The sequence below is a fragment of the Oncorhynchus nerka genome, linkage group LG23 (genome assembly GCF_034236695.1).
Source record: "Oncorhynchus nerka isolate Pitt River linkage group LG23, Oner_Uvic_2.0, whole genome shotgun sequence".
NCBI lineage: Eukaryota > Metazoa > Chordata > Actinopteri > Salmoniformes > Salmonidae > Oncorhynchus > Oncorhynchus nerka.
In genome coordinates, this window is record NC_088418.1 from 36,038,848 (window position 1) to 36,294,768 (window position 255,921).

Genomic DNA, 255,921 nt, shown 5'->3' on the forward strand with positions numbered 1-255,921 from the left:
ATAAATAGTCCATTCTAAAATATATTTAAAAAATGTCACATATTATTTAATACATGTAAAAGACCAGATTAAATGAACAATAGTCTGATGGGCGACAATATTATCACTTGTGAATGATGTATTATCTATCACTTGTGAATGATGCCCAGCGTGTGAAAAGAGAGTTTTGACTGGCCACTATCTAAAAGAGGATCCAGCTTTCTCGTGCTGCTTAAAATTAAGCACATTAATCCACTTTACAACCGGGTTAGCCTAACCGGCGGCTCCTGAGTTTCAAGTTTGGGGAAAATCAGTTACCATAAAAATGCACCTTTATAATAATGCATTACATGCATTTACATTTACATTTAAGTCATTTAGGAGACGCTCTTATCAAATGCATAATCGCATTTGCAGGCCTATGTAATTGCAGACCTACTACCAATTGCAGACCTATTGGTAATGTGATGAGTAGATTGAATAGTCATAATTTAGGCTAATAATACAACTCAATCACTGTTCGCAAAAAAAAAAAGACAGTTCAATGCATGGCTGAGCACGTATAGTAGGCCTATGTTTCTTCTATCTTTGCATGAGGGAAAGATGAATGGAGAAAAGTACAGAGAGTTCCTTGATGAAAACCTGCTCCAGAGCGCTCAGGACCTCAGACTGGGGCGAAGGTTCACCTTCCAACAGGACAACGATCCTAAGCACACAGCCAAGACAACGCAGGAGTGAGACTTTGGAACAAGTCTCTGAACGTCCTTGAGGAGGAAATTATTTTCCAAAAACAAACTTTTAAGTAGCACTGACCCAACAATGATAAATAGTGAATATGCACAATGCGCACTCACAGGGAAATCACCGGGGAGATGACAGATGCTCTCCGCTGGTGCTATACTGTTGTTCGCTCAATTAGGTTGATCATTTTTGATAACTAAAAACACATAATAGTCCTTTCATTGTCTTCGTTCTACAGCAATAACCATTTTCTTTCCAAATTATGTTTACCTGCAATTGTATTTTGAAAATTGCGGTATGCCTGGCTTGGCCTCTACTTTTCACAGAGACGCAACTCAACAATAATCTGGTCAAATTGCTCTCTGCCTTTCCTTCCGATTGTAAACAATACAATTTAAAACAATACACAATTTATTATAAAAAATAAGCTAAATATCTCTGTGGCCAAAATCATGTTTTAGTAGCCTATTTTGAATGATTGTAATTTTTTTTGTATAAACAGGAGTAGGTGATGAGACTAATGAAGTATGCAGCCTGAGCAAGGAGAGAGCATGCCTTTCATGTGACTTCTTTCAAATCATTAGAGTCGAATGCAGCCTTAGAATGTATTAAATCAAAGCATATAGCTTAACTTTTGTATCACAACTAAAGTTACATAAATAACTCAAAATGAAGCATATGAGAACCTGTTTCTTTGTTAACCGCTCAACACAGAATAGCCACATTTGCACACTCCTGACACTCCCTCGAAATCGCATGGAGAAAATGCATTTTCTATTTTATTCAGCTATGTTCAATTGTATTCTTCATACTATAAAATAATGCCAAGGAATTCTAAGCAAATATTGTCTGCTAAATGAACTAGCATAGCCCACAGCCATATAACATAGCCAGATATGAGGGTATGCTGTTCTTTTAAAATAGATTACATTTTCTTCATATCATGTTTCTTTAGACCTGTCTAAAATAAATAATGGATTTATTGTGATGGTGTAGGCTATATTACATGAATTTAGACTGAAAGTGTAGATGTTCCAAAAGGTCTGTATCAGTGGCTTGTAGGCTGTGTGTGGAAGCCAGGAGATAGATACTAAACGTGTTAATGTTAATTAATGGTCCAATACCTGTGAGACCTGAAGTTATTTGCATGACAATCACTGGTTGACCGCCACAGCCTTAGTCATAACAGCTTTATCATCATAGCATAGCTTTAAAAAAAAAATTAAAAAGGCTTTGAAGGTCTGAGGTGAATATGATTCCTTGTTAACAAGAAAGTTAGCCTAATACTGTGGTAGCCAATATGACTGTAAGAATGGGCACAGAGCTGCCACCATGGCTATAAATTCATTTCAATAGGAACTGCTGCTCAATGGGTGGTAGCAGGTGACAGCTTAGCTCTGGTCCAGGGCGTTAGTGTGCCTTCCGCTACCAACGGTTAGTATAGGAAAAATGTGTTGTGTACACACAAAATGTAGCAGCTTAGGAACAGATATAAAAGGAAGTAATTAACAAGACTGAAGCGCAACAACAATGAAATGAGAGCCAGCTAAACATGAAAAGGAAGAGCCCCGATGGACACAGTTTTTGTTTACTGCAATCCCCTGGTTTTCCATGAGAATGATGTAGTTGGTGTGGACTGCTTCAATCTCGTAATCTGACCCTTTTTTTCCATTTTCACCTAAAATAACATACCCAAATCTAACTGCCTGTAGCTCAGGATCTGAAGCAAGGATATGCATATTCTTGATACCATTTGAAAGGAAACCCTTTGCCGTTTGTGGAAATGTGAAATTAATATAGGAGAATTCTTTATTTATTTCACTTTTATTTAACCAGGTAGGCAAGTTGAGAACAAGTTCTCATTTACAATTGCGACCTGGGCAAGATAAAGCGAAGCAGTTCGACACATACAACAACACAGAGTTACACATGGAGTAAAACAAACATACAGTCAATAATACAGTAGGAAAATAAGTCTATATACAATGTGAGAAAATGAGGTGAGATAAGGGAGGTAAAGGAAAAAAAGGCCATGGTGGCGAAGTAAATACAATATAGCAAGTAAAACACTGGAATGGTAGATTTGCAGTGGAAGAATGTGCAAAGTAGAGATAGAAATAATGGGGTGTAAAGGAGCAAAATAAATACAGTAGGGGAAGAGAGTTGTTTGGGCTAAATTATAGATGGGCTATGTACAGGTGCAGTAATCTGTGAGCTGCTCTGACAGCTGGTGCTTAAAGCTAGTGAGGGAGATAAGTTTTCCAGTTTCAGAGATTTTTGTAGTTCGTTCAAGTCATTGGCAGCAGAGAACTGGAAGGAGAGGCCAAAGGAAGAATTGGTTTTGGGGGTGACCAGAGATATACTTGCTGGAGCGCGTGCTACAGGTGGGTGCTGCCATGGTGACCAGCGAGCTGCGATAAGGGGGGGTGGGGCCTTTACCTAGCAGGGTCTTGTAGATGACCCGGAGCCAGTGGGTTTGGCGATGAGTATGAAGCGAGGGCCAGCCAACGAGAGCGTACAGGTCGCAGTAGTGGGTAGTAATATGGGGCTTTGGTGACCAAACGGGCGGCACTGTAATAGACTGCATCCAATTTATTGAGTAGGGTATTGGAGGCTATTTTGTAAATGACATCGCCGAAGTCGAGGATCGGTAGGATGGTCAGTTTTACGAGGGTATGTTTGGCAGCATGAGTGAAGGATGCTTTGTTGTGAAACAGGAAGCCAATTCTAGATTTAACTTTGGATTGGAGATGCTTAATGTGAGTCTGGAAGGAGAGTTTACAGTCTAACCAGACACCTAGGTATTTGTAGTTGTCCACATGTTCTAAGTCAGAACCGTTCAGAGTAGTGATGCTGAATGGGCGAGCAGGTGCAGGCAGCGATCGGTTGAAGAGCATGCATTTAGTTTTACTTGCATTTAAGAGCAGTTGGAGGCCACGGAAGGAGAGTTGTATGGCATTGAAGCTTGCCTGGAGGGTTGTTAACACAGTGTCCAAAGAAGGGCCAGAAGTATACAGAATGGTGTCATCTGCGTAAAGGTGGATCAGAGAATCACCAGCAGCAAGAGCGACATCATTGATGTATACAGAGAAGAGAGTCGCCCGAGAATTGAACCCTGTGGCAGTTCCATAGAGACTGGCAGAGGTCCGGACAATAGGCCCTCCGATTTGACACACTGAACTCTATCAGAGAAGTAGTTGGTGAACCAGGCGAGGCAGTCATTTGAGAAATCAAGGCTGTTGAGTCTGCACATAAGAATATGGTGATTGACAGAGTCGAAAGCCTTGGCCAGGTCGATGAATACGTCTGCACAGTATTGGCTCTTATCGATGGCGGTTATGATATCGTTTAGGTCTTGCTAAAATCCTAAAATGTGGGTTTTATCAACCCCACCACTTGCCATTGTACAAAACTAGTTTATGGCTGCGCCTCAAAAAATTACAGTTTGAAATTAACCAATTAAGATTTGAAGTGTGATTACAACATGTGCATACAGTAGGCTCTAGTTGTTTTAACAGAATAGCCTGAAAAAAGATCTTCAGCTCAGATTTACTCAAGAGGCATTAAGTCTCTGCATGGTCAATCCGACATCTGCTGCGGCCGTACAGCATTTACTGTGATGCGGTCTCCGCAGAAGTCAGAGCATTCATGCCCGATGTCGACCAGATGCATAAGCGTTTTGTTTGGCCAGATTTCCGTACTTGACGCACGTGCTTCGCTTTTCAACTAGCTAAAAGCTACCTAGTTGGAGTCTATGTGTGTACTTCCGTTTGTACCACCACACAGCAAAGCAATGCAAAAGTTGAAAATATTAAACGCATGGGGTACACAGAACGCCCCGCAGCCTAATGAGGCACCCCCAACGTAGCATTGCGAACTGCTCCATTGACAGTGAATGACTTCCACCGGAACGCAAATACTTTGATGAATTTGGTAGACATGAGGCATCGTATTTCTTGTGCTTCGCAGAGCTGTTGTGAAGGAAGTTGTCAAGGAAGTGAGTTTGCGTTTATACAAAACCTCCCTCCCACATCTACCGTCAACCAATCATGTAAATGCAGAGCTAAACAGACCTATAAAAGCCCTCGGCATTGTTACACAATTTGAGAGGCACACGGTGATGCGGTACGGAGCTCGATTTGGCATCCACAAGTCTCTGGAGCCTCCGCAATTGCTAATACATGTCATGTTTCAAAATCTATCTTACCTCTATATTGTTTTATGTCCTCCGGAATAGAGAAAATTGATGACGAGTTCAAAGGCGTAGTTCGTTTTTGTGTTTCTTTTAACAATAAGTAGGTTAGTACTCGCACAGCATCCAGCCCAGCTGACAATGCTATTTTCCTGATTTTAGACCACTTTTTTTGTTAACCCTTTTAGCTAACCCTTTCCTTAACCTTTAACCTAACTCTAACTCTAACCCTGGTGAATGGATGGCACTGGAGGGGATGGGCACCGTTTTACGGGCTCCTGACCAATTGTGCTATTTTGTGTGTTTTTATGCTCCGTTTTAAACGTTATTTTATACATAATGTTTCCGCCATCGTTTCCTATGACCGAAAAGCACTTCTGGACATCAGAACAGCAATTAAGCACCTCCAACTGGACGAGGACCTTTTCTTTAATGAGTCGGATGTGAAGGATATACAGCTCTTCCCGGACCAGACCTAAATTCACATAATTCGTAAGAAGAGGAGACGCCACTACAGAGGTCGACAAGCCGGACGCCTGGCGAGACTGCTTCGGCAAGTGGATAATCTGCCTTTACCCTCCGTTCTACTGGCTAACGTGCAATCACTGGAGAATAAACTGAATAAGCTCCATTCAAGACTATCCTATCAAAGGGACATTAACAAGAAATTTGTGGAGTGGTTAAAAAACTAGTTTTAATGACTCCAACCTAAGTGTATGTAATCTTCCGACTTCAACCATATATGAAGGATCATCAAGCACCAATCTACCTCACCAAGCAAAGTGAGAAGAATAAGAGCACCACATTGAAGCTGCCCAGCAGGGAGACCATCCTGTCTGATGTTCAGACTCTGCTTGCAGATGTAAGAGAAGAAATCTGTACTGCCCTGCCCACTTCACTGTTGCGCCAAGCAGAGGAAACTGAAGTTTTGAAATACATCAAAAAGCGTGAAGACTTCTGCCTGAAGTCAATACACGCCGCAGCGTACATGTATGCTGGCAAGAACATCCTGTCTGGTGCAGAGATCAACAAGGTCATCACTACCTTGTCATGCCACCTTGGCCTGGAAGAGGGCAAGGTTCTTGGCAGTCTGGCGAAGTACACGTCCAAGCAAGGGCTTTGGGATGGTGATGCAATATGGCAGTCATGCCAACATATCTCATCAGCCACCTGGTGGAAGGGACTTTGTGGATCTGAGGCTCTTTCCCCTGTTGCCTCCATCATCCTCTAAATCCCACCAACATCAGCCGCCTTAGAGCGCAACTGTTTCTTGTTTGGGAACACACACACCAAAGCACGCAACAGGCTTGACCAATACAAGGGTTGAAAAATTTGTAGCAAATTTGAGGCTTTTTGAGCCTGACAACGAGCTATCCTCAACAAGATTGGAAAGTGACCGTGAAGATGAGGCCTCAGAGCCTCAAGAGTCTGATGTTCAAGAGGTGGACTTTGAGGAGGTCCAGGGAGAAGCGGAAGTCCAGGGAGAAGCAATGTAAGCTTGAGAGGAAGACAACCAAAGCTTTAGTTTCTAGACTATCTAGACTATTTTATAGATGCATGTTGAAAACATTTTTGGGAGATACGATGGATCATTGGGAATCATTCAATATTCCCTTTCTTTTGTTGTTCAGTGAAATCCTCCCATGTGAAGAGTCAACTCATTTCATTCAAGTTCGTAACTAAATCGTTTTTTAAATTTCTATTGGAAGGATTTAATCATTTTCAAATATATCTACTTATGATAAGGTAAAAGGTTTATGTTTCTGTCTCCATATGATATGGTAAATATATCCATTGCAAAAAAACATCTACATTTAAATGGTATTAATATTAATTTGCATATATTTCCGTTACTTCCCAAATATTCCTATGGGATGTGTCCACCTCTGAATATTCCCCAAACTGTGCAAACCTAGTCTGAATACTTTCTGAATGCACTGAACGCTGCTGCTACTCTGTGTTTATTATCTATGCATAGTCACGTTACCCATACCTACAGTGCCTTGCGAAAGTATTCGGCCCCCTTGAACTTTGCGACCTTTTGCCACATTTCAGGCTTCAAACATAAAGATATAAAACTGTATTTTTTTGTGAAGACTCAACAACAAGTGGGACACAATCATGAAGTGGAACGACATTTTTTGGATATTTCAAACTTTTTTAACAAATCAAAAACTGAAAAATTGGGCGTGCAAAATTATTCAGCCCCTTTACTTTCAGTGCAGCAAACTCTCTCCAGAAGTTCAGTGAATTGAATAGACATGGAATTAATGTTTTTCACCTGCAATTCTTCTTCTTTTATTTATTATGTTACCAATAATATTGACATGTTAATAATATTTTCTGACTACAATTAATGTGTCATCTTTTAACTCAAATCTGTTAGCTTTCAAAATGTAAGTAGGTATATCTAGCTGTCGCACCTGGTGTCATAGACGTAACGTAGTAAACGTAAATCCAGAACACGCAAATTAGTATGATATGTTGTGTTTGGTACGCTTACATAAGACAGGGTGGATGGGCGAGCGTATAACACGAACGTCCAGCAACAAAGGTTGCGAGCTCAAATCTTATCACAGACTGTAATATTTGTGTTGTGGAGAAATGACCAGGCAGGAGACGGGAGTACAGTTAGTTTTCGTTTAGTCAAAACCCCTCGTGCTCTACAGTTCCCGGCACCCCAGTGTGCATGTGCATTTCCTATTAGGTGTAGTAACGTAACACTGCCGTAATGCATTACTGCTTAGTAACAGCACAGTAACTAATATACACAGATGTAGATCCCAGATACTACACAGACAACTTTAGCATTTTAACTAATTAACTACTTACTATGTTTTAGCTACTTTGCAACTTAGCATGTTAGCTAACCCGTCCCTTAACTGCAACCCTTCCCCTAACCAAAACTTAACCATTTAACTCATTCCTAAACGTAACCCTAAATCCTAGCCTAGCTAACGGATTTACGTACAGAATAATACGAAATGCTCTGAGACCAGGTTTCTGCCAGCCAACTGACAACACATTCTGATGGAATGGCTCGTCCTACTATGCTTTGTATAAACCCAGAGAATATATTGGTTCCTTTCTTTCCTTCCTTTCTAAATACAGCAATGTGAACGCAAATAGGACTCGGCCCACAAAATAGGTGAAGTGAAGTGGCAAAACAGTTGAGTCCTCTTTCAAAGGCAAGGGCAGTGTGAATACAACGACAACTGTTATTTAGCTTGTTTTTTTTCTTCTCAGAGTTCACTTTAAAGAGGACTGAAATCGGTTATTTTTTTAAAAGGGGCCTATATGTGAAAACACTCTTGAAAGGAAAATCATTAGCCAAAACATAGCCTGTCTCCAATGTACAATATTGTATATTACAACATATTTCTTGGCAGATAAGTGCTCCTGAAAACGTATAGATAGTTATGAATATCAAACGAGATGCCGAATGAATCAATTGCGATAGTAGTTAGAAGCAAAAACTAGCTAGAGCTGGCCAACAGAATCGAGGAGTATCATATTGCTATGAAACAGCTGGCCATTCACATATGGAGCTATTTAGCCGCAGTAATCCACGGATTTAATATATTTTAAGTTCAAATAGATTAAGGTTTTGATGAAGGTTAGCTAACGTTACGATTTATCAACACTCAGTAATGATACCGTTAGGTGTGGTGCTGATGATAGTACAGTAACGTTACTGATATCGAGAGCTCTAGCTATTATAGTTCCAGCTAGCGCAAGCGAGACCTGTCCGGGGACCCTATTCGCCATCTCGCGGATGTAGAGAGACAGGAAAGAGCGGTGTTTCCCATCTGGCCTCGCAAAGCTAGAAAATTAGCATAGCGGATGGAGAGAACAGCTACCGAAAAGTATGGTCGCCTTTGGCTTTGAATTGCAATGTTACCAATGCAATTACAGGTTACCTTGCTTCGTATCTGACCCGATGTGGAAACTTTGCGTATTAATTTCTGCGGAGATCCATGTTCCTGCTCTGGTTCACTATCCGAAGATTCATCCAGGCATCTCGCCGTGGCCTCGACTCGGACTGCCACCGCCATATCATTCGCCCCCAGGGAATGATATATACAATGAGTGGAAGGTGGAGTCAAGAGGAATTTAGCACCCCCTTGTGGTCAAGACAGGGCAAAGCAGCACCACTCGGGGTTTTTAACTCATGCATCCTCCTGCTCCTCTCGCCTTCTTTTGAAAAAGGGTCAAAGGTAATCAAGGAGAGGCGGCGAGGAGAAGGAAAGATTACGAAAATGCGCTTGTATGAAGTTGGTGTCAATTCGTGACCCAATCAGCTCTTTCAAATGAATCGGTTCTGAGCTGCACTTCATAATGCAATTGAATCCCACATTAATTATGACAGACTGACTCAATTTCCTGATGCTGGTTTGAAATGTTTGGGAGCAGCTTATTGATGTCCTGTACTCGTGCTCCTGGATAGCACAACATTTTTGCTCCTGTCAGTGGAAATATATTGCATATTGCAATATTTCAAAATACAATCGTGGTAAAAACATAGTTTGGAAAGCAAATGGCTATTGCTGTAAAGAGAATACAATGAAAAGACTCTAATATGTCTTTTAGTTAGGCTATGAAAATTCTCAACTTAATTGAACGCCATACTATGTGCTATAGACTCTTAAAAAAAAGGTGCCTTTTTTTCTAAGAGTGTACAGCATAGAGTATACCTAAGCTATAGGCTATATCAGATACGTTTCTTTTTTCTTTGCACAACATGTTGTCTTCTCTAAACACATTGGGAACCATAGAATAACCCTTTGAATAAACCCTTTTGGATTCCATGTAGAACCCTTTCCACAGAATAGGTTCTCCTATGGGGAAAGCGACAGAACCCTTTTGGAACCTTTTTTTCTAAGAGTGTAAGCGCTCAGCCATGCATTGAACAGTCTTTTTTGCAAACAATAATTGAGTTAAATTATGACTATCCAATTTACTCATCACATTACGAATAATAAGCTATCACACATAAGTCTGAAAATGCAATGATGCATGGAATATTTTACAAAAAAGGTGAATTTTTATGGTGAACATTTTTAGATGTCTCAGATCCACTCGGCACAGCCATCAGTTCAAGTCTAGTTTTGATTGACACTTGATGGAGTTGTCAACTAACATGAATTCCGAGTGAAATCAACAAAACTTTGAACCATGATTTAGGTTAAAAGTCACAGAATTCTTTTACGTGGTTGACTTTTTACAAATCAAATCACTTTTCCACGTTGATTCAGCGGCAGCAGAAGTGGTAAGATTGAATTTTTGTTGTTGAAATTATGTGCAAACAACATTGATTCAACCAGTTTGTGCCCAGTGGGATATGTCTCAGTGGGAGTAAACAAAAGTCTATCTTTCCACTGACTTGTACAACTCTCTCCAGTGTATTATGGCTTACCCATGCGAGTGAGCCAAACCAGGCAACTATATTGAATGTGAGGATAGTTTCAATAAAGCATATAGAAGAAGTGCAGAATGGATTATATTTAGCCTTCTCTCAAGTAAATAATAATTGATTAAACTTTTATAGGTCAAACTGTTACATATCAATGACACTGGTCAGCAATAAAAATGTAACCGAAGAGCAGTGGCGGTTGAATGAATCACATCCTTTATCCATCAATCATTTCCGCATTGGGAATACAGGGCACCAGGAAGCAGTCATTAGTAATTCTCAATGCTGACATGTACAATGCAGCTAATAAAAGGAGGGTCAAAGAAGACGGAAGGCCATTAAACAAAGTGTACATCTAATTGTACATGTACATCATGGTGTGAGAAACAAGGTCACTCGCTGGGTGTAGGTGTTCAGGTTACATAATGCCTTTTGTTTGTCGTTCCATTGTTTGTAGGGTTCAAGTTTCTCAGGTGTCTTAAACTCATTATGGAGCCAGCGTGAATGAAGTGGTCTCTGGTTCCAGAGTATGAAGTGGGAAAAGAGAGGAAGAGTTTGAAAACTGGGCCCCAGCTGAAGAGCACAGCTCCTAAAAGCTTTCAGTGTGACAGCCTTCCATCTCTCGCTCCCTTGCTCCTTTCTCTTAAGGCCAGATTGTTTTTTAAGATGTTCAAACGTTCATTGATGACCAGCAGGGTCAAATAATAATCACAGTAGTTGTAGGGGGTGCAACCTAGAGTAAATGTCAGTTGACTTTTCATAGCCGAGCATTCAGAGGTCAAGACAGCAGGTGCGGCAGACAGCAGGTCCGGTGAACAGGTCAGGGTTCCATTGCCACAAGCAGAACATTTGAAACTAGAGCAGCAGCATGACCAGGTGGACTGGGGTTTGCCAGGAATCCTCAGGCCAGGTAGTCCTGAGGCATGATCCTAGGGCTTAGGTCCTCCAGGAGGGGAGGGAGAGAGAGAGAATTAGAGGGAGAATACTAAAATTCCCACAGGACACCAGATAAGACAGGAGAATACACCAGATACAGTATAACAGACTGACCCTAGCCCCCCGGCACAGAGACTATTGCAGCATAGATACTGGAGACTGAGACGGGTGGGTCGGGGGACACTGTTGCCCTGTCCGGGGTGTTGACCTGTCAGACTATACCCCCGGACAGGGCCAATCAGGCGGGATATAACCCCACACACTTTGCCAAAGCTCAGCCCCCACATCCCTATCAACAGACCACCAATTTACTAAACTGAGACAACGCTGAGTATAGCCCATGAAGATCTCCTCCACCGCACAAGCAAGAGGGGGCGCAAAAACAGACAGGACGATCATGTCCGTGACTCATCCCATTCAAGTGATGCACCCCTCACAGGGACGGTATGGAAGAGCACTAGTAAGCCAGTGACTCAGCCCCTGTAATAGGGTCAGAGGCAGAGAATCCCAGTGGAGAGAGGGGAGCCAGCCAGGCAGAGACAGCAAGGGCAGTTCATCGCTCCAGTGCCTTGCCGTTCACCTTCACAACCCTGGGCCATACTACACTCAATCATAGGACCCACTGAAGAGATGAGTCTTCAGTAAAGACTTAAAGGTCGAGGCTGAGGCTGCGTCTCTCACATGGATAGGCAGATCATTCCATTAGAAATTCTAGGCAAAATAAGGAGGCCTGCGTCTTGTGACCTCAGTCTACGTTTAGGTACACTGACCTCAAACCTATAGAACATTTGTGGGCAGAACTGAAAAAGAGTGCGAGTAAGGATGCCTTCAAACCTGACTCAGTTACACCAGCTCAGGAGGAATGAGCCAAAATTCACCCAACTTATTGTGGGAAGCTTGTGGAAGGCTACCCAAATTGTTTGACCCAAGATAAACAATTTCAGGCCAATGCTACCAAACACTAATTGAGTGTATGTAAACTTCTGACCCACTGGAAATGTGATGAAAGAAATAAAAGCTGAAATAAATCATATTCTCTACTATTATTCTGACATTTCACATTCTTAAAATAAAGTGGTGATCCTAACTGACAGGGATTTTTTTACTAGGATTAAATGTCTGGAATTGTGAAACTGAGTGTAAATGTATTTAGCTAAGGTGTATGTAAACATCCGACTTCAACTGTATATATTTTTCTGCATAATAAGCATACCTCTTGAGCTGTCTGTATCATCCTGACTTACGAAAAAAAAAAAACGAAATATGCTTCTCTGCATCTGTGCTCAAATCTGGGTAAAAGATTGAAAGGAATGTGAGTCTTATTCAGTACATTTAGTAATTGCTTGCTTTTCTAAAGTCTTCCAACCTTGCCAGCAGGCATGCCAGCTAAGACAGTTAGACAAGCTAGCTACTATAACTTGTTTGATAGCTTGAAATTGTTTCTTGGTAGCTAGTTATGAGGTTGGGAGATTGGGAACCTACAGTATATGGACTAGCTAAAGCCAACTTCTTAAAATTGCTAGGTGGCTAGTAGTATTACAGAATAACAACAAAAATGAAACATTAAAGCCAGACTCAGTAAGTGTCAGTTCGAAATATGCTATATCAGTTTGTTTATATTAATTATTTGTTATGTTAGGGTGACAAAAAAAAATCTATGGAATGTGTTTGCATCAGATGTACACAGCAAGACTATATCGGAATCATTGTTCTCACAAGACAGCTCTCTGGCACAAAGCAGCAAACGTCTTCGTAGAAATCTGATCAACTGACAGACAAATGCCTGGCTACCCAATATTTTGAATGTCACTATCAACCGAAGAAAAAAATGAAAAAATGAAAACAACAACAAGATATTGGGAGGTCAAGAGTAAATATTGGTGACAGTTTTGAAAGGTGACGGGAGCTCCGGAGTACCGAGGTAAAGTTGGTTTGATATTCACACATTCAGACATTCAACAGACATTCACCAAAAGCCATTTAAAATGGTAAAAATCCTGGATGCTGGCCTTCTAGGCAGAGTTGCAAAGATAAAGCCATATCTCAGACTGGCCAATAAAAACAGAAGATTAAGATGGGCAAAAGAACATAGATACTGGACAGAGATTTAGCTTTTTCTTTGCAACTCTGCCTAGAAGGCCAGCATCCCGGAGTCACCTCTTCACTGTTGACATTGAGACTGGTGTTTTGCAGGTACTATTTAATGAAGCTGCCAGTTGAGGACTTGTAAGGCGTCTGTTTCTCAAACTAGACACTCTAATGTACTTGTCCTCTTGCTCAGTTGTGCACTGGGGCCTCCCACTCCTCTTTTTATTCTGGTTAGAGCCAGTATGCGCTGTTCTGTGAAGGGAGAAGTACACAGCTTTGTACGAGATCTTCAGTTACTTGGCAATTTCTCACCTGGAATAGCCTTAATTTCTCAAAACAAGAATAGAAGAAAGTTATTTGTTTCTGGCCATTTTTAGCCTGTAATCGAACCCACAAATGCTGATTCTCCAGATACTCAACTAGTCCAATTTTTATTTTACCAGGCAAGTTAGTTAAGAACAAATTCTTATTTTCAATGACGGCCTAGGAACAGTGGGTTAACAGCCTTGTTCAGGGGCAGAATGACAGATTTGTATCTTGTCAGCTTGGAGATTCTGCCACTCCATTTTATTGCTTCTTTAATCAGTTTTCATCTGTGTTTACATAATTGCAAAATGATTTTCTAATGATCAGTTAGCTAATCCAAGTTTATCATTTTAAAAGGCTAACACAATGTGCCATTGGAACACAGGCATGATGGTTGCTGATAATGGGCCTCTGTACGCCTATGATTCCCTTAAAAGTCAGCCGTTTCTAGCTACAATAGTCATTTACAACGTTAACAATGTCTACACTGTATTTCTGATTAATTTGATGTTATTTTAAATTGATTAAAAAAATGGCTTTTCTTTCAGAAACAATCATTTCTAAGTGATCCCAAACTATTAGCATGGGTATTGAAAGATACCAGAGGGTGGATAACAAAAAAAACACTAATATAAGAAGTGGACGGTACATGTTTTGTTATTGGGCTAAATGTATACATTATGATTTTCCTCTGAACTGTATGTGAACCCCTCTACAATCTACTGCCACCATTAAAAACTAGGACTTCAACCAGGATGTCCCTATGCTATTTGCTCTCTTTCTCAAACTGCTAGCACAAAGCCTAAGTGAAATGTGTTTTGTTCACAAAAGATCTGGGAAAAAAACATCAAATAGCCCAAATCAGCTCTACATAATTCAGTAGGGAGGTGTGCAACTACCACATATTATACCCATTATACCAGCGGAGAAACTACGTCACCTACATACGTAGGTATTACCATATCTCTTTCAATTCACATTCCTTGCAGAAATAACTTTTTGCAAACCTTTTAAACATCCAGAAAGACAGTGGTCTTAGAAGGGTATTTATATTTTTTATGTGAATGGATGTGGATGAAATAATTCTGCCTCAAGGTGGTTCACCGTATCCACTGGTCCGGGGCCAAACTTGGAAGAATATTCTCTGATTTTGATCCTACCTGTGTCAGATGTAAAATCGAATTAGCCACACTGTTGCATATGTTTTGGGGGTGTCATAAACTGTCAGGTTTCTGGGAATTAATATTTAGCCCTTTTTGGAGTACTGCCCATAGGTACCCCCCTGTCAAGAATCCAGTCGGACACTGTTGCTTATACAATTATTTTAGCTAGACGGCTAATACTACAGAACTGGAAGATGGCAGCTCCCCCATCTTATAAATATTGAGTTATATTGTGCTCTCTGAAATTAGAAAAATTTCAATTCACGTGGGAACCCCAAACTGTTTAATGAGGCTTGGGCTCCATTCTGGTCTTACTTTACACCTTTAAACAGTCCATCCTCTGATGGCATTCCTATTAAAACAAAAATAAGTCTGCATTTTACCCCCCTGTGACTTAAGGGTTGGATGAGCTTTTCTTTGTGTTTTTTTTCTGGGCATTAAGGTTGATGTGCTTATTGATTGTGACCTACGGATGCCTTGTTCATCTTGCCCAGTAAGAGACTAAAATGCGAACTTTTTTTCCCCGTTTAAAAAAATATATATATATTTTTTGTTCACGCCTACATAAAATGATTATTATTCATACTTTCATTTTTGGTCCAGTGGATGGTCGGTCTGTGGCCATGACTGTCTGTGAGTGGTTGCATTTCTCCATTCCTATCTCTTGACTGTTTACAGGAACAATGGTGAGGTGTTTGCTCTGTCCCTGTACTATAGTTTGCCCTTTAACCTTTGTAGCCTTCTGCCTGGTGTGTTTAACTTGTCTAAAGTATGCTATCTTTAAAGATTTAAAAAAAAAAAAATATTATTTGTATTTTTTCTAGTTGAGTATATTATTTATATTGCTTTGTGTTGTCTTGTGTGTGTAAAACTTAATAAACAGAGTTTTTTCAAATAATTCTGCCAGTGTTTTAATGTCCAAGTTTCATATTTTTTCTTTACCTCCAACTCTATATATCCAAGTGAGCCTATGAGGACCTTGGGGATCAGATTGACCATTATACCTATTGATCAAACGTATAAGAGACAGACACTGCTCAAAAGGAGTTGTTTGTGATATCTACACTCATTTGCCACTTTATTAGGTTCACCACCCTATTCACAAAAATAAATTGCTCCTACATACACCAAGTCCCGTGGTCATGGCTTGCTAGACACTAAAGCATGCAGAGAAGTATTAATGTATTCTGTTACTGTTTGTTTGAACTTTATATTGTCCAAAATGACAGCACAGTCTGTGATTATATTTTGTAACTCAGAAAAGTTCCAAAACGTGAACTGACTGTAATAAACTCCAACTGAACTTAACTTGAACACTATCTCCTTTCCCAGGTTCATCAACACTTTTGAATACACGCTGTTCCAGATGCAACGGAGTTTGTACCTAATAAAGTGAACACTGAATCTATAGACTTTTCCAGAATGTGTTTGGCTGTAAGTGTTGAACAGTTGAATCTATTACCTCAGGAGATACCATTCAGCTTGCCTGGGGATGACAAAGAAGGACTTCAACAAAGCCAAAATAGAAAATGATTGCAAGTGGCCTCTTTGCTGTTAAATTAGAGATGTACAAATAAATGACTGTTGTGCCTTGTAACTAAATTAAAATGTGGAACCGTTGCACTAAAAATGCAAACATTGATTTGGCATACAATTTAAGATTGTAAACATTGTACAACTTTATGTAAACAGAGTCTAACTAAATTTAGAAGAAATTGCACTTGAAATGAACATTTCTTTAATGTTATTGCAAATAAATGCATATTTTCACTTTTTTCTGCTACAATCACTGAATTGGTTATTGATTTCTTCATCTTTAAATGCAATATTTGAGGTTCTATGCATTTCTATCAAATCAAAACTGGAATTTCTACTCAAAGAAAAGGTTGTAAAAGTATACTAGACATGTATATAATAAATCATACCTAGTTTGATGTTTCTGTGACAAAAGGTGAATTAGTTATTGATTTATACCGCTTAAAATGGCATCTTATCGATTTTATGTATTTCTATCAAACCAAAACTGTTTAATCAAAACAAAATGTTGTAAAAGTATGCTAGACATTTATAGAATAAATAATACCTAGCTTGATGATTGTCATAATCAGTGAAAAAGTTATTGATTTATATAGCTTTAAATGGCATTTTATAGATGTTATGTATTTCTATCAAATCACAACTGGAATGTTTACTCAAAGCAAAGATTGTAAAAGTACGCTAGACCTTTATAGAATAAATCATACCTAGTTTGATGTTTCTGTGACAAATGGCGAAATAGTCATTGATTTATACCGCTTTAAATGGCATTTTATAGGTTTTAATGTATTTCTATCATAACTGGAATCAGAATAAAAAAGATTGTAAAAGTATGCTAGACATATATAGAAAAGGAACATCACAGATACAACCACTTTCTTCCTTGTAGCTAATGTTAGCTGATGATGTGTTCGTCAATGACTAGCCGGCAAAATAACCGAATTAAGCAAACTATTTAAGTAACGTCTACTTCAAACAGTGACACTCTTGAAACAAAGTAGCTAGTTGTAAAATGGCTACAAAGTTGTTACTAGCTACCAGTACACAGTGACATGCTCTGCTCTGTTATTCTTTGCTACAGTAGCTAGCTAGCTACAATGACACGGCAGCTTTCGACACCAACTGTCAATTTGTTACCGTTTGTGTGATGTGTGACATTACTACCCAGCCTGGCTAGCTAGCTAACGTTATGTAAACATTAATTAACCAATTTGCAAGGTTAGGATAGTTTGCCAAATAGTGTCTGTAATTTGGAGAATATGTTGTTGTAATGCACAGCAATATCTTTCATATTATATCCTCATATTATCCTCATAGTAACATATCACATATCCTCATCCTTCTGGTAACATATCCTCAGATACCAGAAGGGACTATGAGGTCCATCCACATCCACTCATGCCAAAGATGGAGCATTCGTCTAGCATTGGCATTGCTTCAAGCTAGACTGTATCGGTCAGGTAAGAGGGCATGAATTCAAACTAATAATAGCCAAAAAAAGTTTTACTTGTATGCAAATGACTATTGGGGACACTGACAATATCATCAGTACAACAGTCTCATCAACAGTGTGCAAGTACATTTAATTATCTCAACCCCGTCTCAAAACGTTCTCTCAAAAAAGGCAAGGCAGGAGGCAGGGTACTCCATCCTTCTCCAGTGGAGTAAGGACATAGTCAACCACTTCTGGTGGTGCTGTAAAAAGGCTGGGACATATGAAGAGTTCATTGTAAGTAAAATACTGTGGCACTAAGAAAATCCAACTATTGGATGATTTATATTGTAATGGCTGGTAATCACGCTAAAACCGTAATTTCAGCACTGTCATTACAGTGATTAATCATATGGCAGGCTATTGTGTAGTAAATAAATGGTTACTGATAAATGGTTTTCGATGTTGTAGAACATGTGGAGAGGCATCCTGCACCATGTTGTAGGGGAACATGAATGGGTCTTTGGCCTCTGTCGACATGACAGTTTGCCTGCGTCTGGCCCAAAATCATGGATGGAGAGAGGTTCAGCAGCCCACAAGACACAATATGCATTCTACCATGCTCCACACTCTCATGCTCCGAGTGCATTCTCTGCCAAACAGGAAGTCTTCCGACTAGCTTGGAAAGACAGTACAGTGGAATATCAAAGATCCCTCACTGCTGCTCGATCAGCCTGCTTTTCCAACTTAATTGAGGAGAATAAGAACAATCCAAAATCTATTTTCTATACTATCGAAATGAATGATGAATTCTTGAATTCATGAACTTCTTTACGGACTCCTCTTTGAATCTGTGTATTACCTCATCTCTGTACCCCACACATACAATTATCTGAATTTAAAACACAGATTCAACCACAATGACCAGGGAGGTTTTCCCAATGCCTCACAAAGAAATGCATTGGTAGATTAATTACACTTTGGATGGTGTATCAATACACCCAGTCACTATAAAGATACAGGCGTCCTACCTAACTCATTTGCCGGAGAGGAAGGTAACCGTTCTGGGATTTCACCATGAGGTCAATGGTCACTTTAAAACAGTTACAGAGTTTAATAGCTGTGATAGAAGACTTAAATCTACCTGAAAATCTATTTCAAGAATTAAATGGTTGTCTAGCAATGATCAACCACCAATTTGACATAGCTTGAAGAATTTTGAAAATAATAATGGGCAAATGCTTTTATAAAGTAATGTAATGTATGGGTGTGAATACTTATGTAAATTAGATCTTTCTGTTTTTCATTTTCAATACATTTGTCATTATGCGGTATTGTGTGTGGATGGGATTTAAAACATATATTTTATCCATTTTGAATTCAGGCTGTAACAGAGCAAAATGTGGAATAAGTCAAGGGGATTATGAATGTGTAGTTTAATGTGTTATTGTATTTTTGATGTGTATTGTGGTGCTATACAGGGCTCATCTGGAAAAGAGACCTTTGTCTCAGCATTGACTCCCTGTCAAAATAAAAGGTTAAATAAAAACTTGTTAGACCTGGGGGGTCAGTCAGTCAGGTCTGTAATTAGGTGTCCATATTAGGACAGCCTCAATCTCACTAGGACTTGGCTGTTCTAATATGGACACTGTACATGTGTACTACAGTGCAGTCTCTCTCGCCTGACTGAGCTGTAAAAACCTTGTTGTCAAAATCAGCAGTCTGCAGACTGACTTGATCAGAGGGCCTTATGGGATTTCACTTTGAATATTAAATCAACAGAGATGAATCACTGCAATCTGTTCTCTCACAGACCACCCTACACACTAAACTGTCGATACAGTACACTCTTACGGGAAAAAAGGTGCTATTTATAACCAAAAAGTGTTCTTTGGCTGTCCCCATAGGAGAACCCTTTGAAGAACCCCTTTTGGTTCCAGGTAAAACCTTTTCCACAGCAGGTTCTACCTGGAACCAAAAAGGGTTCTCCTATGGGGACAGCCGCAGAACCCTTTGGACCCTTTTTTTCGAAGAGTGTAGGTAAACAGAAAGATGGGCAGAGGGAGTTTACAGTTCTCCTGCATTTAATACTGACAATACTGACATGCATTTTCCCACATGCACCTGAAAGAGCACGCATTCAATGTCTGATGGTGTATTCAATGTCTAATGGTATAATCACATTCATGTGATCCTGTGTGGCTGTTGGTAGAGCATGGCACTTGCAAAGTCAGGATGCGCTATGGCATAGATTATTATATATTACATTAATTTTAGCTCCAGTATATCTGAAATGAACTATTTGTGACATTAAAGATAGACCATTTGTGACAGAAGGTCATTCCTACGAATTACCCAAGACTACCACAAATAACCCCCCAAAAATACCACAAACTACAACAAACAATCCCGAAATAGCACAAACTAGAAACTACCCAAGATTCTGGTATTTTGTGGTGGTTTGTTGACGTTACAGTATATGCGTATTTTGGGGTTATTTGAGGTTATTTGTGGTAGTTTGTGGTAACTGTTTTGGGCACATTGGTATTTTGAGATTGTTTAGAGTTGTTTGTGGTAATCTGTGGTAGCTGTTTGTGGAAGGGATAGTTTGGGGTTGTTTGAGGTTACTGTGTAATGCATTTATTCTTTGACATACATATTGACATGCGGTCGGTAGTGTGTTGAGTGTTTAGTGTGTTTGCTGGAGTATAGTAGGATTAGGATATGGAGTGTGGTAGTGTATTGAGTACTGCTGAACTGAATCAAACACATAGACAGGGGGTAGTTGGGGTTGTCTTATGTATTTTGGGGTTGTTTGCAGTAGTTTAAAGGCGGGCTATCAACAGCAGTGAGCTGGCAACCATAGGGTTGCTGGCTTTGTTATCCCAATGCCATTTTCAGGGGTGCTGCACTGTGGCTGACCCATTATTCCAAGCCGGGTTTGAAAGAAAAATACACATTTTCATCATCTGAAAGGAAAATAGACAAAGTATTCTTCTTCTTTGCTGGAACTGTGGATGCAGGGACTTATAGTCCATGAGATCAATGTTATAGTATCATGCATATTTTGAAACTATATAAACATGTTCTTAACATGGAGTAAACGATTAAGTAATATGACCTAATATTTAGTTATGATGGAGGTTACAAGTGGTACAAAGCTCATGAGGCATATAGGTATATTCTTAAAGAATCAACAGGCACAGATCTTAATTTGACCAGTTTCTCACAGCAGGAAAATAATCCTGCAGCAACAGGACATGTGAAATATTATGGAGCTTATAATTAATATTTTTTTTGTAGGGGTTGATATATTTATGGGTTTTTGTGTATTGATTAGGGGAAAAAACAATTTAATACATTTTACAATAAGGCTGTAACGTAACAAAATGTGTAAAAAGTCAAGGGGTCTGAATACTTTCTGAATGGACTGTATCGTTAATTAAAATGACAGTAAATATTGCAAATTGCATCTTCAAAGCTCTAACATTTCTGAATGAAACTACTTCTGACAAAATAAAAAAGGTTTTTGCAAAAATGTCATTGCAGTAACTAAAGGAACAGAGTAATACATGCAATTCTTTGACATACCTATGGCATGCGGTAGCTGTGCTGACTATGTTGGGCCGTGTATTGTATACTGTATGTAGTGTATGGTGCTATGCTGAAGTATTGTGAGATATATGGTCAACTTTGTCATTTCTAGCTAATCATTTATTTATGTAAGTGGGGTTGCGCTGGTTTCGGCCAACAGAGGGTGCTGCTGACTCTAGCGGTTGCTTTACGACGGGTGTGCCCAACCTTCTTTGATGTGAGATCTACTTTTTCATTTGCTAGCCTGATGAGATCTACCAGTCTCTAAATCTAAACCAACCAACAAAACGTATGAAAAGCAACACACCGCTGAGTATGGACCTGCTGCTATGATACCTATTTGATACCCAAATATAATGTGGACCAATAACATGTTTTCCACAAATAAGTACAACTCATTTAATTTCCTACCTTAGTGTGACTTTTGGCATTGGTGCAGGCAAGTCGTTTTTCATAGTCAGGGCTGTAGCGGCTTGTTGCAAGTCTCGTGCAGGCCACAAGGTGGTCATCAGTCATTGTAGATCTGTACTTGGACTTTATTATTTTCATGTGAGAAAATGCAGACTCAGAGGTAGGTTGATCCAAAAGGAGCTGATAAGTTGAGAGCACATCTTCTTATGTTGGGATAGCAGTAGCTCCCAGAACTCTCCTTCATGTCAGTGGTTGCCCTGGATTTCAGCTGAATGTCATTTTGAAGGGTGAGAATTTCAGTTTATGCTATGGTTGTGTCCAACTGAAAAAGTGATCCCATTTTGGGGGCAATGACTTCCACATGTATGTCTGTGTCAAAGGGAAAGCACATATAAGTGGCAATAGGCTCAAGAGATGCAAAGTCAGTGAAACAACTGTCAAACTCGGATAAGATGCTCTGGACTTGCGCCACGCAATGTGCACTGTCAGGCTGTGCTGTATCCTTGCGCTGACGTTCAAGTTCTGAATGCATGTGTTGAAAGAAGTGCAGGTCCTTACGTTGCAGCTTTCTTGTGAGCAGTTGTAGTTTGCATTTAAAAGTGTTCACACAGCTGATCATGTCAATTACATGTTTGCCTTTTTCTTGTAGCTCTACATTCAATTCATTAAGCATGTAAATTATGTCAGTGAGAAAAGCTAAATCCAGGAGCCACTGTGTGTCCTCTAACTGTGCATATTCTACATGCTTGGAGACCTTGAGAAACTCCTTGATTTCAGGCAACAACTCACTGAATCTCCCTAAAAATGTACCTCTGCTCAGCCACCGCACATCCGTGTGCAGCAGCAGGTCTGTGTGCTCCACTTCAGTCTCTTCTAAGTGAGCGGGAATTAGCCTCCGCTGTAGGCTTCTTGCTTGACTAGAACACACAATCTTAATTGCAACATCCATCACCTCTTTCATGTTTAACATCTTCCCGCACAAAGCTTGCTGATGAATTACGCAGTGATAACTAAGAAAGTCAGGGAAAGAATCATCCCGTTTGCACAATGCAACAAACCCACTAATGCAGCCTACCATAGCGGGTGCCCCATCGGTAGTAATGGAGACAAGCTTACAAAAGGGCAGTTGGAATTTGTTAGCAAATTTCATAAAAGCTTGAAAAATATCTTCGCCGTCCTTTCAGTGGCAAAATGGCGAGTAGTTCCTCCTCTATACTCATGTTGTCAAATACCACTCTGGTGAAAATGCATAACTGTCCCACATCTACCATATCTGTGGACTTGTCAAACTTGAGGAAATAACACTCGCAGGTGTCAATATCCTTCTTCAGTTGATCCTCGAGGTTCTCCGCTATTCCCTCCCCTTTCTGTGCAACTGAATGTCATTGATGGCAGCCATAATTTCAGTCTTATTCTTAAAATCCCCAAACAACAAGTCTGCAGCCTCAATAAATGCTTCCTTGATGTCACGCCTTGGTCTTAGTATTTTGTGTTTTCTTTCATTATTTGGTCAGGCCAGGGTGTGACATGGGTTATTGTGGTGTGTTTTTGTCTTGGGGTTTTGTGGGGTGTCTACGTAGTCTATGGCTGCCTGAGACGGTTCTCAATCAGAGTCAGGTGATTATCGTTGTCTCTGATTGGGAACCATATTTAGGCAGCCATATTCTGTGAGTGTTTCGTGGGTGATTGTTCCTGTCTCTGTGTTAGTTATTCACCAGATAGGCTGTATTAGGTTTTCACATTCCGTTTGTTGTTTTTGTGATGTTCGTGTTTTTTCCTTATTAAAGATGTATCGAACTAACCACGCTGCATTTTGGTCCGACTCTCCTTCGACGGAAGAAAGCCATAACACTTGATCATCCCCCCCATCTTTGAACGGCGTTTTATGTTTAGCAAGAACGTGAATCACACGATAAGATGCTATGGTTGCCGCCTTCCCTTTGGCCACAGGCCTTGTTGAAATTGGCTGCTGCGCTGCCAGTTGATTTTTTTGTTCTTGTTCTTTCTTCTTCTTTGTAATTCAGTCTTTGGAAAATCTCTTTCCTGGGTTTTGTGTGGTTTTAAAATGTCGTTCTATGTTACCTTTCTTTGGGGTAGCGATTGCTATTATGGCAGATAAGGCACACACATTTTGAGTATGACATGAAGAAAAAATAATCATCCTCCCATTCCTTGTGGAAACGGTATACGTTTTTTTGTATATTTTCCTTCACTCATTATTGCTGCTGTCGACCACACAACTTAAGAACAATTTAAGAACGAGTCTGGCTACAAAGTTAGTTAGCTAGCTACCTGACTGGCATCACTGTTACTTCGACTTGGATTTGCCGGGAGGCATTTGACCGCGCTGACTAGGCATACGTCAATAAGTGGGCAGGGACAGGTCATATTTTATGTAAATCACTTTTCAGACATTGCTGTGAATGGAGGACTGTCAAACGTTAAAACAGAAAAAGATTATAGGCATTGATTTGTGTGGCTGAATTTTAGTAGATGTATAATCATCTCACGATCGACTGGCAAGCTCTCCGTGATCGACCAGTAGATCGCGATAGACTGGTTGGGCACCCCTGCTTTATGAGCTCTCACTGCAGTAGTTCTTGGGCTAGCTTGTTGTCAGTTGAATGAGTGACAAGGCAGCTGTAGCTGTACTAAGAGCAACCAAATATAAACTCTTTGTTTTAAACTTGATTTCCAAGGTGAGAGAGTTGTAAAGCACATAATACAAGGAGCGTAGTTATGTTATTGCTGTATTGTTTTCATTACGTTTTCATAGTTAAATTAGTTAAAATCCACTAGCATAGAAGCTACTGCCGTTGTCATGGTAACTGAGGCTGTCTGAATGGGCACTGAATATAAACAAAAGGGGAAACATTGTTTATTGCTGAGTATTGAGCGCTAGATGAAGAATAAGATTATCACATCTATTTGTGCTGAATAGATCAGTGCTGAATTTGTAAATCGGGAGGTGCGAAACAAAAAGTGAGCATGAGAGGTGGTGACCTGAGGAGCTCTGAGGTACAGGAATGCATAAGAAATGTTTTTTCCTTCATAATAAAGCATTGCATATCATCACATTTGCGTAGTGTTAAAGAGCAGTAGAGTAAAGTTGCATTCTTGGGAAAAAAACATTTTGTGGCCTGGGTCAGGGACATTTTTGGCCTTTTTATAAAAGCATTTCATTCTATGTAATTTTACATGACTTGAGACTTTGGCACTCTGGCCTCTTTCTAGAGTTCCTACTTTCTGACCTGAAGATCACTGACGTCATGATTCGACCTTGTTTTTTTTTCAGAGTTCCCAGTTGTCTTGAAAGCACCATAATACCGCACAAATGATCGAAATGATAGGCTACTTCGACAGTGACAAACTGAAAATCTGAGATCAATGAAAACAACCTTGAATCTATCAATAGCCTACGCCTACGTGTGTGGAGACACCTATTGTAAATGCTACAATATGAGGTGGAAATGATAGTCCTAAAAATGCTTTCCACTTTCACTGACTCAATCAATGATGCCAGCTCACTAGCTGGTGATGGCCTATATGCTCGTACCAAAAGCCTTTCTATCTTGCTCTCTCTCGTTTTGTATCAAATATTTTGGTAGCTTACAGCTAACAGATTAGACTCTTCTCTTTTCAGCAGGAGCCATTTGCTTTCCAACCTGTGTTTTCCCGAATTTGTAGGTTATTTGAAATATTGCGAAAGGCCAATTTTGTCTGCATGATGTTTGTTCACTGACAGATTGGCCTCGTTCCCGGCAGTAGACAACGACTTGTTATTGTGCTACACTCCACAGCTAGGCAATTTTTAAAATAAGCTGTTTTTCCTCTGTGGCAAAATTGTAGGCTTTCTCATGGTGTAGTAGGCTATTCTGAATTATTTCATTTCTTTCTGAACAGACAGCAGTAACTCTATAAATTTTGCAAATCTGTCTCAATTTATCAGGCGTGCTGCAGTTCCTACAGAACACTTTGTGCGGTTATGATTCTATAAGGAAATAAATTATTAAGTGCAGTGCTGGAGAGATGAGTTGCAGGCTTATGTCTATCTGAGCAGAGGGAGAGAGATCAAAGAAAGTGAATCTCATTCTAGTTCTGTGAGAGATACAAGGAGAATTAAGTAAGAGGCAACTCGAATGAACTTTGCGTTTATTAGAATGTTTACATTGCAAAAAGTGACAATTATCTTTCATGCCATTAGAGGTATCGGATCCAGCCAAATAGATTCCAGAACGAAACAGTCCAAAACGGAGAGGTGCCTGATCCTGTTTGGGCAGGATCCGGTTCAAATTAAGCACTGGAATATATCATTGTAATACTTGTTTATTAATTGTATAATAATAGAGCTTGTCAGTTGAATGAGTGACAAACCAACTGTAGCTGTACTAAGAAGAGCAACCAGATATAACGTCAAACTCATTGTTTTAAACTTGATTTCCAAGGGCTGGACAAAATTCACACATGGCAACAAAAAAAAGGCCAAAGAACGTTGGCTGAGCTGGAACACTATTGTGAAGCCATGTCAAAAGAATTGAAACAAACTGTTGCTGAGCCTCTCCTCACTGGAGTGATGCTGAGAATAAAATGTTCCCTAAATGGCACCAAAAAAATGTCTACCTTATTGTATTTTGCCAATACAATCTGTTATTAGGATGAAACTGAAAAAGAACAACTCCTGAGTTGCCAACTCTCACGCATTGACCGTGAGACACACGGTAGCGGTGTGAACAGGCAGTGGCTCGGGTGGTTGATGTCCTTGATTATCTTTTTGGCCTTCCTATGACATCGGGTGCTGTAGGTGTCATGGAGGACAAGTAGTTTGCCCCCGGTGATGGGTTGTGCAAACCGCACCACCCTCTGGAGAGCCTTGCGGTTTGAGGCTCTCCAAATTGCCGAGTGCCGCTTAGGCCACCCATTGTGACTCGCTCGTGGGCCTTCTGGCAGTATGTTTGATTGTGCGTTAAGAATTCAGCATAGCAAGTTTGTATGAAGGTCTAGTTATTAATGGGTACATAGTTCAATAGTAATATCATGTACAGATAGCTGGGAGGACCTATTCAAGTAAGTAAATACATTTTGAATATGTATAAAACATGTATTAGCTAACTAGCTACAGTGCAGGCTAACTCAAATGAGCTGCTAAATGAGCTAGCTAGTTGGCTAGCTAACTTCACATACTGTATAGATAGCTAGCTAAGTGAATTAAATATCACCATCTACCTAACTTCATATTAGCTAGCTATCTTGATGTATTTATCACTGTAAAAAAATATATTAATTTGTAGATAGGTAGCTAGCGAATAGCCATGGAGGAGGGTGATAGGATAGAAGCCTTAACTATCAGTGAGCGAGTAGGCTATTCTGGATAGGGTAGGTACCTTTGTGTAGTTCCTGTCCCTAGAAGTGAGGATGGGGATAATGGTAACATAATATTCAGTGAGGTGTAATTTGACTATAATGAAGTCTGTTTCTTGTGAGGTTTTCTGTCCTCAGATAAAGAGAGCTATGAAAGCCTGTCTACATATGAAGAGCAGTGGTTCTCAGTCCTCGTGCACATTTTTTATTTTGCCTTCGCCTTGCACAGTTGATTCAAATGATCAACTCATCATCAAACTTCAAGTGGTATTTATGTATTAATTTGTGACGCTATCCTTGATATGATCCTGTTATTGTCACATGCTACATGTGTGCCCGTGCATCTATCAATCCAATGTTATCATTTGTTATCAGGGATATTATACTTTAGGTGTCCACAATGACCTGGTGATGTAAAAGTCTCATTATTACATTGTCTTCCATATTCCAACAGATACCTTGTAGCTGGAGATTCCTTCAAAACAATTGCCTAGTTAATGTGTAGGGCATTGCAGGGTTTGGTGACCAGGGCCATCTGGGACTGCCTCCTGGAGGAATTCAGGTGTGTGAAGGCTACCTGTGTCCTGCATAACTTCATGAGGATGGACACGAGGACCAGTATGGGATCTGCAACTCGCCACCGTGTGCCAGAGGAGAAGTTTGCTGCTCTGCAGGATGTTTCAAGGATGGGGTCCAACAACGCAGCAAGAGGCAATCCGTGTGCGGGAGATCTTCACCTCCTACTTCTTCGAAGAGGGTGCTGTTCCTTGGCAACACCATAGACTACACTATGCACAACCAAAGGCTCTTTTAAGAGTCATTTACATTGCAAAAATAATATTCTTCCATTTACTTTGCAGTTGACATAGCTGTTATTAAATTCCCAGTTTCTCTCCCTTTGATTTCTACTTCTCAGGTGGGGGTGCTGTTTAGGTAAGGGTGTGACGTCTGTACAAAAACAAAACAGGCTATTTTAAATCACCCACATTGAGAAAATGTAGAACAATTACACACCCTATAACCCACATCTACACAGTCATGTAACAATCTAATTGATGGATTGTGTTGTGCAGTATGCAGGCTCAGGTGTATAACTGTGGCTCCTTCCACCTTCAAAGAACAGGCAAAGAGGGCCAACCATTGTGAATAGTAAGACACTTAATTATTTCAAAACTACGCTATATTGTTTGTCCTCCTGTGTCCGTTCATGTTTTATAGCATAAAGTACTCTGCAGCAACTTAGTGTGGTGTGGACACCAGGTGAGGCCACGCACACAGATTCCTGTTTAACACGGTGTCTTTAACTACCTTGTTTTCTCAAAAAGTCTGTCTCCTTCACTTCATCCCTCGCTCGTCTCCCTAAATCCTGTAGATTAGTGAACCCCTTCCGCATCTGAACTGGCTACATAGAGGGCACAGCATGATCAGAGGTGAGAGGTCACTTGGTCAGGTCAACAGGAAGTATTATTAAAGAGATGCTTTACATTGAAGTACAGAAGTCCCAGAGTTAATGATCCAAGGTCAGTTTTGTATTTCACCTGATTATTATGATGACTAACCATGTTAGAATAAAAACTAAAAACAAAAGGCTTAAACATCTCTCGTCTGCAGATATGTTTTGATGTGAGAGAGGATGCCAACCCCCAGTCCCCTCATCACCACCTCGCCAGCTTTTAAGATACGTGTCTAGTCAGCCCAAAGGTTATGTAATTGTGATGAACTGAGAGAATATTTGGGTTGCACTGTAATTAATCATATGCTGCCTTCCCTGCTCCAATGTCTTGTACACCTCTCTCACCACCTCTTTCTTCCTGTTTTATAATGCACAACAGATGTGCATTGAAGTAGAGATTAAACTTGTATTTATAATACTATAATGCATGTACTAAACACTTGGATAATGAACTTCTTTCAATAAAGCGTTTCACATTCTCTACTGGTTGAAATTAAGTCTCATTTTATGAAATACACCTATCCTGTATCTGATCAATGCAGTTGAAGAGCATTAGATATTGAGATTAACTGGTTTTAGAGTATTTACATGATGCATAGGAAGTATAGTGTACTGTTTGTTTTATTATATCTGTATATAAATGACAAATCACCCTTTAACTAGTTAAATCCTGTTTCTAGTCTAATAGTTACAATATGTAACCATTGATAACCCAGGACCAAGATTGGTAAACACTGAAGTGTATAATTGTAATACATACATGCAGACAGCATCGTTCAGACTGGAATTTGAAACTCCTGGTATTGGATATGACCGAAATCTCAGACATTCATACCTGAACTACACCTTTATTTGCCAATGTAGAGTACAGGCTACAATGTGTGGATCCCATGCATGGTAATAACTACATGTACATACGACTCAGTCCATAGGCTTCATTAGTGTCATTCAGACTGTTTTGAAGTTGATACAACTGGCTATGATAGCGAAGGTTCATAGCTAGGTTCTGGACTAATATGTATACCAAACGTTTGGGTCCATACACAGATCGTCTAGACAGCTAGCTACACATCCATAGGCATGCAGGTATTTTTATCCTCCACTGCACAATAACCAAGTACATAGCTAGCTCTGTTCCTTCATCTATCTGCATTGCATGGCAGATATCAGCAAGGGAAGCTTACAAAATTGTACATTCAACTTGCAGTAAATGCTTTTGCTAGCTAGATTATTTACATCCACTGTTTCACAAAATGACAGCCTGGTTTGCTGGTTGTTTCAGGAGTCCCTAAAACAAACAACCAGAACTACAAGTTCATACTTATGTCACAACATCCATAAAGCTAGCCAGCTAGATGGCTAATGTTAGCTAGTCAGCTTTTTTTTGTTACCAGACTACAATAAATGGGGCACTAGCCTCAACCCGATGATCTTGTGTGTGTGTGTGTGTCTTAGTCCTGCAAAGTAGCGACAGTCAAGAATCAATGGTTTACACATGTTCAAACAAAATCTCAATTGGAAATCACCAATCCTGTTCCACAATCTCTTCACACTCCCACTAAACCACCTGTTAACACTTTATCCTAGGTCAGAACTTTTACTCAGAGACGCTTGATTCCTACAGTCCCAGACCTCAATTCATCCAGAATACTGCAGCACATATGCATGTTACTACTTATTATATACGCAATTTACATACAGCAAGTTTGCTGCAACATGGCCATTGTGTTTTGCCAGTATATTAGCATAGGGCATAATTTACTCTAAGTGTGTAAAACAGGCAGTACCCCTTTCTAAAACACGTTATGGAACTTTCCAACAAACTAATGCAGGCACAAATGTCATCTAAGGAAAATGGACAACAATTCTATGGATGCAAGGGACTTAGTCAATGAGATCAACATGATAGTTTTGTACTGTGGAATGAAACACTTTGTAAAGATCTATTTTAAATATACATACTTATGTTGCGCTATGATGGGGTTGGACAGTTCAACTAAGATCATGAGGCTTTTCATTAAAGTTATTTACCAAGAATCCACAGGTATACCATTAATCGAAATTACTGTAAATATCACAATTGTACTTTTAGGGATCCAATATTTCTGACATTATGCAACCATTAATCTCTCGTGGACAGACCTACGTAAAAATAACTTCTAGTACCATAGAATCTGTCACCATCCTATGGGATGCGTGAGATAACAAGCAGCATCAGTGCTAGTTCTTGGATTTTCATCACTGGTTATTTGGACACATCAGGATTGGGTGAAGGCGGTGCTTAAACTGTTGCGCCTCGACAGATGATAAACATAGGCTGAGTTTCCTTTGCAAGGGTGGAGACTTCACAAACCAGACATCTTGATTTCTAACATGCTTACCAGCACCCAAATGAGCATCAGAACAAATCACAGATCATTTTAGTTATGGGTTAACTGAGATTATGCAACAATTACACAATTTGTGGAAAATATGTCCGTTTGTATGGTTTCCCTAACATTTTATGGAGAATATGATATACCTAGATAGAGTATCTCATATCACTAATTGTAGTAGCTCTAGTTTCAGTTAATGACAATCATGGTGGTAATGTGCACTGCATTGACACGTCATCTGTAAATCAGCTCCCATCTGCCTAACCCCACCCAAAAAGAACACAGAAATGTTCCCACACTTTCTCAGTGTGCATACACTAACACAAACAGAATGTTTCATATAAATATATAATTTAAGCTTTATAATCTTCTTGCTGACAGCAGAGGGGACTGCTGATCAGCAGCTTACCAAGCACATTTCGAAACCAACCTCCCCTTCCCCTGTACATCATGGTTGCACTACAAACACGTTATTTTTACACCATCAGCCCTTGCGCTAGCCACTTTCCCTCAGGGGAAATAGCCATCGAAACAGGATTCAGTTCGATTGCCATCTAAAGTGGCAGTCCAATTCACAAACCTTGCCCCCTCGGCCGTCGATTTACCTTGAGGGAGCGAGTGAAGATCTTGCCACTTGTGGGGTTGAGATGACACACAATTCAATGCAAACTGTAGTCACGTGTCAAACTGATGGTAGTGAAGTGTCAAATTTAAATCAACACGGCTGTATTTTCGGACAAAATGACGCTAGCTTGCAAAAAGAAAAAGGAGATTTACATAGATTTTAGCGTTGGCAAATTGAATTCTGAAATGTATTGGAATAAAACTAACAAGCCAGCTATGGGTAACTGTAGCTAGCTACCTGACTGCAGTGCTAGCTAGCTATGTTCGCTTGCTAGGTGCATTAATAGCTTCAGGTTGGTTATTTTTAAGCTCAACTTCAAGATTTTCACCAAGGACATTGCCTCTCCGAACACCACGCTCCCTCACTTGGGCAAGGGACATTGAAGGTACACTCTGATGTGACGATGTAAAATGTCATTAAAAGGGTTTAGGGGCGAGGGCTGTCAACTTGGAGTTAGGACTACAGCCCACGATTGAAGTTAGCAAGTGGGAAGGAGTCAAGACTCATGGGTCTTGTTGATTAGGGCATGCAACAAATGTTTTAAAAACAGGAAATGAAAATGAGTTATTGGACAAGTCCAGGTAGTCCCTCCCTGTTTCAAATCAGGGTTCTTCTGTTTGGTGCCTACTGAACATGAATGACCCTGAAGAGGGCAGGACATGCTGACATGCTAAAAGGAGAGAATCCCTTGTTCATTTTTATCAGTGCCTTGTATCCTCCAGGGCATAAAATGTCTCAGATCAGCTTAGCCTTTTAGAACATAATGGATATGAAAAGGGGTGAATTGATCCTAGATCAGCACTCCTACTCAGATGCTTTATGACTACGCCCCTGCTAAACTGTAATGAACAAAAATATAAACGCAGCATGCAACAATTGAGTTGAGAACAAGTTCTCATTTACAATTTGCAACCAAGCTTTAACTTCCTGACTGATGTTTTGAGATGTTGCTTCAATATATCCACATAATTTTCCTGCCTCATGATGCCATCTATTTTGTGAAGTGCACCAGTCCCTCCTGCAGCAAAGCACCCCCACAACATGATGCTGCCCCGTGCTTCACGGTTGGGATGGTGTTCTTCGGCTTGCAAGCGTCCCCCTTTTTCCTCCAAACATAACAATGGTCATTATCGCTAAACAGTTCTATTTTTGTTTCATCAGACCAATGGACATTCATCTAAAAAGTATGATCTTTGTCCCCATGTTTAGTAGCAAACCAGTCTGGCTTTTTTATGGCGATTTTGGAGCAGTGACTTCTTCCTTGCTGAGCGGCCTTCCAGGTTATGTCGACATAGGACTCGTTTTACTGTGGATAGATACTTTTGTACCTGTTTCCTCCAGTATCTCCATTAGGTCCTTTGCTGTTGATTTGCACTTTTCGCACCACAGTACGCTCATCTCTAGGAGACAGAACGCGTCTCCTTCCTGAGCGGTATGACGGCTGCCTGGTCCCATGGTGTTTATACTTGAGTACTATTGTTTGTACAGATGAACGTGGTACATTCAGGCGTTTGGAAATTGCTCCCAAGGATGAACCAGACTTGTGGAGGTCCACAATTTTTTATTCTGAGTTCCCCATGATGTCAAGCAAAGAGGCACCGAGTTTGAAGGTAGGCCTTGAAATATATCCACAGGTTTACCTCCAATTAACTCAAATTATGTCAATTAGCCTATCAGAAGCTTCTAAAGCCACAACATTTTCTGGAATGTTCCAAGCTGTTTCTAACTTCTTAAGGCTAAGGGGCACTATTTTCACATCCGTGTGCCCAAAGTAAACTGCCTGCTAGTCAGGCCCAGAAGCTAGGATATGCATATAATTGGAGGATTTGGATAGAAAACTCAAAAGTTTCTAAAACTGTTAAAATTATGTCGGAGTATAACAGAACTTATTTGGCAGGCGAAACAGAGGACAAACCATCCAGGAATAAAACATTTTTGAGGTCACTCTTTTCAATTGGTTTTGTATGGGGAACTAGATTTCCAAGGCACTTGCTTGCAGTTCCTATCACTTCCACTAGATGCTTACAGTCCTTAAGAAATTGGTTGATATTTTTCCTTTGAGAAATGAAGTGGCCGCCATTTCCTTTCTGGGAGTCGAGCCAAGTGTACGGTTGGGGTGGGCGACCTGAAAGCTCGCTCCACTTTGTTTTCGTCCGGTATTGAACACCGTTTATTCCACCTTAAATTGTATTAATTATTTACATTTAAAAATACCTAAAGTTGGATTAGGAAAGTTGTTTGAAATGTTTGGATCAAGTTTACAGGTAACTTATTAGATACTTTGTAGTCATGTTGCGCGAGTTGGCACCGGTGTATTTTCTGACTCAAACGCGCCAAATAAATGGACGTTTTGGGGATATAACGATGGAATTTATCAAACAAAAGGACCATTTGAAGATCTTCAAAGGTAAGGCATGAATATTGTTATTTCTGACTTTTGTGTCGCGCCTGGCGGGTTGAAATACGATTTTCATGTGTTTGTTTGATGGGGTGCTGTGCTCCGATAATAGCATGGTTTGCTTTTTGCCATAAAGCCTTTTTGAAATCTGACACTGTGGCTGGATTAACAAGAAGTTAATCTTTAAACCGATGTATAAAACTTTTATGAATATTTCTGTTTTTGAATTTGGCGCACTGCTATTTCACTGGGTGTTGTCAAATCAATCCTGTTAACGGGATTGGCCCGCGAAGGGATCACTAAGAAGTTTAAAGGCACAGTCAACATAGTGTATGTAAACTTATGATCCACTGCAATTGTGATACAGTGAATTTTAAGTGAAATAATCTGTCTTGAAAAATTGCTGGAAAAATTACTTGTGTCATGCACAAAGTACATGTCCTACCCGACATGCCATAACTATTGTTTGCAACAAGAAATTTGTGGAGTGGTTGAAAAACAAGTTTTAATGACTCCAACCTAAGTGTATGTAAACTTCCGACTTCAACTGTAGATTACAACATACTGTAAATTATTTTATAAAGTGGGGAATCATGCCAGCTCTAAACAAAATGTTTCTTGCAACTTCCTGAACTATGCATCCCTCCAGAACACAGCCCAGCATTTCATCCCTGGAATCAAGGTGAGCTAACCAATAAATGGGTCTAGTAGTTGATCGATCAAGTACAGAGTTCTGAAGACCAGCACTAGCTGTAGACCTCCAAGACCGGAACGTTGCATTCTTTTAATGCTGACAGTGACTGATGGGACATAACACTGAACACACTGAATAAATAGTGTCAGGCAGATGTGTGCCAAGTGTGAGTTCCACTATCTAAAAAATTGTCATCATCTCAAACAGAGCATTCCCTGTATAACTGTTACATAGAGGGCATGTTCATTGTGATTGCCACATGAGTTTATGGAGAATTGTATGTAGTCTTGTCCACAACAACGTGCTTTTCAATCCCATGGACCCACGCCTTTTCTCCAGCCCAGTTCAACTACTTAATACTTTATGTGATGTGTTGGTGCAGAGCTATAACGACCACCTAACAGGCCCTGTGGGTAGCCAGGACAAGGTTTGAAGACCACTGAACTACAGTATTAAATGACCCCTGACAACCTCAATGCTCAGCAATTGGATAGGATTAAATGTATAGAAATATTGTGAATTAAACGGGCATCCCCATTCAAGTCTACAAAACCTACACTCGATCCCTCCGATGTCAACAACTACAGACCAGTATCCCTTCTTTCTTTTCTCTCCAAAACTCTTGAACGTGCCGTCCTTGGCCAGCTCTCCCGCTATCTCTCTCAGAATGACCTTCTTGATCCAAATCAGTCAGGTTTCAAGACTAGTCATTCAACTGAGACTGCTCTTCTCTGTATCACGGAGGCCCTCCGCACTGCTAAAGCTAACTCTCTCTCCTCTGCTCTCATCCTTCTAGACCTATCGGCTGCCTTCGATACTGTGAACCATCAGATCCTCCTCTCCACCCTCTCCGAGTTGGGCATCTCCGGCGCGGCCCACGCTTGGATTGCGTCCTACCTGACAGGTCGCTCCTACCAGGTGGCGTGGCGAGAATCTGTCTCCTCACCACGCGCTCTCACCACTGGCGTCCCCCAGGGCTCTGTTCTAGGCCCTCTCCTATTCTCGCTATACACCAAGTCACTTGGCTCTGTCATAACCTCACATGGTCTCTCCTATCATTGCTATGCAGACGACACACAATTAATCTTCTCCTTTCCCCCTTCTGATGACCAGGTGGCGAATCGCATCTCTGCATGTCTGGCAGACATATCAGTGTGGATGACGGATCACCACCTCAAGCTGAACCTCGGCAAGACGGAGCTGCTCTTCCTCCCGGGAAGGACTGCCCATTCCATGATCTCGCCATCACGGTTGACAACTCCATTGTGTCCTCCTCCCAGAGCGCTAAGAACCTTGGCGTGATCCTGGACAACACCCTGTCGTTCTCAACTAACATCAAGGCGGTGGCCCGTTCTTGTAGGTTCATGCTCTACAACATCCGCAGAGTACGACCCTGCCTCACACAGGAAGCAGCGCAGGTCCTAATCCAGGCACTTGTCATCTCCCGTCTGGATTACTGCAACTCGCTGTTGGCTGGGCTCCCTGCCTGTGCCATTAAACCCCTACAACTCATCCAGAACGCCGCAGCCCGTCTGGTGTTCAACCTTCCCAAGTTCTCTCACGTCACCCCGCTCCTCCGCTCTCTCCACTGGCTTCCAGTTGAAGCTCGCATCCGCTACAAGACCATGGTGCTTGCCTACGGAGCTGTGAGGGGAACGGCACCTCAGTACCTCCAGGCTCTGATCAGGCCCTACACCCAAACAAGGGCACTGCGTTCATCCACCTCTGGCCTGCTCGCCTCCCTACCACTGAGGAAGTACAGTTCCCGCGCAGCCCAGTCAAAACTGTTCGCTGCTCTGGCCCCCCAATGGTGGAACAAACTCCCTCACGACGCCAGGACAGCGGAGTCAATCACCACCTTCCGGAGACACCTGAAACCCCACCTCTTTCAGGAATACCTAGGATAGGATAAAGTAATCCTTCTCACCCCCCTTAAAAGATTTAGATGCACTATTGTAAAGTGGCTGTTCCACTGGATGTCTTAAGGTGAACGCACCAATTTGTAAGTCGCTCTGGATAAGAGCGTCTGCTAAATGACTTAAATGTAAGTCAATGATACGCCCATTCTATTTCTGTGCATTTAATTCTATTCTATGGCTGGAATCCAATCAGATAGCTTTTGAAAAACTGGGCCCAGGAGGAGCTGACAGACTCCAACATTAAAAGCTTATGCCCACCCCAAGGTCATGTAAAACTAACGATGTGTCCAATTGCAGCTGTAAAAACAGACAATCCAGCTCTGGTTATAGTGGCAATTTGGCAACAACTGTTTTATAAGTTCAACTGTGACTCACTCGCCTTGGTTGGGTATAATTTCAAATGGATATATGATAGTGTTATACTTAGAGAACTGCCTTCATGGCTCTTCCACTGACACTTCCAACTGGACACCAACTAATTATCTGCTGCCCAACAGATGACCTCCCCCTATAGGCAAGCCACCCCCCACGCATTTGAGCACAGAATGGTCCAATGCCAATGGGGGGATTGGACATTAGAGGGTGGGGCTAGGGAACCCCTTGTCCAGTCTGTGCTTCCATTGAACAGTCCAGACAGACAACCAGCCAGTCAACCAATGGCAGAGGGCTAGAGCAGAGCCAATCACATGTCGGACCAGAGCACGGCCTTGCTGCCTTTCTCCACACTAATCACGTAGGCTCCCGACGGTGACCAGGACACAGAGTTGATGGCCGAGCTGAGAGAGAAGAGAAAACAGAACTGAGCAGGACGGCAGAACAGGACTATCAGGTAGAAGGTATCTCAGAGATGGAGAAAGATCCCTTCCTTTCATCTGTGCCATAATGGCTTCTATGACAGCATGGGCAGCACCATAGAGGATTTTTTCCCTCCCCAATTTTGTGATATCCAATTGGTAGTTAGTCTTGTCCGTAGGGAATTTGCAGCAATGGCCCTCGACCTTCGCCTCTCCCGAGTCCCATTGGTCCTTTGGAACACAACCAGCCAGCCAGCCGCACTAATGTGTCGGAGGAAACACCGTCCAGCTGGCGAGAGAAGTCAGCTTGCAGGTGCCTGGCCCGCCACAAATAGTTGCTAGAGCAAGGAAATCCTAGCCGGCCAATCCCTCCCCTAACCTGGGCGATACTGGGCCAATTGTGCGTCGCCTCATTGGCCCGGTTGTGACACAGCCTGGGATCGAACCTGGGTTTGTAGTGACACTAATTACTGCGATGCAGTGCATATATCAATGCATATATCGACTTGTTGACTGCTCAATCCACACAGCAAACATTGTGGGCTAGTTTAGGAATGCTGTGTTGCACGTATAGTGCAAAACTTAACGTGACATCATTACGGCATGTACATACATTATATAGGTACGCACGTCAGCTTTGACATTTGACGGTTTTAAACATTTGGGCCGTTAAACTAGACATCGGCCGATACAGATGTTGGCATTTGTAGCTAATATTGGCCGATTCCGATATGTTCACCGATATATTGTACATCCCTACTATAATCCATACCTGTTTAAGGCCTCAACCTCCCCCAGTAGCCCAGGCAATAGATAAAATTTTAAAACAATTAAATGGCTCACTCATGCTTGTAAGCAATGCTCTATCTTCTGGAGATATTATAAAAACATCCCTCCCCTATATTAAATTTAGAATTTTAGACAGCGGCTTCCCTTCAGTTTCGATCGCAGAGCTCGAGGAAATGTATTTTGTTCACGTCAAGTGTATCCGATTCTTTTTCGAGCATATCAAAATGCTGATCAATAAATAGTTCAAGATTCTATATATATTATCCAGAATGTTTGTTTCGTAGTTATCAGCTAATCCACACTTTCTATGATTAATTGATGGGACAAGCTGTGCCCTAACACGCTTCCACCTGCCACACTTTGAAGATGCTAGAACTATCAACAAGTACTTTCCCTCAGTCAACAAGAGTAATGAACAGCATCAGACAACCCCATAGTAGACTTGTTGGACCTTCAGTCCATTCCCGGTGGGGTACTCTTGAGACCCTCCTCCCCCCATCCTTCCCTGACCCTAGCCACCCCTGCTAAAATTTTTAAGGGAAACTCTGCAAAGAAAGTCCCACCCAGCTCACTACTTAAAAATGGTAAAAGTCCTCAATGGCCCTGCCCGTTAAAAACAGGCTTTGTTGGCACGAGATCTGTCTATCCAAGTCTATGGCTTATCCCTCAAATTCTGAACCTGAAACTTAAAAAATGCAAAATGGACTAGAAAGAATTGTCGAAGGGAGACGATCCTACTCCAGAAGTTCAAACTTACCAGTGGTTCTGGCCCAGGGTGCGGTCCAACTTGCCCGTCAGGACGTTCCACACATACAGCACTCAGTCTGCAGAGCCCCCCCGCCACATAACTGCCATCGGGACTGAGAACACAAGGAAACAGGAGGATCAAAACAAGGTGCTCCAGTGGAGACTCATGGGACTGTGGTTGGATAGGTGAGCATGTGCACACTTTCATGGAAGATGGTAGGGAATTTGACCATGACCAATGTTAGTAAAACTATAAACCAATGATTGGGCTCTGGTCAAAAGTAGTGCAACATATAGGGAATAGAGTGACATTTAGGACACCCATTGGTATAAAAAGGTGGTGTCCACTCACCTGAAGGTGACTCTGGTCCAGTCAGTGCCACAATTGAAGCCCTGAGCACTGGGAGGAAAGATTGGAAAACACTGTTGACAAACCTCCAACACCACTAATCTATATCAGACCTGGGTTCCAATAATATTAGGTTTCCTTTGAAATACGTTGAGTGTCAGACAGGCAGGGTTTGCATTATTAGGACTATTCCATTGCCCACATACAGCATCTATTCACCAATAAGAATAAAGAGAATCTCTGACCACCCATGCAATCACCTCAGATTATCTTAATTGACAATATGGATGAGGCTATCCAGGACTACAAATTTACAAGAAATAAAACACTGAGTGCTGGTTTGACATCAAGTGGTGTGTGGTGGTCAGGTAAATTAGCTCGAGTCTACAGTACTAAAGTGACATGTCCCTGGACCGTGTTGCTGCGCAAGTCGATGATCTTAACCAGGTCGCCCCGAGAGAAGGTGAGCAGTTCGGTGCGGTCGTGGTTCAGGTCAAGAGACGTGACTCGGCCCAGAAGCTCCAGCTCGCAGACTATACTCTCCGCTCTTTAAAAAAAAAAATCAGAACAACCCAAATGAACAGACGACGCAAGCTAAAAAACGTTAAGTGTTGCAAGAGGGGATATTTATTAGAGCACACCGTATTGTACAAATTCAGGTAGGTCTCTCCCCGTTTAGGCAGATTTTCCTTTCTCTGGGTTCCTAATGAACACACCCCAGGACAAAAAGCCAGTGTCATGATAATAAAATGACCCCCTAGGCAAAGACCCCATACAACCATTGCCCATGACACAAATGCACTGGGTATGTATGATTTCCCCAGCTGGGTTCTCCGCCTCCAAACATTCTCATTATTTGGATATTCCCCTATAGCAGCCTGACGCCTAACCCCCCCTTTTCTAACATGAGATCTACTTTACAAATGTAAACATGTCGCAAGTATTGGGTTGTAATTTGAAATACTTGCTACACCAGAAGTTAATGGTTATATGAAGGAGAAATGTACATGTTGCGGTCACTGATAAGGGTGAAATGTGGGTCGAGGTCAGGTCAGATGAAGGAATAGTTTATTACCCACGTAAATTAACTTCCTGCCTAGCAACAAAAATTGTTTAGTGTTTAGAGAAAAGGAGGATACGCTGCCTAAAGCAGGGTATAAATACTTGTGCTAGGGGAAACAGGTCTTTGTAGCCGTTTGACCCTTTGGGTGAATACACTTGGTTTAAGCTTTGGCAGTTGGCTCTGCGAGCAGGGTTCACCACAATTATACAGTCAAACTTGAGTCCGAATCAGTGAAACAGGAGCCAGCACCAAGGTAGGCTCAGTTCCTACACCTGTTACCACTCATTCTGACATATTGGGCAGATGAGAATCGTAGGATGAACAATTATAGGATACGGACCTAGAAAGTTTATTCAGTAGGCCCATTGTGTAACGACAGGTCGTAAATATATGGTGTAGGGTAGGTTCCTTTAAGGATAGGTCCTGAGTGGAGGTGTTTGTCAGCGAGATACATTAAAAAATATATGGTGTAGGGTAGGTTCCATAAGGATAGGTCCAGAGTCGAGCTAGTTCTTTGCGAGATCTATGAGTAACACTACAGTGTCTGGTAGGTTTCGTTCAGGATAGTGGGGGTGTTGCCCTGTATGGATAAATTGTTAGGCTTGTGTACTAGTACAGTAGGTTGTAAAGAAGTAGTCCATGGAGAAGGCCAACCGGAGGTAATGTGGATGGTGATAAGGTTGTCTATAAATTCTGAACAAAAGCCACATTCATGGTTAAAAAAAAAACAAGATATTCAAATGTTGTGTGTATTTGTAGTAGCAATAAGGAGAGAGGTTGGTTTATGCCCTTTTGGGAGGGGAAACCCTATGTGGAAATAGAAAGACAACTGAATAGTTTTGGTAATGTGTGTTGTCAATGATATGAGGCGTAACACTGGTATAAAACATTTGGTCACCCGTAATCTCCAGTCGTAAATCTGCAGATAATTCAGTATTGGTTCGAAAACAAGGTATCATGACCAATTAATAGGCACAAAAACCATAACTACTCTCCGGGGGAAGTGGGTATCACTTCCTTGAAAAATTGTTAATAGAAGGCATATATGCCCATAAGATGGCGCCGGAAAAAATGGCAGCCGTTTTACGGGCCCCCTAACTAATTGTGCTATTGTGTTTTTTTTTTGGAGTTATTTGTAACTTATTTTGTACATAATGTTTGCCACCGTATCTTCTGGATATCAGGACAGCAATCACTCACCTCGGATTAGACAAAGATTAATTCTTCAACAAGCAGGACGCACAGGGTGTACTTCAGACACCCAACAAGGCCAAAACCCCAGTCATTGGAAAGAGAAGCATTTATATAGGACACAGGGCGGGGTGCCTTGTAAGGATCCTCCGATGGCGAGTGGGAAAGCTGCCCTTACCTACAGTATTATTTGCCAATGTACAATCATTGGACGAGGTACGATCACGAATATCCTACCATCAAAAACTGTAATATCTTATGTTTCACAAAAATCATGGCTGAATGACAACATGGATAACATTCAGCTGACGGGATATACGCTGCACCAGCTAGACAGAACAGCACACTCCGGTAAGACGAGGTGGGGGGGCTGTGTACATTTGTATTCAACAGCTGGAGCGCGTAAGGGGAGCAAATAAAATAAAATTTCCCCAAATTCAGTATATTTTCCTCAATTCTGTTCTCAGTTGGATTTTTTTCTGGTTTTGGATCATTGTGTTATTCATTCAGAATTTAGAGAAACAACGAAATGGGATGTTCCAAGTTTAAATCACATCAGAAGACTATTTATGTCTGGGGAAAATACGAACAAATTTAGATTGATTGCAATTCCCCTTTAATTCCTCTTCTAGGAGCAATGAATGCATTTGCTTGCTTAGTTTTTGTACTGCTGCTGCTAATTTCATGTCAGAGCTTGAAAAACAAATGGAAAGCATACATTAAGCTTTACTAGGGATATGGTTAGGTTTACCGTTTTGGTAAATTAATGATATGTACCCATTGACTTGAAGAAAATAACTTATAAATGCCTCATGAGGTTAGTTCAACTGTCTTACCCCATCAAAACACAAAATACAAGCATATTTTACTCCAATGTTTGTTAAAGTAGTTGTAAAACAGTATATAGCCTCAAAACTAATTTTGATATCATGGATGGTCAGTCCTTGTATCCATAGCTCTGGTTTATATATTTTGAGAGTGGTTACATTTCTCCAGCCCCATCCCGCAGCTTTTCACTGAAATGGGCAGGGAAAATACTTTGTTTTAACTGTAGATTGCCCCTTTAAGGTTAGTAGATAGTTAGGTGGACGTCTATAAACCATCTATTGGGGACTATCCGAATAAAGTTTCACCCTCCACACTCACCTGATGTCCCAGAACCGCACTTTCTTATCGAACTGGCCACTCATGACACACTGCTCTGTGCAGACTATGTCATTACAGCTGGATCAGCAAACACAGTCTTCATGCCTGAGAGGATGAAACAGAGTGGGCGTTTAGAACTGACCAAAGGCTCCATCCACAAGAAAAACAAATCCCCAACGAGTAGAACATACATTAATCTCTTAAAGAACAATCCACATCAATCTCTTAAAAAAGCTGTTGTGTGGCTGAAAAAAAAAACATTTAAAAGAGGAAACAGAAAGAGGAATGTCAAAGAAATGCTAACACCAATGGGGAAAAATACAACTTACAGACTTTGCTGCGCAGGTCCCACAATTTTAAAGTCCTGTTGTAGCTCCCGGAGACGATGCGAGTGTTGTCCAGGAGAAAACGAGCCGCTAGCACCTTCCCGCTGTGGCCTGTCAGTGTGTGCTGGGTGGGTTGTGCGACAAAAAAAACAGCATCTCTTATTGGCCCAGCCACATTAAGGTGAATGGAAAGAGCATTGCCTTTTGCGTTTGTGAAAACAGGTATGGTCTCAGTTTGAAAGTTGAGATCAGCGGCCCAGCCCCGTACCACAGCTTGATACCCCTTAGTGATTGGTTCTATTGGATGTCCATCAACACAGTGACGCCATGGTCTCTTAGAGACACAGGATGTGAGGTTATCCTCTATGTCAGCAGCCCCTGTGTCCAACGATGCACAACTAGAGCATGCTGGGGGTAGAGCAGGGGCTGTTGGGAGCCGATGGATAGCAGGGAGTGGGAACTGGGCGTCAGACCTTTTACATAACATCATTGACCAACATATGACAAACAGCCTAGAAGGACATTTTAGGCTCCAAAAATGTTCTTATATACATAGGGAGATAAGTATTTCCTGACCAAATAGCATGGATCATAAGAAAGCTGTAATTGCTGAAACCATCCTAAGAACAGTCTAGGGCTGTTCCCAACTAAAAACAATCTTGGTTCGATCAATACGTCTTTTCTTTCCACTAATCGAATGGTCAAATTTTTTTTTTTAAAGTGTATTTTCCCCATGTGTTTTAATAAAATCAACTATATATACACAGCTTGTCTGATGCTTTAAGCACGCTGTTTGATTAAATAATTACAACACAAAATGACTCAATAAGGAGCAAGAGATGAAGATAGCCTAACCAGAAAAAAAGAAAAAAAAACTGTTCCCGACCCTCCTCCCGCTGGCCTTCGCAGATACTTCCGTCGTTACGCTCCTGAAGTTGCCAGGAATAGGCTAAAATAAAATTTATAATAGTCTTTATATAAAAACAATTGTAATTTGGTTAATCTAAATTAAAATGATACAAACCTAAATGTTACTTAATTAAATTGCCACTGCCAACTATGTAATAGCCTACATAAAACCCAACACATAACATTGCAGCCTGCAGGTACAAAATATCCTGCTAAAAAGAACTATCCTATAAATCACATTGGCTACGCATGACCTGTCTGCAACGTACTTGAAACATTGTAGCAACTACCAACTGTGTCTGGCCTGAAACTCACTTAAAAAAAAAAAATGTATTCTGGGCCCTCAGTTTACTGCACCAGTGAACTCAGAACAGACACAGCTGTAGGCTATTTGTGCAATTGATATGAAGTAAATCGTAATTTGACATTTGCATTACATTTTTCCCTTTCATGTCAAATGTTTATCGAAAGGGAGAAAGCTCTAAATATTTTTCAAATACAATAAGGAACTATTGTCTATCAATGGATTCTAAAAACAGACTGATTACTTGCAGTCTGAAGTGAAGAAAAATGTACTTTGAGAAAGTCTGCAGCTCAGTGGTGTTGAGTTAAGATAATCAAAAATACTGTCAGACATATCCAAATTGGGCACATTTGTAAGCCTACTTTTGCATGCAGGTCAGGTAGCCTTGGCCTACTTTTATATGCGTAATCAGGTGCATATCCTTACTCACCATTGACAGGACTACACCAAACAAAAGACTAAACTAAACCAAAACTTGTTTCTCACAGGTATAGCATAGGTTGTGAGTTCTGCAAAAGTGTCCACTCCGACAATAATGGTGAAACGTCTAATAATATTATTGAATGGATTAACAGAAATGACAAATTATGGGAATTAACAGTAAATGTAGGCTAATACTGGTGATGAATGTAATGGGGAGTTGATAGACACGAACAATCAATGGGCAAACAACTCACAATGAAGTTATGAAACAATGAATACTCACAAAATGGCTGGAGATCGCATTCTGGAGAGAGAGAGACTTGCCTTGTACATCCTAGCCACACTCCCCTTCTTGGACGATAGCATTCCCGCAGCCTAGTCAATGGATTAGTCCAAAAATATATATCTTTATGCAACTACTCAACTAAAACAAATTGTGGTCGACCAACAGCCTATCGACCAAACATTTGACTAAATGGGGTCAGCCCTACAACCTTCACTTGCATACTACAGCAATAAGTACAAGCGAATAAGGTTTGTTTTGTTCTGGATGTACAGAAGGGCCCTTCTGAGGCATACTTACCCTCAGTCTGTAGTCATCCACAGCACACAGCCTACTGGAAAAGTCATTGGACGCAGCCAGCAAGTAGGAGCCCTGAGACACACAATATCACAATTAAACAGTGAAGTGGAAAAGCATCATTGCATTAAATTAAAAAATATTTTTAAAAACAAAAAAATCTAGTTTAAAGTTAAAAAAAAAAAAATTAACAGTACAATTTTCAGGTTGTAACAGTTCACAAAAGACCAAAGAGTTACAGTTGTGACTCCAGCTTAACTTGTTGTGCAAGCATCCACAAGCAAAAAACAAACGAGGCAACTGTTAACATGTTGTCCGCCACGAATGATGCAGTCCTTGAGCCAATTAGTGACAACAATTCGAGCTCAAACGGGACAGGAGATATGCTTGTTCAAAGTTTGGAATTTTGTAAATGGCGTAGCTCTATGGCAAGACGCATCATTCATCTAAGTTTCATAAAAATTGGGCTAGATTTTGCGTGTGACTAACATACGTACAAACAGAATCATTAGTCTCCCCTCCCCCATTTTAGACAGGGTAGGATATTAAGCAGTATGACACTCACAGCACTGTCAAACTATACTGGTGATCCCGGAGTTGCTGCCAGTCAAAGCACCCTTCGGCTCACAGCGACCTGCACACAGGAAGTAAACAGGGATTGATTAGTGCACACCGCAGCAAAAAGTTTTGCAAAGGAAAACATTTAGCAACAAAAACAAGCCTTTCATATTGGATAAGTTCAGGTTAGTCCTTCCCGTTTCCACCCATTTGCTTCAGTTGGGTTCCTAGCGAATACACTACAGAACCATACCCAGTCAGTGCCTAAGGAAGTTCAACTCAAATCTTAAGAGACGCAGTCAATTTGAAAGGGAGTGACGTCTAATAATTGTTAATTGTAGCACGCGACTAAAATAAAATGTGCACTTCTTAATGGACAAGTTCAGGTAGTCCCTCCACGCTTCAGTCAGTTTTCTTTTGACGGCTAATGAACAAGACCCAGGAAAGACTTGTTGGATCCTGTATTTTACATTATAGCCATTACCATATATATGATTGAATGTTTCGTTGTTCATTTGTTTCATTCTCAACCAGGATTTCATCATACATGTCAAACAGTGAGGTTTCAGCTGTCAGTCCGTGGGTCCTCTTCCTCGGTGTGCACTGTCACTGTCCGTTTCCATCTCGTCCAGCTGTGTCTAACATTTCACATAAACCCTGTTTGTCTGCATCGAAGTAGCGTTTCTTGTACCTAGCATTGAGGCAACACAATTAAGAAGCTCAGAGAGAATGCCACCGAATCGCTTGTTCACGGCCTCTTGTAGAGTACTTTTGCAAGTTAACTGCAGACTGACTGTGGGGTTTTGTTGAGCAGGTGTTTCAATGCCATGACAGAGGGTATGATGTCTGCTGCAGACGCAGTTGAGGTTATTTCTCGAGTCCGTTGTTCGAATGGAGCTAGGAGTGTTTCTTTCCTACATGTTCTCATGCCATTTGAAATTGCAGCAGCGGTATGAGAACCAGCACATTATGGAGCATGCAATACGGCTTCCCTCAGTACGAAATCCTCGTTGACCCACTGTGCTGTCAGACTCTGCATGCGCATGGTGCTGACATCGCTGATCCAAAGGTCAGTCGTGAAGCTAATAGCAGTGACGAACATCCATGAACTACTTGCATTGTGCCTTTCAACAATACTGTGCAACTCTAGTTGGGCAACATCTGAAAAATAGCACCTTCTTGGTAGTGTGTACCGGGACTCGAGGTGATCAACCAGTCGGCAGAAGTCGACATCATCCACCACAGAGAGCGGTTGATTGTCAAGGGCAATGAATTCCATTTTCTTAGCGTTTATGTATTTCGCCTTCGAGTTGAGTCTCAAATGGAAGTGCGCCAATTTTTTTTCTGCTTTTGTTATAAGTCGCTGAACGTCTGGGAATGATGGACTTTCAAATGAGCAATTATGTTTGTAGTATTGAAAGATTTCACCTTCTCCCCCCGGGAAATAATAGCAGCACAAACTTTGCATATGGCCATTTTGTTATCTTCCTTTGAAACTTCAAAATAGATTGTTATATTGGTATACACGGCATCTTTTTTTTTTATACCCCATTTCTGCGCCAATTTTGTGATATCCAATTGGTAGTTGCACAGCCATTGAAAAGGAGTGGGACAACATTCCACAGCCTAATAAACTCTATGCGAAGGAGATGTGTGGCTCTGCATGAAGCAAATGGAGGTCACACCAGATACTGACTGGTTCTGAGCCACGCCAACTTTTTTTAAAGGTATGATTTCCTTACACGAACTGTAACTCAGTAAAAACTTAATTGTTGCATGTTGTATTTCTATTTTTGTTCAGTGTATAAAGTGGTTTGTTCATTTAAACCATTCTATTTTTGCCTCTGATTCAGGCTGTTTCAAACTCCAACAACAAAAATAATCAATGACTTTGCTTTGAAATTACAATTATATTTTTAGGCTAACGAACAATAACATTTTAGATTTTTGTATAACACCTTAGAATAGCACACGATTACGTCCGATGGTTTTATATGCTTTAGAATGACACTTATGGTTTTGGCAGGATAGTTCTTGAATGGAACATTTGCAAAATACCGGGATAATGTTAGACCTAGGATCACTAGGAGGCTAACTGAACCAAGTTAGGCTAAGGTTTCCACTAATGAATACATGTTAATACTTGAGAGATAACCAAGGGACCTTTATAGCAGGGTGTCAAACTCTTTCCATGGAGGGCCTAGTGTCTTCTGGTTTTTACCTTTCCATTATGACCTAGACAAACAGGTTAAGGAAGTTCCTTACTAATTAGTGACGTTAAATCAATCAAGTACGGGGGAGGAGCGAAAACCTGAAGACACTCGACCCTCCGTAGAATGAGTTTGACATGTGCTTTACAGCGATGATGTCTGGTTGTTGTGCCCAAATGACTGAGTTTGCACCTCCCTCACTAAAGTTATGGTTTCTCCGTTGAATCAAAGACTTCATAGCATTGTTCAAATTTTATCAACTGTGATAAATCGGTCAGTGGTACACAGCCAGACATGTGAGGGCAGGTCACATTTCTCATGATTTTGGGTGGGGGGGGGTTCAATCACTGGTGTAGGCAAATTGCGAATCTGAACCTTGAAGCCAGTTCCATTGCCAGTTTTCACTTGTCCCCTCTAGTCAGGGACTGATTACTTATCAGTTAGAGAACAGAAAACCATCAGTACTTCGAACCTCCAGCCTAGCATTTGAATACACCCCCCCACACACACTAGTGTGCATGAGGAAACCACCTGGAAAAGGGTTGTGTCTGAAAAGGTTTCTGGGGGTCAAATCATTACATTGTCCTTGTTCATGTCCTCCTAGGCATGGTTGACATGGTTCAAATTAAAACCGAGATGACTGCTTTAACATATTGTAGGCTATAGGCCCATTTCAATCATTAAAATACATTTCATGTTCGATGAACTGAGTTATATTTTGCTACGGTCTGTAATTTGTCTCAATATATAACATGTGCAATGTGCCTAATCTTGAACTACTGCATTATAGGGTAAGCATTATAGTAAGCCGCCTCAATATGCAGTCATAGGCGATATCTTTCTAGGAGTTGATCCGTTGTCACTATTGTGGATTAATAAAATATTTGAATGGAGAAAGCTGATCCGAGAGCAGCGTTGCCTTTCGTTCCTACCAGTATGGACACACCTCAAAGAGGCACTTCGCAAAAATTCTCTGCGTGGTGTTTTAGGAAACGTGTGTTACATCTTCGCCCCTTGTCTTAAAGACGCATCGCTAAAACACCTGAAGCCTAAGTTCCATTGCTATCGGGAAACCGGGCCCAGTCCATTTTGAGAGGAAATGATGAAGTAAGGATTTGACAGCGAGGAACATTTTCAGACATGGGCCAAGAGGTGCCCCAATCCTCCTCCCAGAGAGCTACCCTCCAGATTTCGCCCCAGCCCTAATCTAGCACACACAATTCTACTAATTAGCTGCTCCCCAGAAAGTAAATTAGATGAATCAGCTGTGCTAGTTCAGGGTCGGAGTGAAAGCCTACAGTGTAGTTCTCCAGAGGAAGGTTTGGCCTGGACTTTGGACAGGCAGGTATAATAAACAGGCTAACCTCTCCCCGTTTCTTATGAAGCTCTGTCAGTACCTCATGGTGCCTGATTCGCATCTGGGCCATCTCCTGCTGTAAGGTGTCGCTGCGACTTGAGTCCACCCCGGGCTGAGGAACCAAACACAGATGCTTAGCCAAGTTAGTACTATCCGGGATCCTTGGGACATCCATAACCTTGCTTTAAACCTTACCTTAACAGTTTCAACTTCAACAGGGTGACAGTCGTCCCAAGGATTCCGTTTAGAATTTTTCACAAGCAAGGTATTTCTGGCCTACATGCCATCATGTCTGTTCTGAAAGTCATATTTATCCGACTGGTATCTCTCTGAAAGGACAGCCTGTAGATTGGACTTCTCCAGGAGATGGTTATCTGATAACACCACAAATATGTCCTTCAAACACTTTCTGGGAAACTGCACAGGCAGCAGAAACAAAAACCAGTCAATAAACAGCATCTTGAACACGGAGACATGGTATGGGCACTAACATTGGTGGATGATCTCCTCGAAGGCATGCCGCTGCACACGGTCCCTCTGCTTCAGCTGCTCTGCGACGTGCCTCTTCCATTAGCACTCCACACGACGCTCTGCCATCACCACCTGCACACACACCCACCCACCAAGAAGCCAATACATCCATCACGCCCAGCCTCATGAACCCATTTCAAGACAAATGACTGGTAAAAGCATCTAAGCACATCACAGCTTCCAATAATGTATCAAGTAAAGCCAAGTCTAATAACAATAAATGGGCAAGGCGAGTATTGCTGCTTTATCCTTGTTAGAATACATCCATGTTCCATTTTATTCTGTAATATTTCAAAATACCAAATTTTAGGTGGAATATCAATATTCTGAAAAAAGTCAAACAGGGAATAGAGACAGAGAGGAAGGGGCGAGCGATAGGGTTTACCACGCCCAAAATCGGTCCACAAAAATAAGACCACGAAGTGAGGAATTTTTGTTGAGGTCAATTGGCTACAATGGTCCCACCTGATCTCACTTCCCATCTTTGAGGAAATCTATATCCATTGTTAAAGCGGTCACTCGCCCATCTTGCCAATATAATATTTGCTATAGTTAGCTATATGACCACAGTCGAATGTTGAATTCAAAGCCTGTAATCTCAACCACAAATGGCTTTGGTTGGTCTAAAGGCAAAAACATTTTAGCTGTCACATGCGTCGCCAACAACAGGTGTACACTAACAGTAAAATGCTTACTTAGGTGTCCTTTTCCAACAATGCAGAGTTAATAATAAATATAGAAAACAAAATAGTGACAAGGAATACATACACAGTGAATAACAATAGAGTAAATAACATGGGGGTACCAGTACAAAGTCGATGTGCAGGGGTAGGTGGTAATTGAGGTAACTATGTACATATAGGTAGTGCTAAAGTGACTATAAATACACCATCAACAAATCCTAATTAAGCTGTCAATTTTGCAAATTATGGTAGCCCTCCCTGTTCTCATGCTAGCAAACTAACGTGAACTATCTAACATTAAGCAACACATGCCAGCTAACTAAACATATTAAAGTTAATTTGTAGTTAGTGTTTTCTAGCTAACGTTGGAATAAATTGTTTGTACGTTACAGTACGTCTATAGCACGACAAGATAGCTGTTTTCAAACACGAAGTCATTAGTTAGGCTGGTAACTAGCAACAAGAGGAATGGACAATATTGGTAACTAGCTACTTACAAATCCACTCAGATCCTGACATGCTGTAGTTTTCAACTGCCTAATTGTGTTAACTTGGCGTTAGTTGATGCTGTGAAAAAAGTTGATGAAAACCACAGCCAATAAGCAAATGGTAGCTAATCAAGGCAATCGATATTCGTCAGTCGAGACAAAAGCCCAAAATATTTAGGGAAAAAACTTGAACCATCAACACACCATCTAAACGATTCTTCAGACACAAATGAACAGTTCCGTGTTTGCTGTATTGTTGTTTTTCAGTTTAGAATATCCCAAGGTTATCTCGCTAACCAACTCCAGTCGATCCAGCTTCAATTAACTTTACAACCATTTTGTCTTTCCTTCTTTTTAGAAAGCGTTCGAATACCCGTACTATTTGTAACGTAATTTGAGTATGTAGTATGGTTATTTTTCAAAGAATGGATAGGGTTAGTATGTCAAAAGTTCCCGGATGGCATACTACTACATTCGCTAAATTACAAAGAAAACACGCAGAGGACACTATTTCCGTACTTCTCGGGCCCATAATGCAATTCTTCAGGAAATGGACGTGGCTTCGCAACATTTTCAGATTTGAAGAAAATGGCGTTAAATATGCAGCCGTAGTCCGGCGATAGCGGATACAAATTAACTGCCTTAACTATGACAAATGTTAAGAAAATGTTGAGCAAAGTATTAAAGTAATGCATCTTCAAATTATTTACACTACACGTTATATTGGCTACGCTATCCTTACGAACCACATTGCATATCATTACAGCATAGGTACTACCGGTATGTTGGCTACTAATACATTGAACTTGCCATTATATCAACTATATATATTTAACTAAGCAAGTCAGTTAAGAAAAAAATCTTAATTTCAATGACGGCCTAGGAACAGTGGGTTAACTGCTTTGTTAAGGGGCAGAACAGATTTTTACATTGTCAGCTCGGGGATTCGATCTTGCCAACTTTCAGTTACTAGTCCAATGCTCCAACCACCAGGCTACCTATCTAACTATGCAACGTTTATTGACGTGATTATTCACGTCATTCATAGCTAAGTGGTATCGTCGTTTTGCTTTCACAATGGACATAAATTCACTCTGGCTATCTACTCCGATTTTAGAGCACTCTCGTCTGTGTGCTAGAGTGCAGAATAATTGAGGATTTCACAAACGCTCAACACCTGTTTAATATGGCGGGTGTCAGTAAACGTCGGCAAAAAAAGCATCATTAAATTGTTGCCAGTAGCACAGTTACCAACGCTCTAGATAACATGAAAACAGTCTAATCAGCTCTGCTATGGCGAGTGAAATGGTCAGAATGAGGTGTTCTCATTTGTGTCGAAGTAGCTAGCCAGTTAGCTTGTGTGCTTGACTGCAGTGCCATTGTGATGGTCAGAACCCTACCCTCTGCCAGTGTGCGCTCTGAACACTCAGAGAGGGGAAACATTCAGAATTTACGAATGGACTATCTGAAAATGCTCTGAATTTAAAAGCACACTGGCATTCCACATTGAATTTAAGAACACAAAAATGTCTTGGTAGCAAGAGGTTGTATATCAACTGAATCAACTTCCGGTAGACAGACGTAACACTAGTATGCTCAGCTGAAAGGATACCGTTTGTTTACAGAATACTAAAATGAACTAATATTATGTAGTATGGGTATTCGAACACAGCTCCCGTTTGAATTTCCCGCCGGCTAGACGTTGTGTTGCGGACTGCACATTTTGATAACAAAAAAAACAAGTATGTAGCTGAGTCACAAATATTTCACCGGATGTATAAATTTGCACTACCAAATCCACTGACCGGCAGTGGGAGAAGATTGAAAGAGATGTATTTTGTCATTCAGACGGTTTTCTCATCGATGAAGCATTTGATCACAATACAGTTTTTTGTTCCCAAAACTAGAATTAGCTATGATTGTCCAAGTTCTATAGACTTTACCCTTTGCCAAAGTTGTAAAAAAAAATCGCATTTATTAAAAGGAGTGCAAAGGCAAATTGAGTTATTGCACACGCGCACTAGGATCTCGCTAGCTCGTGCTTGGCTCTGCCCACCTCCTGGCATGTTCTACCCAGTATGACTCATTTGTTCTAGTTGGAAAACGACAGACTTTGGTCTATCTTAATTTATTCATAAAAATCTTCGTCTGAGTCTGGTACTGGACTCGATGCAGAGGGTGTGTCAAAAGGGCTCTGCTATAGGTTAGACGCTCTTGATTGAAAGTTATTTGTCTATGCCATTAAAAGTTTTCACATTGGTCAATTCCATACCGTTCTCTACCTGATGTTCTGGGGACTACTGACAGCTGGTTGTTTTGTGCTAATATACTGAACAAAAATATAAACACAACATGTAAAGTGTTGGTTTCATGAGCTGAAATAGAAGATCCCATAAATTTTCCATATGCCCCAAAAACCTTATTTCTCTCTACTTTTGTGCACAAATGTGTTTACATCCCTGTTCGTGAGCAGTTTTCCTTTACCAAGATAATCCATCCACTTGACAGGTGTGGCATATCAAGAAGCTGATTAAACAGGATTATCACTACACAGGTGCACCTTGTGCTGTGGATAACAAAAGGCCACTCTAAAATCTGCAGTTTTGTCATACAACACAATGCCACAAATGTCTACATTTTTGAGGGAGCGTGTAATTGGCATGCTGGCTGCAGGAATGTCCACCAGAGCTGTTTACAGATAATTGAATGTTAATTTCTCTACCAAAAGTCACCTCCAACGTCGTTTTAGAGAATTTGGCAGTGCGTCCAACCGGTCTCACAATTGCAGACCACATATAACCACGCCTCTCCAGGACCTCCACATCTGGCTTCTTCACCTGCAGGATCGTCTGAGGGGGAGTGGATGGGGTGCTGAGGAGAATTTCTGACTTGTAATAAAGCACTTTGTGGGGAAAAACTAATTCTGAATATCTGGGCCTGGTTCCCCAGTGGGTGGGCCTGGCTCCAAAGTGGTTAAGCCTATGCCCTCCCAGACCAATCCATGGCTGAGCCCTTGCCCAGTCATGTGAAATCCATAAATTAGGGCCTAATGAATTTATTTGTATTGACTGATTTCCTCATATGAACTGTAACTCTGTAACTGAAATTGAGTTCAAGAAACACACATCTCAACAACAACTGTTCAGAGGAGACTGCGTGAATCGGGCCTTCATGGTCAAATTGCTGCAAATAAACCACTATTAAAGGACACCAATAAGAGGTAGAGACTTGCTTGGGCCAAGAAACATGAGCAATGGATATTAGACCGGTGTAAATCTGTCCTTTGGTCTGATGAGTCCAAATTTGAGATTATTTGTTCCAACAGCCGTGTCTTTGTGAGATGCAGAGTAGGTAAACAGATGATCTTGTGTGGTTCCCACCATGAAGCATGAATGAGGAAGTGTGATGGTGCTTTGCTGGTGACACTGTCAGTGATTTATTTAGAATTCAAGGCACAGTTAACCAGCATGGCTACCACGGCATTCTGCAGCGATATGCCATCTCATCTGGTTTTTGCTTATTGGGACTATTATTTGTTTTTCAAGAGGACAATAACCCAACACACCTCCAGGCTGTGTAAGGGCTATTTGACCAAGAAGGAGAGTGATGGAGTGCTGCATCACATGACCTGGCCTCCACAATCCCACAACCTCAACCCAATTGAGATGGTTTGGGATATGTTTTATTTCATAATTTTGATTTCTTAAAAATTAAGAAAAACCATAGGAGTATGTGTCCAAACTTGTGACTGGTACTGTATATATAGTAGTAGTACACCTGAATAATACGTAGGATAGAATAGTATGTGGACAGCAACAGTTTAATAGGATAGGCCTTGGCTAAAATACAGTCTATACATATGAAGTGGGTAAAACAGTATGTAAACATGATTGAACTTACCAGTATTCTATGTCTATGTAAATAGGCCTCTAAGGTGCAGGGTTGAGTAACCGGGTGGTAACCGGCTAGTGACATTGACTAAAGTTCAGGGCAGGGTACTGGTTGGAGGCCGGTCTGATGGCCTTGAGATAGATAGATGTTTTTCAGTCTCTCAGTCCCAGCTTTGATGCACCTGTACTGACATCACCTTCTGAATTTCTTCTGCCTCGCTGTTGCGCCTTCACCACACTGTCTGTGTCATTTAAGATTTCAGTGATGTGTACACCAAGGAACTTGAAGCTTTCCACCTAGTCCACTGCGGCCCTGTCAATGTGGATGGGGGCGTGCTCCCTCTGCTGTTTCCTGAAGTCCACGATCAGCTCCTTTGTTTTATTGACATTGAGGGAGAGGGTATTACCTCTGTAAGCCCATCATGCACATTCAGAGTTTAGCAGCACTCAGTCCACTCTTGTTATAGTGTCATGAAACATAGTCCCCCATCTGACTCCACACTGAAATAAAAATAACAATTAGCTAATTGCCAATGTCAGGCTGGGTATGTAGCTCTATGGCTGCATTTAGTCAGGCATCCCAATTCTGATATTTTTTCCACTGGTCGTTTGACCTTATTTATTCTAGCCTATAGATGATCAAATGATTGACTTCATATATTTCAATAAAAAAATCTACTTTGCTTACCATAAAACATTTTGGAATGCTTATTGGTATTTTCAACAACAGTCTTCTGAAACCAGACAGTGGTCATTGCTGGTTAAATGGCAGTTGGTGGATGTATAGATGTTCAAACATTTTTTATTATAGAACATTAAGGATTGAACCTTTTTCTGAAAAGGGGTCTTTCATTTTTTTAACCAAATAACCAAAAGGTTCTATATAGAACTCTAAATAACCTTTTTTTTCCTAAGAGTGTGGTTCAAGCCCAGTCAGAGGCAAGTTGAGGGAGGAAGTGAAACAGGTAATGTAGCACAGTGACGCCGGTTACATTAACCAATTATTTTACCTTGTCTGAAGCAAATCTACAGTCCAACTGTAGATTTGTACAACAGATTCTGACCCAAGTATCTGGGTTAGACACATATCAGATGAAATGTTAAATAGTAAATAACAGAATATAATTGTTTTTATTTTGAGTGGAGTATTTATTTAGATGTCCTGCAGGAAGCTGAGCGATCACAAGACATTACTTGAACATATGGCTGTAGTCAGTTTCGAATCACAGGATTGACTATAAAATTCAGATAAGTACTGTATTCGATGCTTACCCACTGGCGACACACTGGTTGAATCAACGTTGTTTCCACGTCATTTCAATGAAATTACGTTGAACCCATGTGGATTAGACGTCTGTGCCCAGTGGGTATCTTTTCCATTAATTTGGAGTTGTGGAATAGCTTATATTTTCCATTAATTTGGATAACCAATATCAATAAAACAATAATCATCAACAGAGTAATGTTTTTATTTTCAATACATTTCAAAGTAATAAACATTGCATTAATATTCACAGTGACTCAACTCAAGACAACAAAAACAAAGCAACAAAAATATATAATGGTAAATTCAAACCAGTAAATTCATACTTCGGCGAAGAAACAAATGGAAACAGACAAACAAACAAATTAGATTGAAAAAAACCCACATTTTAAACTGCTTTAAACATAAGCTTTTGAACTCCCAGACTCTGACACATGTGGTGCCCTATAGATCTGTTGTCCACCGCTTGTTTTGGAGTAGTTGTATGAATATCCCCTGTAAGACAAGTAGGGTACAATAGATTGGACAATGATTTCTTTGACTAGCTCATGTAACAGATGGGAAATCGCTAGCTAACTAGTGTTGGCTAGCCCATCACCTGCCTGGAGACCTGAGATAGTGTTGTCCTCACTTTTTCCAACCAAGACCATGGTTTTGGTAGGATAATGGTTAGCTTGCCAATAACTTTGGGAGTAGGAAGTGTCTTTGGTTGCATCCCAAATGGGCCAGAGCCCTATAGTGCACTATATAGGGATTAGGGTGCAATTTGGGACTTAACTTTGTGGATGCAATTACTCACCCTGTGGTGGGTCCTGATGGACCCCTCTTACAGGAACAGCAGAGCATGACACCACCTAGAATGGCCAAACAGGCAGCTCCCCAACCCATGTATAGACCTGCACCCAGTTCAAACCTAATGGACAGAGAATTAATCAACTTTACCTGTGTGTGTGTGTGTGTGTGTGTGTGTGTGTGTGTGTGTGTGTGTGTGTGTGTGTGTGTGTGTGTGTGTGTGTACACAAAGGTTTTTATGAAAATGGTTTTAATTGATTGGTTGAGTGACGTGACCGGAAAAAACTCCTGGCCCTAATTTGGACGGCAATTTGCAGGCAGTACTTTCAGCTTTTGGGATGTGTATTCACCTTACTCCTGCAAAGAATGGATCATGGAACTCCTGCACCACCCGTGCAGCGTACCATGACACAGCAGTCAAGGTGGAAAGACCTGCAGGAGAGGCAGATTGAGATGGTTGATAAACAGCAGAAGAAAGAGAGATGCAGAGTGTGTGTGTGGGGGGGGGAGAAGAAGTGAGAGAGAGAGATTGGTACTAAGATTAGAGGAGAACTGATTAAAGATGATGATGCTGGCAGTTGAGAGTTGGTTGGGAGTTCACCTGATAAGATGAACAAGCTTCCGCCTGTCAGAGCGATTTTGCCCTTGGCCTGTTCAGAAGTGCTGCCGATCTTTGTGCATTTCAGCCCCAGCACTGACACAATGATGGACGCTAGACCCAGGAGCAGAGCAATGATCATCAGGGCTCGACATGCCTGTATGTAGCCTGAACACAGGAAGCGACAGAGTTCCAGTCAACAACAGACATTGCATCGATAGAGAGCCTGAGTAGACTGAGACTTGGGAGGGAAATGTGCTCAACTCTATCCTCTTGCGTGTCTAACAACACACACATGCACTGAAGAAGGCATAGCAGAAATGTTTGCAGGGTGTACTAGTGGGACATGTTGCCTAAAGAAAATAAACAGACTTCAATTGATGCTATCAAGCGAGTGCTGGTGGCCTTTTTTAATTGTTAGACACTGCTAAAGCCTGATATCAACTTCCTGTATGTCACCTACAGAACACACAAATGGAGGCTTCAACTCTGATGTAGGATGTGTCTAAGAGACATAACTGTACCAATGCATGGATCATTCATGTTTGCTGAAGAGACACTCAATTGAAAATATGAAGACATTGTGTTCCTCTTATTCTTAAAACATTTGGCAACATCAGTAATCTAACAAAACGGACTATTTAAGGTTGTTGTATGTAATTGATTGACCTTTACACAGAAAAATCGCATCACATAACAATAACCATTTGAGTTGGCCAGTGACATAGAAAAGCAGGAAACATTTCCCTTTAGAGTTCCCTTTGACCAGGGATGTCAATCTAATTTGCCGTTATTGTTTGGAGACAGGTTTTGGAGATGATCTATTAGTCCAGTTTGGGAGTAGTAGTCAGTCCAGTACCTACCAGGCAGAGCGAGCATAGACTCAAAGTCTTTGCAGTTCCTAATGCCGGCGCTGTTCTCGGCACATGAATGAAATAGATTCTGGAACTGGCGTGTGGAAACGATGACACTGCCAGACACCGAGGACAGCTTCCAGTAGTCATTGGCTAGTGAGGAGCCGGTGAGCAGCCAGCTTGCCACGCACAACAAAAACCCAGTTAGTTCCACTGCCGTCGACATGATCACCCAGAGCACACACACACAGGTGTGGGAAAAGGCTTCTAAACTTGAGGTTGAAACCCTCAGACACACAGAATGATTGAAAATGGCCTCACGAGATATGCAAGTTGTTGTATATCCTTGATCGGTCTCCAATGTGCTGGGTGTCTGTTGTCTTGTTTCAAATGTAGAGAACTTTAGTCTATGCACAGGGGTTGTAAAGCAATAGGAGGCGTGTAAAAACCATAGAGGCTTCACCTATAAGGTGACGGTGACCAGGGTTTAGAGCTTAGGTGTGGTCTAAGGAGATAAACAATATGACAGATTGGTTCATCGAAATTGGTTTAGATTGGTTCATCGAAAGCGATGACACCCATCCTGACCCACTGTTTGACTTTCTCAACTATTAAATCAGGAGTTTCACATAGAGACAGTACCTGCCATTGGTGTTTGCCATTGGTGTCTCCTTAGAATATTCAGGTTAGACAATACTCTTTTAATATCTCTCTCTGTAACAATGAAAGTACTGGGTTAGGGTTAGGGTTAAAACTATAGCTTGTTAACAAGAAATTTGTGGAGTGGTGGAAAAATGAGTTTTAATGACTCCAACCTAAGTGTATGTAAACTTCTGACTTCAACTGTAATGGTTAGCAAATATAAATCATTCATTAGAAATGCCACACCTTCATAGTTTTAAAACAAAATTATACTAAGTTGAAAAAAACTACAGTCTGACATTGTTATACAAATCTCACACTTAGTGATCCACATTCTAAATTAAGGAGGGAAACAACATGGCCCACATTGAATCAAGTGGTGAGGTGACTATGGTTCTGACTACAGTTCTTCACTCTTATGAATGTGTGGTTATCTAGGAGTCTGTTGCAGTGTAATAGAGGCACACCCACCCACACACACTCTAAATAATGCCACTTTAATAATGTCTACACATCTTACATTACTCATATCACATGTATATACTGTATTGAGAACCAATCACTGGACACTTTAATAAATGGACTTTAAATATTGCCACTTTAAATAATGCCACTTTAGTCATGTTTACATATCTTACACTACTCATATCACATATATATATACTGTATTTTATATAATCTACTGCACCTTGCCTATGGCCATCGCTCATCCATATATTTATATGTACATATTCTCATTCACCCCTTTAGATTTGTGTGTATTAGGTAGTTGTTGGGGAATTGTTAGATTACTTATTAGATTTGTGTGTATTAGGTAGTTGTTGGGAATTGTTAGATTATTTGTTAGATATTACTGCACTGTTGGAACTAGAAGTACAAGCATCTCGCTACACTCGCATTAAAATCTGCTAACCATGTGTACGTGACCAATAAAATTTGATTTGATTTGACACACACACAATGAAAGGAAACCAAGGTCAGTGTGATTGTCAATGATTGACCGAGCGATGATACAATGATACTTGTGCGATTTACAACCCCTATTACCTTCATGGCCTGAAACTAAGACCATATGGCCTGCATACCTCAGTGTGGTGGTTGACAGTTGAAAGTGACAGTCATGTAGGAAAGGAAGTAAAAAATACTACCGTACTACGTTGTCAATGTGAGAACAGCTTCAAAAAGTCCTGCTTAAGACTTTGGCTGTCCTAATATGGACACTGAACTACAGGCCTACTATAATTGATTTCACAGATACTCTATGTCAGTCTGATCCACACAATACGTTTGTTATATAAATTCTTCTTTAGATCTTTGCTCAGTTTCTTAATGAATTTGTGTTGTATGGACAATTATCAAAGCAGCACAGTCATTTTAGACAAGGGTAAAACTACATAAAGTATTTTAATCAGCAGCCGATATCTAACTGCTGGGTCAATCTTGGCTGGAATTTAATCGAAAACCACCATTGCAATGTTTACACAGTGCTTTTGCCCACAAACTACTGCCCGTGCATACATACTACTCATTTTGGAACAACATTTTGGAAGGCATCTACCAGGGAAGGAAGTATGTTTATGTGACAACCGAAGAAGATTTTTACAACATTCAAAGATTTGTATTTGATCATAGAAAAATAAATCCTTGCGGGTCAATCTGTAATCAAATTATTTACTTTTAAATTAATAACATAAACCCATAGATTTTTTGAAGACTACAAATTATAAAAGCCTCATGAGCTTAGTTCAACTGTCGTACTCCATCAAAACCCAAAATGTTTTTGTTTTTTTAAATTTTAACAATGTAATTGCAAACAAAGACTATATAGCCTCAAAACATGGTTAAAACTATAGTTTGGATGGTCCGTCCCTGAATCCATAGCTCTGTCTTTGAATTTGAAAGTGGTTACATTTCTCTAACACCATTCCTCAGCTGTTTACCAATACCATTTTGTTGTTTAAACTACAGATTGCCCCTTTAATACTGCATGTGAGTATTGCACTGAGCCCTGCATGTCTCTCACCTGGTAGCCCCAGTACAGTCTTGTACCTCTGGCATTGCACAGAGCCCAGGGACGTGGCTGCGCAGGTCATCCACAGGCCCTCGAACTGCCAGTTGTTGGTTGTGACAGCCCCAGAATGGCTGCGTACCCTCCAGGAATGGGAACTAGTGCAGCTGTTCTCCAGACACCAGCCAATCACCCCTAAAGACAGACCCAGGATCTGGAAGGCTAAAAGCATGGTGGTCCGTCCTGACGGCTGATTTACTGGGAAGAGAGAAGGCACAACAAACTATTTTTGTTATGTATTAGTTATGAACCTACACTGTAGTGTTAACTATATTCCAGTAGGCAAAACTGGTTGCACTGTCTTCAATATGATATATTGTATGTCACCATGGTCAGGTTGTATGATAGTTGTATAAGGGCGTTTTGTTAATTTGGATAGGCTCATCAGTCATTTTATCTGGGCAGGCAAATCATCTAGGATACGTAGAGCAATACTTCAAAGGAGACAAAATGGAGGATTGGCACTTCCAAATTTACTGCTTTACTATTGGGCAGCCATTATTCAAAACATTATGATCTGGTGTAATGATCTAGGTACCAACAGGTGCTCAATAGAGGCACACTCCTGCCAATCATCCTGCCTTTCTGCTCTTGCTTGTGCCCCACTGTCCCTGTATCTTTTAAAGTATACGGGAAACCCCATTGTGCACTCTACATTGAAGATCTGGAGACAGTTTCGTCAACATTTTAGACTTCTGCCCCTTCTCTTCTAAGCCCTATCTGTATCAACCACCTATTTGTACCCTCCAAACACCACAAGGTGTTTGTTTTGTGGCATGAGAGAGGTTTGGTTTGTTTCGAAGATGTATTTTGGATGGGAAGTTTGTCAGTTTTAATGATCTCGTAGCTAAATCTAATCTTGCTCATTCTAATCTTTTCCGCTATTTTCAAACCCTTAACTTTGTTCGCTCTCATTTTCCTACCTTTCCTCAAATACCTCCCAAGACGTTGCTAGAGGAGATTTTGTCCCTCCCGTGGAATCGGCAAGGTCTGATTTCTAGATTATATGACATTATGCTGTCCTCTGAACCCTCTCAAATAAACAAAATCATGACAGACTGGGGTATGAACTTGAACATGACCTTGCAGATGACTGGTGGGAGGAGGCTCTTCTTAGGCTTAACTCCACATCCTCATGTGCTCGGTTAAGTTTCATTCAGTTCAAAGTCTTGCACAAAATTCACTACATCAAAGAAAAACTGAGTAAACTCCTCCCAGACACGAATGACGAGTGATAGATGTTCATTCACTCCTGCAGACTACACCCATATGTTTTATTTGTCTTCTAAGATGTCTGAGTATTGGTCATCCTTTTTTAATACTCTCTCGAAAATTCAGCCTTTAATTTCCTTTTTTGAACAGTTGCCTTCTATTGATCAGGAGTAAGAATTTTGGCCAACGGGATACGGGAGGGTGTGGGTAGGAAGGGATAGTATGTTGTGATATTTTTTATTTTTGTATATGTGTACTTGTGTGCATGTGTATATTTCTATATTATTATTTCCAATCGTACATTTATTTTATTTTTGTATGTATGCTGCTTTTGTTGTTAAAGTGAGGGAGATGTTTCAATAAGTATGGTGGGATAAAAGGATGTATCTGTTCAATTTGTCATTTGTATTTCTTTATGTTCTATAAAAATATATTTTTTTAAAAAGGGGGTTTTGATAAATTATTTTTCTGGTCGCTAAACCACGTTATCTGAACCACCAACATACAGTGACTTCAGAAAATATTTATACCCCTTGATTTACAGCCTAAATTCAAAATGGACTAAATATATATTTTTTCTCACCCATCTACACACTATACCCCATAATGATAAAGTTAAAATATGTTTTAAATTCTTTTAGCAAATTTATTGAAAATGAAATACAGAAATATTAAATATTCACACCCCTTTTAATACTTTGCAGAAGTACCTTTGATGGCGATTACAGCTTTGAGTCGTCTCTGTATCGGCTTTGTACATTTGGATTTGGGGATTTTCTCTCATTCTTTCTTGCAGATTTTCTGGGGAGTGGGGGTGAACAATTACATTCAAGTCTTTCTACAGATTTTCAATGGGATTCAAGTATGGGCTTTGACTGGGCCACTCAAGAACTTTCACAGTATTGTTTGGAAGCCATTCCAGCATTGATTTTGCTGTATGCTTGAGGTCATTGTCCTGTTGGAACGTAAACCTTGCCCCTCAGGCTAAGGTCGTTTGCACTCTGAAGCAGGTTCTCATCAAGGATTTGCCTGTATTTGGCCCCATTCATTATTCCCATCTATCCTTACCAGTCTCCCAATCACTGCTGGTGAAAAGCATCCCCATAGCATGATGCTGCCACCACCATGAGATGGTGTTAGAGATGGTGTTAGACAAGTGATGAGCTGTGCCTAGTTTTCTCCAGACATAGTGCTTTGTCTCATCTTTTGCCTTATGATCTCAGTCTTTCACAGGCATTTTTGCAGACTCCAGGCGAGCGGTCTTGAGCCTTTTTCGGAGGAGTAGCTTCCATCTGGCCACTCTTCCATAAATCCCAGATTGGCGAAGTGCTGTAGAGACTGTTGTCCTTCTGGCAGGTTCTCCCATCTCAGCCAAGGAACTCTGTAGAATGGTCATTGGGTTCTTGGTCACCTCCCTAACCAAGGTCCTTCTTGCCCAGCTCTAGGCAGAGTCCATATTTTCCCCATTTCCCAATGATGGAGACCACTGTGCTCTTGGAAACTTTCAACACTAGAAATTGTTTTACACCCGTCCCCAGATATACAGGTCAAGTCGGAAGTTTACATACACCTTGGCCAAATACATTTAAACTCAGTTTTTCACAATTCCTGACATTTAATCCTAGTAAAAATTCCCTGTCTTAGGTCAGTTAGGATCACCACTTTATTTTAAGAATGTGAAATGTCAGAATAATAGTAGAGCGAATGATTTATTTCAGCTTTTATTTCTTTCATCACATTCCCAATGGGTCAGAAGTTTACATACACTCAATTAGTATTTGGTAGCATTGCCTTTAAATTGTTTAACTTGGGTCAAATGTTTCGGGTAGCCTCCCACAACCTTCCTGCAATAAGTTGGGTAAATTTTGGCTGACAGAGCTGGTGTAACTGAGTCAGGTTTGTAGGCCTCCTTGCTCACACATGCTTTTCAGTTCTGCCCACAAATTCTCTATAGGTTTGAGGTCAGGGCTTTGGGGTGGCCACTCAAATACCTTTACTATGTTGTCATCAAACCATTTTCTCACAACTTTGGAAGTATGGGTCATTGTCCATTTGCGACCAAGCTTTAATTGATGTCTTGAGATGTTGCTTCAATATATACACATAATTTTCCTGCCCCATGACGTCATCTATTTTGAGAAGCACCCCCACAACATGATGCTTCCATCCCCGCGCTTCATGGTTGGGATGGTGTTCTTCAGCTTGCAAGCATCCCCCTTTATCCTCCAAACATAACGATGGTCATTATTGCCAAACAGTTCTATTTTTGTTTCATCAGACCAGAGGACATTTCTCCAAAAAGTACAATCTTTGTCCCCATGTGCAGTTGCAAACCATAGTCTGGCTTTTTAATGGCAGTTTTGGAGCAGTAGCTTCTTCCTTGCTGGGCGGGCTTCCAGGTTATGTTGATATAGGACTTGTTTTATTGTGGATATAGATACTTTTGTACCTGTTTCTTCCAGCATCTTCACAAGGTCCTTTGCTGTTGTTCTGGGATTGCACTTTTCGCACCAAAGTACGTTAAACTCTAGGAGACAGAACACGTCTCCTTCCTGAGCGGTATGACGGCTGCGTGGTCCCATGGTGTTTATACTTGAGTACTATTGTTTGTACAGACAAACATGGTACCTTCAGGCATTTGGAAATTGCTCCCAAGGATGAACCAGACTTTTGGAGGTCCCCCAATTTTTTTCCTGAGGTCTTGGCCGATTTCTTTTGATTTTCCCATGATGTCAAACAAAGAGGCACTGAGTTTGAAGGTAGACCTTGAAATACATCCACAAGTACACCTCCAATTGACTCAAATTATGTCAATTCGCCTATCAGAAGCTTCTAAAGCCATTACATTTTCTGGAATGTTCCAAGCTGTTTAAAGGCACAGTTAATTTAGTGTATGTAAACTTCTGACCCACTGGAATTGTGATACAGTGAATTATAAGTGGAATAATCAGTCTGTAAACAATTGTTGCAAAAATTACTTGTGTCATACACAAAGTAGATGTCCTATCCGACTTGCCAAAACTATTGTTTGTTAACAAGAAATTTGTTGAGGGGTTAAAAAAACAAGTGTTAATGACTCCAACCTAAGTGTATGTAAACTTCTTACTTCAACTGTATTTTATGTCTCATCACAATTCTCTCTCGTAGATCTACAGCCAGTTCCTTGGGGTTTATGGAATAGTTCCTGCTCTGACATGCACTGTCAGAACTTATATAGACAGGTGTGTTTCTTTCTAAATCATGTCCAAACAATTGAATTGGCCACAGGTGGACTCCAAGTTGTAGTGACATCAAGGAAGATCAAAGCAAATTGGATGTTCCCAAGTTCAATTTGGAGTGTCAATCCAAAGGGATGTGAATATTTATGTAAATTGGATATTTTTGTATTTCATTTTCAATAAATTTGCTAAAAATTCCAAAAACATGTTTTCACTTTGTCATTATGGGATGTCGATGTGAGAGAAAAAACATTTAATCCATTTTGAATTCAGGCTGTAATACAACAAAATGTGGAATAAGTCAAGGGGTATGAATACTTTCTGAAGGCATGAAAAAGGCATCTTTACCTGGTTGTAACAGACATCAGATGGTTGTAAACTGATCTGGTCTTCTCAACCAGAAAACCAGTTTACAACCACAAAAGCATGTAATGGGGACATGGTTCACCATTTTTCCCCAGCTGGGTAGTATGAACCTATCAGTGCTTCAGGGGAAATATATTTGTAAGTCACAAACTAAATCTATCTTTAGTAAAGTGATCGAATGGAAGGAACATTGAAAGTTAGCACATCAAACAAAACAGTTAAATTCAAAATGTCCAATTGTGTATAACATTGATCAATTTAAACTCAATCCAAATGTTTAGAGAAATCTAATAACAAGGAATTTAATTATTTGCAAAGACTATGTTACACCATCCCTTATAAACCAATCTCTCAAACAAAGAAATGGAAAAGTAAACCAATGTACCTACTGTTTCTGTGATGAGAATGACTTGAACTTTCGGTCTTTGTTGCTGTGTCTACTGTGCTGTTGAGTGGTATTTTGTATCCTCTATTGTTCGAGTCCAGTTTGTATTTCTATCCACTTGTTCTATTCAGGTGTTTAAAATCAGTTGTCTGTTTCCCTGGTTGGCTATGGAATAGGTAAGATGAGGAAGAGAAAGTGAAGGGTATTTTTTTGGAACAGAGGCTGTGGTCCCACTGAGGTGAGATTTGGGTATCGGGTGGATCAATGACCCTTCAAAACGATCTCCCACCATGAGCACACATGCTCACCTCTGCACGTGGCCTACTACTCTCCCCCAGAGCTGCACTGTGGGTTTAATGGGTTACGTACCAAATGGCACCTCATTCCCTATATCTTACACTACTTTGGTCCAAACCTCAAGAACCTTACGCACGAACACACTGAGAAGAAACACATTTAAAACTCAGAGAAACTGTTCACTTTCTCAAACACACAATTGCATTATACACCAGGGTCAATTCCCATTTAAACGTTGTCAAGTGAAGTGAAATTCACACAAAATAAAACTGCACCTTTTTAATTCTTGACTTTTGAATGAATTTAAATGGAATTGAACCAAACCCTGTGATTCGCAGTTAAGGGAACAATGATACAGAGTTACGGTCAAAATGACTGCATGGTGCATCCCAAATGGCAACCTATTCCCTATACACGTATAGTGCACTACTTTTGACCAGAGTCCTATGCGCCCTGGTCTAAAATAGTCTCCTATAAAGGGAACAGGGTGCTATTTGGGGAGCACATTTAAAGGAGAATCTCCTTCTGAGCAAAAGACAGCGGTGATAATTTGCTAAATACTGTTTTGACACGAACGGCAGCATAAACATTGGCCATTCTCATACTTGAAAAAATATATCACAAATGTGGAAAAGTGAGTCTAGAGGAAGAGGAAATGAGAGAAGACTTCCTCTCCTCATCTACAAACATTAACAGACAGTGTCTCTGGCTTTTCCCCCAATGACTGTTTGTGGACTTTGGTCATTTTCTTTTATGTTACATCAATATCCTAACCCACCAGCACCAAAACTACAGTGAATCCCAGATGACCATTTAAGCCAAAAATGCTTAGAAAGCTAAATTCAAATGCCTGTTTATGCCAATTCCAGATTAATATGACATCATGAAACATCCTGTTTAAAAACCAAAAAGGCACATGACTTCTGATAAAGGCATGAGTGACTTCCTTCCTGTAACCAGATGACAACAGTGATTCAGCAGTACAAAGCCTGCCCAACTATCAGTAATTCCTGCTACTGAAAAGCTTTATGGCTTAGTTAATGGTTTACTGGTGGGTGAAGGACTGAAGAGGGAGCAAAGTCCATCACCTTTCTCAGTTTGATAGACATGCAGCACTTTTAGGGAAATAGTAAATACAATCCTACCATGGTAAATACAGTACAAATGGACAGATCACAGAGCCATAGCCTAGAACACAAGACTCCTTTTTTAAATAAACCTTTTATTTGATTCCAATAACAAACAAAAGTTATTAATCGAAAACAAATATTCCTGTGCATACAGTGAATCTACAAAACATTAACTGCTCTTTCCATGACAGACTGACCAGGTGAAAGCCATGATCCCTTCATGTCACTTGTTAAATCCACTTCAAATCAGTGTAGATGAAGGGGAGGAGGTTAAATAATAATTTTTAAGCCTTGAGACAATTGACACATGGATTGTGTATGTGAGCCATTCAGAGCGTGAATGGGCAAGCAAACAATTTAAGTGCCGTTAAAAGGGGTATGGTAGTAGGTGCCAGGCGCAATGTTTTGTGTCAAGAACTGCAATGCTGCTGGGTTTTTCACGCTGAACAGTTTCCGTGTGTATCAAGAATGGTCCACCACCCAAAGGACATCCAGCCAACTTGACAACTGTGGGAAGCATTGGAGTCAACATGGGCCAGCATTCCTGTTACGCTTTCAACACCTTGCAGAGTCCTATCCCAGACAAATTGAGACTGTTCTGAAGGGCAAAGGGTGGGGGAGGTTAATGGTTTGTATACTCAGTGTATTTAAGTCCATTATCTTCCATTTTCATAGCTGGATGAAATTATAAACAAGAGGTGCGAAAACTAATCATTTCACACACAAAAATAAAAACATTTGTGGTGTGCAGGGGTTAGAGAATAATGAGTCTTGACTGTAGACATGTGTATCATATAAAAAAATGTAGATGTGACATTGGTTTTGACGGTGTACAGTGCATTCGTAAAGTATTCAGACCCTTTCCCACATTTTGTTACAGCCTTATCCTAAAATGGATTAAATAATCCCCCCCCCAATCAAGCCACACACAATACCCCATAAAGAAAAAAAAACAGGCCAAGACATTTTTGCAAATGGATTACAAAAAAAATATATATATATATATATATATATATATAGAAATGCCATATTTACATAAGTATTCAGACCCTTTGCTATGAAACTCAATTTAACTCGGGTGCATCCGGTTTCCATTGATCATCCTCGAGATGTTTCTACAACTTGATTGGAGGCCACCTGTGGTAAATTCAATTGATTGGGAATGGAACACCGGTCTATAAAAAAAAAAGTCCCACAGTTGAGAGTGCATGTCAAAGGAGAAACCAAGCCATGAGTTCAAAGGAATTGTCCGTAGAGCACCGAGATAGGATTGTGTTGAGTCTCAGATCTAGGGAAGGGTACCAGAACAATTCTGCGGCATTGAAGGTCCCCAATAACAGTGTCCTCCATCATTCTTAAGTGGAAGAAATTTGGAAACACGAAGACTCTTCTTAGAGCTTGCCACCCAGCCAAACTGAGCAATCGGGGGAGAAGGGCATTTGTCAGGGAGGTGACCAAGAACCTGATTGGAGCTCTGTCAGAGCTCCTCTGTGGAGGAGGGAGAGACAACCATCTCTAGAGCATTCCACCAATCAGGCCTTTATGGTAGAGTGGTCAGATGGAAGCCACTCCTCAGTAAAAGGCACACGATAGCCTGCTTGGAGTTTGCCAAAACAAACCTAAATTACTCTCAGAACATGAGAAACAAGATCCTCTGGTCTGATGAAACCAAGATAGAACTCTTTGGCCTTGCCAGGTTTCCACCAGATGTGACACCTGAAACATTGTGGGTTGACAGCATCATGCTGTGGGGATGTTTTTCAGCGGCAGGGACTAGTCATGATCAAGGGAAAGATGAACTGAGCAAAGTACAGTGAGATCCTTGATGAAAACCTGCTCCAGAGTGCTCAGGACCTCAGACTGGGGGGCGAAGGTTCACTTTCCATCAGGACAACGACCCTAAGCACACAGCCAAGAAAACACAGGAGTGGCTTCGGGACAAGTCTCTGAATGTCCTTGAGTGGCCCGGCCAGAGCCCGGACTTGAACCTGATCGAACAACTCTGGAAAGAACTGAAAATAGATGTGCAGTAATGCTCCCCATTAACTCTGACAGATCTTGAGAGGATGTGCAGAGAACAGGAAATACAACTCCCCAAATACAGGTGCCAAGCATCTAACGTTATACCCAAGTAGAATCGAGGCTATAATCACTGCCAAAGCTGCTTCAACAAAGTACTGAGTAAAGGGCCTGAATACTTAAGTAAATGTGATATTTAAAAAAAAACTTATAATATATTTGCATGAATGTAAAAAATAAAAAACCTTTTTGCTTTGTCATTATGCCGTATTGTGTGTAGATTGATGAGGGAAAAAAACAATTTAATCAATTTTAGAATAAGGTTGCAACGTAAGAAAATGTGAAAAAGTCAAGGGGTCTGAATACTTTCCGAATGCAATGTAGCTCTCTAACCATCCCCTGTACTGACAGTGGGAAGGGTTTCGTGATCGCATGGTTTTTGTATCTTAGGGTGTTAGGGTCCTCCACCTCAGCATTTGGGGAGATAATGGTGACCTGTAGGCTCCCGTGACCATCTTCACCTATAATCATTATGATCTAAAAGGCTAAACTACTCCTAGATCAACACTTTGTGAATACAGGCCATAGTGTAACTCAAGTGTCCCCTCTTCTCTCAAAAACACACAAAATCCCTGCATTATTATGTAGTGAGTGTGTTTGAGAGAGAAAGCGAGAGAGCACTGAAATGCAAATTGCATTTTTATGAGAGAGTGAGAGACAAACATAGAGCTTGTGTGTGGGGGATAAATGGAGAGTCAGGCTTCGGTTTGTGTGGCCAGCATGGCTGTTGACGCTATTGACACTTTTCTGTAATCTGGTAATATACATATCAGCCAAGGCCAGTCCAACCACATGCCTTCACCCAGTCCAGTGCGCTCTACTGGGGGCCGTTGCCACCGTTTCCTCCCCCACTAGGACCCTTTGTCCTAAGGTCGTGCCACACCTTCACTAGTGGCTCACGGTTCTTCCATATCAGCTCGTGGCCATACATGATGTACCAGCTGTTAAAAAAAAAAGAATAAAAAAAGAAGAGAATAGGTGATGAACACGCAGTGCATTCGGAAAGTATTCAGACCCATTGACTTTATCCATTTTGTTATATTACAGCCTTATTCTAAAATTGATTATAGTTTTTCCCCCTCAATAATCTACACACAATACCCCATAATGGCACAGCAAAACCTGCTTTTTTTAAAGAACATTTTGCAAATGTAAAAAAAAACATCCTGAAATATCACATACATATAAGTATTCAGACCCTTTACTCAGTACTTTGTTGAACTTTTTCCAGCGATCACTGCATCGAGCGGTCTTGGGTATGATGCTAAAAGCTTGGCACACCTGTATTTGGCGAGATTCTCCCAGTCTTCTCTGCAGATCCTCTCAAGCTCTGGCAGGTTGGATGGAGAGCATCGCTGCACTGCACTGGGTTCTGTCCGGGCTCTGGCTGGGCAACTCAAAGACATTCAGAGACTGGTCCCAAAGCCATCCTGCGTTGTCTTGGCTGTGTGCTTAGAGTCGTTGTCCTGATGGAAGGTGAACCTTTGCCCCTGTCGGAGGTCCTGAGCACGTTTTCATCAAGGATCTCTCTGTACTTTGTTCCGTTTATCTTTCCCTCGATCCTAACTAATCTCCTAGTCCCTGCCGCTGAAAAACATCCCCACAGCATGATGCTGCCACCACCATGCTTCACCGTAGGAATTGTGCCATGTTTCCTCCATATTTGAATCTTGTTTTCATCAGACCAGAGAATCTTGTTTCTCATGGTTTGAGTCCTTTAGGTGCCTTTTGGCAAACTCCAAGTGGGCTGTCATGTGCCTTTTGCTGACGAGTGGCTTCCGTCTGGCCACTCTACCATAAAGGCCAGATTGGTGGAATGCGGCAGAGATGGTTGTCCTTCTGGAAGGTTCTCCAATCACCACAGAGGAACTCTGTAGCTCTGTCAGAGTGACCATCGGGTTCTTGGTCACCTCCCTGAACAAGGCTCTTCTCCCCCAATTGCTCAGTTTGACTGGGCGGCAGCTCTGGGAAGAGTCTTGGGTGTTCCAAACTTATTCCATTAAATAATGATGGAGGCCACTATGTTCTTGGGGACGTTTAATGCTGAAGAAATGTTTAGTACCCTTCCCAGATCTGTGCCTTGACACAATCCTGTCTCGGAGCTCTAGGGTCAATTCCTTCGACCTCATGGCTTGGTTTCTGCTCTGACATGCACTCTCAACTGTGGTACCTTATATAGACAGGTGTGTGCCTTTCCAAATCATGTCCAAACAATTGAATATACCACAGGTGGGCTCCAATCAAGGATAATCAATGGAAACAGTAATGGATCAATGGATTTAAAACTTTTTTTTTTTTTTTTAAATAACCTGTTTTCACTTTGACATTATGGGGTATTGTGTGTAGATGGATTAAATCAAATGTTTACTCGATTCTAAAATAAGGCTGTAACAAAATGTGGAAAATTTCAATGGGTCTGAAAACCTTCCAAATGCACTGTATATAGGAAGAGAGGTAGAATGGACAGAGCTCAAACGAGACTAAAATAATAGATCTTAATTCATACATTTCTGTCGAAGTACCGACCCAATACCACATGTTCATGATAGGTTGGGATCAACGTCGGTAAGAAGAGTGGCGCCCCTGAGCAGTTTGGGGGGGTGGGGGGCCTCCCAAACAAAATCAGCAAAGCCAGGGTATAGTGGAGAAGATGTCAAAGACAGCTAGCTTGACCTAGATGTTGAGATGGTTTTTTGCTGCCCTGTGCAACAGCCAGTTTAAATGTGGATGAGTGTGTGAGAGCAGACAGGTAGATGGACTTAAAGCTGACTTACACGCCAAAAAGAGCTCCGCCTAGATGGGCCGCGTGGTCGAAGTATCGCCATCCTAAAACTAGGCCAGCTGTGTCCATGACTACTATGGCTTTCAATGCCTGGACAGGAGAAGAGAAAACGGATGGTGTGAATAAATAGGACAACAAAGAACTTCCTGGACTCACACTTTAGTCATTATCCAGAGCAACTTCCAGTTATGGTGCATTCATCTTAAGATAGCTAGGAAGGACAAGTAAATTTTCCTCAATAAAGTAGCTATCAGCAAAGTCAGATCTAGTAAGGGGGGTACTTAGGGACATCAACATACAGTATGTGAAAATGGTGTTTATGTTTGTAGGGGAAAAAATTGAGGAAGATACAAATCGTCATTGGAAAAACATTATTTGTGTGATTTTGACCAATTGTTAGTAGACATTGCCTCCTCATTGGTTGATGACGTAATTGAAAAGACTTACCTTCCTCCATCTTTTGTACTACAAAACATAGAAATGTGCCATTTTCTCAAGGATAGAAAATTGGAAGGTTGACTGTGTGGTTAAGTGTGCTGTAAGGGTTGTTCACTCACATTGCCTGCAGAGAAAGCATAAATGGGGAGGAAGATGATTGCCAGCTTAGCCTCTGGCATTTTGGTACAGACGGCAGCCAAGACTGTCATGATGGCTCCTGACTGGAGGACAGAAAGTGCTGTCAGAGACAGGAAGTAAAGGGGAATTCCGCAGGAAGTCTAAAATGTTGGTGCTTACCGCTCCAAGAGAGGGACCTAAGCGCCCGCTGGCCGTCTTGCATACATAGCTGAACATCGTAGAGATAACACCTGGCAATGAGATGATTATTTATCTGTAAATAAGTCTGTACTTCAGGACTAGTAATCTGTCTATTACAATCTCTCACACGTGCGCTGGTACCTGCAGACATGTAAACGGCCATGAACTGCTCCCTGCCTAGCATGGAGACGATGCTGGAGGAGAAGCTCCAGAGGACGTACATGTTGGCCGCCATGTGGAAGAAGGAGTAGTGGCTGAACGTGGACAGGAGCATGGGGAAACACAGGGTTTCTGTGGGTAGGGTAAAGACAGGAGATGATCAGGGAAGTGTTCATTAGGAACTAAACAGGTCAAACCGGGGAGCGATTTACCTGAATTTGTTTTGCTAGGGTTTGCTACTGTCCGCACTCTTATTGGACAAGTCTTTTCAGATATTATTTGGGCTGTAAAAGCTGTATATTTCTTAATATTTTATATTTATATGCAGTTTTTACTGTAAGAGCTCAGGAGTTAAATTAATATTACAAAATCTATTCCATAAGTCAAATAAACTGGATCTCTGCCTCTGTCAGTGTTACTAGTAATAAATTGTCATGATTGACGGGACCAGGAAAAATTACAGCCTAGAACAAGGGCTTCTGAGATTTCTGGTTAGGTCACATATTTGTATTTATTATAGATCCCCATTATCTGCTGTTCCTGGTGCGTGGTGAAGAAAAACAGGGCCCTAATCCTGACACTTGATTACGGTTACAGGTTTTTCCATTTAAGTTGAGGTTGGACTTTAGAACGAATTGCACGTTCGGTGCGCCGATTGGTGTCACCTCGTTTGTCAGTATACGTTACACCTATGCTGGCTTGTCCATCTTGTTAGTTGGAAGGTGCTTCGCCTGTGCTGATCCAGATGATATTTAAGAGCGGCTGGCCCAGTGTTCCAGTTATGTGGAGGGTTAAGACCTTAAGTTGGCTCTCCCCATTTTGATTTCTAAACAAAATCCTTTCTGATCTTCCCTGCTTTTGTTTTGCTCCACTTTTTGGTTTGCTTCCTGTCTTTAAGTTTGGTGTGGGTTTAAAATGTTTTTCTGTGTTCTTGGGCAAATTTAGTGGGCACTCATGGTGTGTGTTTTTTTTAAATTCCAAATGTTGTTGCTAGTCAACTTTCAGTGGACACCCCCATGAGCGTCCTTCAGACCGCCTCGTAAAACCCCACCTGTTTAGTTTTGGTTGTTGTCAGTGACTCGGTTTGTTCCCTTATGTTTCTTGCTGCGGAACGTAACAATTAACACTTCCTGAGGCAGAGATCAAATTAAGCGAGTTTGCCATAGGATAGGACAGTCTCCCCTACTCACTGGAGGCTGGGTTGGATGTGAAGTATTTGATCATAGAGCGCTGGAGGGATGGCACTCTCCAACAGCAAAAAACCACAGCATTAGCAGCTATGATCCCTGAGAGAGTAGAAAAAGACTGAATTAATGAGAGATTAGTGGATAATGAAAGAGGTGGGTGGAGGTGCTTAAGGGTGGTAAAAGATGGCAGGATGTTCACTTGAGCAAGGAACCTAAACCACTAAACTGCTCATTGGGCACTGCACTGCAACTGCAGTCTGCTCCAATCTAATGTGTATCAAAGTGGTTGGGTATAAAGCAGGACAAATTTCTCTCTCATACAGACAAAAAGTATACATTATCTTGAGAAAGAGGGTAGTAGTGAAAGTGACCATCATTATCTGTATCAACTAGTTACTATTGAGAGGACACAAAAAAAATCTATGGGCTTCAGTACAGACTAACCTGCAACAGTACGTTGGCCCTCACTCAAGCCGTTCCACCACTGGTTGATCTGTAACAGAAACACAACCGGTTTGACAAAACGGCCACACAATGTAGTGAAACCTGGGTCGTGTTCATTAGGCACCAAACAGAATAAAACTGACTGAAACACGGAGGGACAACCTGGTCCAATAATAAACATACATTCTAGTTTTCCGTTGCAAAATGTTTTATTCTGTTGCGTGTAGTAATACACACGACCTAGCATAGGGGATCAACTCGCTAAGACATCAGTGTGAACAGCTCAGCAAGAAGAGAAAGAGGGAGCATTGACATATTTGACCTAGTGCGAGTGGCAAAGTCCACACCCCCTCCTCTGAAATCCTCGTCCACCTTTGGGACAAATCAACCACTTTCGTTATGAAACTTGAAAGATGCCAGCCCTGCAAAATTGTAATTCGTCCAAATAATCAGCGACACAAAATCCAGCGCACCGGAATTGTTCCTCGTAACCCTCATATCCCTTTCAGTTACAAATGGGGGAGACTATACACCCTAACCCCATTCCAGGGACCCTGTGCTGCTCCCAGCATGTTGTACTGTTTGTATACGTTGTGGGGAGAGGCAGAGTACTGTGGCAGCAAAATGATCAATTTCCTCTATAATGTATCAATAAAGATGTATACAAAATAATGAGGCATGGTATTTAAAAAAAATAAAGACTCACCCATTTGCGAAGATCCCCCTGTTTCTGCGGCCGTAGTGTCTCCAACCAGTCAGCCCGGACCTCGTCAAAGTAGCTCTGGACCCGGGACTTCAGTGACTCATACTGCCAGATGGCCGCTGTGCCAAATGAACAGCCTGTAAACTAACATGGTGTTAATCCCCTTTATTTCCTGTCAATGCTGTGCTGAATCTGGCAATAGACCTAGAGAGGTCTATGTGTTTGAAACAGTAAAAGTGTGTAACAAGAAATACAGTTATATTGAGTCGTGTTTGTTTAGTAAAAGAAAGACCTAAAAATCTACCCCTATTGTGAACGCCAGGGGCTTGACCAGTCTGCCAAAGCTCCTGGAGTGCATGTATGCCACTGAGGGCTCCAAGGGGGGAGATGCACCCCTCTTGTGGATGAGCCCTTCACTGGGCTCTGTGTGTGAGGGCCCAGTCTCCTCTATGACCCCCTTCTTGGCCTTTGACTCCTTCACTACTTTCTTGAAGCCACATCTCTGTTGAGTGTTGAGGGGGATTCTAGGAAAACACATGAACAGTGAAGAGTAAGAGAGATGATTGGTCAATTAGTTAGTTATAATAACATCTGAGTAAAAGGAGAAATGGTTTGAATCCTCTTTCTAGAGAAAAGAGAAGTCATTTTGAAAGTAAAGGGAGGAACTTACTGACTAAGTTGCTCTGGAAAAGTGTCTGCTTAATCAGTGTTTAAAAAAAAATCCTGTTCCTAGGGAGTAGAGTTATTGCCCTAACACTACCCGATTCCACTAATCAAAGGTTTGATGATGAGCAATAAGTGGAATCTGGGTTGTATTCACTAGGAACCAAACGGAGGGACAGACCTACCGGAATTTTGTCTGATAGTAACTAGTTTTCATTACAAAACATTTTCCTTTGCTAAGCTTAGCTATAGTTGTTGCTAATGAATACACCAAGTGTACCAAAAACAAAAATGTGCAGCCCTTTGGGACCCCAGGACTAGGATTAAGAAATACTGTGCTAACAGTGAATGAACACAGGTAAGGCATCTGGTAATTATTTCATATTTGCATGGCAGAATTCGTGAAACAACGGACTTTTGGGCCCTCCCAAAAAATAGCTAGCTGCATGGCACAGAAGAATAGCCAACTCAAACAATAATTAAGTGGGAAGACTGAAGTAACAAGCAACCCCAAATAGTACTACAACTGTGAATTGACAGGTTGCAAAGGCTAGTGGACCGTGGTACCACTAGCAACATATATCAAAGGGATGAACTGTTCATCGTCAAGCTAACCTACTAACTTCGCTAGCTCTGGCAGCCGCTAACTGAGTTTCAGCTATCTTTTCACGACTGACAATACATATATCAGTGGTCAAGGTTGTTGAATAGCTCAGCCATTGTCAAAATTATTTTGTACACCATACCTGTTTCCTCTCGTTGCTATACAAATAACGTCATCCCTAGCCCATCTTAAAATGCACCCCCTCCACGACATGCTTGTCACCCGAATGACCCCTCCTATATTCGCTACCGGGTCAACACTCTAAAACCGCTAAACATAAGTGGGCCATGGCTTCTTCGATGAGATTTAACGGCGGTTGGCATCCAATATATTGCATTACCGCCACATACTAGACTGGAGTACAACTCCCGTATACTTTGCTTGAAAAAATAAATAAACAAATACCCTACCATCTAACGCTACACTCACAAATATATATATATATATATATATATATATATATATATATATATATATATATATATATATATATTAACACCACCCTACTTCACTATTTAAATATATTTAATCCTACCTCATGCCAACAACCTGAAAGGATGGGACATCACCACCTCACCCTGTAACTCTTCTGATGTCAAGTCTCGCACACCCCAAAACTTCTCTGCAGCTGCCACCAAAACCTCAATTTTTTGTGACTTACATTCCATCCCTGTGGTACAGTTGATAACCATTGCTATAAATGCTAAAAATCCAATCTTACTGAAACATATATCACTTGTTCGTCTACTACTCACACCACTCCTCTCTTTCTTCGTTGCCTCAGCATATGACAATTTATGCACTACTCTAACCCTGGAAAGCTCAACCTGCCCCTCTCGCACTGGACATTTCTGATCCCCAGCCCCATGGGCACCCCAACAATTAACACACCACTACTTTCCCCAATGCTACACATTCCTTTGTCTCATGCCCTTCTGCACACTTCTCACACCTAGGAACCTCCCTCCTACACACTGCTGCCACATGCCTATAAGCTTGACACCTGCAACAGCGTAATGTATTCGGTACAAAAGTTTGTACAGGATAACTTATATATCCTAACCACTTTGTCGGACAGACACAACATCAAAACTCAAAAGAACAGACGATGACTCTTCTGTGTCACCACTCTCGCCACCCCGTCTGTGTCGCACCAAACGACGAGCATCACAAACACTGGGAATCCTCCCCTTCAGTTGGTCAACTTTTACATTTACTGCTACCCCAGAAATCACTCCTTTCAATGGCACCCTTTTCTTGAGAGCGAAACAATTCACATTTCTTGCCCCCATTCGTTTAACACCAAAGAACTGCCAAAGGGGGCGGAGTTGCAATCTACTGCAGAGATAGCCTGCAGAGTTCTGTCATACTATCCAGGTCTGTGCCCAAACAATTTGAGCTTCTACTTTTAAAAATCCACCTTTCCAGAAATAAGTCTCTCACCTATTCCACTTGTTATGGACCACCCTCAGCCCCCAGCTGTGCCCTGGACACCATATGTGAATTGATTGCCCCCCATCTATCTTCAGATCTCGTACTGTTAGGTGACCTAAACTGGGATATGCTTAACACCCCGTCCTACAATCTAAACTAGATGCCCTCAATCTCAATTATCATGGAACCTACAAGGTACAACCCTAAATCCGTAACCATGGGCACCCTCATAGATATCATCCTGACCAACTTTCCCTCTAAATACACCTCTGCTGTCTTCAACCAGGATCTCAGCGACCACTGCCTCATTGCCTGCATCCGTAATGAGTTCGTTGTCAAACGACCACCCCTCATCACTGTCAAACGCTCCTTTAAACACTTCAGCTAGCAGGCCTTTCTAATCGACTTGGACCAGGTATCCTGGAAGGATATTGACCTCATCCCTTCAGTAGAGGATGCCTGGTTGCTCTTTAAAAGTGCTTTCCTCACCATTTTAAATGCGCATGCCTCATTAAAAAATGTAGAACTAAGAACAGATAAAGCCCAAACTTGACTGCCCTTGACCAACACAAAAACCTCCTGTGACATACTGCATTAGCATCGAATAGCCCCCGCGATATGCAACTGTTCAGGGAAGTCAGGAACCAATATACACAGTCAGTTAGGAAAACAAAGGCTATCTTTTTCAAACAGAAATTGGCAGCCTGTAGCACTAATTCTCAAAAATTTTGGGACACTGTAAAGTCCATGGAGAAAAGAGCACCTCCTCCCAGCTGCCCACTGCAATGAGACTAGGAAACACTGTCACCACCGATAAATCTACGATAAGCGATCATTTCAAAAGGCATTTTTCTACGGCTGGCCATGCTTTCCATCTGGCTACCTAGACCCTCTCTTTTTTAAATTATCCGCCGAAATTGTTGCAACCCCTATTACTAGCCTATTCAGCCTCTCTTTCGTATCGTCTGAGATCCCCAAAGATTGGAAAGCTGCCGCGGTTGTCCCCCTCTTCAAAGGGTGAGATACTCTAGACCCAAACTGTTATAGACCTATATCCATCCTGCCCTGCCTTTCTAAAATCTTCGAAAGCCAAGTTAACAAACAGATCACCGACCATTTCGAATCCCACCGTACCTTCTCCACTATGCAATCTGGTTTCCAAGCTGGTCATGGGTGCACATCAGCCACGCTCAAGGTCCGAAACAATATCATAACCGCAATCGACAAAATACAGTCCTGGCAGCCGTCTTCATCGACCTGACCAAGGCTTTCGACTCTGTCAATCACCGCATTCTTATTGGCAGACTCAATAGCCTTGGTTTCTCAAATGACCGCCTCGCCTGGTTCACCAACTATCAATGATGTCGCTCGTGCTGCTGGTGATTCGCTGATCCACTTCTATGCAGACGACTTCTGGCCCTCTTTGGACACTGTGTTAACTAACCTCCAGACGAGCTTCAATGCCATACAACTCTCCTTCCATGGCCTCCAACTGCTCATAAATGCAAGTAAAACTAAATGCATGCTCTTCAACCGATCGCTGCTCGCACCTGCCTGCCCGCCTAGCATCACTGCTCTGGAGGGTTCTGACTTAGAATATGTGGACATCTACAAATACCTAGGTGTCTGGCTAGACTGTAAACTCTCCTTCCAGACTCACATTAAACATCTCCAACCCAAAATGAAATCTAGAATCGGCATCCTACTTCACAACAAAGCATTCTTCACTCATGCTGCCAAACAAACCCTCGTAAAACTGACTATCCTACCAATCTTTGACTTCTGCGATGTAATTTACAAAATAGCCTCCAACACTCTACTCAGCAAATTGGATGTAGTCTATCACAGTGCCATCCGTTTTGTCACCAAAGCCCCATATACTACCCACCACTGCAACCTGTATGCTCTCGTTGGCTGGCCCTCGCTTCATATTCGTCGCCAATCCCACTGGCTCCAGGTCATCTATAAATCCTTACTAGGCCTCATCTCAGCTCACTGGTCACCATAGCAGCACCCACCCATAGCACACGCTCCAGCAGGTATATTTCACTGGTCACCCCCAAAGCCAATTCCTCCTTTGGCCGCCTTTCCTTCCAGTTCTCTGCTGCCAATGACTGGAACGAATTGCAAAAATCACTGAAGCGGGAGACTCATAACTCCCTCACTATCTTTAATAAGAATCAGCTATCAGAGCAGCTTACAGATCATTGCACCTGTACACAGCCCATCTGTAAATAGCCCATCCAACTACCTCATCCCCATATTGTTATTTATTTTATTCATATATATTTTTTTCTCCTTTGCACCACAGTATCTCTACTTGCACATTAATATTCTGCACATCTATCACTCCAGTGTTTATTTGTGAAATTGTAATTATTTCTCCACTACGGCCTATTTATTGCCTTACCTCCCTAATCTTATTTCATTTGCACACACTGTATATAGACTTTTCTATTGTGTTATTGACTGTACGTTTGTTTATTCCATGTGTAACTCTGTGTTGTTGTTTGTGTCACACTGCTTTGCTTTATCTTGGCCAGGTCGCAGTTGTAAATGAGAACTTGTTGTCAAATGGCTTACCTGGTTAAATAAAGGTGAAATAATTTTTTACATCTTTAAAAAAATACTATAGGTGGGAATGTCTAATGTCCGTCCTTCATGTTGTGTTGGTACATGGAATATTCCTCAACTGCATACAGTATATCATAAATTGCTATTGCAAATAGAAGTATTATGTTCAACAACTGACATTTTCAGATATTATTTTGACAAACACACTTTGGTGCTTACAATTCATTCTCTATTGTCATAGATTTAGTGGGCACTGTCATCTGTGATCTTTGTGATATGACTTTCTTTAAGCACGTACTAATGAAACTGTCACTTAATACTTTTTCTTAAACTCTACAAACGCTCTACATTTATTCACTCTGTGATAGGGTTGGATCCTATATGCTACTTTTATACTGTAAATGGTTCAGTGCCTATAATTTAGGCTGTGTGTAGAATGGGGCATAAAGGAAATTACCTCTACTACTAAATTACTACTAGATTATAGTGATAAGGATAACAGCAAATTTGTCCTGTGTATTCATTTGCCTATAACTAATCAGAATTCCATTATGTTTACATAAAAAGAGAGTACTTCAAAATGAGAAGATCCTGCCAAGGAAAATATGACTGGGTGGACATAAAGTGGAAAGGAGGGGAAATAACTCACACCATATAGCAGGACACCTTCATCTGCGGGGTCTTTGTAATGCAGGTTTGATAGTTATATTTTCAATAATGAATGGTTAGCTGTTATGTGACAATTAGGTCAAAAACTCTATTTTTGGTGTAGATGGCCTGTAAAGCTTACAGATTTAAGTCTAGCACGAGAGGAATGTAGACAAACATCAGAGTGAGATATGAAGGCATTGTCAGTGGACATTCTGAACCTTGTTTGAGGTCATTAGGTCACATTACCAAGGAGCAATTGAAACTTTAAATTTTGAAAAATTAATGTAAAAATCATGTGAGATGAAAATGGACAAACTAAAATGTGTGCAATATGTAGGCTCACTGAGTGGACATTCTGAACCTTGTTTGGAGTCACTAGGTCACATGACCAAGGAGCTATTGAAATTCTACATTTTGACAAATTAATGTAAAAACGTGTGAGATGAAAATGGACAAACTAAAGGGTTTGCAATGTGTAGGCTCACTGAGTGTACATTCTGAACCTTGTTTGAAGTTATTAGGTCACATGACCAAGGAGCTATAGAAATTTTAAAATGAGAAATATTAATGTAAAATCATGTGAGATGAAAATGGACAAACAAAAGGGTGTGCAATATAGAAGGATAGTCAGTGGACATTCTGAACCTTGTTTGAAGTCAGTAGGTCACATGAAAGAGGAGCTATTGACATTTATAATTTTGAAAAATTCATGTAAAATCATGTGAGATGAAAATGGACAAACTAAAGGGTGTGCAATATAGAAGGGTAGTCAGTGGACATTCTGAACCTTCTTTGAAGTTTATTAGCTTTGGAAAGCGAATTAATGTCCAAATCGTGAACATAAGACCTGTGCAATGTTGTGTGCAATTGTTCCAACATCATGACACTTATTTGGAGTCTGTGGCTCAAGTGATTTGAAAGCTATTGCGCGAATATCCAACTTGAAACGGTCTTTACCTCGGTGACATGTTGCATGTTAAGAACCTGGACTTTTAATTTGGTTATGAACTGCACAGAGCAAAAGGAAAGGAAATCGGAGAAAGTAGGCATCATTGTGAGTGCGGCTGAGCGTTCCAAGGAATCCTTTCGATGAATGCTCCTTCCTCACGGGTACCTGAGCCTGTGTAAGGACGTTATTTGAATGTGACTGAAGGAGTGGGATGGTAGTTATGTATTCAAACAACCATCAATGGAATAGTATTTTTGTTTTGTTTCAATACCCCGTGTAGTAGTTGGCGGCAATACACCAATAGGTGTAGTCTGCCATAAAACTTAAAAAGAAGGTCTTCCAAACAGATGTCAGATAATAGGCTGGGCAACGTATCAGCTACATACGTGTGCCAGTGCAATTCCTTCGTCGCTCTGGAGGAGCTGATTCGGCTAGCGTCATCATCAGCACCATCATCGACTTGACTTCATCACTCTCACATTAGCCATGACAATTACTTTGCCTACGATTCGACAGCCATCCCCAACAGTCATTGAACCACAGCCACGCCGATGAGAGCACTTTGCACACCCCGCATAAAATTTAAAGGAACTCCGATTTGTTTGGTGCAAGCAGCGGCCGGTGTTCTGAACTGAAGCCGAGGTAGCCAGTGTGGGGCCTTGGGACGCCTGCGTTCACATTGCTGTTGTTTTTTATATCTTGCAAACATGGCGGCCCCTGCGCTAACCAGCCGGGCTGGGTCCGTAAATAGCTTGGGAAACAGCCCCACTGCGACTCCCAGCTCCACGAACAATAACAACAAGATCATCCCAAACTACCCCGAGCTCGATTTCAGGTCCGGTGCCAGAATCGAGGATTTGAACCGATTGATTCTGGAATTTAGTAAACACGATCAGCGAGAATATGACGACCAGCGAGCGCTCGAGATTCACACCGCCAAGGATTTCATTTTCTCCATGCTCGGTAAGAAATTGTGGGTGGGAAAATCACGTCTGTTTAGCTGACATTTTACTAGAATGAGGCAGATTTTTAAAAATGTATTATGCGAAACGTATTTATGACAATTCTCAGTAACAACTACAGTCCGCTAGTTTGATCAGTGGTGAATGGATGCAATAATAAAAGCAAGTGTGCTGTTTCAAATCTATCAGTGTAGATCAAGAGATCAAATCAAGAGGCTGACTATAAATCCCAAATATCTATCTAATCTCTGACCCATCATTGTCCAGTCCAGTCCAATATAATAATTCATTATTTTAGCCTTACATCATTCATAGGGCTGCACTGCCCGCAAACTGTCTGTGATTGCTAATGCTCGAGGGCATACGGCGTGGTGGAAATCTGGTCTGGAGGTTTTATACCCATATAACAACCAGATTTAATCCAAAATGATGTCATGAAAAATATGTATTCATCTGATCGACCTACTGACCAGTTATCTAAATGCTACTCAATTAATAAACATGTGCATAGTGTTTGTGGGCCATGCACCCATTGAATATATGACACTGAAACCATTACAATTATACAAATTGGAGTAATGTTCTTTTTCAGAAGGGTTTGCATGATTCCGTTTAGAACAGTTGGCAAATAACAGCTGGCAGAGCGCACCAAAGCGGGTTAGGTTCTCATGGACCCAGTCAAGAAGCTGGGCCTATTCCGTTTGAGACTCGGACTCAGGGGGCTTCATGCGGGCGGAGCTCTTCCCGAGTCTGGTATAATCATATTACCTTGGGCCAAGGCTAATGGTACTCGGGCCGAGTCCTCTTCAGTTTGTCCGGTCCGGTTAACTTTTTCAGGAGTAGGGCCATTTTACGTTTTATCCGGCAGGTGATGAAATACCAGTTAAAAAATGTTTTATATTTCACCTCCAAGGCATCGAATTTGCTAGGTCATTAGCAAGCTAAAATGTGTGACAGTCTCTGCGGCCCTACAGCTATCAGAGATGGTTCCTAATTTAGAGGATCTATGCTTTTTACATGTTTTTGATTTTAGTACAGGCTATGGTAATGCTTTTCGTAGTTGCAGTCCACCGAATTGAAAAGTGCACATTCACTTCCATAATATTTGTTCTAGGCTACCAGCATGCAAGATAAACATGCACTATAATATAGTATATGCCTACCTTTACAAAAATGTACTGCCGTTAAAATACAGTAAAACTTCAGTACAATGAAATAATGTTTTTTAAATTAATATCTGGTAGCTTGCTGTGTGTCTTTTAATGGTAACTGTTTGTTTATTGTGCTGTGCATTTTCTTCTGTTCCACTGAATGCAATTTAGATTTGTTCAGAATTTAACAAAAAAACACGTAAATGAAATCAAATCCAATGTATTTATATAGCCCTTCGTACATCAGCTGATATCTCAAAGTGCTGCATAGAAACCCAGCCTAAAACCCCAAACAGCAAGCAATGCAGGTGTAGAAGCACGGTGGCTAGGAAAAACTCCCTAGAAAGGCTAAAACCTAGGAAGAAACCTAGAGAGGAACCAGGCTATGTGGGGTGGCCAGTCCTCTTCTGGCTGTGCCGGGTGGAGATTATAACAGAACATGGCCAAGATGTTCAAATGTTCATAAATGACCAGCATGGTCGAATAATAATAAGGCAGAACAGTTGAAACTGGAGCAGCAGCACGGTCAGGTGGACTGGGGACAGCAAGGAGTCATCATGTCAGGTAGTCCTGGGGCATGGTCCTAGGGCTCAGGTCCTTCGAGAGAGAGAAAGAAAGAGAGAATTAGAGAGAGCATATGTGGGGTGGCCAGTCCTCTTCTGGCTGTGCCGGGTGGAGATTATAACAGAACATGGCCAAGATGTTCAAATGTTCATAAATGACCAGCATGGTCGAATAATAATAAGGCAGAACAGTTGAAACTGGAGCAAGCAGCACGGCCAGGTGGACTGGGGACAGCAAGGAGTCATCATGTCAGGTAGTCCTGGGGCATGGTCCTAGGGCTCAGGTCCTCAGAGAGAGAGAGAAAGAAAGAGAGAAGGAGAGAATTAGAGAACGCACACTTAGATTCACACAGGACACCAATTAGGACAGGAGAAGTACTCCAGATATAACAAACTGACCCTAGCCCCCCGACACATAAACTACTGCAGCATAAATACTGGAGGCTGAGACAGGAGGGGTCAGGAGACACTGTGGCCCCATCCGAGGACACCCCCGGACATGGCCAAACAGGAAGGATATAACCCCACCCACTTTGCCAAAGCACAGCCCCCACACCACTAGAGGGATATCTTCCACCACCAACTTACCATCCTGAGACAAGGCTGAGTATAGCCCACAAAGATCTCCGCCATGGCACAACCCAAGGGGGGGGGGGCGCCAACCCAGACAGGATGACCACATCAGTGAATCAACCCACTCAGGTGACGCACCCCTTCCAGGTACGGCATGAGAGAGCCCCAGTAAGCCAGTGACTCAGCCCCTGTAATAGGGTTAGAGGCAGAGAATCCCAGTGGAAAGAGGGGAACCGGCCAGGCAGAGACAGCAAGGGCGGTTCGTTGCTCCAGAGCCTTTCCGTTCACCTTCCCACTCCTGGGCCAGACTACACTCAATCATATGACCCACTGAAGAGATGAGTCTTCAGTAAAGACTTAAAGGTTGAGACCGAGTTTGCGTCTCTGACATGGGTAGGCAGACCGTTCCATAAAAATGGAGCTCTATAGGAGAAAGCCCTGCCTCCAGCTGTTTGCTTAGAAATTCTAGGGACAATTAGGAGGCCTGCGTCTTGTGACCGTAGCGTACGTGTAGGTATGTACGGCAGGACCAAATCAGAGAGATATGTAGGAGCAAGCCCATGTAATGCTTTGTAGGTTAGCAGTAAAACCTTGAAATCAGCCCTTGCTTTGACAGGAAGCCAGTGTAGGGAGGCTAGCACTGGAGTAATATGATCAAATTTTTAGGTTCTAGTCAGGATTCTAGCAGCCGTATTTAGCACTAACTGAAGTTTATTTAGTGCTTTATCCGGGTAGCCGGAAAGTAGAGCATTGCAGTAGTCTAACCTAGAAGTGACAAAAGCATGGATTCATTTTTCTTGCATAATTTTTGGACAGAAAGTTTCTATATTTTTGCAATGTTACGTAGATGGAAAAAGCTGTCCTTGAAATGGTCTTGATATGTTCTTCAAAAGAGAGATCAGGGTCCAGAGTAACGCCGAGGTCCTTCACAGTTTTATTTGAGACGACTGTACAACCATTAAGATTAATTGTCAGAATCAACAGAAGATCTCTTTGTTTCTTGGGACCTAGAACAAGCATCTCTGTTTTGTCAGAGTTTAAAAGTAGAAAGTTTGCAGCCTTATGTCTGAAACACATGCTTCTAGCAAGGGCAATTTTGGGGTTTCACCATGTTTCATTGAAATGTACAGCTGTGTGTCATCCGCATAGCAGTGAAAGTTAACATTATGTTTTCGAATAACATCCCCAAGAGGTAAAATATATAGTGAAAACAATAATGGTCCTAAAACGGAACCTTGAGGAACACCAAAATTTACAGTTGATTTGTTAGAGGACAAACCATTCACAGAGACAAACTGATATCTTTCCGACAGATAAGATCTAGGCCTATGTATTTTATTTCAATATCCTACTACAATCCACCAGGATTTACAAACCCCTATATTTATTCCATTTATTTAAATAGTCAAATAGTCAAACATTATTGCACCTGAATTTGACCCTGACAATTATATTGTCTCTTAAAGCTTTTGAGCAATTCAAATTACTGCACGCATTGTTATTTTAATGTCAGTAGCTAAATGAGGAGGTAGGCATATCTGTTCCAACTAAAATTTGGATTGGAATCGGTGCTAGCAGCAATATATCTCCGTGCGCGGTGCAGGCAGCTTGAGCAATCAAGCGCATTGCTCAAGCATCATTGGGACAGAGCGCCTGGTAGGTTACACAACAACACAGCTGGAAAACAATGACAGCTTCGAAATATGCACAAAAAACTTTGATAACATTCTCCTGCATTGTTGTTTTACTTTTGTAAGTAAGGCGGAGAAGAAGAACTTCATGAGAAATTTTGCTAGCTGGCTAATTTTAGCTAGCTAACATTAGCTCTCTAGCTAATCATCCATGGACATGGTAAGTTAACATTTTTACCTCCTGCAGCTAGCTGACATTTTGAAATCTGTTTAGCTAATGACGGTGTTGCTGTATGTCTCTCTCTGTCTGTGTATGTGTGTGGGAGAGACGGACAGAGTGATGATGATCACAATAACTTTAGAAAACGTGTGCAAAATGCTTACAGTAAGAGTCATGAAAAGCCTGGAAACTCAGGTGGTTGATGTGTTATGGGCCCTCTGTAAAATCCTAAAATATGTCCCAGACCGCTGTGGTGGAGGAGGATGCAAAGTATGTATATGAGCAAGTTGCTCTTTTTTGAAGACCTCTCTAAGCTATAACTGTAACAGACTTCTTCAACAAGTACCACAGAAATACTTTTAGCCAGCTGAGTACACAAAGTTTTTTCAGGAAAATCCTTTTTCTAGTTTTCTTTTAAAATCTCAAATTGATAAAGTTGTAAGTCGCTTATTCTCTTCACTGCAGATCTGACCCATCACACCACTATTCAAGAAGGCCACTATGCTCCAGATCGCCTTCTCTGCTCTGCGGTCCTCGATGAGGATCTACCATATTACACCACTCTTATTAGGCATTAATACAAATCCCAATGTGCATGTATATACTCTGTCCAAGTCTTTCTATGCATGCAATGTCTGTGGGTTAATTATGAAACAATCACTGTCCAGATGTGCAAAGAATTGTGATGTAGATTGTTTTTTTGCCATTGCTTCATCTATTTTAAATGTAAGAATATGTTGCAGATTGAAACTTTAATTGGTGCCTATGGAAACGAATAGAAATGTAACGAACAAGCTTTTCAATATCCAACTTTATCCTTTGCAATCCTTTTTACAGTAGGTAATAAGCTGTAGTCAGGTGGTTATTATCAGGTTGTGATGAGGTCTTAACTATGACCTGTAGCCTACATAATAAACTCAGCAAAAAAAATAAACGTCTTCTCACTGTCAACTGCTCTTATAAATATTTGTATGAACATAACAAGATTCAACAACTGAGACATGAACTGAACAAGTTCCACAGACATGTGACTAACAAAAATTGAATAATGTAACAGTCAGTATCTGGTGTGACCACAGCTGCATTAAGTATTGCAGTGCATCTCCTCCTCATGGATTGCACCAGATTTGCCAGTTCTTGCTGTGAGATGTTACCCCACACTTCCACCAAGGCACCTGCAAGTTTCCGGACATTTCTGGGGGGAATGGCCCTAGCCCTCACCCTCCGATCCAACAGGTCCCAGCTGTGCTCAATGGGATTGAGATAAGGGCTCTTCGCTGGCGGTCTTGCAGGAAATAACGCACAGAACAAGCAGTATGGCTGGTGGCATTGTCATGCTGGAGAATCATGTCAGGATGAGCCTGTAGGAAGGGTACCCCATGAGGGAGGAGGATGTCTTCCCGGTAACGCACAGCGTTGAGATTGCCTGCAATGACAACAAGTGTAACAGTATAGCTTCCGTCCCTCTCCTCGCCCCTACCTGGGCTTGAACCAGGGAGACAACTGACCCACATAGACAACTGACACCCACGAAGCATCGTTACCCATCGCGCCACAAAAGCCACGGCCCTTGCAGAGCAAGGGAACAACTACTTCAAGGCCTCAGAGCAAGTGACGTCACCAACTGAAACGCTATTAGTGCGCACCACTGCTAACTAGCTAGCCATTTCACATCGGTTACACTCACACCCCTTTTGACCTCCTCCTTTTCCGCAGCAACCAGTGATCCGGGTCACGGCACCAATGTAACAGTATAGATTCCGTCCCTCTCCTCGCCCCTACCTGGGCTTGAACCAGGGACCCTCTGCCCACATAGACAACTGACACCCACGAAGCATCAATACAAGAGCTCGACCTATTATGATTTTTGAACACCGATACCGATTATTGGAGGACCCAAAAAAAGCCGAAACCGATTAATCGGCCGAATTAAAAACTTTTTAAAAATAATTACAATTACAACAATACTGAATGAACACTTATTTTAACTTAATATAATACATAAATAAAATCAATTTAGCCTCAAATAAATAATGAAACATGTTCAATTTGGTTTAAATAATGCAAAACCAAGGTGTTGGAGAAGAAATTAAAAGTGCAATATGTGCCATCTAAGAAAGCTAACGTTTAAGTTCCTTGCTCAGAACATGAGAACATATAAAAGCTGGTGGTTCCTTTTAACATGAGTCTTCAATATTCCCAGGTAAGAAGTTTTAGGTTGTAGTTATTATAGGAATTATAGGACTATTTCTCTCTATACCATTTGTATTTCATTAACCTTTGACTATTGGATGTTCTTATAGGCACTTTAGTATTGCCAGTGTAACAGTATAGCTTCCATCCCTCTCCTCGCTCCTCTCTGGGCTTGAACCAGGAACACAACGACAACAGCCACCCTCGAAGCAGCGTTACCCATGCAGAGCAAGGGGAACAACTACTCCAAGTCTCAGTGAGTGACGTTTGAAACGCAATTAGCGCGCACCCCGCTAACTAGCTAGCCATTTCACATCGGTTTCACCAGCCTAATTTTCGAGAGTTGATAGGCTTGAAGTCATAAACAGCTGCTGGCAAACGCACTAAAGTGCTGTTTGAATGAATGCTTACGAGCCTGCTGGTGCCTACCACCTCTCAGTCAGACTGCTCTATCAAACCATAGACTTAGTTATAACATGATAACACACAGAAATATGAGCCTTATGTCATTAATAAGGCCGAATCTGGAAACTCATCTCGAAAACAAGATGTTTATTCTTTCAGTGAAATACGGAACCGTTCCGTATTTTATCTAATGAGTGGCGTCCATAAGTCTAAATATTCCTGTTACATTGCACAACCTTCAATGTTATGTCATAGTTACGTAAAATTCTGGCAAATTAGGCGGCCCAAACTGTTGCATATACACTGACTGTGTGCAATGAACGCAAGAGAATTTCACCTAGTTAATATTGCCTGCTAACCTGGATTTATTTTAGCTAAATACGCAGGTTTAAAAATATATACTTCTGTGTATTCATTTTAAGAAAGGCATTGATGTTTATGGTTAGGTACACATTGGAGCAACGAAGTCCTTTTTTGCGAATGGGCAACGCATCGATTATATGTTGCAGGACACACTAGATAAACTAGTAATATCATCAACCATGTGTAGTTAACTAGTGATTATGATTGATTGATTGTTTTTTATAAGATAAGTTTAATGCTATCTAGCAACTTACCTTGGCTTACTGCATTCACGTAACAGGCAGTCTCCTCGTGGAGTGCAATGTAATCAGATGGTTAGAGCGTTGGACTAGTTAACTGTAAGGTTGCAAGATTGAATCCCCCGAGCTGACAAGGTAAAAATCTGTCGTTCTGCTCCTGAACGAGGCAGTTAACCCACCGTTCCTAGGCCGTCATTGAAAATAAGAATGTGTTCTTAACTGACTTGCCTAGTTAAATAACGATTAAATAAAGGTGTAAAAAAAAAAAAAAAACGGTGGCCAAAAATACCGATTTCCGATTGTTATGAAAACTTGAAATCGGCCCAAATTAATCGGCCATTCCGATTAATCGGTCGACCTCTAATTGTTACCCATCGCGCCACAAAAGCTGCAGCCCTTGTAGAGCAAGGGGAACAACTACTTCAAGGTCTCAGAGCAAGTGACGTCACGGACTGAAACGCTATTAGTGCGCACCACCGCTAACTAGCTAGCCATTACACAAGCTCAGTCCAATGATGCTGTGACACACTGCCCCAGACCATGACGGACCCTCCACCTCCAAATTGATCCCTCTCCAGAGTACAGGCCTCGGTGTAACACTCATTCATTTGACGATAAACTCAAATCCGACCATCAGGGGTGATGACAAAACCGCAACCTGTCAGTGAAGAGCACTTTTTGCCAGTCCTGTCTGGTCCAGCGATGGTGGGTTTGTGCCCATAGGTGACATTGTTGTCGGTGATGTCTGGTGAGGACCTGCCTTACAACAGGCCTACAAGCCCTCAGTCCAGCCTCTCTCAGCCTATTGCGGACAGTCTGAGCACTGATGGAGGGATTGTGCATTTCTGGTGTAACTCGGGCAGTTGTTGTTGCCATCCTGTACCTGTCCGGCAGGTGTGATGTTTGGATGTACCTATCCTGTGCAGGTGTTGTTTTATGTGGTCTGCCACTGTGAGGACAATCAGTTGTCTGTTCTGTCTCCCTGTTGCTCTGTTTTGGGCATCTCACAGTACAGACATTGCAATTTATTGCTCTGGCCACATCTGCAGTCCTCATGCCTCCTTGCAGCATGCCTAAGGCACGTTCACGCAGATGAGCAGGAGCCCTGAGTCAGTAGATAGGCTTCTTTCGTGTCCTAAGTTTTCATAACTGTGACCTTAATTGTCTATCGTCTGTAAGCTGTTAGTGTCTTAATGACCGTTCCACAGGTGCATGTTCATTAATTGTTTATGGTTCATTGAACAAGCATGGGAAACAGTGTTTAAACACTTTACAATGAAAGATCTGTGAAGTTATTTGGATTTTTACGAATGATCTTTGAAAGACAGTGTCCTGAAAAAGGGCCGTTTTATTTATTTGCTGAGTCCTAACACAATTTAGTGGTCAGAATTATGACGAGGTGGTCAGATAGAGGTATCAGTTGCGACCAGAATAAGATGTCATATTTTTTAACCCCCCTGTTCTCCCCAATTTCGATCTTGTCTCAGCGCTGCAACTTCTCAATGGGCTCGAAGGTCGAGTCATGTGTCCTCCAAAACATGACCCGCCACACCGCGCTTCTTAACACCTGCCCGCTTAACCCAGAAGCCAGCCGCACCAATGTGTCGGAGGAAACACCTTTCGACTGCCTGCAGTCGCCCGCCCCACCACAAGGAGGTGCTAGAGCGTGATGAGCCAAGTAAAGCCCCCCTGGCCAAACCCTCCCTTAACCCGGACGACGCTGGGCCAATTGTACGCCACCCTATGACATGGCTGAAAAAGGAACTAACTTTCCCGCATTTCATATATAGTAGTGGATATACAAATTAATGTGATATTTGATTCTCTCTCAATAATTCATTGTACAATGAACACACACATATTTCCATTTGTGAGTGTGTGATATGGTGGTTGATGACATATTTATTTCAACAAGAAAAACTTTTTAAAACAATGTCAACACTGCCATGTTGACCTGAGCCTTGCTTTTGGAAAACCACGTCAGTGTTCGGCTATCACGGTTGAACCTCCCCTGACTTCACTCCTCCGCTTTCGTCTAGTCGGTTGCTTTAGCCTTATCACTCAAACGTGCCCACTAACTCAGTGGCATTCAAAGTCTGGTCATGACCCCTACTGGGGTCTCGGGGGAACTACAGTGGTGTCACAATTTTTTAAATAAAACAATTAAGATGACAGATCATTGTATGGGACAATATTCAGAAGTTTTTGAGAAAGATTAAAAATATATATATTTTTTAGTAAATGTATTTATTGGTTTCATTAAAATGTAAAATCATTTTTTTGTTTTGTTGATATAAAAATCTAAATTTTTTCAGGAAGAAATAGGGTCCCCGCTGAAAAAGTTTGAATATCACTGCACTAACTTGAATAACTTTGAGTTGACTGGCATATTAGGCTAACTGTTGTGGTGGTGTACTGGTTCAGCAGCAGTGCAGAAAACTGGACACCATGAAAACTCACTCAGATGATGTGAGCAAAAGATACAAAAAGAGCAGCAGACCGACACACAGTCTCACACACACACAGACTCAAGAGTCGCACACTCTCACTCACTCACTCACTCACTCACCACTCACTCACTCACTCACTCACTCACACAGCATATGTTTTACTGTCCTTGTGAGGACCTAACATTTGTTTCCATTCAAAATCCTATTATCCCTAATCCTTACCCAGACTCTTAACCCTAACTCTAATTGTAACTTTAAACCAAAAGCTAACCCCTAAACTTAAAATAGTCTTCGTCCTCGTGGAGACCTGGGAAATGGCCCCACGAGGGAGAATTTTCCTGGTTTTACTATCCTTGTGGGGACTTTTAGGGATTTCCGGTACCCTCAAAGACAGTAATACAAGCCCACACGCACACACACACTTGCACTGTAGGCCTACATACTTAAGCTTCTTGCGCTTAGTGTCCCAAAGTCACAGTGTCTCAAACAAACAGTGACAGTAGACCACAGCGCTGAGCCACTCGGGCCTGTCTCTTATGTTGGGGATTATGGCTGCTGAGAGGGAACAGACACTTTCTGGAATCAGTGAAGAGGAAGAGAGAAAAAAGAGACAGAGCACTGCAGTCCACATAAATAAACTCAGCCGATGCTAACGGAGCATGCTAGGCTAGCTCAGTCCAGTGCAGTGCACACAGAACCCAGAGGCCAACGATGCATAAGATAATGGCAAGTTATTTTTTTACATCTGAAATGTTATGGGATGGTAGGATGACTATGACAGGGGAGATTTATTTAGCCTGTGTTAATATTATTTAATGTAAATGTATCGGGTTGGAACCGGTTCAGGGAACAGAACAGAAAAATAACAAAACATTTTGAGGAACAAATCCAAAACCAGGCACGAAAGTGATCTCTAGTGTTCCGGGACAGGACTTTATTTTTTTCAAATCTTGAGAACTGGTTAATGATGTTATGTTTAGTTACAAATACAAATGTCATGACTCAAGCCAAGCCCCCTCCATGTCCACCGCTCTCTCCCCACCTGTGAAATTTCAGTCACATCTCGCGATTGCACTTAGTTGACTAATCAAAAATGTAAACAGCTATCTTACCCGTTCCACAGCAAGCTGCTCAATCTGCACTAATTGATTCAATTAAACCATGTTGATTTCACAGATTAAAAATGTATAAAAAGGAACTAAACACTGCAAAAAAAGAAACGTCCTCACTATCAACTACATTTATTTTCAGCAAACTTAATATGTGTAAATATTTGTATGAACATAACAAGATTCAACAACTGAGACATAAACTGAACAAGTTCCACAGACATGTGACTAACAGATGTTGAATAATGTGTCCCTGAACAAAGGGGGGGTCTAAATCAAAAGTAACAGTCAGTATCTGGTGTGGCCACCAGCTGCATTAAGTAATGCAGTGCATCTCCTCCTCATGGACTGTGCCAGATTTACCAGTTCTTGCTGTGAGATGTTACCCCACTCTTACACCAAGGCACCTGCAAGTTCACAGATATTTAAGGGGGGAATGGCCCTAGCCCTCAACCTCCAAACCAACAGGTCCCAGATGTGCTGGCAGAACACTGACATTCCTGTCTTGCAGGAAATCACGCACAGAACAAGCAGTATGGCTGGTGGCATTGTCATGCTGGAAAGTCATGTCAGTATGAGCCTGCAGGAAGGGTACCACATGAGGGAGGAGGATGTCTCCCTGTAACGCACAGCGTTGAGATTGCCTGCAATGACAACAAGCTCAGTCCGATGATGCTGTGACACACCGCCCCAGACCAAGACGGACCCCGCTCCAGAGTACAGGCCTTGGTGTAATGCTCATTCCTTTGGAATGGCATAGGCTACCTTATTACAGAGAATTTGCACTGTTAAAACCTAATCATAGGCTAGCTATATGCTGTCTATTCATCCCCCTATTTTTTAAGGAGTGGGACAGTCTCAATCCTTTTGTATTTTTGTCCTTTTTATTGAACAGATAGGACAGGCACTATTAATCCCCCTTTATTCTTCTCCCATCAGGTATGGTGCAGAAACTGGACCAGAAGCTCCCTGTGGCCAACGAGTACCTGCTGCTGTCAGGTGGTGTGCGGGAGGGCGTGGTCGACATGGACCTAGACGAGCTGAGTGTTTACGCCCGTGGCACCGACTATGACATGGACTTTACCCTCCTCGTGCCTGCGCTCAAGCTGCACGACCGCAACCAGCCGGTCACTCTGGACATGCGCCACTCAGCCCTGTGCCACTCGTGGCTGAGCCTGCGCCTCTTCGACGAGGGCACCATCAACAAGTGGAAGGACTGCTGCACAGTGGTAGACCACATCAATGGCGCCACCAACTACTTCTTCTCACCCACACTGGTGGCTGACTGGTTCTACGAGTCCATCAGCGTGGTCCTGGTGGAGATCCAGAAGAAGCCCCAGCGCGGCATGCCCCGCGTGGAGAAGGTGGAGCGGAACGGCACAATCATCTCCGTCATCCTGGGCGTGGGCAGCAGCCGCATGCTCTATGACATCGTGCCTGTGGTCTCCTTCAAGGGATGGCCAGCGGTGGCCCAGAGCTGGCTGATGGAGAACCACTTCTGGGACGGCAAGATCACAGAGGAGGAGGTGATCAGCGGCTTCTACCTGGTGCCTGCCTGCTCCCACAAGGGCCGTAAGGAGAATGAGTGGCGCCTGTCTTTCGCCCGCAGCGAAGTGCAGCTCAAGAAGTGCATCTCGGCCAGCCTGATGCAGGCCTACCAGGCGTGCAAGGCCATCATTATCAAGCTGCTGTCAAGGCCCAAGGCCATCAGCCCCTACCACCTGCGCAGCATGATGTTGTGGGCCTGCGATCGGCTCCCCGCCACCTACCTGTCCCAGGAAGACTTTTCAGCCCACTTCCTGCTAGGCCTCATTGACGACCTGCAGAACTGCCTGGTCAACAAGATGTGCCCCAACTACTTCATCCCACAGTGCAACATGCTAGAGCACCTGTCGGACGAGATGGCCATGCTCCACGCCCGCAAGCTCAGCTCGGTGCGCTCCGACCCGGCCGAGCACCTGCGCACTACCATTGAGCACGCCAAGGCGGCCAACCGACTGACCCTGGAACTGCATTGGCGCGGCAGTGCCTCAAACCTGCCGTCACCACAGTCGGACGCGGGCGGCGAGCACCAGCCGGATGACCGCTTGGCTAAGAAGCTGCAGCAGCTGGTGACAGAGAACCCTGGAAAGTCCATCTCGGTGTTCATCAACCCCGATGACGTGACGCGGCCGCACTTCCGCATCGACGACAAGTTCTTCTGAGACTTCAAAATAGAAAAAAGCTATTCTTCTCCTCCCCCCACATCACCCATTCTCCTTTTGACTAGATCGATCGGTCGAGTCGTCAAATTAGTCGGTTTCCCAAGTAACGGTCACCACAGAGCATTGTGAGGTGCTTTTGTGCAATGGTGTCTTCCCATTTTGTTTACCTGTCCCCACACCCCACCAACCCTACAGTGCCCGTGTCACCTTGAGAAGGCCTTTACAGGACTACATGAAACAGGTGGAAGAAGAGGTACTGCGTCTTTCCTCTGAAAGTTAAGGAATGGCTTAGTCCCTGTAGGGGAACTGATGGTACTAACGCCATAACTGTACATAAAGAGAGTTGAGTAGATATGTGTGTGAGTGGAAATTGGTATTATTTTGCACAGAATGTAGAGGCACACAGTTATGGTGGAAGTTGTGATGTGAAGTCTGAAATGTTGCATATCTTTTAGGAAGGCAATGTCAATGCTCTTTTTTTTCTCTATTGGGCAAAATGCTCTGAATTAATACCTACTGGTTTAGAGTTGTTATTCCAATAAGCTGTATCGCAATGACAAGATGTTTCTAACTTTACATTCTCTGTGCATTCATGTCCTATGTGTATAGTGAACAGTTCCAGACGTATCCAGAATATGCCAAAAACCTGCAGATATCTGACCGGCAATGTGATACACATATCTTCATCCTCAAGTGCAATTAGTAAACAAAAACACACACACAAACACCACACCACTCCACACCACACATACAAGTGCTAACACTCATCATACACACTCCTGATCAGTGAAATGGTGTATTTGTTACGTATTTGTGATATTCCAGAACTCTGGGACCTTGTCCTTTTGTTTGTTTGTGTTATATGGAACTTGGAAACATTTGACTGTGATTCTTATTTTCCATATTGCTGCTGATCTTATGAAGATGTTTTATGATTGATTGGTTATGCAAATTAAGTGAACAAACACACAATTATGTATTTTAATTGGACATGGGCGTAGCTACTGTGTACATAGTATTGTAAAGCAGCAGTGGGACCCTGCCTGTATCATTTGTATGGACCAATCTGGCAGCGGCATTGTCAGCACCAACGAATTGCATGGCCTGAGGTTCTTCAAATCCTGTTGAGTCAAACCTGTCATGGACTAAATGAGCAACCTCACCATCGGCAGGGATCATTTTCTCCCAAGTGGCGCAGCGGTCTAAGGCACTGCATCTCATTGCAAGAAGCATCACTGCAGTCCCTGGGTCAAATCCAGGCTGCATCACATCCGGCCATGATTGGGAGTCCCATAGGGCGGCGCACAATTGGCCCAGCGTCGTCTTGGTTTGGCCGGGGTAGGCCGTCATTGTAAATAAGAATTTGTTCTTAACTGACTTGCCTAGTTAAATAATAAAATAAAAAAACACACTGCCTTACCATCAATTCGGACTAATCACTGGAGTGGCCTGAAGAATGTGTTCTATGCCTTTCTAAAGGCATACTGGCCACATACCGGGCTGACTACGTTGCATACGCCTGCGAAATCTCACAACGCTGTCATATCACATCATATAAGATGTCATATCACATCATATGAGCAATCTGATGCCTGTCTGTTCAAATCGATTGACCATGGGTTGATGCAATGCAATATCTGCAATGTAGTTAGCCTGAAATGTGACCATACTGTATGAGAGGGAGAGCAAGTGATCCAATGATCAAATCAAATTATGTGTAGATGGTAACACTATAATCAAGCTAACATGTAATTAAACATATTTAACAACAACTCTAAAGAGAAACTGCTTGAAAATAATTGATTAAACAATTTATATAACATTTAACAGTTGCTTGTCTGATGCACATTCATGATGTTCAGTATGTTGCAAACAATATCAATTTGTGTGATGAATAAAGATGTACAGGATCCCACACTGTTGTCTGGCTCTTTGTATTCAAATTATATCAGTTACATCAGGGGTGACAAAATTATTCCATGGAGGGCCTAGTGTCAGCTGGACTTTGATTATTTCCTTTCAATTAAGACCTGGACAACCAGGTGAGGGGAGTTACTTACTAACTAGTGGCCTTATTTCATCAATCAAGTACAAGGGAGGAGCGAAAACCCGCAGAGACTCGGTCCTCCGTGGAATGAGTTTGACATGTGCATCTCACTGTGATATGAAAAATGGGTCCCACTTTGCATTGTTCTAGGTCCTGCCATTACATTTACATTTACATTTAAGTCATTTAGCAGACGCTCTTATCCAGAGCGACTTACAAATTGGTGCGTTCACCTTATTACAGTATACCTATTTGTAGTTTGTGCACTCATTTACATTTTTATATGCATTACATTTGTAAACACCAACTCAGTTGCCTTGGTGTCCATCCTAAATGGGAAGGTTGAGGGTTCGATCCCAGATCGAGTCATACCAAAGACTCAAAAAATGGGATCTGATGCCTTTCTGCTTGGCACTCAGCATTAAGAATGCAAATTGTCTCCATTGTGAGTTATTGTACAAATCCTTGCAATTGTACATGACACAAACAGATATTACAGTTGTATAACAAGTTGTAGCTATGTATTCAATTGCAATGTAATTACATAGGTTTTGGCTTCTTTATGTGACCGAATAAAGTGCATGTAGGCACAGATATGTAAAGCCAGGTGTACACTTCTCGATTTTGGCTACAATTTAGCTGTCAAAATCCCCATGTCATTGCCTACTTGGGGCACACAGCCGTCACCGATGCTCGTTTAATGTTAGCGGTTCAGAGACGCAATCTGAGGGCTACCAATCTTCTCTTTGAGCAGTCCCAGATGGCCCGATATTTACAAACATGTTTGATTTTATCTGCACAAAATCTGCAATGCTCTTTTAGTGTGAGATTTGGAAAAACACGTTTTGAGAACGCTGGTCAGCAATAGCCAATGAGAGGTTGCCAGAGAAGAAGCCAGTGAGATGATGACGTTGCATCACCCAGAATGTTCTTGTAGGTTCATGTTCTACAACATCCGCAGAGTACGACCCTGCCTCACACAGGAAGCAGCGCAGGTCCTAATCCAGGCATTTGTCATCTCCCGTCTGGATTACTGCAACTCGCTGTTGGCTGGGCTCCCTGCCTGTGCCATTAAACCCCTACAACTCATCCAGAACGCCGCAGCCCATCTGGTGTTCAACCTTCCCAAGTTCTCTCACGTCACCCCGCTCCTCCGCTCTCTCCACTGGCTTCCAGTTGAAGCTCGCATCCGCTACAAGACCATGGTGCTTGCCTACGGAGCTGTGAGGGGAACGGCACCTCAGTACCTCCAGGCTCTGATCAGGCCCTACACCCAAACAAGGGCACTGCGTTCATCCACCTCTGGCCTGCTCGCCTCCCTACCACTGAGGAAGTACAGTTCCCGCGCAGCCCAGTCAAAACTGTTCGCTGCTCTGGCCCCCCAATGGTGGAACAAACTCCCTCACGACGCCAGGACAGCGGAGTCAATCACCACCTTCCGGAGACACCTGAAACCCCACCTCTTTCAGGAATACCTAGGATAGGATAAAGTAATCCTTCTCACCCCCCTTAAAAGATTTAGATGCACTATTGTAAAGTGGCTGTTCCACTGGATGTCTTAAGGTGAACGCACCAATTTGTAAGTCGCTCTGGATAAGAGCGTCTGCTAAATGACTTAAATGTAAATGTAAATGTGTAGACTCACGAGCAGGAGCAATGACTACTACTAGTATGTATTTGCCTATAACTAAAGCCAAAGTGTCAAATCGTTACAGCTTTGAAGTTCACAAGCAATGCTATTCAATTCAAAATGTTGGCTAGATATTTCAACTGCATATGGCAAGCGGGAATGTCTGACGGAAAACGTTTGAGGCTGCTTTGAGCCACAGCTCATTGTTGCCAAGTTAAATCTAATCCCATAATTTTCGCGAGACAGCGTGGTATCGAGAATCCTCACGACCAAGTGAAGAATGTTGTAGTGTGTGACCCTGGTCTGTGCCATATCGTTTAGTGTGTGTACCACGATTGGCTAGACAAAAAAAACATCAGGAGTTGATTGTGAGAGGCTCAGCGCTGTTAGTGTAGTGTTTACCCATCTTAAGCTGTGGTAGCTGCTGTCCTTTGAGTACTTGGCTCTTTCGCAATTGTCTTTCCTCGATTCCACTCATCCTCTCTCCTCACATCCCATCCATTGAAGGAGAGAAAGTCAGAGATAATACAGAACCTTGGATCATATCCTCCAATCCATATAGTACGTTTTTTTTTAAATATATTGTACACGTTCACAGCTAAAGCTGAATCCCATATACTGAAAAAAAGTGGAAAAAAAGAAATACAAAAGTTGATTTAGATAAGGTACAATGTAGAGTGATGGCTGAAGGGTTGATTGAAGCAGTCGGGATGACTGGAGTGGAGGGAGCATTGTTGGTCTCATAGGGAAGGAAACATCACGGTAGCAGCCAGGGAATTCAGTCAGTCAGACAAGGAGAGAACCGAAGCCTCAGCATCTCGCCATCTCAGACGTCCTGCCTCTCCATATAGCCAATTGGCTTAGTAGATATATAACTATTCCTCCAATACATTTTACAGCACACACTTGGAGGCAAGGAGAGAAAGAGGCAAGGAGTGAGTACACAGGGAAATACTTGAGATTCAGCCCGTCACAGTGTCTTGGCCAAAGGACGAAATAGAGGTCCCTTGCCTGGGAGTCTTCCTCTTGAGGAGAGGAGATACGATGACTAATATTGACAACCTTCTGCTCCCAGACTGCTCTTACGGCTAATGTTGGTAGGTAAGGTAGAGACAGACAACAGCACTGTTCGCACACACTTATACATGCGTCCTACCTCCCTTTTGGTAGGTAATCCCTGGAAAAGTGAAAGCCAGTTTTACCATCCTGTTGCTTTCACCAACCCAACCTTGTCAGATCACTCAAGGAAGGTGGAAAGGAGGTGTTCCAACAGGCCCCAGATGTGATGTAACAACAGGGAGGGCATGGCATGGTGAATATGGTTGGATGAGTCAGATCGCAGGGACTGATATGATTTGGTGGGGTGCAACAATTAATTGTCCTGAGAGACTGACATGTAGGAATGGGGTGTATTCAGTGAGGTGAAACATTGCAGATAGAAATGGAATTAATATAATACATGATGCTCAATTATGCATGCCAAAAAATCTGATCTGTTCTACAAAAAGCATTTCTATCTGAACGTTTGGTAACGTTGCACCCTTCTGAAGAGACTTTGGAAATCAATTTAGACTCCACCTTCATACTGACTAAGGGCTTCATGTATTGCTTACTGTGACTGAAAATTAGTCTGTTTTTTGTATTGTTTAGGTCCTCAATTTCTCTTGTAGATTAATAAAAAGCACTTATGAAAGGTAGGGGTTGATGAAATTGACAGTTCTTTAGGGGCACATACGATATGTAATCTGAATTTATACTGATTATATCTGTGTTCTCGGAATTTGTCCTCACAGTCTGGCCCAAAACATTCAAATGTGTTGGGATAATCTATTTATATTTTGTGTACACCCCCACCAGCCTCCTCTCCTCCCTACCTCTCTACTTCTCTACCTCTGCCAGGTTATTTATTTTTGCTTCCTGTTGTCACAGCACCTGCCAGGACACCTGCGGCTTAGACTTCAACCGTGCGGCCGCACCCCTCTTTTTCCAGCCCCAACCTCTGCAATCACATGCTCAAGGGGGAAGTTTCTCCTTGGTACAGATCTAGGATGAGCTCCCCCCTCCCAATCCTAACCTTAGAAAGTAGCCTTGTAGACATTGACAGACATGAATACATAGTGATGTACAGCCCACAGCAGAGTGGAAAAACCATAAAAGATACCGTTTTGTATATATCACTATGCTAATTTCTCTCCATTAGTGGTTTTAGTGTGCGTCCCAAATAGCCCCTTATTCCCTACACTCTAGAAGTAAAGGAGCCTGGAATAACATTTTGGGGTTCTAAAAATTGCCACACAGTGAACCGTTCCAGGTCACAAAGGTTAATCGAGGAACCCCTCTGAAAAAGTTATTTGAGGATCCTCTGTCACATGATGCTAGATTTGTGAAAAATGGTCACAGATTGACGTTTATATGCTGATACTGGTCTGCCTGTGTAAAAGTTCAAACAGGAACCTGTTTGTAATGGGAGGGGTTAATTGTTAAACCTTTTTAATAATATATTGTAGCAACATTGTAATATAATATTAACATTGCTGATTACATATAGAACCATGACAGTCATCCAAATGCAATGATAGTAATATAGTAATAAAGTGGTAACTATTCCAACATTGGGATTTGTGTAGGCACTTGAGCAACTCATACACATCTGTAAGCCTGTTAAAGCTACAAAACGGTCACTGTTTAACCTTAACATGGGATGACAATACAGCAGAACCGAAAAACAGGAATTATGTTCACTCTCACGGGTGGCCAAGAATAACTATCTGAAAGTGACGTCTTTACTAAGCCACGCCCCGAGTCTTCTCATCTGACCCGCTGGGTTATACTTTAATTAACCAGCATCAATAACCCAGCATCAACAACCCAACCTGGCCCTTTTTAAAGAAAACATTCCAACTAAGTGGCCCAATGCCTGCAACTCAGCAGTTAGATCATCCAAACAACCAAGCATTTTTAAGAGTTTATTTGTATTTATTATGGGATCCCCTAAAATACTCTTCCGGTGGTCCAACAAAATTAAGGCAGTTATACAATTTTAAAAAAAACGTTACAATACATTCACAATAGATTTCACAACACATTAAGTGTGTGCCCTCAGGCCCCTACTCTGCTACTACATATCTACAACACAAAATCCATGTGTACGTGTGTGTATAGTGCGAATGTTATCGTGTGTTTGTATGCATGTGTCTGTGCCTATGTTTGTATTGCTTCACAGTCCTGCTGTTCCATATGGTGTATTTTTATCAGTTTTTTACATCTAATTTTACTGCTTGCATGAGTTACTTGATGTACATAGCTCTATGTAGTACTGTGCGTCTCCCATAGTCTGTTCTGGACTTGGGGACAGTGAAGAGACCTCTGGTGGCATGTCTAGTGGGGTATGCATGGGTGTCTGAGCTGTGTGCCAGTAGTTCAAACAGACAGCTCGGTATATTCCAACATGTCAATACCTCTCACAAGTAGTGATGAAGTCAATCTCTCCTCCACTTTGAACCAGGTGAGATTGACATTGATATTATTAATGTTAGCCCTATGCGTACTACATCTGAGGGCCAGCTGTGCTGCTCTGTTCTGAGCCAACTGAAATTTTCCTAAATCCCTCTTTGTGGCACCAGACCACACAACTGAACAGTAGTCCAGGTACGACAAAACTAGGGTCTTTGGGACCTGCCTTGTTGATAGTGCTGTTAAGGCAGAGCAGCGCTTTATTATGGACAAAGTTCTCCCCATCTCAGCTACTGTTGTATCAACATGTTTTCACCATGACAGTTTTCACCATGACCTCACCTTGCTCAATTTCCACATTATACATTACAAGATTTAGCTGAGGTGTAGGGTTTAGTGAATGATTTGTCCCAAATACAATGCTTTTAGTTTTTTAAAAACTATTTATGACTAAATTATTCCTTGCCACCCATTTTGAAACTAACTGCAGCTCTTTGTTAAGTGTTGCAGTCATTTCAGTCGCTGTAGTAGCTGACATGTATAGTGTTGATTCATCCGCATACATAGACACACTGACCTTACTCAAAGCCAGTGGCATGTCGTTAATCAAGATTGAAAAATGTAAGGGGCCTAGACAGCTGCCCTGGGGAATTCATGATTCTACGTCGATTATGTTGGATAGGCTTCCATTAATGAACACCCTCTGTGTTATGCTAGACTGGCAACTCTTTATCCACAATATAGCAGGGGGTCTAAAGCCATAACACATACGTTTTTCCAGCAGCAGACTTTGATTGATTATGTCAAAAGCCTCACTGAAGTCTAACAAAACATGCCCCAACAATCATTTTATTATGTTTTCTGTTAAATAGCATTTTATCTGGTCAAACACCATTTTTTCCAAAAGTTTATTAAGGGTTGATTGGCTGATTGGTCAGCTATTTGAGCCAATAAAGGGTGCTTTAAATCCAAATCAAATCCAAATCAAATCAAATCAAAGGGTGCTTTACTATTCTTAGGTAGGGGGAATTCATTTTAATTCCCTCCAGGCCTGAGGGCACAAACTTTCTAGTAGGCTTAGATCGAAGATATGGCAAATAGGATTGGCAATAACGTCCGCTATTATCCTCAATAATTTTCAATCCAAGTTGTCAGACCCCGGTGGCTTGTCATTGTTGATAGATAACAATACTTTTTTCACCTCTTCCACACTCACTTTACCGACTTCAAAAGTACAATGCTTGTCTTTCATATCTTTGTCAGATATACTTGGATGTGTAGTGTCAGCGTTTGTTACTGGCATGTCCTGCCTAAGTTCGCTAATCTTGGCAATTAAAAAAATAATTAAAGTAGTTGGCAATATCAGTGAGCTTTGTGATGAATGAGCCATCTGATTCAATGCATGATGGAGCGGAGTTTGCCTTTTTGCCCAAAATTTCATTTACGGTGCTCCAAAGCTTTTTACAACCATTGTTAGGTCGTTTATCTTTGTTGCATAGAGTAGTTTCTTCTTCTTTTTATTCAGTTTAGTCACATGATTTATCAAAGTGTAGGCAAGGTTATCATCATAAACAAGTGTCATTATCATCACAAGAAACCTTTTGGAATTAAAACAGGGAGGCTACAGTTATAATATAATTGGCTTGACATCCAATGTTGTATTATTCAACATAGCTATTTAAATAGTACTTGTATAGGGATGGATAATTGTTTAGAAGTCGCTAGATATCCCATAAAGCTATCGCCAAAAACATCATGTTTTAATCTTCTTCTGAGCGGGGCCGGCGCCAGAACGAATCAGTTGGACGGGCATTTGATTTACGAGACCTCGTATGTATGTGTGAATTCAATTATTTTGGTTTTATAGTAAAGACATGTCATTTAACTGTAAAAATGTATCACCTTTTAATATGGTAAGAACACAACCAGTCATGATTTTTTCATCTGATTGTCAAACAAATCATTTCAAAAATTAGGTTAATTAACTTTGCACATTCGTCCAAAATAATTCCAGCAATCGAACAATTCACTGTGCACCCACCAACTTTCCTTCAAATTCGCAAGTGGCTGAAACTATCTCACTGGAGAAAGCATCCGAGCAAGCAAAACAGCATCCCTCTGTCTTATGCTCTTCTTGGCCAGACAGCATCACATAATTGGCTACACATATTGAGACAGAGGGACTCTGTTTTGCTCGTTCAGATGCTTTAGCTGAGATTGATGCGTCTTTCTGTCGGCACACGTCTCGGTCAAATAAATTATCAATATTTGTTATTTTTATTTGGACAGGCAAGGAAGTACGGTGGGCCAGGCCCCCTAAGGCCTGCCCATAATGCCAGCTCTGCTTTCGAGTCCGGCAGCGCAACAAATCCAACTGCGAAATAAATTCAATGTGCTCTGCAAGCCCCAGCAAAAAGGTTCCTCCAGAAGCCTTTGCAACATTGAAACATTGAAAGTTCCTCCAAGAACCCCTCAACTAACCAATTGTGCAAATATGAACCCACTGACTGCAACAGTTCCTTGAGGATCTCCAGGGTTTCTTGAGAATCTCCAGGGTTCCTCGAGTCACACCTAATTCTAAGACTGTATAGTGCAATACTTTTGTATAGGGCCATATGGGTCTTGGTAAAAAGTACTGTACTGCAATATAGTGATATTTAGGACACACCCTTAGAAATATTGGGAACCATAAACCAGTACCATATAGGCTTATATTATCTGCAATACATTACATCTAGCCCTACTAGGCCCATAACATTTTCAATTTCAATCTTTTTTGGAGCCACTAAAATGTAATATGTTATCACTTATAGTCTCCATAGCAACTTACAGCCAGGCAGCCCTTCAGCCCCTACTGCCTACAGGTCACACAAAAGTAACATCACTGTACTTGGGTACCAACCTGTGTTACCATGGAAACTCACACACTAAACCCATTTGCAAAAAATCCTGCAAACAGGTTTAAATTCCTCCAGCCTACACCTGCACCCATTTGAGTCATCACTTGAGACTATATCTGGAAAAGAACAGGACTTGTAGTTTAGTGTGTATCTTCAGCCTCGACAGCAGAAATCTTAGGCCTATATAAATGGGATCAAATGGACTTCTGAGCTCAGCTAAATTATGTGAGAACCAAACGTCTGAGTGTTTTGAACACAAATGAGTCAATGTAAAAATCGCAAAGAGTAGGCTATGACAAGGAAAATGTTATTCGGGGGAATCTGATAATGTGATAGTCAACGCTGCCAAGAGTGTGCAAAGATGTCATCATGGCAAAGGGTGGCAATTTGAAGAATCTCAAATATAAAATATATTTTGATTTGTTTAACACTTTTTTGGTTACTACATGATTCCATGTGTGTTATTTTAAAGTTTTGGTTTTCACTATTATTCTACAATGTAGGAAATAGTAAAAAATACATAAAAACCCTTGAATGAGTAGGTGTTCTAAAACTTTTGTAAAAGAGCAAAAAGCTTTATTTGATGACTATAAAAATATATATCAGGTAGTGCACAATAACAGGTGTTTGTTGTCGGATGCACAAATTCGATAGTGGAAGTGACTCTCCACTGTCTAACATGTCACCTTAAAACTCCAGCAGGGGAGTCTGTCGTGACGTCACTTCTGTATTTCATAGGAGCCCGAGCTGCAGCATAGACTTCACCACCAAGGCGAGAGGACAGCTCCCGATAAACAGCGCGCGGACACTGGTAGGCTTAAATGCACACGCGTGGACAGACACAGCGTTCAATTTGCTTGGTCGGAAATCACCCCAAAATATCCGAGTTAGCCATTTTGCCCTACACAATATCGACTCACGGACAGTCCGGCCATTGATAAACCAGCTGTTCTCACTGGTCACGCTTGTTGATTACAGAGGCAGACAAACCAGGGGGGAAGAAGAACCACATCCCGACCAGAACAGCTCTGACATCTCCCAGAAACGAAGCGTCTCTAACTTCCCTCCCTGATCAACCTAATCACAACGGGAGATGGAGATCATTAAAGTAGACAAAGCAGACAAAGCACCCGGTAAGCAACTTCTTTACTTATTTAATAACAGACTGTGTAGGTGTGAAATTATCGCAGCGTGTGTGTGCTGTGTGTTCTGTATATTGAATCAGTGGGTCTGGTGGCGTGTCGGCGGGGGTGCGTGGCCCACGCCTCTGTATAAGTAGACTGCGGTACTTGGTGCTCGTCTACACACTTGACAGGCGCCTTGCCGCTTAGCCTACATGAAAATGGCAGTGGTGGATTTATAAGGTGTGGTTTATTTGGCTACGAACATCTGTGTCTGTCTCCTGCTGCCTCGGGCGTAGAGTATCCGTAGCCTACTACGAGTTGCCCTTGTAGGCTACGTCGTTGCTTTTGTTTTCGGTGAATGGCTGACAGAACCCTGATGCAGCAAATTTACGCAGGTTAGCGTTTTTTGTAATGAATCTTGTTCTGGAGGCAGCTCTACGGAGCTGTCAGCTGGCACAGACACAGCCATAACATCGGATTTGAAACCTAACGCTAACCTTAACCACAATGCTAAATTTAATGCCTAACCCTAGTATTAAATTAAGACCAAAGCTATTTTTATTTTCGAGTATTTAATAAAGCCAATTTTGATTTTCCAATCTAGCAGAAATCACTTAGTTCTGCCTGCAGGGCAAGATTCTTGACAATAAACGTCAACCTGCCAAATGTACAGCTGCGTAGGGTTTCTGGAGGAGGGGAAGGGTGGGTTCTCTCAATTCTCTGGCTATGGGCAAGGCTGAAGGCCCACACGCATTATCTTTACACATGTAGCAGCCTGTGTTCTAGCCTACTTTGACACATATATATATGTGTGTGTGTGTGTGTCCGATGCCCCATACACATAGATGGAAGGTTACCTGAAAATTCTAATGGGACACCTATAGATGTTATATATATGTTGATACTTATATATATATATATATGTGTCCCATTAGAATTTTCAGGTAACCTTCCTTCTATGTGTATGGGGCATCGGACACACGCACACACACAAATAGACAACATCATGAATTGGCTATTGACAGATAACATGTGCCATGGCCCGTGAAGTACATGTATTTAATAGTTAGATGAAAATCAGGCTGGTTTCGGCATTCTTTGACTGAACCAAATTTAAATTGAATATAAAAGACAGGCCAACTGTAATGGCTTGCAAACCATTACAGACTACAAATGGAAGCACAGCCGAGAGATGCCCAGTGACATGAGCCACACAGATGAGCTAATTAACTTCTATGCTTGCTTCGAGGCAAGTAACAGTGAAACATTAATGAGAGCATCAGCTGTTCCGAACGACTGTGTGATCACGCTCTCCGCAGCCGATGTGAGTAAGACCTTTAAACAGGTCAACATTCACAAGGCCGCTGGGGCAGACGGATTACCAGAACGTGTACTCCGAGTGTAACCCTCTCACCAGGCTCGAATTTGACTCACGATATTACCTTACGCAGAATATCTCAGCCGCATGGGATATTAGGTGAGAAGGACATCTCCAATAAGAATCCCTATTGTAAACTATCTAGGATGATGACAACTAGGGGGTTAACTTCAGATAGAATGATTATAGATTTTTGTTATTGTATAAGGATATTTTTTCCCATGCATTAAATGAAATTGAAACAGTAAATGACTCTACCAAGTCAACAAACATAAGGTTCAAGATTTGTTTTATTACATTTTCAATGCACCACATCAAAATAAATACAAATAATAAACCCCAATGAGTCATGCACAACCCATGTCCAAATTAGTTAAATCTAGCTTAATCCGTTGGCTGGCGTTGGAGAAGAAAAAAATGACGACACACAAAGTCAAGCAATTCTCTCTTGGTGTCACACGATGCTAGGCTAAACTCGAGGCTGTCAAATACCTCCTCGATGAGACGGTAGCTTCAGTCTTTACTAAGTCTTTAACAAAATGATAATAACTCATAAAATAAAATCGGTATTTCCCTTCAAAACTCGGTATGTATGGGTTTTGTTCTATTTTTATTGTCTTCTTGTTACGTGGAGCAGCACAGGGAACCCAAGAGCAGACTCAGACGAGGAAACAGAGATGAATGAACCAAGGTATTTATTGTAACACAGGGAGATATGGAGTGCAGATCCGGTGAAGCTTGGATGAGTTGTAGGAAACCAGATATGGAGGCTGAAGTTGGAGTGTGCAGGGTTGGGGCAGGGTAAACAGGTCTGGAGGGGAATCCAAGAGAATGGTGGTGTGGTGAGTTCAGTACAGGGTAGCAGGGTGGTAAGATGTGGACCAGGAGACAGGACCGGAGTCAGGGCAGCAAAATGAGCAGAGACTACATTCTGGCAGAGTGGAAGTGGCAGAACTGAGTATTTGTAGAGGTCTTGATAATGGAATGAATTGCAGCTGGTAGGGATCTGCTCTGACTCCAGTACACCTGTCTCCAACCACACAATCACACAGAAACAGAAAGGAAAGGAAAGGGAAGGGGAACGAGAGATAGTGTACTGTGGGAATGGCTGCAGGTCAAGCATGCACCAGATGACCACCAGGGGGCGTGGCAGGAGCAGATGTGACACTTTTATAATTTTTCTTCACCAACAGTCATAATGTAATGTCCATCCTTTTCTCAATGTCTCTCTCCCTCTTTTTTTCCCAGGCCTTCCGTTAACCAGGTCAACTCCCATTGGCCACAGCTTAACTAGCGACCTTATTGGTCAAAACTTAAACTTTAAAAGTAAACCAACCTATTCACTTAAATATTCCGAATTAATTATAACAAATAAACTCAATACTTGGTTCTACCAAGGGTATTACATAAGCATGCGCTGACCAACTGGCAAGTGTCTTCACTGACATTTTCAAACTCTCCCTGTCTGAGTCTGTAATACTAACATGTTTCAAGCAGACCACCATAGTCCCTGTGCCCAAGAACACTAAGGTAACCTGCCTAAATGACTACCGACCTATAGCTCTCACGTCTGTAGTCATGAAATGCTTTGAAAGGCTGCTCATGGCTCACATCAACATCATTATCTCAGAAACCCTAGACCCACTCCATTTTGCATACTGCATGATCAGATCCACAGATGATGCAATCTCTATTGCACTCCACACTGCCCTTTCCCACCTGGACAAAAGGAACATCTATTTGAGAATGGGTTGCATCACTGCCTGGATGGCAACTACTCGGCCTCCGACCGCAAGGCACTACAGAGGGTGCTGCGTACAGCCCAGTACATAATCCGGGACAATCGTCCTGCCATCCAGGACCTCTATACCAACCAGTGTCAGAGGAAGGCCCTAAAATTGTCAAAGACTCCAGCCACCCTAGTCATAGACTGTTCTCGCTGCTACTGCATGGCAACTGGTACCGGCGTACCAGGTCTAGGTCCAATAGGCTTCTAAACAGCTTTTACCCCCACGCCATAAGACTCCTGAACAGCTAATCACATGGCTACCCAGACTATTTGCATTGCCCCCCTCCCTTCTACGCTGCTGCTGCTCTCTGTTATTATCTATACATAGTCTCTTTAATAACTCTACCTACATGTACATTTTACCTCGACACCGGTGCCCCCGCACATTAACTTTGTACCGGTACCCCCTGTATATATAGCCCAGCTATTGTTATTTACTGCTGCTCTTTAATTATTTGTTATTCTTGACTCTTATTTTTTTTGTTGGTATTTTCTTAAAACTGCATTGTTGGTCAAGGGCTTGTAAGTAAGCATTTCACACGTTCTATTCGGTGCATGTGACAAATAAAATGTGATTTGAAATGGCACCATATTCCCTATGGAACTAGCACACTACCTTTGACAAGGCCCATTGGTAGTGCAGTATATAACTAATAGAGTGCTATTTTGGAAGCATACATGGACACGTGGTGAATTAAACCCTTTCTAACATGCTGTTTCATTTTAGAAATGTTTTAATAATTTAGCAGATGCTCTTATCCAGAGTAACTTACAGGAGCAATTAGGGTTAAGTGCCCTGCTCAAGGGCATATCGACAGATTTGTCACCTAGTCAGCACAGGGATTTGAACCAGACCTTTTGGTTACTTGCCCAAAAGTCTTCAACACTAGGCTACCTGCCATTTCAGACAAGGAACTGCCCCATTCTCTTTTTTAATTGAATTTCATATTGTGATTAAATTGGAAATCTTGGCTATGACTTTGTCAGTACTTGATTGCATTATAAGATGTGCTAAATGCCAAATGCTTCTGTACACAGCTTTGCAAAAATAACTTGAATATAGACGAGGCATGGGCAATTTCAGGTGTTTGTGTGTAAGTATTTTAAACAGACAGCTCCGTACATTCAGCTTGTCAACACCTCTTACAAAAACAAGTAGGGAGGAAGTCAATCTCTCTTCCACTTTGAGCCATGAGAGATTGACATGCATGTCATTAAGGTTAGCTCTCTGTGTACTTTTAAGGGCCAGCAGTGAGCCAACTGCAATCTTCCTAAGTCCCTCTTTGTGGCACCGGACCACATTACTGAACAGTAGTCTAGAAGCGACAAAACTAGGACCTGTAGGACCTGCCTTGTTGATGGTGTTGTTAATTAAGAAGGCAGAGCAACGCTTTATTATGAATATACTTCTCCCCATCGTAGCTACTGTTGTATCAATATGTTTTAACCATGGCAGTTTCAAATCCAGAGTTACTCCAGGCAGTTTAGTCACCTCAACTTGCTAAATTTCCACATTATTCATTACAATATTTAGTCGAGGTTTAGGGTTTAGTGAATGATTTGTCCCAAATATAATGCTATTAGTTTTGGAAATATTTAGGACTAACTTATTCCTTGCTACCCATTCTTAAACTAACTGCAGCTTTTTGTTAAGTGTTGCAGTCATTTCAGTTGCTGTACTAGCTGACGTGTATAGTGTTGATTCATCCGCATACATAGACACACTGACCTCTCTGACACCCCTCTCTCTCTCTCTCCACCAGCTTGCCGGCTAGCTAAGAGGCCAGGAAAAGCCAGACACACACAGTCAAACAAGGTGCTGGGTTACACAATCAATGTCTGTCTGTTACATTGCCCAGATGTAGTGGAGAAAAAAATCCAAACAAACTTGGTTGCCAAAGGTGGGAAGTCCCCAGGCCCCCAAAGCAGAGTAGTGTTGTGGCTGCTTTGTCAAAGATTTTCAGCTGAATATTAGACCGACGTTATGTTTTTTTCCCTTTCCTTCAACTCCTCTACCACCCTGTCTTGGGAGGGACACTTTATTATTCATCAGGCCTGGGTTTACATAGTATGAGTAAAAGCTCAATCATGCAAAGCTTAAGTATTTTAAAGATACTGTTGGAGACCAGGGGCTCTATTTTTGGTTGGCGTTAGAGACGCTAGTGTCAAACACACGTTAGTTTGCAATTTCGTATTGTAAAAACTGGCGCAATGGCGTTTTCCAGCCCTAATGCCATGTTCTGCAATTTACCTGTCTTATATCAGCTCACTTGTGCACAGATGGGCCGGGTGGAAATATTTGAGGTGTGTCCTTATCCAGAGCGACTTACAAATTGGTGCGTTCACCTTAAGACATCCAGTGGAACAGCCACTTTACAATAGTGCATCTAAATCTTTTAAGGGGGGTGAGAAGGATTACTTTATCCTATCCTAGGTATTCCTGAAAGAGGTGGGGTTTCAGGTGTCTCCGGAAGGTGGTGATTGACTCCGCTGTCCTGGCGTCGTGAGGGAGTTTGTTCCACCATTGGGGGGCCAGAGCAGCGAACAGTTTTGACTGGGCTGCGCGGGAACTGTACTTCCTCAGTGGTAGGGAGGCGAGCAGGCCAGAGGTGGATGAACGCAGTGCCCTTGTTTGGGTGTAGGGCCTGATCAGAGCCTGGAGGTACTGAGGTGCCGTTCCCCTCACAGCTCCGTAGGCAAGCACCATGGTCTTGTAGCGGATGCGAGCTTCAACTGGAAGCCAGTGGAGAGAGCGGAGGAGCGGGGTGACGTGAGAGAACTTGGGAAGGTTGAACACCAGACGGGCTGCGGCGTTCTGGATGAGTTGTAGGGGTTTAATGGCACAGGCAGGAGCCCAGCCAACAGCGAGTTGCAGTAATCCAGACGGGAGATGACAAGTGCCTGGATTAGGACCTGCGCTGCTTCCTGTGTGAGGCAGGGTCGTACTCTGCGGATGTTGTAGAGCATGAACCTACAAGAACGGGCCACCGCCTTGATGTTAGTTGAGAACGACAGGGTGTTGTCCAGGATCACGCTAAGGTTCTTAGCGCTCTGGGAGGAGGACACAATGGAGTTGTCAACCGTGATGGCGAGATCATGGAATGGGCAGTCCTTCCCGGGAGGAAGAGCAGCTCCGTCTTGCCGAGGTTCAGCTTGAGGTGGTGATCCGTCATCCACACTGATATGTCTGCCAGACATGCAGAGATGCGATTCGCCACCTGGTCATCAGAAGGGGGAAAGGAGAAGATTAATTGTGTGTCGTCTGCATAGCAATGATAGGAGAGACCATGTGAGGTTATGACAGAGCCAAGTGACTTGGTGTATAGCGAGAATAGGAGAGGGCCTAGAACAGAGCCCTGGGGGACGCCAGTGGTGAGAGCGCGTGGTGAGGAGACAGATTCTCGCCACGCCACCTGGTAGGAGCGACCTGTCAGGTAGGACGCAATCAAGCGTGGGCCGCGCCGGAGATGCCCAACTCGGAGAGGGTGGAGAGGAGGATCTGATGGTTCACAGTATCGAAGGCAGCCGATAGGTCTAGAAGGATGAGAGCAGAGGAGAGAGTTAGCAGCTTTAGCAGTGCGGAGGGCCTCCGTGATACAGAGAAGAGCAGTCTCAGTTGAATGACTAGTCTTGAAACCTGACTGATTTGGATCAAGAAGGTCATTCTGAGAGAGATAGCGGGAGAGCTGGCCAAGGACGGCACGTTCAAGAGTTTTGGAGAGAAAAGAAAGAAGGGATACTGGTCTGTAGTTGTTGACATCGGAGGGATCGAGTGTAGGTTTTTTCAGAAGGGTGCAACTCTCGCTCTCTTGAAGACAGAAGGGACGTAGCCAGCGGTCAGGGATGAGTTGATGAGCGAGGTGAGGTAAGGGAGAAGGTCTCCGGAAATGGTCTGGAGAAGAGAGGAGGGAATAGGGTCAAGCGGGCAGGTTGTTGGGCGGCCGGCCGTCACAAGACGCGAGATTTCATCTGGAGAGAGAGGGGAGAAAGAGGTCAGAGCACAGGGTAGGGCAGTGTGAGCAGAACCAGCGGTGTCGTTTGACTTAGCAAACGAGGATCGGATGTCGTCGACCTTCTTTTCAAAATGGTTGACGAAGTCATCTGCAGAGAGGAGGAGGAGGGGGGAGGAGGATTCAGGAGGGAGGAGAAGGTGGCAAAGAGCTTCCTAGGGTTAGAGGCAGATGCTTGGAATTTAGAGTGGTAGAAAGTGGCTTTAGCAGCAGAGACAGAAGAGGAAAATGTAGAGAGGAGGGAGTGAAAGGATGCCAGGTCCGCAGGGAGGCGAGTTTTCCTCCATTTCCGCTCGGCTGCCCGGAGCCCTGTTCTGTGAGCTCGCAATGAGTCGTCGAGCCACGGAGCAGGAGGGGAGGACCGAGCCGGCCTGGAGGATAGGGGACATAGAGAATCAAGGGATGCAGAAAGGGAGGAGAGGAGGGTTGAGGAGGCAGAATCAGGAGATAGGTTGGAGAAGGTTTGAGCAGAGGGAAGAGATGATAGGATGGAAGAGGAGAGAGTAGCGGGGGAGAGAGAGCGAAGATTGGGACGGCGCGATACCATCCGAGTAGGGGCAGTGTGGGAAGTGTTGGATGAGAGCGAGAGGGAAAAGGATACAAGGTAGTGGTCGGAGACTTGGAGGGGAGTTGCAGTGAGGTTAGTGGAAGAACAGCATCTAGTAAAGATGAGGTCGAGCGTATTGCCTGCCTTGTGAGTAGAGGGGGAAGGTGAGAGGGTGAGGTCAAAAGAGGAGAGGAGTGGAAAGAAGGAGGCAGAGAGGAATGAGTCAAAGGTAGACATGGGTAGGTTAAAGTCGCCCAGAACTGTGAGAGGTGAGCCGCCGTCAGGAAAGGAGCTTATCAAGGCATCAAGCTCATTGATGAACTCTCCGAGGGAACCTGGAGGGCGATAAATGATAAGGATGTTAAGCTTGAAAGGGCTGGTAACTGTGACAGCATGGAATTCAAAGGAGGCGATAGACAGATGGGTAAGGGGAGAAAGAGAGAATGACCACTTGGGAGAGATGAGGATCCCGGTGCCACCACCCCGCTGACCAGAAGCTCTCGGGGTGTGCGAGAACACGTGGGCGGACGAAGAGAGAGCAGTAGGAGTAGCAGTGTTATCTGTGGTGATCCATGTTTCCGTCAGTGCCAAGAAGTCGAGGGACTGGAGGGAGGCATAGGCTGAGATGAACTCTGCCTTGTTGGCCGCAGATCGGCAGTTCCAGAGGCTACCGGAGACCTGGAACTCCACGTGGGTCGTGCGCGCTGGGACCACCAGATTAGAGTGGCGCGGCCACGCGGTGTGGAGCGTTTGTATGGTCTGTGCAGAGAGGAGAGAACAGGGATAGACAGACACATAGTTGACAGGCTACAGAAGAGGCTACGCTAATGCAAAGGAGATTGGAATGACAAGTGGACTACACGTCTCGAATGTTCAGAAAGTTAAGCTTACGTAGCAGGAATCTTATTGACTAAAATAATTCAAATGATACAGTACTGCTGAAGTAGGCTAGCTGGCAGTGGCTGCGTTGTTGTTGTTCTATCTCTCTATAGTGCTGTTTCTTGTATTATGGTCTCTTGTTTCTTTAGAGGTTTCACTTTGTTGTCCTTTTTCTTTTCCTTTTTCTTCTGTCCTTATTTTGTCTTCCTTTCTTCTGTTAACTAGATATTTTTTGTTGTTATTATTTGTAAGCTAGCTAGCTTCTTCCAGGAGAGTCCCTAGCAACTGCTTAGCAACAAGTAAACAATTCAGCTAGCAATTCAGCTAGCTAAGATAACTGTACAATTTTATGAAAAATAGTTACTTCTTCAAAAGCCTGTCTTTTTGGTTTGTTCCTTGTTTTGTCTTCTATTGAGTCTGGCAGTTTTCTCTTGATTTTTTCGATGTACTTCACTCTAAAAAACCATTTAAATCTCAATATATACAGGAGCTCATTTTTCAGCAGCTGCTCAATTTAGAACTCCGGAACAACATAAACACATTTAGTATCTCCTGGTTTCCACGCATAACCTACGAGCCACTGATGCAGACCTTTGGAACATCTACATTTTAAAAAGTCTAATAAATCCATTATTTATTTTATACACGTCTAAAGAAAATGTAGTCTGTTTCAGAAGAACAGAATAGCATACTCTGAGTTTGGCCAATGCCGTATGGCTGTGTTCAAATAGTTCAATTAGCAGACAAAATTTGCTTATAATTCCGTGGCATTATTTAATGTTATTTTATAGTATGAAGAATACAATTGAACATGTCTGAATAAAATAGAAAATATCCTTTCTCCAAATGATTTGAGTGAGTGTGCACATTAAGCTATTCTGTGTTGAGCGGTTAACAAAGAAACAGGTACTCCTATATGTTTAATTTAGAGTTATTTATGTAACTTTAGTTGTGATACAAGTGTTGGGCTATATGTTGTGATTTTAAATACATTCTAAGCCTGCATGATGTGACTCTAATGATGATTTGAAAAGCTCTGCTTTGTTTTTTGAGCAGGCTGTACATACTTTATCAGTCTCATTCACAATTTGACAAGCACTTGATAATGCCTCAAATTTCATTCCCTTTGCGTGGCCATAATGCACCCTCAAAAAATCCTTCGACCTCATGGCTTGTTTTTTCCTTTGACATGCACAGTCAACTGTGAGTACTTATATAGACAGGTGTATGCCTTTCCAAATCATGTCATATCAATTGAATTTACCACAGGTGGACTCCAATGAAGTTGTAGAAACATCTCAAGGATTATCAATGGAAACAGGGTGCACTTGAGCTCAAAATCGAGTCTCATAGCAAAGTTTCTGAATACTTAGGTAAATAAGGTATTTCTGGTGTTTATTTGTAATAAATTATAAATTTTCATTATGAGGTATTGTGTGTAGATTGCTGAGGATTTAAATTTTTTTAAACATTTTAGAATAAGGTCTGTCATGTTACAAAATGTTGAATGAATCAAGAGGTCTGAATACCTTCCAAAGGCACTGTATAACGGACTAACATTGGAGTTGATTCCAAAGGAGATACATAAAAGACCTTAAACTGCGCAAGTTCTGATTGGCCATTTCTTCACAATAGGCCCACAAAGAGGTAGACAGATTGGAGTGGATGATGGGCAAGGCCCATCTTGTCATGCTTGCTTCTGTGACACCTCAGACTGGGTGATGCTTTCAATCCTTGGCCACAGAACAGAGGGTGAATGTTGAATTCTTCCATAGACCATACCACAAACACTCTCTCTCACTCTCGTAAAGCACACAAGCACTCTCCCCCACTTCTCTCTATACCCCCTCTCACTGAAACGTCCTCACTGTCAAAAGTGTTTATTTTCAGCAAACTGAATTAACATGTGTAAATATTTGTATGAACACAACAATATTCAACAACCGACATGTAACTAACAGATATTGAATAATGGGTCCCTGAACAAAGGGGGAGTCAAAATCAAAAGTAACAGTCAGTATCTGGTGTGGCCACCAGCTGCATTAAGTACTACAGTGCATCTTCTCCTCATGGACTGCACCAGATTTGACAGTTCTTTCTGTGAGATATTACCCCACTTGCAAGTTCCCGGATATTTCTGGGGGGAATGGCCCTAGCCCTCACCCTCCAGTCCAACAGGTCCCAGACGTGCTCAATGGGATTGAGATCCGGGCTTTTCGCTGGCCATGGCAGAATACTGACATTCCTGTCTTGCCAGAAATCACGCACAGAACGAGCAGTATGGCTGGTGACATTGTCATGCTGGAGGGTCATGTCAGGATGAGCTTGCAGGAAGGGTACCACATGAGGGAGGAGGATGTCTTCCCTGTAACACACAGCGTTGAGATTGCCTGCAATGACAACAATGATGCTGTGACCCACCCTTCCAGACCATGACGGACCCTCCACCTCCAAATTGATCCCGCTTCAGAGCCTCGGTGTAACGCTCATTCCTTCGACGATAAACGCGAATACGACTATCACCCCTGGTGAGACAAACATGCCACTCGTCAGTGAAGAGCACTTTTTGCCAGTCCTGTCTGGTCCAGCGAAGGTGGGTTTGTGTCCATTGTTGCCGGTGATGTCTGGTGAGGACCTGCCTTACAACAGGCCTACAAGCCCTCAGTCCAGCCTCTGTCCGCAATATGCTGAGAGTCTGAGCACTGATGGAGGGATATTGCATTCCTGGTGTAACTCGGGCAGTTGTTGTAGCCGTCCTGTACCTGTCCTGCAGATATCTAATGGGCTAGGACCCAGATCGCAGTTCCTATGTCTTCCACTAGATGTCAACAGTAGATGTACCGATTCTGTTGTCGTGTCTTTGGCATCATTAACCTTTCTAGCGCAGGCGTTCCGCTAGTGACCCACTTCGACAACATCTGGTGAAATTGCAGAGCGCCATATTCAAAATACAGAAATATTCATAATAAATATTCATAAAATTACAAGTTTTATACATTGGCTTAAAGATGAACTTCTTGTTAATCCAGCCGCTTTGTCAGATTTCAAAAAGGCTTTACTGCGAAAGCATACCATGCGACTATCTGAGGACAGCACGCCGCTTACAAAAGCTTACAATTTTTTTTCACGAAAGTCAGAAATAGCGATAAAATTAATAATTTACGTTTGAAGATCTTCATCTGGTTGCAGTCACAAGAGTCCCAGCTATACAATACATGTTAGGTTTTTTTCCCGATAAAGTTCCTCTTTATATCCCAAAACCTCAGTTTTGTTGGCACGTTTTGTTCAGTACTCCACTGGCTCAAAAGCGGTCAAAACATGCAGACGAATACATCCTGATAGTACTGGTAAAGTTTGTCGAAACATGTCAAACGATGTTTATAATTAATCCTAAGGTTGTCAATTGTCTAAATAATCGATAATATTTAAACTGGTCAATAGCGTATTCAATAGAAAGGAAAAACAACGAAGGGCGGGCACTCTGTCACTCGCGCAAACCAGCACTGCATGATTCTACAGTCCACTGACAAAGGTCTCATTCTTCTTCATTGTTCAGAAAACAAGCCTGAAACAATGTCTAAAGACTGTTGACATCTAGTGGAAGCCATAGGAACTGCAATCTGGGTCCTAACCCATTAGATACTCTATAGGCATTCAATTGAAAACTACCCACATCAAAAATCAGGTTTTCGCCTGCCATATCAGTTATGTTATACTCACAGACATTTTTTAACTTTAGAGTGTTTTCTATCCAAATCTACCAATTATATGCACATCCTAGTTTATGGGCCTGAGTAACAGGCAGTTTACTTTGGGCATGCTTCTCATCCAGACGTCGAAATACTGCCCCCAAGCCATAAGAAGTTTTAAAGTGAAGACTGTTATTTTATCAAATCATTTCTCTGTAATTCTTATTACATGATTAAACTAATCATGTAAATGTAATTAACTAGGAAGTTGGGGCACCAAGGAAAATCTTCAGATTACAAAGTTATAATTTTCCTAATGTAACATCTGATCAATTAGTCTTCTAATTAATTAATTATTATTTACCTCACGTTAGTCTTATTCCAAATGTCGTAAATAGTTTGGTTATTTGCACGAACCCAGCCTTTACTATGAATCATCCATACACCAATTGTCTTAATAATTTATTTACTTACTAAACAATCACATAAATGCATAAACAAACAGTAGATATGGTTCCAAGGAAATGATGGGGGAGGTTCACTAGTGGGCTAAGCCGATATGACTGCTTGGTGGATAAAGGGAAGTGGGTATGGACTGAGAAGGGCGCGAAAGACAAAAGAGTCACTACACAGTTGATAATTATATTAATTAAAATGCTAATCCTTTACACATGAATGCTCACTCATTCGGAAATAATTGCAATCAATATATATTTACGCTCAGTGTGTTGTCGTGATCTCTGTTGGAATCGTCTGTCTTTCTGTTGGAAAGTTCATCCAAGCGTCTCTCTCTGCTTCTCTGGAGTCTTTCGTGGTTGGAATGGATACTTCAGAGTACCATTCAGAAATGTTCTTATAGCATAGATGCTATAAGTGGTTGTCGGTCTTTGCGTATCAGGTTGACACAACTTCTAGCTGCAGACTAGTAATTAGTATTGAAGATTTGCTCTTATTCTGTCGGGATCGAGTTGAACCATTTCCACCCGTGTAGCCAAAGGTCCACGTGGTATGGTTAGGAATTCAGCAACCATTACAACCTTAGCTTATACTGAGGTTTTTGTTGTCTCTACTCAACCTTCGCCCCCTCAGCTGACCGAGGTACACGTGGACTAAAGAGGATTTCTTCAGGTGGGGTTTTATTCATAAAAGTAGAAAAGGGCTGTCCCATGACGCCAGATCATGTCTGTGCTCACGGCGGCGGGTCAATGACTTGGTTAAAACTTTTTAAAGGGAATACAATTATCTTTCATTAAAAGGGTTAACATCACCTTATTTCACACATAGTTTCATCTTTATTCATTCATTTTATACATTTAATTAGATGCAAACCTCATAACGGAGGCACCTGTATAAACAGAGTTATGTTAATGTAGCTGTATTGTCTTTCATGAGGACACAAACATGAAACAAAACAGACCGGGTCGTAGCTGGCTTCTCCACCGACCGTTTACACCATCTCCAAAACATGGATATTGTTCAGTTCTGTGATGTAGAAGAAGTGTCTTGTCTTAGGCGTCTCACAGTACGGACATTGCAATGTATTGCCCTGGCCACATCTGCAGTCCTCATGCCTACTTGCAGCATGCCTAAGGCCCGCTCACGCAGATGAGCAGGGACCCTGGGCATCCTTCTTTTGGTGTTTTTCAGAGTCAGTAGAAAGGCCTCTTTAGTGTCCTAAGTTTTCATAACTGTGACCTTAATTGCCCACCGTCTGTAAGCTGTTGTCTTAACGACCGTTCCACAGGTGCATGTTCATTAATTGTTTATGGTTAATTGAACAAGCATGGGAAACGGTGTTTAAACCCTTTACAAATAAGATCTGTGAAGTTATTTGGATTTTTTACGAATTATCTTTGAAAGACATGGTCCTGAAAAAGGGCCGTTTCTTTTTTGGGGGTTTATGGAGTTTCTTTCCATACACTGTATACAAAACATTAAGGACTCCTCTTTCCATGACATAGACTGACCAGGTTAATCCAGGTGAAAGTTAGAATCTCTTATTGATGTCACTTGTAAATCCACTTCAATCAGTGTAGATGAAGGGGAGGAGACAGGTTAAATAATGATTTTTTAAGCCTTGAGACAATTGAGACATGGATTGTGTATGTGTGCCATTCAGAGCGTGAATGGGCAAGAAAAAAGATTGAAGTGCTTTTAAATGGGAATGGTAGTAGGTGCCAGGCGTTTATGGCAAGATCTGCAATGCTGTTGGGTTTTTCACGCTCAACAGTTTCGTGTGTATCATGAATGGTCCAACACTGGAAGGACATCCAGCCAACTTGACACAACTGTGGGAAGCATTGGAGCCATTCTTGTGGAATACTTTTGACACCTTGTAGAGTCCATGCCCCGATGAATTGAGGCTATTTTGAGGAGGGGGAGGGCAATTCAATATTAGGAAGGTGTTCTTAATGTGTTATACACTTACAGTACCAGTTTGACATTTTACATTGTAAAAAAATAGTGAAGACATCAAAACTATGAAAGAACACATGGAATCATGTAGTAAACAAAAAAGTGTTAAACAAATCAAAGTGTATGTTACATTTGAGATTCTTCAAAGTAGCCACCCTTTGCCTTGCTGACAGCTTTGCACATTTTGGAATGCATTTTAATTAACAGGTGTGACTTGTTAAAAGTTAATTTGTGTAATTTCTTTCCTTCTTAATGCGTTTGAGCCAATTAGCTGTGTTGCGACAAGGTAGGGGTGGTAATACAGAAGATAGCCCTATTTGGTAAAAGACCAAGTCCAGATTGTGGCAAGAACAGCTCAAATAAGCAAAGAGAAATGACAGTCCATCATGACTTTAAGACATTAACGTCAGTCAATCCTGGAACATTTTAAGAACTTGGAAAGTTTCTTCAAGTGCAGTCGCAAAAAACATCAAGCGCTATGATGAAACTGGCTCTCACGAGGACCGTCACAGGGAAAGGAAGACCCAGAGTTACCTCTGCTGCATAGCATATGTTCATTAGAGTACCAGCCTCAGAAATTGCAGACAAATAAATGCTTCACAGATTTCCCTTCCCCAGATCTGTGCCTCGACACTGTCATAGAAATTCTAATCAAACGGAAGAGAGACTGCAGATTCTTTCAAAGAACAATTTGATAAGATTTGCAACAATGAAGCAATCAACCATGACCAAGAATGGTTCAGAGTTGAAAGCTTAAACATAGTCGGGTGTCTGCTGTTATAGGAAAATACATCCTTTTTGTATATGTGGCAAATTAGTTGTCTGTGCAGATTTAAGATAGCAAGAGGTTGATAGCCCAAGGTCTCAACCTCTAACTGCATTCACAACAGCAAACACTAATGTGCTCCTTTCTGCAAGTTTCCATACATGTGACTTCCTGTAGCTGTAAGCCCAGTCTTATGACTAAGTCACACAAAGACAAGTTTGTATCAGGTTAGAAAAACACTAGCATTTAACTTGTTGGGGATAGGGGGCAGTATTTTCACTTTGGATGAATTGCGTGCCCATAGTGAACTGCATCCTACTCTGTCCTAGATTGCTAATATATGCATATTATTATTACTATTGGATAGAAAACACTCAGTTTCTAAAACTGTTTGAATTATGTCTGTGAGTATAACAGGACTCATAGGGCAGGCAATCTTCCAAACAGGAAGTGAAATTCTGAATACATGTCTAATTTCTAGTCCTTGCTTATTCACTCCAAATAAGATATGGATCTGGTAGCACTTCCTACACCTTCCACTGGATGTCCTCATTCAGTAGAACGTGGAATGGAGCTTCTGGTGTGAACTTTGACCGAATGGGAGGGGAAATAGTCACTGTCCCGACAGAATGACATTTCCCTGTGGCGCATTTGTCTGTGGGTGTCACCATCATTCCATTTGGCTGCAGATGAAAACAGGGTGGCAGGGTAGCCTAGTGGTTAGAGCATTGGACTTGTAGCCGGAAGGTTGCAAGTTCAAACCCCCGAGCTGACAAGGTACAAATCTGTCGTTCTGCCCCTGAACAGGCAGTTAACCCACTAGGCTGTCATTGAAAATAAGAATTTGTTCTTAACTGACTTGCCTAGTTAAATAAAGGTAAAATAAAATAAATACGCTCCGGTTGGAACGTTATTGGATATATATGAAAATAATATCCTGAAGATTGATTCTCTACTTAGTTTGACCTGGAATATATATTTTTGAAGTTTTTGTCCGAGTCCTCCTGGACCAGTGTCAGCTTTTGGGCACGTGAGCTGAAAGTGCTAGCAAATGCAGCTAATTGGACACTAGTATTGGACATTATGGAACAAAACAACAATTTATTGTGGAACTAGGACTCCTTGCACTGCATTCTGATGGAAGATCATCAAAGGTAAGGGAATATTTATGATGTAATTTCGTATTTCTGTTGACTCCAACATGGCAGAGAAATATATTTACGTCTGAGCACTGTCTCAGATTATTGCATGGTAGACTTTTTTTCGTAACGTTTAAAAAAAAATCTGACACAGCGGTTGCATTAACAACCAGTGTATCTTTAATTATATGTAGAACATGTATCTTTAGTCAAAGTTTATGATGAGTATTTCTGTTATCTGGCGTAGCTTTCTATAATTCCTCCGGATTTGTGGATATAAATATGCATATTTTAGAACAAAACATAAACATGTCATATGAGTGTCATCTGATGAAGATTTTCAAGAGGTTAGTGATTGATTTTTCTCTAATCCTGCTTTTGTGACTACCTTTGGCTGGGAAGAAATTGCTTTTTTTGTTGATTTGGTGGTGGTCTAACATAAATATGTTAAATGAATAAATCAATGTTGTGTTTTCGCTGTAAAACATTTAAAAAATCGGACATGATGGGTAGATGAACAAGATGTTTCTTTCATTTGCTGTATTGGACTTGTTAATGTGTGAAAGTTAAATCTAGAAGCAGTAAAACACGGCATAGCATGACTAATTATGTAATTTCCCACAACAAATGTCCCTTTTGAGACTCTCACCCTAATAGAAAATTACTTAATAAAATAATTTTCATTAAACAAGCATTACTATGAGGGGAAAGACTTTCTTACACTTTGTACATTACATTTGTAAATGACCTCCATTGTCATTGAGTTTCATACCTTCACATAGTGCGATTCATTCTCAGATTGGGGAAAGGAACATTAATTTAAACATCAGTACATAATTTATCACCACACACAAGGCAATCAAAAAGATAACTAAGCCATACATCAACCAATGAAATATTGTAGCTCCCATAACACCACACAATGACTGAAACCATCCAAACGGATTCTAATCGTTGTCTGGTTGGTGTTCATTTGCGAGATCACCACTGAGCTCTTTTAGATGCTCCACTGCAACAGTCAAGTTACCCTCACCCTGGGGTATAAATGTACAACAATGGTCACCTATCATTTGGCACACTCTTATGCAAACATTCTGTCTCAAACACATTTCCTCCTGTTACAAATACATTTTGCACAATGAATCATTGTATCTAACCCATAACACGTTAGTCGCTACTGCTAGTCCACTTACATAGTTATAAACATACAGTACAATTGACCTGAGCATGTTTTAGTATCATCCAGAAAGCTATATGTATTGATGTGCTTTAACATTAGAATTTTGATAACATGATAAAACAACTCCTATTATCAATGTTATACAACCCAAATGAAGAATGACAGACTCAATGTGAAGCACTGAAGACTATCACTCAAATTCAAGACCCTCAACTTAGCACACACCAACACAGTTAGAATGTAGATTTACAAACAAGGGACCATATATAGACAGTTTGTACTACTGATTACCTTTATTAACTTTTCTCATTACAGCCCCCGTTTATCCCTGTCTTACATTGCTGTGAGTGGCACGTTAATGACAGATCAGTAAATCAATATATTCTTAATCTAAATTACTATTAATTTCACTGTGTGCAGACCTCCACAATCAACCTGATTCCCCAAATAAACAATTACGACACAGTTGACCCCCACCCAGCACTCCTCCTTCTAGTGTGTCTACATGTTTTTCTTCAGATAGTGTTTCAGTTCTTCCTTCCAATGGCACATGTTCAAAGTGGATGTCTTGTCCATTTTACTACCTGTACACCAACAACATGACGAAGTTGGAACGGGATCTCTCTCCATGCTCACTCCACGTGGACTCATGTCGCACTCCTGAGAGAAAAAGGCATGAGAGAGAAAGTCATTTGATAGCTTCGACTGGATGCTGTGTATAGGTTGCTGACTCGGGTCTCAGTAGAAGTGGTGTAGGACAGGGTCGTAGTGAAAGCCATTTCTTCAGCCGGTTAGGGGGGATTGAGGTTCACACTGTTCGTGGTCAAATTATCCCTTCCATGCATCTAGACACCATCTGTGGTCACCTTCGCCATAACCTCGAAAGAGGATAGACCAGAACAGTTTAGTTTAGGGCATTTCTGATTATTTACTATATGGCAAATTATTATTACTACCAATATTCTTAATACAGATTTGAAAAAAATGTCAAGGAGAGAAAATAATACATTGTTTAAACCATTTCCCCCAAATTGGCTTATACTCCCTTATCATCTTGGCGAACTCACTGCAAAGTTACAGGGTCAGGGAGTTAGAGGGCCATCACGACCCAATCTGATGAGATTTGTATCGAAACAAAGCCAAAACAAGAACAAACAACAACAGCAATACACATATCAACAACAACAATACACATATCACTCCAGGTGGGGAAAACTTCAATCCATTTGGAGTAACCCTCAACCATTACCAACACATTTTACTTCATTTTTTAGGCAGATGTAAAGATTATTTTTTTCATATTTACCAAAGGGCCCCAGGGGCTCGGTAATAAAAAAACAACACTGCCCGTTAATAAAAAATAAACAAATTACAATAACAAATACAATTTGAATTACAACTCTTGATAACTCCATAAGGAAATAAGTATATCCCATAAGGTAATGGTAAAATAGACAAGACACAGGTGTCAGGGACAACGCCCTCTCTCTTTCCCTTCTCGTTTTCCAAATCACACATAGGACTATTGCTAAATTATAAACTTCTACATAATTACTATTGTTTACATATCCCATTTAAATCTCACCCAATGTCTTCAGTCTTTCTAGTGAGGGTGATCAGGCCTCACCAGGAAGTCAGAACAAAGGTCATTCCACCCCATTAAGTGTTTTGCTTTTCTTTCCCTGTACCTCAGAAACCATTTCTAACATTTTCATCATTCTGTATACCTAGTTTACAACCAAATTAAAAAGATCCCACACAATAAATCAAACATGGACAGTTGCGTGTGCTGGTAAAACGTATAGCAAAACAAACAAACCAATGGCCAGGCCATACTTATTTGGGAGCTCCCTTTACGGCAGAATCCGGTTACTTTATAAAACTGCAGAATTATACTACCTGCTCTCGGGAAACATTTCAAAGGTAGAAAAAAATAAACATTGTTAGTTTTCACTTTGCTAAATCTTAATCATATTACTATTAATCATATTACATATTACTCAAATACGGTCCATCGTCTGTCCTTAATATAACTCTCTCGTCAATAAACACACACACTCAGGAAACAAAAACAAACACACAAAACAAACATTATTTGGTTAGGAACATCTTCCTTTCTTATAATTGAAAAATAGTAATTTCTTCTCCATTAAAATATTTTTTAATTACTCTGTCATTTTAAAAATGTTGTACCCACATGATAGTTCCTCCTATGCACATTTCCACCAACTGTTTTAACCTCTCTAGGGTATGTGGGACGCTAGCGTCCCATCTGGCCAACATCCAGTGAGGTTGCAGAGCGCCAAATTCAATTACAGAAATGCTCATTATAAAAATTCAGAAAACAAAACATATTTTGCATAGGTTTAAAGATTAACTTCTTGTTAAACCAACCACAGTGTCATATTTATAAAATGCTTTTCGGCGAAAGCATACCTAGCCCAGAACATACCTAGCCCAGAACATAGCCCAGTTGACAAATTATTACAAACAGCAAACAGCCAAGCAGAAGCGTTACAAAACTCAGAAATATAAATAAAATTAATCCCTTACCTTTGCCACCATATGAAGATCATCAATCAGAAGACATTCATTTACTCAATAAATGTTCCTTTTGTTCGACGAAGTATCTTTATATCCATAAACCTTTTCTTCAGTAATCCACAGGCTCGAACTCAGTCAAAACAATCAGACAAATCCAAATTGTATCCGTAAAGTTCATAGAAACATGTCAAACAATGTTTATATTCAATCCTCAGGTTGTTTTGTAGCATAAGTGATCTATAATATTTCAACCGGACAATAACTTCGTCAATATAAAAGGTAAACAAGAAATGCACATGCGCCTGAAAAAACTCTGCGACACGTTAGGGTCAACTCGTTCAGACTGGTCTTACTCCCTCATAAGAATACAAGCCTGAAACGATTTATAAAGACTGTTGACATCCAGTGGAAGGCATAGGAACGTCAAATGGATTCCTAAGTCAATGGATACTGTAATGGCATTGAATAGAAAACTAAAAAAAAAAAAAACTTCCTGAATGGATTTTTCTCAGGTTTTCACCTGCTAAATCAGTTCTGTTATACACACACTATTTTAACAGTTTTGGAAACTTTAGAGTGTTTTCTATCCAAATCTACCAGATATATGCACATCAAATCTTCTGGGCCCGAGTAGCAGGCCGTTTAATTTGGGCATGCTTTTCATCCAAAATTCCGAATGCTGCCCCCTACCCTAGAGAGGTTAACAGTCCATGAATTAATCAATTGTCTCCTACAATGTTTTTCTAACCTGCAGGAATATTTTCTTACTTCTTCAGGATTTTGTTCTGGAACACTTTCATCAGGACCCTGTCCTGGTATCTCTTAACATAGTTCATGCATTACATCTTACGATGATCGTAACCCATGGTATGTTACTTCAGGACAATGTCCTGGTATCTCTATAGTACCTCAGGATCTTATTCTGGAATTGCTTTCATCAGGACTCTGTCCTGGTGTCTCCAACACGCGTGACCTGTTCCAAGAACAGGACTTTTTAAAAGTGAACTTTCCCCAAATGGGGGTTGTGTTTAAGAAAATCAGTCTCACTCTTAATTTATTCTGTCTGTTCGGAATGACATATCCACTTATTGACACTCCTGGCAGGTCCGAGGCGGATCCCTCCTGCTCCGCTTAAGCGGAGTGTGGGCTACCCTAAGCCATGACTAACGCAGCTCCTGAGTGCAATTTAACCTTGCTCTCCTCGGGAGCAATCAGCAAGCAGAGTTAGCCATCCCACCTCTGTCATCAAATTATCGTAGAAATTCTAATCAAAGGGATGAGAGACTGCAGATTATCTCAAACAACAATTTCATAAGATTAGCAAAAATTATGCAATCAACCATCACCAAGAATGGTTCAGAATTGAAAGCTTAATCAATCAAATGTATTTAAAGCCCTTTTTACATCAGCAGATGTAACAAAGTGCTATACAGAAACCCATCCTAAAACCCCAAAAAGCAAGCAATGCAGATGTAGGAGCACTGTGGCTAGGAAAAACATTTTCGAAAGGCTGGAACCTAGGAAGAAGCCTACAGTGATTGCTCAACTAAACATTTTGCGATTATGCTGCAGGACTTAGAGGTAGTTTGTGGTTTAGTACGGTACCCTGCGTCACTACTTCATTGCTCCAGACCAGCGCAAGGGAGAGTTAGAGCACTGATTATACTTTTGGGTCCCATGAGCTACTGTGTCTCTAACAATGAATGGGCAACATAAACCAAAACTGAAACTGATAATTGGGCACGACTTCAGTATTACGTACTAAAACTGTTGTTACACTAAGGTTTTTATTCTAAGAGAAACTTAGACTACAATTAGGGTGTGGAAATGTTAGGATTATTTTGCTCTTACTGTAGTACTGTAGCCTACTCTCGAACAGTCACGGTGTACATCGCCTGAGTGGCGCAGCGCAAGTTGTTTTGCTACAGATGCTGGTTCAATACCCATGCTGGCATCGACTGGGAAACCCATGAGATGACTAGGTTTTTGGTTTCTCTCCCTCTAAAAACATATAAATGATTTGAAATAACAAACTCTCTTTATTTACAAATTAGTAACGATGTCTCACCCCATATTCAAGATTGGCTGATTTATTTAAAAAATAAATGATCTCCAAAATATTGTTATTTTTTAAACAAAGTGATTATTATTATTAATTTAGAATGATATAAAAGCCCCTGGATATTCCCACATATATATTATTAACCCTGTTATTAGCAGGACAATATTGGTCATTGCACTAATAATGGTGCTGACTACGGAAACGTTCCCACTGTTCTTAGTGCCAGTATGCACGTTCAAACTAAAACAATGTAACCAATAATGGTATGAAAAATGCCTCTTAGATATAAATTCGGCGGGCAGATTATTATTAAATATTAAAGCATTAGACCTCGCACTAAAGGCGTCAGTCAAAAGTTATACTTAAATCTGAACTGCATTTAACGAAAAATGACATGAAAAGCACACATTTGTAAATCCCAAACTCTAAAAGTAATTGGAAAGGTAGATACAAATTATTTGTGACATTGTGGTTACAATAAAGAATGTAAACAAGATTCTTTACATGTAAACAAGCTGTAAACAGCTGGTGGTATTTTGAAAACTGTACTGTAGCAGGTGTAGCCCGATTAGCAGGACAATAGACTCTTTATAGCCTGCCTACTGTAGGTGTGATCATCCCCCTGCTTGTAATGTATTCAATGCATAAGTACTCTAAAGTGTTACATTTGTAACTCAAAGCCACAGCACAGTATTTCTTCATCAGCATCAGCATGTTTTTGTTAATAAAATAACTAGAAAAAAGACAATCAAATTGCAGATGGTTATTTAAACTACATTTTAGTTGCACTCCCACCCAGCTCAACCACGGGTAAAACCTTGCTGAGATGATCAATGTATTTGTTGCATTATAGTATCGTCAATTTCTCTACCCTATAAACGTCTTGATGGCCTTGACCAGTTCATCGTTGCTTGTAGGCTTGGCAGAGTTACGGATTGTTTTCAGTTGATGCCAAACAAGTTCGATCGGGTTAAATCAGGAGACCCACAAGCAGAGATTAAAGATTTTATTTAGATATACTGTAGGCCTACCGTAGGTGTTGTAGGTCTTTTATTTAACCTTTATTTTACTACATTAAGGTCTACTTACTCTGCTGGCGTCATGACCCAGTTTATGCCCTCTTTGGAGAAGAAAAAAAGACAGCCAACATTAGATACAACACTAGAAATATACATGTAAATAGGCCTAAACATAACAAAATATTGCTATAATCCTACTTTGAAAGAAACGATGTGGTCCCAGAAACACCTCTCTGACATAGGGTCCAATATCTCTTGATGATTTCTTCCTGAAAGAAATCTCGATCCATGATACCTGAAAAAGTAGACAACAGTGAATGATTGTGGAACACCTAGCATTCCATGCCGTGTACGCTACAATATTTTATGTGTCTTTTGCTTTGTAAATAGCCAAATTTACCATCAAAAATCAAATATGAGCCTGGTCCCTGGCGGGAAATTGCCCCCCACACATGGAGTTTGAGCGGATGCTTGGGACTCTGCTTGCTTGATCTTCCAGTGCAACAAGCATCACTACAGTCCCATGTTCGAATCCAGGCTGTATCACATCCGACTGTGATTGGGAGTCCCATAGGGTGGTGCACAATTGGTACAGCGTCATCTGGGTCAGGGGAGGTTTTGGCTGGCCAGGATATCCTTCTCTCCCTCTAAAAACAGAAATAAATATTTTGGCCTTTATAAATATTATTTTGGCCTTTATTCAGATTACAATCGCTCACTGTTTTTTAAAAAAAAGAAAGAAATCCTCTCCAAAATATCGTTATATATATATATATCAACTGTGGACGACTAATTCAGCATCCTTTTTAATTATTCTGAGACAAGCATGGAGAAACAAAAATGTTCAATTATATTCCATGATATTCTTAAGATATATGTGTTGACTGAATATAAGCAAGTGATGTCTGCTAAATAATCAAGTTGATGGCACAGTCATATAGCCTCGGCACCAACATAAAGCTGCGTGTCTCATGCAACCACAAAATGTCGGATAAAGCATATACTGTACAGTACTGTATTTCTTCATCAGAATCTTTATGCTTTCACTAATAAAATAAGGATAAAAATACTCTTTCAAAATGCAGATGTTTATTTAGTTATGGGTCCATAATAAATTACTATAGGAATAAATATGCATGAATGACAGAAATATTGGAACACAGTAGGCTAATGAAGGTAAACAAATGGTTGCTTACTAGAAAATACTCTTTCAAACACACACCGTTACGTTGAACAGAGTCATTATGGCTATTAGCAGGTAGCTGGACAATAGACTTGCCTAGAAGGAGGGTAGGGGATTAATTCTATCGTTAAATGTATTTCTTAGTTTGGTTGGCTGTATCACAACCGGCCGTGATTGGTTGCAATTTCAGTTTAATCCACCAGGAAAGACAAAACAAATAATATAACAAAAAGTATTATTATTATTATTATGTACCACATCCAACCATGGTTGGGAGTCCCATAGGGCGGAGCACAATTGGCCCAGCGTTTCTCTCCCTCTAAAAACAGAAATGTTTTGGTCTTTATTCAGATTAGTCGCTCACTTTCACTTTTTTGAAAATGAAATAACCTCCAAAATATCGTATATATTATCAAGTTGATGGCACAGTCATATAGCCCGGCACCTACATAAAGCTGAGTGACAGATGTAAGTATTATGGACTGTTAGCAGGACAATATACCTTGACCAACACCTCTGTATTTTGATACTTTGTGGATGGGGCCTCCCGAGTGGTGCAGCGGCCTAAGACACTGCAGTGCAAAATGCGTTGCTACAGATGCATGTTTATTACCCGTGCCGGACGCCACCGGGAGACCCATATGTCAATATTTTTCCATATACTGTAGGCCAACCGTAGGCGATATGAGTCTCACTAGTGTTGAGTAATGTGCTGTTAAAAGTGGTGTAGGTCTTATTTATTTAAAGAGCACGTTGAAGTTAGAAGCAATAGGGTTTGAAGTAATAGCCTACCCGCTGCTCTGAGACAAGCATGGGGACTGGTCTTGATAAATCAATGAGATTTTAACATTCACTGAATCTCTGTTTGGGTATTGGTTGCACTACAATTAGGGCGTGGAAATGTTATGCTCTTAGTATTGTAGCCTACTCCCTACCGTCACGTTGTACCATATTTTCCGTTGGAAACCCTGAGTGTTTTTCTTGGAATAGAAACACAATAATATTAATCAAATTAGCTAAGCACAATTTCTTATCAGTCCCATATACTATGTTCTTTCAATTCTCTAGTACGGCCGCTATTGAAGGCTATCCAACGCTTGTCAAAGATGCCCTCTGGTGGTCAAACCACCACTAATTAACTGTAATGGTTACAATGGCTGACACTTAAATAACGTGCCATAGAATTCTGCGGCACGATACAAGCTGTGCTGCAGTATGCTGCAACTTTTAAAGGATGAACCACTGTAAAGAGGAACCAGGCTCTGAGGGGTGGCCAGTTCTCTTCTGGCTGTGTCGGGTGGAGATTATAACAGTACATGGCCAAGATGTTCAAACATTCATAGATGACCAGCAGGGTCAAATAATAATAACCACAGTGGTTGTAGAGGGTGCAAAAGGTCAGCACCTGGAGTAAATGTCAGTTGGCTTTTCATAGCTGAGCATTCAGAATTCGAGACAGCAGGTGCGGTAGAGAGAGAGTTGAAAACAGCAGGTCTGGGACAAGGTAGCACATCCGGTGAACAGATCAGGGTTTCCTAGCCACAGGCAGAACAGTTGAAACTGGAGCAGCAGCATGACCAGGTGGACTGGGGAGAGCAAGGAGTCATCAGGCCAGGTAGTCCTGAGGCATGGTCTCAGGGCTCAGGTCCTCTGGGAAGGGAGGGATTGGGAGAGAGAATTAGAGGGAGCATACTTAAATTCACACAGGACACCGGATAAGACAGAAGAATTACTCCAGATATAAGACTGACCCTAGCCCCCCGACACAAAACTATTGCAGCATAGATACTGGAGGCTGAGACAGGAGGGGTCGGGAGACACTCTGGCCCCGTCCGACGATACCCCAGGACAGGGCCAACCAGTCTTGGAGTGTGGAATCAGCTTGGTCTGACCAGCGTTGGACAGACCTCAGCGTGGGAGCCTCTTGTTTAAGTTTCTGCCTGTAGGCAGGGATCAACAAAATGGAGTCGTGGTCAGCTTTTCCGAAAGGGGGGCGGGGCAGGGCCTTATATGCGTCGCGGAAGTTAGAGTAACAATGATCCAAGGTTTTACCACCCCTGGTTGCGCAATCGATATGCTGATAAAATTTAGGGAGTCTTGTTTTCAGATTAGCTTTGTTAAAATCCCCAGCTACAATGAATGCAGCCTCCGGATAAATGGTTTCCAGTTTGCAAAGAGTTAAATAAAGTTCGTTCAGAGCCATCGATGTGTCTGCTTGGGGGGGGATATATACGGCTGTGATTATAATCGAAGAGAATTCTCTTGGAAGATAATGCGGTCTACATTTGATTGTGAGGAATTCTAAATCAGGTGAACAGAAGGATTTGAGTTCCTGTATGTTTCCTTCATCACACCATGTCTCGTTAGTCATGAGGCATACGCCCCCGCCCCTCTTCTTACCAGAAAGGTGTTTGTTTCTGTCGGCGCGATGCGTGGAGAAACCCGTTGGCTGCACCGCTTCGGATAGCGTCTCTCCAGTGAGCCATGTTTCCGTGAAGCACAGAACGTTAGTCTCTGATGTCCCTCTGGAATGCTACCCTTGCTCGGATTTCATCAACCTTGTTGTCAAGAGACTGGACATTGGCAAGAAGAATGCTGGGGAGTGGTGCGCGATGTGCCCTTGTCCGGAGTCTGACCAGAAGACCGCTACGTTTCCCTCTTTTTCGGAGTCGTTTTCTTGGGTCGCTGCATGCGATCCATTCCGTTGTCCTGTTTGTAAGACAGAACACAGGATCCGCGTCGCGGAAAACATATTCTTGGTCGTACTGATGGTGAGTTGACGCTGATCTTATATTCAGTAGTTCTTCTCGACTGTATGTAATGAAACCTAAGATGACCTGGGGTACTAATGTAAGAAATAACACGTAAAAAAACAAAAAACTGCATAGTTTCCTAGGAACGCGAAGCGAGGCGGCCATCTCTGTCGGCGCCGGAAGTGATATCCAAGACTGCTTCCATCACGTGGACTGGGACATGTTTCGTATTGCGTCAGATAAAAATATTGACAAATACGCTGATTCGGTGTGCGAGTTCATTAGAACGTGCGTTGAAGATGTCGTTCCCATAGCAACGATAAAAACATTCCCTAACCAGAAACCGTGGATTGATGGCAGCATTCCCGTGAAACTGAAAGCGCGAACCACTGCTTTTAATCAGGGCAAGGTGTCTGGCAACATGACCGAATACAAACAGTGCAGCTATTCCCTCCGCAAGGCTATTAAACAAGCTAAGCGTCAGTACAGAGACAAAGTAGAATCTCAATTCAACGGCTCAGACACAAGAGGCATGTGGCAGGGTCTACAGTCAATCACGGACTACAAGAAGAAACCCAGCCCAGTCACGGACCAGGATGTCTTGCTCCCAGGCAGACTAAATAACTTTTTGCCCGCTTTGAGGACAATACAGTGCCACTGACACGGCCTGCAACGAAAACATGCGGTCTCTCCTTCACTGCAGCCGAGGTGAGTAAGACATTTAAACGTGTTAACCCTCGCAAGGCTGCAGGCCCAGACGGCATCCCCAGCCGCGCCCTCAGAGCATGCGCAGACCAGCTGGCCGGTGTGTTTACAGACATATTCAATCAATCCCTATACCAGTCTGCTGTTCCCACATGCTTCAAGAGGGCCACCATTGTTCCTGTTCCCAAGAAAGCTAAGGTAACTGAGCTAAACGACTACCGCCCGTAGCACTCACTTCCGTCATCATGAAGTGCTTTGAGAGACTCGTCAAGGACCATATCACCTCCACCCTACCTGACACCCTAGACCACATATGTCAGAGTCAAGGCCCGCGGGCCACATCCGGCCCAAGTAAGAAGGTTTTTTACGGCCCCTGGGATGATCTTGATTTATTATTAGAACCGGCCCGCAGCAAGCCGGCAGCCCGCAGATCTTTTACACGCACCAATACTACATTTCCCACAATGCAAAGGTGACGCACCAGCAGTAGGCTGCTTCATTTCAATATTTATTGGCACAGCAGTCGTCAGCATCACAGTAAAATTAACTTTCAGATACCCATCAAAAATGGCAAAACGGAAGGTGGATACTGAGAACCGGGGTTTCAAACAAGGTGGGAGTCGGAGTATATGTTCACGAAGGTAGCTGGAAAACCTGTGTGTCTTCTGTGTGGAAAAGTGTGGCGGTACTGAAAGAGTATAATCTGAGACGACATTATGAAACGAAACACGCGGACAAAAACAAGAATATGGACATGGAACAAAGGCTACAAAAGGCAGAGGAATTAAAACGAGGCCTCAAATCTCGACAGGCTCTGTTCAAAAAAGCCAAATCACAAGGCCAGGCTGCTGTCAAGGCCAGTTTTATTTTGGCAGAAGAGATCGCTAAATCAGCCCGGCCATTTACGGAGGGGGATTTCATCAAAAACTGCATGATTAAAGTTTGTGACGAAGTTTGCCCAGAAAAAAGGCAACTCTTTTTAAATGTGAGTCTGAGCAGAAACACCATTGCCGAGAGAGTAGACCAGTTGTCCATCAATCTAAAAGAGCAGCTTGTGAAAAAGGGAAAAGATTTTATTGCATATTCCTTGGCTGTGGATGAGAGCACCGACATTTCTGACATTGCCCAGTTGTCAATTTTCATCCGCGGAGGGACTCCAACCTAAGCGTGACAGAGGAGTTTTTGGCTTTACGTCCTATGCATGGCACAACACGGGGCATGATTTGTATGAAGAGGTGTCAAGATGTGTAAATGAGATGGAGCTGCCTTGGGAAAAACTCATTGGGTTTGACAACCGACGGAGCACCTGCGATGTGTGGACACAGGAGCGGACTGGTGGCGAAGATACGGGAAAAGATGCAAGAGGAAAACGCGACAGGTGAGCTGACAGCTTATCATTGTATCATACACCAGGAAGCGTTGTGCGGTAAAGCCTTGAAAATGGAGCATGTAATGAGCATCATCACGCGCACAGTTAACTTTATCAGAGCCAAAGGTTTGAATCACCGCCAGTTCAAGGCATTTCTGACGGAGTTAGAAACGGAGCATGGTGATTTGCCTTATCACACAGAGGTGCGATGGCTAAGCCAGGGAAAGGTGCTTCAAAGATGTTTCGAGCTTCGTGAGGAGATTTGTCTGTTCTTGGACAGCAAAGGGAAAGACACAACACAACTCCGAGACGAAATGTTTCTGTGTGAAATGGCTTTTCTGTGTGACATTACGAGTCATCTGAATGCAATAAACTTGCAGCTGCAGGGTCGGGATCGTGTCATCTCTGATATGTACAGTACAGTGAAGGCATTTAAAACCAAACTGACTCTGTGGGAGACGCAGATGCGGAAAGAAAATTTGAGCCACTTTCCCAGCTGCCAGACCATGAAAGAGAAGCTCTCTACCAGTGCGTTCCCAGCACACAGTTGGCTGATAAAATAGGTATGCTTGCCGCTGACTTTCGACGCCGATTTGCTGACTTTGAAGCACAAAAAAGCAGGTTGGAACTGCTCGGTAACCCATTTGCTGTTGACGTGGAAAGCTCACCACCAAACCTCCAAATGGAGTTGATTGACCTCCAATGCAATGATGCACTGAGGGCAAAATATGCGGCAGTGGGTGCTGCGGAGTTCGCCCGTTTCCTCCCCGGCACAATGCCCCAGCTGCGCATCCAGGCTGCTCAAACGTTGTCTATGTTTGGCAGCACATACCTGTGTGAACAACTGTTTTCTTTGATGAACCTGAACAAAACATCACACAGAAGTCGACTTACTGCTGAACACCTCCACTCAATTCTGAGGATTTCTTCAGCTCAGAGCCTTACCCCTAACATTGATGAACTTGTGGAAAAGATGGGACACCACCAAGTATCACCCTCAACCTCAAACAAGTGAACATTACTGTGCAATCACATATTTAGAGTTTTTACTCAGTTCAAGTTTAAAAGTTAAAATTTAATATTTGTTTTCACTGCATGTTACTTCTCCTTAAACAAAGTGTTGTTTTTGATTAATAGATTTTTGCACTTTATTTTTTGTATTTCAATCCAATTATATTTTAAAAATATTTCAGTTGAGTGGATGATAGAAAATTGCTATTATTGTTTTTTTCTTTGAAGTAAATTTAGCCCACTTTTGCTAAAATAGAAAATATAGTCTACTGATGGTGCCTTGAATACCGGTTTCTTTCATTTAATGTTCATGTTATGGGGATATTTATATAAAGGAAATTTGTCTTTTGTGTCTGTTGAAAATTAAAGATTACTGACAGAGCCATAAGAAAATATTGCTTTATTTATCTGATCATATTGTAATATATTTGTTAGGTTTTCAGTAGGTTCAATTAGGTTCACTAGACTATATGCGTCATTTAAAAATTTTTCAATGAACATTCGAACAGTCCGGCCCTCGTCTTGTAGCTGATTTTTTTATTTGGCCCTCCGTCCATTTGACTTTGACACCCCTGCCCTAGACCCATTCCAATTTGCTTACCGCCCAAATAGGTCCACAGACGATGCAATCTCAACCACACTGCACACTGCCCTAACCCACCTGGACAAGAGGAATACTTATGTGAGAATGCTGTTCATCGACTACAGCTCGGCATTCAACACCATAGTACCCTCCAAGCTCGTCATCAAGCTCGAGACCCTGGGTCTCGACCCCGCCCTGTGCAACTGGGTACTGGACTTCCTGACGGGCCGCCCCAGGTGGTGAGGGTAGGCAACAACATCTCCTTCCCGCTGATCCTCAACACGGGGCCCCACAAGGGTGCGTTCTGAGCCCTCTCCTGTACTCCTGTTCACCCACGACTGCGTGGCCACGCACGCCTCCAACTCAATCATCAAGTTTGCGGACGACACAACAGTGGTAGGCTTGATTACCAACAACGACGAGACGGCCTACAGGGAGGAGGTGAGGGCCCTCGGAGTGTGGTGTCAGGAAAATAACCTCACACTCAACGTCAACAAAACTAAGGAGATGATTGTGGACTTCAGGAAACAGCAGAGGGAACACCCCTATCCACATCGATGGAACAGTAGTGGAGAGGGTAGCAAGTTTTAAGTTCCTCGGCATACACATCACAGACAAACTGAATTGGTCCACTCACACTGACAGCGTCGTGAAGAAGGCGCAGCAGCGCCTCTTCAACCTCAGGAGGCTGAAGAAATTTGGCTTGTCACCAAAAGCACTCACAAACTTCTACAGATGCACAATCGAGAGCATCCTGGCGGGCTGTATCACCGCCTGGTACGGCAACTGCTCCGCCCTCAACCGTAAGGCTCTCCAGAGGGTAGTGAGGTCTGCACAACGCATCACCGGGGCAAACTACCTGCCCTCCAGGACACCTACACCACCCGATGTTACAGGAAGGCCATAAAGATCATCAAGGACATCAACCACCCGAACCACTGCCTGTTCACCCCGCTATCATCCAGAAGGCGAGGTCAGTACAGGTGCATCAAAGCTGGGACCGAGAAACTGAAAAACAGCTTCTATCTCAAGGCCATCAGACTGTTAAACAGCCACCACTAACATTGAGTGGCTTGCTGCCAACACACTGTCATTGACACTGACCCAACTCCAGCCACTTTAATAATGGGAATTGATGGGAAATTATGTAAATATATCACTAGCCACTTTAAACAATGCTACCTTATATAATGTTACTTACCCTACATTATTCATCTCATATGCATACGTATATACTGTACTCTACATCATCGACTGCATCCTTATGTAATACATGTATCACTAGCCACTTTAACTATGCCACTTTGTCTACATACTCATCTCATATGTATATACTGTACTCGATACCATCTACTGTATGCTGCTCTGTACCATCACTCATTCATATATCCTTATGTACATATTCTTTATCCCCTTACACTGTGTATAAGACAGTAGTTTTGGAATTGTTAGTTAGATTACTTGTTGGTTATCACTGCATTGTCGGAACTAGAAGCACAAGCATTTCGCTACACTCGCATTAACATCTGCTAACCATGTGTATGTGACAAATAAAATTTGATTTGATTTGAACCAGGCACTTTGCTAAAGTGGAGGGATATCCGTAAAGAGGGATATCCGTAAACCACCAACTTACTATCCTGAGACATGGCCGAGTATAGCCCACGAAGATCTCCCCCATGGCACGAACCGGAGGGGGCGCCAACCCGGACAGGAAGATCACGTCAGTGACTCAAACCACTCAAGTGATGCACCCCATCTAGGGACGGCATGGAAGAGCACTAGTAAGCCAGTGTCTCAGCCCCCGTAATAGGGTCAGCGGCAGAGAATCCCAGTGGAGAGAGGGGAACCGGCCAGGCAGAGACAGCAAGGGCTGTTCCTCACTCCAGTGTCTTTCCGTTCACCATCGCACCGCTGGGCCAGACTACACTCAATCATAGGACCTACTGAAGAGATGAGTCTTCAATAAAGACAAAGGTTGAGACCATGTCTGCATCTCTCACATGGATAGGCAAACCATTCTATATAGGAGAAAGCCCTGCCTCCAGCTGTTTGCTAACAATTTCTATGGACAATATGAAGGCCTGCGTCTTGTGACCATGGCGTACGTGTAGGTACAGTATGTACTGCAGGATCAAATCGGAGAGATTGGTAGGAGCAAGCCCATGTAATACTTTGTAGGTTAGCAGTAAAACCTTGAAATCAGCCGTAACCTTAACAGAAAACCAGTGTAGAGGGTAGCACTGAGCATTGCAGTAGTCTAATCTAGAAGCGACAAAGCATGGATTAGCTTCTCTGCATCATTTTTTGACAAAGTTTGATTTTTGCAATGTTACGAAGATGGGAAAAAAGCTGTTCATCAAAAGAGAGATCAGGGTCCAGAGTAACGCAGAGGTCCTTCAGTTTTATTTGAGACGACTGTACAACCATCAAGACTAATTGTCAGATTCAACAGAAGATCTCTTTGTTTCTTGGGACCTTGAACTAGCATCTCTGTTTTGTCCAAGTTTGAAAGTAAAACTTCTTATGTCTGAAACACAGGCTTCAAGGGAGGGCACTTTTGGGGCTTCATTATGTTTCATCAAAATGTACAGCTGTGTATCGTCCACATAGCACTGAAAGGTAACATTATGTTTCCGAATGACATCACCAAGTGGTAAAATATGTAGTGAAAGCAATAGTGGTGCTAAAACGGAACCTTGAGGAACACCGAAGCTTACAATTGATTTGTCAGAGGACAAACCATCCACAGAGACAAACTGATATCTTTCCGACAGATGAGATCTAAACCAGGCAAGAACTTGTCTGTGTAGACCAAGTAGGGCTTCCAATCTCTCCAAAAGAATGTGGCGATTGATGGTGTCAAAAGCAGCACTAAGGTCTAGGAGCACTAGGACAGATGCAGAGCCTTTAAAAGGTAATTTACCACCTTCACGAGTGCAGTCTCAGTGCTATGGGGTCTAAAACCAGACTGAAGTGTTTCGTATACATTGTTTGTTTGTAGGAAGGCAGCGAGTTGCTGTGCAACCGCTTTTTCAAAAATGTTTGAGAGGAATGGGAGATTTTCTTGGTCAAGGTTTGGCTTTTGCAAGAGAGGCTTATTACTGACACTTTTAGTGAGTTTGGTACACATCCGGTGGATAGAGAGACATTTATTATGTTCAACATAAGAGGGCCAAGCACAGGAAGCAGCTCTTTCAGTAGTTTAGTTGGAATAAGGTCCAGTATGCAGCTTGAAGGTTTAGAGGCCTTCATGAATGTGGTGTCAAGAGATATAGGATTAAAAACCGTGAGTGTCTCCATTGATCTTAGGTTCTGGCAGTGTTGTGAAGATTCAGGACAGCTGATCTTTGGAGAAAAACGCAGATTCAAAGAGGAGTCTGTAATTTGCTTTCTAATGATCATGATCTTTTCGTCAAAGAAGTCGGGCCTCTGCTTTTATAGAAAATACATCCTTTTTGTATGCGTGGCTGGCAGCAGATAGTGTATAAAAGGCAATTAGTTGTCTGTGCAGATTTAAGATAGCACGAGGTTGATCGCCCGAGGGCTCAACTGTCTAGCTTCACAACAGCAAACACTATAATGTGCTCCTTTCTGCAAGTTTCCACACATGTGACTTCCTGTAGACAGTAAACCCACATGCTGCGGTTGCACCCAAACGGCTCTTAGCTGTAAGCCTAGTCTTATGACTAAGTCACAAGGACAAGTTTGTATCAGGTTAGAAAAACACTAGCATATAACAAGGGACTATTCTTTAAGCAGTAAAATATGGGATAGCATGACTAAATATGTAATTTTCCACGACATCACAATCCTGTCTCGGAGCTCTATGACAATTTCTTCAACCACATGGCTTGGTTTTTGCTCTGACATGCATTATCAACTGTGGGTCCTTATATAGACAGGTGTGTGCCTTTCCAAATCATGTCCAATCAATTGAATTTACCACAGGGGGACTCCAATCAAGTTGTAGAAACATCTCAAGGATGATCAATGAAAACAGGATGCACCTGAGCTCAATTTTGAGTCTCATAGCAAAAGGTCTGAATAGTTATGTAAGGTATTTAAACATTTAAAATAACCTGTTTTTGCTTTGTCATTATGGGGTATTGTGTGTAGATTGATGAGGAAAACAATTAATTTAATCAATTTTAGAATAAGGCTGTAACGTAACAAAATGTGGAAAAGGTCAAGGGGCCTGAATACTTTCCGAACGCACTTTATACTATACCTGTGTGTTAGCAATGTGCTTTTCCCCCTCCATCCCTCGCCTAAACTCTTTCCTGTAGTGACTTGTCTCCATTTTACCAATGGAAATCTTAAAGCAGCAATCAGCATTTGAAACATCAAAAGTGTACGCCCCACCCCTGTTTTGGTTAATAGTTGAGGGATAGTGCTGGAGAATTGTAACCACTCAAATTCATAGACAGAGCTATGGATGCAAGCACTGACCAGCCATCATGATATTCAAATTATAGTTTGAACCATGTTGAGGCCACATTTACTTTTTTTTTTTTTTTTTTTACAAGCATTTGAGTAAACAAGTTTATATTTTGGTTTCTGATTGGGTACAACAGTTGACCTAAGCTCATGAGGTATTTCTAAGTTATATTCTTCAAGAAAAAAATAGCAACTGCTGATTGCCCCTTTAAAGGACTATAGGGTGAGGCTGTTTTCTTGACAAATCTAAGACACAAATCCTCTACTCCAGTTTTTCGTTTTTCATGTTTTTTTCCTCTCATTTTCACCTGGAAGTGTTAGTAGGACTTTTGGACAATGACAAACACGCAAATAAATATTTACACTTGACCTATGATTCATTGTTGGGACATTGTAGTGTATTATACAATCGACTCCTGGTGACAAATTATGATTATAGTTAGATTATTATAATGATATCTATAAAGTTTGGCGCTGCAATGGATAGCAGCTGTTTTACAGGCTCCTGACCAATGTTTATTTTTTATTTTTTACAGTGATCTTAACTTTTTTTGTAAATAATGAATCTGCCATACTTTCCTATGACCTAAAACAGATTCTAGATATCAGAACAGCGATCACTAACCTAAATTTGGATGACCATTTCTACTTCAACGTGTCGGCAGCTCTGGATGTTATGCTTACTCTGGACCAGACCCTAATCACCGGGACTCGAAAGAGGAAGTAGCGGCGCAAGAGGCCGATGAGATGGTATCCTGACGAGACTGTTGGCGAGCAAATAAAATGTCTCTGCCCTCCATTCTATTGGTGAAGATGCATTCCCTACGAAACAAACTGGACAAATTCCGCTTCAGACTATCCTATCAACGGGACTTTAAGAACTGTAATATTCTGTTTCTCGGAGACGTAGCTGAACAAGGACATTGACAATATGCATCTTGCAGATTTTTCCGTGCATCGTCTGGACCAAACGACAGCCTTAGGTATTTGTATTTATTAAGGATCCACATCAGCTCTTCCTGGGGTCCAGCAACGTTAAAGAAGTTATGAAATATCATGTAATATTTTTAATTGTATATAACTCTTTACCCAATACATTTAGTTTGTTCCTTCAGGCCACTACTCCACTATCACATATTTACAATACAACAGCATGTGTACGTGTGTGTAGAGTTTGTTTTTTCATGTGTATGAGTGTCTCTTCACAGTCCCTGCTGTTCCATAAGGTGTATTTTTATCTGCTTTTTCAACGTGGTGATTCTTGCATCAGTTATCTGATGTGGAATAGAGTTCCATGTAGCACTGTGACCCTCCCATAGTCTGCTCTTGACATGGGGATTGTGAAGAGACTTTGGGTGGCATGTCTTGTGGGGTATGCATAGGTGTCCAAGCTGTGTGCTAGTAGTTTAAAACGGACACCGGTGCATTCAGCATGTCAACACTTCTTACAAAAACAAGTAGTGATGAAGTCAATCTCTCCTCCGCTTTGAGACATTTACATGCATATTATTAATGTTAGCTCTCTGTGTACATTTAAGGGCCAGCAGTGCTGCCCTGTTTTGAGGTCCCTCTTTATGGCACCTGACCACACGAATGAGTAGTAGTCCAGGTACGACAAAACTAGAGCCTGTATGACCTGCCTTGTTGATAGTGTTGTTAAAAAGGCAGAGCAGTGCTTTATTATGGACTGAGTTCTCCCCATCTTAGCTACTGTTGTATCAATATGTTTTGACCATGACATTTTAAAATTCAGGGTTACTCCAAGCAGTTTAGTCACCTCAACTTTCTCAATTTCCACATTTATTACTAGATTTAGTTGAGGTTTAGGGTTTAGTGAATAATTTTAGTTTTTGAAATATTTAGAACTAACTTATTCCTTGTCACCCATTCTGAAACTAACTGCAGTTCTTTGTTAAGTGTTGCAGTGATTTCACTCGCTGTAGTAGCTGACGTGTATAGTGTTGAGTCATCCGTATACATAGACACAATGGCTTTACTCAAGGTCAGTGGAATGTCATTAGTAAAGATTTCAAAAAGTAAGGGGCTGCCCTGGGGAATTCATGATTCTACCTGGATTATGTTCGAGAGGCTTCCATTACAGAACACCCTCTATGTTCTGTTAGACAGGTGACTCTGTATCCACAATATTGCAGGGGGTGTAAAGCCATAACACATACATTTTCCCATCAGCAGACTATGATCGATAATGTCAAAAGCTGCACTGAAGTCTAACAAAACAGCTCCCACAAGCTTTTGATCATCAATTTATCTCAGCCAATCAACAGTAAGTGCTGTGCTTGCTGAAGGTCTTTCCCTATAAGTGTGCTGAAAGTCTGTCAATTTGTTTACTGTAAAATAGCATTGTATCTGGTCAAACACATTTTTTCCCAAAAGTTTACTAAAGGTTGGTACCTGGCTGATTGGTCGGCTATTTGAGCCAGTAAAGGGGGGGCTTTACTATTCTTGGGTAGCGGAATTACTTTTGCTGCTCTCCGTGCCTGAGTGCACACACTTTCTAATAGGCTTAGTTTGAAGATATGGCAAATGGTGTCAATATCGCCCACTATTATATCCTCAGTAATTTTCTATCCAAGTTGTCAGACCTTGGTGGCTTGTCATTGTTGATAGACAACAATAATGTTTTCACCTTTTCCACACTGACTTTATGGAAATAAAATTACAATGCTTGTCTATCGTTATTTGATCAGTTATACTTGGATGTGTAGAGTCAGCATTTGTTTCTGGCATGTCATGCCTAAGTTGGCTAATAAAAAAATAATTCATGTAATTGGCAATATCAGTGGGTTTTGTGATTAATCTGATTCAATGAATGATTCAATGAATGTCATTTAAGGTGTTCCAAAGCTTTTTACTATCATTCTTTATGTAATTTCTTTGTTTCATATTATAGTTTATTTTTTACTCAGTTTAGTCACGCCTTCTCAATTTGTAGTACGTTTGCCAATCGGTTGTGCAGCCGGACCTATTTTCCATTCATTTTGTCTCATCCCTCTCAACCATACAATTTTTAAATTCCTCATCAATCCAATGGATTTAACAGTTTTTAAAGTAATTTTCTTCATGTATTTTGTATTTTAGCTGCTGCTAATCCATTTGGATACAGCTTTAAAGACAATTTCTGCAGCATTAGTAAAGATGTGATCACTACATGTTGATGAATTCATTCCTGTGCTGTTTGTAACTACCCAGGTAGGTTGACTGATAACCTGAACCAGGTTGCAGGAATTAGTTACAATGTGAAGCATTTTCTTGAGTGGGCAGCTTGATGAAAGCCCGTCACTATTGAAAATACACCTCTCTGTTGATATCACATACATTATCAATTATTTCACACATGTTATCTAGATACTAACTGTTAGCACTTGGTGGTCTAAAGCACCTTCCCACAAGAATGGGCTTTAGGCGAGGCAGATGAACCTGTTGCCAAATTACTTCAACAGTATTTAACATGAGATCGTCCCTAAGCTTTACAGAAATGTGGTTCTGAATATAAAACGGCAACACCTCCACCATTAGCATTTATGTATTTTCTGTAGATGGTATAAGTATGTATTTATACCACTGTATCAAAGGTATTAATTAAAGTAAGTTTCAGAGAGTCAGAATATGAATGTCATCTATTACTAGCAAATGATTGATTTCATGAACCCTCTTTCTTAAAACCTCTTTGGGCTGAGATCCCGCTAACGGGATCGATATGACAACAGCCAGTGAAAGTGCAGGGCGCCAAATTCAAAACAACAGAAATCCCATAATTACAATTCCTCAAACATACAAGTATTTTACACCATTTTAAAGATTCACTTCTTGTTAATCCCACCACAGTGTCCGATTTCAAAAAGGCTTTACGACGAAAGCAAACCAAACGATTATGTTAGGTGAGTGCCTCGTCACAGAAAAAGTCATTTTTCAGTCACAAAAAGCAGAAAGAGAGAAATTAATCCCTCACCTTTGATCTTCATCAGATGACACTCATAGGACTTCATGTTACACAATAATGTTTTGTTTGATAAAGTTCATATTTATATAAAAAAAATCTCAGTATACATTGGTGCGGTATGTTCAGTAGTTCCAAAACATCAGGTGATTTTGCAGAGAGCCACATCAATTTACAGAAATACTCATAATAAATATTGAGAAAAGATACAAATAGTATGCATGGAATTATAGATACACTTCTCCTTAATGCAACCGCTGTGTCAGATTTCAAAAAAGCTTTACCAAAAAAGCACGCCATGCTATAATCTGAGTACAGCGCTCAGAGACCAAAACAACCCAAACAGATATCCGCCATGTTGTGTAGTCAACAGAAGTCAGAAATAGCATTATAAATATTCACTTACCTTTGATGATCTTCATCAGAATGCACTCCCAGAAATCCCAGTTCCACAAATGTTTGTTTTGTTCGATCATGTCTATTTATGTCCAAATACCTCCTTTTTGTTCGCGCGTTTAGCCCAGTAATCCAAATTCATGACGCGCGATCACTAGGTCCAGAGGAAAAGTCAAAAAGTTCCGTTACAGTCTGTAGAAAGATGTCAAGCGATGTATAGAATCAATCTTTAGGCTGTTTTTAACATAAATCTTCAATAATGTTCCAACTGGAGAATTCCTTTGTCTTCAGAAATGCAATGGAACTCAAGCTAACTACCACGTGAATGCGTGTGTTCAGCTCATGCTTCTCTGGCAAACCTCTGACTCATTCCCCTCTCATTTGCCCCCACTTCACAGTAGAAGCATCAAACAAGGTTCTATAGACTGTTGACATCTAGTGGAAGCCTTAGGAAGTGCAATTTGACCCCATAGACACCGTTTATTCGATAGGCAAAGAGTTAAAAACCACAAACCTCAGATTTCCCACTTCCTGGTTGGATTTTTGTCTCAGGTTTCTGCCTGCCATATGAGTTCTGTTATACACAAACATCATTCAAACAGTTTTAGACACTTCAGAGTGTTTTATATCCACTAATACTATGCATATATTAGCAACTGGGCCTGAGTAGCAGACAGTTTACTCTGGGCACCTTATTCAGCCAAGCTACTCAATACTGCCCTCAGCCATAACAAGTTAAGCTACATACAGTACCAGTCAAAAGTGTGCTCGTGTTTCTTGGGCCAAGCAAGTCTCTTCTTGTTGGTGTTGAGATGTGTCTGTCACTTGAACTCTGAAGCATTTATTTGGGCTGCAATTTCTGAGGCTGGTAACTCTAATGAACTTATCCTCTGCAGCAGAGGTAACTCTGGGTCTTACTTTCATGTGGCTGTCCTCATGACTGATTTTAATGTCTTAAAGTAATGATGGACTGTTATTTCTCTTTGCTTATTTGAGCTGTTCTTGCCATAATATTGACTTGGTCTTTTACCAAATAGGGCTATCTTCTGTATACCACCCCTACCTTGTCACAACACAACTGATTGGCTCAAATACCAAGTGTTTAACACTTTTTAGGTTACTACATGATTCCATATGTGTTATTTAATAGTTTTGATGTCTTCACTATTATTCTACAATGTAGAAAATAGTTTAAAAAAAGAAAATCCCTTGAATGAGTAGGTGTGTCCAAACTTTTAACTGGTACTGTATGTTAACGAGGGCTATTTTTAGCACTTTCCTGGGATGTAGACATTGCTTTACTGGGAAGCTTAGCAGATATAGACATGCTCATGTTATTTATGTTAGTGCAAGAGTGAGCTGCAGACAATGGACTTCCTACTAGCGCACACCACCTCCGTTAACGTACTTACTCTGGTTCATAGGAACATACTGCATACACTAGCTGTAGGATCAGCAGAGGCATTCAGGGCAGTTAAGAGAGACATACATTAGGTTACTTACATTGTGTCTTTCACCACCCCTGGGATAATGTACATTTGCTGAAGCATTATGCCAACTCAGTTACACAATGGTAGGGATTACCTGGCCTGGGCTTTGGTCCTTGATAAGTCAACTCAACGTGGCCTTATAATGCTGTGAAATGATCCAGGATCCCAAACGATTTGGGTGGATCCCATTCTCCTTATAAAACAAGCTTTGTTTCCAGAAGGTATCAAAATTGTCAAATGTTACATCCACATAGCTGCAATAGTCTCGATGCCAGGTATGGAGGGCTGAAAGTCTGAAACTTTCAATGCCACGATTTAGGGAGTGTACAGGGCCAGATATTTTTGGGCATTTATTGGTGTCAAGCAGTGACCCAATCAATTCTTCAAAATTCTTCTTCAGCTGTTCTGAGCTGTCCTTCATAATGTCATTGAATCTCACATGAACTATGATAGACTAAATTTCCTGATGCAGGTTTAAAATGTTTGGTAGTAGCTTATTAATGTCCTGTACTGGTGCTCCTGGATAACACAACGTTTTTGCTTCAGGGAATGAGACATTTCACACCTTTGAACTGCCCAATACAACAGCTGGGAAAAGGGGATGGAAAAATCTGCCCATTCCTACCCCGCACACAATTTGTTGAACCTTTCATGGGCCTACGAAAAGCCGGATAGCATACGCCCGCTGCTCCCGGTGATAGGTCCAGACCTTCCACAGTAGGTAGTGCCCCGTCTGATCCAGAGAGGGAAAGGAGCTGGACTCAACGACAAAGCCGCTGCTGAAGTCAGCGTGGCTGGGGTCAGCACAGCCGTCGCAGACACAGGCAATCCCAGCGATGAAGGCGCAGGTGGATCGGGCACCAGTGCTGTAAAACTCTCGCATACGCTCTAGTCCACTTAGCAGCATGCTGCTGCATTCGGTTTCCACAACCTGTGACATGGGACCAGTGCTGATTGGAACAATCCTCTTGCTGTTCTCTGTCCATTCCACTACAAGCTGCAGGAGGAGAAGCAGATGGCGATGACTTCTTTGGTAGGCAAGTTCCAGGTAGCACAGGCCATTCGGATAGGGACAGATGACAAGGCAGGGATCATCAGGCCTGAGTGGCATCCAGCCACAGGAGTTGAGAACAAGAAAGTTCAAAATTGCGTTTTCCACATAAGTTCACGCAAAATTGACATTTTCTTGCTAAGGATAGCCACCTCATTCATGTATTCCTCCGCGAGCATTGGAACTCCGCATTGTCAATATTGTCCAAGACATGAGCATAACAAACACAGCTTCTACAGTGCTGGAAACATTTGTTAGCTATTCAAGGTGAAGCGGGCTCCATTGTAACCTAGCAAGCTAGCTGGCCAGTTGGTAGCAGGTATTGACACAAACACTTATGAACAAAATAAAACTTCAGAAACAACAGGCCTAACCAACAGGTCGAGGAGCAGGAGGTATCTGAGTTCGTGACAGGAGTTTGTGGAGTTTGTGACAGAAATTACGACCGGTAAGGTGAAGAGGGGTGGGGGTGTGTCCCTTAGAGATCGCGCACCAGCTGTTGATACCATTCAAGGTAATCTCTCTCCTGATTTAGTATACCTCATGATAAGCTGCAGAATGCAGATCATACTATTTACCAAGCGAGTTTAGTGCCGTGAATAAGTATTTGCCTCAGATTTTCAACATTTTTGCATATTTTTGACACTGAATGAGATCAGATCTTCAACCAAAACCTAATATAATATAAGAGGGACCCTGAGTGAACAAATAACACTATGTATACATATTTAATTTATTAAAGTTATGCAACACCCAGTTATGAAAAACTCTCTTGGACTCTGGTTACGCCACCTTTAGCGGTAATAACTTGCAATAACTTAAACCAAACACTTCATGTAGTTATCAGTTAGTCTCTCACAGCGTTTGTGGAGGAATTTTGGCCCACTCCTCCATGCAGAACGTCTTCAACTCAGTGATATTTCTGGGTTGTCGAGGATGAATTTCTCATTTCAGGTCCTGCCACAACATCTCAATGGGATTTAGGTCTGGACTGATTAGGCCATTCCAAAACGTTCAGTTTCTTATTCTTCAACCATTCTGATGTAGACTTGCTTGTGTGTTTTGGATCATTGTCTTGCTGCATGACCCAGCTGCGCTTCAGCTTCAGCTCACTGATGGATGGCCTGACATATCTGATACAGAACAGAATTCATGCTTCCTTCAATGATGGCAAGGTGTCCAGGTCTTGATGCAGCAAAGCATCCCCAAACCATGACACTACCCCCACCATGCTTGACCATTGGTATGGGGTTCTTACTGTGGAATGTATTGTTTGATTTTTGCCAGATATAACGGGCTCATATCAGCCAAAAAGTTCCACTTTTGACTCATCTGTGCATAGAACAATGTTCCATATCTTTTGAAGATCATTCAAGTGTTTTATGGCAAACTTGAGATGATAATTCATGTTCTTAGTGAGCAATGGTTTCCGCCTTGCTAATGACAGAAACCATTGAATCCCATTTTTGAATTTCTGGTGATGGAATCATGAACACTGACCTTAGCCGAGGCAAGAGAGGCCTGGAGATCCCTGGATGTTGTTCGATATGGCTCGGTGTAGTCCCATATTCTTAGAAATGGCATTGTAACCCTTTCCAGACTGATAGCCATCAACAACTTTTTTCCAGAAGTCTTCAGGAATGTATTTTGATTGTGGCATGATGTGCTTCTAGAATCTGTGTGCTCACAACTTCTCTCCGAAGTTAGTCAAATCTATATTGGGCAGGGCTGGCTCAAGTCAGGCCTGATTGTTAACCTAAGTAATCAAAAAGCTGACTCTAATTATCCCTTTAATTGGGTTGAGTTAACTAGGGGTGGGGGCAATAACTTTTTCACACCTGAAGATTGAGTGATTGGTTACCTTGCACACCAAACAAATGAAAGAAGCACAAAATTTGTGTCATTTTTTCTCTTGGACTCCCTCTATATACCACTACAACCCACAAAAAGATCTGACCAAATTCAATGTGCAATAATGCAGAAAAACAGACATGGTCAAATATTTCCCACGGCACTGTATATGTTTTGTAGCTGTCTACTAACCACCACAAACCAATGCTGGCACTGAAACCACACTCAATGAGCTGTATAGGACCATAACCAAAAATAAATACAGTTGAAGTCTGTCACACCCTGACCATAGTTTGCTTTGTATGTTTCTATGTTTTGGTTGGTCAGGGTGTGATCTGAGTGGGCATTCTATGTTGGATGTCTTGTTTGTCTATTTCTATGTCTGGCCTGACATTGTCTCTGATTGGGAACCATATTTAGGTAGCCTGGGTTTCACTGTGTGTTTGTGGGTGATTGTTCCTGTCTCTGTGTTTTGCACCAGATAGGACTGTTTTAGGTTTTCGCAGGTTTGTTGTTTTGTTAGTTTATTCTGGTACAGTTTCTTTATTAAAGTACAATGAATAACAACCACGCTGCATTTTGGTCCGCCTCTACTTCACCTAAAGAAAACCGTTACAAAGTCGGAAGTTTACATACACTTAGGTTGGAGTCATTAAAACTTGTTTTTCAACCACTCCACAAATTTCTTGTTTTAACAAACTATAGTTTTGGCAAGTCGATTAGGACATCTACTTTGTGCATGACCACAAGTAATTTTTCCAAGTATTGTTTATGAACAGATTATTTCACTTATAATTCACTGTATCACAATTCCAGTGGGTCAGAAGTTTACATACACTAAGTTGACTGTGCCTTTAAACAGCTTGGAAAATTCAAATAAATTATGTCATGGCTTTAGAAGCTTCTGATAGGCTAATTGACATAATTTGAGTGAATTGGAGGTGTACTTGTGGATCTATTTCAAGGCCTACCTTGAAACGCAGTGCCTCTTTGCTTGACATCATGGGAAAATCAAATCAGCCAAGACCTCAGAATTTTTTTTGTAGACCTCCACAAGTTTGGTTCATCCTTGGGAGCAATTTCCAAACGCCTGAAGGTGCCACGTTAATCTGTACAAACAATAGTATGCAAGTATAAACACTATGCAGCCGTCATACCGCTCAGGAAGGAGACGCGTTCTGTCTCCTAGAGATGAACGTACTTTGGTGCGAAAAGTGCAAATCAATCCCAGAACAACAGCAAAGGACCTTGTGAAGATGCTGGAGGACACAGGTACAAAAGTATCGATATCCACAGTAAAACGAGTCCTGTGTCGACATAACCTGAAAGGCCGCTCAGCAAGGAAGAAGCCACTACTCCAAAACCGCCATAAAAAAGCCAGACTACGGTTTGCAGCTGCACATGCGAACAAAGATCGTACTTTTTGGAGAAATGTCCTCTGGTCTGATGAAACAAAAATAGAACTGTTTGGCCATAATGACCATCGTTATGTTTGGAGGAAAAAGGGGATACTTGCAAGCCGAAGAACACCATCCCAACCGTGAAGCACGGGGGTGGCAGCATCATGTTGTGGGGGTTCTTTGTTGCAGGAGGGTCTGGTGCACTTCACAAAATAAATGGCATCATGAGGGAGGACAATTATGTGGATATATTGAAGCAACATCTCAAGACATCAGTCAGGAAGTTAAAGCTTGGTTGCAAATGGGTCTTCCAAATGGACAATGACCCCAATCATACTTCCAAAGTTGTGGCAAAATGGCTTATGGACAACCTAGTCAATATATTGGATTGGCCATCACAAGGCCCTGACCTCAATCCTATAGAATATGTGTGGTCAGAACTGAAAAAGCATGAGCGAGCAAGGAGGCCTACAATCCTGAGTCAGTTACAACAGCTCTGTCAGGAGGAATGGGACAAAATTCACCCAACTTATTTTGGGAAGCTTGTGGAAGGCTAGCCAAAACGTTGGACCCAAGTTAAACAATTTAAAGGCAATGCTACCAAATACTGAGTGTCTGTAAACTTCTGACCAACTGGGAATGTGATGAAAGAAATCCAAGCTGAAATAAATCATTCTCTCTACTATTATTCTGACATTTCACATTCTTCAAATAAAGTGGTGATCCTAACTGACCTAAAACAGGGAATGTTTGAGATAAATGCCTTCCATGCTCGCTTCGAGGCAGGCAACACTGAACTATGCATGACAGCACCAGCTGTTCCGGACAACTGTGTGATCCCGCTCTCCGTAACTGATGTAACAAATTTAAACCGGTTAGCAGTCACAAAACCTCAGGGCCAGACGGATTACCAGGACACATACTCAGAGAATGCACTGACCAGCTGACCCCAAGCATACTTCCAAAGTTGTGGCAAAATGGCTCTTCACAGACATTTTCAAACTCTCCCTGACCCCGTCTCTAATAGTTACATGTTTCAAGCAGATCACCATTGTCCTTGTGCCCAAGAACGCCAAGCTAACCAGTCTAAATGGCTATAGCACTCACATATGTAGCCAAGAAATGCTTTGAATGGCTGGTCATGGCTCACATCAACACCATCATCCCAGACAACATGTACCCACCAATTCGCATACTGCCCCAACAGATCCACAGATGGTGCAATCTCTAATGCACTCCACACTGCCTTCCCCCATCTGGACAATAGGAACAACTACAGTGCATTCGGAAAGTATTCAGACCACTTTTTCCACATTTTGTTACATTAGACATTTTCTAAATGCTTTAAATAGTTTCCCCCTAATCAATCTACACAATAGTTTGTGTTAAAGTCTGCGCTCTGGCTGGGCCACTCAAGGACATTCAGAGACTTGTCCCGAAGCCACTCCTGCATTGTCTTGGCTGTGTGCTTTAGGGTCGTTGTCCTGTTGAAAGGTAAACCTTTGCCCCAGTCTGAAGTCATGAGCGCTTTGGAGCAGGTTTTCATCAAGGATCTCTCTGTACTTTGCTCCGTTCATCTTTCCCTTGATCCTGACTAGTCTCACAGTCCCTGCCACTGAAAAACATCTCCACAGCATGATGATGCCACCACCCTGCTTCACCATAGGGATGGTGCCAGGTTTCCTCTAGATGGGACATTTAGCATTCAGGCCAAAGCATTCAATCTTGGTTTCATCAGATCAAAGAATCTTGTTTGTCATGGTCTGAGAGTCCTTTAGGTGCCAACTGGAAGGTTCTCCCATCTCCACAGAAGAACTCTGGAGCTCTGTCAGAGTGATCATTGGGTTCTTTCGTCATCTCCCTGACCAAGGCCCTTCTCCCCCGATTGCTCAGTTTGGCCTGGTGGCCAGCTCTAGGGAGAGTCTTGGTGGTTCCAAACTTCTTCCATTTAAGAATGATGGAGGCCACTGTGTTCTTTGGGACCTTCAATGCTGCAGACATTTTTTGGTACCTTATGTAGACAAGTGTGTGCCTTTCCAAATCATGTCCAATCAATTGACTTTACCACAGGTGGACTCCAATCAAGTTGTAGAAACAGGCTGCACCTGAGCTCATTTTCAAGTCTCATAGCAAAGGGTCTGAATACTTATGCAAATATATTTAACAGATAATTCTGTTTTTATTTTGTCATTATGGGGTAATGTTTGTAGATTGAGGGAAAACATTTATTTAATCAATTTTAGAATAAGGCAGTAACATAACAAAATGTGGAAAAAGGGAAGAGGTCTCAATACTTTCCAAATGCACTGCATGTGAGAATGCTGTTCATTGACTACAGCTCACCTTACTGTAGGGCCCTCCAAGCTCATCCCTAAGCTCTTGGACTGAACACCTCCATCTGCAACTGGATCCTGGACTGCCTGACGGACCACCCCAGATGGTGAGGGTAAGCAACAACACATCCACCACACTGACCCTCAATGGGGGCCCCTCGGGTTTCGTATTTAGTCTCCGCCTGTACTCCCTGTTCACCCACGACTGCGTGGGTGCACATGACTCAAATCGAATTGTATTTGTCACATGCGCCGAATACAACAGGTGTAGACCTTACAGTGAATTGCTTACTACAAGCCCTTAACCAACAATGCAGTATATAATAGATAAAGCAATAGATAAAGAGCAGCAGTAAAAGAACAATAGCGAGGCTACATACGTACCAGTACAGAGTGGGTTTGCTTGGGCACCGATTAGTTGAGGTAATTGAGGTAATATGTACAGTGGGGCAAAAAAGTATTTAGTTAGCCACCAATTGTGCAAGTTTGTCCACTTAAAAGATGAGAGGCCTGTCATTTTCATCATAGGTACTCTTCAACTATGACAGACAAAATGAGAAAAAAAATCCAGAAAATCACATTGTAGGATTTTAATTTATTTATTTGCAAATTATGGTAGAAAATAAGTATTTGGTCACCTACAAACAAGCAAGATTTCTGGCTCTCACAGACCTGTAACTTCTTCTTTAAGAGGCTCCCCTGTCCTCCACTCGTTACCTGTTTGAACTTGTTATCAGTATAAAAGACACACCTGTCCACAACCTCAAACAGTCACACTCCAAACTCCACTATGGCCAATACCAAAGAGCTGTCAAAGGACACCAGAAACAAAATTGTAGACCTGCACCAGGCTGGGAAGGTCTTATTGTCCTCCTGAAAGGGGAATTTGCCTCCCAGTGTCTGTTGGAAAGCAGACTGGACCAGGTTTTTGCCTGTGCTTTGCTCTGTTCTGTTTCCTTTTATCCTACAAAACTCCCTAGTCCTTGCCAATGACAATTGAACCTTTATTTAACTAGGCAAGTCAGTTCAGAACAAATTCTTATTTACAATGACGGCCTACCAAACCAGGACGACGCTGGGCCAGTTGTGCGCCGCCCTATGGGACTCCCAATCACAGCTGGATGTGATACAGCCAGGATTCAAACCAGGGACTGTAGTGACGCCTCTTGCACCGAGATGCAGTGCCTTAGACAGCTGAGCCACTCGGGAGCCCATAACATGATGCAGCCACCGCCAAGAGTGGTAATCAGTAATGTGTTGTTGGATTTGCCCAAATATAACACTTTGTATTCAGGACATTATTTATTTTACCTTTATTTAACTAGGCAAGTCAGATAAGAACAAATTCATATTTTCAATGATGGCCTAGGAACAGTGGGTTAACTGCGTTGTTCAGGGGTAGAAAAACATATTTCTTACCTTGTCAGCTCGGGGATTTGATCTCGCAACCTTTCGGTTACAAGTCTAATGCTCTAACCACTAGGCTACCTGCCACCCCTTAAATATGTGAGATAAGGAACCAAAAACGGTCTTGGGATATCAAACAACAGCTTGGGAAGTGTGAAAACAGTGGAGGATGTCATTTTTTAAATGTTGGGGTTGCTCTTTGCTGAAAGACAAACTTCCAATTTTGGCTTAATTAAAACCTGTTGGGGACACACGTTCCCAATTAGGAACCCCCCCCCCACAACCTCAGCTGGAATGTGGCGCATGGAACGCAAGAAATATTCCTAAAAATATTTAACCTCCACACATTAACAAGTCTAATAGCTCAAATGAATGATAAACAAGTTGTTTATCTACCCAGCAAGTCAGATTTCTAAAATGTTTTACGGCGAAAACATAGCACATATTTATGTCAAACCACCACCGCAGACATAGCTCATTTGCATAGCCAAGTAGGAAAAAATAAGCAATCAACAAACGCAGGATTAAAAGAAAAATCATTTCACTAACCTTTGAAATCTTCATCAGATGACAGTAATATAACATGTTACACAGTACATTCATTTTTTTCAATAATATGCTATATATATCCATAACTCTCTGTTTACAATGACGCATCGTTCAAAAAATGCTACTAAAATGTCCGGAGAAATGACGATAGCTCCGGCAGATAACGTCAGCTAACAAGGAATACACATCATAAACCTTGACTAAATATGCATGTTCTACATATGTATAGGAAGATACACTTCTTCTAAATGCAATCGCTGTGTTACATTTATTTTTAACGTTACAGGTTGCGTTCACTAGGCTATACTATGAGTCGGCGCTCCAAAAGTAGCATTATGGCTCCTCTATCTTGGAGTCCACAGAAACCCAAATTTACCACATAAATATTCCCTTACCTTTGCTGTTCTTCCATCAGAAGACCTGGAAGGGATTATACTTACCAAAACAGCGTTTAGTTTTCAAGTCTGTGTCTTTCGGTTCTCAAAAACGACACATTTCAGTCGAAATGTAGCCAAAAGTCAAGTGGATGCGCACCAAAACGTCGAAATTACATATTATATGTCGAGTAAACTTGTCAAACTATGTTCATAATTAAGCTTTAACATGTTATAAAGGTGCACAGAAATCGTGAGGACGAACAGAAACACACTCATCGTTTAATCGATCCTGAGGAAAAGACTTCACCCGACCAGAGCGCGCATAAGAGTAACCTTTTTTTTTGCGTGACCGAGAGCTTTCGGCCCGCTCAAACTCTCGTGAGCGCGCGATTCTCACAATGAGAAGCCCCATTGAAAGCAGGCTTCGCGCTGAACACGTAGGGACTGTTCCCAGAGCTGTAACTGGTTGGGAAGGGCGTTTGCGATGACGTCAAAGTTGGGCCAACTTTTCCCATGACAAGAGAGAGTTTGGGAGAATGCATGCCCTGAGAGTTCTGCTTTACATAGAGACAAAATTTAAACGGTTTTAGAAGCTTTAGAGTGTTTTCTATTCGATAATATTTTTTATATGCATATATTAGCAACTTTTGACAAAAATGTATCCTGTTTAATATGGGCACCCAATTCCTCCAGAAGAGGCAGTAAACAGCCCTATCCCTAAGAGGTTTTAAAGAACATTAAACGGGGTTTACACAACCCATATTTCTTGACAAACCCTACTTGTTTTCCCAATAATATATAAAGTAGGGTTAAGGACTGGTACTAGTAAATAAATTGAGTTACCAGCACAGCACACCCATTGACTATACATTAAAATTAGCTTATTATCATTATCGAAATTAAGGTTCTCATTATCCGAAACGGACCTAAAAATGATGGGATAATGAGAAATGTGTGTTTCGGTAATGAGAGGGCCCTTAGCTCAACCTGTAAACAATAGGATACAGATTATTATGAGTCATCAAACAATTGACAACATCACTGAAGCCAATTCATGCCTCCATGTTGGTAAGGTAATGTCTCCCAATTTGAGATTTTTAGCTGTTTCAGTAACAAGAAGGCGAAGTGGGGTATAGGGGGTGTCTGAGAATAAGAACCTGGTGAAGGTATATAAGCAAATACATTTACTTAGCATGTGCTCATCTAAGGACTCCTCCTAAATGATGCATCATTGGTGAATAAAACTTCATTTAAAAACTGATTGGAGTTTTTACAGGAACTTGAAAAGGTGTTACGTTAATGAGACGCATATCCGCAGACGCTGTGTTTGTACGTAATAAATGTTATAGTTTAATGTAAACTTCAATAAGTATACCAATTGTATGATTTATGGACAGACTACAGCAACATATTTTGTGTTGTATTCAAATAACTTTGTTTTTTTCTAAAGTAACATTTCCTAAAATGCCCTGAATTTAATCCGGACGCATTTATGTAATGAGAATATTCAGGTGAAAATGTAAAATTGATATAAAATAAAACACATTGGCAAAAACTAGCCATCTTAGTCTTTAGAATTTTCTAATTTATGCAGAATCATGATGGGTTTGTAACTGAATTCCACCCCCCCCACCCACCCACACAAACGTACTTGAAGATCACTCATAGAAAAAAAAACAGTGTTCAAACATACACTGACTTCCATATTTACCCACCTACACCCTGGTTACCTAACGAAGACATACTCTCTTTAATATGTCCCCAGTGTCTCTGATGTCTTGCCTCTGTCATTGCTCACTGGGAATTTCCTCTACCAGCACTTTCTCCACGTAAACACAGATATAAATAGTTCCCACCATGCAGTGATGCCCATTTACACTATCAGAATAGACCCTATCCATTTCTATTGCATGGCGTGCCGGGGTCAAGGGATCACATATCCACATAGTTAAACCATTTGAATAACTCCTAATTGTGTTTGACGCATGGCGTTGCACACACTGGACAGGGAGGTGTGCAGCTGTCCCGCTTGACAAAGGTTAAAATGTTGATTCCAGTGTCTCATTGCAGTGTTAGATAACCTTCTCGTAAAGCCAATGCGCGTATGGACGCAAGCGTGTCTGTGCTACAGGAGCCTGGAGAGAGTGGTGGTGAGGTGGGGGTTTAGGGAGTTAGCGTTTTAGTGTTGCTGCAGCCAGGGCTAAATATGGCCAGACAGACCCACACAGAGTAGACTAGGACTGGTCAGCTAACCTATCCCTTTACAAGTGACATGGACAACTGACTTATACAGGTGCAGAGGGGTTGTGTAAGCAGCGGCAAAGGGGAGCGATAGCAGATTAAGGGATACGAACTGTGTCTTTATGGATGTCTCAGAGAGAGTTGAGGAGCCAGAAATGACTCGTTCGCTTGGTAGCCTGTTACGACGGTTGCTGTCCAAAGACAGTAAGGGAGAGGAGGAAGACAAGGAGGAAGGAACAGCAAAACCGGACAGCGATGAGCAGGGTGAGTTCTCTCTACTCCAAGCCAGGGGTTTCAAACTCCTTCCATGGAGGGTCGAGTGTCGGCAGGTTTTTTTCCCCCATCCCTTTCAATTAAGACCTAGACAACCAGGTGAGGGAAGTTCCTTACTAATTAATGATCTTAATTCATTAATCAAGTACAAGGGTGGAGCGAAAACCCTCAGACACTCGGCCCTTCGTGGAATGCGCTTGACACGTGCTCCAAGCCATCCGCATAGGCTCAGAAGGAGTAGTTGGCGATAGTGTTCAGTAAGCTAGCTGTAGTATCGAAGTTAATTCAGTGCACGCTCATTGTGAGGAGTAACTTTGCCTGAGACCTGAACTTGCATTAGCTCCTACCTAGATGACTAGGATTTATATCAACAGGCTGAGGCAGTCTTGTGGAATTGGTTCAATGGAGTTGGTTCAGTGCACACTGACATAAGGAGTAACATTGCAGTGTGCAGTGCGATGGCGATATCCAAGATAGCAATCCAAGATGGCAACAACTTACAAGAAACTAGTGACAGACAAATGACTGTCACTAGTAGATTTTAACCTACAAATAACCTATTAATTTATGGTGGAGCAAATCTACAATTTCCTTGTGTAGTGCAAACTGTTTAGTTTTGCTGGTGTAAAGATCGTGGGTCTCCCTCAACTCGGGTATATATATGTTTTGCTATTTGCACTCCTTTACATGAAGTTTACCCAAGTAACCCTCTCTATGGCTGGCCTGGGTTCTATCCTTAGCTTTCCCTCTGAGGAGTGTCTCGTCCAAGCTGCTCCTCTTCGCTCTCAGCCTGGTTGGCAACTAAACAATCCGCAACCCGTTCTCTCAATCGACCTCCCACACCCAATCTACTCACACATGCACACACTCTCATACAGACTCATACATACACACAGTACCTCTCTCCCCTTACTTTTCCTTGGCCTCTATTTCTTACATCTCTCAGAGAAAATGACCATTTTCATGATATTGCTTTGTGCACGGACTTTACTGAAAAACAAACATTGCCGCTGGGTGAGTACATCTGACAATGTGCTCTCCCGTCCATTAGACATTTTGTCTGTGGGAACTCACTCTTTTTCACTCGGTCCACTTGTCCAAGTACCGATGCATTTGTGGCATGATGTGAACCGTATAAACTTGTGTCACTACCAAAGTCTAATAGTTTTTAAATGACTGTTGGTTAAAGCCGGTGTCTGATTTTATTTGATTTTATCAATGTACCAATCGGGCTTCAGGAAGAAGCATAGCACAATTACAGCTGCCATGAAGGTTTTAAACGATATCACTGAAGCCGTTGACAAAAAACAGCACTGTGTCTCACTTTTTATTGATCTTATCATCAATACTGACAAAACTAAACTAATGGTGTTTTCTAAAGCAAGAAATAGACTTCTGAACCTTTCACCTATTACTACCTTTCAGGGAAATGAGATTGAGACTAACCTCATATAAATATATTGGAATTTGAATTGATGACAGCCTCTCTTTTTAAATTGCATATTCAACAACTTACAAAAAAATTGAAGCTGAAGTTGGGATTTAATTTTAGAAATAAGGCCTGTTTTTATTTTGTATTGTCTGGAAAATCATTTGTAGAATTTGCTTGCAGTAGGTCTCTTAAAAAAGAGAAGCCGTTCAAGGTTATTAAACAGAGAAGCCTAGTTATTATTCTTTTGTTGATATCAGGTAATGTGCAACCTAACCCTGGCCCTGATATGCAATGTCTCCAAACTCCCTCTGATTTTAAATCTAGATCTGGTTTTGGTCATTTCTCATTTAAATGTATGCAGCTTGTTCTCGAATTGATGGGTTTAGGATTTGGCCTAAATCAACTGATGCTGATGTAATTGTGTTTTCTGAAACCTGGCTCAGCAAGTCTGTTCTTGATAAGGATATTTGTATAAATGGTTACAATGTGCATCGCACTGATCGAGTTAAGAAAGATTGGGTGTGGCTATATATGTAAAAGACTAAATTCCTTGTAAGTGTGGCAAAGTCTGACTAATTGTAAACATTTGGAATTTCTTGCTTTGAATCTTGAGGTTTCAAAGGGTCTTTCTATAACTGTGATTGGCTATTATAGACTCCCCTCTGCTCTCAGTGATGCTCTCTGCACCTTATGTCTAAACTTCTTTACAAGTGAAATTATCTTGATTTGTGTTGGTTAAAGCCGGTGTCTGATAATTTTAAAATGTTTTGTAATTCTATGAATCTAGCCTGGGCTAAAGCAAGGAAATCATTTTCTGATGCTGACTGGCTTCTTTTTAGGCAGCTACAAAACAAGCGTTATTTTCTTCTAGGGGAGGCCAAGTCTGAATATTTTATGTCTGTTGCCACTGATAACCTGAATGACCCTAGAAGGCAATTAAGTCAGTATGGTAAGAGTAAGGTTAATGAATTACCGTCATGTGTATTGAAGGACTCTGTTGCTGTATATGACAACTGAAATGCTGAATTGTTTCAATAAGCGCTTTGTATTATCTGGTAGGCTGTTTGATTCAGTACCCTCTGTCTCTGTACAACCTTGTGTGGATGAACTAGTGAGAGCAGGTCAAAGGTTTAGCTTTTTGACATTCTCAGTGCAGGAGGTACATAAAGCACTGAAATCCTTAGATCAGAGAACCTGCAGGTCCTGATCTTCTTGATCCTTACTTTTTAAACTTGACAGCTGATTTCATAGCTGAACCACTTACATCTCTGTTCATTGAGATTAATTTTAAACTGCAAAACCCTTACGCACCACTGCACTTTATATAGAAGGGCTGGCTGGCCTTTTAGTCAATCGTAGGCTCAGTCACTGGTATACTTTTATTTACAAAGCCATTTTGTGTTTACTACCATTTTATTTGGGCATTTCTATTGTTCAGACATGTGGTGGGTACTCTCTTCGTTTGCAGGATTTTATTGTTTTACTGTTCCAAATGTCCAAACTGAATTTGGTAAAAAGGGCTTTTATGTATTCTGCGCCATTGGCTTGGAACGCCTTACAAAATACTTTTAAACTGGAAGAACTTGTCCCGATTTGGTGTTTTTAAATTGTTGATGAAGGATTTTGGGGCTGATTCCCTGACCTGTCAATGTTTTTAATTTGCTGTTTTACGATGTTTATGATGTACTCTTGTGACTTCTATGTTTTTTTTTTACTAGATTACCTGTAGTTTTTCATGTTGTCTGTCTGTAATTGTGTAATGACTTGGTGCTGTTTATCTTGGCCAGGACACTCTTGAAAAAGAGATTTCAAATCTCAATGAGCCCTTCCTGGTTAAATAAAGGTTAAATAAAAATTAAAGTACCTTTGTCTGAGTCCTGAAAACTTGCGTTAGTTCCAACCTAGAGCAAATGCCTGGGCTTTAGCTCAACAGGCTGACACAGACCCGAGTTTGAACCCAGTCAGTAATAATGCCTATGCACATGGTAACAGCTGAAACATTAAGAGACCATAATATAGTTGTCATTCACCTGTACAAGTTGAGGTTTTCATGGGAAAAAGTAATTTAACATTTTAGGGTTTTGAATAGAAGTCCTGGATAGTGTAAAGATAAAATAAAAAAATCTATAAAATTGCCTGGTTAGTTTTCGTGATAGATGATGGTGAATCATGATAATGATTATGTGGAAGAGAAGCGGGATGATGTGAATGACTATAATGGTAATTGTGATGATGGTAGTGACGATGAAGAGTACAGTAGTAGCTTGGTCTTGGTGGGATGCTCACTCTTTATTATACATTGCTCCTGGCTTAGATTGGAGGGTTCGGAGTGTGGTTGGCAAGGAATTTGTGTTTGTCTAAGTGGGGGGATGAAACTGTTTCTGTTTTAATTTCCAAATATCAGGGAAAATAAGTTAGTAGGTTGATAAGAGTATGATAAGGGTAAGCAGTAATATGATGATGATGATGCTCTCTAAAGTATCTGTGACACTGACCCAGTTCCAACTTGTCCACACCTGCCATCTGCCAACCAAACTTCTTCCTCCCCCTTCTCTCAATGTCGGCAATAGAAAGTACACAAATACTCAGCACTGTATAAAAATACATTAATTATAAGGAGCTCCGATCACCTCTCAAATCTCACAACACTCTGCCCACAATGTCTCACCTCAGAAATATCTGTTTGTTAACACCACCAATAGGACAAACATACGTGCCCCTGCACATACACACACACAACATTGTATTATTTTTTATGAAAATATTCTGTGAGTGGCAATAGTCTGCACATCTGTTCACTGGTAGGCCTATGTGTTGGATCCATAACGGGGGGCAGAAACGATGAGAAACGATGAGCCATATATGAAATCCTTATTGAGGCATACAAGATTATTAGGCACATGTGAGAGGCAGAGATAAAGGACCAGAGGGTGCTACAGTGGTGTGAAAAGCGTGGGGTGCGTTGACAATTCGTCATTCACTTCTGTCTTGTCTGCCTAATGTGTATGTGTGAGACTGTGTTTGCTGCTCTTTGTGTGTTAGTGGGTGTGTGTCTGACAGAGAGCTGATGTTCATTGCCTATTCTCCCTGTGTGTGTGTGTGTGTGTGTGTGTGTGTGTGCATCAACGGACCTTGACCATGAAGACTGTGATGTATCTATAGCAGGCAGTAGCATAGTTCCTGTTTCTATCTCATTTCAACACTCAAGTCAGAGATTTCATCACCCTGTAAATCTAGTGTGTGCCTGGGCATAGATAAAGAGACAAAACTATGGAAATATTGACGGCTATTTTCTAGTGCTATGATGAAACAAAATACAAGTTCAGGTTGTCGTCATGCAGTCATGAAAAAAGTGAGGAGGGTAATTATGTGTGGCACAGAGATAGGTTGCACAATGTTTACAATAGGACCACAATGAAACTGTAAGCAAAATGTAATTAACACAATTTTTTTCTGTATCATATTTAGTAAATAAGTATTGATTTCATACTTTTCAATATTATGAAATCATAAAATGACTCTGCAGTAGGAATGAATGTAATGTAGTACCCTATGAAGAGAGCTGTGTGTTGTTTGGTGTTTAGTTGCGTTGACTGTACGTGTACATAAGAGCGTCGACCTCCCATCCTTTGATGTAGATGGATGTGATGGGGAGCCAGGGTTCCCATGTGACAGCTGCATTTGCCTCTGTCCTCAGCATGATACCGCCCCCTCCTGGCATGGAGCTGTGAGCACATTCACCTGAATAGACATTAGTTGCCTATAATAGGCCTATAGCAGGCAGGTTTACATTTATTGGAATGAGTCTTATCCTGGAGGCAGAGATGTGCGATTTCCGCTAGATGTGCCAGCAGCAAAGTAAAAATGGTCTATATTGTAAAAATTCATGAAAACAAAAATGAGCTTTTTGGTCTTAATTTAAGGTTAGGGTTAGTCATTAGGTTTAGCAGAGTGGTTAAGGTTAGATTTAGAATCAGATTTGATGAAGGAAAAAGGAAACCGCACACTGCTCTTGATAGTATCACCGATATTTAATAAGCTTACGTATCGGCCACACGGCCTTCGTCAGAGCTTTTGTGATTTTTAAAAATCTGCACCCTTATGTAGACCTGGCCCAGATTTGATAAAAGGAGGTCCCTCTATGTTCGATTCTACTATCCATGTATTGGCTTCACTCTTCTAAAATAACCAGATATCATGATCTTCTCCTGATACGATCATCTTGTTTAGCTGTTCCAACGATTCACATGACGATAGCCCTATGGTCCCAGTGCAGGCTACCTGCAGGCTACATTTCAATGTAAAAATATTCCTAGAAACAATTTATCTAATGTTATCACTTGGCATACTTAATGTTGCCTGTAGTATAGAAAAAGCTAAATGTGATTTCATAGTCAAATGCATTACTTGGGCAGTGAAATAAAATACCAGTAGGGTAGTTGTTTTTTCAGAAAAAAACATACTCCCTAGACAGTGGACCCACTCCTCGCAGGGCGCTGCTTTGCCTTTAAAATCTTCAAACCCACCAGCACACGTCTGCGGACTGTAACCACACTCTCCCCTTTCCCCTTGGTCACACATATAATCAACAGTGCTCCGGAAAACTGTTTCTCAAAGCTACTGATTGGATCATGTTCTGCGAATGTGTTATTCTACTCATACACATTTCTCTCTTTACTGACATTCTTCTGAACCATGATGGTGTAGCCTATGTCTCTGCCTCATACTTCTGAACAGCTAAAATAAAAACCCTGCAGCGATTTGAATGAACAAACATTCAAGGCCATTATGAAGGATACAACCTTCTCTGTCTGTTGTAACATATATTGCAGTTGCACAAGCAGGACATAGTCCCTACAAATCACATTGGAGCAAAAACAATCTGTGTTTTGTGTGACGATGTAGGCTAATCTTTATAGTTGATGCCATATCATAGTTACTAGCCATAGTTGCTGAACAAGAACACGATTACTTTGACTGCCTCTCTGCCTCCTGCTTAGCCAATGTTTGCAATGATGATTAAAACATAACATTAAATCGCTAATTAGACTGTGTCTGTGGCTGTGTCTTGCTTGTGTTTGTTGTAACTCCCCACTTTAGTTTTGCCCTTGAGTTTGCGTTTGCGAGTTTGTACAAACATGTTGATAATTTATTTTGTACACATGTAAATAGCTGCATGTAGCCTAACTACCTTCCTGAAAGAATTACATGAAATAGAGCTTGTTCTTAATAGCCGACTGAGGCATGGAATGCAGTAGTTGAAACATGTCGACCATGACCACCTCTATGTACAACATGAAGTTTGTAGGCTACACCAGACAAAGGCGCTCATTGGGGAAGCGGCAGTGGAGCATTGAGGAGCAGCAACGCAGACAACGGAGTGGGCAGCGTCTACCTAAAAACAATAATACACATGCGCAGAACTATCGTATATTTAGCCACCGCAAATCAGGTTTCCAGAAAATCCGGAACAGCAGCCACTTCGATAATCAATAGCTTCTCACACTGACATGTCCTGGAATCTCTCGCGCCCCAGGTTTTTCGCACCACTATAGCCAACCACCAAGGATGAACAAGGCGCATTACCTCATCCACGGTGATCCTGTCACTCTACCCTGCGGTTTAACTTTGGCGTGCGCGCTTGCACCAGAAGAGCCATAGTTTGTCTGCGAGTAAAACCGAAAGGAGGCATGGGATATGGGAAATTATTCTGACGTCCTTGCAGCATAACTTGCAATTCATGGAGCCATGGGTGTTTTTGTTGGATTTCTTATCAATGAAAAATATCTCAAGATGTGTCGGTCTAATCCATCGCGTCCCTTTGTTGAGGCTTTTCTGCCGTTTTCGATCTGCTGAGGGAAGCCAGAGATCTGGATAGCACGGTGGTCGACCTGAGGTGGCTATGCTTAAATAACCTCCATCGCAATAGAGCGTGTCAGATTGCGTGAATTGACGAAGGAACACAATAACCCAAATCAATGAAGATTCTGAGGCTTTTCCTGAAGAAAGGTGCGCATATGCTGCAGTGTCTCTGTGGAAAGCGATCGAAGTCGACTACAACCACGAGCGGTGAGACATCTTGCATACTTCTTTCAGTCTGTTCTCAGTAGTGTCGTGGGGGGATTTGCTTCTGCAGCGCTGTGCTTTTAACAGTCTAATTTTTCTCAATGGGAGGAACAGTGAGAGGTAAATTTGAAAACAAACAATTAGGCATTGTGGTTGACTCATTACCATTGAGACAAAATGCCTCCTTTATCAGCAGTTTTACTCAATCAGTGCGACCAGCTCGACATCTAAAAGTCATTATATTCAAATCAGTGGTGGGCTACTGAGAGGCAGTAATTTCATACAGAGTGAGCATCTATGTACATGAGCCATGCCACTTATATGATCATATTTCATAATCTTCTATTTGATGTGTAAGTCAATGTGATTTTATCAGAAGACATGTTTGTGCATTGGAGTATGTCAGTGTGTGGATACATTAATGGGTGTATGTAAGCCTAGACTTTAAAGTGCAAAGTTTCACAAGTCAATAGTGTATTGTGTGTAGGATAGATTGCTTCAAACAGTGGAAGAAAGTAACTGCATTCAGGAATTGTATTCTGGGGCGCTGATATTCCACCCAGCGAAAATGTCCAAAGTCGCCAAATGGGTACAGACTTCTATGTAGTAATGGATTGACTGACACAGGAGCTGGCTGTGTAGTATGCTACTGTACCTTTTGGCCATGTGTCCCCACATATATATAATGAGAGAGAGATGCATGCAGCTGACATTCAAATAACTACATCAAACTGTTTTTTCTACTTCTAATACTAAGACCTCAATAAAACAAAATTTACATTTAATCTTAGGGTATTTTGACAGGGAGGAAATCAAAGGTGATACAGGCAAGTGGGAGAAAAAGATTGAGAGGTTGGAGTGGGAATTGAACCCTGGTCTCTGGTGAGGAGAGGAGCCGTGGTGATTTTAGCATGTGAATCTTGATGGGGTAAAACAAAAAAATGTGGGATGCATGCCAGCAAAGCCACTACACAAAACCTAAACAATACATAAATTGCACTCAAACAGCAGAGTCCCAACACCTTACCACTGCTACACCTGGCTTTCAGTTGAGCGTTGTCTGGCAGTGAAACAGTTCATTCAGCCTCATTTACTGCCTTTAAAAAAACATAGCTGATATGGCTGACTTGCTTAAACAAATGTGGGTTCTACTGACAATTGAGATGTACAAACTATGGCATAAGGGGACGACAAGTGGATAAGAGGCAAGCCGTAATTTCGATGAAGACATTAACCTCTGGGATTGTTCGGGACGCTAGCGTCCCACCTCGCCAACAGCCAGTGAAATTGCAGGGCGCCAAAAACAAATCTCACAATTAAAATTCCTCAACCATACAACTATTTTACACCATTTTAAAGATACACTTCTCGTTAATCCAACCACAGTGTCCGATTTCAAAAAGGCTTTTCGGCGAAAGCAGAACATATTGTTAGGTCAGCAACTAGACACAGAAAGCATTCAGCCATTTTCCAACCAACGAGAGGTGTCACAAAAAGCAGAAATATAGATACAATTAATCACTAACCTTTGATCTTCATCAAATGACACTCCCAGGACTCAATGTTACACAATACATGTATGTTTTGTTCGATCAAGTTCATATTTATATCCAAAAACCTCAGTTTGCATTGGCGCTATGTTCAGAAATGCCTCAAACATCCGGAGAAATTGCAGAGCCACATCAAATAACATAAATACTCATCAACTTTGATGAAAGATACATGTTTTACATAGAATTAAAGATAAACTTGTTCTTAATGCAACCGCTGTGTCAGATTTCAAAAAAGCTTTACGGCAAAAGCACAATATTCAATCATCTGAGAACAGCATTCAGCCACAAAAGCAAGCCATACAGTTACCCGCCAAATTGTGGAGTCAACAAAAGTCATAAATAGCATTATAAATCTTAACTTACCTTTGCTGATCTTCTCCGGAATGCCCTCCCAGGACTCCCATTTCCACAAGAAATGTTTGTTTTGTTCGATTACGTCCATATTTATGTCCAAATACCTCCGTTTTGTTTGCGCGTTTAGTTCACTATTCCAAAGGCACAATGCGCGAGTGCAAAATCCAGACGAAAAGTCAAAACAGTTCCATTACAGTTTGTAGAAACATGTCAAACGATGTTTACAATCAATCCTTAGGGTCTTTTTATAATAAATATTCAATAATATTCCAGCCGGACAATAGCGTATTCATTACAGAGAAAAAAGAAGGAACGGCGTGACCACGCAGTAAACAACTGATTGGCCTCCGCCTAGTCCACTTGTTGAAACAGCTCTTATTCGACACCCTTCCACAATAGAAGCCTCAAACAACTTTCTAAAGACTGTTGACATCTGCTGGAAGCCTTGGGAAGTGCAATCTGGCCCCATAGACACAGCATATTGGATAGGCAATCACTTAAATGAAACTACAAACCTCAGATTTCCCACTTCCTGGTTGGATTTGTCTCAGGTTTTCACCTGCCATATGAGTTCTGTTATCCTCACAGACATCATTCATAAAGTTTTAGAAACTTCAGAGTGTTTTCTATCCAATACAACTAATAATATGCATGCATATATTAGCATCTGGGACAGAGTAGCAGGCAGTTTACGCTGGGCACCTTATTCATCCAAGCTACTCAATACTGCCCCCCTGTCACCAAGAAGTTAATGAGCGAGTGACGACGGACGTAGTCAATATAACTATTTGTTCAGCACTTTTGAAATGTACAGCGACAGAATTCAGAACATGGGCCGTTCTTAGTGTACTCCCTGTACAACAAGTCAGAACCGTAGGATAAATAAAGGGGGCATATAAATAGCCAATGAAAGCTCTTACAATATTCAAAGATTTTTCTAAAACAGGTTACATGTGCACCACCAAGTTAGAACAGTAGGTGAAAATAGACCAAATTATTAGGGTGAGGCACTTTGCATGTCAAAAAAGATGCACGTCATATAACACAATAGAATGTTGTGTGTGCTAAATTTGCAGGTGCAAGCCAAGCGCCACCACCACTATCAGTTGCACTGTCAAAGCTGTACAAAAAAGTTTGCAAACAACCACACACCGGGCCACGAACAATGTATTTACAATACCGCGTTGATGAAAATAGGTCAAGTTATTAGGGTGAGGCACGTGAGCTACAAGCGGCTTACTACACAACATACACTTAGTATTCATTTCTTAGCTACAGTATGCATATCTCCCTTGCATACTATATAATTTATGTAGCAGCATACAAAACATTTTTGGACTCGCCTTGTGAAGGTGGGAACTCTGAGGGAGGGGGGTGGCAGAACCCACACAGCCACTCCATTGAATAGCAGGCTAATGTTAGTGGTTGCTTTGCCATGCTTGCAGTTAGCCACTGAATCCTTCCAAACGACTCATTGTTGAATTTGCAATTTCAAATCAAATTGTATTTGTTACCTGCGCCGAATAGAATAGGTATAGACCTTAGTGAAATGCTTTATTAAGAAGTAAAACAAAATAGAAAAAAAGTGATAAGTAAAAAAATAAAATGAACAAATAATTAAACAGCAGCAGTAAAATAACAAGCGAGGCTATATACAGAGTACCGGTACAATGTGAGGAGGCACCGGTTAGTTGAGGTAATTGAGATATGTACATGTAGGTAGAGTTAAAGTGACTATGCATAGATTATAAACAGAGTAGCAGCAGTGTAAAAGAGGGGTTTGTGTAGCCCTTTGATTAGCTGTTCAGGAGTCTTATGGCTTGGGGGTAGAATCTGTTAAGAAGCCTTTTGGACCTAGACTTGGCGCTCCGGTACCACTTGCCGTGCGGTAGCAGAGAGAACAGTCTATGACTAGGGTGGCTGGAGTCTTTGGCAATTTTATGGCCTTCTATACCAGGCAGTGTCAGAGAAAGTCCTGGATGGCAGGAAAATTGGCCCCAGTGATGTACTGGGCTGTAGGCACTATCGTCTGTGGTGCCTTGCATTCAGAGGCCAAGCAGTTGCCATACCAGGCAGTGATGCAACTATAGAACCTTTTGAGGATATTTTTTCAATCTCCTGAGGGGGAATAGGCGCTGTCGCTCCCTCTTCACATCTGTCTTAGTGTGTTTGGACTAGAGGTCGACCAATTATGATTTTTCAACACCGATACCGATTATTGGAGGACCAAAAAAAAACGGTCCCGATTAATCGGCCGATTTTATATAAAAAAAAGATTTGTAATAATGACAATTACAACAATACTGAATGAACACTTATTTTAACTTAATATAATACATCAATAAAAATCAATTTAGCCTCAAATAAATAATGAAACATGTTCAATTTTGTTTAAATAATGCAAAAACAAAGTGTTGTAGAAGTAAAAGTGCAATATGTGCCATGTAAAAAAGCTAACGTTTGAGTTCCTTGCTCAGAACATATGAAAGTTGGTGGTTCCTTTTAACATGAGACTTCAATATTCCAAGGTAAGAGGTTTTAGGTTGTAGTATTATAGGACTATTTCCCTCTATACCATTTGTACTTCATTAACCTTTGACTATTGGATGTTCTTATAGTCACTTTAGTATTGCCAGTGTAACAGTATAGCTTCCGTCCCTCTCCTCGCCCCTACCTGGGCTCGAACCAGGAACACATCGACAACAGCCACACTCGAAGCAGCGTTACCCATCACTCCACAAAAGCCACGGCCCTTGCATTGCAAGGGGAATAACTACTCCAAGTCTCAGAGCGAGTGACGTTTGAAACGCTGCTGCCTACGATCGCTCAGTCAGACTGCTCTATCAAATATCAAATCATAGACTTAATTATAACATAATAACACACAGAATTACGAGCCTTTGGTCATTAATATGGTCGCATCTGGAAACTATCATTTCGAAAACAAAACGTTTATTATTTCAGTGAAATACGGAACCGTTTGGTATTTTATCTAACGGGTGGCATCCCTAAGTCTAAATATTCTTGTTACATTGTTCAACCTTCAATGTTATGTCATAATTACGTAAAATTCTGGCAAATTAGTTCGCAATGAGCCAGGCTGCCCAAACTGTTGCATATACCCTGACTCTGCGTGCAATGAACGCAAGAGAAGTGACACAATTTCACCTGGTTAATATTGCCTGCTAACCTGGATTTCTTTTAGCTGAATATGCAGGTTTAAGAATATAGACTTCTGTGTATTGATTTTAAGAAAGGCATTGGTGTTTATGGTTAGGTACAGTCGTGCAACGATTGTTTTTTTCGCAAATGTGCTTTTGTTAAATCATCCCCCAGCGTTGCATCGATTATATAACACAGGACACGCTAGATAACTACACATGGTTGATGATATTACTAGTTTAACTAGTGATTATGATTGATTGTTTTTTATAAGTTTAATGCTAGCTAGCAAATTACCTTGGCTTCTACTGCATTCGCGTAACAGGCAGGCTCCTTGTGGAGGCAGGTGGTTAGAGCGTTGGACTAGTTAACCGTAAGGTTGCAAGATTGAATCCCAGAACTGACAAGGTAAAAATCTGTCGTTCTGCCCCTGAACAAGGCAGTTAGCCCACCGCTCCTAGGCCTCATTGAAAATAAGAATGTGTTCTTCACTGACTTGCCTAGTTAAATAATTAAATAAATAAAAAAGAAATCGGCAAAATCGGCGTCCAAAAATACAGATTTCCGATTGTTATGAAAACTTGAAATCGGCCCTAATTAATCGACCTCTAGTTTGGACCATGATATTTTGTTGGTGATGTGGATACCAAGGAACTTGAAGCTCACAACCTGCTCCACTACAGCCCCATCGATGAGAATGGGGATGTGCTCGGTCCTCCTTTTCCTGTAGCCCACGATCATCTCCTTTGTCTTGATCACATTGAGGGATAGGTTGTTGTCCTGGCACCACAAGGCCAGGTCTCTGACCTCCCTATAGGCTGTCTCATCGTTGTCGGTGATTAGTAATACCACTGTTGTGTCATCGCAAAACTTAATGATGGTGTTGGAGTTGTGCCTGGCTGTGCAGTCATGAGTGAACAATGAGTACAGGAGAGGACTGAGCACGCACCCCTGAGGGGCTCCCGTGTTGAGGATCAGTGTGGTGGATGTGTTGTTCCCTACCCTTACCACCTGGGGGTGGCCTGTCAGGAAGTCCAGGATCCAGTTGCAGAGGGAGGTGTTTAGTCCCAGGCTTAGTGATGAGCTTTGAGGACACTATGGTATTGAACACTGAGCTGTAGTCAACGAATAGGTTCTCACATAGGTGTTCCTTTTGTCCAGGTGGGAAAGGGCAGTGTTGAGTGCAATAGAAATTGTATCATCTGTGAATCTGTTGGGGTGGTATGCAAATTGGAGTGGGTCTAGGGTTTCTGGGATAATGGTGTTGATGTGAGCCATGACCAGCCTTTCAAAGCACTTCATGGCTACGGACGTGAGTGCTACGGGTCGGTAGTCATTTAGGCAGGTTACTTTAGTGTTCTTGGGCACAGGGACTATGGTGGTCTGCTTGAAACATGTTGGTATTGCAGACTCAGTCAGGGACTGGTTGAAAATGTCAGTGAAGACACTTGCCAGTTGGTCAGCGCATGCTCAGAGTACACGTCCAGGTAATCTGTCTGGCCCTGTGACCTTAAGAATGTTGACTTGTTTAACCAGTTGCTCCTACCCTCTACTTTTTTGAACATTTTGTTAAAAATCGCACAACATTTCAGCGCCCTGCTACTCATGCCAGGAATATAGTACGTTCATATGGTTAGAATGTGTGGATAGGAAACCCTCGGACGTTTTTAAAACTGGTTAAATCACGACTGTGGCTATAACATAACGTGCGTTACATCGGAAAGCGCAGGAAAACCTGATCACAGAAAATGGAAATAAATATCCTTGCGCCACTTCCAGCAATTGTTAACAGTGAGCCGAATTAGATAAGACCGAGCATTCAACTCCCACAGCATCCCCATGTTGTCTAGAGTCTTGTGAATTGAATCATCTTTGATTCTTGGTTGAACCGAAACAGGGGCACCACTTACCTCCAGTCTCCGCCCAGATCATTCTGGAAGAGCTCTCTCGTGAAATTTTTTCCAAGACGACAGCTAATGATTTTTACATCGCCTACGGATGATTTTTATCGCTTATTAACGTTTACTAATACCTAAAGTAGCATTACAAACGTATTTCAAGTGTTTTGTGAAAGTTTATCGTCTACTTTTTGAATTTTAAAAATGACGTTACGTTGTGAAATCGCTGTTTTTTTCGTTTATCACACAGTCTACATATAACGATATCTTGGCTTTATATGGCCCGATTTAATCGAAATAAAGACCCAATAGTGTTTATGGGACATCTAGGAGTGCCAACAAAGAAGATGGTGAAAGGTAATGACTGTTTTCTATTTTATTGTGCGGTTTGTGTAACGCCGAAATGCTAATTATTTTGTTTACGTCCCCTGCTGTGCTTTTGTGTTGTAGTGTATTGGTGCATGCTATCAGATAATAGCTTCTCATGCTGTCGCCGAAAAGCATTTTAAAAATCGGACTTGTTGCCTGGATTCACAACGAGTGTAGCTTTAATTTGATACCCTGCATGTGTATTTTAATGAACTTTTGAGTTTTAACTAATACTATTAGCATTTAGCGTAGCGCATTTGCATTTCCAGAGCTCTAGTTGGGACGCAAGCGTCCCAAGTAGAAGCAAGAGGTTAAAGGTCTTACTCCCATCGGCTACGGAGAGCATGATCACACAGTCGTCCAGAACAGCTGGTGCTCTCATGCATGTTTCTGTGTTACTTGCCTCGAAGCGAGCGTAGAAGTGATTTAGCTCGTCTGGTAGGTTCGTGTCACTGGGCATCTCTCGGCTGTGCTTCCCTTTGTAGTCTGTAATAGTTTGCAAGCCCTGCCACATTCGACGGGCATTGGAGCCAGTGTAGTAAGATTCAATATTAGTCCTGTATTGAAGCTTTGCCTGTTTGATGGTTCGTCAGAATATAGCGCGATTTCTTATAAGCTTTCGGGTTAGAGTCCCGCTCCTTGAAAGTGGCAGATCTACCCTTTAGCTCAGTGCGGATGTTGCCTGTAGTCCATGGCTTCTGGTTGGGGTATGTACATACGGTCACTGTGGGCGCGACGCCATCGATGCACTTGTTGATGAAGCCAATGACTGATGTGGTGTACTTATCAATGCCATCGGAAGAATCCCGGAACAAGTTCCAGTCTGCTAGTAAAACAGTCCTGTAGCTTAGCATCTGCTTCATCTGACTGCTTTCTTATTGACTGAGTCACTGGGGCCTCCTGCTTTAGTTTTTGCTTGTAAGCCGGAATCAGGAGTATAGAATTATTGTCAGATTTGCCAAATGGAGGGCAAGGGAGAGCTTTATACGCATCTCTGTGTGTGGATTAAAGGTGAACTAGAGATAAATAAATAATAATAATTCCCCTCTGGTTGCACACTTAACATGCTAGTAGAGATTAGGTAAATGGATTTGTGTTTGCCTGCATTAAAGTCCCCGGCCACTAGGAGCGATGCCTCTGGCGTTTTCCTGTTTGCTTATGGCCGTATACAGCTCATTGAGAGCGGTCTTCATGCCAGCATCGATCTGCGGTGGTACAGTTGAAGTCTAAGTTTACATACACTTCGGTTGGAGTCATTAAAACTCATTTTTCAACCACTCCACAAATGTCTTGTTAAACTATAGTTTTGGCAAGTCGGTTAGGGAATCTATTGTGTGCATGACAAGTAATTTTTCCAACAATTGTTGACTGACTGATTATGTCCCTTTATAATTCACTGTATCACAATTCCAGTGGGTCAGAAGTTTACATACACTAAGTTGACTGTGCCTTTAAACAGCTTGGAAAATTCCAGAAAATTATGTCATAGCTTTAGAAGTTTATGATTTGAGTCAATTGGAGGTGTACCTGTGGATGTATTTCAAGGCATACCTTGAAACTCAGCTCCTCTTTGCTGTACATAATGGGAAAATCAAAAGAAATCAGCCAAGACCTCAGAATTTTTTTTTGTAGACCTCCACAAGTCTGGTTCATCCTTGAGAGCAATTTCCAAACGCCTGAACGTACCACACTCATCTGTACAAACAATAGTACGCAAGTATAAACACCATGGAACCACGCAGCTGTCGTACCGCTCAGGAAGGAGAGGTGTTCTGTCTCCTAAAGATTAACATACTTTGATGCGAAAAGTGCAAATCAATCCCAGAACAACAGCAAAGGACCTTGTGAAGATGCTGGAGGAAACGGGTACAAAAGTATCTATATCCACAGTAAAACAAGTCCTATATCAACATAACCTGAAAGGCCGCTCCGCAAGGAAGAAGCCACTGCTCCAAAACCTGTGGTTTGCAATTTCACATGGGGACAAAGATTGTACTATTTGGAGAAATGTCTTCTGGTCTGATGAAACAAAAATATAACTGTTTGGCCATAATGATGACCATTATGTTTGGAGGATAAAGGGAGAGGGTTGCAAGCCGAAGAACACCATCCCAACCGTGAAGCATGGGGGTGGCAGCATCATGTTGTGGGGGTGCTTTGCTGCAGGATGGACTGGTGCACTTCACAAAATAGATGGCATCATGAGGAGGAAAATGATATGGTTATTTTGAAGCAATATCTTAAGACTTGGTTGCAAATGGGTCTTCCAAATAGACAATGACCCCAAGCATAATTCCAAAGTTGTGGCAAAATGGCTTATGGACAACCTTGTCATGGTATTGGATTGGCCATCACAAGGCCCTGACCTCAATCCTATAGAATATGTGTGGTCAGAACTGAAAAAGCATGAGCAAGCAAGGAGGCCTACAATCCTGAGTCAGTTACAACAGCTCTGTCAGGAGGAATGGGACAAAATTCACCCAACTTATTGTGGAAGGCTAGCCAAAACGTTGGACCCAAGTTAAACAATTTAAAGGCGATGCTACCAAATACTAATTGAGTGTATGTAAACTTCTGACCCACTGGAAATGTGATGAAAGAAATCCAAGCTGAAATAAATCATTCTCTCTACTATTATTCTGACATTTCACATTCTTCAAATAAAGTGGTGATCCTAACTGACCTAAGACAGGGAATTTCTACTAGGATTAAATGTCAGGAATTGTGAAACTGAGTTTAAATGTATTTGGCTAAAGGTGTATGTGAACTTGGATGGTTGAGGGGCAGCTGTTGGGGAACTGTGTGTGTGTGTGTGTGTGTGTGTGTGGGGGGGTCAGTGGCTGGTTCGGGTCTGCCTTTTTGACCGTGTGGGAGATCTGTCGACGTGCCCTTGAGCAGGGTGTTGCCCCTGGTTGCTTCTCTGTGTCGCTCTGGATGTGAGTCTGTTAGATGACTAATGTGATAGTTGTTGAGCTGCTTCACTGCAAGTATGTTTTACATTTTCAATATATAAAAAATACACACACCTTTACACACAATTTGCTGCTCCTATTATTATCTATCCTCAAGTCTTGTCACTTTACCCTGCCTATGTATGTACACTATATACACAAAAGTATGTGGACACCCCTTCAAATGAGTGGATTCTGCCCATTTCAACCACACCCATTGCGACAGTTGTATAAATTTGAGCACAGACATTCAATCTCCATAGACAAACATTGTCAGTAAAATGGTTTAACTGAAGAGCTCAGGGAATTTTTAAACGTGGTACTGTCATGGCAACTTTCCAACAAGTCCGTTCGTCAAATATTTGCCCTGATAGAGCTGCCCTGGTAAACTGTGAAGTGGAAACGTCTAAGAGCAACAATGGCTCAGCTGTGAAGTGGGAGGCCACACATGCTCACAGAATGGGACCGTCGAATGCTGAAGCGAGTAAAAATTGTCTGTCCACGGTTGCAACACTTACTATTGAATTGCAAACTGCCTCTCAAAGCAACGGCAGAACAATAACTAAACGTTGGGAGCTTCATGAAATGGGGTTCCATGGCCGAGCAGACACACAAGCCTAAGATCACCATGCGCAATGTCAAGAGTCGGCTGGAGTAGTGTAAAGATTGCCGCCATTTGACTCTAGAGCAGTGGAAACGCCTTCTCTGGAGTGATTAATCACGCTTCACCATCTGGCAGTCCAACGGACAAATCTTGGTTTAGCGGATGCTAGGAGAACACTACCTGCCCGACTGCATAGTGCCCACTGTAAAGTTTGGTGGAGGAGGAATAATGGGGCTGTTTTTCATAGTTCCAGTGAAGGGAAATCTTAATGCTGCAGCATACTATGACGTTCTAGATGATTCTGTGCTTCCAACTTTGTGGCAACAGTTTGGGGAAAGCCCTTTTACTGTTAAAGCATGGCAATGCCCCTGTGCACAAAGCGAGGTCCATACAGAAATGGTTTGTTGAGATCGGTGTTGAACTTATGGGCCTGCACAGAATCCTGACCTCAACCCTATCGAACACATTTGGGATGAATTGGAATGCCGACTGCGAGCCAGGTCCTAATCGCCAAACATCAGTGCCCAACCTCACTAATGCTCTTGGGGCTAAATTTAAGCAAGTCCCCACAACAATGTTCCAACATCTAGTGGAAAGCCTTCCCAGAAGAGTGGAGGCTGGTACAGCAGCAAAGGGCGGACCAACTTCATATTAATGCCCATGATTTTGGAATGAGATGTTCAACAAGCAGGTGTCCACATACCTTTGGTCATGTAGTGTATCTAACTCATACTCCCGGTATATAGCTCCATTCTTGTGTATTTTTATTTTATTTCTCTTGTGTTACAATTACATTTTTATCCTCTGCATTGTTGGCAAGGGCTCGTAAGCAAGTCTACACCAGTTGTATTCTGCGTATGTGACAAATACAATTTGATTTGTTTCACTCAATTGGAGAGGACACACCAAAGTAGGCATATAATAAGGCCACATTTCTAGGACTCAATCTACGGTGAAGACATGCCTTGGAGAGTAGGACATTTTATTTCCGGTTGGGTTTAAATGATAAAATGGCCCTAATTGAGTCAGTAGAGCTACAGTGGAAAAACTTACCTTATCTACAAATGATGCTACTTCTCTCTTGAAATTTTAGTTCTGCTCAGATAATGAGCTATGAAGAGTTTCCAAAACGCTATACAGTGTATATACATTTTCAGAAATGTTGGTAAATGAGCTTTTATTGTTTAAAGAACTTGTGAAAGTGCTTGGTGTGTTTTCATTATCTAATCATGGCATGGGCTTGTTCAATGACAGATGTGTTTTCTTTGTCTTGGTTTAATTTCAGAGACAAATAATCATGTTGTGGTCCCAAAAACACTATATATTTGCACCTCTCTCAGATAAATTAAGTAGTACTGATTAGGTTTTACACAGTCAAATGTAACAAATAATAATTTTAATGAAGAACTAAAAAGGATACATTTGTGACATCAGTATACCTATATTTTTTATGAATCAATACTGTTAATATGAGATCTGTATGTAAAACAACATTTACATTTGACATTTAAGTGATTTAGCAGATGTGCTTATCCAGAGACTTAAAATAGCATCTTAAGATAGCTAGGTGAGACAACCACACATCACATCCAGTTCAGACCTGGGTTCAAATAATATTAGACATCTTTTTCACGGTGCTTGATGAAGCTTACCTGGTGCAACAGAACTAATCTTAAGGCCATCTGCATCTCTTATGTCTCACCACCATCATACAGAGGGAGAGAGACCCCGTTCTCTTACCATGGCAACTGTCTGTCACAGCATCCCCTGACAGAGCAATCTTTCTACCATCATCAGGAACATGACACCTGGCCGACGGAGTGACTGACTGTGCCTCTCACTCCTTCACTGCCTTTATGTTCCATTATGTAATTCTTGCAGTAGTCTGCAGTCTCACTGAAATGTTTTTACTGCTGCAGCTGAGGTTTTGATGTTTTCGAACATTGACTTGCTAGATGTCATTCAAGCCACGTCTTGTTTTGGTTTCCCATAAATGTTTAGAGGTGGAGGAAAAGAGGGGAGAGAGGAGGTGTGGGAGGAAGAGAGAAAAAATGAGTAGGGGGTTGAGAGAGACAGACAAGACATGCTGGCCCGCAGAAATAAGTAATACATATATGTACGCTGAGTGTATATTTTTAGTGTCTTGATCTATTTGAGAAACACTAATTTGTTGGTTGAGGAAGTGGAATTCGTATCAATGCAACAGTGAATCCTGCTACTCTTGCTGCTCTTGAGTGAGAAAAGCACTGTCCATTTATATGTGGGCTTGAGCTGCTGTTCTTAAGCACACCGTATGAACGACAGATATTCTAAAGAGCAAGAACGAAAGAATGTTTACCAAAGCACCCTGTGACATTGTTGCGAGGGAGAGATGGAGAGAGGGGGTGTACGTATACTATAAGTTGTGAAATTCAACACAAAGGAATATAGAGGGGTACACATTTGTATTTATTATTGATCTCTGTTAGCTGCTGCCAAGACAGGAGCTACTCTTCCGGGGACCCAGCAAAATTAAGGCAGTTATCCAATTTTTAAAACATTACAATACATTCACAACACATTGTGTGCCCTCAGGCGCCTATTCTACTACCACATCTACAACACAAAATCCTTGTGTACATGTGTGTATAGTGCGTATGTTGTGTGTTGTATGCATGTGTCTGTGGCTTTGTTTTTTTTCTTTAATCCCTGCTGTTCCATAACACACAATCTTTAAAAAAAAATAATAATAATCTAATTTTACTGACTTGCCTGAGTTACTTGATGTGGAATGGAGTTCCATGTAATCATGGCTCTATGTAGTACTGCGTGCCTCCCATAGTCTGTTCTGGACTTGTGGGGTATGCATGGGTGTCAGAGCTAGACCGATTAATCGGAATGGCCGATTTAATTAGGGCCGATTTTTAAAAATGATAAAAAAAAGTTTTCAGAACAATCGGAAATCGGTATTTTTGGGCTCCGATTTATTTTTTTTATTTTTTTAAATCAATCTTTATTTAACTAGGAAAGTCAGTTAAGAACACATTATTTTCAATGACGGCCTAGGAACGAGGCAGAACGACAGATTTTTACCTTGTCAGCTCGGGGGATCCAATCTTGCAACCTCACAGTTAACTAGTCCAACGCTCTAACCACCTGCCTCACGAGGAGCCTGCCTGTTACGCGAATGCCAAGATAAGTTTAATGCTAGCTAGCAACTTATCTTATAAAAAAACAATCAATCGACTGTCGTTGCTCCAATGTGTACTTATCCATAAACATCAATGCCTTTCTTAAAATCAATACACAAGTATATATTTTTAAACCTGCATATTTAGCTAAAAGAAATCCAGGTTAGCAGGCATATTAACCAGGTGAAATCGTTCATTGCACGCAGAGTCATGGTATATGCAACAGTTTGGGCCGCCTGGCTCTTTGCGAACTAATTTGCCAGAGTTTTACGTAATTATGACATAACATTGAAGGTTGTGTAATGTAACAGGAATATTTAGACTCATGGATGCCACCCGTTAGATAAAATACGGAACGGAATAAACGTTTTGTTTTCGAGGTGATAGTTTCCGGATTTGACCTAAGGCTCATATTCCTGTGTGTTTATTATAGTTAAGTCTATGATTTGATATTTGATAGAGCAGTCTGACTGAGGGGTGGTAGGCAGCTGCAGGCTCGTAATAGTCAAGGGTATATGGTTTAGAGAAATAGACAACGCGTTATAATTCCTGTAATAACTTGCGGCTGAATTTGAAAGGTTCCTTTGTTATTTTACCGTTCATGTCTTCCATAGAGAATGTGTTGATCTACTTCAAATAAGGTCTGTGTTTCGTGCAGGCTTAAACACCTCGGCGTTTTGATACCCGTGTAAATCTCACTAGGATAAAGTAAGCTTTGTCAAAATATTTTCATGAATCCACTCTACAAAAAAAATCTTTGCTTATATTTAGCCAATATTGATCAGAGTTACCTTGTCCTATGGATATCTACACAGTTATAAAATTGACAAGGTGGTGTAAGCCTACATGAAACACAGACTTTATTTTAAGTGAATCTAAAAATATCCTATGGAATAAATGAATGAAGGAACCACTTTTCAGATGTTGCTAGAAGGTGTCATGGGAATTATGACTCGGACTTTGGTAGTCAATTCTTACCATGTCCATTATTAAAATAGGATTTCCTGCATATAGAAATGACAGTTTTTGTTTTCAACATTCATCACAGGTAACTTAAACTCTATTTTTATTCAAACAGTTGAGAGTATTTGTCTCCTAAGCAGATTATTCAGTATCATTGTCACTTCAGAGCTTTGTGTGTGTGTTTTACAGATGGCAGAGAAAAGCAGAGCACCAGTGTGGGACTATTACATGGAATGGCACCAGGGAAAGCAAGGTGTCTTATTTGTGATAAAGATGTAATCATGGGGTCAGCAACGACAAAATAAAAAAATACCACCAACCTGTGGAATCACCTTAAGAACACCCATCCAAAAGCCCATATGTATTATATTAAGTTAAAATAAGTGTTCATTGTTCATTCAGTATTGTTGCAATTGTCATTATTACAAAAATGTGTGTATATATACTATTGGGAGACAAAAAAAAGCAGATACAGATTAAAATCGGCCAATTTTTAGAATGAATGTATGTATGTATATCGGTATCGGCGTTGAAAAATCATAATCGGTAGACCTCTAGTCCGAGCTGTGCACCAGTAGTTCAAACGGACAGCTTGGTGGATTCAACATCAAGACCTCTCACAAATACAAGTAGTGATGAAGTCAATGTCTCCACCACTTTGAGCCAGGAGAGATTGACATGCATATTATTCATGTTAGCTCTCTGTGTGCATCTAAGGACCAGCTGTGCTGCCTTGTTCTGAGCCAATTGCAATTTTCCTAAATCCCTCTTTGTGGCACCTGACCACACAACTGAACAGTAATCCAGGTGTGACAAAACTAGGGTCTGTAGGACCTGCCTTGTTGATAGTGCTGTTAAGAAGGCAGAACAGAGCTTTATTTTGGACAGACTTCTCCCCATTTTAGCTACTGTTATGGTCAAAACATATTGATAACAACAGTTTACAATCCAGGGTTACTCCAAGCAGTTTAGTCACCTCAACTTGCTCAATTTCCACATTATTTCCACATTATAAGTTTAGTGAATGATTTGTCCCAAATACAATGCTTTTAGTTTTTGAACTATTTAGGATTAACTTATTCTTTACCACCCATTCTGAAACTAACTGCAGCTCTAAGTGTTGCAGTCATTTAAGTTGCTGTAGTAGCTGACGTGTATAGTGTTTACATTTAACATTTAAGTCATTTAGCAGACGCTCTTATCCAGAGCGACTTACAAATTGGTGCGTTCACCTTAAGACATCCAGTGGAACAGCCACTTTACAAAAGTGCATCTAAATCTTTTAAGGGGGGGGGGGGGTGAGAAGGATTACTTTATCCTATCCTAGGTATTCCTGAAAGAGGTGGGGTTTCAGGTGTCTCCGGAAGGTGGTGATTGACTCCGCTGTCCTGGCGTCGTGAGGGAGTTTGTTCCACCATTGGGGGGCCAGAGCAGCGAACAGTTTTGACTGGGTGTTGAGTCATCTACATACATAGACACACTGGCCTTACTTAAAGCCAGTGGCATGTCATTAGTAAAGATTGAAGAAAGTAGACAGCTGCCCTGGGGAATTCCTGATTCTACCTGGATTATGTTGGAGAGGCTTCCATTAAAGAACACCCTCTGTGTTCTGTTAGACAGGTAACTCTTTATCCACAATATAGCAGAGGTCTAAAGTCATAACACATTTTTCCAGCAGCAGACTATGATCAAGAATGTCAAGAGCTGCACTGAAGTCTAACAAAACAGCCCCCACAATAATTTGATCATCAATTTCTCTCAGCCAATCATCAGTAATTTGTATAAGTGCCTTGCTTATTGAATGTCCTTTGCTATAAGTGTGCTGAAAGTCTATCAATTTGTTTACTGTAAAATAGCATTGTATCTGGTCAAACCATTTTTTTCCAAAAGTTTACTAAAGGTTGGTAACTGGCTGATTGGTCAGCTATCTGAGCCAGTAAAGGGGCTTTACTATTATTAGGGAAGGGGAATTACTTTTAGTTCTCTCCAGGCCTGACTTCTAGTAGATCTAGATTGAAGATGTGGCTCTTAGTTAAGTGTTTCAGTCATTTCAGCTGTCGTAGTAGCTGACGTGTATAGTGTTAAATCATCCGCATACAAAGACACACTGGCCTTACTCAATGACCTTAGTGGTCACCGTTTTACAGCCTGTGTTTGTAATGGCTGCTCAGTGAAATGACCTGTCCTGACTCATCATAGATGCTTTCTCAACTTTAATGAGCAAGCCTTCATTATCTTATTTATAAAACCCTCTTAGCCCTCACTCCCCCCTACTGCAGACCTCATCTTCCACATTGTCGTGGAAATTCTAATCAATAATGAGGAGAGACAAGGTCAATCACCAATCAGGATACAACTTTTTTCAAAACGTATTAATAAGGAAAGCATGTCACACCATACACACAAGTGAGTGATGTGAGTGTTCTGCAATAACGGCCAAAAGCCAGGGAAAATGCAGGGCGCCAAATAAAAAATAAAAATACTATAAAAATCAAACTTTCATTAAATCACACATGCAAGATAGCAAATTAAAGCTACACTTGTTGTGAATCCAGCCAACATGTCAGATTTCAAAAAGGCTTTTCGGCGAAAGCAAACGATGCTAAGATATGCATATTAGTAGATTTGGATAGAAAACACTGAAGTTTCTAAAACTGTTTGAATCATGTCTGTGAGTATAACCAAACTTATTTAGCAGGCGAAACCCCGAGGACAATGGGTTTTCAATGCGTTATCATTGGGAAACCAGATTTCTAAGGGACCTTCTTGCAGTTCCTATCGCTTCCACTGGATGTCAACAGTCTTTAAAAATTGGTTGAGGTTTTTCCTTTGTGTAATGAATAAGTACGGCCATCTTGAACAAGGGTCAATTGAAGTGTACTGTTAGAGGCGCGTGACCAGAAAGCTAGCTACAGTTTGTTTTCCTCCTGTATTGAACACAGATCACCCAGTCTTCAATTTGATCGATTATTTACGTTTAAAAAAATACCTAATGTTGTATTACAAAAGTAGTTTGAAATGTTTTGGCAAAGTTTGAGATATTTTGTAGTCACGTTGCGCAAGTTGGAACCGGTGTTTTTCTGGATCAAACGCGCCAAAGAAATTGACATTTTGGATCTATATCGACAGAATTAATCGAACAAAAGGACCATGTGTGATGTTTATGGGACATATTGGAGTGCCAACAAAAGAAGCTCGTCAAAGGTAAGGCATGAATTATATTTTTATTTCGGTGTTTTGTGTCACGCCTGCAGGGTTGAAATATGCTTCTCCCTCTTTGTTTATGGAGGTGCTATCCTCAGATAGTAAACTGTCATTAAACTGTCATGGTTAAAACATATTGATACAACAGTAGCTAAGATGGGGAGAAGTCTGTTCGTAATAAAGCGCTCATCTGCCTTAACAACACTATCAACAAGGCAAGTCCTACAGGCCCTAGTTTTGTCGCACCTGGACTACAGTTCAGTAGTGTGGTCAGGTGCCATAAAGAGGGACTTGGGAAAATTACAATTGGCTCAGAACATGGCAGCACAGCTGGCCCTTAAAAGTACACAGGAAGCTAACAATGATATGCATGTCAATCTCTCATGGCTCAAAGTGGAAGAGAGCTTGACTTCATCACTACTTGCTTTTCTAAGAAGTGTTGCCAAGCTGAATGTACCGAGCTGTCTGTTTAAACTACTAACACAGCTTAGGCACCCATGAATACCCCCACAAAACATGCCACCAGAAGTCTCTTCACAATCCCCAAGTCCAGAACAGACTATGGGAGGCGCACAGTACTACATAGAGCCATGACTACATGGAACTCTATTCCACATCAGGTAACTGATGCAAGCAGTATAATCACATTTTAAAAAACACAGCTTATGGAACAGCGGGGATGTGAAGAGACACACAAAGGTACAGACAGGCATACGCACACAAGCACTAGCACACGCACTCTACACACGTGTACATTGTAATATTTTTGTATGGTGGTATTATATTTTGTATACATTTTGTATTGTAGATATGTAGTGGTGTAATGTTTTGTGATTTACTGTTTTACCTTTTGTTTTATATGTAATGTAAGTTCCTTAATGTGTTTGGTCCCCAGGAAGAGTAGCTGCTAATGGGGATCCGTAATAAATACAAAAATGCAAATATTTGAAATGTTACTAAATCAAGTAAATCGTGATTAAGTTATATAATCTATATTGTTTTATCAAATGAAAATTTAGTCTTAAGCTATCTTGAATGGCATATATTATATATTTTGCCATTTTAAGGTAAAGAATGAAGGAAATATAGGCTTACTATTTCTATACGCTTATGCCGCGTTTATGTTCTACTTCGAACTAGGAAACTGAAATTTCCGACTTGCTAACGCAGCACATTTATAACTACAACCAGTTATCAAGTCAGACATTTTGAGTTTCCTAGTTCCAACTAGCACATGAATGCGGTATTATACTCAATACATATTTTTTTTATTTTTAACATTCAGTATCCTTGGTTTCTAATGCTCCGTATAGGCCGATATTTCATTGTGGCGGGAGTATAGATCCTAGACCAGCTGTCAGGTGTCATAATCGCCTGATGTGGAAACAACAATCAACTGGGGTGTAATCATTCCTTTAATTCTGTAGCAAAATGTTTTGCAACAAACCATTTACTCCAAACTGAAAACAAGTGTTTCTATTGGACAAATTCAAGCAGGTCCAGTTTTTTTCTGTTTGTTTCTGTAATGAATACACCCGTTATCTGCTGTTTTATCCTTGTGGGTTTTTTGTTGCCATCAAGCTTAGTTTAGCCCACAGGTGCATGTAATCTCCCATTAGTAGCATTTTAAGAAATCCAGCGGTAACCTGCAGGATCACGTTAAGTTCTGCCTGTTGGTTGCAATCAAGCCTCTGAATCTACTGAAATCACTTGTCACAACATCATAATGGTTGACATGAGCAACCCCACCTGGCTAGATTAAGTAGGTAGAAGTTGCCCCTTACCCGGTCCTAGATCTGGGGTTAAGGGCAACTTCACCCTCAACACATGACGTGATGATGAGCCTAGATATAGCTTATTATCCGACTTATAGACACGGCTTGAGGCGAGAGACTAGCCCAGACATGGTAGAAGAGCGTGATGCGGTATGCATTATGTAACATTTCTCAATCATAAAACGGTGGTGGCAGTCTCTCGGTTAGAGAGGGGGACAGTAACCAAAGGGTTGCTGGTTCACATCCCAGGGCGGACAGAGAGCAATCTGGTGCAAATCTCGTGCCTTGAGCAAGGCACCTAACCGGATCTAGGGGTGCTGCTCAGCAGCTGACCCTGTGCTGTTTCCAGCCTCTTGTGTGGTTTTTGGGGGGGGAGGTTGGGAATTTCCGATACAAACATTTTGTTCTTGACTGTATTGTAAAATTCGAGATGGTAATTATTTAAGCATAAAGAAAGCAGTAAGAGTACAGTGATTTACTTACATTTAGGATACTGATGGGAGAGTGCAGTGCGCTCTTGAAAAACAGAAGCCAAATCTCTAATTTAGTCATTAGTTGTGTAATGGCGCTTAGAGATATGTGGCATATGCGTGGGTGCCCGGCTGAAAGAGCAAGGCTATCTTTCAGAGATGTATATATGTAAGCTACAGGAAACATACTGTTTCTCCCTATACAAATTAATTTAATTTATCCTTCAGATATGATCAAACAGGGGCGGCAGGGTAGCCTAGTGGTTAGAGTGTTGGACTAGTAACCGAAAGGTTGCAAGTTCAAATCCCTGAGCTGACAAGGTACGTTCTGCCCCTGAAAAGGCACCCACTGTTCCTAGGCCGTCATTGAAAATAAGAATTTGTTCTTAACTGACTTGCCTAGTTAAATAAAGGGGGGAAAAAAAGTGCTGCTGATCATTGTAGTGGAGTACAGTTCTCATGAACTTACACTAGATGGCAATGTCTCATTAATAACTCACCCATCAACATACACAGTATTTTGTTTCTATTCTGCAAGGATTCATAGTATAGTAGCCTTGTTATGTTATGCTCATATTATTTGCATTTGTGTGTGAGTGTCTACACAACTATTTGCTAAGGCTATTTATCCACATACACCTAATATTAGGGATGCAATGGTACAGTGGGCCCACGTTTCGGTATGTATCACGGTTTGTGGGCCACGGAAATGGTACAGTTTCGGTATCTTTATATTTAAGAAAAAAAATTAAACATCACCCTTTAAACAATGGACTCATTTTTTAAAAACTCTAACTTTCCATTCAGAAAAATGGCAGCATGACTGACTAGGCCTGGTTTTTGTCTCTACTGTATGAAATCAAGGGGAGAAAAACATTACAATTAAAAGTGCTTCTTAGCTTTGACAACCTGTAGCTCTTCATCTCCCAATCCAGTACATAGTGAACAGTCACAGTGAGGTAGTTTGGAAGTCCAACTATCAGTGGAGAGGGCTAGATAGGGTGTCTGTGTCAATTTGTTTTCAATTTCTCTCTGATGTTTCATAGAGTTTGGGAATTACTTTGCTGCTGAAATGTGTGCAGGAGGGGATATTGTAACATGGTTACATTTTTTTCATCAGGTGAAGAAATCCTCAGTTAGTAACCACCAACTAGGGCTGCAAATCTTTAGCTATGAATACTCACACTGCTTTCGTTATTTCTTGTCTTACTGAATTTGTCACAAATTGTTGTTGGAAGGCAGCAGCGAGAGACTGTGTTTTCGCTAATGAGTGGACTCTCCTTGCGCCAGCTCCACCTGCAATGGACACAGCTGGGTAAATGACACATAATGTTAGAAGTGTTTCCACTCAAGTAGCCGACAGTGGCAAAGCAATGCTTGCAGGCTGTACTTTATGTTCTTCTTACCCTCGTCATTGTATTGAAGGCTCAATCCAAAATGTTCCCCCACAGCGGATTTGAAAGACATCGGTGCCAATTCAAATGTGCTTCTCTCGGTCTCAATAGCACACAGAGAGGAAGTTGTAGGAAAATTGTCCTATTTACTCACACTGGCACAAATGAGTTGGATACATGCAACCTGACGCCTGTAATAATGCGCAGTGTGCTATGATGAACTGCATCTAACTGATTTAATCAGGTGGCAGCTGCTTTCATATACAGTGCATTCAGAAAGTATTCAGACCGCTTGACTTTTTCCACATTTTGTTACGTTATAGCCTTATTCTAAAATGGATGAAATTGCCCCCCCCCTTAAATCACATTTACATAATTATTCTGACCATTTACTCAGTACTTTCTTGAAGCACCTTTGACAGCGATTACAGCCTCGAGTCTTCTTGGGTATGACGCTACAAGCTTGGCACACCTGTATTTGGGGAGTTTCTCCCACTCTTCTCTGCAGATCCTCTCATGCTCTGTCATGTTGGATGGGGAGTGTCGCTGCACAGCTATTTTCAGGTCTCTCCAGAGATGTTCGATCGGGTTCAAGTCTTGGCTCTGGCTGGGCCACTCAAAGGACATTCAGAGAATGTGGATGTAAACAAAGCCACTCCTGCGTTGTCTTTCCTGTGTGCTTAGGGTCGTTGTCCTGTTGGAAGGTGAACCTTCTCCCCAGTCTGAGGTCCTGAGTGCTCTGGAGCAGGTTTTTATCAAGGATCTCTCTGTACATTTCTCAGTTCATCTTTCCCTCGATCCTGACTAATCTCCCAGTTCCCGCTGCTGAAAAACATCCCCACAGCATAATGCTGCCACCACCATGCGTCACTGTAGGGATAGTCCCAGGTTTCCTCCAGATGTGACACTTGGCATTCAAGCCAAAGAGTTCAAACTTGGTTTCATCAGACCAGAGAATCTTGTTTCTCATGGTCTGAGAGTCCTTTAGGTGCTTTAGAGGAGTGGCTTCCGTCTGGTTGGACCTGATTGGTGGAGTGCTGCAGAGAACGTTGTCCTTCTGGAAGGTTCTCCCATCTCCACAGAGGAACTCTGGAACTCTGTCAGAGTGACCATCGGGTTCTTGGTCACCTCCCTGACCAAGGCCCTTCTCTCCGATTGCTCAGTTTGGCCAGACAGCCAGCTCTAGGAAGAGTCTTGGTGGTGCCAAACTTCTTGAATTTCAGAATGATGGAGGTTACTGTGCTCTTGGGGACCTTCATGCTGCAGAGATTGTTTGGTATCCTTCCCCAGATCTACGGTCAATTCCTTCGACCTCATTGCCTGGGTTTTGCTCTGACATGCACTGTGAACTGTGGGACCTTATATAGACAGGTGTGTGCCTTTCCAAATCATGTCCAATCAATTGAACTTACCACAGGCGAACTCCAAGTTGTAGAAACATCTCAAGGATGATCAATGGAAACAGGATGTACCTGAACTCAATTTTGAGTCTCATGGCAAAGGGTTTGAATACTTATTTACATAAGGTATGTTTTTTTTATTTGTAATACATTTGCAAAATTTCTAAAAACCTGTTTTCGTTTTGTCATTATGCTTAAATCATCAGTCATGTTTGTGTGTTTGAACAACATTTACACTGGAGGAAAAAAGTGAACGCTTCATGAGAAAGTTCACAGAAATGTTCCATATGTACAAAATGCTTATTTCTCTCAAATTTTGTGTATATCCCTGTTGGTGAGCATTTCTCATTTTCCAAGATAAGCCACACCTGTCATGTGAATGGATTATCAAGAAGCTGATTAAACATCATGATCATTACACAGGTGCTGGGGACAATAAAAAGGCCACTAAAATGTGCAGTTTTGTCACACAACACAATGCCACAGATGTCTCAAGTTGAGGGACTGTGCAAGTGGCATGCTGACTGCAGAAATGTCCATCAGAGCTGTTGCCAGATAATTGAATGTTAATTTCTTTACCAACGTTATTTTAGAGAATTTGGCAGAACATCCAACTGGCCTCACATTCGCAGACCGTGTGTAACCACGCCAGCCCAGGAACTCCACATCCGGCTTTTTCACCTGCAGGATTGTCTGAGACCAGCCACCCGGACAGCTGAGGAAATGGAGGAGTATTTCTGTCTGTAATAAAGCCCTTTTGTGGGGAAAAACATTCTGTTTGGCTGGATCTGGCTCCCAAGTGGGTGGGCCTATATCGCCCCAGGCCTACCTATGGCTGCACACCTGCCCAGTCATGTGAAATCCATAGATTAGGGTCTAATTAATTTATTTCAATTGACTAATTTCCTTATGAACTGTAACTCAGTAAAATTGTTGCATGTTGCGTTTAATTTTGTTCGGTATAGATTTGAAAATATATATATTTTAGCCAGCCAACAACGTTTTGAAATAGGGTGATAGTTATTTAGGTCCCAAGGGTCACCACCTTTGTGAATAGGGAGTACCTGAGCCGCCTTCCAAACCTAATCGTCAGGTAAAACATTTAGGTTAATGATTCCACAATCATTAGGGGAGCAGAGAGCTGAATCAAAAATGGATCAAGCAAATAAGCCCCAGTGGCTTATATACTTGATCCCATGTTGAAATTAAAACAAAGATCACTAGAAGATGGCTTAACCGCCGAGTCAGCTAAAGGCTGGGAGAGGGAATAGCAGTCAATTGACTGACCACGGTCAAATACACCATTGGTTCTCTCAAACATGATAAAATGCTGGTTAAAAGTATACCTATCCCATTCTTCTCAGTAATGATGCCAGAGTCAGAACTTGCATGGAAGAAGAGGAATTTGTATGCTTCAGTGCATTAACTGTTTTCCAAAATTTGAAAGACTCGAAATGGCGCTTAAAAAGTAGCTTGATTTAGCTAGCTTAATTGAGAGAGTACATCTGTTTCTCAGTTGGCCGAAAGATTGCCAATCCATTACAGTCAGTTTTCCTTGCCTGCCCAGGCCTGGTTTCTCATGATGAGCTCAGATAGCTCTGAAGAAAACCAAGGGTTAAATCTAAATCTCACCCATTATTTTATTTTTTTGTGAATTTTTACCCCTTTTTCTCCCCAATTCCGTGGTGTCCAATTGTTGTAGTAGCTACTATCTTGTCTCGTCGCTACAACACCCATACGGGAACGGGAGAGGCGAAGGTTGAAAGTCATGCGTCCTCCGATACACAACCCAACCTAGCCGCACTGCTTCTTAACACAGCGCGCATCCAACCCGGAAGCCAGCGGCACCAATGTGTCGGAGGAAACACCGTGCACCTGGCAACATTGGTTAGCGCGCACTGCGCCCATCCCGCCACAGGAGTCACTGGTGCGCGATGAGACAAGGACATCCCTACCGACCAAGCCCTCCCTAACCCATACGACGCTAGGCCAATTGTGCGTCGCCCCATGGACCTCCCGAGTGTGATGGCACAGCTGGCACTGCAGTACAGCGCCCTTAACCACTGCGCCACCCGGGAGGCCCTAAATCTCACCCATTTTAAACAATTGAATTAATCTGGCAGAGGCGTAAATACGGAGGAGGATGCAGAGCCAACTAAGGGTCAGGAATAGAGGAGACAGTGGATCATTTACAGTAGAACATTTCATGTAAAAACCCTTGAGAAAAGGACAATTCCTACCTGTGTCAGACATTATGTAATTTAGTTGCTTATTGTTTACGACTCAAATGAATAAACATATCATTAATTTATAAATTCTTTTTTTCATTATATAATTAATGAATATAATTACAAATTATGTAGGGAAACTTAACTTCAATACAATTTTATTGATCACAGAATGGAAATGAGAAACTCCCTGAGGGGCAATTAAAAACATTACTAATACCACTGATATAAACCCAACTCACTGTAGGGTTACACATCCAAACTCTGTCCTTTGCCATACAGGATCAGCTCTGTTCATACTTCACACCTGGAGCACACAAGCGAGTATGATTGGAACAGTTGGAACACTTCCTAATGCCAACTCTCCTAGAGGACAGGAAACAGGCCACACCCACGGCAGGCAGCAAGTGGTTTGACCCGCCTGCCCATTGACACCCAGCTGCAGCCCCTGTGTTGTTTTCCCAGTTGATAGGGAAAGTGGTGAAGGGGATTCCATGCAACACACACACACTGTTTTCTCCAAACTGCTGAATCAGCAGTGGATATGAAGTTCTAATTTATGTATGCTAAAACGCAGTTTAAAGGAGCCATTGCTAACTAGCGTTAATGCAGTGACAAAGTCTACAGGAACAGCTAGCATGCAGAAACTGAATGTTAGCTCTTCCTGTAGACTTCCAGTTGTTGTGCTAACACTAGTTAGCAATGGCTCCAGATACTACCTTCAAACTGCAGGCAGAGACATAAACATGGTATCCATGAGTTTTGAGTAGAAAAAAGGGCAAATTTACAAAATGTCACACTATCCCTTTAAACCCATGTGTAAATCCATAAAAGGAGGGAAGGGTTACTGTATATATTGTGTTAGGATTCACGAGTGGTTTGAAACAGGCGGATGAACCTCCTTATTGGCCAATGAATGGGTGTCTAAGACTGAAAAACAGTTGTGATTGGCTGGGGGATGCTGACATACTGGATGGTAGGATAGGTCATACATGTCACTATCGATTGGATGATCTGCTTGGTCAATTGGTTTTGGAGGTCATTGCCTGGAATTTTGTCAAGCAAACTTTTAATTTAAATGTTTTATTTCTGAACCATTTTCTAGTTATGACATGTTGGTAGCAATATTTTTTTACAGTACAGAAATGTCCTGGTATTGACTTCAAAATGACATGGTAAAATGGTTATTACACACTAGTAATTACGTCAGGGATAAATGCCTCCATTCTGTATATTACCTCCATTCTGTACATTATAATGGACGACATTGGGACGAGATGGAGCCGAGTCCTGCGGAGTTAATTTTTCCATGGTAATGTACAGAACGGAGGCGTTTATCACGCTTTTACCACAGTTGCCAAAGAAAACAATAATAAAGCACAAATTTACAGGTAGAAATAACATGTTTTCCTTTATATTTTTATAAGAGAATTCATACTTTCTCATCTTTTGGTTGCTAGATCCGCGACCCAGTCGTTCTTGCGATTAGTTTGATATTTATGGACGCGACCCAGTTGTTCATTCTCTATGTTCCGTTACCATGCTCGCTGGCAACGTTCTTGTTCCTTGCTTGATAACTAGCTGACTAGCTACGGCTAACACAGTCACGACCTCTGCAGCCAGAATAAAATGTAGCAATGTAGCTGCATTTGCGTTTGTTTAAGCTATTTTCTATTAACATTCATTTGGATACAAAAAATAAGAGCTGATGATGCCCAATTTTGCCTGGCATAGCTAGAAAGGTTTCTTGTCAGGACACTTGACCACATTGCATATCAAACACTAGGCTAGAAGCTAGTTAAATAGTTTGTTGCTAGCAAACCTGCCAATATGACAACCAAATAAAAAAATAACAGCTGGTCAAACTAGAAACATGTGGGAGGATTTGACAGCGTAGCGCGACTTGTTGACTGCAACATAGGGACCAGAGAGATTCATGTTCATCATTCACCACATTAGGTCATCAGATGCTCAAAAAATGTTTTTCTGCAAAAACAAATCAGTACTAGCTAACGATCTAGCTAGATATGTTTTTCTTCGTTGGACCTGCATTTAAAATTTCGGTTTATGTGGTTGTTGGTTTAGCTTTCTGTAACTTTGTAGCAAGTACTGTGCATGTGTAGTAGGCTGTCCCGATATCTTTTCCAACTGTCCCATTGTCTGGTTTTAATGTGCATTCTAGAATGCCCTTCAAAAACGAATATTCAACAATGTTGTGGTATAATATTAATTAGTTGGTACCATTTTATACCAGGTAATTACCCATTTTGTAAAATTACTTGATGTACCAGCTAAAATAACCATTGATTCCTCATAATTTCCTAGTAAGCTTGTGGTTTTAACTCCAGTGTTAAGATATTTATATACTAACAACATATGCAATTTATCCAAATGGACTTAGTCATGCGTTTGGGTAGCCCTAGCAGGAATCAAACCCACAACCTCTGGCTTTGCAAGGACCACGCTCAATCAACTGAGCCACTCACAACCACAGCAGGGTAGCCTAGTGGTTAGAGCGTTGGACTAGTAACCGGAAGGTTGCAAGTTCAAACCCCCGAGCTGACAAGGTACAAATCTGTCGTTCTGCCCCTGAACAGGCAGTTAACCCACTGTTCCTAGGCCGTCATTGAAAATAAGAATTTGTTCTTAACTGACTTGCCTAGTTAAATAAATGTAAAAAAAATATATAAAAAAACACAGTATCAGCAGTCAACTGTAGGCCTACCACTGCTGATTTGATGAAGCAGGTCAGTGAGAAAACGATTCATGACATCCTCTCTTCAAGTCACATGGGTCCTCTCCTCTCAGCTCTGAGGTGATCAGGGGGGGTTGAGTGACAATCAGGAGAATGATAAAGAACCAGGTTGGCAGCCAAACCAAGCTCATTGCACTCTAATGTTATACATTCGCTCCATCCATTCTGTCCCAGCACTGTGTTTCATGCACATACCATGTACACGCACACACTGGTTGTCTCTACATGACAAGGTGCTCTGGGGATGGTGGCAGGCTAGAATAAAGAGGTTAGGAGAAGAGATGGGGCTTCATAGTGTGTGTCTTTGGCATCATTAAACTGAAGACGTATTTTTATGAATAATTCTCTGTAATTATTATTACGTGACTAAACTAACTTAATCATGTAACTAATTAACTAGGAAGTCGGGGCACCAAGGAAAATATTCAGATTAAAGTTATAATTTTCCTAATATAACTTTCAGGTATTTTAATATCTGATCACTTAGTCTTCTAATTAATTAATTATTCTTTACCTCACGTTAGTCTCATTCCAAACGTCATAAATTGTTGGTTATCTGCACGAACCCAGTCTTCACTATAAGTCATCCAAACATCAATTGTCTTAAATCATTTATTTACTGACTAAATAATCACAGAAATGCACAAACAAACAGTAGATATAGTTACAAGGAAATGATAGCGGATGTGCCCTCGTGGGCTAAACCGGCATCGCGGCTTGGTGGACAAAAGGGAAGTGGGGGTCGACTGAGATGACACTACAAAGTTGATCATTCTAACAATTGAAATGCTAATCGTTTGCACATGAACGCTCACTCATTTGGGAATAATTGCAATCAATATATATATATTTACGCTCAGTGTGTCGTCCTGATCTATTTTGGAAAGTTTGTTTCTGTTAGAGAGTTTGTCCGCCTTCTCTCTCTCTCTGCCGTGGTTAGAATGGATAGTTCAGAGTAACATTCAGCAATGTTGTTATATAATAGATGTATCGGCGGTTGTCGGTCTTCGTGTTCAATGATACCGAATTCCTAGCTGCAGACTAGTAAGTAGTATCAAAGATTTGTTCTTATTCTGTCTGGTCGATAGTCTCAGAGTTTAACCATGTGGTAATGGTTAAGAATTCAGCAATGGGCTCAAACCTTAGCCCTCTCGTAATTGAGGTAAGCTTGGTCTCTGCTCAAACCTTAGCCCTCTCGTAATTGAGAGAAGCATGGTCTGAAAATAAATTCCCAAGGTAGGGGTTATATTTGGAAGAGCAGAAAGGGGCTGTCCCATGACGCCAGATCAATGTCTGTGCTCATGGGGCGGGCCTATGATTTAGTTAAACTCCAAAGGGAATTGGAGTTTCCTTCATTAAACAGTATAAGATCACATTACATAATTTCACAAGTTTCATCTTTACTCATTCATTTTATACAGCAATTAGATGCAAGCCTCACAACTGAGACTCTTGTATAAACAGGGTTATGGTAATGTGGCTGTATTGTCTCGCATGAGTTTCACAAAATTGTACCAAAGGGACCAGTTCGTAGCTGGCTACTTCACCGACCATTTATACATTCTCCATAACATGAATGTTCAGTTCTCAAGTTCTGTGAGGTGGAAGAAGTTATTTTTGTTCTTTCTATGAAAACTCACTCTCTCTCTCTCTCTACTGTCTGGCCATGAGGAAGAATCTACTCCAGGAATTGCAGAGAGAGGGGGATGGTGCTTGCTGTACCCAAAGAGGGCAACGTCATGACAATAGCCTCATAGCTCTGCAATTATGTTTGATTTGATTTATTTCATTATCAGCCATGAGATTCTGATATTAACATGGGGTAATAGTTGTAATCCCCTTCCTTGTTTCCCATTACGTTGTCATCTTCAGAGTGATCACATCACAGTAATCCATACCAGGGTTGGGGTCAATTCAATTTGAAGGCAGTCAATTATTGGATTGGAATTTCAGTTTACTTCCTGAACTGATTGACTTTAATTGAAATTGACCCCGAACCCTGATTCAAATCAAATAACATTTTATTTGTCACACTAGGCTACCTGGGGCGGCAGGTAGCCTAGTGGTTAGAGCGTTGGACTAGTAACCGAAAGGTTGCAAGATTGAATCCCCGAGCTGACAAGGTAAATATCTGTTGTTCTGCCCCTGAACAAGGCAGTTAACCCAGTAGGCCGTCATTGAAAATAAGAATTTGTCCTTAATAACTGACTTGCCTTGTAAAATAAATAATAGAACAGGTATAGATAGACCTTACAGTGAAATGCTTACTTACAAGCCCTTAACCAACAATGCAGTTCACAAAGTACAGGGAATCTGTGACTAATTTAGTTGCAGTTCATTCACAATTAAAGTTTAATAAAGTATATATAATCTTCTGATATGAAACTATTGCTAGTAAATAGTTCGTAGCTGTGTCTTTACCTTTCGGTTAGAAATAGGCTATTTATGCTGCATTTAGACAGGCAGCTGTCACGTCTACTACCTCTCCTCCTCTAAGACGCTCGTTTTCGCCAGTTTACTCATCATTACGCACACCTGTCACCATTACGTGCACCTGCGCCTCACGAGACTCACCTGGACTCCATCACCTTCCTGATTACCTCCCCTATATCTGTCACTCTCTTTGATTCTGTTACAGTGTTTTATCTGTACTCTACTTGTGTTTCTTGTTTTGTTTCATGTTCCGTTATTTATTAAATTCACTCCCTGTATTTGCTTCCTGACTCCTAGCGTACACATAACAGAATAACGCCTCAACAAAGGGAAGCAACAGGGGATGCCTCAGCTGGCTCCCCGCGCCTCAGGCGGCCTTGTCAGGTTCCAGCTCTCAGCAGAAGCGACCGTTCCATTCCTGGTCCTCGAGACCAACCCTCTAATCGGTGTTTTGCTGGAGCCGCGCGTCAGGAAGTGGGTGCTGTCACGTTTACTCCCGCTCCACCTCTGTGGCTCTTGTTATTGCCAGTTTACTCATCATTACGCACAACTGCCACTATCATTACGCGCACCTGCGCTTCATGAGACTCACCTGGTCTCCCATCACCTTCCTGATTACCTCCCCAATATCGTTCCCCAGGCCTCATTGATGTTGTTCCTGTGTTTTATGTCTGTACACTACTCGTGTTTCTTGTTTTGTTTCATGTTACGTTATTCATTAAATTCACTCCCTGTACTTGCTTCCTGACTCCTAGTGTACACATTACAGCAGCCCAATTCGGATATTTTTTCCACAAATTGTTTTTTGAACCAAGCACTTCAGATCTTTTCACAACTAGTCCATTTCTAATCTTAGTCCAAATTAGTGATAACAAAAAACGCATTTGCAACCAAAATGGACTAAACCATAAAAATTCCATGACACAACACCCAGTGAGCATGCGTGACGATGTGGCCCAGGGATGGGCGTCTTTGATGCGGAAGGGGGACACAAAAAAGGTGAACTCAACTGGGGGGGGCTTTAGTGGATCCTGGGTCTGCGTACCCACACATGCAGTCAGAGCTGGCCCTAATGCCTCTGCCGGAGCAACCAGGGATGCTTCAGCTGGCTCGCCAGGCTTCCATGCCTCAGCTGGCTCAGATTCTCAAGACTTGGTAGGCTCCCCATGCCTCAGCCGGCTCGTCAGGAATCCATGATGGCGTAGCAGTGCAGACTTGGTTTGTTGTCCTCTCATTTACTTTTTGTCTTTTTTGTATATATTCCAATTTATATTTCAATCTCTTTTTCCATTTTTAAATTAAATATACCTTCCGGTAACCCGCCTCACTCAATGTGACACGGATCCGCTATTTTTTTTTAGACCCTATAGCCAAAACTTTCATCAGAAGGTAGCCAGATAATTAGTTAAGTTACTAGCTATTTAGTCATTGTTAGCCACAAATTCCTCACCATCTTAAATAAGCATGCCCCTTTCAAAAAGAATGTAGGACTAAGAACAGATATAGCCCTTGGTTCACTCCAGACCTGACTGCACTTGACCAGCACAAAAACATCCTGTGGCGGACTGCAAATGCATCGAATAGTCCCCGCGATATGCAACTGTTCAGGGAAGTCAGGAACCAATACACACAGTCAATCAGGAAAGCAAAGGCTAGCTTTTTCAAACAGAAATTTGCATCCTTAGCTCTAACTCCCCAAAAATGTGGGACACTGTAAAGTCCATGGAGAACAAGAGCACCTCCTCCCAGCTGCCCACTGCACTGAGGCTAGGCGGCATGATCACCACCGATAAATCCATGATAATCAAACATTTCAATAAGCATTTCTCTTTGGCTGGCCATGCTTTCTTCCTGGCTACCCCAACCCCGGCCAACAGCTACTACAGCTACTTGCCGAGCCTCCCCAGCTTCTCCTTCATCCAGATCGCAGATATTCTGAAAGAGCTGCAAAACCTGGACCCGTACAAATCAGCGGGGCTAGACAATCTGGACCCTCTCTTTCTAAAATTATCCTCCGCCATTGTTGCAACCCGAAAGCTGCCCTCTTCAAAGAGGGTGTCACTCTAGACCCGAACTGTTACAGACCTATATCCATCCTGCCCTGCCTTTCTAAAGTCTCTGAAAGCCAAGTTAATAAACAGATCACTGACCATTTCGAATACCACCGTACCTTCTCCGCTGTGCAATCCAGTTTCCGAGCTGGTCACTGGTGCACCTCAGCCATGCTCAAGGTACTAAACGATATCATAACCGCCATCGATAAGAGACAGTACTGTGCAGCTGTCTTCATCGACCTGGCCAAGGCTTTCGACTCTGTCAATCACCGTATTCTTATCGGCAGACTCAATAGCCTTGGTTTCTCAAATGACTGCCTCGCCTGGTTCACCAACTACTTCACAGACGAGTTCAGTGTGTAAAATTGGAGGGCATGTTGTCCGGACTTCAGGCAGTCTCTATGGGGGTACCACAGGGTTCAATTCTCGGGCCGACTCTTTTCTCTGTATATATCAACTATGTCGCTCTTGCTGTGGGTGATTCCCTGATACACCTCTATGCAGACGACACCATTCTGTATACATCTGGCCCTTCCTTGGACATTGTGTTAACCTCTTGAATCTAGGGGGCACCATTTTCATTTTTGGAAAAATAACATCCCCAAAGTAAACGGGATATTTTGTCAGGACAAGATGCTAGAATATGCATATAATTGTCAGCTTAGGATAGAAAACACTAAAGTTTCCAAAACTGTAAAAATATTGTTTGTGAGTATAACAGAACTGATATTGCAGGCGAAGGCCAGAGAAAAATCCAATCAGGAAGGGACTCTTATTTAGAACGCTCTGCATTCCTATGCGTCCCTATTGAGCAGTGAATGAGATATCAACCAGATTCCTTTTTCTATGGCTTCCCTAATGTGTCTAGTGTCACAATACATAGTTTACATTTACATTTAAGTCATTTAAAATCATGAAAAATGAGCCTGAACGTCAACATTGCGTCAGTGGTCAGCTGAAGTGTCTGAGTGTTTTGTCCGTAAAGGACAAATGCGGCCATTGTTTCTCTCTATCCTACTAAGAAGCCACCAGTCCCGGTTGATATATTATCGAATAGATATTTGAAAAACACCTTGAGGATTGATTATAAACAACGTTTGCCATGTTTCTGTCGCTATTATGGAGCTAATTTGGAATATTTTTGGCGTTGTAGTGACCGCATTTTCCGGTCGTTTTCTCAGCCAAACGTGAAGAAAACACGGAGCTATTTCGCCTACAAAAATAATATTTTTGGAAAAAAGGAAAATTTGCTATCTAACTGGGAGTCTTGTGAGTGAAAACATCCGAAGCGCATCAAAGATAAACTATTTCATTTGATTGCTTTTCTAATTTTCGTGACCAGGTTGCCTGCTGCTAGCTACGTGGACAACTACATATACCTAGGTGTCTGGCTAGACTGTAAACTCTCCTTCCAGACTCATATCAAACATCTCCAATCCAAAATGAAATCTAGAATCGGCTTTCTATTTCGCAACAAAGCCTCCTTCACTCACGCCGCCAAACTTACCCTCGTAAAACTGACTATCCTACCGATCCTTGACTTCGGCAATGTCATCTACAAAATAGCTTCCAATACTCTACTCAGCAAATTGGATGCAGTATATCACAGTGCCATCCGTTTTGTTACCAAAGTGCCTTATACCACCCAGCACTGCGACCTGTATGCTCTCGCCGGCTGGCCCTCGCTACATATTCGTCGCCAGACCCACTGGCTCCGGGTCATATTTAAGTCTATGCTAGGTAAAGCTCCACCTTATATCAGCTCACTGGTCACGACAACAACACCCACCCATAGCATGCACTCCAGCAGGTATATCTCACTGGTCATCCCCAAAGCCAACACCTGCTTTGGCCACCTTTCCTTCCAGTTCTCTGCTGCCAGTGACTGGAACCAATTGCAAAAATCGCTGAAGCTGGAGACTTACATTTCCCTCACTAACTTTAAACATCAGCTATCTGAGCAGCTAACTGATCGCTGCAGCTGTACATAGTCCATCTGTAAATAGCCCACCCAATCTACCTACCTCATCCCCATATCGTTTTTATTTACTTTGCTGCTCTTTTGCACACCAGTATCACTACTTACACACAATCATCCACTCCAGTGTTAATCTGCTAAATTGTAATTTCTTTGCTACTATGGCCTATTTATTGCCATACCTCATGCCATTTGCACACACTGTATATAGACTGTATATAGACTTTTTTTTCTCTATTTTGTTATTGACTGTACGCTTGTTTATTTCATGTGTAACTCTCTGTTGTTGTTTCTGTCGCACTGGTTTGCTTTATCTTGGCCAGGTCGCAGTTGTAAATGAGAACTTGTTCTCAACTAGCCTACCTGTTTAAATAAAGGTCAGCTTCCCGCGCCTCGGGCGGACTCGTCAGCTCCCCGCGCGGCCTCCTCGTCAGCTCCCCGCGCGGCCTCCTCGTCAGCTCCCCAGCCTCAGCTAGACAATCTGGACCCTCTCAGCTAAGGATTCACTTGCATGCTTGTCACATGCTGGAACCTTAAAAAAGCCGCACTGGATAGAATTGTCTCAGTTGCTAGAACATGAGAATTACGAAGCTTTTCCACAACCGACCTATCATTCAGGGCAAATGAGTGATAGGAATATTAAGTGATCTGCTATGACAAGAGATTGCCCTGTTTATGAAAGTAAGTCATTTCTCAGCTAAATGTGGTATGGGATAGCCATGAAAGATCAGACCATTAGACCTTCATTGTTGATACCATCTGTTTCAATGTACATATGGTCATCAATCAAAGTTTATTGAATTAGTTTATTGCTCCCCTGCTGCATCTACTCATTTGGATTAAGTGATAATGCCCTCCAAACCAGTGTTTGGAAGATAGATTGGCATAGTTATTCAATAATATTCAAATAATAGACATTTTCATTAAACATTTTGATGAATTTATTAATATTATTTAATACTTTTACAAGATCTAGTTCTGACACCAATATAGTGTTGCTACCCAAAGCCTGGTTTCGACACGTTCATCAATATGTGACAGCTGGAGATCAAATTAGATTATTCACAAGTTTTTTTGGTTCAATGAGGAATGTAGTCATAAATGCTGATAAATGTCTTGTTCTAGCTGTGTTGGCAACTGATTAATCTTTGATGCTCACAGGCAATGTGTATTGCAAGAGATTTCTAAATGTTCTTCTCCCAGCATACACCCCTCCAACCAGACATGCTTTACCTACTCATTTACTGGATGCAGAGTTCAAGTGAAGGTCAAGCAAATCAGAGAAAGCAGACTGTATTGCAATCATCTCTGATGGGTGGTTGAATGTTTGTGGGCAAGGAATAATTAACCACATATTCACCCCTCAACCAGTATTCTACAAGAGCACAGAAACAAGGGACAACAGACACACCGGTCTCTACATTGCATATGAGCTGAAGGCAGTCATCAATGCCCTTGGACCACAGAAGTATTTGCACTGGTGACAGACAACGCTAAGAACACGCATGCATTGAATCTGCTCCTCAAGGACATCATGGCACTGAAAACAATGGATACACTCTACAAGAGAGCCAAGGAAATTGTTAGGTGTGTGAAGGGTCATCAAGTTATATCAGCAATCTAATTCACCAAGCAAAGTGAGAAGAATAAGAGCACTACATTGAAGCTGCCCACCAACACCCATTGGGGTGGTGTTGTCATCATGTTTGATGTCTCTCCAAGAAATGGCCATATCACAGTCTGCCGATATGGACAGCCCCATCAACAGTATCCTCCTGGATGATGTATTTTGGGAGAGTGGTAAGCAGCCTGAAACTCCTGAAACCTATAGCAGTAGCCATTGCACAGATTGAGGGAGACAATGCCATCCTGTCTGATGTTCAGACTCCGCTTGCAGATGTAAGAAGAAATCCAAACTGCCCTGCCTACTTTACTGTTGCTCCAAGCAGAGGAAACTTCAGTTCTGAAATGCATCAAAAAGCGTGAAGACTTCTGCCTGAAGTCCATACATGCCACAGCGTACATGTTGGACCCCAAGTATGCTGGCAAGAGCATCCTGTCTGGTGCAGAGATCAACAAGGCCTATGGTGTCATCACTACCGTTTCTCACCACCTTACATTTACATTTACATTTAAGTCATTTAGCAGACGCACCTTGGCCTGGATGAGGGCAAGGTTCTTGGCAGTCTGGCGAAGTACACTTCCAAGCAAGGGCTTTGGGATGGAGAAGCAATATGGCAGTCGTGCCAGCATGTCTCATCAGCCACCTGGTGGAAGGGACTTTGTAGATCTGAGGCTCTTTCCCCAATGCCTCCATCTTCCAAATCCCACCAATATCAGCCACCTCAGAGCGCAACTGGTCCTTGTTTGGGAACACACACACAACAGGCTGACAAATACAAGGGTTGAAAAATTGGTGGCCATCCAGGCAAATTTGATGCTTTTTGAGGACGACAATGAGCCGTCCTCAACAAGGTTGGAAAGTGACAGTGAAGATGAGGCCTCAGTCTGATGTTCAAGAGGTGGACATTGAGGAGGTCCAGGGAGAAGACATGGAAGCTTGAGAGGAAGACAAACAAAGCTTTAGGTTCTAGACTATAATTTTACAGATGTATGTTGAAAACGTTTCTAGGAGATACGATGGATCATTTAATATTCCCTACAGGTACAGATACAGGCTACTAGCCTAGGGGCTAGACAGTGGTGGAAAAAGTAAGGATACCTTAATAGAAAATGACTCAAGTAAAAGTGAGTCACAAAGTAAAATACTACTTGAGTAAAAGTCTAAAAGTATTTGGTTTTACATTTATTTAGTATCAAAAGTAAATGTAATCGCTAAAATATACTTAAGTCTAAAAAGTAGCCCTACAAATAAAAGTATGAATAATTTCTTATTCCTGACATTAAGCCAACCAGACGGCACAATTCTTGTTTTTTATTTTTGGATAGCCAGGGGCACACCAACACTCTGACATAATTTACAAATAAAGCCTGTGTTTAGTGAGTCTGCCAGATCAGAGGCAGTAGGGATGACCAGGGCCGTTTTCTTAATAACTGTGTGAATTGTACCATTTTCCTGTGCTGCTAAGCATTCAAAATGTAATCAGTACTTTTGGGAGTCAGGGATATGTATGGGAGTACATAAGAAGTACATTCTTTTCTTTAGGAGAGTCTGCTTTCTATTCCACAACAAAGCCTCATTCACTCACGCCGCCAAACTTACCCTAGTAAAACTGACTATCCTACCGATCCTCGACTTCGGCGATGTCATCTACAAAATTGCTTCCAACACTCTACTCAGCAAACTGGATGCAGTTTATCACAGTGCCATCCGTTTTGTCACTAAAGCACCTTATCCCACCCACCACTGCGACTTGTATGCTCTAGTCGGCTGGCCCTCGCTACATATTCGTCGCCAGACTCACTGGCTCCAGGTCATCTACAAGTCCATGCTAGGTAAAGCTCTGCCTTATCTCAGTTCACTGGTCACGATGGCAACACCCATCCGTAGCACGCGCTCCAGCAGGTGTATCTCACTGATCATCCCTAAAGCCAACACCTCATTTGGCCGCCTTTCGTTCCAGTTCTCTGCTGCCTGTGACTGGAACGAATTGCAAAAATCTCTGAAGTTGGAGACTTTTATCTCCCTCACCAACTTCAAACATCTGCTATCTGAGCAGCTAACCGATCGCTGCAGCTGTACATAGTCTATTGTTTAATAGCCCACCCATTTTCACCTACCTCATCCCCATACTGTTTTTATTTATTTACTTTTCTGCTCTTTTGCACACCAATATCTCTACCTGTACATGACCATCTGATCATATATCACTCCAGTGTTAATCTGCAAAATTGTAATTATTCACCTACCTCCGCATGCCTTTTGCACACAATCTATATAGACTCCCCCTTTTTTCTACTGTGTTATTGACTTGTTAATTGTTTACTCCATGTGTAACTCTGTGTTGTCTGTTCACACTGCTATGCTTTATCTTGGCCAGGTCGCAGTTGCAAATGAGAACTTGTTCTCAACTAGCCTACCTGGTTAAATAAAGGTGAAATAAAATAAAAATAAAATAAAAAGGGATGAAGTAATGTAAAAGTTGTCAAAAAAGGAATAGTAAAGTACATATACCAAAAAACGACATAAGTAGTATCATAAAGTAGTTTTACTTAATTTACACCACTGGGGCTAGGTTTGCTTTACCTCATCCCCAGGCTATATTGCGCCCAGGAAGTATGGATCACTTTGCGTGATGGAGACCTGCCTTTCTCATTGCCTTTGGTAAAATTATGTTACCGAACACCCCCCCCCCCCCCCCCCAACTCTCTTAACCTCCCTCCTGCTCTCTCTCCCTCACACACACTGGCAAAAAAAAGAGTTATTCTCGCTCTCTTTCTCTCAGCCTCCGAGAATTCATTGTCCGAACCACAACCAGATAGGATTGCATAGTTAGAAAAAGAAAGGCTGCTTGCAAACCGGGCGACGAAGAGCAGGCTTCACCAGTTGCTCTGATGGTACTTTTCACTACAGGCTACCGTGAGATTTGTGCTTCACATTGGTTCATATTAATTTGAAAGAATTTACGTGGAAATAACGTTGATTCAACCAGTGTGTGCCCAATGGGTTTGAATTATGTCAGTTTAGGATACTCATTACCTGTGATTATGAAGGCGACAGATTTTCGACGGTCCTCCAATTTGTTGTGACTCTCCGTTTTCCAGAGAACATTGGGTTTTCGATTTTGGATAATTTTTTACCTGGGGCTCGCGTGTCGAGCCCGTAGTTGAGCGAAAGACAATGCCGTCCGCGGGCTGCGGGGCTAGTGAGTGAGCAGTGTATCCGCGCACATCCAGTACGCTGCTGCCACTGCACTCAGATAGTTGTGGAATGTCGAGCACTGGAAATTTAAGAGGAATGAAAACGATGGATAATGAAACTATTTACGGGACATTTTATCTGGATACCTGGGAATAATCTGGACTGGAGATAAAGAGCAATACCTTGGACACATCTGCACAATATACATTTATGAATTAATGTATTTAGAGATATAGTAGCCTACCTATTTGAAAAGACTGCCAGTGCAATATTTTATATTTATATCGATGTTGTTTCTATTATTTGGATGACAAATATGTTTGAGTTCAGCATTCAGCAAGTTATCATTTTATTCACCTTACCTACATATTTGTCATCATGGCGCACGTATGCAACCTCATGCATTGGACCAGCCATAATCAGCACCCTCAGCAATATCTTGACAACATCTCGCTCATAGAAGATTTTGAGACGATTCAAGTGATCTACACTCAGGTTAATCTACCGGGGAGATGGCGGCGGCGCTCGCCAGCTCCCTGATACGTCAGAAACGTCAAGCAAGAGAGGGAAACAGCGAAAAGGTCGCCACTTCCAAACGGCGCACCAGTCCCAGCAAAGACCCCCGCTCCTTGTGCGAGAGGCATATATTTACTGTCTTCAGCAAAGTTCGGTTCTGCAGCGGCAAGAAAAGACCAGTCCGCAGGAAACCAGGTCAGTGACCACAGAGCAGCTCTGCGTTCAGTACATAAAAACGTAATAGAACGTTCAATTTAAAGGACACTGTACTGAACGACCATGGAGAAACGGGGAGGGGTTGGGTTGTGGTATAATAATGCACTGCTTCCCTTAACCCGTAAATACTGAGCAGAGCAAACATAACCTGTTCAAGAACATACAGTTTTTTGCTTCAAGTTCCGTCAATGTTGATAATCTTGCTGTGATTATATCGCAAAGAAATTGATTGATTAAATTTATTTTATATAAAAAGAAAATGTTGAAATATCCAAAGTATTGATTAGAAAAATGGAAACCTCAATGTCAACTTGTTTTCACATTGCATTGATGTTTTGAGCTGTATAGATAATGGATTTTTGATGCTTTCATGAGATTAATCGCAATTAAAAAAAAAAAATTACACTAAAATTACAAAAAGCTAACTCCAGTTAACTGATTAACTCAGACCTAATTCAAAATAAATCTCTTTGTAGGAAACTATCTGTTTACATTAATTCCAAAAGCAAACACATTCACACATTTTCAAATACATAAATATTTAGTTTAGGCCGGTGTAGTAAATGTAACAAAAACCAATGGACAGCTAACAATAACAGATGCTAGCTAAGACGAAATGGAAGGATAGCTATCACCTTTCACTAAGCTAGCTAGCAGTTAGCAATTAACATGCAATAATTAGATACACATTTCATCGAAAGTAACCTTCTAAAATACATATAATTACCGTGGTTCATATGTACACATTTAAATACACTCAATATGAGCTCTTGTTTGTAAAAAAAACAAATGGAACTATTTAAGAGCCAAAACATTTATAATGGAAATAAACTATATTTCAGAAACGCCATCTTGTTCTCATTGACTTGCATACAAACATAACTAGCTTGCTAGCGACTTAGCTTGGCTACACGCATGTAAATGTGAAAACCTCACTTGGTCAAAACAATTCAATTATACATGAAAATTACCAGAACTCAACACCGTTTAGTTAAACATGTTATCTCTATATATTTTTTAACATAACCATGGGTAGAAACCAACAAACAGGATAAAAATAAGGAGACACGGAGAGCTAGCTTCTCTGTTCTTTTCACTGGGCTTCATCCAACAATCACGGGCCAATGTACGAAGAAATGAGGTGGTGCCTGCAGCAATAACACTCCGAATACATCTCCCTTGTGGTAGTGTTAACTTACATGTATATCAATGCAACACTATGGAGGACTACAATAATAATGGAGTGGATGAGCTTAGAAGTAAGAAATTATTATTTTGTATGATCAGCTAGGCTAAGTAACCTTTTTACAGAATATGCAATTCCACATTCCACATGTTAACACCACCTTTTCACATGTGAGGAGAGTAAACACTATTTCACCCACACATGTGAACTTACAATTGTGAAGTTTTCTTACACCTGAAACTGCAAATGTGAACTTGTTATTATTCTAAGCTCATCATGTGAAAAAAGACAAAAAAATAAAATAAATAGCTGTTGTGCGGGTTCCTCCAGTACATGAAGTTAAGGAAGGCACACTAACTACCCAGACCAGAGCTATCAGTGTCCATGTTAAGGTGAACTATTGTTGGTGAAGAATGCTTTATTGATCCACCAATGGGCCAATTCTCACAGTTCGGCTACAAGCAAGTTAGACAGAGGTTTAAGAGTATCATATCTATCACCGATAGATGAGAGGATGCAGACCACACACTTCTGCATCCTATTTAACGTATCCCCCCACCTTTCAGTGTTTCTATCATCCACTGGGTCTGCCTCATCATCAGCGTTTAACTGGCACACCGACTTGCTCTAAATAGTGCTGTATTTTAGTCTTCTGTCTCTTCCTGTATGATTTGGGCGTCAAGCGGCTGTAGTGCCAAGTTTCTGTCCCACATTGTGTGCCCTGTTCTGCTTCTTAGACCGTTTGTTTTTTGGTTCGGTTTTGATCCACCAACTGAACCTTTTTTATCTATAAGACTGGGAGATGGTTTTTCACTGATTAGTGTTATGTTGGTATCTGCATGCTCTGAATGGCCCTAAAGTACTGTCGTGATTAACCTCTTCCTTTTTATTCTTTTTTACCTCTTTTTATTCTCTTTACCATTGAGTGATGGTCTGAGGAGGTGGCTCGAGAGAATCTGTCTGCCTCTGTCATGATGGGAGGCATTGTTTGCTTCTGTGTCATCACATGTATCACATGGCATTTCATTCATTATGTAGCCTATCACACGGTACTGCAATAATGGGTACTAACTCAGGCTTACACTATAAGACCAAGAGTTTTTCCAGATCACGTGACCAGACCAGGAAGTGCTCTGGGTCTTAGTTATAGTCTAGTATTTGCTGGTCTCTCCCTAATAATTGAAAATGGTATTAAGAGTATGAGGGCATGGCATTCAAGTGTTTTGGTGTCTGAGTAACCTGGGCCTTGTTCATTGCAATGGAAAACAAAAATGACTATTCTTATTGGACACATTCAGGTAGTTCCTCCCTGTTTCAGTCCATGTTATTATGTTTGGTGCTTAATGAACATGACCCAAGCAGCTAGCTAACCCTTATCCCTGTTGTGCTGTGTTGCAGAGCCGCAGCTGAAGGGCATTGTGACGCGACTGTTCAGCGAGCAGGGCTTCTACCTGCAGATGAAGCCGAACGGCACCATAAATGGGACCAAGGACGAGAACAGCGACTACAGTGAGTTTATATGACACACATTACAATTCCCAACATGCACATCTCCTATCATACAATCTTAAAGTACAATACACTTTGTCCTGGTGAGGTCACGTGAGTACGAAAAAATGCCTAGCAGTTACGATAACAAATGCCATTTCATCATGATAGTGTACATGGATATTAACAAACCACAATTTAGAATTCCACAGAGATCACCTGTGCAAGCCTCACCACTCCACGCACACCTGTCTGCATTACCTTCACACACCTGTCGAACAGGGTTACGTTTGTGTCACCTTCACAAACACAAACAACTCTGTGTGACCAGCTACATCTGTGCAGACACACTGAAAAGAGTGGAGTAGAGAGGAGTGATGGATGGCCCGCACTCTGTCGCTGTATTTCTAAGCTAGGCGGGCCGCTTCACCCCAACTATAATTGTCATCGCTCTCCGCTCTGTTTTCTCAAACAATCTATTAACTGTTGGGCCAGGATCATTCCCCTCCATCCGTTTGGCAGGAAGGTGATCTGTCCCCTCCCTGACTTACATGCAGTATCAGCCTGGAGGTACACAAGTTACGTGCATGTACACCGTGACTTGTGTACGTTGTGCGCGCACACACACACGCACACAAACACACACGCGCACAAACAGACAGACAGACACTAAAGTGACATAAAGTTGATGTCCAGAGCAAAGGGTTGGCCCTGTAAGTTACTTTTATCCAAAGCGATTTACAGTCATACAGTAAGTGCATACATTTTTGTATGGTGGGTGGTCCAAGCTATCGAATCCACAATCCTGGCATTGCAAGCGCTGGGCTTTTCCAACTGAGCCACAGAGGACTACACATCCAACCTGTCTCAATAGATATGAAGAGTATTAAGTAAGTAGTTAACCTGTGTGCTTGGTTGACTCACACACAACAACTTTTTACCCTATCTATGTCAGAGTGTGTGTTAGTGCTGCAGCACATACTGTATTGCAGGGGCGATATTACCTACTGTACCTGGCAGTTGTGAAACGGTAGAGAAGAGTGGGTGGCGGCAGCCACAGTTCCCACAGTAACTCTGCTGAACAAAAAACTATTCAGCAAAGAAAATACAAACTTCCTCCCCTTTCTCCTCTGCTGTACCAGGGGGAGAGAAGAAGAAGAAGGCCTCTCATTGTATCAGAAGGAAAAGATCACAGCATATGAGTCTCCAGAGCTTTAGTGGAAGGAGAATAGAAGAAGAAACAGCTGGCAATATGTTGGGCTTATTTCTTTCACATCTCCTACTCATTTTGAAGAGATAGATGGAATAGAGAAGTCAGAAGGATGTGATGTAAACTCAATGAGCTCTATGAGATGAAGAGAGGAGAGAGGAAGAAAGGAGAGGAGGAAAGAGAAGAGGAAAGCTGATAAGAGGAGGGGAAGAGAGGAAAAGATGGGGGAAAGAGAATAGAGGATGTAAGAAGGGCTGATAAGAGGAGGAGGATAGAAGAGAGGAAAGGAGAGGTTGTAGCTGGTCCAAAAAGTATCTTGTTTCCTGGCCCAAAATGACAGGCAGCCGCCTGCCCAGTTGTGCTTTTTCAGAGTGGATGTATGGTGGGTGTACAGTACAATATGTGTTTTCGTGTAGAGAGAGAGGATTAATGCCTGGTGAGCTGTGTAGCCAGAGGGCTCCTTCTTCAGAAAGGAGCTCAGTTGCACCCACTCACGATGCTGGACTATTTTTGCATCCCCTCCTTACCCCGTTGGATTTGTGTCCTCGCGGATTATATCACCTATCCCTCTCCGTTTAAAAACAACAACTTTTATCTGCCTAGCCCACATCAGTGCATCCGATAGGCTTAGCGTTGTTACGTGATCCATGAATGATCGTCCCAGCTCTGCTTTGTGAGGATTGGCATTGTGGAGTTCCATAATGTTGGCGTTAACATGAGGTTTATGGGCTGCCGAAATTAAAGTGCTTTATTTTCTGGGCTTTGGCTCAGAATCCAGGAAGCAGTGGTGAGAAATGCTGCCAAGTCTTAGGAGGGTTTTAAGGATATGATGTTAAAGGGACAATATGGGATTGGTACATACATTTTTGGACCTATAATAAATTATTTGATACATAGCCATTGATTCTTAAAGAATCTTAAATATAAGATTTCTTAAATCCTTTGTTCGTAAACAATGTAATTGTGAACAAGCACTGTATAGCCTAAAAACATTGTTAGGGCATGTACTCGATCCATAGTGCAGTGCTGTGGACAGCTGACAATTTCCAATTGAGCTGACATGTACAGCCTTTCCCGTGACTGCAGTCACCATGATAGTGAGAACATTGCCTTTTACATTTTTCCAAATCCCTTCAAGTTATGAGCATCTTAGGATAAATGAGGTAGGAGCTGAGGGTGATGCAAGGAGAACAGTTAATACAGGGATCACTGTCCTGTGTGGCTAAGTTGGTAGAGCATAGTACTTGCAACGTCAGGATCCTGTGCTTGATTTCTGCTGGGGCCACACATACAAAAATGTAAGCATTTTTATTTATTTGATTTCACCTTTATTTAACCAGGAAGGCTAGTTGAGATCAAGTTCTCATTTACAACTGCAACCTGGCCAGGATAAAGCAAAGCAGTGCGAAACAAACAACAACACAGAGTTACACATGGAATAAACAAACATACAGTCAATAATACAGTAGAAAAAGTCTATATATAGTGTGTCCAAATGAGGTAGGATAAGGGGGTAAGGCAATAAATAGACCATAGTGGCGAAATAATTACAATATAGCAATTAAACGCGAGTGGTAGATGAGCAGAAGATGAATGTGCAAGTAGAGATACTGGGGTGCAAAGGAGCAAAATAATTAAATAACAGTATGGGGATGAGGTAGTTGGATGGGCTATATACAGGTGAAGTGATCTGTGAGCTGCTCTGACAGCTGGTGCTTGAAGTTAGTGAGGGAGATATGTCTCCAGCTTCAGTGATTTTTGCAGTTCGTTCCAGTCATTGGCAGCAGAGAACTGGAAGGAAAGGCGGCCAAAGTAGGAATTGGCTTTGGGGGTGACCAGTGACATATACAGTGGGGCAAAAAAGTATTTAGTCAGCCACCAATTGTGCAAGTTCTCCCACTTAAAAAGATGAGAGGCCTGTAATTTTCATCATAGCTTCACTTCAACTCTGACAGACAAAATGAGAGAAAAAATCCAGAAAAGCAGAATTTTTAATGAATTTATTTGCAAATTATGGTGGAAAATAAGTATTTGGTCAATAACAAAAGTTTATCTCAATACTTTGTTATATACCCTTTGTTGGTAATGACAGAGGTCAAACGTTTTCTGTAAGTCTTCACAATGTTTTCACACACTTGCTGGTATTTTGGCCCATTCCTCCATGCAGATCTCCTCTAGAGCAGTGATGTTTTGGGTCTGTTGCTGGGCAACACGGACTTTCAACTCCCTCCAAAGATTTTCTATGGGGTTGAGATCTGGAGACTGGCTAGGCCACTCCAGGACCTTGATGTGCTTCTTATGAAGCCACTGTCTTACGAAGCCACTGTCATTGTCATGCTGAAAGACCCAGCCATGTTTCATCTTCAATGCCCTTGCTGATGGAAGGAGGTTTTCACTCAAAATCTCACGATACATGGCCCCATTCATTCTTTCCTTTAGACGGATCAGTCGTCCTGGTCCCTTTGCAGAAAAACAGCCCCAAAGCATGATGTTTCCACCCCCATGCTTCACAGTAGGTATGGTGTTCTTTGGATGCAACTCAGCATTCTTTGTCCTCCAAACACGACGAGTTGAGTTTTTACCAAAAAGTTATATTTTGGTTTCATCTGACCATATGACATTCTCCCAATCTTCTTCTGGATCATCCAAATGCTCTCTAGCAAACTTCAGACAGGCCTGGACATGTACTGGCTTAAGCAGGGGGACACATCTGGCACTGCAGGATTTGAGTCCCTGGTGGCATAGTGTGTTACTGATGGTAGGCTTTGTTACTTTGGTCCCAGCTCTCTACAGGTCATTCACTAGGTCCCCCCGCGTGGTTCTGAGATTTTTGCTCACCGTTCTTGTGATCATTTTGACCCCACGGGTGAGATCTTGCGTGGAGCCCCAGATGGAGGGAGATTATCCGTGTTCTTGTATGTCTTCCATTTCCTAATAATTGCTCCCACAGTTGATTTCTTCAAACCAAGCTGCTTACCTATTGCAGATTCAGTCTTCCCAGCCTGGTGCAGGTCTACAATTTTGTTTCTGGTGTCCTTTGACAGCTCTTTAGTCTTGGCCATAGTGGAGATTGGAGTGTGACTGTTTGAGGTTGTGGACAGGTGTCTTTTATACTGATAACAAGTTCAAACAGGTGCCATTAATACAGGTAACGAGTGGAGGACAGAGGAGCCTCTTAAAGAAGAAGTTACAGGTCTGTGAGAGCCAGAAATCTTGCTTGTTTGTAGGTGACCAAATACTTATTTTCCACCATAATTTGCAAATAAATTCATAAAAAATCCTACAATGTGATTTTCTGGATTTTTTTCTCTCATTTTGTCTGTCATAGTTGAAGTGTACCTATGATGAAAATTACAGGCCTCATCTTTTTAAGTGGGAGAACTTGCACAATTGGTGGCTGACTAAATACGTATTTGCCCCACTGTATATATATATTTTTAAAATCATTAATGATTTGCGTAAATGTAATATACTATTATATTACTCATGTTGAAAATATGAAATGATATTACATATGGTGAAGAGCACATTGACTTGTTTTTAACTCAACTCAAAGTTTAGGACTTGAGACTTGACTCGGACTTGACTTGGGTCTTGAGTGCTAAGACTTGAGACTTACTTGTGACTTGTAAAACAATGACTTGGTCCCACCTCTGCCTACTACCATAGCCTGTTCAAAGAGGCACTTAAATCTTGTGTCTTGTCCATTCACCCGTTGAGTGGCACACATACACAATCCATGTCTCAAGGCTTAAAAGTCTTTCTTTAACCTGTCTCCTCCCCTTCATCTACAGTGATTGAAGTGGATTTAACAAATGACATCAATAAGGGATCATAGATTTCAGCTGAAGTCATCCTGGTCAGTCTGTCATGCAAAAAGCAGGTGTTCCTAATGTTTTGTACACTCAATGTATTTTGGAAGCAGGTGCTTCCACACTGGTGTGGTTCCTGAGTTAATCAACATCCCATCATGCTTAGGCTCATGTATAAAAATGTTAATCAGACCATTATTTTGTCTTAAATGGTTATATCCCCATAGGATATAGTGGTCACTGAATGTTTTGAAAAGAATGAAAACGATGTAAACCAAATGCAATGACTGTCTCAGTCACCAGTTCTCAACCCAATTGAACACTTGTGGGAGATTCTGGAACTGCGCATGAGACAGAGTTTTCCACCTCCATCAACAAAACGCCAAATGATTGAATTTCTCATTGAAGAATGGTGTCTTGAGACACTTGTAGAATCCATGCCAAGGTTCATTGAAGGTGTTCTGGCTTGTGCTGGCCCTACTATTAAGACACTTTATGTTGGTGTTTCCTTTATTTTGGCAGTTACATGTAGTTAGACAAGCTACTGTAACTTGATTGATAGCCTGAAATGGCTTGGTAGCTAGTTATGAGGTTGGGAGATAGGTTCTCAATCTACCTGGCTAGCTAAAGCCATCTTCATAACATTGCTAGGTGGCTAGTATTACAGAGAAACAATAAAACGTTCTCATTTATTTATTCATCAAGAAGGAATCATTAAGCTATATAGCTTGATCAAATTAATTTACAAACATACCTCCTGCGAGTCCTGCCCATCACTGGCAGCTAAAACTCTTCCACTGGCCTATGGGCATGATGCCTCTGAACAGAGTACACAAACACTTACACAGCCATTTCTAACATGTTTTCTCAGTCTCTTTATCCCACACGCATACACTCACACTTATTCCACTCCGTCATGCATTTGCTTTGATCCACCCCCATAGTGCTCAGACATCCACACACATGTATGCAAAGTCACACGCACACACACACACACATTTTTGGCCTCTTGCTTCGCTTCTCTCCTGGCTTCTGTTATGCATTACTTTTTTTCTGCCTCCAAAGACTATTTCAAATTAAATCAAATTGTATTAGTCACATGCTCCAAATACAACAGGTGTAGACCTTACAGTGAAATACTGACTTACAAGCCCCTAACCAACAGTGCAGTTTCAAATAATACGGATAAGAATAAGAGATAATAGTAACAAGTAATTAAAGAGCAGCAGTAAAAAAAATAACAATAATATACAGGGGGGGTGCCGGTTAAATGTGCGGGGGCGCCGGTTAGTTAAGGTAGTATGTACATGTAGGTAGAGTTAATTAAAGGTACTATGCATAGATAACAACAGAGAGTGGCAGTGGTGGGGAGGGGGGCAATGCAAATAGTCTGGGTAGCCATTTGACTAGAAGTTCAGGAGTCTTATGGCTTGTGGTTAGAAGCTGTTTAGAAGCCTCTTGGACCTAGACTTGGCGGTCCGGTACAGCTTGCCATGCGGTAGCGGAGAGAACAGTCTACGACTTGGGTGGCTGGAGTCTTTGACAATTTTTAGAGCCTTCCTCTGACACCGCCTGGTATAGAGGTCCTGGATGGCAGGAAACTTGGCCCCAGTGATGTACTGGGCCGTTCGCACAACCCTCTGTAGTGCCTTGCGTTCGGAGGCCGAGCAATTACCATACCAGGCAGTGATGCAACCAGTGGTGTAGCTATAGAACCTTTTGAGGATCCTCCTGAGGGGGAATAGGTTTTTTTCATGCCCGCTTCTCGACTGTCATGGTGTGCTTGGACCATGTTAGTTTGTTGGTGATGTGGACACCAAGGAACTTGAAGCTCTCAACCTGCTCCACTGCAGCCCCGTTGATGAGAATGGGGGCGTGCTCGGGCCTCTTTTTCCTGTGGTCCACAATCATCTCCTTTGTCTTGATCATATTGAGGGTGAGGTTGTTTTCCTGGCACCACACGGCCAGGTCTCTGACCTCCTGCCTATAGGCTGTCTTGTTGTTGTCGGTGATCAGGCCTACTACTGTGTCATTGGCAAATTTAATAATGGTGTTGGAGTCGTGCCTGGCCGTGCAGTCATGAGTGAACAGGGAGTACAGGAGTGGGCTGAGCACGCACACCCCTGAGGGGCCCCTGTGTTGAGAATCAGCGTGGCAGATGCGTTGTTACCTACTCTTGGTTGTGGGCCGACCAAGGAGCCTGTCGATTTTCACTGAGTGAAATTGAATGGCACATTCCCCTTTAAACCTGAGGTTTTTATCTGATTCGCTTATTATCTTTTCCTTTATTCATCCAAAGATCCACCATAGATCACTTTTCTTCCACGTCCTACCTTATTCACTACAATGACCCCAAGATAACACTGAACCTGGTTTCCATTCAGTCAACACCCTTCCGAAATTCAAAAGTCACACAGTGCTTTGATGTATGAGCACTAGGGTATTTAAATGGGTGGATGGTTAGGAATACACTGTGACCTTTATTAAACCATCCATTCAAGTGAGTGTTCTTTCTCCCGATTTCTCTCTCTCTCTCCCATTATATCTCCTCCCGTCTTCCTCTTTTCCTCTCGCTCTCTCTCTCTCTCTCTCTCTCTCTCTCTCTCTCTCTCTCTCTCTCTCTCTCTCTCTCTCTCTCCATGTCTCTCTCTTTTTCCTCCCCCTGTCTGTCTCTCTCTCTTGCTCTCCCTCCCCCTCAGCTCTGTTTAACCTCATCCCAGTGGGGCTGCGGGTGGTAGCCATCCAGGGGGTGAAGGCCGGCCTCTACGCAGCCATGAATGGAGAGGGCTTCCTCTACACCTCAGTAAGTCCTGCCTGTTCTACCATACCTGATAGACTGAGTGTGTGTGTGATTAATTATATTCTAGATATATTAAAACTTGTTCTACAGTTTAGAAAAACTTTATTAACAGGTATTTTTGTTGTACTGGATATTACTGACTTAGTACTGTGGACCAAATCAGTGTAGATTCACTGTAGGTCTGCATTTGAACACTGTTTGTCTGTGTTCCAAATGGCACCCTATTCCCTACATAGTGTAGTACTTTTGAGCAGGGCCCATTGGGCTCTGGTCAAAATCTGTGCACTACATAGAGAATATGGTGCTATTTGGGATTCAGTCTCTTGTCTCTTTTGGGTTATTTATGGATAATGGCTATTTAGTGTCTGCCTCAGTGAAGTCCTATCCTCTTTCTATCCCTGTTATCATCCATACATTCTATCTGTACCTTCCTCTTCCTCCTTTCCCTCCCTCCTCTTCTCATGTTCCCTTTTACTTCACCTATGTTACCTTTTCTTCCTTCAGTCTGGTGGTATATAATCCTTTCTTCAGGGCCATTTTCATCAAGTGTCTCAGATTAAGTGTGCTGATCTATGATCAGTTTTGTTTTTAGATGTTAATGAATCAGATTATTATGGACAGGGAGAATCTGATCCTAGATCAGCACTCCTATTCTGAAATGTTTGATAAATACGGGCCCATATTTTCCCAGTTTGTTTTTGGGTCGTTCTCTGGAGACCATGAGAGATCGTACAGCGCACACACACACACACACACACACACACACACACATAGCAACAGCTCTCTAAATTGCGATTTCATTAATGCCCTCTGACCATAATACACTCATTCCTGTCGTAGAAATCCTAATCAATAATGTGGAGAGACCAGGTCAATTGCTTTATTGCTTTATTCAAAACGTATTAATAACATTTATTATTTATTGCAATAATGAAGCTTATCGACCCACCAGTAGGTGATCCGTTGAGAAGCCCAACGAGCGGATTTGAACCACAGCATTTTATAGCAAAGTCCATCCTCCTGGATGTTCATGACAAACAACAGATGCATGGAATGGGTCACAAGTTTAAGATTTGTATGAAAGATACTAATAATTAACAGAAAACAGCATAAAAAATTCCTCTATGACGGACAGGTAATGGCGGACTGAACGAAGTTATGAATCCCCTGGTGGGGATTCAGGTGGGGTGCCCCCACCCAGGCAGTGGCAGTGCTGGAAACACTAGCTGCAGTAACCCATGGGGAGGGGGTCACACTCAGACATTCAGAGAGGGGGTATATTATTGTGACCCTGGTGGCACAAAATCAAAAGTCTGACTGCATGGAGATGCTTGGGAATATTTGTAAATCAGGACCTTTCTTGAGATGGGCTCTGGGATGGTGCAACTGTTGAGAATGTGAGTTTATGGTTGTGTGGGGGGAAAGAGTTGAGTGTGTGTGGGTTGAGTGTGTGTGGGTGTATGTGTGTATCCCACAACTGTTGCGAAGGAGTAAAAGATGTTAGGGACAATAGAGGATGATCCACAGCTATATATAAAACAAATCGAGGTGAGGGTGATGGAAATGCATTTGGCAGTTGATATACTTCAATTCGGTAAATGGCACTGTGTGCTCTTTTCGAAGGATGGATCCCAGTCTGTTCAGGGCTATGGGATGCGGGGGGTCGGAGATGGTCTGCCGGGAATTGGCATGACGGCCCAGCTCGGGATGAGGGCTTTTAGAGGGTGGAATGGTGGGGACCAATTGGAGGTTTACTTAGTAGCAATGCAAATATCATGGTACAGCTATATAGACACTCAAGCATCATGTTACTTTTTAATGGTACGTTTACCAACATATATTTTGATAAATAGAATTGAAAGTTGTGTCTCATTATTGTAAGTGGCGAAATAAGTATAGCCAGTTACAATTGAAATGGCCTAACAGATAATAAGAAAAGACTATCAGTATTTACCTGGCTAAAAGAGAAGGAATATAATGTATATTGTTTACAGGAAACCCATTCAACAATTTTAGATGAAGTTTTGTGGAAAAAGTCCTGGGGGGGCGAAATATATTTCTCCCATGGGCAAAGAAATTCAAAAGGGGTGATGGCTTTAATTAACAGTAATTTTGATCCAAATGTGCAAATTGTCCAAACAAATTATCAAGGTAAATGGATTATTTTAAATATGTTATTGGACAATAAACAGATATGGCTTATTAACCTATACGGTCCGAATAATGATGATCCAAGCTTCTTTGAAAATATTTATAAGAATTTATCAACTCTACAAGCAACACTAGACTCTATTATTATGGTGGGAGATTTTAATATGGTCTTAAATACCTCTATGGACCGGAAAGGAAATCACACTACAAACTATCACCCTCAGGCACTTAAGGAAATCATGAATGTCATGGATATATTGGAATTAGTAGATATATGGAGACTTAAATACCCTGACCTAGTGAGATATACATGGCGGAGGCTTAATCAAGCTAGTCGTCTTGACTACTTTCTTATACCATTCTCTCTGGCAACAAAAGTTTAAAAAGTGTTGATAGGGGACAGAATGCGGTCGGATCATCACATAATTGGCATATATATTACTCTTACAGAATTTCCACGTGGGCGAGGATATTGTAGATTTAATCAGTCTACTAGATGATAAATTGTTTAGATCTAGGACATAAGAATTTATAACTGTACAGCAGATCCCCTTATTGTATGGGACACTTTTAAATGTGCCTTTAGAGGCCATGCAATTCAGTACTCATCTATAAAACAAAAGCAATTTAGATCAAAAGAGTCCATATTAACAAAGGAAATTGAAGGACTAACAGTACAGTTAGATAGCAATAAAAACTGTACCATAGAGGCACAGAGTAAGTTAGAGGAAAAACAAAAAGAAATGGAGGAACTTATTCAAGAAAGATCCAGTGTAATAGATTATAAAAAATAAAGTGAACTGGATGGAATATGGGGAAAAATGCACCAAATTCTTTTTCAATCTTCAATATAGAAATGCTACCCCAAAAAATATTTTAAAACTTGTTACAAATGATGGAGTCACGCATGATTCACCAAAATATATTTTGAAATAGGAAGTAAGTACTTTAAGAATATGTTTTCGTTTCAGGCTCCTCCATGTCCACTAACTGAAACTAATTGTATGGATGTTTTTCCTAATAATATTGTAAAATTAACACCTGTACAGAAAGACTCATGTGAAGGCCAAATTACAGAGGAGGAACTGCTTGATGCAATTGGGGCATTTAAGGATGGGAAAACTCCAGGGCTGGATGGCATACCAGTGGAAGTATACAAAACTTTTTTTGATATACTCAAAGGACCATAGAGAAATGATAGAGAAGATATAGAAATGATTGGATTGGATAGAGAAATGTTTGGTTTGGATATACAGTACCAGTCAAAAGATTGCACACACCTACTCATTCAAGGGTTTTTCTTTATTTTTTAATATTTTCTACATTGTAGAATAATAGTGAAGACATCAAAACTAATGAAATAACACATACGGAATCATGTAGTAACCAAAAAAGTGTTAAACAAATCAAAATATATTTTAGATTCTTCAAAGTAGCCACTTTTTGCCTTGATGACAGCTTTGCACAGTCTTGGCATTCTCTCAACCAGCTTCATGAGGAATACTTTTCCAACAGTCTTGAAAGAGTTTCCACATATGCTGAGCACTTGTCGGCTGCTTTTCCTTCACTCTGCAGTCCATCTCATCCCAAACCATATCAATTGGGTTGCGGTTGGGTGATTGTGGAGGCCAGGTCATATCATTCAGCACTCCATCACGTTACTTTTTGGTCAAATAGCCCGTAGACAGCCTGGAGGTGTGTTTTGGGTCATTGTCTTGTTGAAAAACAAATGATAGTCCCACTAAGCGCAAAGCAGATGGGATTGCGTATTGCTGTGGTATGTGGTAGCCATGCTGGTTAAGTGTGCCTTCACACCTGCTCCTCCATGCTTTACGGTGGGAACAACACATGCAGAGATCATCCATTCACCTGCTCTGCGTCTCACAAAGACACAGCTGTTTGCACCAAAAATCTCAAATTTGGGCTCCTTTAGTAGTGGTTTCTTTGCAGCAATTCAACCATGAAGGCTGATTCACGCAGTCTCCTTTGAACAGTTGATGTTGAGATGTCTGTTACTTGAACTCTGTGAAGCATTTATTTGGGCTGCAATCTGAGGTGCAGTTAACTCTAATGAACTTATCCTCTGCAGCAGAGGTAACTCTGGGTCTTTGTTTCCTGTGGTGGTCCTCATGAGAGCCAGGTTCATCATCCCGCTTGATGGTTTTTGCGACTGCACTTGAAGAAAACATTCAAAGTTCTTGACATTTCCCGGATTGATTGACACAATAAAAAAGTTATCCTTTTAGATAGAACTATACTCAATATATTCACGTCACCAAATAATTGATTAAAACACACTGTTTGCAATGAAGGTCTACAATAGCCTCAACAGCACTCACTGGGGTAGCACCATGGTATAGCCGGAGGACAGCTAGTTTCCGTCCTCCTCTGTGTAAATTGACTTCATTACAAAACCTAGGAGGCTCATGGTTCTCATCCCCTTCCGTAGACTTACATAGTAAGTATGACAACTTCCAGAGGACTTCCTCCAACCTATCAGAGCTCTTGCAGTATGAACTGACATGTTGTCAACCCAATCAAAGGATCATAGTAGGAATCTAGTACTGATAGCATAAGCTAAAGCTAGCTAGCACTGCAGTGCATAAAATGTGGTGAGTAGTTGACTCAAAGAGAGAAAAATACAATAGTTGAACTGTTTTGAACAACTTAATTTCTTCAAAAATGAAGGAGAAGCAAGAGAGAGAAGGCTAGCTATTTTTAGTATTTTTTTTCGCTTTCACTTACCTAGCTAGAGATTGCATCTAGCAAGTTTAGCCTACTCAAACACCCGGCTCAAACAGAGAGGGATGCTATGTTAGCTAGCTGACTATGGCTATCCATCACTGGAACTTCCAAGTCAAGGTAAGCTTTTGTTATTATTCATTTATTGGCATCGGGGCCCGCCGGGGTAACCGCTAAACTGCTTGCTACACACTGTACTGCATGATTGTAGTGTGTTTATGAACACCTTAGTTCTAGTTGACTATAACAATAGCTAATATGATGACAATGATGTAGGCTGTGTGTTGTGGTTAGGTATGGCTTGGAAAGGTTTTTTCGCCGGGTCACAGACAGCTGTTGTATTGTGCACTGAAAAGGTGAGAGGAGGAGAGCGCGTAGATTCTAGAAGGAATTATACAACGAGCAAATGTTCATGCTTTTTGGACGTGGCTGCTATGAAAATGAACTGTGTTTGCGTTGATCAGGGGTGTATTCATCTTTTATAACCTTTGTCTATGAGTCAGTTTAGCAGATGTGTGAGAGCCTGGTGGGAACATAGCGTACAAACAAGTGACAACGCCAGTTTTCTTACTATCTAGCTGCTGCTGCTCAAGCTAACCACTGTTCTCTTTATATCTCCACACAGCTGTGCCCTTGAAAGATACAAAAAGTACAGGATGGACCAAAACATTTGTGGTCACTCTCAGACCGCCCTTTGTCTTTGACCGTGTGACTAAGTTACACAAAGACAAGACTGGAAGAACCCTAGCTTCTTTTTACCTGACAGAAACAGACAGTGGAAATGTACAGGTTTAAAGTTTAATATATACAGCATATGTATTTAATAGAGTTTGTAATTTTCCACCTTACTCCACCAATCAGGCCTTTATGGTAGAGTGGCCAGACAGAAGCCACTCCTCAGTAAAAGGCACATGACAGCCCACTTGGAGTTTTCCAAAATGTCCCTAAAGGACTCTGACCATGAGAAACAAGATTCTCTGGTCTGATGAAACCAAGATTGAATTATTTGGCCTGAATGCCAAGCGTCACGTCTGGAGGAAACCTGGCACCATCCCTACGGGGAAGCATGGTGGTGGCAGCATCATGCTGTGGGGATATTTTTCAGCGGCAGGGATTGGAAGACTAGTCAGGATCAAGGGAAAGATGAACGGAGCAAAGTACAGAGAGATCATTGTTGACAACCGGCTCCAGAGCACTCAGGATCTCAGACTGGGGCGACTGTTCACCTTCCAACAGGACAACGTCCCTAAGCACACAGCCAAGACAACGCAGGAGTGGCTTTGGGACAAGTCTCTGGATGTCCTTGACTTGAACCCAGACTTGAACCCGATCGAACATCTCTGGAGAGACCTGAAAATAGCCGTGCAGCGACATGTCCCATCCAACCTGACAGAGCTTGAGAGGATCTGCAGAGAAGATTGTGAGAATCTCGCCAAATACAGATGTGCCAAGCTTGTAGCGTCATACCCAAGAAGACTCGAGGCTGTAATCGCTGCCAAAGGTGCTTCAACAAAGTACTGAGGAAAGGGTCTGAGTGCTTATGTAAATGTGATAAACAGTGGGGCAAAAAAGTATTTAGTCAGCCACCAATTGTGCAAGTTCTCCCACTTAAAAAGATGAGAGAGGCCTGTAATTTTCAACATATGTACACTTCAACTATAACAGACAAAATTAGAAAAAATTGTACATTGTAAACTTTAATTTGTAGGCTAGGTTGTAGAAACCTCCAATATGCGGTAATAGAAATAAGGCCATTCTCATTAAAAAAAAGTTGTCCTCCATCTTAAACGGCACCGACCGCCACTGTAGACAATGTACGTTTTTTTTCAAACGATGTGATCTTATATCTGAATAGAGTGATTTGGGTTGGGAGGTTAGACGGTGATATTAAAAGCCATGACCTTTGACTGAAGTTCACTGTCTATTTCATAATGTGTAGCCTACTATATTCTCTACTTTTACTTTTCTATCCCTCAATTTCCCTTTGCTCTCCCCCTTTCTTCTCCCACTGTCCTCCATGCTGTCTTCCTCACAAAAGCATCCCTCAGAGCTCAAGAAAACATTACCATTGGCTGAAATAATGGAGGGGTGATGGTAGACATAATGTTGTCAAATTGAATTTCTGGAAACAGGGCGATGGCTGTCTTTTCATCCATGTCTACAGTATGTGTCAGGTGTGTGTACACAGTACTTGATGTGTTTTGTACTGTGATTAATCGTATTCTCCATAATGTCCACCTGTTCACAGCTCGAGGGTACACAATGGCACAGTCATCCAATTCCAAAGCCTGGCGAAAAGGAAAAATCTATACCAAATGTTACTCTCTGTAGGTTTAGTGAGACGGAGGATCTTTTTGAGGTCGACTTGGATTATTCTGCTCAAACTCCACCAATTTACTGGATTTTAATACTGTAATACTCAGTGGACAGGGATGTAGGTAGAAATCCTCCTAATTTATTCCATCAACACTGGTAACACCCCTTCAGGCAAAAACCTGACGTAACTTAAAATTAATGTCTTTTTTTTTTTCCTACCGGACAAGCCCTCCCTAACCCGGACGACGCTAGGCCAATTGTGCGTCGCCCCATGGATCTCCCGGTCGCGGCCGGCTGCAACAGAGCCTGGGCTCAAACCCACCCACTGCGATGCAGTGCACCACCCGGGAGGCCTATTAATGTCCATTTTTGGTGCATAATTATTTGAGTTGTCAACAAACGTGAATTCTACTTGAAATCTTATCATTGATTGGTGGTTGAAATGCAGTTCAAATTTGTGTACGTTGACAACTTTTTGCATTTTCAACCAAAAATTCCAAGTTTTTAAATGTATTTATTTATTTCACCTTTATTTAACCAGGTAGGCTAGTTGAGAACAAGTTCTCATTTGCAACTGCGACCTGGCCAAGATAAAGCATAGCAGTGTGAACAGACAACACAGAGTTACACATGGAGTAAACAATTAACAAGTCAATAACACAGTAGAAAAAAAGGGGAGTCTATATACATTGTGTGCAAAAGGCATGAGAATAATTACAATTTTGCAGATTAACACTGGAGTGATAAATGATCAGATGGTCATGTACAGGTAGAGATATTGGTGTGCAAAAGAGCAGAAAAGTAAATAAATAAAAACAGTATGGAGATGAGGTAGGTAAAAATGGGTGGGCTATTTGCCGATAGACTATGTACAGCTGCAGCGATCGGTTAGCTGCTCAGAAAGCAGATGTTTGAAGTTGGTGAGGGAGATAAAAGTCTCCAACTTCAACGATTTTTGCAATTCGTTCCAGTCACAGGCAGCAGAGAACTGGAACGAAAGGCGGCCAAATGAGGTGTTGGCTTTAGGGATGATCAGTGAGATACACCTGCTGGAGCGCGTGCTACGGATGGGTGTTGCCATCGTGACCAGTGAACTGAGATAAGGCAGAGCTTTACCTAGCATGGACTTGTAGATGACCTGCAGCCAGTGGGTCTGGCGACGAATATGTAGCGAGGGCCAGCCGACTAGAGCGTACAAGTCGCAGTGGTGGGTGGTATAAGGTGCTTTAGTGACAAAACGGATGGCACTGTGATAAACTGCATCCAGTTTGCTGAGTAGAGTGTTGGAAGCAATTTTGTAGATGACATCGCCGAAGTTGAGGATCGGTAGGATAGTCAGTTTTACTAGGGTAAGTTTGGCGGTGTGAGTGAAGGAGGCTTTGTTGCGGAATAGAAAGCAGACTCTTGATTTGATTTTCGATTGGAGATGTTTGATATGAGTCTGGAAGGAGAGTTTACAGTCTAGCCAGACACCTAGGTACTTATAAATGTCCACATATTCAAGGTTGGAACCATCCAGGGTGGTGATGCTGGTCAGGCGTGCGGGTGCAGGCAGCGAACGGTTGAAAAGCATGCATTTGGTTTTACTAGCGTTTAAGAGCAGTTGGAGGCCACGGAAGGAGTGTTGTATGGCATTGAAGCTCGTTTGGAGGTTAGATAGCACAGTGTCCAAGGACGGGCCGGAAGTATATAGAATGGTGTCGTCTGCGTAGAGGTGGATCAGGGAATCGCCCGCAGCAAGAGCAACATCATTGATATATACAGAAAAAAGAGTCGGCCCGAGGTTTGAACCCTGTGGCACCCCCATAGACTTCCAGAGGACCGGACAGCATGCCCTCCGATTTGACACACTGAACTCTGTCTGCAAAGTAATTGGTGAACCAGGCAAGGCAGTCATCCAAAAAACAGAGGCTACTGAGTCTGCCGATAAGAATATGGTGATAAGAAGCCTTGACAAGGTCAATGAAGACGGCTGCACAGTACTGTCTTTTATCGATGGCGGTTATGATATCGTTTAGTACCTTGAGCGTGGCTGAGGTGCACCCGTGACCGGCTCGGAAACCAGATTGCACAGCGGAGAAGGTATGGTGGGATTCGAGATGGTCAGTGACCTGTTTGTTGACTTGGCTTTCGAAGACCTTAGATAGGCAGGGCAGGATGGATATTAGGTCTGTAACAGTTTGGGTCCAGGGGGATGAAGAGGGGGATGACTGCGGCAGCTTTCCAGTCCTTGGGGATCTCAGACGATATGAAAGAGAGGTTGAACAGGCTGGTAATAGGGGTTGCGACAATGGCGGCGGATAGTTTCAGAAATAGAGGGTCCAGATTGTCAAGCCCAGCTGATTTGTACGGGTCCAGGTTTTGCAGCTCTTTCAGAACATCTGCTATCTGGATTTGGGTAAAGGAGAACCTGGAGAGGCTTGGGCGAGTAGCTGCGGGGGGGGCGGAGCTGTTGGCCGAGGTTGGAGTAGCCAGGCGGAAGGCATGGCCAGCCGTTGAGAAATGCTTGTTGAAGTTTTCGATAATCATGGATTTATCGGTGGTGACCGTGTTACCTAGCCTCAGTGCAGTGGGCAGCTGGGAGGAGGTGCTCTTGTTCTCCATGGACTTCAGTGTCCCAGAACTTTTTGGAGTTGGAGCTACAGGATGCAAACTTCTGCCTGAAGAAGCTGGCCTTAGCTTTCCTGACTGACTGCGTGTATTGGTTCCTGGCTTCCCTGAACAGTTGCATATCGCGGGGACTATTCGATGCTTTTGCAGTCCGCCACAGGATGTTTTTGTGCTGGTCGAGGGCAGTCAGGTCTGGAGTGAACCAAGGGCTATATCTGTTCTTAGTTCTGCATTTTTTGAACGGAGCATGCTTATCTAAAATGGTGAGGAAGTTACTTTTAAAGAATGACCAGGCATCCTCAACTGACGGGATGAGGTCAATGTCCTTCCAGGATACCCGGGCCAGGTCGATTAGAAAGGTCTGCTCACAGAAGTGTTTTAGGGAGCGTTTGACAGTGATGAGGGGTGGTCGTTTGACTGCAGCTCCGTAGCGGATACAGGCAATGAGGCAGTGATCGCTGAGATCCTGGTTGAAGACAGCGGAGGTGTATTTGGAGGGCCAATTGGTCAGGATGACGTCTATGAGGGTGCCCTTGTTTACAGATTTAGGGTTGTACCTGGTGGGTTCCTTGATGATTTGTGTGAGATTGAGGGCTCCTAGCTTAGATTGTAGGACTGCCGGGGTGTTAAGCATATCCCAGTTTAGCTCACCTAACAGAACAAACTCTGAAGCTAGATGTGGGGCAATCAATTTACAAATGGTGTCCAGGGCACAGCTGGGTGCTGAGGGGGGTCGGTAGCAGGCGGCAACAGTGAGAGACTTATTTCTGGAGAGAGTAATTTTCAAGATTAGTAGTTCGAACTGTTTGGGTATGGACCTGGAAAGTATGACATTACTTTGCAGGCTATCTCTGCAGTAGACTGCAACTCCTCCCCCTTTGACAGTTCTATCTTGACGGAAGATGTTATAGTTGGGTATGGAAATCTCCGAATTTTTGGTGGCCTTCCTGAGCCAGGATTCAGACACGGCAAGGACATCAGGGTTAGCAGAGTGTGCTAAAGCAGTGAGTAAAACAAACTTAGGGAGGAGGCTTCTGATGTTGACATGCATGAAACCAAGGCTTTTTCGATCACAGAAGTCAACAAATGAGGGTGCCTGGGGACATGCAGGGCCTGGGTTTACCTCCACATCACCCGCGGAACAGAGGAGGAGTAGTATGAGGGTGCGGCTAAAGGCTATCAAAACTGGTCGCCTAGAGCGTTGGGGACAGAGAATGAAAGGAGCAGATTTCTGGGCATGGTAGAATATATTCAGGGCATAATGCGCAGGACAGGGGTATGGTGGGGTGCGGGTACAGCGGAGGTAAGCCCAGGCACTGGGTGATGATGAGAGAGGTTGTATCTCTGGACATGCTGGTTGTAATGGGTGAGGTCACCGCATGTGTGGGAGGTGGGACAAAGGAGGTATCAGGGGTATGAAGAGTGGAACTAGGGGCTCCATTGTAAACTAAAACAATGATAACTAACCTGAACAACAGTATACAAGGCATATTGACTTTTGAGAGAGACATACACTAATCACAGGTGTTGAATTGGGAGAGCTAGCTAAAACAGTAGCTAAAACAGTAGGTGAGACAACAACAGCTAATCAGCTAGCACAACAACAGCAGGTAAAATGGCGTTGGCTAGGCAGGGAGGGTCGGATTAACTACACACAGAGCCTGAGTGCGGCTGGGGCCGACAGATAAAACATAAACAAGAAGAATGGAGTACCGTGATTAATGGACAGTCTAGCATGCATCAGCTATGTAGCCAAGTGATCAGTGTCTAGGGGGGCAGCGGTGGATGGGGCAGGGAAGCTGGACTGGCGAGTGTTATCCAGGTTAAAAAAACTGTCTGGCTGTGCAAAAGGTAAAAGCCGCTAGCAGTGGCTAACAATGACTAAATAGCTTGTAGCTAGTTAGCTGGTTAGCTTCTGGAGGTTCTTGAGTGTGTTCAAATTTTTTTAAATAATGGCGATTCCGTATCACATTGGGTGAGGCAGGTTACCGGAAGGTATAAACAAATTCAAAATCAAAAATAGATAAAAAGTAAATATGGGTCCAGTGAGTGTTTGGGGCGCGGCGATTCAGACTGTTAGCAGGCCTGTGCTAACAAGCTAACAGTTAGTAGGCCAGGGCTAAACAAGGTAGCAGTTAGCGGACCGGGACTAAACAAGCTAGCAGTTAGCAGGCCGAATTAGCAAGCAAGGAGATAGCAAGGGCTAGAAAGTTGGCCTTTGGGGGACGTCGCGATGGGGTGAGTCTGTTTATTCCTCTTCATCCGGTGACATCGATAGACCGGTCGTGGGTCTGGATATTGTAGCCCAGGAGTATGCTTCGGTGGTAGCACAGGAGCTCTGGCCGGGCTAGCTTCAAGCTAAGTGGGTGGAAACGCTAGCCAGGAGTAATCATCCGGGGTTGCGGTTAGCTAGATAGCTAGTTGTGAAGAATCCAGCTGAAAATGTTCCGTTTGCGGTGGGAATCCGGTGGGAATCCGGGGATAGAAAATAATAGGTCCGTTATGCTCTGGTTAGTCGCGTTGTTCGAACTGGCGAGAGCTTTCCAAGCTAAAGGTTAGCTGATGACCGGTTAGCTGATGACCGGTTAGCTGAAGACCGGTTAGCTGAAGACCGCTAGCAATGGTTTGCTGACTGATAGCTGGTAGCTAGCTGGTAGCTAACAGTTGAGGGGTTCCGGATCCAAAGTAGATATAAATACTTTAGAAGAAAATAGCTACATTGGGTGAGGCGGGTTGCAGGAGAGTATTTAGAAGTTGAGGTTTAACAAAATGTTTTAAAAGATATGCGAAGAAAAATGTGTTAAAAAAATATAAAAAACGATATATACAAGGGACACGACACAACAAGACGTTCGACTGCTACGCCATCTTGGATATGCACTGTAATTCCTGATCTCAAGTCTTTCACTCTTTGCTTCTCAGGACTTGTTCACAGTAGAGGCGAAATTCAAGGAGTCTGTGTTTGAGAACTACTACGTCATCTACTCATCAACACTGTACCGGCAGCACGAATCTGGCAGGGCCTGGTACATGGGCCTCAACAAGGATGGCGTGGTCATGAAGGGCAACCGAGTGAAGAAGACAAAGCCCTCTTCACACTTTGTGCCCAGACCCATCGAAGGTGAGATTGAAACAGTCTGACTGCCAGCCAGCCACACTCAGGGCTGGATTCAAATGCAACACCTGCCATTAGTCAAGTCAAGGTTTATTTAACAGTCACACAATTCAGGAAGTGTTCTGAATTGAACATTTAAAAAAAAATTAAACTTTTGAAATAAATAGCTTCTCCTTTTCAGTTTATTGAGAAGTCATTGAAAATGTATACCATTTTTTTCAATGATTGAATTTGAATTTCAGTTTATTTCTCGAGTTGACTGACTTCAATTCAAATTGACCCCAACCCAACTGGGGAGCAAATGTAGGTTCTCATGTTGTTTTTAAACTAATTTAACTAAAATTACTATAAACTAATGCTGGATCTCTCAATTAATCTCCTCTGTTTTTTGTCTCTCCCTGACCTTTATCTCCTCTGGCTCTCCCTCTCCCTCACCTATATCTCTTTACTATACTGTATATCCCTTCTCTCTCTCTCTCTCTCTCTCTCTCTCTCTCTCTCTCTCTCTCTCTCTCTCTCATATTGTCTCTCTCTCCTCCTTTCTCTGTCCTCCTGCTCTCACCTATATCTCTTTACTATACTGTATAAATATCCCTTCTCTCTCTCACTCCTCTTCGCTCTCTATCTCTCTCTTTTGCTCTCACTTGCCCCGCTCCCCCCGCCCCTTCTGCAGTTTGCATGTACAAAGAGCCATCGCTGCATGACATCGAGGAGAAGGGCCGCTCACGGAAAGACTCAGGAACTGAGGCTCCCGCTCTCCTAAACGGAGGAGAAAAAGTGGCGGGCCAGGACTCCACAGGGCAGGACGGTGGCTCATAGCCTGCACATCGCCCCATTGATTTCTTACACCTTGTTCAACGACAACAACAACGACAATAAATGAGAACACAACAAAATATAAAAAATAAACACATTTTAAAATCAGGACGTTGAATTGACATTTTATGCAAAAGCCTGATGCGAGTGTGGCACCAGGAAGCTCATCCTCCTTATCATGACAATGTCAATGTTTCAAAGTCAAACTCTAAAATAAGCTTTAAACCATGCTAGTTCACACATCTTGATTTAATGAATGCGACAGCACTTTCATTGTGTTGTTATAATCATGAATAAGAATTGTATTGTAATTGATTTAGGGCTCTATTCAATCTGATCGACTTTTGTCGGCATACGCATAGCGGTCGTCTTGGCGGTGTCGGAGATGGAACTGCGCTAGAGCTGTCAAATCGACATGCGGCTCCTGGCATTATACCTAAAGCAGACATTGCCATTAAGAGAAATCCCATGCAGCCTTGTTTACAAGTTCGAACACAGGAATGTGAGATTAGGCTGATAGAAATCCTCATAATTTTGTTTAAAGATTTTCAATTTGAGCGTCATATTTTCTCTATATCCTACACTTTCTCATTCTGAACTCGGGTGTGGCTTCATGACAATGATCAAGAGCAGCTGCTCACAGATTTGACAGCTCCAACACAGTTACACCTCCGACACTGCCAAAACATCAGCTTTGGGGGTGTCTGCTATCGCCGGTTAAAGCTTGATCTGATTGACTCTAGGCCTAAGACTCTTTCCCCCCTCCCTCCTATCATTACGATAATTTTCCTTTTGGGTTGGAGGAGGGGAGTCATGGCGGGGTAAAGGCAGGGGGAGGTTTGAGGGTCTCTTCTACAGACACTACTTTCATAGGGGAATAGGCGTGTATCACAAATCCTGCTCTCTGATTTGATATGATGCTCATTGGGAATGGGAAGGGGATGGGCCAGGGGTATCACTGGGGTAGGGGGTTTAGCTACCTGTCCAAAGGTAGGCTGGTCACGTGGTACAGTTTAGTATTATTGTTATCCACTTGAGCTGTTAGTGCAGCCACTGTTCTCCTGCACTCACAGAGCAGTCACGCTGGTACAGAAGTTTCTGTGAGACAGACATATGTAGAGTTCCGATACTGTACAGGAGTCAAGGATTCATATTTTTAAAAAATACGCCAAGAAACAGTGTACAGAGTATGAAACTCTGAAAAGGAAGTCTTATTATTGGTGTGAGGCTTTTTTTTATTTTTTATAGTTTGCTACAGTAACGAGCATTTGAACAAAAGACCCAGAAAAATATTTGAATGTGAGTGTTGTGATGGTCACTCTTGAAGGATCCTGAGTGAGGGGACAGCTAAGGCTAACGAAAGAGGTCAAAGGTCAAACCCTGATGTCAGCTTTCATGATACTTACTGCTGCCATTAAAACCTGAGTTCCATGCCCAGTTATACCTTCAGATATCATCCAGGAATTCCTTCATATTTCATTGGGACCTCCACTTATTATAGCTATTTATATTTTAGAGTGCTCTACTAAAAGCACAGACTGCATTCTCGACCATCCAAATCATACAATGTGTCATTGTATGAACCTCAGCATTCCTGTGTGATAATTTGCACTACTGTGAATCTGTTATACACTGCCCTGATTCATTGTAGACTCTGGATCCGCTGCTGGGAATATCTACACACACTGCCCTATATCCTATTGTCTTATCTCCATACTCATAACAGTTCAACTCATCATAACTCACCACAGTCCACCAACACTGGGGGAGAGTTTTTAGATACATTCAAATTAGACTATTAAGGAGTCATGAGGTCTATGAGGTTGTCTCTGATTGGCTGCTGTGCTGAAGGAGGCCCAACCTGAAGGCGGGGTTCCCACCTGAATTTTCTTTGTGTAAATTGGTGATTTTGCATTTCATCGGTATACTACTACTCCACTAAGGGAAAAAAATATCCAATCACTCCATACTGTCTCTGAGAAGTCTTCCATTGGGAAAAAATGACACCAGCACTAGGACTACTTGTGTTGGAGGGTTGGGCTCATTGAAATTAGGTCAGGTCCATGGCATGCAGGCAATGGTATGAGGGCAAAAAGAAAATATGTACCAGTATTTTTGGATGTCTCATAAAGGAGATAGGCCCTTTGTCGATCTCACCCTGACCATGGAGGGTAAAACTGAAGGGTGAGATTAATGCCATATTTACAGTAAATGGTCTTTGTTTGCTAATGTTTGCTCCTTTATTGAAACACATTCATATGCATCATATAATAGAAAAACATTGCAAATAAACAGCAGGATGAAAAAATATAATTGAACAATAAAAAAGATGGTACCAAACAACAGTCTGTGGCATTTTATTGCTCCTGTAGTTTAAACAGGAGTCTGTGGCTTTTGAATGCCTTTGATCTGAATTAGATACATATAAACTATGCAAGTTTAATTTCTAAATGTTTAAGTAGAATGTCTTGAATGTTGGTTCATCTATTTGATGTAATAATAATCCATTTCCTGTCATGAAACTACACAATAGTTTTAGGCAAGCAAGGTGAATTGGCTAATTTGTAGGACAATATTGTAGTGAAGCAATATTTAATGTTTGTATTTTATATACTCCTCACATGCGACTCGTAATAGGATTAAGCAATTAGCCCATTAAATGATATATCTGACTCCATAAAGATGATAAAGCAATATGCCAGCGATAATAGTTATACCATGTGCAATCAAGTATTATGCGCTTAGCTGACTAAGATCAAGGAATGGTCATAAGGATTGTTTATATCAAAGGCAATTATTTACGCTGAACAAAAATATAAATGCAACATGGAAAGTTTTGATCCCATGTTTTATCAGCTGAAATAAAAGATCCCAGAAATGTTCCATAAGCTAATTTCTCAAACATTTTGTGCACAAGTTTCTTTACAAGCATTTCTCCTTTTAATCCATCTACTTGACATGTGTGGCAAATCAAGAAACTGATTAAACAGGATGATCATTACACAGGTGCTCCTTGTGCTGGGGACAGTAAAAGGCCAATCTAAAATGTGTAGTTTTGTCACACAACACAATGCCACAGATGTCTCAAGTTTTGAGGGAGCGAGCAATTGGCATGCTGACTGCGGTAATGCCGACCAGAACTGTTGCCAGAGAAGTTAATGTTCATTTCTCTACCATAAGCCGCATCCAATGTTGTTTTAGAGAATTTGGCAGTCCGTCCAACTGGCTTCACAACCGCAGAACACGTGTATGGTTCTGTGAGTGTGGGTGTGCTTATGTCAACATTGTTCTGTGTAGCTTCTTCACTACTACACTCAAAAGTTTGTGAGGAAAAAAAATTAGACCTCAAAAGTGGTGTTTTGTTGAGATAAATCCATGTCCCAGGGCATCTATTTTGTAGAGCCGCCGGATGCTAGATAGTTTTTTTTATCAATAAGGCTCTCTTAAAGGTCAATTTAATAAATTATCTGTCTATCAATGGAATGGAGTAATCCTGTTTAAAGGGGCAATCAGCAGTTGCTACATCCATTTTTGGACTTGATATTGATATTGACATTGATTCTTAAAGAATATAACATATAAATGACTTGTGAGCTTAGTTCAACTGTCGTACCCAATCTGAACCCAAAATATGAGCTTGTTTTACTCAAATGTTTGTAAACAAAGTAAATGTAAACAAATACTGTACAGCTTAAAAACATGGTTAAAACTATAATTGTTATAAACTCAGCAAAAAAAGAAATCTCTTGTCAACTGCGTTTATTTTTATCAAAGTTAACGTGTAAATATTTGTATGAACATAACAAGATTCAACAACTGAGACAAACTGAAAAAGTTCCACAGACATGTGACTAACAGAAATGGAATAATGTGTCCCTGAACAAAGGGGGAGTCAAAATCAAAAGTAACAGTCAGTAAATGGTGTGGCCACCAGCTGCATTAAGTACTGCAGTGCATCTCCTCCTCATGGACTGCACCAGATTTGCCAGTTCTTGCTGTGAGATGTTATCCCACTCTTCCACCAAAGCACCTGCAAGTTCCCAGACATTTCTGGGGGGAATGGCCCTAGCCCTCACCCTCCGATCCAACTGGTCCCAGACGTGCTCAATGGGATTGAGATCTGGGCTCTTCACTGGCCATGGCAGAGCGCTGACATTCCTGTCTTTCAGGAAATCACACACAGAACGAGCAGTATGGCTGGTGGCATTGTCATGCTGGAGGGTCATGTCAGGTTGAGCCTGCAGGAAGGGTACCACATGAGGGAGGTGGATGTGTTCCCTGTAACGCACAGCGTTGACGTTGCCTGTAATGGCAAAAATCTCAGCCCGATGATGCTGTGACACACCACCCCAGACCATGACGTACCCTACGCCTCCAAATCGAGCCCACTCCAGAGTACAGGCCTCAGTGTAACGCTCATTCCTTCGACGATAAACGCAAATCGACCTTCACCCCTGGTGAGACAAAACCGCGACTCGTCAGTGAAGAGCACTTCTTGCCAGTCCTGTCTGGTCCAGCAACGGTGGGTTTGTGCTCATAGGTGACGTTTTTGCCGGTGATGTCTGGTGAGAACCTGCCTTACAACAGACTTACAAGCCCTCAGACCAGCCTCTCAGCCTATTGAGGACAGTCTGAGCACTGATGGAGGGATTGTGCGTTCCTGGTGTAACTCGGGCAGTTGTTGTTGCCATCCTGTACCTGTCCCGCAGGTGTGATGTTCGGATGTACCTATCCTGTGCAGGTGTTGTTACACGTGGTCTGCCACTGCGAAGACGATCAGCTGTCCGTCCTGTCTCCCTGTGCGCTGTCTTAAGCGTCTCACAGTACAGACATTGCAATTTATTGCCCTGGCCACATCCTCAGTCTTCATGCATCCTTGCAGCATGCCAAAGGCACGTTCACGCAGATGAGCAGGGACCCTGGGCATCTTTCTTTTTGTGTTTTTCAGAATCAGTAGAAAGGCCTATTTAGTGTCCTAAGTTTTCATAACTGTGATCTTAATTGCCTACCGTCTGTAAGCTGTTGGTGTCTTAACGACTGTTCCACAGGTGCATGTTCATTAATTGTTTATGGTTCATTGAACAAGCATGGGAAACAGTGTTTAACCCCTTTACAATAACAAAGTTATTTGGATTTTTTCGAATTATCTTTGAAAGACAGGGTCCTGAAAAAGGAACGTTTCTTTATTTGCTGAGTTTATAATGGAGTGTGCAAAGCTGTCATCAAGGCAACGGGTGGCTACTTTGAAGAATCTAAAATCTAAAATATTTTGATTTGATTTGTTTAAGACTTTTTTGGAGATTAATTTAGGTACTAATAATTAAATATTTGTTATTGCCTAGTTGTGATGTCTTTACTAATTAATCTACAATGTAGAAAATAGTCAAAGTAAAGAAAGACCCTGGAATGAGTATGTGTATTTTAACTTCTGACTGGTACTGTACACTCTCTCAAAAAAGGATTCCAAAAGGGTTCTACAGCTGTCCCCATAGGAGAACCCCTTTTGGTTCCAAGTAAAACTTTTTGGGGGATCCATGTAGAACCCTCTGTGGGCTTTTGGAACCAAAAGGGCTCTACCTTCAAAGGGTTCTCCAATGGGGATTGCCGAAGAACCCTTTCAGGTTCTAGATAGCACCTTTTTTTCTAAAAGTGTACTAGTCGTACTCTGAGTGTACAAAACATTAGGAACACATTCCTAATATTGAGTTGCTCCCCCTTTTGCCCTCGGACCAGCCTCAATTCGCGAATGGACTCTACAAGGTGTCGAAAACATTCCACAGGGATGCTGGACCATGTTGACTCCAATTCTTCCAACAGTTGTGCCAAGTTGGCTGGATGTCCTTTAGGTGGTGGAACATTCTTCATACACACGGGAAACTGTTGAGCATGAAAAACCCAACAGCGTCGCAGTTCTTGACACCCTCAAACCGTTGTGCCTGTGATGTACTACCATACCCAGTTTAAAAGCACTTAAATATTTTGTCTTGTCCATTCACCCTCTGAATGGCACACATACACAGTCCAAGTCTGTGGAATGTTTTACATTCTCCCAGACCTACTTAAAAAGGGGTGAGCACAACCACTCCGGTACAGTATAGAGATAAATAAAACATTCTTCAAAAATACACTTCAGGGCCCTGTGTCTTCAATGTCTTGCTGTCTTAAGAGCAGCAGATGGTTATGAAAGATGTATGAAGGCCAATACAAATACAGCTCTTCTTCACACTGGGTGACAGATAAAACAATACTCCACGTCAAAACAACAATTATAAACAGATTGACACTAATTTATTTTTTTATTTCACCTTTATTTAACCAGGTAGGCTAGTTGAGAACAAGTTCTCATTTACATCTGCGACCTGGCCAAGATAAAGCAAAGCAGTGTGACACAAACAACAACACAGAGTTACACATGGAATAAACAAACATACAGCCAATAATACAATTGAAAAAGTCAAAATACAGTGTGTGCAAATGAGGTAGGTTAAGAACTAACTAAGAAGTTTTAGGGAGCTATTAAAACTGATAACACCAATTTCTTCACACTCTCCATGTCTTGCTACTGTCATAGCAAACAGTGAATGTTCCTACAACGTTAGGTAATGTTCCCTATGGAGTCCCAATTGACCCATTGTCTAGCCCAGACCTCCTACTGTTGCTATTCAGGCCAAGCTCAATTCTCCATTTAAACCAATGGAGAAAACCTCTCACAATGATCCCAAACTGTGTTTTTAATATACAATGAAAGTTAACACAGACTACCCCTTGCTAATCAGGAGACTTTCAGGTATGTTGTGGTAGACTGTCTTAGTTATATTAACTGGCTACCTAGCTAGTGTTACCAGCATTTTCAATGGTGGTCAATGAGAGCTAGCTCACCAGCGAGCAAACAATTTAACAGACTCTGTATTTCAGGAATTACAGTTGCAAGTACCTCTGGTGCACTGTTCAACAATTTAGCCATTTAAACAATTTATTAGGTGAGCGTGTTGAAAGCCTGTAGAAACTGTTAATTCTTTTTCTTATTCACTGCCACCTAGATAGTGTGGACCAGAGCTATACTAGAGCAAGAGCGGACCAGTGCTAGCTAGCTACTAGCTATGCCCCGGACCAGAGCTCTGGTCTTTCTCTGGCCCGCACCAACTAGATGTGTTCCGGAGCATAGCAAGGAGCTAGCTAGCTAGCTCTGGTCTGCACTAGGTCTGGTCCAGGGAGTAGTTAATAGCTAGTTAGCTCTGGTCCGCACTATCATCGGTCTTGCTCTGGTCCGTGCTAACTAGGTCTAGTAGCTAGCTAGCTTTGCTCTACACTAACTGCACTAGCTGTGGTGCTTGTCTTCCCAGTGGCCTACTTGATGTGTGAACTGCTGACTGCTCATAATTTGCAGATCAACCAGAATTAAAGGGAAGGGTAATTTTTTACTTGTTTTGGTAATCAGTGGATCTTTTCTTTTTGGAGTGCTCTGTGCATTCAGAAAGTATTCAGACCCCTTGACTCTTTCCACATTTTGTTACGTAACAGCCTTGTTCTAAAATTGACTAAATAGTTTTTCTCCCCCATCAATCTACACACAATACCCCATGATGACAAAACAAAAACAGGTTTAGAAATGTTTGCTATTTCATTAAAAAAACTGAAACATCACATTTAAATAAGTATTCTGGCCCTTTACTCATGTTGAAGCACCTTTGGCAGCGATTACAATCTGACATCTCTTGGGTATGACGCTACAGGTTTGGCACCTATAGTTTCTCCCATTCTTCTCTGCAGATCCTCTCAAGTTCTGTCAGGTTGGATGGGTAGTGTTGCTGCACAGCTATTAACAGGTCTCTCCAGAGATGTTAGATAGGGTTCAAGTCTGGGCTCTGGCTGGGCCACTCAAGGATATTCAGAGGTTGTCCCAAAGCCACTCCTGTGCTGTCTTGGCTGTGTGCTTAGGGTGGTTGGACAACACCCTGGACAACACCCTGTCATTCTCTGCAAACATCAAAGCAGTGACTCACTCCTGCAGGTTCATGCTCTACAACATCCGTAGAGTACGACCCTACCTCACACAGGACGCGGCGCAGATCCTAAACCAGGCACTTGTCCTCTCCTGTCTGGACTAATGCAACTCTCTGTTGGCTGGGTTCCCCACTTGTGTCATCAAACCCCTGAAACCTATCCAGAATGCTGCAGCCCACCTTCCCAAGTTCTGTCATCTCATCCCGCTCCTCCGCATGCTTCACTGGCTTCCAATCGAAGTTCGCATCCACTACAAGACCATTGGTGCTTACCTACGGAACAGCAAGATGAACTGCCCCTCCTTACCTTCAGGATATTCTCAAACCCTACACCCCAACCCGAGCACTGAATTCTGCCACCTCAGGTCTCTTGGCACCCCCACCCCTATAGGAGGGCATCTCCTGCTCAGCCTAGTCCAAGCTCTTCTCTGTCCTGGCATTTGTAGCTTAAACAATCCTCTTCCTCACTTAAATCCCCCTTCTAGCTCTCATTCGCACTTGCTGTGGTCTAGCGCTGGACCACACTATCTCTAGTCCAGCTCAGGTCCAGGGCGTAGCTAGTACTGTAGCTAACTGTCTCTGGTCTGCACTAGTAGTTAGCTGATAATGGTTAACAATGGTCCAGCTCTACTCCAGGGCGTAGCTAGCATTGGTCTAGCACTGGTCTGCATTAACTAGCTCTGGTACAGACTGACTCATCTTAGATTGTGTCAATAAAGCTTTATGCTTCAAATTACAATAGTCACTACTAATACCACTACTATTGAAGTTACTACTACTACTGCCACAGTCACCACTACTATCACTACCATTACTACTAGCCCACTATAACTCTGTATAACTCCACACCTACAAACCACCCTATAGGTCACTATAACTAACACCTAGCCTATGAAAACCCTATTACTACTACCATTATTGCCGTCACTACCACTAATGGTACAAGTTCTTTAATTACCATGAAAAACACTTAAAGAGGATCAAGCACAACACATTTTCTTCAGGAAATATAATTTTCTAGTTGCCATAGGCCTCATTGGCTTCCATGCATTTGGAAACGAGAGCTTGCCCTAGGCGTCAGACTTCAGCTTGGTTAGTGACAACTGCTATGCACTGGAGCGATTGGTTGTTCAGCAATTCAACCAAATGCCCAGAATTCTGGGGCGGGGCTTGACAATGGGTCAATTTGGTTTACGGCTAAAGTTAGCATGACAATCACCCCATGAATAAAATAAAAAAAGTTCCACGGAATATGATTTGATACACATAAACATCTTGTGTAATCAGGCTATGTGATTCACAATAGGCAATGAGTAGGCAATAGGCAATGAAATAGGCCAGGAGTTTTTCCTGATAATAAGACCTGACCAAGTTTTTCCTGCTTCGATCACATAGCCAGAAAAAACTCCTGGCCCGAATTACTTGTATGTACTGTAACTTACAGTCTACTTACAGTAAGCTAAACTATTTTCAGGAGGGCTGTCAAGTCTAAAGACACAAATGGCAGAATGAAAGACTCAGCTACAGCAACAGAAAGGAAAATACAAATATTTAAATGTGATTTCCCTGAACAATCCGTGTCAATAAACGTGCCAAAAGTAGAGATATGTTTGAAATGAAAAGTGCAATACATTTGTATAAATGCCTGGAGTAAGAGGGTTGATTTGCCAGCTTGCATTATGTGATGACATCCTAAAGAGCCATTGTATTGTGGAATAGAGAACCTCCCTCAGAGACAAACCTTGTCCCAACAATGTTTGCTAAATCTGGTAGATGGAAATATTGTTCTATGTGCATTACTTCTTTCAAAGGAACGTAGTAAAGTAAAAGTTACCGACACTTTTTTTGCAAAATCAATTTCTATTATGTCATAATAAACCATTTTCTAACTACACTTTGATAATAATAGCCTATACTTGCCCCTATTCCAAAACAGAAAGCATTTATCTAGTAGTAGCGACAGATTTCCACATAACCGAAAACTCTTCTGTGCTTTTACTTGACCGTGGCTGTTCTCACTGTGCCTTGTTGCAAAAGGTTTATAACCGACCAGCAATGTATACTCAGCACAGCCCCTGCCCCCTGCCATTGGATACCAGAGTCTAGCAAAGGACATGTATTAAAAGAGTCATAGGAAACTGCTTGTAGACAGGCACACTGTTCGACATGGCCCACTTGCTAAACTAGAGCCAAGCAGGAGCATCATTTTCTACTGACTCTGAGAAAAAGAGGTAGTTGTACTCTGACGATTGACTCTTGAACTGATATAGAGAGCCCGCCACACACCCAATGACATTCCCTTGCACTTGAACACAGTAGCTCCTCCTGTAAGCCTGAGCATAAGGAAATTCAATCCTAAATTGATATCCTGAAGCTTAACTGCCGTATACAGAACACAAATCTGATAACATGAGCTCCCTGGTTTAATATAGCCTGGACCCAAATCTGTTCGTGCTATATAGCCAAGTTATAGCACAAACAGATCTAAGATCTGACTAAATTTCATACCCTGGCAGGATGCCGATCACATCCTTGTGGTGGTCAGGTTGAGTCAATTCGAATTGAAGCCACAAAAAAATAAAAAAATGTGGGTGGTATTTCCATTATCTGAGAATTGGAGAGAGCCTGTGTTGGTTTCTCATGATAGGCATTGCTCACCACCTGCTGGTTGTGGTTGGATGGTGCATTTGGAAAGCTGCAGTGCAGTCTGAGGGTGAGTACTTTGATTAATTCCCTACGTCCTCTCCTCACCTTATCTTTCCTCACCTTCGCAAAATGTCAGCGAGAAGTGAGGAGATTATTGGAAGAGAGATCTCCTCGGATCTTCTACTCATAGCCGCGGTGATGAACTTTTACAACAAAAATAAACAAATGGTAAACAGGAGTACCGTTTCAATGAGTTCAGTCAAAAGCTTGAGATATACAATATCAGTCAAAAGTCTGGACACACATACTCATTCAACAGTTTTTCTTTATTTTTACTATTTTCTACATTGTAGAATAATATTGAAGGCATCAAAACTATGAAATAACACATACGGAATCATGTAGTAACCAAATAAGTGTTCAAAAAAATTGAAATATATTTTATATTTGAGATTCTTCAAAGTAGCCACCCTTTGCCTTCATGACAGCTTTGCACACTCTTGGCATTCTCTCTACCAGCTTCACCTGGAATGCTTATCCAATAGTCTTAAAGGAGTTCCCACATATGCTGAGCACTTGTTGTGTCACACCCTGACCATAGTTTTCTTTGTATGTTTCTATGTTTTGTTTGGTCAGGGTGTGATCTGAGTGGGCATTCTATGTTACATGTCTAGTTTTTCTATTTCTATGTTTGGCCTGATATGGTTCTCAATCAGAGGCAGGTGTTAGTCATTGTCTCTGATTGGGAACCATATTTAGGTAGCCTGTTTGGTGTTGGGTTTTGTGGGTGATTGTTCCTGTCTCTGTGTTTGCACCAGATAGGGCTGTTTTGGTTTTTCACATTTCTTGTTTTGTTAGTCTATTCATGTATAGTTTCTTTATTAAAGGAGCATGAATAACAACCACGCTGCGTTTTGGTCCGCCTCTCCTTCAACTCAAGAAAACCGTTACATGTTGGCTGCTTTTCCTTCACTCTGTGGTCCAACTCATCCCAAAACATCTCAATTGGGTTGAGGTCTGGTGATTGTGGAGGCCAGGTCGTGTGATGCAGCACTCCATCACTCTCCTTCTTGGTCAAATAGCCCTTACACAGCCTGTGTGTGTTGGGTCATTGTCCTGTTGAAAAACAAATAATAGTCCCACTAAGCAAAAAACAGATGGGATGGCATATCGCTGCAGAATGCTGTGTTAGCCATGCTGGTTAAGTGTGCCTTGAGTTCTAAATAAATCACCTACAGTGTCACCAGCAAAGCACTGCCACACCATCACACCACCTCCTCCATGCTTCACGGTGGGAACTACACATGCGGAGATCATACGTTCACCTTCTCTGCCTCTCACAAAGTCATGGCAGTTGGAACCAAAAATCTCAAATTTGGACTCATCAGACCAAAGGACAGATTTCCACCAGTCTAAAGCAATTGCTAATTTATTACCTTTATTTAACAAGGCAAGTCAGTTAAGAACAAATTCTTATTTTCAATGATGGCCTAGAAACAGTAGTTCAGGGCAGAACCACTGATTTTTTTTTACCTTGTCAGCTCAGGGATTTGAAATTGCAACTATTCAGCTACTAATCCAACACTCTAACCACTAGGCTACCTGCCGCTTATGTTTCTTGGCCCAAGCATGTCTCTTCGTTTTCTTATTGGTGTAGTGGTTTCTTTGCAGCGATTCTACCAGGAGGGCCTGAATCACGCAGTCTCTGAACAGTTGATGCTGAGATGTGTCTGTTACTTAAACTCTGTGAAGCATTTATTTGGGCTGCAATTCTGAGGCTGGCAACTCTAATGAACTTATCCTCTGCAGCAGAGGTAACGCTGGGTCTTCCTCTACTATGGCGGTCCTCATGAGAGCCAGTTTCAGCATCGCGCTTGATGGTTTTTGCGACTGTACTTCAAGAAACTTTCAAAGTTCTTAATTTTCCATAGTGACTGCCTTTCATGTCTTAAAGTAATGATTGACTGTCATTTCTCTTTTCTTATTTGAGCTGTTCTGAACATAATATGGACTTTTACCAAATAAGGCTATCTTCTGTATACCACCCCTATCTTGTTACAAAACAATTGATTGGCTCAAACGCATTAAGGAAAGAAATTCCACAAATTCACTTTAACAAGGCACACCTGTTAATTGAAATGCATTCCAGGTGACTACCTCATGAAGCTGGTTGAGAGAATGTCAAGAGTACAAATCTGTCATCAAGGCGAAGGGAGGCTACTTTGAAGAATCTCAAATATAAAATATATTTTGAACTGTTTAACACCTTTTTGGTTACTACATGATTCCATGTGTTATTTCATAGTTTTGATGTCTTTGCTACAATGTAGAAAATAGTAAAAATAATGAAAAACCCTTGAATGAGTTGGTGTGTCCAAACTTTTGACTTGTACTGTACAACATAATTAATTTAAGGCTCCAAGTTCAATCGATGGCTAACACAGAGTTCTTATTCTATCCATTCTTTAAACACTACACTACAATTCCTCCCCACTATATAAGTCCCCAAAATAAACTATTCTCTCTTTTAGAACTCTAATGTGCTTGAATAACAGTACTTAGTCCTTTAAAAAAAACGAAGCTCTTGTTCTTGTAAGATAACTTTGTACAGTCCACACAACTCTTGTGTTGTTCTGTTCTTTCATTTCTGTTTCTTTTTACAGGTTCAGACGCTGTGGTGGGGATAGGAGTCCGTCTAGGATAACGTTTCTCTTCACAGGTTGGAGCAGGAACTGACAATGCTTGGCGTTGTGGTGATGCTGCAATCACTTACAGTAGTAGTAGGTAATCCAGGAGGTATGCAGGTGCAGGCGCTAAGGTCACATTTGGAAGAGTATCATCCAGAGGAACATTTGATCTTCTCAACTGGTAGATATGGCATCTCCAGATCATGTCTTTGACCTTTGCAGGCATCCACTTGCGATTTCCTCTGTAGTCCTTGGCGAATACAGTTTCTCCTACTTAAAACTGTCACATTTCCCCCCTCCTAGATGTTGCTTTATCTGATAGTCCTGTACACTCCTCCTCAGGTTTGGTTTAAATTGATCCAGCCTGGAACGTAGAGGGCGTCTCTTTCAGTGTCTTTAGGCACTGTTCTTTATCCTTTCTTGCCCTCACACTGTACACCAAATGTGTCTTGGGGTTATCAGTATATACCACTCTTCCTGTCCCATCATGTACTGTTCGTACTTTAACATGATCGGGCATGCCCCAAGTAAGTACACATACAGGGTGCACGTAGCCAAATTGATTTGGATCAGGCAGATTAGGCTGATACTCTAAACACTAGGGTTCCCTAAGACTAAACTTTCCATCTGTAGCCTGTTGTACTTATGAATAGCCCCTGTTGACAGGTCCACGGGGAAGGGAGTTGTCTGGAAAAAAAAGTAATCTAAACAAGAACAAAAACAAAAATCCAGTTATTTTAAAAACATAGCCAGTTTAAGCAACTCAAAAACCATAAAATAAAAATAAAATCTTCTTATTCCGGGCAGACTCCTCAAAATGCCATCCTCACTTGGATCACACCTTGAGTGCTGTCCCCCTGACAATAAGACTCATTATCTCAAGCAACTCAACATCAGTTTCTCCCTCCAGTGTCTAGCTCAGCAATGGCCCTTATTTGCCTTAAGGCCCAGAGTTTTGTTAAGATCTCCATGACCGCTGCTGTTTTAACTGAGAGGGCCGCTAGCTCACCAGCCTCTATTCTAGCCCTTTTATTCCCTTCCACCAACACTTCACTCATCTCCTGATAGGCCAACAGACTAGCCATCCCCCTTTCCTTTCCCTCTTCAGCCTTTCTCTGAACTGATTCTCCCCTGTGAAAACTGAGGTTAAGGCTCCAAAACCCCCATCCTCAGTTCTCTGAGGTTCCATGCAATTCACCGGTTTCAGTCAGGACTGGAATCAAGGCACCAGTAGCCCCATCCCCAACCCTGGTTGATTCAGGCCATCTACCAGGGTGTCTGTCCGCTCTCTAGGCAGAGATGGTGATTACGGTCATCATTGCCAGTGGCCTTACAAGTACTACTAGAAGTTATGTAAACTGCTTCACCGTGTTTGATTATTTTACTGAACCATAAAAGTCACATTTCCCCATTGTCTTCACAGAGAGCTGTCTTCACCCTAGTTCTTTCCCCAACTTTTGCTCTCTAATTTCTCAATGCTCCCTTTCCCACAAAGACTGCTCTCTTTCCACATAGGTTGTGGAAAATGACTTCTGGACATCAGAACAGCGATTACTCACCTCGAACCTGACAAAGATTTTTTCTTTAACGAATCTGACATGAAGGATACACTGCTTTCTCAGGAACGGGCCCAAATCCTCGTCATTTGCGTGAAGAAAAGACAGAGAAAAAGGGGTCGCCTGAGGTAGACTACCTTCTGATAGACTGTACCCACACTATCTATCTATCAAGAGAGTTCTCATCTGTATCATTAGTAGTCGTTATTTACCACCACAAACCGATGCTGGCACTAAGACTGCACTCAATCAGCTGTATAAGCAAACAAGAAAAGAAGCGGCTCTCCTAGTGGCCGGGGACTTTTTAATGCAGGCAAAGTTAAAATAGTTTTACCTAATTTCTACCAGCATGTCACATGTGCAACCAGAGGAAATAATACTCTAGACCACCTTTACTCCACACACAGAGACGCATACAAAGCTCTGCCTCGCCCTCCATTTAGAAAATCTGACCATAATTCTATCCTCCTGATTCCTGCTTACAAGCAAAATATAAAGCAGGAAATACCAGTGACTCAATACGGAAGTGATGAGATGGCGCGGATGCTACGCTACAAGACTGTTTTGCTAGCACAGACTGGAATGTGTTTCGAGACTCATCCAATGGCATTGAGGAGTATCGCACCTCAGTCATTGACTTCATCAATAAGTGCACACAGTGACCGTACGTACAGTGCCTTGCGAAAGTATTCGGCCCCCTTGAACTTTGCGACCTTTTGCCACATTTCAGGCTTCAAACATAAAGATATAAAACTGTATTTTTTTGTGAAGAATCAACAACAAGTGGGACACAATCATGAAGTGGAACAACATTTATTGGATATTTCAAACTTTTTTAACAAATCAAAAACTGAAAAATTGGGCGTGCAAAATTATTCAGCCCCTTTACTTTCAGTGCAGCAAACTCTCTCCAGAAGTTCAGTGAGGATCTCTGAATGATCCAATGTTGACCTAAATGACTAATGATGATAAATACAATCCACCTGTGTGTAATCAAGTCTCTGTATAAATGCACCTGCACTGTGATAGTCTCAGAGGTCCGTTAAAAGCGCAGAGAGCATCATGAAGAATAAGGAACACACCAGGCAGGTCCGAGATACTGTTGTGAAGAAGTTTAAAGCCGGATTTGGATACAAAAAGATTTCCCAAGCTTTAAACATCCCAAGGAGCACTGTGTAAGCGATAATATTGAAATGGAAGGAGTATCAGACCACTGCAAATCTACCAAGACCTGGCCATCCCTCTAAACTTTCGGCTCATACAAGGAGAAGACTGATCAGAGATGCAGCCAGAGATCTACAGCTGAGGTGGGAGACTCTGTCCATAGGACAACAATCAGTCGTATATTGCACAAATCTGGCCTTTATGGAAGAGTGGCAAGAAGAAAGCCATTTCTTAAAGATATCCATAAAAAGTGTTGTTTAAAGTTTGCCACAAGCCACGTGGGAGACACACCAAACATGTGGAAGAAGGTGCTCTGGTCAGATGAAACCAAAATTGAACTTTTTGGCAACAATGCAAAACGTTATGTTTGGCTTAAAAGCAACACAGCTCATCACCCTGAACACACCATCCCCACTGTCAAACATGGTGGTGGCAGCATCATGGTTTGGGCCTGCTTTTCTTCAGCAGGGACAGGGAAGATGGTTAAAATTGATGGGAAGATGGATGGAGCCAAATACAGGACCATTCTGGAAGAAAACCTGATGGAGTCTGCAAAAGACCTGAGACTGGGACGGAGATTTGTCTTCCAACAAGACAATGATCCAAAACATAAAGCAAAATCTACAATGGAATGGTTAAAAAATAAACATATCCAGGTGTTAGAATGGCCAAGTCAAAGTCCAGACCTGAATCCAATCGAGAATCTGTGGAAAGAACTGAAAACTGCTGTTCACAAATGCTCTCCATCCAACCTCACTGAGCTCGAGCTGTTTTGCAAGGAGGAATGGGAAAAAAATTCAGTCTCTCGATGTGCAAAACTGATAGAGACATACCCCAAGCGACTTACAGCTGTAATCGCAGCAAAAGGTGGCGCTACAAAGTATTAACTTAAGGGGGCTGAATTTTGCACGCCCAATTTTTCAGTTTTTGATTTGTTAAAAAAGTTTGAAATATCCAATAAATGTCGTTCCACTTCATGATTGTGTCCCACTTGTTGCTGATTCTTCACAAAAGAATACCGTTTTATATCTTTGTTTGAAGCCTGAAATGTGGCAAAAGGTCGCAAAGTTCAAGGGGGCCGAATACTTTCGCAAGGCACTGAACATACCAACCAGAAGCCATGGATTACATGCAACATCCGCATTGAGCTAAAGGCTAGAGCTTCCGCTTTCAAGGAGCGGGACAGACCACTACGCTCTCAGACGAACCATCAAACAGTCGAAGGGTCAATACAGGATTAAGATTGAATCCTACTACACCGGCTCTTACGCTCGTCTGATGTGGATGGGCTTGGAAACTATTACGGACTACAAAGGGAAACCCAGCCACGAGCTGTCCAGTGATGCGAGCCTACCAGATGAGCTAAATGCCTTTTATGCTCGCTTCGTGGCAAACAACACTGAAGCATGCAGGAGAGCACCAGCTGTTCCAGAAAACTGTGTGATAAAGCTCTCGATTACCGATGTGAGCAAGACCTTTAAACAGGTCAATATTCACAAGAGCCATATGGATTAGCAGGATGTGTACTCCAAGCATGCATGGACCAACTGGCAAGTGTCTTCACTGACATTTTCACTGACTCTCCCTGACCGAGTCAGTAATACATACATGTCTCAAGCAGACCACCATCGTCCCTGTGCCCAAGGAAGTGAAGGTAAGCTGCCTAAATGATTACCACCCCATAGCACTCATGTCGGTAGCCATGAAGTGCTTTGAAAGGCTGGTCATGGCTCACATCAACAGCATCATCCAGAATACCATAGACCAACTCCAATTTGCATACCGCCCCAACAGATCCACAGATGACACAATCTCAATTGCACTCCACACTGCCCTTTCCTACCTGGAGAAAAATAAAAACCTATGTGATAATGCTGTTCATTGACTACAAAGCTCAGTGTTCAACACCAAAGTGCCAACAAAACTCATCACTATGCTAAGGACCCTGGGACTAAACACCTCTCTCTGCAACTGGATCCTGGACTTCCTGACGGGCTGCTCCCAGGTGGTAAAGGTCGGCAACAACATGTCTGCCACGCTGATCCTCAACACTGGGACCCCTCAGGGGTGCATGCTTAGTCCCCTCCTGTACTCCCTGTTCACCCACAACTGCGTGGCCAAACACGACTCCAACACTATCATTAAGTTTGCTGACATCACAACAATGGTAGGCCTGATTACCGACAACGATGAGACAGCCTATAGGGAGGTCAGAGACCTGGCAGTGTGGTGCCAGGACAACAACCTCTCCCTCAATGTGAGCAAGATAAAGGAGTTGATCGTGGACTATAGGAAAAGGAGGGAAGCACAGGCCTCCATTAACATTGACGGGGCTGTAGTCAAGAGTTTCAAGTTCCTTGGTGTCCACATCACCAACGAACTGTCTTGGTCCAAACACACCAAGACAGTCGTCAAGAAGGCACGACAACACCTTTTCCCCTTCAGGAGACTGAAAAGATTTGGCATGGATCCCCAGATCCTCAAAAAGTTATCCAGATGCACCATCGAGAGCATCCTGACCAGTTGATTCACAGCCTGGTACAGCAACTGCTCGGCATCTGACCGTAAGGAGCTACAGAGGGTAGTGCGTGCGGCCCAGTACATCACTGGGGCCAAGCTTCCTGCCATCCAGGAACTATATACTAGGCAGTGTTAGAGGAAAGCCCAAAGAATTGTCAAAGACTCCAGTCACCCAAGCGTTACCAGAACTCCAAATCTAGGACCAAAAGGCTTCTCAACAGCTTCTACCCCCAAGCCATAAGACTGCTGAACAATGAAGGAAATGCCCACCCGGACTATTTATATTGACCATCCCCAACATTCGTTTTTACACTGCTGTTACTCACTGTTTATTATCTATGCATCGTCACTTTAACCATGCCTATATGTACAAATTACCTCGACTAACCTGTTCCCCCGCACATTGACTCGGTACCGGTACCCCTGTATATAGCCTCTTTATTGTTATTTTATTGTGTAACTTTTTATTGAATTTTTTACTTTAGTTTATTTAGTAAATATGTTCTTAACTCTATTTCTTGAACTGCATTGTTGGTTAAAAGGATCCACCCCTTTAATAACAAAAATTAGCCTTTTTTGTACCATCATATTTGAAATGCAAGAGAAAGGCCTTAATGTATTATTCCAGCCCAGACACAACTTAGATTTTGGCCACTAGATGGCAGCAGTGTATGTGCAAAGGTTTAGACTGATCCAATGGACCATTACATTTATGTTCAAGATGTTGTTTCTAGACTGCCCTAATGTGCCTAATTGGTTTATTAAGGCATTTTCAAGTTCATAACTGTGCACTCTCCACAAACAATAGCATGGTATTCTTTCACTGTAATAGCTACTGTAAATTGGACAGTGCATTAACAATAATTGTATCTTTCTTCCAATATCAGATATGTCTATGTCCTGGGAAATGTTCTTGTTACTTACAACTTCATGCTAATCGCATGAGCCTATGTTAGCTCAACCGCCCCGAGGTCGGGACACCAATCCTTTACATGGTAACTTCGTAGGGCTAGGCACTTTTTTCTCAATTTCCGCCTGAATGACGTGCCCAAAGTAAACTGCCTGTAGCTCAGGCCCTGAGGCCAGGATGTGCATATAATTGATACCATTGGAAAGAAAACACTTAAATATTGTATGAGAATATAACTCAATAGATATGGTAGGAGAAAATCCAAAGAAAAACCTTTAACTCCTTTAACTCCTTTTAGAGATGGTTGTTTTGAATGTAAGATACTTAATCAGGATACACACATTCATCCTTATCTTCTACTATTTTTCAAACCTTTCTTAGCAACAATACTTTATCTTATTTCCAGGTGCACATCTTGTTTATTGCTGCACTCACAAAAACTTTCCAAACAGTAACACTATTAACCCTACAGCTAGTGCACCCACTATGGTTAGAAGCATTCTGTCCCATTCTAGCAGCATCTCCCTTAACCACTCCCAACCTACTGTTACTCCTTCTACGACCTTTTCTACTGTTTCTTTAATCTGTTAAAACATTTCTTCAATACCTCTGTAGTTTGGAATCCCCACCATACTCTACTCTTATCCATGGTAGAACACCTGGGTAGTGTATATAACTTTTAACAGAGTTAACTGCAGAAACCCAGTGCAATTATACAACCAGTATCCTTTCTCTGTAGGTCCTGTTTGACGTATAAGGCATCTAGTACCTCCCCATGAATGACCTTTTAAAGGATCCATGGTGAAGTCAATCAATCAATAAAATGTATTTATAAAGCCCTTCTTACATCAGCTGATGTCACAAAGTGCTGTACAGGAACCCAGCCTAAAACCCCAAACAGCAAACAATGCAGGTGTAGAAGCACGGTGGCTAGAAAAGTCTCCCTAGAAAGGCCAGAACCTAGGAAGAAACCTAGAGAGGAACCAGGCTATGGGGGGGGGGGCAGTCTTCTTCTGGCTGTGCCAGGTGGAGATTATAACATAACATGGCCAAGCTGTTCAAATGTTCATAGATGACCAGCAGGGTCAAATATTAATAATCACAGTGGTTGTCGAGGGTGCAACAGGTCAGCACCTCAGGAGTAAATGTCAGTTGGCTTTTCATAGCCGATCATTTAGAGTATCTCTGGTAGCACGTCCGGTGAACACGGCCTGATGGACTGGGGAGAGCAATGAGTCATCAGGCCAGGTAGTCCTGAGGCATGGTCCTAGGGCTCAGGTCCTCCGAGAGAGAGAGAGAGAGAGAGAGAATTAGAGAGAGCATACTTAAATTCACACAGGACACCAGATAAGACAGGAGAAATACTTCAGATATAACAGACTGACCCTAGCCCCCTGACACATAAACTACTGCAGCATAAATACTGGAGGCTGAGACAGGACGGGTGAAGTCCCTTCCCTCCATCGTCTTACTCACACACCGATCCAATTCTCTGAAATGTGTTTTATTAACCCCCTCAATGTCCCCAGGACTAGGCTGGCGTTGTACCCACATTTCTCTTTCACTTTCTACCATTCTTCTATGGGTGTGCTTGGATCAAGTAGATATAAAGTTACAGGTCTTTTCCACATCCAGGGTAGGGTTTTATTAATCTCACTATCTATGCCTACCCCCACTATACTGCGATATCCCGGACAATTACCACCACCCAAAGGGTAACTGTTACAGTAAATGGGGCCCAACACCCCTCTGGGGTGCATGGTTGTCTGTCCACCCGCAGTCCTTTATCCATGTTCAATATTGCGTCAACACAATTCTCATAATATTTATATATAGCTGGGTCTACCGTAGTCTGCCTACGGCCTTGTGATTTTCCTTTAAGAGGTTCACTCTGGGTCCGTTTTACATTAATCAATTTCTCTGTTCTGGAGCATGTCAAGTTTAAGTTACCCTTGAACAGACTAGAACGGGGTATGTTTGCCTTGATTCGCTGCTTCTATACACTCCTTTTTCCATAAAGGCGTGCCATTGTCCCCTTTAAAATACTGAACACACCAATCTGAGTACAGCCTTGGTTGTTCCCTTTCCTTTTTAATCCAGGTCACTTGTATGACTTTATCTTCCAGCTCGGTCCAGTGCACTGAGACCCGGTGTAATCAAATCAAATCAAACCAAATCAAATCAAATTGTATTTGTCACATACACATGGTTAGCAGATGTTAATGCGAGTGTAGCGAAATGCTTGTGCTTCTAGTTCCGACAATGCAGTAATAGCCAACAAGTAATCTAGCTAACAATTCCAAAACTACTACCTTATAGACACAAGTGTAAGGGAATAAAGAATATGTACATAAAGATATATGAATGAGTGATGGTACAGAGCGGCATAGACAAGATACAGTAGATGGTATTGAGTGCAGTATATACATATGAGATGAGTATGTAAACAAAGTGGCATAGTTAAAGTGGCTAGTGATACATGTATTACATAAAGATGCAGTAGATGATATAGAGTACAGTATATACGTATACATATGAGATGAATAATGTAGGGTATGTAAACATTATATTAGGTAGCATTGTTTAAAGTGACTAGTGATATATTTTACATCATTTCCCATCAATTCCCATTATTAAAGTGGCTGGAGTTGAGTCAGTGTGTTGGCAGCAGCCACTCAATGTTAGTGGTGGCTGTTTAACAGTCTGATGGCCTTGAGATAGAAGCTGTTTTTTAGTCTCTCGGTCCCAGCTTTGATGCACCTGTACTGACCTCGTCTTCTGGATGATAGCGGGGTGAACAGGCAGTGGCTCGGGTGGTTGTTGTCCTTGATGATCTTTATGGCCTTCCTGTGACATCGGGTGGTGTAGGTGTCCTGGAGGGCAGGTAGTTTGCCCCCGATGATGCGTTGTCTAGACCTCACTACCCTCTGGAGAGCCTTACGGTTGTGGGCGGAGCAGTTGCCGTACCAGGCGGTGATACAGTGTGACAGGATGCTCTCGATTGTGCATCTGTAGAAGTTTGTGAGTGCTTTTGGTGACAAGCCGAATTTCTTCAGCCTCCTTCTTCACGATGCTGTCTGTGTGGGTGGACCAATTCAGTTTGTCTGTGATGTGTACACAGAGGAACTTAAAACTTACTACCCTCTCCACTACTGTTCCATCGATGTGGATAGGGGGGTGTTCCCTCTGCTGTTTCCTGAAGTCCACAATCATCTCCTTAGTTTTGTTGACGTTGAGTGTGAGGTTATTTTCCTGACACCACACTCCGAGGGCCCCCACCTCCTCCCTGTAGGCCGTCTCGTCATTGTTGGTAATCAAGCCTACCACTGTTGTGTCATCCGCAAACTTGATGATTGAGTTGGAGGCGTGCATGGCCACGCAGTCGTGGGTGAACAGGGAGTACAGGAGAGGGCTCAGAACGCACCCTTGTGGGGTCCCAGTGTTGAGGATCAGCGGGGTGGAGATGTTGTTGCCTACCCTCACCACCTGGGGACGGCCCGTCAGGAAGTCCAGTACCCAGTTGCACAGGGCGGGGTCGAGACCCAGGGTCTCGAGCTTGATGACGAGCTTGGAGGGCACTATGGTGTTAAATGCCGAGCTGTAGTCGATGAACAGCATTCTCACATAGGTATTCCTCTTGTCCAGATGGGTTAGGG

At 41.8% G+C, this 255,921-nt stretch overlaps 5 protein-coding genes and 1 non-coding gene across 23 annotated transcripts in view; 2 read left to right on the plus strand and 4 right to left on the minus strand.

The window, feature by feature from the left end:
- Positions 1–51,590, minus strand: part of LOC115106762 (diacylglycerol kinase delta) — a 151,588-nt gene extending 99,998 nt beyond the window's left edge. Inside the window, exons 1-11 of one of the 9 annotated variants that reach the window (XM_029629815.2) lie at positions 51,266–51,589; positions 51,071–51,140; positions 49,555–49,962; positions 49,400–49,471; positions 45,800–45,868; positions 45,238–45,309; positions 44,938–45,029; positions 43,022–43,142; positions 42,693–42,797; positions 39,296–39,343; positions 38,954–39,056 (exon numbers count right to left, since the gene is read on the minus strand). In XM_029629815.2, coding sequence (XP_029485675.1) covers positions 38,954–39,056; positions 39,296–39,343; positions 42,693–42,736 — 195 coding nt within the window. In that variant the 5' untranslated portion in view covers positions 42,737–42,797; positions 43,022–43,142; positions 44,938–45,029; ... (4 more) ...; positions 51,071–51,140; positions 51,266–51,589. Of the gene's footprint in view, positions 1–8,832; positions 8,991–38,953; positions 39,057–39,295; positions 39,344–42,692; positions 42,798–43,021; positions 43,143–44,937; positions 45,030–45,237; positions 45,310–45,799; positions 45,869–49,366; positions 49,472–49,554; positions 49,963–51,070 lie in introns of those variants that run through there. The other 8 variants (XM_029629814.2, XM_065008080.1, XM_029629816.2 and 5 more) reach the window with 8 other exon arrangements.
- LOC115107228 (small Cajal body-specific RNA 6) lies at positions 43,245–43,513 on the minus strand. Its single transcript, XR_003860167.1, has one exon. It is a non-coding gene; the product is annotated as a small Cajal body-specific RNA 6 (non-coding RNA).
- Positions 51,591–56,404: 4,814 nt separating the features above from the next.
- LOC115106772 (claudin-10-like) lies at positions 56,405–66,607 on the minus strand. 4 transcript variants are annotated; one of them, XM_029629842.2, is made up of 6 exons: positions 66,355–66,607; positions 61,125–61,367; positions 57,609–57,773; positions 57,358–57,439; positions 57,015–57,128; positions 56,405–56,710 (listed from the first exon to the last, which is right to left on the minus strand). In XM_029629842.2, exons 2-6 carry the CDS (start codon positions 61,339–61,341, stop codon positions 56,614–56,616), a joined length of 675 nt encoding a protein of 224 aa, XP_029485702.1. In that variant the 5' UTR covers positions 61,342–61,367; positions 66,355–66,607; the 3' UTR covers positions 56,405–56,613. The 4 variants fall into 4 exon arrangements, with proteins under 4 accessions (XP_029485702.1, XP_029485704.1, XP_029485703.1 ...); XM_029629844.2 differs by having other exon boundaries at positions 61,125–61,392; XM_029629843.2 differs by having other exon boundaries at positions 66,351–66,607.
- A 1,242-nt stretch (positions 66,608–67,849) lies between these two features.
- Positions 67,850–77,405, minus strand: LOC115106769 (presenilin-associated rhomboid-like protein, mitochondrial). Of its 2 annotated transcripts, none has more exons than XM_065008084.1 (10): positions 77,297–77,405; positions 76,192–76,411; positions 75,891–76,031; positions 75,185–75,233; positions 74,744–74,839; positions 73,536–73,685; positions 73,374–73,444; positions 73,196–73,297; positions 72,631–72,728; positions 67,850–68,375 (listed from the first exon to the last, which is right to left on the minus strand). In XM_065008084.1, the coding sequence occupies exons 1-10, from the start codon at positions 77,365–77,367 to the stop codon at positions 68,351–68,353; spliced, it is 1,023 nt and encodes a 340-aa protein (XP_064864156.1). In that variant the 5' UTR covers positions 77,368–77,405; the 3' UTR covers positions 67,850–68,350. The 2 variants fall into 2 exon arrangements, with proteins under 2 accessions (XP_064864156.1, XP_029485692.1); XM_029629832.2 differs by having other exon boundaries at positions 67,850–70,797.
- Positions 77,406–82,753: 5,348 nt separating this feature from the next.
- On the plus strand, positions 82,754–98,740 carry LOC115106767 (nucleotidyltransferase MB21D2). Of its 2 annotated transcripts, none has more exons than XM_029629829.2 (2): positions 82,754–83,725; positions 95,561–98,740. In XM_029629829.2, the coding sequence occupies exons 1-2, from the start codon at positions 83,470–83,472 to the stop codon at positions 96,823–96,825; spliced, it is 1,521 nt and encodes a 506-aa protein (XP_029485689.1). In that variant the 5' UTR covers positions 82,754–83,469; the 3' UTR covers positions 96,826–98,740. The 2 variants fall into 2 exon arrangements, 1 of the variants encoding a protein (XP_029485689.1); XR_010460712.1 differs by lacking the exon at positions 95,561–98,740 and adding an exon at positions 88,328–88,813 and having other exon boundaries at positions 83,634–83,725.
- An 8,837-nt stretch (positions 98,741–107,577) lies between these two features.
- On the plus strand, positions 107,578–232,887 carry LOC115106770 (fibroblast growth factor 12-like). 5 transcript variants are annotated; one of them, XM_029629837.2, is made up of 6 exons: positions 107,578–107,666; positions 107,834–107,988; positions 211,118–211,228; positions 218,929–219,032; positions 231,771–231,969; positions 232,637–232,887. In XM_029629837.2, the coding sequence occupies exons 2-6, from the start codon at positions 107,949–107,951 to the stop codon at positions 232,780–232,782; spliced, it is 600 nt and encodes a 199-aa protein (XP_029485697.1). In that variant the 5' UTR covers positions 107,578–107,666; positions 107,834–107,948; the 3' UTR covers positions 232,783–232,887. The 5 variants fall into 5 exon arrangements, with proteins under 5 accessions (XP_029485697.1, XP_029485694.1, XP_029485695.1 ...); XM_029629836.2 differs by lacking the exons at positions 107,578–107,666; positions 107,834–107,988 and adding exons at positions 207,517–208,512; positions 232,206–232,266 and having other exon boundaries at positions 232,637–232,725; XM_029629834.2 differs by lacking the exons at positions 107,578–107,666; positions 107,834–107,988 and adding an exon at positions 160,402–160,757.
- Positions 232,888–255,921: the final 23,034 nt, after the last annotated feature.

Excerpts from the sequence above, each read along its gene's own strand:
- LOC115106772 (XM_029629842.2), bottom strand. The coding sequence starts at position 61,341 with ATGCTTTTAGCCTTCCAGATCCTGGGTCTGTCTTTAGGGGTGATTGGC. Across the intron at positions 57,440-57,608 it reads AAGCTTGTTCATCTTATCAG|GTCTTTCCACCTTGACTGCT; the intron begins GTGAACTCCCAA and ends CCTCTCCTGCAG. Across the intron at positions 56,711-57,014 it reads CCATCAGGACCCACCACAGG|GGGATATTCATACAACTACT; the intron begins GTGAGTAATTGC and ends CTTGTCTTACAG.
- LOC115106769 (XM_029629832.2), bottom strand. The coding sequence starts at position 77,367 with ATGTCGTGGAGGGGGTGCATTTTAAGATGGGCTAGGGATGACGTTATT. Across the intron at positions 74,840-75,184 it reads GGGCCAACGTACTGTTGCAG|GGATCATAGCTGCTAATGCT; the intron begins GTTAGTCTGTAC and ends CTACTCTCTCAG. Across the intron at positions 70,798-72,630 it reads GGCGGAGCTCTTTTTGGCGT|CTGGTACATCATGTATGGCC; the intron begins GTAAGTCAGCTT and ends TTTTTTTAACAG.
- LOC115106767 (XM_029629829.2), top strand. The coding sequence starts at position 83,470 with ATGGCGGCCCCTGCGCTAACCAGCCGGGCTGGGTCCGTAAATAGCTTG. Across the intron at positions 83,726-95,560 it reads TTTCATTTTCTCCATGCTCG|GTATGGTGCAGAAACTGGAC; the intron begins GTAAGAAATTGT and ends TTCTCCCATCAG.
- LOC115106770 (XM_029629833.2), top strand. The coding sequence starts at position 208,314 with ATGGCGGCGGCGCTCGCCAGCTCCCTGATACGTCAGAAACGTCAAGCA. Across the intron at positions 208,513-211,117 it reads ACCAGTCCGCAGGAAACCAG|AGCCGCAGCTGAAGGGCATT; the intron begins GTCAGTGACCAC and ends GCTGTGTTGCAG. Across the intron at positions 211,229-218,928 it reads GGACGAGAACAGCGACTACA|CTCTGTTTAACCTCATCCCA; the intron begins GTGAGTTTATAT and ends CCTCCCCCTCAG.